Source organism: Sphaerodactylus townsendi, linkage group LG09, assembly GCF_021028975.2.
Source record: "Sphaerodactylus townsendi isolate TG3544 linkage group LG09, MPM_Stown_v2.3, whole genome shotgun sequence".
NCBI classification, from domain to species: Eukaryota; Metazoa; Chordata; class Lepidosauria; order Squamata; family Sphaerodactylidae; genus Sphaerodactylus; species Sphaerodactylus townsendi.
The window spans coordinates 46,105,540-46,360,770 of record NC_059433.1 but is presented as its reverse complement, the minus strand read 5'-3'; the positions used below and the strand labels follow the sequence as shown (position 1 = coordinate 46,360,770).

At 40.6% G+C, this 255,231-nt stretch overlaps 6 protein-coding genes across 14 annotated transcripts; 2 read left to right on the top strand and 4 right to left on the bottom strand.

The window, feature by feature from the left end:
* Nucleotides 1-11,348: 11,348 nt before the first annotated feature.
* NPC1 (NPC intracellular cholesterol transporter 1) lies at nucleotides 11,349-42,335 on the top strand. The gene is made up of 25 exons (XM_048508016.1): nucleotides 11,349-11,610; nucleotides 18,248-18,370; nucleotides 18,859-18,965; nucleotides 19,884-20,059; nucleotides 21,500-21,667; nucleotides 22,376-22,625; nucleotides 23,751-23,827; nucleotides 24,345-24,712; nucleotides 26,301-26,527; nucleotides 27,400-27,500; nucleotides 28,033-28,135; nucleotides 28,588-28,777; nucleotides 29,011-29,193; nucleotides 30,360-30,474; nucleotides 31,198-31,325; nucleotides 31,413-31,553; nucleotides 32,260-32,349; nucleotides 32,534-32,724; nucleotides 33,276-33,391; nucleotides 34,255-34,384; nucleotides 35,718-35,918; nucleotides 37,306-37,537; nucleotides 38,989-39,102; nucleotides 39,784-39,946; nucleotides 40,044-42,335. Exons 1-25 carry the CDS (start codon nucleotides 11,515-11,517, stop codon nucleotides 40,124-40,126), a joined length of 3,873 nt encoding a protein of 1,290 aa, XP_048363973.1. The 5' UTR covers nucleotides 11,349-11,514; the 3' UTR covers nucleotides 40,127-42,335.
* On the bottom strand, nucleotides 40,616-63,739 carry RMC1 (regulator of MON1-CCZ1). Its single transcript, XM_048508017.1, has 20 exons — nucleotides 63,481-63,739; nucleotides 62,212-62,288; nucleotides 61,359-61,443; nucleotides 59,603-59,659; nucleotides 58,019-58,105; nucleotides 56,769-56,909; nucleotides 56,137-56,240; nucleotides 54,615-54,704; nucleotides 54,325-54,430; nucleotides 52,537-52,648; nucleotides 51,357-51,401; nucleotides 50,797-50,850; nucleotides 50,173-50,301; nucleotides 49,597-49,703; nucleotides 48,968-49,087; nucleotides 46,610-46,687; nucleotides 43,418-43,522; nucleotides 43,133-43,201; nucleotides 42,713-42,938; nucleotides 40,616-40,752 (listed from the first exon to the last, which is right to left on the bottom strand). Exons 1-20 carry the CDS (start codon nucleotides 63,583-63,585, stop codon nucleotides 40,673-40,675), a joined length of 1,977 nt encoding a protein of 658 aa, XP_048363974.1. The 5' UTR covers nucleotides 63,586-63,739; the 3' UTR covers nucleotides 40,616-40,672.
* A 1,754-nt stretch (nucleotides 63,740-65,493) lies between these two features.
* On the bottom strand, nucleotides 65,494-79,558 carry RIOK3 (RIO kinase 3). The gene is made up of 13 exons (XM_048508188.1): nucleotides 79,368-79,558; nucleotides 78,313-78,434; nucleotides 76,941-77,086; nucleotides 76,733-76,840; nucleotides 75,650-75,759; nucleotides 74,862-75,005; nucleotides 74,125-74,252; nucleotides 73,339-73,527; nucleotides 72,798-72,957; nucleotides 71,829-71,909; nucleotides 71,655-71,744; nucleotides 69,847-69,954; nucleotides 65,494-66,851 (listed from the first exon to the last, which is right to left on the bottom strand). The coding sequence occupies exons 1-13, from the start codon at nucleotides 79,440-79,442 to the stop codon at nucleotides 66,744-66,746; spliced, it is 1,569 nt and encodes a 522-aa protein (XP_048364145.1). The 5' UTR covers nucleotides 79,443-79,558; the 3' UTR covers nucleotides 65,494-66,743.
* A 7,054-nt stretch (nucleotides 79,559-86,612) lies between these two features.
* TMEM241 (transmembrane protein 241) lies at nucleotides 86,613-141,487 on the top strand. 6 transcript variants are annotated; one of them, XR_007245394.1, is made up of 16 exons: nucleotides 86,613-86,771; nucleotides 88,826-88,872; nucleotides 90,153-90,230; nucleotides 96,353-96,434; nucleotides 103,661-103,738; nucleotides 106,041-106,066; nucleotides 106,516-106,567; nucleotides 108,971-109,019; nucleotides 109,542-109,587; nucleotides 112,648-112,683; nucleotides 113,529-113,563; nucleotides 115,897-115,966; nucleotides 116,866-117,066; nucleotides 117,526-117,583; nucleotides 117,782-117,875; nucleotides 138,842-138,865. XR_007245394.1 is itself a non-coding variant. In XM_048507221.1 (15 exons), exons 1-15 carry the CDS (start codon nucleotides 86,700-86,702, stop codon nucleotides 141,125-141,127), a joined length of 843 nt encoding a protein of 280 aa, XP_048363178.1. In that variant the 5' UTR covers nucleotides 86,613-86,699; the 3' UTR covers nucleotides 141,128-141,487. The 6 variants fall into 6 exon arrangements, 3 of the variants coding, with proteins under 3 accessions (XP_048363178.1, XP_048363177.1, XP_048363179.1); XR_007245395.1 differs by lacking the exon at nucleotides 116,866-117,066; XM_048507221.1 differs by lacking the exons at nucleotides 116,866-117,066; nucleotides 117,526-117,583 and adding an exon at nucleotides 141,115-141,487 and having other exon boundaries at nucleotides 138,842-138,906.
* A 3,168-nt stretch (nucleotides 141,488-144,655) lies between these two features.
* CABLES1 (Cdk5 and Abl enzyme substrate 1) lies at nucleotides 144,656-185,922 on the bottom strand. The gene is made up of 10 exons (XM_048507219.1): nucleotides 184,725-185,922; nucleotides 170,957-171,028; nucleotides 168,722-168,814; nucleotides 166,483-166,560; nucleotides 161,436-161,538; nucleotides 161,069-161,225; nucleotides 159,796-159,899; nucleotides 148,956-149,062; nucleotides 146,558-146,765; nucleotides 144,656-146,310 (listed from the first exon to the last, which is right to left on the bottom strand). Exons 1-10 carry the CDS (start codon nucleotides 185,408-185,410, stop codon nucleotides 146,170-146,172), a joined length of 1,749 nt encoding a protein of 582 aa, XP_048363176.1. The 5' UTR covers nucleotides 185,411-185,922; the 3' UTR covers nucleotides 144,656-146,169.
* A 20,024-nt stretch (nucleotides 185,923-205,946) lies between these two features.
* RBBP8 (RB binding protein 8, endonuclease) lies at nucleotides 205,947-251,875 on the bottom strand. 4 transcript variants are annotated; one of them, XM_048508282.1, is made up of 20 exons: nucleotides 251,660-251,875; nucleotides 247,753-247,877; nucleotides 244,819-245,026; nucleotides 240,354-240,396; nucleotides 236,441-236,536; nucleotides 234,164-234,276; nucleotides 233,100-233,175; nucleotides 231,751-231,908; nucleotides 228,288-228,389; nucleotides 226,551-226,636; nucleotides 225,643-225,710; nucleotides 223,701-224,487; nucleotides 223,253-223,379; nucleotides 222,820-222,911; nucleotides 221,091-221,205; nucleotides 218,746-218,919; nucleotides 218,436-218,505; nucleotides 217,406-217,502; nucleotides 209,879-210,020; nucleotides 205,947-206,550 (listed from the first exon to the last, which is right to left on the bottom strand). In XM_048508282.1, exons 3-20 carry the CDS (start codon nucleotides 244,928-244,930, stop codon nucleotides 206,453-206,455), a joined length of 2,556 nt encoding a protein of 851 aa, XP_048364239.1. In that variant the 5' UTR covers nucleotides 244,931-245,026; nucleotides 247,753-247,877; nucleotides 251,660-251,875; the 3' UTR covers nucleotides 205,947-206,452. The 4 variants fall into 4 exon arrangements, with proteins under 4 accessions (XP_048364239.1, XP_048364242.1, XP_048364243.1 ...); XM_048508285.1 differs by lacking the exons at nucleotides 247,753-247,877; nucleotides 251,660-251,875 and adding an exon at nucleotides 246,777-246,926; XM_048508286.1 differs by lacking the exons at nucleotides 247,753-247,877; nucleotides 251,660-251,875 and adding an exon at nucleotides 246,705-246,880.
* Between the last annotated feature and the right edge of the window lie 3,356 nt (nucleotides 251,876-255,231).

The window sequence follows — 255,231 nt, the reverse complement described above, 5'->3', positions numbered from 1 at the left end:
GGCTCATTCCGCAAATGCAGAATAATGCACTTTCAAACTGCTTTCAGTGCTCTTTGAAGCTGTGCGGAATGGCAAAATCCACTTGCAGACAGTGTGAAAGTGGTTTGAAAACGCATTATTTTGCGTGTGCGGAAGGGGCCTAGCATAGCTTTCCCAAATTACAGCCTTTTCTGTCCCTCAGAAACTTTGTTTGCTGTAGCCTCACCAATTCATCCTGATATTTCTGAAGTGATGGTGTACTGGCCTTTCCAGTCTTGCCGTGACTCCACAAGCACTAACCAAATTCTTTACACTATAGAGGCATAGCCATGATCATTTGTTGCAGCACAAATAAATGGTAGTCTTGTGGCACCTTAAAGACCAATGGAATTGGTCTAGCACAAGCATTCATGGACTGGAGCCCATTTCTGCAAACTCACTTTGTATTCATTTATGTGGAGCCAGAACAGGAAAAGAAAACAGCAAGACCTCATATAAAGTACAAACATAATTATATAAAATTGGGGTGGGGATTCAAAGCTCCTATGTAATGATTGCAAATTAAGGATTCACTTTTAGCACCTGAAACGGGTTCGAGTTCACAACAGATTATGCTAGATTTTTTTTTAATCTTTAAGGTGCCACGAGACTCCTTTCTGTCTGGAAAATACGTCAGCTTGCCCAATTTGTTGTGAACTATTCCCATACCGTTCAGACGGAAATCAGACCCTAGCACTGACAGTTTGGTTTCCCATGAGGCTTCAGCCCTCCTCTTAGCAATTAATTTAAATACTTTCCTGCTCAGCAGTAGCACAAAGATGAGCAAGAAAAACGTGCAGGTTCACCTGTAGCTTCATCAAGTTAATCTAGTCAACTGCTGAACCACAGGGCTCCAGTTGCCACACTGGGATGCTCTGACTAGAATTATTTCACACACAGACCCATAATAACATTCTGTTTCTGCACGGGCCGAAATCACTGATTTCACCAAAATGCCGGGGGGAGGAGGGGGGACCTTCACACAAGCGCCGCTGCCAAATAAATGCAGCGGTGCTCTCTGCCCCCTGAAACAGCGTTTTTGAACCTCGCTCCCCAAACGAGGTTTTTGGAAAACACCGGCTTCCATCTGTTGCTGAGTGAACAGCACCGGGTGGAAGCTGGCTTATTTCCTGTCGCTCCCAGACGCCTCCTACCTCCTGCCGCCTTCCATCACTTTGTGGAGGCCAGGGAACACACCTCATGGCCTCCGACCCCAGAGGTGTCACTGTGGCCATGGGGTGGTGGTGTCCCTGGCCTCCACAGTGACGGAAGGAGGTTGGAGGTGTCTGGGAGCGACGCAGCCCCTGGGGGGTGCATTGGCATGAACTATGCTGATGCAGTCCCACTCAGCTAACCATTCAGAAACGGTCTAAGACACAGCAAGCAAGTATGATTGGGCTTCACTTTGCACTGAAAACATAGCATAAAAATGTCATAGATTCCCATGAGTCTTAGAGGTACATAGCAATGCAAAAAATGTTGTGGGCACTGCTGACTTATCAAAGAAATAGACAAGTAAGCCTATTAAATAGAAAAAGCTTAGGAAGCATATATGGCATAGTATTTACAGACTGCATGAAATAATTTATCTTTGTTCTGAGACTGAGATGTGTAAATTAGACAGGATAATCATTTTATATCATATACTGCAATCTTTCAGAGTTTACAAGTCTCTTCTTCAAGCATTGGTTGTTCAGAGAAAAAAACAAAATAATACAGAATAGAATAAATTCCTTTGTGTATGTTTGTATATTTGTTAATCTCGGCATTTTGCAGGATTAATTCCACTGCCTCCCATCTAGCTGGATACATGGCTAACTATTCCAACGCAGAATCAACCACATTTATACATTGTGTTTCTTAATTATGGTGCGTGGCGTACATGTATCTGGGTAGTCAACGTGAAGGTTGTTGGTTGCTTATGTATTTATGTTATTTATTGTCTGTCATTCATGTTAAGACTCAAGGCAAATTGCATAGTGCAGGGGTAGGGAACCTGCGGCTCTCCAGATGTTCAGGAACTACAATTCCCATCAGCCTCTGTCAGCATGGCCAATTGGCCATGCTGGTAGGGGCTGATGGGAATTGTATAGTGTAAGTCAAATGCTATCAACAAAATGGGACATCCAGGAAACACAGCAATCAGATTTGGATTGTGGAAATCTGGAGCCAACTAGAAATCTGAAATCTGATAACAAGCATATTCATTTAAACATGACTCAGTAAATGATGCAGCAGTTACATAGTAGAGACAAACTTGCTGAACAAACACATCATTATAACACTTCCTTTTTTTTTACTGCCTCTCTAATTTCTTTGTCTATTGCTTTGGCCAGAAGGGGTGATAGTATGTCCTGATACTAAATTATTTTAAGGCTTGCTATTTTCACCCACAGTAATTCTGTGGAAGGCTTTATTCCTATTACGTTTTCTGAAGTTGGATGTATGCCAGTTGAGATCCCACATCTATGCCTGTCTAGCTAGTTCTGCACATGGAATAGAAAGGCCTGGATTTCAGTGTTCTCCTTAACAGTATACATTTGTCCTCCAGGATCTCACACCTACATTTACAGGGAGTGGGAATGAGTAGGATCAGATCAGCCAAGATAATGCACGTCTGTCACTCTTTTTCCCCGATACAGCATAAATTGAAAAGAACACTTCCCTAGGAAAAACCCCACTGAATAAAATGGGATGTTCTTCTGAATAGAGCTCCTCAGTATTGCGCTCTAACAGAACCATCAATGGGTTCTGTTAGTATTGGATTTTGGTGCTGTTAATAATGAAACTTGTAATAGACAAATAAAGGACTGGATGACTTTTTCCCTAGGCCCTGATCTCTTGGAGATTTTCTCTAAAGAAATGCTGATTTTATAACTTCACTAACTTTAGTTCATATCATATAAAACTTTTCAGACTACTATAAATAACTATCAACAGAAAAAACCCTGGTTCTTCATTGCAGTTCCTTGTGTCTATATCCCGCAGTTTGCCTCAATCTGCTGTGGGTTTATAGACAGTTTTACATTGCATTACATTGTACCACTGGAACAACACAGTCTTTACATATCTAGCAGGTCAATCCAGTTCCGGGGGTGGGGGTGAGGGGCAGGGATGGTGCTACTGCCATGCCACTGTACCACCTCCAGAAACCTTACAGACAGCACGGGGGGGCGGGGGGCGGGGGGAGTGGACACCAGTGTTGCTTTATGGCAGCCCAGACTTCTGGGTTTCGCTGCTATGGGGCAACAGGTCCAGTGACTCTGCACCTTCCACTGGAGGGGATGCCCCTTGTACTGGTAGATAGGCAAACATGTAGCCGTAGCCCTCCACCATTCCCTGTGAGTGTTCAGCCACCGCACCTGGATTGGGCTGCTAACAGATTAACAAATTGCTGATCAAGTCAGAAGTTTTGAAGATGGTTACCAAATAAAGCCAGTATTGCTTTTAAATGATGCCAATATGTAATATATTTTAGCCAATAGCAACTTACAAGTGTTATGAACACTAACTGTTCTATGCAACCATTATTAATGCTTATCAGCCAATATATATTGGACCTGGTGCAGAAACTTAAGTTTGGAACAACAGGCAAATGCCCTTCCAAATAGACATGACACAAATTAAGTTGGAATGCTCACATGACTAAATGGTGCCACATGAATCAAAGGTGCTAAAAAGAACTTTACATTATGGCTGATAATTGTGCTGTAGACAAAACAATTTTGCTGTAGCCAAAACAATTAAATTTTCAACCCTGACCAAAATGGCTGTAGTGAAATGTATGGCAGTATTAATCTAAGGTAAGTCTTCCAGTCACTTTACTTCTTGATGCTTGTTCCAGACCTTGTATTGAAATCATTATGACTATGATATTATGTTAAATTTTTCTACAGCTGGTTGGAATTATTTCTTTTATGAGAAAAATATACACTGATTTACTATACCAACGTTTGATTGATGCCTTTAATATAAGAGGAAGACCTAATGTCGCCAATGAGTAATCATGCTATATGTTTCATTACATTAATAAAGATCTTTAAAAGTTATTTGATCACCAGGGGAGGCCATTTGGTCAAAACACATTTGTTCAGGGTTAAAAATTTGATTTTTAAAATGTCTATTTGGGTTTTATATGTGTTTTGAAATATGGTTGTAATGTAAACTGTTACGGGCTCTATTTATGTTGTTTTTAACTGGCAATATATATATAGTATTTATATAATTGTTATAATTGATTTTTTGGCCCTAAATGTGAAATTTGGTACTTATTCTGTTGCTTTAGAGTTTAGAGTTCCCCCCTTTTATGTTTGTTTTAGCTGATGTTGATTTATGCCAGAGAAAATATAGCAAATGCTTCTCCAGCTGAATGGCCACTTTTAAGATAACAGTATCTATGTAATCTGCTATATGTGTGTGTACCCACACACACACACCCCTGTTGTCTTCAGGGGCCACAGCTATAGCAATCACAAAACAAATGTCCTGATACAGAAGAAGAAAAGAAATGCTCTGATGACAGATTTACTGTGGGCAACAAAATATTTATCTTATTTTAAACATGTATGTCAGTTTCCCCCCAAGTTTTTAAACAATCTTCTCGAGTGGGTTATAATGCTGCAATTTCATATATTTTAATGCTTATTGCTTGTGATGTTGTTTCATTTGGCTCTCATGGTATTTAAGAAATATATGGGAGGTCATGAAACTTTTCATGCATGACAGTTGGTGCCTGATTTTGTGAAAAGTCATCTTATTTTGCATGTCTTTGGAAACAAGGACTTAAATATTTTAAATCAGTTATTTAATTGACATGCTGTGTCATTCTAAACAGAGTTACACGCTCCTAAGGCTGTTGAGGTCAATGAGATAAGCCAAGGTAACTCTACTTCAGTGATATATTGTGATTCCATAGAGGTTATTTAGTAGAAACTGTTTTCTCTATTAATGGCGATGAGGAAATAGATTGGGCAGCATGTCATCATGTGAAGTACAGGTAAGACCCTGGCAAAAGAAACATTCTAAAATTAAATAAGGGAAACTAGAATTAGGATTCTCTGTAACCATTTTCTGAGTCCATTTCAAAATCTCGACTTGATTGCTGTTTTTCCAGAATTTACTAATAGTACAATCCTGTAGAGTGACTGTCTTTAAGTAAGTTAAGAAGAAAAAAATGGCAGTGTAGCTGCTAGCATTCTAATTCACCTACTGTGGAATTTGGCAGTTAGAGGTATATATAATGTGAGTGTAAGTGTTGGGTTTTCCAGTGTTTAGTAATTAGTTGCATGGGCAGTCCCATCCACTGGACCAGGACCCCAGCCGTGGCATCGCAGCCATGCCGCCACCACCAAGGTGGCTTCCCAGTGGCAGGGGGAGGCTTAAAATGTCAAAAGCCTCTCCACTGCTGGAAAGCCCACGTTAGGCTTAATAGATTTGTGGCATAATTCTGCATCCTTGGCCACCAGCGCAACAGTGAAAATGACTGGGAAGGAGCAGGGACACTGATGTGGCTTCCCATACCACATCCCACAGCCGGGGAGGGCCACGGTGGCCACTCACCAACAGATTTGCCCTTCTTCCAAGGCAAGTGCTCCATGCTGCTCCTGCCAGCAGATACAGTCCTCCCCCGACCCCGCTCAGGATGGGGCTGTAACTCTTAAGGCAGGTGTACAATATATTGCATTTTTTAAAATAAGGCAGTATTCCTTCTGTGAGAGCATTTAGAAATGCAGTACGTGTTATGCAAATAATTTACTTAGAGTAGCTCGCCTGTAATACTTGAAATAAATTAAGAAATTCCCAGGTGTAATTTTCTAGTTTCAGCTCTTGACTTACACAAAATTTATTTATATTGTAGCTTATACTCTACATACACAGATCAGCTACACTTACAAAGTCACATTCCATAGTTTTATTTTCTTCAAGAGACTTATTCACAAGGAAAAACTGACATAGAAACAGAATATGGAACAAATGTCCAAAGAAAGAAAAATACTTTCAAAATTCTTTGCTGGAACCCTGTTGATCCTGTCACGTTAGAATATCAGTTACACCTTGTTGAGAGCAACCTAACCAAAGACTATATATATAAATGTCAGGGACATGTGACTACGTGCATGGATGGAAACAGCTTCTGCTGTCCTTATTTGTATCAGTTTAAATTGTTTCCTCTTAATTTTGCATATTACTGTGTATTTGCAAGAAAAAACCCTATGTACCACATTAATTCATCATGCTGCTTTCTTGTACACTCATTAAAATTAATACATGAGTGAGTTTGTTTTGCTTCTTCAGATACAATTTTTGTTGAGTGATTTCATGATGATTTATCATTTGAGTATCCTATTTCAATACAGACTGGGTTTGAAAACTTTCATCACCTGTTCTGGATAAGGGTTTTGCCTCTGAATTTGGTTTGGAGGAATCAGGGACTATATTTTTATGAGTGACAAAATGAGACAGCTTTGAAGAGTTTTTAAAATGTGCATCAGCAAGCAGATGAGCTCATAGAAATGACACTGAAAAGTCTGCTTTGGTAATGTTCAACTACATTTTAAAAACAACAGGCAGAAACAGGTCTGGACAACAATGGTTACAACCGGTTGTGCAAAAACAAGAAAGGGCAGAAGATTCACCCAACTTAAGGTTTTCTTCATTGAAAGTTGCCCAACATGAAAATTTTGCCCAGCAACAGAATAAACATTCCTGGTTTCCAAGTTTTCCAAGTTGCTTGTTTTTTTTACTGACCAAAGACCATCACCCCACCCATCTCATCCTTGGTTGCAAATACAAATTCCACATTCCTAGATAGCAATGTATCATCAGTTTAAATGGAGAGACTTAGGAAACCATTGAAAGCACTATCAGGTAAACTCTTTTGACTTCTTAAGCATATCACTTCCTAGTTTTGACAATGACACAGCCTTGGGGAGGGGGGGGGAAATGAAGTGGGGTGCTGCTGGCTATCTTTGGTACCTTGGAAGACCTGAGAATGAGCCACCCAACCCCCAAGGCCCCCAATTTAAACAAAAGGACAGATCCTACACTTCACTATCCATGTGTGAGGAAATGTGAACCTTTTTGCCTGGGCCAGATGTTTGCTGAATCATTTCTAATGCCCTTGGCCTGTTTGTTGAAAGGAAACAACCAGACCAGCATTTTTATGGTTCTTTCTTCAACTTGGGAACAATTTTGTCCTGACATTCTTGATCTAATTATGGCTGGAAGATGACAACAGGGTCAAAGGTCACAAGATTAGTCAAGGGCGCCAAAACTGTGACTCAATCCCCATGTGTAAGAATATGAACAATTGTTTCTTCTTGTGATGTTTAATTATGCAGTTGAAAGGGAACAAAGGGCCTTGCAGAGCTGCTCTACACACTTAACAATACAGAAAAGCCAGTGTAAAGAAGTGTCATTGTGAACTCTTCCCTTTCAAAATGCCTTTACTTTTGTCCTTCTCTTCAGCATGTCACATGCCTTGTGTCTAGCCAGCCTAAACTATTTGATTGCTGAGAGAAACAGGATTCTAGACTAGATGGCCCATAGGGTTGATCCAGTAAAGCTCTGTTATGTCCAATTGAATTGTGTGGACAAAGCCTCTTTATAATTATACACTGGGGAAGGTGCCCTCAAAACAAAATTCACATCACATAGGTGGATTCCGCATGGGCCAAAAACAGAAGTGTGAAAACGGTGTAAAAGGGTTTAAAATTGTATGTATTTTTGGATGTTATAGCCAATGGCTCAAACAATAAATACTACCTGACTCGAAAAGGATTTAAAATGCTTCAGAATTCCTGCTGCAATAGGTTAACATGGCTATCCTCTCTAGACCCATTTCAAATTAGTTTTTTCTTCTTTCTCTCTCTTGCTACTCTCTGCTCAGTGAAAGAGTCATTGGGACATATATGAAAACCTGGCAACAAGATATAAGGAAACAGATACCAGAGGGGGGTATTATTGGGTACAAAATAAAGAGTCTATGAACAAGTTATCATAGCAGTTCACCAATTCAGAGAAAATATAATTAGATGAAAAATTACAAAGATCTAAGAACAATTCACAAGAAAAAGTAGATTTCACCCATCAAATGGGGATTGCTATCTCCCCCTCAGATGACTGTAAAAATGGAGGATGCATTACAACAAATGTAAAGTCCTCATTGATTGAAAATAAGTATAAATATATTAATTAGTAATAGAGAGATTATAATTGAAACAGATATTTAATCCAGAAAGTGTTATCCAGAAAAGGCTACATTTCTTCTCCAAGTCTTAAATGGATGGCTACATTCCAATTCAAGTCTTAAATGGATACAAACTTCCCTCTATGCCAAGTTATTTGTAATCAAATAAAGTCTTATAACAATACCCACTTTATTGGCAATCTTTGCTTTCTACCCTTATATCTCCCAAATGTTACAAAATACATGGAGGAGCTCCTGATATAGTAGTTTGTTGCTTTTTAATTGCATACTATTTGGAGCTGAGAATGTGTATAGTTGTGACATAAAACAAGGAGTAAAAATTCCATAAAAACTAACTTGAATGACAGTTTTCTTTTTAGAGATTTATGTTTTCACCAGTAGATGGCTGCAGCTAGTCTGAGAATTGTTTTGGTTGCTGTACCAACAGCTGATTGACAAACTCTTCCTCTCTGTCCTATTTAGTCATGCTTTCACATTACATCCACATTAGGGGAGTGGAACTGCTCTCAATTGCAACACCAGGTCAGACCACTTTATGTAAGTACCGTACTGAGCACCCAGAAATTTTACACTAATATAAACAAACCAGGCTGAGCTGCAGTCGTTTTAGTTCTATTGCTAGGAAAAATCATTTTATATCATGGGGCTAATTAACTCCAGTAATTTTTAAAGAGAAGGCGCAATTAACACTACAATCACATACACATACTATTGTATATCTGGGAATAAAATCAGCTGAAATCAGTCAATGCACTTTTAGAAAAGTATGCAGAAAAGCAATCTATTATGCATCTTTAATATTATTAAATCAAGTAAAGCTTTTAAAATGTTATCTCTGAAGTTATTCCAAATTTTAATGCAGTCAAAATTAATCTTTATGGAAAACATTACCAAGGTCTGCTGAGTTGGTGACTCCAAAATAAAGCTACGTAGAAAGTTTATGGGACCTGCGGATAGGAGTAATGCAAAGACCCCTCAGTAGGATCCAAAAGTGAGAATTACTGTACACAGTGATCACATGCATGAATTCTTGCTGGCAGTTCTTCCTTGCCCTGGAACATGTGAGCTTTTCTCATTTGTTCTGCTGCGAGGATAACTAAGGAGGTAAGGTTTATCTCATAGACAGAATACTGAAGCAAAAAAAACATTAGCTTGTGAGCAAAATATTAATTCAACTCATGTTACATAGTTAGGAACTAAAGAATAAAAGGAGACTCATAGAAATCTTCCATGCTTAGGTACATGTAAGGAGAATCAGGAGATATTTTCACTGTATAGAATTTGTAGTGGCTGTTTATTTAAGAGAAGTGGCATGGAGCAAAGTGAAGTGAGTCAGAACTGGCCTTGTGACTCTCCTTCATAGTGCCCTCCAGTTATTGGTTTTGATTCAACATTTTTTTTGCATAATGTTGCCAATTCCCCTTTTTATTACAGTTTCCATCCCACATGGTTTTTGTCCATGTTATGATCCCCAGCATAGTCCCTTTCATGTCCAGTAGTGCCTTTTCTGCCTGTCTCACCAGAGGAGGGGCTGGTTGGATCCAACCCATTGTTCACACCTTTGACAGAATCTAACTTATAAACAGGTCCCTTCAAGGATGAATTTTATAGCGAGTTTAAGTTTGAACAAGGAGAAAAAAAGGATTCAGTTAACTTGTTACATATTGCTTGTAAACAACCATTTAAATCTATGATTATCAACCCCAGGAAGGGGTCCAGGCTAGTACTCCTGCAATTTCAACTGATCACAAGACTACAGAGATTAGTTCCCTGACAGAAAATGGCAGCATGGGAGGGCAAACTCTCTGGCATCCATCCATCTCCCTCCCAAATCTTCAGGAACACCCCAAGCTATATTGGCAACCCTATTTATGTCTAAAATAGCATCTTTTCTGTTTCCCACACAAAGAAGTACAATATTTACTTTACCATGATCAGAGATGGTCCCACTATTTTACAATTGTGTTAGATTCAAGGTCATCTAACACATTTCCTATTTTTAATTAATTTTTAAAGAAAATATCAACTATTCAGGTAAGGAACATGTCAGGGCCAGGGCAGGGACTAATAATATGCACAGGCACTGATGAAAGAGGTGCCTTACTTTACAGGAGCCTGAGGAAAATTGTCCTGCTCAAGCAGTTCTGAGCATAACTCATGGGATTCACTACACAATTTCCCTTATTTTTCTTGCTGATTGTAATGTGGATCTCTTCAACAAATCTGTAATTGGAAGGGTGTTCTTTGCTGTGGTGTTATTCCATGCTTCTGGTATTTGAGTGGAACCTGGGATTTTTCTACCATATGCCCATGTAATGGGACTCACAAAAAGAAAAGAAAAAATCTCATGACAAGAGTACTGAATGCATCTGATGTAGATGGACACTCGGGGCCACTAACTACTCACTTTCATATGAAAAACTGTCAAAATGTCAAACAACAAGACTTATCAGAATAGAATAGAATAGAATAGAATAGAATAGAATAGAATCTTTATTGGCCAAGTGTGATTGGACACACAAGGAATTTGTCTCCGGTGCATATGCTCTCAGTGTACATAAAAGAAAAATACATTTGTCAAGAATCACGGATACAATGTACTGTTAGAGGAGCAATGAATGATGGCAGTGTAAATTATGTTTGCTCAGTCAAAAACGGAAAACGAATCGAAAATAATGCCATCAAAATCAGGCTCAAAAAAACGCTGACACATTTTAAAACGAGAAACGTATGCAGGGTTTGAAGCAAAGCCTTGTGATCAAACTATCTTGCAGGGATGGGTCTTCAAGCAAACCACGTGATTAAATAGCTTCAACAAAAACGTCTGAATTAAACCCAAAAGGCGGCTACAGCAAAGACTCCCATTTCTTTTCCACCCAGAGTCTATATTTAGTACATATACCATAGTGTGGCAGCAACTGCCGCGCTCCTTCTCGCCGATTAGGCTTTAACTCTGCAAGGCAGTAAGTGAAACCCCCTCGCTTCTGAGTAAACATGTCTCTGGAGAGCTGGCGACGCTTCGCCGCTCCCCACGCGCAGGGCTTGGCCATGGCCTGACGAGAAGGCCGAGATACGTCGGTGGCGTGAGGGGGCGGGGGCAGCCTGAGCACCACCTCCCGGGAAAAGGCGGCCTGCTCTGCTAGCGGAGGAGGAGCTCGGAGAGGAAGCAGGACGGGCTGGCCGGCAGCCTGACGTACCGGGGATCGTCTCCATACAGCCCGGTCCCAAACGAGCCTTGCAGCGCCCGGCAACTCTTGGGCCGCCTCCAGCAACTAGCAGCCAGGGAAATGGGAAGGCGGGCGGGTCTAGACCGCTGCTGCTGCGGGAGGCTTTGCGGCCTGAGCCTTGCCTTGCTCGGTTTGCTGGCGCTTCTCCCTGGACCGGTGAGTGTTGTGCTCCTGGGCGGAGTGGGGCAAGACTGGCCTGGGTTGGGGAAGGATTCCACCCGCGGACCCTTGTGCTTGCTGGGATCAGGTGCTTCCATGTGGTGGGGAGGGGAAAGGCTCGTCTGTGTCCCCCATGAATGTGGGTTGGGATAAGAAACAATATAAGTATTGATCTTAAGGGGTCTTGGTGAGTCTGACTAACATCATGACTTCCGTTGCATCTTCTTATCTCCTTTTATTTTGCGGGGAGTGGCTGCATTTCTGGCCAGTAATACAGGAGACACCTGTCTGATGCTTCAGGTGCCTATTAAGAAATGTTGCCTTGTACAATAAGATAAATGCTGGGTGAGAACTTTAACTAGGAGTGGTCCTAGTTGTCCATGCTTTATGACTTCCTTTGTCATGATTCTTCCGTAGTCACGTTCTTGACACTTCACAGTAAGATTGTTCACACTTCTGTTGGTTTCTGCTAGGGGACCTTAAATGTGGTGAACCGTTCACAATGTTAGGAGACCTCGCTGGCTATAAAAATGATTCACAAAGATGACAAAATGAGAGTCGTTGTACACTGGAAAATGCAGTAAGCTTGAACTCTGGTGAAATCAGATTGCTCTGAATATGTGGTCTTTTAGAGTTAAAAAAGTGAGGTAATAAGATATAGGCAGCTTACAGGCTCACTGCTCAAGACACTGTGATGTGTAGGTAGTCTGCTAAAAATGTCTCTATTTTGTGTTTGCAAAACTGGTTCCTGTTCCTGACATGTAGTTAGAATTTACTTTAATGTTACACTAGTCTTTGAAATAAACTAAAACATAGGTCACTAGTTTTCTGTACAGTACCGAACACTCAGACTCTAGAATGAATGCTAAAGAATAGTTAAAAACTTACTTAATTGGTAAATCCCACAGTAATATATCAGAATTTTAGCAGCTTCAGTTCACTCGCTGCTATCCACAGTCTCTACCCCATACAATTTTTAGCTATATGTAGTTACCTGTTTCCCTGAAAATAAGACTTACCCCGAAAATAAGCCCTAGCATGATTTTTCGGGATTTTGGAGAATGCTTGAAATATAAGCCCTACTCCAAAAATAAGTCCTCGTTACAGTTACAGCGCAACTGATCTGGTCACGTGGGGGGTGCAAAATCATGGAAAAAAATAAGACATCCCCTGAAAATAAAAAAACAACAACTTAGAGCTCCATATCTAGTTTGCATTCAAATGCAACTCCAAATGAACACCCAGACACATGTGAATGCTGTTGTGAATGTGATTGTGAATACAACTGCATTCCACTCTGCTCAGACACATGCGAATGGGTCTCACCCCCTTGCAAGGTGGACAAAATATATACCCCCACTGCACAGTCACTCCACACTGTGCCACAGAGAGAAAAACATCTTACTGTGACGTAGATGCGGGTGAAATGCTAGGAACAAAAACTGCCAGACCACTGTGACACATCCTGGAAAACCCACAGAAGCCAGTAATTTAGTTTTATTTGTAATCATTTAAAAGTATACTTGAATTTCACAAATATACCAAATAGTAGGTAAAATGGTACTAACTGTTATTGGGAAGAGTAAATGTATGATTTTGTTAAACTGGGAGTAGATACTTCATTTCAATATAGTACTGTGAATGAAAGCAGAACATTGCCAATGGAAATGAGATATTATCAAAGAATAGACAGCCTTTTCTATTGTATTTTTGGCAACACTATTCCCACACACCAGTTGTTTCATTTGTGTGTAAGATCCCCATAAACTCCATGCACCTTCCATTCCAATCAACACATGTGATACTGAAAGATACTATGTTAATGTATTAAATTCAGTAATTCCTCCCACATACAACACATTAATCCATGGTATTTTTCCTCTGAGAAGCCTCCATAACCCAGTAGTTAAGTAAGCAGCACTTGTGTCTGCAATTGTAAGCTGCGAGGCTTTCTTGGGAATCCCATGATGTCACCAGCATCGGCCTACAAACAAAAGTTTTTGTAAGGAAGGTAACTACAGTCAGACAGGGAAGAAAAGTGTATCATAGAAACTGCAACAGCTAGCCTACCCCATTGTTCAGTATGTGTGGGTTTGGAAGCCTGCACAAAAATCTCATAGATTATGATAGTACTTTTCTTCAAAACAGAGATGTCTTTGGTAGAGTAGCAGGACCTAATTCAAAACACAAAGTACATTTATATTGGTTTTGGATTGAGGAGGAGCCCTGTCACTGGTGGAGTGCATTCTACCCCTCATCACAGCTAAGAGAAGCGTGTTGACATAAGGAACCTCTGACAGTGGCCTGCACTTTGCACTGACTGAATGCACTGCCCTTAAATGAACAGAGTGGATGGACACAACCATATATGTTTTAAAAGAAAAAAGCTCGGGGTGGGGGATACATAAACCGGAATGTATATTACAGCAATAAGCTCATAGTAAATAATATTGTCAGTCGCTGGTAGCACAGTGGCAAAAGACAATGCAGTGAGAAATGAAAGGTAGATTTCTATTCTGCTCCTGGATGGTTCAGATATGGCCTCTATAAAGCATAGCTTTTGAATGAAATAGGGAGTAGAAGTGAGTTTTTTTCAGATCCAGAATTCATGACACAAAACCTACAAGGAAAAACAAATAATGATGGAAAAGCTGGATGGTGATCAGCGTACCTCGTGTTCACCAATACTGATGGTACTACTTATGGTTTCTTCCAGGTGTATCACAAGAGCTTATCTAGGTTATAGGGTTTGAGACCTGTGGAGTTTTTTTTCCCCTGTGCAGTGCATCCTTGCCTGCTATTGTCTGTGTGGGATACATTGCTAAAATTTATTGAATAAAGTCATAATTTCGGTGCAGGCTCCTTCTACCCTTCCTTTCCTGCCTGTATAGGTGCCTGCTTTATTTCAAGAGAATATGTGAGGGGAACCTGGCTGCAACATCTGTCACCTAATCAGAGTTGATTTGGCTGGCTAGGCTGGTGTCCCCATCTTCCTCACTGCTCCATGCTTGTCCCTCCCAAAACTGGAAGCGGAAGACAATCGCAGATAGAAGTGTACCATTCTTCAGTCAAGGGTATATGATAGCCAGAGAACAGAATCATGGTCAAGCTTAGACTGCAGGAATCTGACCTTGTCAAGCAAGCATATTTACCTTAATAAATTATACCATAATAAATTACTGAAGGTTATTCCAAAAATAAAATGTCTGAATTTTTTGTTATACCATTACACACTTCCAGTGCAACCTCAAAGCAGCGTGATTGCATTGGCCAGTAGTATAGCATTTGTCCCGTTCACATTACATAGTTGTAAACTTTTACATAGATGCTTGGAGTGAACTGTTTTACCACTGTATATACCTCATATTTAGTAACTTACAATGGTAAAATCAGCTAGTATGAATCACCCTTGTATTGTAGTTATGTACGTGACCAGGGGAATTGAGAGAATAGTGAGGGAGGCACCCGCCTAGCCAGCCAGGTCAGCCGAATCAACCCTGGCGATCAATGGGGTGACAGATGTCGCAGCCAGATCGCCCTCACATCTGAGAATAGTGATGAATGTGTGAACGAGATAAAAATTGCATTAGAATCTGCAAAGATACATCGTTCGCGTATTAATTTTATACGCTATTGCTTTGTCATTTTAGTTGTAATCTCAAATTCATGTCGTGTGCTGGCTGGAAGAGAAGACTGCGTGAGGATGAGTCAGAAAAATGCTGCTGTCAGCATGCTTCCTTCCAGCTCTTTAGAAATGTGTTGTAACTGGACTCTTGTCACATGATGCATGTAAAATCTTGTCTTGTAAAGTCTCTGCTGTGTGTGTGTGTGTGTGTGTGTGTGTGCCCCCCCCCCCCCCCCCCCAGCAGTCTTTGAGTTTTTATGCTGGGTTTCTTTCCGAATTTCTGAAAGCTGGCATTATTGCTATCCTTCATATATTTGCAATCTTTCCCCTTATTTTAATAATGGCGTTGTCAGAACAGCATGCTCAGCACTTATGCAAATAACATTCTGGATTGAATGAAAGGTACATGGACAATAACTGAAGTTGCTGGTAGAGCTTCACATTGGCAGAGTTGCTTGCATTTTGAAAAGCAGCACTTCACCAACTCTATCTCAATTCAAAACTCTGTGGTGTTTTGCCATTAATACTCCTGCTCTATCAGCAGTAGGGGGTGCTACTATTTGCACCCATATTGTTATGGGTCATGTTATACAACATAACATTATAATCACCTCTAGCATAAATGCTGTTGGCAGACTTTTGAACATCTGGCAATTACGAAATGTGATTCCCTGGGCCTTTTCCCACAATTGTAACTTGATTTCAATTGATTTCTATTCCAAATACTTTGGATTTCTATTTCAAAGACACATTTACCCCAAAACTGTTCTTATATTTTTCTGGGAAAAATTATGTTTAATCTCCGTGTTCAAATATATAGAGACTGTGCAGATCAGACATTAGTACTTTTAAAGAAATATGTTTTTTGATGCAAATTTTGTTAGATGTTTGATGAATATTTAACTACATCTAATAACTAGTTTCAGTTTGGATATTGGGCTTGCTACCTAAAAGGTAACAAAGGGAGAATGTGGCAGCCTTCTTCACTAGGAAAGCTCACCTTGTTAACTCCTTATCATTGTTTATATGGCAAGGGAAGATGCTTTTGTTCCTGAGGGCCTTTGTGGCTAGTCTGATCTTGTCAGATCACAGAAGTTAAGCAGGATCATTCCTGTTTAGTACTTAAATGGAAGACCACCAAGGAATACTAAGGCCGTTATAAATATGAAGGCAGTGGCAAACTACCTCTGTTGATCTCTTGCCTTGGAAACCCTACTGGGTTGCCCCAAGTTGGCTGCAACTTGATGGCACTTTGCATACACACAGTATGATAAAAACCTGTAATATTCTTGTTATGTGTGTATTGCTTAGTCTATGGATGTGTTTTCTTTTAATTGTTGCTTTCAGTGATTTCTTAATTTTGGTTTTGTGGGGATTTTATCTTTTCATCTTACTTTGTTCCATTGAAGAATCTTAAATTGGAATACCAGGGTATTAAGCATTTTACTGAAATACTTATATATTTGACAGGCAGATAATGTGTTGTTTAGTATTTGACAGTTATTATGAGAACCCCTTGTGATGGACAGGAAGCTGTTCCGCCCCTGAAGGGGGGGAAAAACAGCCCCTCAGGTGAACCTATAGGAGTGCTGTTACAGATGCCACTCACCTTTGAGAGGGGGGATGGATTGTTGGAGGGCACTACAGGAGAAAGTTCAGGTTGACCTCAGGGAGAGTACAATGATTGCTCAGATCTGGCTCTGAGACACCTTGAAAGGTAGCTCTGCCTGCTAGTGTAGACAGCTTGGTAGACAGCTGGAGGTAGACAGCTTGAAAGGTAGCTCTGCCTGCTAGTGTGGCAGAGTTGTGTGACTATCTGTGATGTAGAATAGACTACCCAATCATTAGGCCAGTCTCTATAAACGAACAGACCTTGCAGCATTTAGTCTGACTCTTGGGAATGGGCAGGCTGGTGTGGTTGGAATCCTGTATGTGTGAGGATCTGGTCTAGTGGCTAATTAGTTCAAGTCTGTTGTGTGTATGAAAGCATTAAAGAAAATTCTGACTACTCTCTGAAGCCGTAACTAGTTTAAATTTATGTTTCGCAGGCTGATTTTTCCTTAGTCTACTGTCTTGGAGACTTGTGCTGCTAATCTGCTGCTTGAAACCAACCTGTAATAAATAACCTTTATTGCTTATGTATTAATTTTGCCCAAGTGGTCTCTGTATTCTACTTATGCACAGCAAAACTTTTCTCACAGCAGTGAACCTATTCCTATATCCTTGCTACCTTAAGAACACCTGTTACCTGAGGGGAAAGTTTAAAACAAACCTGGTTCTCCCAAAATTATAGACTAGGTAGAAAAACCCTGTCACGCCCCACTTGCATCCATGCCCAAAGCAATGCAGCCACACATCTCATAGTACACTTCTGTACTTCTAATTAAAATATACTTTCTAAACTTATGGCTTGTTATTCATGAACATTGGTGTCAGTTCTAGCTTGAGTCTTATGATATGATAACATGATCTGTTGCTTGTAGTAGGAATATAGAATCAGTCAGTTCCAGATTTATATTTAAAGTAATAACAGTGGGGTTGAATTGCATGTTTTCTGCATTGGGTGTTATAATGAGGTTCATTTATTTAAATGAGTGTGTGTTTGTGTTTGTGTGTGTGTGTTTTCTCATAGCCATACTAATTCTGTGCAGTGAGCAGAATTAAAGCATTTGCTTCATTGATTAAAAGACAGAATGCTTCAACATCAGACTTGACTGTCAAAAAATGTTTGCAGTGTGTCAGTAGCCTGTTCCAATGGATAAAATCCAAAACACTTTAGTGAAAAGGGTCATGCCCTTAGGTGCACCTGAACTAACTTTTTTGATAGCAGCCATGGTTTTAAATATCATCTTCCGAAATGTTCCCACCAGTGGAAGAAACTGGAGTTGTATAAATTGTGAGCTTTAATATGTTTAACTTACTTGGACTTCAAAATATCCTCAAAGTTACTACTGCAAATTAATTAATGCATTGGGTGCCTAACTTGACTTTTAATGTTTTTTTTTTTAGGTATTTTCAGACTCTTGTGTCTGGTATGGTCAGTGTGGAAAAGCTCCTAATGATAAAAGGTACAATTGTGAATATGATGGCCCACCACTGCCTCTACCAAAGGATGGCTATGAACTAGTACAGGTAAATCCCCCATGGATTAGAATCCCAAATAATCCTAATAATAACTTGACGAGGACTAAGGTAGAAGACATATGCATACTTTTCCTCTTAAATTGTGTCGCAATAAATTTTGTTTTCATTAAGATAGACTACATACCAATCCTTATCTCAAGTATTAATTTGAATAATACAGAATGTTAACTGTGGTAAACTTCATTCTGATTACTGAACTACTAGTTAGTATGCACAGTTCTCAGTTTCAAGTCCTGTGACGTTTAAAGTGATGGAAAATACTGTCCCCTTAATTTCAGTTAATTGAAACTTTTAAGGAAGTGTGAAATGTTATTTTCAATGTCACACTAATTTTGAACTGTGGTTTGCTGAAACCAATGGGATATTTACCTAACTACAATGTTCAAAGCATAGAGTAGAACCAAATCTGAGATATATATTTTACATATAATTTAAAAATGTTTCTATAAATCCTTCTTGTTGTTGTTGTTGTTAAGGAACTATGCCCAAGTTTTTACTATGGGAATGTTAGCCTTTGTTGTGATGTCCAGCAGCTTCAGACTTTGAAAGCTAACTTGGAGCTTCCGTTGCAGTTTCTTTCCAGGTAAGTTAGTTATTATCTACGACCGTCCTAATGGCATCTGGTCAGGAATTGGTGGCAGGGTAGGACATTGTTTAGGACTGTGGTCTATACTACTGTATTTAGCCTGCACAGACTGGGGTCCTACCATGTAATTTTTGCATCATTTGATGCAGGGGTCCCCAGCATAGTGCATGTAGGTACCATAGTGCTTGCCAACACTTTTTCAGGTGCTGCCAAACATTTTGAGAAAGTGCGTGGGGTCAGGCAGGGCTTTTGCCCAACTGGGCTTCTCATTGATTATTGGAGTTTGATTGGCTGTGCAGATTTTTTAAAATGCTACTTTAGCAACAGCACAAGGATCTATTTGTGGCAACCATTTTGTAACCGAGCCTCCTCATGCTGTGTCAGAATTCCAGATGCTCCCTCAAAAAGATTGGGGACCCCTGATTTGATGTTTTATGTTAAGACTTATGCTTCGCTTCAGTTCTGCTTTTAGATTTCTGGTTGGTTCTACAGACTTACTCCTATTGTATTGTTTATTGAATATACCACCCTGTTGATTGTATTGACTCACTCTGTGTAATCCACTTTGAGTCCAAGTGAGAAAGATGGGCTATTAGTTCGTTAGATCTTCCCATGCTAAAGTAGCATATTGGGCAACAAGTGAACTGTAAATGACATAAATGAATACACTTCATGTTATTCATTATTTTCTCCAGAAATGTCTTAGATATTGGTCCAGGCATCATTTGATAACTGAAATGATGCAAAATAGAGTCAATACAATGACAGCTTTCTCAGTTGGAGGTTTGCAGGTTGGGGACATGTTGAGTATCCACAGATGGGGCCATGTTGAGAATTAGAGATATTGATACATACATATTTGTTGTATGTTACTCCACATACTTCAGGGATTCTGATGTTTCTATCTCTTTTCAGATGTCCATCATGTTTTTATAATTTAATAAATCTGTTCTGTGAGCTAACCTGCAGTCCCAATCAGTCTGAGTTTCTAAATGTCACACAAACAATTCCGTATTATGATCCTGTTACCCAAAAGAACAAAACCAGCATCACGGAGTTACAATATTACATCGGAGAAAGATTCGCTAATGGTAAGCTAGTCAATCAAGTATTTATTGTTTTACTTGATTAATAAAAATGAATATTCTCTTACGTGTACATGTATCAATGGCAGAGTGGTACATCTGTAGGCTAAAAGTGATTAGGAAAAGGTTAGAGGTCATTCTGGCTGAAGAGGTCAGTCTCTAGTCCCATTTATGAGGTTGATTTAGGACACCAAGTTTAGCTTGTAATGGAATATTCTTTGAAAAAGATCTACTACTCTACAGAACAAACTTTTGTGGAAATTTGAGGCAACTCAAAATGTTACTGAGAGAAACATATTTTAGGTTGGGACTAGTGGATCAGTCAGCTTACATCCTTCTTATTCATAGAGTCAAATGCTGGTGCAAAGTCCATTTGTCTAATTATGTATAAGCCAGCTGCATATATTTAAAGTTTCTTCCATTGGTGGAAGAATCCATGCACCTGAGGAAGACTTCTTGTTCTGGAAGAAAATACCATCATTCAAGCTGGATCCTGCTGTTCTCTAGTATTTTGTTTACATTTCTGGTCTATTCCCATCTAAAGGACTCTGTGAATGGTTATTGACTTTTACACCAAATAAAATGGGTGGTTAAGGGGATCTGAACCATCCCCCTATTTTTTTCTTTCTTGTTGCTAGTGAGTATTCTTGTCCCTAGTCTGATTTCAGCTCTAGAATTCTAGGGTTCTAATAGACTATGAATGTCATGTTTTTATTGTGTTTTACTTAATAAGTTGTCTTGAGCAGGCTCTCTGGAAAAGTGGCATCTTCTAAATAAATGTTAGAAGTGAGCTAACCTGGTGTGTGTGAAAGTGCCTAAAGTGATGGAGGGCTCATATTACTTGGGCAGAAATTAAACCCTTCTATCTCATGTGTGTTGCGTGTCCCTCCTACACTCAACTGTCTTCAAGATTTTGGAATCCTGCAATGTTGTCTCACCCCAATTGACAATTGATAGGATACTTTTTCCCTTGCTTGGGGCAGCCGCTATGTGCAGCTGCATTAAATATCAGTCATATTGCGTCCCTTTCCTCCTGTGCTGAAAAACTGGAGCCTTGATTGCAATCTAGTTGTAGTTCATTTGGTTTCTTGGGCTCAATGATGGACTAGCAATCTTGCCCTTGTTTCCTGTTCCTTGAATGAAATGGCTGCTTCCTATTCATCTCCCTTCATTATCCTTTCATAAAAGCCAAAGCAATGAGATGTTGTGTTTTCAGCAAAACAATACGAAGGGAGACAGACTTTCTTCATTTGTCTTGTGTTCATAACATTGATGAGAGGGATACTTGCTATTGGCAACCCGGGAAGGGAATCTGTGGAATTATGGTTCATTCTGCAGTTTCCAAAATGTCCATGCATTCTGTTTTATATTCTCAGAGCTAATTTACAACATTCCATTTGTGTCTTTCAATACTGTCAACGTGTCCTTTCTTGTCCATGCTTCCAGCAATGTATAATGCCTGTAGAGATGTGGAAGCGCCATCAAGCAATGTTAAAGCATTAGGACTTCTGTGTGGAAAAGATGTTAAAGAATGCAATGCAACCAATTGGATTCAGTATATGTTTAGCAAGGATAATGGTCAGACTCCATTCAACATCATTGCAGTTTTTTCAGGTAAGAAAGACAAATGTTTTTTCAGATAAGAAAGACAAATGTTTTGCTTTATTTAATTAATGCATACCCCTCCTTCCTCCCTATTGGGGACCAAAGTGACTTACATTGTTTTTCTCTCCATGTTATCCTCACAACAACCCTGTGAGGTAGATTAGACTGAGAGAATGTGACTGACCCAAGGCCACCCTGTGAGCTTCTAATGACGTAAATGGGAATTTTAACCTGGGTTTCAGAGATACTTGGCCCATACTCCTAACTAAACAAAAACACATAATTCAAACATTTAAAACAAAGTTAAAATATACATGCAGTACAGTAGAAACATGTATATCAAAATGGCGGGAAGGAGGGACACCAGGCTGAACAGGCTTAAAATTCAACCCTCAGTGGCCCGTGGAGGTTCAGCATTGAGATCCCTGTGTTCTTTGTATGTAGGAGGGGGTGAATTGTTAAGACAGTCATCTTATGTAGTTGTTTTGTGTGGGTGTACCTAATGGATTTTAATAAGCATCTTGCATTATCAGAACTTCAATAAACTTGGCATGAGTGGGCTGTGGCATTCTCCTAATTTCTTACTGATGTAAAGAGACAAATTGCCACACTGAAAACTGTTTAGCTATTTGTGTCAATTTCAAGTCATAGGCTGTATGTGCAAACTCAGCAGTATATTGTACATTTCTGTTTTTGTATTTAATGTATTTTGTTCAGACGTTTCCATCCATGGAATGACTCCTATGAATAATGCTACCAAAGGCTGCAATGAGTCTATGGATGACTTTACAGCACCCTGCAGCTGTCAGGATTGTTCTGCTGTTTGTGGTCCCAAACCACAACCCCCTCCACCTCCCAAACCTTGGCTTTTGTTTGGTTTGGATGCTATGTATGTCATCATGTGGATCTTCTATATGGGATTTTTACTTGTATTTTTTGCGATGGTTTTGGGGATCTGGTGTTACAGGTAAGGAGCCACCCTTTTTATATATAATATTCAAACTCTTGACACCGAAAAAAAATCATTGTTCTTCTGTTAATATAATGTTAAACAACATGCGCTCAAACTGTTTGGTGAATATTTATAAAATGTACCCTTATTGAGAATTTCAGCAATTTCATTTATAGTGTTTCCTTAGTTCATTACTCCTTCTCATTTTGATCTTCTTAGGAGCAGCAGTGGCGTAGGAGGTTAAGAGCTCGTGTATCTAATCTGGAGGAACCAGGTTTGATTCCCAGCTCTGCCGCCTGACCTGTGGAGGCTTATCTGGGGAATTCAGATTAGCCTGTACACTCCCACACACGCCAGCTGGGTGACCTTGGGCTAGTCACAGCTTCTCGGAGCTCTCTCAGCCCCACCTACCTCACAGGGTGTTTGTTGTGAGGGGGGAAGGGAAAGGAGATTGTAAGCCCCTTTGAGTCTCCTGCAGGAGAGAAAGGGGGGATATAAATCCAAACTCTTCTCTTCTTCTTCTTAAAGTATTTTTTGAAATGTATATCTTCAGTATATCATAATAATGATATGCATAATTTCCATGAACATCCATTAATATTATGATTGTACACATAATTCACTTAAGAACATCTATTTGTAGCTATTTTTGTCCCTAATTTAAAAATTCCCAAAATATCAGACCGGGAATGGGAGGCACTCTCCATAAAATTTAGCTTTAAAATTTGAGTTGGATTTCTGAATGATGACCGGTAGAAACCCTGACTGTGCTCTAGCACAGTTGCATCATCACATGTGGGTACAATGAAGCAATTGTTTGTGGCTGCAGAAGCCTTTTTGAAAACCAGTCTTGCAATAGCAGAGGATTGTCATTAAGCGAGGTAGGACTGCTTCAAAATGTTGTACCCAACATTTAGTTCCAACAAACTGCAATTTAGTTGTTCTGGTAGTATTTTAAACTAGGCTGAAGCTTTGAGTCAGGTGGTTCATATACAATATATCAAACCATAGTTTGGCATTTTGGCCTCAGGCTCATAGGCTCTCCTTTACAATTCAGTTACTCTTTAGAAGTAACCGTAGTTTTCTATTCTATACAAACTTTGATGATCTTAGGAATATGCTGTGTGCTTTCTTTTGCAGGAAGAGACATTTTGTTTCTGAATATACACCTATTGACAGCAACATTGCTTATTCTGTTAATTCACACCGGAGTGCTGGTAGGTACTAGCCAGTAATGATCATTAGATTAAATGTAGTTTGGGTTTTATCTCTCCTTACAATTGTAGTCATAACATTGTTGCTAAAATTACTGTTTTATTGTTTTGAAGTTATAGACTAGATACATTTTTCATGGCTTTTGTTCCATATTACTAGTTTCTACATCAGTTTGTGTGTTTTTTTCACTTTCAGCAGCCAAAATTGAATCTAAACATATAACATGAGTGGCTTGTAAATGTATCCTGGACTTTAGCCTTGTTATGTCTCCTCAGTTCCAGTGAACTGTGCTGGCGCGGGGGGTGGTACATATGAACAGACCAGGAAGCACATAATAATTACATTATGTCCTCTTTTGAATGGAATTGACAATAGCACCACAATATTGGCAGTCACCTTGATGTTATGCTTTTGCATTTACCTTAGATTCAACAAAAGCCCTTACCTTTGTAAGCAAAATTTTTAAAAAGTTACATCGTAGAATTAGAGCTATTTAATTTATCGTGCATATTCTTGCAGGTGATGCTTCCTGGTGTGAGAGGCTTGGTGAGAGGTTTGAGAATGCTCTGAGAGTCACATTCACGTCATGGGGAGCTTTCTGCGTCCGAAATCCCAGGCCTGTGATTGTGTTTTCCTTGGTTATTATTGCCATGTGCTCCTCAGGCCTGGCCTTTGTGAAAGTGACTACAAACCCCATAGATCTCTGGTCATCGCCAAGCAGTCAAACTCGTAAAGAGAAAAATTATTTTGACACTCACTTTGGACCTTTCTTTCGTACTGAACAACTTATTATTCAGGCTCCACACACCAAATCAGAGATCTTCCAGCCATACCTGGGAGCAGATGTTCCTTTTGGGCCTCCACTTACCAAAGATATCTTACATCAGGTAACACAGAATTTGGCCCTTTGCATGTGTAGGTGACGCATACATAAGCTGGATAGTTGAGTGCAGTTTTTCTTGTTTTTGAGATATTATTATAATTGCTGATAGACAAAGAAACCACAAAGGCTAAAGTCCTGCACTTTTAATATTTCAGATTAGGTGTATGCCAGAGAAAAAACCATAGCAAGATTTGTGTATCCTTCCAGGATTTGCTCTATTATTTGCTATCATTTTGTGGCTCCATCAGGCTTGCTGTTCTGTTGCAGTGCAAAGTTACTGTACCCACTTTGATTTAGGATTGCTCCAGGGAATCATAAAGCACTTAATGTACCCACTGTATGTTGGCTGCATGTTAACGTATAATATAGAATTCAATAGGTGGAGGCCCATAAGACTTGCTTAAGGTTGGGTTTATCCCAGTATCTTGTGTCTCCTGTGTTCTCCTCGTTGCCTTCTGTGAGTTCCACCTGTCTTGAGAGCCCATGTGGTGGTGTGGTTAAGAGCAGTTCACTCTAATCTAGAGAACTGGGTTTGATTCCTTGGTCTGCCACTTGAGCTGTGGAGGCTTATCTGGTGAACCAGATTTGTTTGTGCACTACAACATATGCCATCTGGGTGACCTTGGGCTAGTCACAGTTCTTTGGAGCTCTCTCAGCCCCACCCCCCTCACATGGTGTTTGTTGTGGGGGAAGGAGGGAATGGAGATTGTAAGTCTCTTTGAGTCTCCTTGCAGGAGAGAAAGGGGGTATAAATACAAACTCTTCTCTTCTCTTCCACTGGCCCTTTCCCTTCAGCCTTTTCACTCTCTTTTTCTGCCCCCTTGCTTCCCCTCCCCTTGCTGCTTCCTCCCCTTGCTGGGGTCACCCAGCAGTGGTATCTTCCTCATTGCTTCTGTAGTCAGTGCTGCACCTACCTGCTCTTTTGCTCAAAGTACAGCCTCCTTCACCTGCCTGACTTATCCACTGATGTATCTCGTCACCTTTCCTGCCACCTTCTCCCTTCCCTCGATCATCTTGGTTGTTGCAGTGGCTTCTCTCCTCCTTGTGCTCCCAGCAGTGCACCCTGCAGCTGCTTCTGCTGTCTTTGACTAACGTGCTTATGGGGTTGCTGAACAACCCTCAAAATAGTAACTAAGATCATGAGGCATCGTGTAAGCCCACACCCACAAATTTGGATTTTTACGCAAGCCTCGGGACTTGTCCCAAGTTTGTGCAAATGATTCCAGTAGTGGTACCTGGCCCCCGTGTGTGTGATTTTTGATCATGGTTTTGGATCTTATGAGATGTGTATAGCAAATTGTTTGCTTCTAATATAGACTGTTAAATATTGACTTATTAAGTTTTGTTTACTTGACGGCATAGCATTTATTACTGTCCTTTTGGCTTCTTTTTAATTAACTGTGAAGCCTCTGTCACGGAGAGAAAATTGCCTTCAACAATACACAGAAAATTCTTTATTAAACAATGCATTTCATTTTGTGCTTTTTGTCAAAATAGTATAGAAAAGACTGTTCAGTTAATGAGCATAGGGAAAGTTCTCTTATATTTCTCTACTAAATACCATTTTGGTTCTTGCTTTCTCATATCTCCAGGTACTAGATTTGCAGGATGCTATTGAAAATATAGCTGCTTATTATAACAATGACACTGTAATGCTGAAGGATATTTGCATGGCACCTCTTTCTCCCTACAACAACAACTGTACAATCCTGAGTGTACTCAACTATTTCCAGAACAGTCACTCCGTCCTTGATCATTTGGATTGGGATGGCTTTTATGTCTATGCAGATTACCACACTCACTTTTTGTACTGTGTCCAGTAAGTAGAGTGACTCCCTTCTTTTACTGTGCTAGATTAAAAAACTGCTTTTATGCGTTGGCTTGACAGACTGATGTTGTCAATCACTATACTCTGTTTCACTTAAAGATGTTAGTAGAGAGTACATTCCTCTGTCACAGACAAAGCATGCCAGACATTCTTTGTTGTAGAATGCTCCACCTGGGTCTTAGTGCCTACCTAGCCCTGCTCCCCACCCACCCCCAATCCGTTTAAAAGTGAAAATATATTTTGGCATGAATGTTCTTGTATAAAGTACTATGTTCAACAATGCACAAAATAATTATTTTGGTAAAGACAGTGTGTAAAAATGAACTATAACTTTCATATTCATTTGGGATTATATTCTAATGCAGAAGCATACAATTTTCTTGACCATTGCCCCTCAACTGTCCCCAACTAACATTTTTATGTGAAACATATAGCTGTCTGTACTTGACACTTGGTTTACTGGTGTTTTAGTGTACTAAATTTGAGCTCATAAGGAGAATGTCTATGCATGGAAGATTTTTGTGGACTCTTATACCTTACTATTAAATTCACTTGCTTGGAAGGAAGACTTCTGCTGGTCTCAGTGGAAGTTGTTTCTAGGTAGGGTGTACGTAGGATTGCCGTGTTGTACAGCAAAGCACAGATTTAAGGAGAAGTTGAATAAAGAGTGGTACTGAAATAGTCAATGGGCAAGGAGTTCTGAAAACCTAAGCAGAATTACTGAATAACATTTACATTCCGACTGCAAGAAGCAGTTTCTGGGTATAAAATCTGATTTTGTGCAACAATTTCATATGTAATATGCATTCCTTTTTCTGCTCTGCCACTTGGGTCATTTTCAGCATTTTTAATGAATTTCACAGGGCGCCAGCATCTCTAAATGATACAACCCTGTTTCATGACCCATGTTTGGGGACATTTGGTGGACCTGTATTTCCATGGCTGGTCTTGGGAGGATATGATGGTAAGCATCATGTGCTGAAATGATTTTGGAAATCCTAATAATTCTTTTTGGTGGGGAAGTGAATTTGAGGCTCACAAAGCCTGTTTCTGTAATCTGACCAGTACAGCACAACAGTGTCAATATTTCATCCCTAGTCCTTACAACGTGAGTTGTGAAACACTCACTTGATATCCCAGATTGGTAGGGGTATCTGCCTCATCCCATGGTGAGCAGGAGGGAGAAGCTTGTAATTACAAACTACACTGCTTGGCCAACATGAATGAGTAAGACTTGATAGCAAGTCAGATGAAAACCCTAATATGGTGACTTTTAAAAATCTGGCCACCTGGTGGAAGCCAGAAATGTTTTACCACTATATGATGCTGTTGTGGTGTTTGCACTTTGGTGGTAGTTGATGATGAGTTGCTTTCAGTGAGACAGTATACATTAAAGGCAGGAGAAGGTTTAAAATGATGCTGCCAGAGGGATTTTAACTTCCTTGAATATGCCATCCCTTCAGAATTACGAATGTCTTTCTCTTTTCTGTGTGTAGGTGATAACTACAATAATGCCACTGCCCTTGTGATTACATTTCCTGTTAGGAATTATTACAATGACACAGACAAACTGATGAAGGTTCTGGCTTGGGAAAAGGAGTAAGTCTTTCTAATAAGACTAATTTGAAATATGTTCTGTATTGGTGAATAGTTTCCATGCACAAGATCTCAAATAGTAATTGAACTCCACTGTGGTGTGTGGGTTTGAGAAATCCAAGTGGTGCAGTGATTGTCTCAGTTTTGCACATGGGAAGCCGTCTGTGTAACACAGATGCTACTAGGTTAGAAAACTGCTAATGGGTCATCTGATGGAAGTTTTCAGTGTTTCCAGTATGACACCTGTTCTCACTCATCCCCTTGTTCATGTATGTCAGGTTTAAGTTATTAGCAGAGGACCTAGTCATTTTTTTTAAGCGAATCATGTCTAAGAGTTTGTATCAGGTATCAAAAATGTTATTTCCTGTATGAAAAAGTGTGTTCTTTTGACCTGTGTGAGTAGTTGTGTGAGAATTTTGGCTTTCTAAGAAAGCTTTGATTTTTTGAAATTTCAGGTTCCTCAATTTTGTGAAAAATTACAGCAACCCGAATTTGACCATTTCCTTCTCTGCTGAACGTAGCATTGAAGACGAAATAAACCGAGAAAGCAATGGTGATGTCAGCACTGTGCTTATTAGCTATATCGTAATGTTTATGTACATCTCCATAGCTCTGGGACACATCAAGAGTGCTAGAAGATTCCTGGTATGCATCATTACATTTGTTGTGGAATTGCACCTAACAGTTAAAGACTTTTCAAAAAATGTTTCAGAATATTCAGTTTTTCTCCCAGATTTGTAAGTGTGGATTTGTCATGACAGCATGAATCAGAGTTCTCTTGTGATTCCTGTTATTAATCTTGCAAAATGTAGCCTTTTGGGGATATGGGTTCTAGTTTAAGTACAATTAATTGTATGATTTGTTTCTTCTTTTGCTAGGTAGATTCAAAAATTTCCCTCGGCATTGCAGGCATTTTCATTGTACTAAGTTCAGTTGCATGCTCTCTGGGAATCTTCAGCTACTTTGGAGTCCCGTTAACGTTGATTGTGATAGAAGTAATTCCATTTTTGGTGCTGGCTGTTGGAGTAGACAACATATTCATTGTTGTTCAGACACTTCAGGTATTTCTTTTTTTAAATATAAAATGAGTTCCAATATGAATTGGTCAGTGAACGACCTTAATGGGAGATGTCATTGTTCAGTTTAGTTCTATATTCTTTCTTTGATTTGTGCTTGCATTGTGGCAAATCAGACAGTTTAAACCGTTATGGTTCAGCTGTGTTCCTTTTAATTGGGGAACCTACCTTTGACCAATTGGGGCCTATAATGACAGCATTATAGTAGAATGATCCTATTGAAGCAATTTTTATAAGATGCCAAGTCCCCACCCCCCACCCCCCCACCGCCAGTGTAAGAGGTACACGCACTGATGGAGAAAGCAGACGCACTGGCGTTCAGGTGCTGCACAGCTCCACAGCAGCCAACCCCGGAAATGGGTTCTGCTAGGGAGCTATGCTAGCATTCAAGCAGATTCCAGGGATGGGGCAGGCCAGAGGTGTTCTGAGGGTGGAGCCAATTTTAATCGGCTTTTGCTGCCCTCCAAGCCTTCAGATTAACATCACATTAAAGTGTGGTGTGAGCCTGCTTCTCCAGTGGGGCAATTTGGGCGGGAGGAAGGTTTTTTGATTTCCCTCTTTACTACACTGCCCAAATCCCCTTTGGAGGTGGCATGGCACTGCCTTTGCTGCGCTGTCCCTGGCCACCACACCACTCCCTCCCAATCTGGATTGCACTGCCTGGGAGAGATGGAGAAAGTGAGACAATTCAGAATTTAGGCACTTATGCTTTCCAGTAATAGTGTGTGTTCTAGGAATAAAGAAGAGAGCAGTCATTGACTCCAGCAAAACTGAAAGGAAAGGTCTAGCTTTATCTCCGTCTCCTTTTAAAACATGAGGCATATAATCTAGGAAAGGATTATTTTCTCTGAAACCAAACATACTTTCTGTAATGACAGATTAGTGACTGAGCTGTGGTTGTCTCTTGGCAATTTTCTGAGAACTTATGAAAAACTGAAAAGTTCTATTACTTGCTCTATTCACTGTCCAAATCAGTGTGATTCTGCTATTCATTTTATATTCCTAGCTTACAGTTCAAGAAAAGATGTGAGACTTCCAGAAAGCTAGTTATTATAGCCTTAAACAATTTTTAAGTTCTCTTAAATTAATATTTAAGTGATATATCTGAGAAGGTATACAATAAATCCCTAATAAACAAATTGCAATTCTAGAGAGATGAACGTCTTCAAGGTGAAACTCTAGATAAGCAGATAGGACGAATTCTTGGAGAAGTGGCACCAAGCATGTTTCTATCATCATTTTCAGAGACAGTGGCTTTTTTCTTGGGTAAGAATTTCTGATCTTTTTACTCTTGCTTTTTATCTTATTGCCACTCTCCAGTTCCCCCTTCCTAACCCTTTCCATCTCCATGGCAGCTTCTACACCTTTCCCTTTTTTCTGCTTCCTTTTCTCTCTCCCATGCAGTCATGTGTCTTTCTTTATCTTTCTTTCCCATTGCCTTATGGCTGTTTCTGTGTCTCCTCTTTTTTTATCTCTTCTTCCCAGCAACCTACTGTGTTCTGGAATTTTCTGGTAATTCCTTCTTTCAGTGTTACTTCCTTTCCTCCCTTCTTCTCATATTTTATCTTTTTCAGTTTCCCTCGCCCCCTTGATTGGCAGTGACTGAGGCATACGAATCTTGTCAGTATTGTTGGAGTTTCTTAGCAACCCCAAAATGGCAACCAAAATCACACAACATAAGCTTGTGAAATTTTCATTCATTTGTCAAAGCTAAAGGTGTTGGGAGGAGGGGAATGAGAGAACAGGTTTAATCTTTAGTTCTTTGTAAAACTGTGGCATCAACTAGCTGCAATATTAAGTTACATTGGAAGGGATTTTCTTGAACGCTCCTTTTCTGTTAAGCAAGGAGTTTGTAGCACTTTTTCTATTTCTTTATTAAGGAAGTCTTTAGCTGTTTTTTTTACCTAAGACTTTTGATTAAAAATAAAATTATTTTTATCTGTTTTTCTAGATTGCAAGGATCTGATGCATTTCTGTTTCTTTTTTTAGGAACTTTATCTACTATGCCTGCTGTTCGTACTTTCTCACTCTTTGCTGCAGTGGCTATATTCATTGATTTCCTCCTTCAGGTTACCTGCTTTGTTAGTCTCTTAGGACTAGATATTAAGCGTCAAGAGGTGAGTCCACTATAATTCATTCTATGTAGGTGATTGATTGTGTCAGCAGCATATTCACTCTTGCATTTTGGGTGTTTTATTTTCCAGAAAAATCAATTGGATATTTTATGTTGTATCAAAGGGGGTGAAAAACTCAGCAGCGGGCAGCTCTCCGAGAGTGTCTTGTTTCAGTTCTTCAAAAATATATATTCTCCGTTTCTTCTTAAGGATTGGATGAGACCCATTGTGGTATGCATATCTTCATGTTTGTTTGGCTCTGTTTTATTAGTAAAAAATGTTTCTAGTTAATCTCAACCTTTAAAAAAACGATATGAATACTGCTTTAATACTTTAAAAACTATTAGGCATCTCAATTGATCTGCAGTTAATCTTATGCAGTTTCCCTTCCCTAATAGGTTTTTCCCCCCAGATTGGTTAATGTAAGTAGTCTAAGTGACTTAATTACAAATGTAAATGGACTGATAACCCCACCCGCAATACAATGCACTGAACCACACCTTCGCATAGCAAGTTCCACCCAAACACTTACTGGTTGGTTCCTCACCCTGGGACATGGACAATATGTACCCCACTAAAACATTCCCTTCTCACTAGGCACTGTGTGTAACAGACTTCTCTCTGTGATACACCTCTGAAGATGCCAGCTACAGATGCAGGCGAAATGTTAGGAACAAGATCCACCAGACCACTGCCAGACAGCCCGGAAAACCCACCAGTGTTTAATAAACTCTTTGGTGGACATGAACTTTCATATGGAAGTTATGATTGTTACTTCTACCACACTCCTGATTCGTCTTGATATGATTGGACCTTAAAATCTGACGTACTGGGAGTTTTAAGAGCTATATTGTCCTGCAATATTAAGTAGAGGCATTTGCTGCATGTAAATTCCTGTTTCTGTGCATTATACCTGATTTTTCCATTTATCTTTCAGATATCTGTATTTGTGGGTATTCTGTCATTCAGTGTGTCAGTTGTCAACAAAGTAGAGATTGGTCTGGACCAGAGGTTATCTATGCCAGATGTAAGTGGCTTTCCCAGTCTTCCATCCCGTTTTTCAAGGGAAATTATTATAATACCAATTTTACTGACAAGTATCATTGCATACTTAAAGTAATAGAATTGCATATCTGTTAGAAATATGAATACCACATGAGGGCTAACTATTGTAGAACTAACGCAGACCTTTCTTCCTTCTTTTGTGTAAGGACTCGTATGTGATTGATTACTTCAACTCCCTAAGCAAATACTTGCATTCAGGTCCTCCAGTATATTTTGTGCTAGAAGAAGGCCACGACTATACTACTGTGGATGGACAAAATATGGTGTGTGGTGGAATGGGATGCAATAATAACTCCCTAGTACAGCAAGTATTTGATGCAGCAGAGATTAGTAACTAGTAAGTATTTCATTTTACCCATAAAATGTCAATAGTAATGACTAACTACTACATGAATAGAAGCATACTTTTGATGGAAGTGTGACTTCTGAGGAAGTATTCTTGCTGCACAATTCTTTTTGCTCACTTTTAAATGGGATTTGCATAGGATTCCCAGGTTTGGAAACACCCAAAGTTTAGCATCTACTCTGTTTACTAACCTGGGCTTAAGGTGAAATCAGACTGTGTATATAGGCTCCCTTTTCCCTGCAGAATTATCTGCTTAAGATACGAACATAATGACTTTTTACATGGAAATGTCACCATAAGGTATTTCTGTGTCCCAGTACATTTTATACACATAAATTACTGTTTACAGTCCAATTAAGACTGTAAAATATGGACCCTGTGAATTTTACCCTAATTTCGAAAAGGAGTTCTAAATTCTCCAGTTTACACCTCATTTAGCTAAACTGTTGCAAATGTTCCAAAAGAGCTGGATTGTGTTGTACTCTTTTTAAATTGAACTATTCAGTATCTGGCTAAAGATGTCTCCTTTTTCCATTTTGTAGCACAAAAATTGGCTATGCTCCTTCTTCTTGGATTGATGACTACTTCGACTGGGTTAAACCACAATCTTCCTGTTGCAGAATCTATAACAGAACAGAACAGTTTTGCAATGCTTCAGGTATTATTGGCTTCTCTTATGTTCTCCAGAAACATTTTTCACATATAAGGTACATACACTCTAATCTAGGGATATGATTCCAACAACATCCCTTTATGGTGAATTCTGGTGGTCACATCCAGAGGCAGAGCACTCACGGGGACATGTGAGGTCACATGTCCTCAGGCACACGCCAGCTGGTCACATGAGGGGAGAATCCCCCACACCCTTTCCCCTGGGCCCGGCCCGCCAGGCTGCTCTTTCAGCTGGCGGAGGCTCTGTCAGCCAACCTGGCAGGGTGGTCCCTGGCGGCCCAGCCCGGTTGCTCCTTCAGCCAGTGGAGCCTGGCGTGGCGGGAGGGGGGGCAGCCAAGTAAGTGGGCATGGGGGGAGGATGGTCAGAGTAGGTGTTGCCTCGGGCACCATTCTCCCCCCGCCACGCCTTTGGTCACACCAATCTTGATGGTTCTGTGTAGATCCCCTAAAATGTGAATTAAAGATTGCCCTGATGTGCACTGAAGGTGGTGTGGAGGCTAGTGTGAGTTTCACAATTTTCTATAGACAGTATAGATCTAGAACACAGATACTGGTTTCAGTAGACTGTAGATGGGGTAAAGCATTATGACTAAAACTGTGTGACCATTGTTTCTGAAACTGCTTGTTCAGCCAATTTCAATGTGTTTTTGTTGCTGAGTAGGTGCTTCTGTGCCTTTTGTACAAAATTCTGGGACACTGGTTCTTTTAATATATATATATATAGTTATTCTTCAAGACATTATATGTATAAACTGTGATCTATGTGTCTGAAATGCAATAGCTGAAACAAGTACTTTTTAATGTGGATATGGCAGCCCTTCTTTAATCTTTTCTACAACATTTATGCAGTTGTTAATCCAACCTGTGTGCGCTGCCGGCCATTAACTCAAGAAGGAAAACAGAGACCCCAGGGTGAAGACTTCATGAAATTCCTCCCAATGTTCCTGTCTGATAACCCTAATCCAAAATGTGGGAAAGGGTATGTATTGCTATGGTGGGAAAGTTAAATATGGTTATGTTTTCTTAAAAGTAAACCATATTTTGTTTACTTTTATTTTGAACCATGTTTTGACAAATATTGCAGTAATAAAATTGTCCAATTTTTTTAGTCTTCAGGGCCTCGCTGTACTTTTGAAATGCTTAAAATGAATTTGTTCTTAATGTACAAAAGAAATTGGTTAGGTAAATTATAAGAACCTCAATATGAAAAACTTACTGTAATTGAAATTCTGAAGAACATAGAATAACCTCAGTAGAAATCTAATAATTCATCTGTGAATCTAGTTAAGTGATGTTTGGTCATTGCCTGAAAGATTGTGAAGCTGTTCTGGAAAGCCATGTTAATCTTATTCCTGTTTTAGAGAGATCTTATGGCCCTGTTGTTGCAGCTGTAAATGACTAAGCAATTTTGCTGATTTACATGAGCACTTTTATAGTTGGTTGGTAGGGGAAAAATGGCCACATTAGCAGTCCAGGGCCTCATAAGAAGGTTAACGGAGGTGTGAAGGTAATTTTGCAATCCTTCATGTTTGCACTGTTCTTTTCCTTTCTTCTTGGGAGCTCTCTGACAACATTTCACAGCACAATATCTATTAAGTGATACTTTCTTCTTCTGTTGTTTTAATGCTGTGTTCCCCCATATATTTGGATTAGCAAATAAGTACCTCTGTTCCAAAAGGAAGTCTTCAGTTGGTAGACTCAGTCCAGCATTTGATTTGGGAGCTTCTGTCAGTGTTCTAACAGGAATTGAGATATAGAGCTGGTGTACAGTGTGAAAGAGAATGAATCCTGTGTTGGGATATTTCTAGTTTAGATTCCACCTCTGCCATAATGTCACTAGGTTGTTTTGAGCAGCTACTTAGTTGCCATGCTCTCCCCTTCACATATTGGTACTGTTAGCCTACTTTGGAGTACTGTTGTTAAGACTTTGAATGTATGACGTGATATGTAACTCCTAAATATTTATTTAGCAATGATATTTTGCTATTTCTTTTTTACATCCAACTTTTCTCTCTGCTCAAGACCGAAAGGTGCTTACAGTATTCTCCATTTTATCTTCACAAAACCCTGTGAGGTCCGTTATACTGAATGTGTGTGTGAGACTGACCAAATGCCAGTAAACAACCCATTAAGCTTCCATGGTGGAGAGGAGTTTTCAACCTGGGTCTCCCAAATCCTAGTCCAGCACTCTGACCACTACACAGTCCAGCTCTTTATTGAACTCGCCCCCTTGGATTTTCCAGCTACTCGGTTTGGACTGAAAATCTAGATATCAAATCAAATTGGTGTATTAATTGTGCGTTTCTTCTCAGAGGGCATGCAGCATATAGTTCTGCAGTTGATTTAATACACAATAACTCTGAAGTTGGAGCGACTTACTTCATGACTTTCCATACGGTGCTGAAAACTTCGGCAGACTTCATTGATGCAATGAAGAAAGCACAAATGATAGCAGCCAATATTACTGAAACGATGGGAATCCAAGAGAAGAAATACCGTGTTTTCCCTTACAGGTACAAGGATACCTTTACTGACAGGATGGTCTCTCCCACCAGTACCACCATTCTTCTCCCCCTGAAACTTTAGAGGGTGGTAATCATAAGGTTAGGGTAGTACTGTAAATGTTCTCCAGGTTCTGTGGGTCTAAGTGTGAAATTCCTGCAAACGTTAAGCAGTGCAACAGTTCAGAATTCCTTGTTAAAAAGTTTTACTCAACATTTAACATTCAGGGTCTGACTATTACAAGTTAGAAGCCATTTTTTAAACTTCTTGCAGCTAAAATATTCCAAAAGCAAAGTAGAATTTGCTAAGTATGTTCTGCAGAGGTGAAGCTGGGCCAAACTGCGCCTGGTGCACACTCTGTGTTTTCCGTCCCCCCATGGGCCCCACCGCAGCACGCATGCACACACACACACACACACACACACACACACACACACACACACACACACCCCGCAGCACCCAAAGTCTCCTGGGAAGTGTAGTTTCACCAGGCCATTTTTCAGCCTGAACAGGCCTGAACTTTTCAGGCTTAACTAAGGTAAAGGAGGGGGTCGAAGGAAGGGGTGCAGGGGGTGCAGGGAAGGGGGCAATTTTCCGCCCCCAGGCTCGCAGCCAGTGTGCAGCGCATCCCCACCCCCTTGAAGCTCAGCCACTGATGTTCCGGCAACCAGTGGGAGAGTGAAGGTATGGGGGCTAGTCAGGCAGTGGCATAACAAGGGAAACTCGGAAGTGATGTTACCACCTCTCCAGAAACTTCTTGAAATTCTGTGGTTGAACTATCACCCAACCATGATTTTTAAATGTTATTTTTCTTCCACTGACCACAGCAGTGGCAAACAGGAGCTGGGGGCAGGGGATCTCCCATTCCCAACAGGGAATGGCAGTCCCAATGCAAAGCAATATTTAAAATTGTGAACCCTTTCAAATAGCAGGAGGATGTATTTTGTAGAAGCAGATCTTTTGAACAGTCTCTACCCCAGCTGCTGAAAAAATGAGGCGGGGGGGGGGGGGCGTTTGTGCAGTGAACAGTGAGGGTCTGGTAAATAAGCCCCCCTTTCATTTGCACCTTGGCTTTTCTGCCTGCCCATTTTTTTGTGTCTGTGACTGTAAAGGGTTCTGTTAGGTTGTTATTGTAAAAGTTTTAAGACTGCTTTTTTGTCCTTCTAATCTCTGAATAGAGTGGCATAACTCTGGTGAATGGTTGGGTGTAAAAACAAAAAAAGTTCTATTTTTTTTACATTGGGCATTTCCTATGCTGTGAGTTGCCTTGAGCTCAAGGCAAGGCAGGATAAAAATCCTTTAAATCAGTTCCCTTTTTGCAACAATATAGATATTTACATTCTGAAATATTGCTTTCATTAGTCTGAGATATTAACAGTGCTTTTTCATTTTATTCAGTGTGTTCTATGTTTTTTATGAACAATACCTGACTATTGTGGCGGATACCATTAGCAACCTTGGCTTTTCGCTTGGATCAATATTCCTTGTTACAATGGTCCTGCTTGGCTTTGAAGTTTGGGCTGCCATTGTGGTTTCCTTGACCATTGCTATGATATTAGTCAACATGTTTGGAGTCATGTGGCTTTGGGGAATCGGCTTGAATGCAGTTTCATTGGTCAACCTTGTTGTGGTAAGTCCTTGCATCTAATATTTACTCTCCAGTTCCTTAGGTACCTAGCAGGGTATGTAATGCCTGAAAAAATCCTTGTCTTGCTAACATAAAAATGCATTCTGATACTTTAGCTCCCTGTGGCAGGAAAGGGCAGGGGAGAAATGGAATAAATTGAATAAATAAAATACTATAGAACTAAGAGTCTACCAACTCCTAGAAAAACATCTTTCTGGAATTTTAATATTGCTGTCTGTAATAGAATAGAATGTCATGTTCTGGAGTCAGTTGTATGACAAGTTGTAAATGTGAAACGGCTGCAGATTATTTGAGCAGACTTCTCATTCTTAACACTTTTGCTTTAGCTATGGTAAAAATTGTATATGTTTATTAACCAGCTTAAATGCCAGATGACCCCCTAGAGCAGCAGTGGCGAACCTGTGGCACGGGTGCCAGAGGTGGCATTCAGAGCCCTTTCTGTGGGCACACACACTTCTAGGATAGCCTGGGCATAATCCTTTACCTGGGAGTAAGCTCGGTTTCTGGCAATGGGGCTTGCTTCTGAGTAAACCCTTCTAGGGTAATGATTCACCCATTCAAAGTGTTGCACGGTTGCTTCTCCAAGCTTACTCCCAAATAATGTGCACCTCGGAGTCAACCGTTTTTTTCTAAACTAAAACCTCAGTATTCAGGTTAAATTGCCATGTTGGCATTTGGCGATAAATAAGTGGGTTTTGGGTTGCAGTTTGTGCACTTGGTCTCGAAAAGGTTCGCCATCACTGCCCTAGAGGGAGAAATACAATTGTGAATCACAGTCCTGATAAAGCATACTAAATTATTTATCTGAAGTCTATCTCTGTAATGTAACATGTTCATAAGTAAGGATCCATAGGGCACTGTAGTGGGATTGTCGTTTTCTGTGGTTAAGAAAGCATTCTGCAGTAATATGTCAGGCTGCCCTGTTGGTGGGTCAGAGTCTGGGACTGGTTTGCCCTCCAGCTTCTTTCTGGCGTTGGTGTAAAATGAGCCTCAGAAACTTGAGAGGAGGGAGTTTCAGCTTCATTTCTCACTGCCCACTCTTCTCTCCCTGCAAGCCACAGTAGAAATTTGTGGCCCACCCTTAGACAGCTTTTAAAAGGGTGATCTGGAGACAGGCTAGCACCAGTGTATCCTCTTGCAGGGTTTCTATGCCTTCTGTTGCACCCTCTTTCCTGTTTGCCTCAAAGGGCTATGTGCTTGGCCTATGCAGGCTCTCACCTCTCTGTGCCCCTTCCAGGAGCCCATGACTGATTGTTCCTGCTATGCATCCTTCGGGAGGACACCCTGAGTGACTCTCCTTTTCAGGCTTCAGAGTCTCTCCTTGTGGCTCCTGGGCAGCTTAGTTTGCTGCTGTTGGGAGCCAGGGTACTTGTGCAGCTGGGGCTGCTGGCTCTGATCACAATAAACTGTTGCCTTTGCTGTTTTTCATTCAGAGCTGTGGAATTTCTGTGGAGTTCTGTAGCCATGTGACAAGAGCATTCACAGTCAGCACAAAACCCAGCAGAGTGGAGCGAGCTGGAGAGGCATTATCCCACATGGGTAGTTCTGTAAGTATTACATTGCAGTTTTTTCTGTCATGGAAGTAGAGATAGCTTAGGACATTGTATGTATAAAAGAACGATCCTGGACTGTCATTTCTATGGGACCACCTCTACCAAAACAACCCCTGGGGGGCATTGGGCTCCATTGGAAACAACCTGCTGGAGATCTCTGACCCTAGAAGTGTCTGGCTGTCCTTAAGAAGGGCCAGGGCCTGTTTGGCTCTGGTTCGGTCTGGTGGAACTCTCTGTCAAGTGAGACCTGGACCCCGTGCGGTCTGGATCATTCTGTAGGGTCTGTAAGACAGAGATGTTCTGCCAAGTCTAGCCTCCCCATCCCTTATCTTTTATATATATTTACTTCACTATCTGATTCTGTAGTTGGCTAAGATTTGGTTTTGCTCTCTCCTGGATTGGTCACCCTGGGAACTAGAATTTGAATATAGTAACTGTAGTGCTTATGGGAAATATAACTCCTGGGATTTTATGGTAATTTACATTTTTTAAATTGTTGGTATATTTTTTAATTGTTAGCCACCCCAAGCCCAACCTTGGTCAGGGAAGGACAGGATATAAATCTGATAAAAACAAAAATAAACATAACAATAAAACATGTACTTCTTCAGTCATTTGTCTAGTACAGAATTATATGTATTGTACAAAATGAAACACTTATTTTAACTCCGGCAGGTTTTCAGCGGTATTACGCTCACAAAATTTGGAGGAATAGTAGTGCTTGCCTTTTCAAAATCCCAAATCTTCCAGATTTTCTACTTCCGGATGTATCTGGCCATGGTACTGCTTGGAGCAACCCATGGATTAATATTTCTTCCTGTCCTGCTTAGTTACATTGGTAAGGACCCTTAGTTTTGCTACAGATGAATGAAGTGACTGTGCAGAAATATCATAATGGAGAATAATTTTTGGAACTTGTTTTTTCCCCTTCTCAGGGCCTTCAGTAAATAAAGCTAAAGTACACGCAGTTCAAGAAAGGAACAAAGGTACAGAAAGAGAGAAGCTCTTGTTTTTCTAGCCATTTTAAACAAAGTGGTCAGTGGATTCTTGGAATTTGTGGCTGGAAGGGCCTCTCGTCAAAATAAACTGCAGCAAACTTCTATGACTACTGTCTCACACCCAGAATCACCACTGAATGGATCAATACCAGCAAAACAGCAGCAGCTCTGAACAGTATGGAAGCAGGAAGGACTACCTGTCACTTTGCATGTCAGTATTACTAAAATTAAAAGCACTAACAGGATTGTGAATTACTAATGTTAGACGACTGTAGCTAAGGGGAAGGCCACGCATCAAGAAGACAAATAGATGTTCTGGTGAGTTTAAGTGATACGTATGAGAAGAGATTGCTGAACTACTGACACTTTTTACAATGCAAGTCAATGCAATTTTGGGCTCTATTTTTAGAAGAAAAATAAGCCATCACTCAAAATGTTGTAATTTTTAATATTTGCCAAAGGATCTGTATATATACTTTATTACAAAAGAGGGATTTTTGTAGGTCAGAGGTACTTAAATGAAATAAATTAATTTATACACTTTGTATTGAAACAGCTTGGGTACTTCAGGAAGTGGTAGGCTTCATTAGAGCTTGGTCTCCAAAAACCTGCTTAAAATACATGACGTGTTCTTCACAGTGTTCTCCTATCAAACAGGAACAAATACCATAAGGTCAACATTACTATGCAGCTAAAGGACAACATCATTTGTGGAATAAGCCGAACAAACCTTTCTGATATTTTTAAGCTATTAAACCTCAGGAGCTGCTTCTTCAACCACCACAGTCTTTAGCTCTGTGTTACTTTACATTTCCAAATCAGGCAGCTGGCATACATGTAGCAGAAATACTTGTAAGGAAAAAACCCTGATGCAATCGAACTGGATCTGAAGTAAGATCGGGTCAACTGGAAAGAGCTATTGTACACAAGAAATGTATCTTGGAAATCTTGCAAACTGCTGTTTGACTAATTACTTGATGGAAAGCCACACCCCCAAGCCAATGGGTAGAATGAGGACACTTCCATTTACTAAGCTATCTTTTTCTGTATGAAATAGGATAAATGTCTTTGTATAGGAAGGGATTGTTTCCGTAACTGTGCCAGTACAGCCAGCATTCTTGCCTCTCCCAGCAGATCAATAAACTAGGTTAAATTAATTCAACCTAGCAGTTTGCCTTGACATTTCTATGCACTGAAACTATTTCAATAAAATTAGGCTTTTCAATAAGTGGATGTTAAATTATCCAGAATAGTTTCTAGGAAACTGTACTAAGAGGACTTGTTGTGTGGAAATTTCCTTATTTTGAGGAGTTTTTTGAGACTTTGGGACACACTGTTGGGATTTTCCTCCAATGAAAACTGGGCAGATGGACAAGTATAAAAATATATTCAAGTACCCCACACTTCCCCCACCTGTCTACTCAGGAAAAAGAAGTTGAGCATGTTGATGATCAACAACTACACAGAACTGTGGTTCCACGATTATTATTATTTTTTTGGAAATACTCATATTCCTCCTAGCTGACTATATATTACTGAACTAGGGAAGTGCTGTTTTTACAATCCTCGTAAGAGCCTCAGAAAAATGCATTCTTAAAGTTCAGCTGACAAGACAGCAAGTGCTACAGCAGTATTGCATGAAGCAGAATTATTCTAATCCTCCCTATAAAGCAGTAGCAATTTACAACTGCTGTTCCAGTAGTAATTACTTTTACTGCAGCATTTTAATGTGTGTGACTGCACAGCAAATTACCAAGGCAAACGTTAAAATATTTTCTTTCTCCCCACTGCCCTTGCAGTTGATTATTTATAATTCCTTCAATCAGGCATTAGTACCAAACAGAAATGGTTCTAGCATTTACTTCAGGCTATCTTTCCCAACTTAAACCAGAATATGTGTCAAATCAGACCAGTAACGTAGAGGCAATTACAACATTACAACAGTAATGTCAGTCTGTTACAACATTTAAAAAATATATTAAAGGTGTACTGGTAATGCTTCGACAACTGGTAATACTGGACAACTTGGGTTTTCTCATGCTTGCATTTGTTTGAACTTTCAAAAATGTTAATTGCTAATTTAAGTATGTAGTTTAAGTCTTATTTTAGTAACTGGCTTATAGAAGGAAAATTGTATGGCAGGTTCAATGAAAATACCTCAACTGTTCAGTTAATAAACTTTATGTGGAGATAATATTTTCATAACTAAACAACTGATCAAATTTGAAACTAAGCGTTTTTAGTACAATCCTTACAGGCTTATTTAAATCTAAACCCAGTGATACAATAGATTTACAATGAAAACTGTTAATCTTGTCTCTAAACTTTCCTTGGCTTAAGTTACAAAGCCGTGTTCTTTGAAGTACAAGTTCTTTGATACAAGTTCTGCAATGTTAACTAAAAGCACACTTGTTCACTAATTGTACAGGAACTCTGGAACCCAGATTAGAAGTGATCAAACCACTTATCAAACCCACTGCCTGATAACTCTGAACCCTGACTAAATCCTTGTTAACAGATAATACAAGAGCCAGCTAGTTATTTGATTGTTTTTAAATATTTATTCTGTAGGATGTCCTTAATTCGTTTTCCTCCAAATTGGTTACCTGGATTGAAGCTGGGGTTCCCACGTAATCGTTGATTTCTCTGCTCAAAGAATCTAAATATGGTATAAAACAGCATCTCATCTTCAGTTTGCTTTGCTGCATCAAGGAACTTGCGGGCAGAAATGCTGTCATGTCCTCCGATGCCTCTGATGAATCTCAAGGCAGCTAGAACCTGATGCTTGGACAACAAAACTTCTACTATTTCATCATTTGCTGTAGAAAGTCTCTGAAAGCACAAATTACTATGTTTTGAGTGGATGCTGAAATAACAAAAAGTTAGGCGTCTTGATTCGATTGTATAAGGAGAGTTTCCTTTTATTGACTTGGCACTTTTTAAAGTTTTAGAACTATGCTGAATCCTACCTATTCCTATAACCAAGGAATAAACCTGAAACAGTATTACCAAAAACTTGTATCTACCTTCAACATATCCAGGGAGAGCTGATGTGCTGGAGGATAAATGCTCTCTAGAGACAGCAACAAGCAGGCCTGAAACAAGAAAAATGCAATTTGAGATTTAGTTGTGAGTCACTGTAGGGTGTGTGTGTGTGTGCCTGCCATGTTATCTCCTAATCTACGTCATGTTTGCTATGAGGATAAAAACAGGATAATCCCATATATGTTGCAGGAACAATAGGACAGAAGTAATGAATAAATATAAAGCATTTCAAAGCTACCAAAAATTAGATGGTACAATTAACATACCAGAGGCTTTGAATCGCTGAGCACATGGTACTGCAAGAACTGGTGAAGCATATAGAAAAGGTTGTGCTGAACAAGGGTTTTTATAACCAGCTCATACAGATAATGCTGAGGAGACAAAAGAAAGCAAGAATATTTCAATGATTAGATTAAGAAGCAGACCTCTGCTTAATTATTAGACACTGAAAAAGATTACATCTGAAGCCACAATGTTGTCATGGCTCTAAAAAAGTACCAGTAGCAGTGTTTTAGTATTAGAAGTTATTAAACTATTTTGCTTCTGGAACAAATTACAAAGGGTGCCAGTTTCTAATAACATGATTTGGCATGGCTCTTATAATAAACTAGAGGGGCCCGGCCACACGTTGCTGTGGCTTATTGTGGTGAAATGGGAAAGGAACAGTAGCAGCAAATCAATTGCAGAGGCCAGCAGTACATGCTCATGCAAACACGCAGCCTGATACTGTGAGATGTCAGTGATGTGTGTGCCCGCATTCCTGGGGTGGGGGGGGGAAGGAATGGAAAGGCACCCCTCCCACACATCTAGGCTGGCTGGTCATGATCCTTTACCTGGGAGTAAGTTTGGTTGGTGGCAATGGGTGTCGCTTCTGAGGAAACCCTCTTGAGGCCGTGACACAGCCATTCAAAATATGTCATGGTTGCTGTACTGAGCTTACTCCCTGAGTAATGCATGCCTGGTTTTCTTAACTGTAACCGAAGTATTCAGGGAATCTAGGGTGCCTGGCCCCTCCCTCCCATCCCTTGCATGTCGCCCCTCACTCTCTTCCCTCCCTTCCCTTTCCCTCCGGTAGGGTGGGTGGGTCATATCAAGATGCTGGGCCCCCTGCCTCCCCTCCCTTGCATGCCACCCCTCACTCACTCCCCTCTCTCACTTCTCTTCCCTTGCATGCCTCCCCCTCCGTCCCTTTCCTCTCCCTCCCTCTCTTCCCTTGCAAGCCACCCCTCCCTCTCCCTTCCCTCTCTCGCGTGTGTATGTGTGTGTATGTGTTTCACTTCCACTCAAGTTACTGCCTATGTGCTGTTTCCACTGCTCATATCTGGCCATCTGAGTGAACATTCTAAGCAGCACGAACATTCTAAGGGTGACAGTTACACACAGGCAGCTGAATGTCCTTCACCAGGGAGCGCCAGGAAAAAGGCAGTTTACCTGGGTCAGGTGTGAAATTTCAGGAATGTGAACATCTAAAAACACTCTCGCCTGGCTGACTATAGTGGCTGGGAATTTTCAGAGGAATTGGCCCAGCAGTTACTGAGGTATACTATCATCAACAAAAACACTTAGCTTTTTATATATATAGATATTCTAGCTGCAAGAGGGAAATGGTCTTCTGCTCATCTGGCTGTGGAAAGTGCCATCAAGTCACAGCTGACTTATGGTGACCTGTAGGGTTTTTAAGGCAAGAGATGTTCAGAGGTGGTTTCCCACTGCCTGCCTCCATGTGTGCTAAGAGAGTTCTGAGAGAACTGTGACTTTAACAGGGCTACCCAACAGGCTAAATGTGGAGGAGTGGGGAATTGAATCCAGTTTTCCAGATTAGAGTCCACAACTCTTAACAGCTACATACACTAAACATTTTTTTAAAATAAGTTTCCAAAAAATTTAATGTATTTGCCCCAAATTTGTTGGATTTACACCTATCTGGTTACAATACTTAGAGCTCAATCCAAAGGGGGGGTGGAGTGAGTTTACGGAGCTGGTGCAGGATTTCATGGTGGGGAGGGCAAACTGGGAGGTGGGCGGGTGCCATCCACTTTGGCTGCACCCAACCCAGAAATGCCTGTCTCCTGAGGAGCTGGCCTAAAACTGGCCATCAGTGCACTAGAGCAGGATAGGGGGATTTCTGGGCGGAACCAGTGTTAGTCAGCTTTCACCCAGGCACATCCACCTAGGGATCTTGGACTCTGTTCAGTCCTAGGGAAGGCTTTCTGTGTGGCCCGAGTTTTTTTAATTTTTTGCTGTCTCCCTGTACCCCCTGAAAGACCTCTGGAGGCAGCGCAGCTGCAGCGCTGTCCCTGGCCACAGAGCTCTGTGGATTGGGTTATCAATATTAAAAGTAATCTTATGCCCTACATTGTTTTTGTTTTTGGACCTGATCCAACACCCTGCTGCTATCACTGGGTGAGCACAGACTCCACTTGGCCAGGGGGAGGAGGAAAATTATAAGGACTCCATGGGCAGAGCACTACCCTTTGGAGTGCATGGGTCAGTAGCCTGGATACATTTATACATACATATAATTTTATGCCTATCTGCTTGGGCTAAAGGTAGCTAACAAAGACTGGATATATATTTTATATATATAACATAATATAATAATAAAGCAATAGCAAGTTCCAAATGCATAAACCAATATAACACTAAACACTCAAGCAAAAACCAGACTTGGGTGCTGTGTGGTTTCCGGGCTGTATGGCCGTGTTCTAGCAGCATTCTCTCCTGACGTTTCGCCTGCATCTGTGGCTGGCATCTTCAGAGGATTCCTCTGAAGATGCCAGCCACAGATGCAGGCGAAACGTCAGGAGAGAATGCTGCTAGAACACGGCCATACAGCCCGGAAACCACACAGCACCCAAGTGATTCCGGCCGTGAAAGCCTTCGACAATACAAAAACCAGACTAACTAGCCAGCCAAAACAATCTACTCTTCATCGAACAACGTATTAAACTTTATACACCTTAAATGCAGAAAGTGAAATGCCCTCCACACCCATTTTGGTAAGCTATTCCAAAGGAGTGGTCCTACTATAGAAAAACCATATGACCTCATAGCTGTCAGAGGAACAATTCTAAAAGAGGGCACCACATGGAAAACGCTATCTGAAGACATCTAGGCGAATGCACTAGGAGATGCAGTTTGATAAGTATGAAGACCCTAGGCTATGAAACAGGTTAAGAACCAGCACTTTGAATTGGGTCCAAAGCAAATATAGTTTTTCAAACAACCTATACAACACTGCTTGGCTACAATTAGTAGTTGGTAATCAATGTGCTTTGAAACCACACTGCAGAATTTAATTTAGTGGTTCTCTATATCGATGTTTACAGATGATGGAGAAACTTTATCTGAATATTTTATGGATATTTAAAAGGTAGGAATTAAAGACAGAGAGCCCATAGCATTTGAGTGTGGGAAACAGCAAATAATGTATTTGTTAGCTGATATTAAATTTTTACCTGAACAGTTATCTGGAATTGGTTGAGTGAGCGAATATATTCCATTAAGACAGCTATCATGAACTTGTGAGGTGCTTCCTATATGCAAAATGAAGAACTTGGTTTAAATTTCCAGTTTATATATCAGAAATGCTTTGTAACAGTAACATATAACTATTCAGACTGTTATGTTGAAGTCTGAAATTTTGAAGTTTGTCATTTATCAGCTCTTCTAAAGACAGGTCTACTGAGAAAAGGAAGCTTTTGTCTGCTACAGTAGTATCAGTTACAAACCCGGTCTACTATCGCAATCCTGTGCAGTCTAAATCCTTCACAGTACATAGTTACATCCTTCTAAGTACTTAAAAAGATACAACTATCTTCTATGCCCTGCAAACAATCTTAGACTTATCTAGAGATGTGAAGACCTGAGGAGAAGAAAAACAACATTTGGGCAAAAATATTTTCAATTTTTTTTCCAAATGAAGAAAACTGGAAAATTTTCAGAAGCACTGTAAAATCTTGAAGTAATATCTATTTTGAAATTTCTGTAATGCCATTCAAGACAAGGTTTTACCTACTCCCCATGCAAAGCAATCTACAGCATTAGAGACTGACACCTGGCGGATATGCAAGAACTTGTGGGGAGCACCTCATTTGCCCTCGCACATTAATTTTCTCTTTCCTGAAAGTCCCCATAGCCTCATCCTTTTCCCAGCATCTTGCTCTCCTTTCCATCCTCTAGCCAACGTACCTTTATCTGCCCACTATCTTTGGCTGTCTCTCCTTTCCTCCCACAGCAGTCTCTATCAGGGAAAACTGTAGAATAATCATGCAGTGCCAGTTATTGGGTCAGGCTCAGTTGTGAGGTGCTAGCTGAGCGTTATGTGGTACCAGCCCTGCAAGAACTAGAGTAAGGCACCACATTTCCCCCTGCATATCTTCCCACACATATTTTTCTCTTTCCTTGCCTATTAACAGTACCCAAATCCTCAACTTTCCCCGCTCCCTTCTCTCCTTGCTACCTTTTATTGGCTTCCTTTCTTCAGCTATATTTATTATTTATTTACTTCATTCTTGATAATGGGAACCCAAAGCAGCTTACATCATTCTCTTCCATTTTATCTTCACAACAACCCTGTGAGGTAAGATAGGCTGACTGTGAGGTAAGGTAGGCTGACTAGCTTATGGTCACCTAGTAAGCTTCCACACCAGAATGGGGATTTAAATTTGTGTTTCCCAGTTCTAATGTGAAATTCTAATTAAAATTTCACGCTGGCTATTGTGAGGTGGCTGCTGTTGAACAGTAGGAAGCAGCCAGGCCTGGCCCTGGTGAGTCCTCTGTCAAAGGCCAAACAGCCCTAGAAAGGGCCCTAACCCCTACCGTTTACTAACAGAAGCCAAGGCCTGAAGGCTTGCCGTATTCTCATGGTTATCTGAAAGGGCCACAAATGGCATTACTTTCTTAAAGCTACAGGCACTGCTTCTATCATATTGGAGGATTTTAACTGCACAAATTTTAAAAAATATATCTTTTTCTGCAAACCTGGGGCTTTTCACAAGTTCGTAGAAAGATCTTTGTGTATCCATGGTGCTAGTTTCTGGATCTGTATCCACAGATGGAGCCACACGGAGAATTAGGTATATTGATAATTCCTACATATACAGTTGCCAGAATATTTTCAAGGATATATTTATTGCTTAGATGTGAATGATTCTGGAAGTATTATTGTGTTTTTGATAATTATAAAAGAGTTCAGTGTTTTCAAGATTAACATTGTCTGAATAGGCTGGTAGCCCTGGTGACTGTACGATACTGTTTTTGTCCCAGCAATACCTTTCAGTGAAAAATTTGTTTTCAACTTTCATTTTTCCTATCTTTCTCAGATGTCAAAAATTAAAGAGATTTGAATTTATGTAGGGGGCTGCAGTTTTCAGCTCTCTCTCTCTCTGAAATATTAGCTATATTAGCTACTTTGTTTTTATTCTGTGAGTGTGACTTTCTTGCCTCCCTCTTATTGCTGCAGTCTGAAACATTCCCCAGAATGCTGTTCCTAGGACTGGAGGGCTGCCATGGGAGGGCCAAATTTGGCAAACTTGGCCCCTCTTGGGCATGTGACCTGATGAGATTCAAACCAGTACATTTAACAGTAAAGCAGTTAAATAAGTTTGACAGGCTATCAGCTGGATATTTCAATTCTTCATTAAATTTGTTTTTCCCTCATGGCTTCAAAATTTTTGGAAAGGATACACCTTTAAACAAGAGTAACTCTGAATGGGATTGAATTGTAAAATTACTTCTCGTTCTCTCACATGGGACTTGAATCTGAACTACTTACAAAGGCAAAGCAACATTCCAAAGTCTCTGAATTAACCAACCTTTTTTTCAGTAAACACAGACAGGACGTGCGTATATATGTCTGACTGATCAATAACTGCCTGGGTACGGACTGGTCGTTTGGGGGGCGGATTGCTTCTGCTCTGTCCCATTTCTAATGCCTATAAAAGATCCCAAGAGCTTTATTAAAGATTAAGCAACATATATTAAAAGAGCTTTATTAAAGATTAAGCAACATATATTTGAAAAAGGACACTTGCGAAATGTCATTGTACGTACTGCTAGATCTTTACTTGGTATTTATTTTCCATTTAATTATTCGAACACATTCAAATAATGCCTTTTAAGATCTGGCTTCTAGTCCTAAAGGGGAATGTAGACAGAACCTTGAGCACAGACTTTTAATTTTTAACAAAAACTAAAGCACTCCATTTAATAAATACAATTAAATTTAAAATGGAATTTTGATTATACACATTTTCATAATAAAATATCAAAAAAGTATTCAATGTCTGAGTACACCACTTTTTAATGCTACACAAATTATGGTTATGTATTTGTATGCATACAAAAAAGAGGTGCTGTTTTTATCATGTGTTGAAGAAGTCTGCAAATTTGAAACAGACTGTATAAAATACTCAGCTATGAAATAATAATGTTAATAACTTACCATATTATAACTCTGCTCTGCTTCCAGGTATTTCTTATATTCATTATTGAGTTTGTCAAACACAGTGGCAATCACACCCAGTGACCCTCTGTCTGGCTCACTCAGCACTGGAACAGAAAATTTGTTCATTAAATTCTGGATATCAGTTCTTAGAGTAGCTTCTCAACTCATAATCTGTTTCAACAAACCAGCTAGCTTCCAAGGTGATATCAAGAGTACTGCTCTTCAAAACTGATACAATACAAAAATATAGGCTAGTTAATATATACATGCTCTATAGGAAACAGGACAGTGTGCAAAATATCTACCTTTGGAAGTACATTCATAAATTACAAGAGGGGGTAGCCATGTTAGTTTGCTGCAGTTAAAATAACAGTCTTGTGGCAAATTAATGTTCAACAAGTTTATTGCAGCATAAACTTTAATGGGGCCATCCCTTCATCTAACAAACCAAGCTGGATCATGGAAGTTTATGGACAATACATTTATCAATGTTTTAAGGCATCATAAGATATTATTTTCCTAAAAGCCTTTCCCTACATAAATAGAGTCTGCAAACTGAAATTAACTGCTTACTCTGAGAACACACTGAAAGAATAACCATTTTGCAGTCTTTCCTCTGAAGAAGAAAATCCATTAGCTTTCCTTTATCTGGTAACAGATTCACTATTGGTTCAAGTTTCACCAGCAGATTCCAAAGATAACCTGCAATTAAAAAAAACAAACGTCTTTTTTCATGGGGAACTGAAATTTGCTGTAACAAAACAAACAATAATCATTTTAAGAAAGCTGATAATTAAAGTCAATATTGTCCTTGTCAAAATATTTCGATAAATATGTCAAGCTGCAATATCAGAATCAAGAAGATGAAGGCAGATTCTTTATGGTCATATTTTGCCACTATTAATTAGAGCATTGGTCATTAATGTTTAACAAGTTACCCAGTCGCTCAGATATTCCAAAAATTCACTAAACGTATCTTTTAAAAACAAGTGAAAATATTCCATATTTTACACTAGAAAACAAGCAGTAACCTACAAAACCCAAAGAAACACGTAAGTAAAGGAAAATTAGTGACATATGAGCTTCAGAAGTTGTGGTCTCTGTGATTAACAAAAGAATCTTTCTGAAAGAGTTTAATAAGAGTAATCTAATCTAAATTAACTAAATAAATAAAACTTGTGACAGCTTCACACTTACCTTCACTTGCACTGATTATAATGTCAGGCTGAAAGACAATCCAGGATGAAGAATCTAAAGGTTAAACAAAATTCACAACTAATATCCATCAGCCTTTTCCTCTTCTAGCTTAACTCCAGTTCATAGCATGGATCCAAAGATTCATGCAACTATTTCCAAATACTAGAGCAATTTAGACTTGTTTCTCAGACAACAGCCCCCGTGACACAACTTCTTTTGAAGCTGAGCAGAATTTCATAAGCAGGTGCATTTAACAGAAATTCCACCTTGTTTTCTAATTTCAAAAAGTGTGTTACATTGTTCCCTGAGAGGTCTCATCAGGTATCATCAACTCAGAATTTTTAATATTCCATTTAAAGCTGCATTATAAAGATTTCTGTGATTTAATAAAATTTAGCTCCCCAAAATGTGACTTGCCTTGTTTACCACTGTAAACTTCTAGCAGTGATTCATAATTATTAATTTGCACATCTATGAGAATTACACAGATGGAGCTTACAGAAGAAAGCCAAGATCTACAGCTGCATATCAGGACATGACTAACACTGTTTCAAGGATACAGAGTTTACAAGGAACTGGAAACTGGCTGGTTACAGCAGCAGGGCCTACGTGTGGGAAAAGATATTGCATTAGTGCTAACAGGCCACAAAATATTAATTTTAAATAAACAGCAATTACGTCAACTATAATGTAGAGTAGTTAAGACTTCTTATATAACTGAGGCTATAATATAAGAATATTACAACATGCAGTAGAATATTTAAATAGAGTAAACCTGAATGAGAGGACACAGGAAATTATAGTTGCAATGCTATAAGGCTCCAATTTCCAAAATATATCATATGTTGCCAAAGATGATGAATGACTTGCAGCAGGAGATCTTTAATTCATTTATTTATTTAAAATGTTTCTTGATTTTGCAGAACTCAGGGTTTCTTGATTTTGCAGAACTCAGGGTGGCTTACAATATCAGTGAAACAAAAAAAGCACCTAATGGACCACAGTTTAAAAACTCAATTTCATCGATGATCAAGTAAAAAATAAATTTGTCAAATGCAGTCCTAAATAAAGCTATCCTCAACTGTCTCCTGAAGGTAGCTTCACAAGTGAGTGATCTAGGTCCACCTCTCTCTTTATGGCCAATAAAAGCACAGGTTGGCTATTTGTTGCACAGGCCTCTGACATCTTTTCCTAAGAAAGGACCTCTGGCAAACAAAAACATTTTCCTAGGGAATTGCATTATTTATTGTAGGGATAAAGGACTGGTCTAGTAGGATCACAACACTTTTAAAAACTGAATGAAATCTGGCTGCACAAATCTGTTATCGAGGAGACTTGCTGAATAACACCCACAGCAATAACAGTAATGATCTACATTGTCAATCTTCCTGCAACATATTTTGTAACCAAATATTAGAAACCAACAGGAAAAATAAGACTTACAGAGAAGCTGAAATAGACTGGGAGAAGGTAAAGGATGTGGAAGACCTAGCCAGCCCATTTCACCTATGTGTGCGTGTGTGTGTGCATGCACACATGTATGAAAACCTGTCAAAGGACTTCTCAGAATTGGTGCAAATGTTATTTATAGGTCAAAGTGCCCCTTTCTATCCTGGGTATGACACAAATCATTCAACATTTGTAAAAGGTTATGGAGCATGGTAAGGACAAGATTAACTCCAATGTGTATCAACTGTGTGTACCTACTGGATTTTCAAGTGAGTTAAGTAAGAATCCCACCTGCCACAGGAATCTGATATGGTTGTATAGATCGAGCTGGAAGTACAAGCTGATGAAGGGTGACTGTGCCATCAAATTCTCCTTTTAGCTTAATATCAAATATGAGTGAGGTCTAAAATGGAAAATATACAAGTTCTCTTTGAGACAGACCTCAAAATGAATTCATACGCAATTGTTTTTATTTACGGTTGTCAACCTTTGAACACAACTTCAATGTATCTTTCTATTTTTAACTCTTGCCTGTAAAAGCCCAGATCTAGTATGAGCTATCTATATTTTTCCAGAACAAATCTTCCTTAGATCACATACTGGATTTTAGTTGGTATTTGCCCAATTGATACACTTAAACATGCATCGGTGGTCAATTAAATATTAGCTTCAGCTTTTCAGAACAATAAATATTTTATACACTGTACTGCACATGCAAATTCACCCCAAAGGCAAAAACCCTTATACTGGAATGAGGCCTCCTCTATGGATTATTCACTTAAGCAGTGACACAGAAGCCTTTTCCAGGGGGTCTCCTCCAATTTGCAGTTTAGGAATGGATTGGCTAAGAGAACTGTAAGTATCTGGGTCCTCTCCTCTAACAAGTCACAGTCAGTGATACTGGGTAAGAATCAAAGATATTGACAGGTTCTGCCCCCCCCCCCCCCCACTAGTCCTCCAGCAAAATTTAAGAAATTATCCTGTTGCCCAGGTCCGGCTAAGTTCCATTCGGTTGCTGAATTCCAGTTTTATGGTTAGGTGTTTTTCTGATTATTACTCTTGTGTTATTTTTCTTGGTTAGGGGCTCTAATAGCCTCTCAGCTAAAGGAGTATGGTGGAGAAGGAATGTTACAATTAAATATGGAAATGCAGAAAGCGTTTTTCCATGCCCTCACCAAAAATTATTTAGCTTCAACATGGCCAGAGCTACTAAAAGCTTATTATTATACAAGGCTTGGGTATGGGAGGAAATAAAAGTGGAATAGGGAATGTGTATCTTATAGTATAATCACTGATCTAGTCTCATCTAGGATTCCGAGAACAAATAGTGGATCATGTATGCCAGATTGCCCTTCTCCCATTAACTGATACGCAACTGCTTTTAATGTTCATCCAAAGGGGGGGAGGGGTTGAGGGAGCACCACCACCTTATGGTGGCACGCTTGCCCTTGCCAGGTCACTTGTTCCAGTGGAGGAGGCAGACGGACTCCAGTGGAGCAAGAAGACAGAAGACTGGGTTACAGCAGAGCTGCACTGCCCTTCTGAACCGACACCAGCAGGGGCTAGGCTGGGCCAGAATGTTCCCGGAAGCTAATCCAACATTAGTCATCTCCCTGCCAAGGTTTTGGGCCTTCAAAGTCCTGTAAACCCTATAGGGCTTTCTGGACAAGGAGGCTTTTGAACTTTTTTTGGCTCCCTGTGCCTTTGCAAAGCCATCTTGGAGATGGTGGGGAAGGGCTGCATTGGCATCACATTCCACTGTTTCTGGCTTTGGATGGGGCTGACCAGCTCCCAGATGGAAACTGGCATGCTCAGTCTTTGTTGGTCCTTTTCAGGAGGGATAGGAGGTTCTTTTTTCAAAGAAGTGAGCTAATATTTTTCTGCATACCTGGGGACTCCTCTGATGATGCATAGACTGTTTGAAGACTGCACCATATTTATACCCTACTCTCAAGCATGGGACATTCATTATCAATAAACTTCAAATAGTTCCCATAAGTCAGCTAGGAAAAAGCAAACAAAGAAATATGAAGTACTTTAATGGAAAAGATATAAAGGAAACAGAAACAAAAACAATACCTCAGTATCCTGATGATGAACTACCACTAAATTATCCACAACATTTAGTGCAAACTTGCCCGTTCTGTATAGCTTCAGTATATGCAGCTTCTTACAAGAGCCTTCCCTATAATATTAACATGAGTTAGGGGAAGAGGGGAAACATTATCGCCAACAATCTGACTCTTATTCTGCATCATACAATTAAAGATCAAAGTTACTATGAAGAAATAATGCCAGCTGTTATAGTGGTATTATGCCTAATAAAGGTTTTATGTATGTTATGGATGTACTATGAAGAAAAAACTTGCCTTGGTAAATGATAAAGGACTACCTCGGCTCCTGTACTATTAGATGTTCTTGAGTGATGTCTCAAATAGAGAACATAAAGCTGCCCATATCTAAGAAGAAAGAATAATGAAAATTACATTTTGCATACAGGCATGAGCAGATTTTTAGAGAAATAAGGGTGGAGTTTATTGTCTGTTTGTTGCATGTTGTATTGCTCTGTACATTTTCCGCCATATCACTTTCTTCTGTAGGGAATTCACACAGTTAAACTACTCACAGTACCAGAAATTAATCTGTGAAGGTCATATAGGTCATCCAGCACCACTTGCTTGGATCACATCCTCAGTAAACCCTTACAGTTCTCTGTTAACAATTGTCAAGAAAAGCCTTCCCACAGAGGAATTCAATTGCCTCCTTTAGGGATTCCACTCTTAATAATGTTCCTTCTAAAATCCTTCATCTCTCCCATTGCTCTTACATCCTATTCTCTCAAAAACAGAAATATTCCAAGTAAAAACAGAAGATAAAGCTATACACTTACCATCTAGAGAGTCTACAAAAACTGATTCCTGAATATTGACGGTCTTCTATTTTCTAAGATTGTGGTAATACAGATCGGGGTAAAATACTAAATGTTTTAAACTGATCTCCCTACTACTGGAAGACTTATCATTGCTTATTAACAGATAATTATAAAAGGACCAACAAAGACCTAGCTTGATTTCAGTGGGAGACAATTAAAGATCTGCTCCTCTCTCTTGCACCACAAATTAATGGAACATCAAAAAGAACAAATCCAAGAAATGAAAGGAGCGGAGACTCACTAAAAGTGAATGAGATACTGAAGCTCAACTCTTCTTCAGAGGTAAAAAATATGCTCCTGCCTTAGAGATATCACTCTTACACTCTTTGATAACTACAAGTAGAAATACCAAGTAATTTTTCAGTACAGAGGCATTAAGTTCTCTCTGGCTTGCCTAATGAGTTGTAGCCCAAATCTGTTGGTGGGAGCCATTTGCAGCTGTGGATTTGCGCTCTCCGGGGTCCTCCCCAGCAGTGGGACATGGCACCAGTTATTGCACTGGCAACTCGGTGCCCAGTGTTATACTGGTGGCCTAGGCTTAGGACTTACACCACCAAAAAGGTGCTATAAATGCATCAAGCCCAGTGGGGCTTCCCAGGGTGGGTTTTTTGCACTTCAGCCTCTCCATGCTGCTGAGAAGCCTCTATGGGAGTGGTAGGCTGGTAGCACTGTAGCCAGGCACCCGGCTTATTGGGTAGTGCTGCCCATTTTGCAAACAGAATGTGTGACTTTCTCAAGCTCTTCCTTTCAGCTGCACTTGAGGAAGGGCATTTCATTCAAAACACAGGAAGCTGCTTTGTTTTCTACTAATCCTTGAAGTTTTTCCTTCTTTCTGTTCATTAAAAGCAATGGAATTTCAGAGCAGTTAACTGTTAAGCAGAACACCACCAAGTCCCATCTTTCTGCAATGTAAGAAAGGGTCAACTGAAAAGGGGAAACTTGTTCACAGCAATACGTACATGGTAGCCATAGCAATATCTCTCTCTGAAAGGCTGAGTTTGGATGCCTTCGGGGCTGCGGGCAATTCAATTTCAAACTTGGACAGCTTTGACATAGCTCCACCCTACAAAAGATTTTGCATATAATCACACATAGTTTCTCTTTTAGTAAGTATCATGATTTTCTAGCAACAAGGATAAGGTTACTCTAATACTTCTCCTCCCAATCAAAACACAATAACAACTCAATGAAACCCTTTGTTTTAAACCTAATAATGCAACTTGAAATATATGCTATTAGCCTTAATGGTCCACATAAATAACTGTCTCCCTAGCTTTGAAGACACAACCCCGAGAGAATCATAGAATGAGGATTTGAAGCCTCACACCATTGGATTTACAGATTTGTGTAAAAAAAAAAAAAGGAACGACCACAAAATGATGGCCAGGAATCTTTTCAAGGAGGTGAGTGTGAAGAAATGGGGGGGGGGGGGGGGGTTTAAACATTTTGCAGACATTTTCAAAATGTTTTCAATGACGTGCAGATAGGCTATTTTAGTTATTTTAAGATTTATCTCTACCAGGATAACTTTACAAAGCCCCTCAGGCAGCTGAGGAGAATAATGCTGGGTGCTTTAATATTACTTTCTTACCCTGAAATAGAATGGCTGCAGAACATTTCCAAGAACTGTGGTTGATAGTAGAATAACGGAGCTCTCAGGGCAGTACATATACCAGTTCACATTGATATTCTGACTCTTCACAAGTTTTAATGTTCGTTTCTCTGGTAATACCTGAAGACATAATGTAAAGCTTTACATACATATATGCTGAAGTACATATGCTGAAATATAACCAGTGGTGGGATTCAGCAGGTTCGCACCACTTCGGCAGAACCGGTTGTTAAAATGCCTCTTGTAAACAACTGCTTGTTAAATTAATTAAAACCCACCAACAGAACCGGTTGTTAAATTATTTGAATCCCACCACTGAATATAACACATACTTTGTAGTTAATAATTCACATTATAAGGCCTCCAATCATAAGATTTGCTCTAGGTGGGTAGATTCTCAAATGGAGATAAATTAAACCATCAAGACCATCTTATATACAAATACCTGCTTAAAACAAGGCACAACGAATCAGATCAAAAACCCAAGGAAGAAACTGGAGTAACTACCGTAACTATTTTAAATTAAAAGAACAAAGCTTCGAAACACTTGAAGATTAATCTATTTATTGTGGCATATGCTTATGTGAGCTAGAGTTCACACATAAAATATTAGACTCAATTGGAAGATATACACATACAAAGTTACAAATATAACAAAGAGTGTGGGGTTTTTTTACAAGGAGTCCAGAAGGTCCAGTATTCCAGGATGTGTTACATTCAACAGCTGTGTTATATTCTACAGCAGATCATGAATGGAAACAAAAATCCAGTCAAAACAATAAAAAAAAATCCCATATGTGAGTCATTCCCATGATAGGAACTATGAATAAACCAGAAGGCATAACTACTAGTAAGCAATCCAATCCTGACTTCTAACTCAGCAGCTGCCCTTCCTACAATATTAGCTGGAATTATGTTCTGGAAATCACCTTGTAGATTGTAAACTGAAGACAGCAACCTTGATCTTCGAACTAGAAGGAAGGCTAAGTAAATATAAGGCAATGCTGAGAGTTCTAGGTAATGTTTAAAACTCTATGGTGCCTATTTAAAAGAATTATTGTTAAATGTGGAATGTGTACACAAATATATGATGCTTTAAATAGCAGCAACCAACAGTGCACTTTTAAAAACACTTTAGCTGTTTCATTCTGGTATCAAATTCAAAATTTCTTTAGGTAAAAATACTCAAAACAATTCAGCAAAACAATTCAGACAATTATTTTATGTACCTGATAAAATTCAATTCCTTGATCTGTTATGAAGACAATTTCTGCAGAGCTTGTCCAACAGAATCCTAAAATGTTGGCATTCTTGGTCTTTAATGACAAATAACATTCAGTTGAATTTAAAATAGACAAATATGCATAAAACTTCATGTAAGTTAGGGTATTATAGTTTACTGGTATGTCTGACAGTATTAGCAAATGGAACAGAATGAAAAAAAATTAAATTAGATCTAAATCATATTGCTTTTAAATTAAATTAGATGTATTAGATATAATGTCGTGATAAAACATCCAAAAATGTAATGTGCTTTGTTTCATATATTTTATAATTATTTTTCTTTGACGATAAATAAAATTTTGATTGAGTACTAAGCCCTGAGCTTAACATATGTACATACTGTGTACATACCATATATATTTGTGTATAAGCCGAGGCAACCAATTCTACCTCAAAAAACTGGGAAATTTTATTGACTCGCATATAAGCCGAGGGTGGGAAAGATCCATCAGGAGGCAGGGTGCTGAGCCGGCAAAGGAGCCACAGCTGGAGGAAACGAGCACCCCAGAAGCCTTTGGGAGGCTTTTTAAGGAGGGGCGAGGCGGCGCGCACGAGTCTGGGGAGAGGGAAAGTGGCTAAAAGCAGGAGAAAGCGAAGCAGAGAATTCCTCCTCCCCTCACTAACTCACACTTTCTTTCTTGCAGGCTCAAAGTTTAAGGCGTTGTTTCAGGGAAGCTGCTGGCTTCCTTTCTTGCAAGCTCTAAGTCTACAGGGAAGCTGCCGCTTGAGGCAGCCTGTCTATGGTTTCCTTAGCCACAGACAGGCTGCCTCGAGCGGCAGCTTCCCTATAGACTTAGAGCTTGCAAGAAAGAAAGCCAGCAGCTTCCCTGAAACAACGCCTTAAACTTTGAGCCTGCAAGAAAGAAAGCGTGAGTTAGTGGAGGGACAAGGCTTCGCCACTCATAAGTAAGCGCTGTGGCTCTGCGCGGGGAGGAGGGAGTGACCTGCGTATAAGCCGAGGGGGACATTTTTCAGCCTAAAAAAGGCTGAAAAAATTTGGCTTATACGAAAGTTTATACGGTAATTAGGATTCTCCATTCACTTCAATGTGGGGAGAAGCTTTCTATATACATAAAAAATCATTTACAAAAATATTCCCTCCATTTTTAAGTCCACATGCCACTTCAGGATTAAGGTACATATCTCTAGCTCCCAAAAGGGTTGTGCACTAGGAAAACAAGTTTATGCATTTTTGTTGCTACACAAAAGGAAGTTATCTCAAGAATTCTTCAGCACTTATGGCAAAGAAATAGTAAACAGGCAAATAGTTAACAGTTTATGGAAAAGAAATAGTAAACAGGAACTTAGATATGTTTACTCACATACAAGTTCCACTATTCAGTGGGACTTACATCTAGGCAGTGTTGCTTTAAAGCACTTTCTCTATCTTAGACCCCTTCCGCACATGAAGAAAATGCACTTTCAAACCACTTTCAATGCACTTTGCAGCTGGCTTTTCGAACTGCTGGATTAACAGAAGTTACAATATATTGTATGAAAGTGGTTAACTCAATATTTATTCAACATACCTTGCATTCTTGAGTATATTCTAGTTGAGGGCTGTCTGAAATGAAGTTCAGAAAATCCTGGAATGACATTAAGAATAACAGCTGTTATTAAATATTTGTAGCACAATCTTTGGCAGAGTTCAGCATGCCTAAACTAGCTGATTTAAATGGGCTTGGTTCGCTGAATTCTACATGGAAGGAGGGTATTTTGACCAAAAAAAGAGAGGCATAAAAGTAAGTCAAATAAGCTGCCTGTAGGCCACTCTTCCATTTTAGTGATCCCTGATCTTTATCGATACTGAGGTGTAATATTGATCAAGACTGGAAACTGAAGAGATAGTTATCTGTTAATAAGCAACGATAAACATGAGACAGATTCTACTACAAATTACACTAATGGAAAACATGCAGCAAAGTCCACAATGAATTAAAAAAACAGCTAACATATTCAAGAGGGACAGCCACATTTGCTGCCAAAACAAAAAGGTGTCTTGCAGTATCATAAAACGAGCAGACTTATTGAGACATGCATGTTCATCAATCACAGTTTATTTAATCAGATATATGAAAAGCATCCTAAATTAACAGCTTATGTAAATTATACATCTATACCAAAGGAAAAATCATTAGGGGCAAAAGGCCAGGAAGCTCAAGGGATACAACAATTCAGCACTTCTGTGCAGAACTCACATATACAGGAAGTGCACCATTATCATGTACAAGAGCAGCCACTGACAACACACACCTTCCTATGCTAATTTAATAGTTGTAGTAAGAGTGAAAACCTTGGTCTCAATTGAGTCCTAAATGAACAGAACCATAATTACTGATCTATTCAGTAATTCCATGCTGAAGTCTTCCTTCAAGTTACTTTAAAAAAACCCAACAATGATAATACAACTTGTTCCAGGTTTATTCTTGTACATTTCCCATCTATGACAGCCAGTGTGGTATAGTGGATAAGAGCAGTTGATTCTATTCTGAAGAAACGGGTTTGATTCCGCACTCCTCCATATGAGCAGCAGACTCTTATCTGGTGAACTGAATTCATTTCTCCATTCCTACACATGAAGCCTGCTGGTTGACCCTGGGACAGTCACAGTTCTCTCAGAACTCTCTCAGCCTCATCTACCTCACAAGGTGCCTGTTGTGCAGAGAGGAAGGGAAGACATTTGTAAGCCACTTTGAGACTCTTTACAGGAGAAAAGCAGGGTCTAAAGTCAAACTCCTCTTCTTCTAACATAGTAGCTGCACTAAGCCAACATTAAACTGTCACTGGGCATGAACCTGGCATGCTGCTGTGTATCTCTCCTTCCTTCTTAGGCAGAGCACAATGAACAAATCTTAGTTCAAGAGAAACTCCAGTTACACACGTTAAAAAATACAGCTGCCTTGGTTAAGTGGACTTTGTTTCACCCCCATAAACTGAGATTCTAAACTAGAGTTAGTCCAGGCTTAGAATCTTAGCCTGAGGGATATAGATTAACTGTGATTAACCTAGGCACCAGAATTTGTACATAATGTAACCGGAGTGCGATTTAAACCAGGATACCTTCACTAGAAGGAGGGGAAAGGAGGCAGGACTGAAGCACATAAGGCAACATGCTGGATACATGAACAATCTTGGCTGACTGTGATACCTTAACATGACAAGTGACTAAACTAATATAATGCTGAACTATATTCAAATACTAAATAAGATGAGTATCAAATTCATTAAGCCCATGCATATTTTTTCCATTATGTCTTCATATTTTTTATGAAAAACATTTCTTACCACACTTTTTTGAGTTCTTTGGACAGCCAATATCTTATTTCCCAAAGAAAACTTGATGCACTTCACCTCCCCTTTGTCTTCCATTCTGTAAACAGACAATTAATTAAAGAAGTTTATTTATATTTTGCTAACTTACTTCAGGTTAGAAAGATATATGAATGCGTGCTGTTTGCATGTGTATACTTTTGAAGAAGAGTCTATACACTCTGTGCATGGCTGCACATACATACATCTCCATGACATCTCTGCCAACAGATATTTGGCTGTCATATGTTAAGGCAGGTAATGCCTCCCCTCAGCAAAAGAGAAATCACAGCCCTGTTCATTAGCCTGCCTGGCCCACCTGCCATCCAGCTATCCATCAGTGGCCAGCAGCTCTGCACGAGGGGGAAGGAAAGATCACTTCTGTTGGCATACTTCCATCTACTTGACAGCCAACAGGCAAATGTCAATAACTGAGAACAGTACCCAGAACACATGGGAGTAAATAGCATGAAATGTACACATTAAGAAGTCTCACAATCCCGTTATTTGTAATAGCTCAGAGGGAACCAAATGGGCTACAGCACTGCAGTTCTGTATTTCAGTTTTAAATTATTGGGCTCTGATTATTCCGATATATACTCCAGATTTTAGAAAGTAAAAAAGCCCCAAACAATTAAATAAGCAACAATATCCATGTAAAGTACCATATATTTTCATAAGGATCTGTTAATTATCTATATTAAACTGTGTTCCTCTGTAAGGCAAAAACCATAAATATATGGTACTTTACATGGACACAATGCATCTGCACATATTACAACAGAATAAAGCTATTAACACTGAAAGATGCTAGTCTGAATATACATACCTGAATGAGATAGGATTGCGATCTTCCAAACCTTTAACCACCACTCCAGTAGCTCCACCAGATCGAACAGCAAAAACCTAAATGGATAAAAAGTTAAGAAAATCTGGATTCAATTGCAGTTTAGAATCTCAGAAAGTAATTGGATGCCAAATTAACAAATTCTTTTATTTTTTGCTCAAGGCACCCTCATTTTATTACTAAGTAAATCACTAATAATTTAGTTTTACTCCTAATTAAAAGCCAGTAACCCTATACAGAAGCAGATATATCAGCCTAATGTATGTTTGTGATCCTACCTCCAGCTTGAGCATCGTGAGGCGATTTGCCACCAATTCCTCCCTCCTGAATTTGATGTTAATAAATGTCACATTACTAGTAATCATAATGCACTCAACATAAGACTCTCTTATGTGTAAGGCGGATTCTGCATGAGCCAAAAACAGCAGAGTGAAAACAGTGTAAAATGGTTTAAAATGGTGTAAAACCTTTCACACCATTTTACACCATTTTTCACTGTTTTCACACCGCTGTTTTTGGCCCATGCGGAATCCGCATAAGTTACTACAGAATGCTGCAGCCCAAGTTTGGCAAGTTCTGCATTAGTTCCATGGGCTGTGTGTTTCCATATCTAGTTCAATGTACTTCAGAGGTCTTTAAAACCCTTCATATTTAGAAAATACATGCCTATGAGAACACTTCCTCACATCCGTTAAAACACATTCCCAATAACAGGGTAATTATTATTTTCCAGCAGTTGTTCCTACCATTGCCTTTTAGTTGTGCCTTTTTCCCCTGGTGCTCCAATAACTGAACTTCTCACTGACAGAGAGGGAGGTTTTTCCTAGTGCAGATTCTTCACGTGTGCAAATATTGAGCCTGACATCACTCTATAGCTACTGAAATATTTTTGGAACTGTTCTTACAGATCACAGGCAATTCAAGGCATCTTCCACCAGAACAAACAACTGTTTATTAGCTCTTGGGTTTAACAAACAGTACAGGGCCGGTGATGTCAACCTCAGTTAAGCATACTGTAGGTCAGGAGAAGCGAGACCCCAGCAAGATATTATGCTGGGGAGAGAGATGTAGAGCAAACATTGTTGCTATGGAAATATGGACGGTACAAGCACATCCCTGTTTTCATCCATGAAACAGTCTGAAGGTGCACCACGTCCATCCCCCAGCGGTTTGCTCCGATCCAGAAGCAGGGGCCAGCGAGCGAGCCCGGGATGGCCCGGGGAAAGAGGGAAGGGTGGCCTGAGGACTCACCTGCTTATTCGCCTCGTCGAAAAAGACGCAATTGACGGGGCTCGCTTTCTCAAACTGCACAGGCCGCCCGCACAGAGCCAAATAATAGTCCTGGGTCGCCGCCATGGCTGGTTGTGTGCCTGCTTGTACGCCTTCCACCCTCAGCGTCGCACAACCGCTTCCTGGTTACACTCCCTTTGCACATGACCAAGGAGCTGCTGCTGCTGCTCCGTATAAATGGAGGCGGCTGAGACGAATGGGGCCCTTGATACGTACAGTTCAAGGGATAGACGGGACTGCAAGTTCCACTTTCTTTTGTAACACAGTTGAGGCTTTCAAGATAGCCTTACTGGATTTGCAAGAGCGAAAAGGATGCGCATGTGTCAGAACGGATCTACCATAGGTCCGAAGGTCCTGTGCTACAAATATGCCTGCCATTATTATTTTTGGGGGTCGGGTCTAACTCATGCTTGATAGCTTAGTCGGTAAAGTTCAGCTGTCAAAGGCGGAGGTGGCTGGAGTGCAGGCTAAAATGGTAGTACTTTATACTACTGTAGACTAAACTGGTACAATGCTGGTTGACATCCACTGTGTTTGTTTTGCGATTTTCTTCACTCCCCAGGCTGTTTCCTTCCACTTAAGAAGGCCTGTGCACAGTCTGGTAAACTGCAGTACTTCAGTCAAAGCTCTGCTCACCCACTTCAATCTCAACAGGAATTGGTGTCAGGTAGCCGACTCAAGATGGACTCGGTCTGCCATCTTTCTGAAATTGGTAGAATAAGTACCCAGCTTGCTGGGGGTAAGGTGTAGGCATTTGGGGAATGCAATGGCTAACCATCCCATCGTCTGCCTGTTGAACAGCATGCAAAATCACCTCCTGGGTCAATAATGGTTAAATTTTATTTTATTTTATTTTTTTTAAATAAATTTTACAACTAGACATAAGAACAGTTTTTTCCCGAATGCCATCACTCTGTTAAACAAATAATTCCCTCGATAATGTTAAACTATTTATTATATACTTATTATATAATTACTGCACTACTTTTTTCATCATTCCTATTACCCATCTCCTCCCACTTATGACTGTATGACTATAGCCTGTGCTGACATTTTATTTTATTTTATGATTTTACATTTTATGTTTTCATTACTACTGATTGTTTCCTGATTGCTTACTAGACCTATATGACAATCATTAAGTGCTGTACCTTATGATTAAGTGCTGTACCTTATGATTCTTGACAAATGTATTTTTCTTTTATGTACACTGAGAGCATATGCACCGGAGACAAGTTCCTTGTGTGTCCAATCACACTTGGCCAATAAAGATTCTATTCTATTCTATTCTATTCTAATGACCCAGTGCTTGACCTAGAAAGCTAACGGCCCTATCCTATTCCTAGTATTAGCTGTACTGTTCCTGCCTTTGCAAATATAAACAAAGCATAACTAACTAAATCTAGACCAGTTCTAAGCTGGAATAGCAGAACCTGTTAAAGCTGCTGAACACTTTCAAACAAAACTTTGTCAGAAAGTTTAAATTTTAATAGCTGGTCACTTGATAGAAAGTGTATTAAGTGCTGTGTTGGCCAGTTTTTCCAATGTAATTTATTAAAAACATAGGAAGTTAGAGTCACATAGACACATTTTCCTCATAGACATTCTTTGGAAAACTACATGTCAAAGTGTGTGTGTTTTAATGAAGTAAATATCTACAGTGCCATTGTTACCTTACATGCTTTTTCTGTAGCCCTCTTCCTTTGATCCATAGTGTTACTCACTTTTACATTTACTACAGGAAGATTATTCTTTTATTAGAGGGATTGTGGTTCTGAAACATTCATATATGCAGAAAATATCATGGGTTGTGTTACTTGTATTCCCAGCCTATTGAAGCTCATTGCTGGCAGTGCTGTCTGTTGACAGACAGAAGTACCTTATGGGACTATTAGATGATACTGAACAAAGTTTTGACTTAAATCTGTTTCTGAACAAGGTTTTGACTTAAAAACCTACAAAGAAATGGAGCCATAAGATGTCATGTGTTTATTCACATCCCATTTTTGAATGCAGCACACATTTTCACAAGCTATTCTCACACTGCAACAGTATCTCATTACAGCATAATGAAGGATAGATTTACAGAGATTTGAAAAGTTGAGAACACAGTGATGACATCACACTCTGCAGTCAATTCATCATCAAAATGTTTCGGGAAATAAATGGATCTTTCTTATACTGGCCAAACCAGAATTAATTGGCTATAGTTGCACATAAACACACTCCAAGAATGAAGAGATGGACCGTTCTTGGGAGCTCTTTAATGTTTTCATACACATTTGATAGACATGTTTATTATATGGCTCCTGAATTTTTCATATAAGTATCAACAGCAAAGTCTACTTATGATCCTTAAGTGAAGTGAGTCATGAATTGCATCACATTATACTCCTAAATAAAATGGATGCTTTTTATTTCACTTATTAAATATATTCCACAAATAGAGAATGATCTGCCATCACCTCAGCCTTATGCTGTTAGCTGTAAGGGAGGTTCTTGCGAACAGTCTGAATTTTTACAACATAATTTAAACCTTTTTCTTTGATATTACTGCAAAGTTATCTTCCCTTTAAATACAGTTCAGTACAAATATTTTTGCTCTTGCCAGTTCAGAATAAATTTTCTCATTGACAACTTAAATGGTCTTTTTTTGTTAAAACGTTGGAAAATATTTTAGACATTGTAGTGATTAGTTTAAATTGTCATTCATACCAAAATGCTTTCACTTCAAGTTTTTGAAAAATAGTAAAACTATATTACTAAATCAAACAGGTCACTACAATAGAATTTATCTTTCCTTAAACATTTACACTGAAAATTTGAGAACAAAATCAAACTTTTAAAAGTTAGGTATACCACTATTTAATGGAAGGGAAGGAAAGACCATCTAGTACCTAAGTGTAGTATCTAGAGTTTCAGTTGAAATTGCTGCATCATTTTTTAAATTACTTAAAATTCACTCATTTATATTGCCCAAAGTGTACCTGAAAAATCTGCCAGATTGAAAAGACATGACATTTCTTTCTTTCAGGGCTAGCTGGATAAGTCACAGTAGCTTAAAGTGAACTTTTCTTTTAAAAAACCCAGACACCAATGCATACTCCCTGAAGTTTCATTTATGGCATTCTGAGCTGACCATAATTTATGTTGCCTTTGGCAAATGACATTTAGTCACTGCACCAACTGACAGATGTAAGAAACATCCAAGTTGATCCAAAACGTTATTTGCTGCAAAATGCTGGTGGATCTTCATCATCGTTTGAAAACGAAGACACCTTTTTCCCATGATTCTGAACATGATCTTCATTGATTTTCTCCAAACCTTCAATCTGTAAAGCAGGAAACACAAGTCTTAGGCATCATCTGTGTTGGAATTTTCTCTACCTCTAATTATGTACCTCTAATTTTCACAGACCACATACAATGTTCATAATGATCGGAGCACAGGAGATTTAAGTATGCAAGGCCAGCTTAATTGCAGGTCCTACAAGTCTTTACTTAAAACATTTCTGTGCTGCCTTTCCACCTAAATAAGGTCCTTAAGGAAGCAAGCACCAAAACATTAAAAAATGAAAGCAGCATATAGTTAATTTAATTTAATATAATATATATAATATAATATATATATAATATAGTTAATTTAATATAATATATAGACATACAAACACACATAACACCACAACCATGGTGGACTAGGGATATGGTGAAACAAAAACAAAGCTTAAGTGGAGATCAGTTAATTAAATATAGGTCAGTTAATTAAATACAGCAACAAGGACCCACAATATACCACTACTGCACATTAAGACTTCATTTCATTTCATAACCTTTATTGGCATAAGAAGCAACAGAACAATAATACTGGTAGGAAGGAGTGGTTAAGATCGTATTGAAATAACAATACACAGAAGTTTTGCTACGGCCTCCAACGTCGCATTGTTCTCATTATTAAGGAGAAATACAGTTTTTTTGATGCGTCGCTTGCCTCTAACTTCTGGGTCTACTACCAACAAGGGGGCTAGAGTACTTGGCTCTGAGTAGACACATACAAAGGGACACTGTAATAAGACCACGCCAAACAGTCTCTTCAATACAGAATTGTGAGATCACAAATACATTTCCTCTTGTGGTGCGGGAGCCGCAATCTTCTTCCTTGTCGAAGAGCAGAAGGTAGGCATTGCAACGAGCTAGTGATACAGCCCGTCGCCATTTAGGCTCTATTAACAGTTGCAGATATCCTGCCATAGTTGAATTATTCAATGGGATACCCAAAAGGGAGGGAGAACAAAATTTATTGGCCTCATTTAACAATTCCCTGTAATCCAAATCAATGAGTTTTTTTTTTATTGTGGCAAATGCCTCCCTTTCAGTAAGCATAGTTATATCATCAATTGTTATCGCCTGGTCACTCAACTTGTTTTCAATCCTATGCCACCATTTGGTGGAATGTATAACTGAAAGAGCATGGTAAGAGAGACTATTCAGGTCAGGATTGAAACAAGTATGAACCCAAAATTTGAAGGTGGTGCACCAGGCTCTCATCACCAATCGAGGTTGGCCAGTTTCTAAACAAAGAACAGCATAGGGAACCGAGTGTGGAAGGCTGAGGATTTTATAAAGGAACCGTGACTGCACACGTTCCAAGCACCAATCCAAATTGGGATGCCGTATAATAACTGCTGAATGACCTTGGCATTGAAGGCCCGGATTGCTGCTGGGACATATCCATGGCCTTTCCCGTAAAAAAACCTGGCAATGGCCATAGCGCTTAATTTACTAGCTGCAATAGCTCGACTTCTATGGGTAGCCCAAGAAGCTTGATGGTGGAAGTTAAGGCCAAGATACCTAAAACTTTTTACTTGTTCGACAAGATTATTGTTCAACTCCCATCTACCCGGCCTCCACCTGTGGGTGAAGTCCAGAATCTTGTTTTTTTCATAATTAAGGTGGAGATTGTTACGGGTGCAGCAGTCGAAGCAGCCCTTTAGAAGTCTTTTTAATCCCACTCTTGTCCTAGACAGTGATACAGCGTCATCTGCAAATAATAACAAGGGAGTTTTCCTCCTAGCTAAAGTGGGGCAATGAGAGTTCAACTTTGTAAGAGTGGGGGCCAAATCATTCAAAAAAAGCTTGAAAAGGGTCGGGGCCAAAACACAGCCCTGCTTGACACCTTTAAGGACTGGAATTTTAGAGGTTAGCATACCATCTGAATCACACTTGATTTGACATTGGATTAAACACTTGATTTGACAGAATTGGATTAAATACAATAATCTATTATTGATCCCCATTTTTTCCAATTTGGCCCAAAGAAGGGCTCTACATTAAGACTTTAAAGAGACATCTGTAATGTCAAAGACTTTCCCAGCTGGAATGAACTGGTAGTTGTGGGTTTTCTGGCTGCATGGCCATGGTCTAGTAGTTTTTGCTCCTGATGCTTATCCGCATCTTCAGAGGTATGTCACAGTGAGATGTGTTTCTCTCTGTGACACATCTGTAATGTTAAGTACCCTTTCTCTTTCACACAGACATACACTCACACTCAAAGCAAAAAAACAACAACTAGGTATACACAAACTTCTGACCACATCTAAGATGTGCTTGCCTATGCTGACCTTGGATAAAGTATCAGAGATAATATCTATGTAAACCATAACTTTTTTTTCTTTTTAAAATAACATTTATACCTTCTGTTCTTTGTGCTATTTAATTTACATATGAAACTGCAAGGAGAGATCTGTAATGAATATACCCAGTTCTATTTATCTCGGTCTGTTGAGGGCCAGTAAACTGAAATTCTGTCCAGACAAGACTGATGTGCTGCTGGTCAATAACCAAGCTCTAGGATTGAAAATTCAGCCTGCACTACCAGGGGTTGCACTGCCCCTGAAAGATGAGACTCTGGATGATGCTGATGGGCATGCTGCCAGATTTTGGCTACAGGTGGAAGGCTCAAGGTTTGTTCATGGTACACGGCACCTTTTATCAGCTCCAGCTGAAACACCAGCCGTAGCTGCGCTGTCTGGTGCTGGATACAGGGACCTGCTGAAAGGTCTGCAATGACTGTCTTATTCTGGGCACAATACCTGTAATGTCCTCAATAGTTTGCTGCTGGATGATGACCCACCTTTGTACTGTCCCACTAGTTTAGATTCTCTTCCCAACCCCTGCTGTCCATGTTCCTGCCTGCATAAGTGAGGTACTTTTATCATGACTTGCTTTTAGCCTCAGTTATGGATATAACTTCAGATTGTGTAATGTTGTTTTAGCATCCACCAATTTGCACATTTTTAAATGACAAAAGGCAAAGAAATCCCCCCTTACCTCAGCTAGAAAGTCTGCTTCATTGTCAGCTGTAAAATTTAAACCCGAGACAGCACTGAAGAGCTCTCGATCACTAAGTGCTTCAGATACACCATTTTTCTGGAAGAACTTGAATTAAAAGTAAATAAATTTTGTTTTCCATCGTTCATGGGGATACAACATGTTTCAGAATCTTGCTGCCCCTTTTTTCAGTTTAACAGTTTTATGTTCCAATGATGCTGTCCTCTATCTAGGCCAGTGATAGTGAACCTTTTCGAGACCGAGTGCCCAAACTGCAACCCAAAACCCACTTATTTATCGCAAAGTGCCAACACGGCAATTTAACCTGAACACTGAGGTTTTTGTTTAGAAAAAAGGGTTGTTTCCAAGGCGCGCATTACTTGGGAGTAAGCTTGGTGGTAGTCGGTGGCTTTGCTTTGAAGCAACCGTGCAATGCTTTGAATGGGTGAATCACAACCCTAGGAGGGTTTAGAAGCAAGTCCCATTGCCAGCAACTGAGCTTACTCTCAGGTAAAGGATTGCGCTTTAGTTCTTCCCATGAAAATCAGTGGAGTTTAACAGCACTTAACAGGGTTACCTACACATCGTGCCCAGGCCAGCCTAGATGTGTGTGTGTGGGGGGGCGATTTTCCACCCCCCCGAGATGAACTCTGTGCACACGTGCCCACAGAGAGGGCTCTGAGTGCCACCTCTGGCACCCGTGCCATAGGTTCGCCACCACTGATCTAGGCAGTTCATTGCTTAATATGACTGACAACAGAGCTCAGGCCAAAAAAAGTTTTCCCCCCAATATCTACAATTTCTTCACATTATATATACCAAAAATAAATCCTGGAAACTTCTACCATAATGGATTGGAGAGACCTCTCCATATTCATTTAGACAGCTATTCTTGTGGGTACGTTATAAGACTTTTACCCACATTTCCCTCCCCACAGCTGCCCTCTTGGACTTTTTCTCCCTGTCTGACACTCCTTATTTGCAATAAAGCTTACATGTCTTCAGGAAGGAGGCTGTCTGTGCACATGTTTGGATTAGTCAAGACCTTGGATCAAGCTGTGTTTATGAAGCGTTACAAAAATATCCAAAGTTTTCATTTAGATTACTATGACTCTATACTGTTTCCATATTTGTTGGGCAGCCCAATCCAGCCTAGGACAGCACTGCTGCTGCACCACCCCGCCAACTCCAGAGGGCTTTCAGGCAATGTGGGGAAACTACTAAAACAACCGTCGCCCCCAGCTGCCTGAAAGCCCTCCATGGTGTTACAAGGTGTTACACAGATGTCCAAGGCCCCTGCTGCTGCATTCCTGGCCCGCCTGGATGGAATTAATGTTGGTTCCACCCCCGAATACCCTGGCCCACCTCCCCCAATGCCGGTGTCCAATCAGAAGTCAGTGTTCCTCTGTGGCAGCAACCATCTCAAGGTTTCATGGCCACAGAGCTAAGGGACATCCGGTTGCCAGCAACTTTGCTTTCTCCCTCAACAGGAATGCCCCTAACTGCAAAACATGCCGGCATGGCCCTATGCCTCATCCATGAGCCTATTCACCCACCCCCACAGGATTGGGCCATAAGAGAATCACCATGATATCAAGAAAGCTAATTGCAAAATCATATTTTCACTCTTACCTCTGAAAAACAATTTTGCTACCTCCTTCCCCTTCTAACTAAAATGATTGTTCAGGTGTAGTGTTGAGCAAGTAATAACCTGTTATTTGAAAACAACCTTTCTTGAATATGCAGAGTATAACTAATGCAACAGCACAGGTTCTATTACAGAACATCACAGTCATTAGATTTCTTACCTGTGAAACATTCCTGCAATCTCTGAACAAGAACTCTAGCCCATGTGGATGGGTTGGTTCCACTGACTGACTCACATCAATTAACCAGACCTAAGGTAAATATTGGAAGTTAGCTATATTTGCGTGTGAACATATAAGTAGACAATTATGCTCCTCCCTTCAGAATGTGCTCACCTGTCCGCCATGCCACAGCATGTTGTACTCGCTCAGGTCGGCATGAACGAGACTACACTCTTTATATAACTGCTGCATCATCTAGAAAGAAGAAACAAGTATTCAAGGCATTCTTCATACAAAGAAATTAGTAAAAATGCATGATAAATACAGAACATAACAGAAAAGATATTATTAAATAATTTTGCAGAGCCAAAATGTCTTCCAAATGGAAGTATAAGAGAAACAGTAAGAGATATTCATGCTAGCTAGTGCATGTAAATCATCAGTACAACTGTGAATGATTGATAGAGATGTATAGAAACACTCTGGTAATTCCTGTTTCTATTAAAGATAGTATAATTTTTGTACCACGCTAACAAGTTACATTTCTTACAAATGCTATACTCTGTCTCACCAAAAGAAAAAACCAGAATTGTAACTTCATTCGCCACATGCTGGACCGTCTTTGTTTTAGAATGCTCCATTTGGGTCCTACAGCCTACTTAGTTCTGTTAGGTGGATGCTAGGACCCAAACAGAGCATTCTAAAACAAAGACGGTCCAGTATGTGGCAAATGAAGTTACAATTCTGGTTTTTTCTTTTGGTGAGACAGAGTATAGCACAGTAGCACGACAGGAAACATACTAAGCAGAAAATTAGTAGTTCCACCAAATATGACCCTTTATGTTAAATGGTTCCTTGAGTCCAACCTATACTGTATTTTTAATACTAGCTACAGCCCTTCATTAAGTAGTCTGATTTTGTTCACAGCTTGTACAGATCAAAAAGCAGTCTCCACATTTACATTAATTCTTTGTTACTCATATGGTTGGGATGCAGACTGTTTTTGCACGCACGAGGACTTCTGCCTTGATCCCCACCCCATATGCTGCTCTTGAGAGCGTAGAGGATGCTGCTCCGAATACAAAGCAAATGATAGAAAGGAAGTCTGCAAGAGTTTTGAGACAACAGTAGCACGGATCTTACGTGAAGAACTTGGTTGTAGGCCTTTTTCATATCTTCACTATTGAGTTTTACTTCTTTTAGTTTGGGAGCTGGGACTTGATCCTGACCAATGAAGGACATGACCAAAACATGTTTTTTAAGGGTTACTACTTGTGGACATGGAATTCCTGCTTTCCGCATTCTACAGAGAAGAGAAAAGCACCACAACTCTTTAACATGTTTACAGAAAGTTAAAAAATTAATTCAAAAACCTTCCTTAACCCAGAAGTTAATTCAAGTTTTTTAAAAAATGTATTGATAGCTATTGATTTGAATAATTGTGCTGTCATAACTGGGTGAACTAAAACTATTGTCCTGAAGTCAAGAATTCAAATGTGTCATCAAAACAGATACTAACAAGTGCCTTTCATATGGCAGCCTGAAAATGAAGTGAGGAATTCTACAAATTCAAGTTTGACACAGAAAAGACAGTGTGGTTTCACACAAAGGAAACACTCTACAGAGTTGCCAGACTTGACTTTGAAAAGGACTACAGTGTATCTGTACCAAACCATTTCTATACCTTGTTAAATTGTGCATTTCTTTTTCAGCCCACATGCGGATGATCTTTCGTGGATTCAGTTTGCTGAAACGGTCTTTGAACCGATAGTCATCCTTGATATACTTATCACGGTTCTTAAATTCATTCAGGGTAGTCTTAAACACTTTTATGGCACATTCTGAAGGTACAGGTGTGGTATCGTCACCCAAGCTTTTGGAAAAATAAAACATTTTAGATGTGAGCAGACAATGAGTTTACACCAATCAGTAAAATACAAACACAGATGAGAAGTTAATTCATATGCAGTTACTGCCTCCAAATGAATGATAGTTTCTGAATTGTAATCTTTTGGAATGATAGTTTCTGAATCGTAATATTTTGAATTCAGCAAATCTTTAGATGGAAAGAGTATACTCGACAAGGTTTTATTTGATTTCTATCTGTGCATACCATCTGTTATGCTGCCCTTGCTCCAAGGTCAGGGAGGCATATAAGGTTCTCCCTTATTTCCCCCAAAAGTAACACAGAATAAGAAAAGCAACTGGCATACAGTCACCCAGTAAGCTTCATGGCTGAATGAGATTTGAACATAGGTCTCCCCAGTCCTAGTCTCTGACCAATACACCACTCAGACTTATACATCTATAACATATTTGGAGTGGGAGCCACGGAAATTGTGGATTCTTCTGTTTTGAAAACAGTAAAATGGGAAATAGCAACCAATGTACTCCACATGCCCTGCCACTCTACATTCGCTCCCAGCTCACACACCACTTAAACATCACAACCGTATGAAAAAGATCATACCTTCCTCCATTGGCATGAAACACAACAGACTCTTTTCCAGTACTTATACAGCCAGTGATAGTCTCCAGCATCCCAGAATTGACCATCTTGTACAAAAGTAAGCGTGTTTTAGGATCTACTGCTTTCTCCTGCACAAGGGAGAAAATTATGTTATTATTATCACACATATACAATATTACTGAATATCTGGATATTTCATTTCGTCTCCTGATTTATTTCAACTGACAACATTTTTGATTAAACTCAAAAATGCAAAATTAAGGGAAGTTCAAACAGAAGCTTTAAGATAATCCCTTGCTGGATTTTCTCTACTGATTACTTCCCACATACACTTTCAGAGTGAAACTGCATGCTGTTATTTCCAACTTTCTTGCATAAATTGCTGAACAGGATCTACTGTTGCACCCAGTTTATTCAGAAAGTTTAACACATTCCCTGCACAAAGGTAATCTAAAAATAGGTGGAAGGCAGTAAACCCCTGAATACTTCACCATTTTCTGTAACATAATTCCATTCATTTTTAACAACAATGTATTGTGTTAATAAGACGTATTGTGTTAATAACAAAAACAAGTTTACTAGTTCATTAAAAATGTTCTATATGAATATGTCACAGGGCAGCTTAAGCAGTGATTTCAAAGTATCAGCGCAGTATGAATTCATGCCAAGTCTTATGGCCTTGTAAATAATGCAATTTTCCCATTTTGTTTCAGGGCAAAGCAGTAACTAAGACGTACAGCAGTAGAATGCTCCTTCTTCTCATGAAGCCTGGCACTACGACGTTCCTCAGAGTATGCATGCTGTTTTAAGGCATTGAAGACGTGATTGGACAGTTTTAGATCCATACCAATTCCATCACCAACCTGAAATTCAGGCGCAAACTGAAAAGACAGTTGAAATTCAAACAATGAGGTTCTATTTTCAACAAAATCTGAATTATTTGTCTGAACAACTTGCTGAGAGGGGAGACCCTACACTAGAACTAATATGCTTACTAGTATAATTTATTATATTTCTATCCTGTACTTCCGATAAGGACCCCAGACAGCAGACACCAATCCCAAAAGGAATGGATTATGACTTGCCTCATGACTACTACTGTGATATTTGTAAATCTGAACCCAGATTTTCCAAGTTTGTCAAAGTCCAACATGATTTCTACAAAGTCAGGTAGTTTTTCTTACTGATAATAGTAGTATTGGAAGGGGGGGGGGAATACTCAATTGTGAAACTGTAGTAAATTCTGGATGAAATCCTGAGATCAGCTATACTATGAGATAGTGAGCTATGCTGGAAGATGAAGTGGTTCACATAGTTCTCTTCCTTTCTGCTCCACTTCCTAAGAGCCAACATAGTAGTTTTAAAACAAGTGCACAGAAGAATTTTAAAGAGAAACATTTGACTGGTTATTGGGTAAGTGTGGAAAACCACAACACAGAGCATAACAGGGGTCAGTGTCACTTTAAGTAATCCTAGAGCTTAGGCAATCATGGATTGGTCTTTATTAGCTTGGTACGGAACTTACATTTTCCATCCGAGCAGTATTCTTTCTTCCACATACAACTTCATCATGTTTGGTAGTAATATCTTTTCCTTTTCCTATAAAGCCTTTTTTTGGAGTAGTAGTGGGTTTATCTAAAATAATTTGAACACATGTCCTTATTCAACAACTATAGCAGATACACTGTTTTGTTCTCTTTAGTTGTGAGATGGGGGGGGCACAGGTGGGGGGAAATCTCTAAGGCTAGTAATCAGATGACCTTAAAATAACATTTGTTTAACCAAATCCTAGAAAGCTTTCCGGAATAGTAATTAGATTGATGCTATTAATTAAGTATTCACCCGATTTTCAGGCTCATAAAAACTAAAGTGATGTCTGACAAAAGTCTATTTTTATGCCCTACTCTGTTTATATAAGCCTTAATTTAATTTTGATAATCTCCATGTTATTGTCTTTATTATTTTACTGTTGTTTTCAAACAGCCTTAAGCATGCCTTTGGCAAGGCAGCATACATATTTTCTAAATTAATAGTAAACAAAGCTCCATCCAACACAAGGGATTTTACTTGGCAAAGTAATATTACACAAATCCAAGTACACAACCACTTCGTATTTAAAAATAACTATGGAATACTTAAACTGACATGCACATCAAAAGTCACACAGACTGACGGCTGCCCTTCCTTCCTATCTCACTTCCAGTATGTGTGTGCTCTCTTCCTCAAAGGCAAAGCTCAAAACCACATCTTCTGCAAGGTCTTTGGCTTGGCTTTGTACAATTAATCTCCCACAGAAACAAATCCCAAAAACTCCACATTCATGTTTGTTGCCTTTCCTTCACCCTCCCCCCATCCCCAGGTCTACATTCAAACTTTAAGTTCTTTTGGGCAGGAACTTATCATTTATGTTCTTACACATAGCACAATGGTGGGCCTTTTTGATACAATATCATAGTAAAAAGATGAGAGCATGGTAATGACTTCACAGCCTTTTTGTGAAGTGATCATGGAGATACCACTGATCTCAGTTCCTAATTTCATAATCTTACAGGTTGAAATAACTAGTCTAGAAGTAACAGGTTTTAGAGTGTGTTACTTAAGACTCTACCTGCTCTGTATGGATCGTGCCGAGTATCCTGCCAATCAACCTCATCTTCAGAGCTGTCACTGTCTTCAAAGGGATGTATTTTCCGATAATTCTCAAAAGATATGGACACTTGAGAGACAAAAATACAAAGAGGTATATGACTACCATATATGTCCCATGTCATACATCTCTAAAAGCTGAAACAACAGGCAAAGTTATGCTAGCAAACCTTTGCTGTCACCGTTGAACTTTTTCTCTTCACGGCGAAGTTGTGCATCGTATTCCTTGTCAAATTCCATTTGAAGCATTTGCGCCAGCATCAAGTCACTGGAAGTGTCAACATTCTCCCCAGTAATAAATGGTCCTTCAACAACCCTGGACATGATGGGCAACAATAAAATGGTGTTAGCCTTTCAAAAGAAGAGCAGTTTAGCCTTGAAATTGTTATTGCAGGTGCAGGAATGTTAGATGCGGCCAGTATCTCCAGCACCAACCTAGGAGCGGATGGCAAACGGAAAAGAAACTTTGCTCTCAGAGAAACCCTTGGCAACTCTGCTGTTAATTCAGTGGGAGGATCAGACTCCAACTTGTTCTGTGCAGTTCTAAATTAAGGGAGAAAAGACTCAATTCTGCCCTTAAAGATAAGAACCTCTTCCAGCCACCTGCCTCCTTTAGGGAGTTGACAGATATAAAGAGGGCTATTGAATACCTTCAGTAACTTCTTTATCTTCCTCCCCTAGGTAAGAGAAAATGAAGAAAGCATTCTGAAGTGATACACTCACTTATTGTCATGCCCATTTGTTGTTGTTGGGGTATGTGTGTGTGTGTGTCTGGTGTAAATGCCTATGTCTGCTGGCCAGTTTGTTCCTGAGTCCAATTTGAGGTGCTTGTTCTTATCTTTAAAGTCCTTCACAACCTAGAGCGACGTTTCTTGCCATATTCAACTATCTGTTGCTGCTCCTCCATCCAAGGTTCTCTGTTCATACCCTGCTAGATCTTGTGCCTCCCTATGGAGTACAATGACAAAGTAGGAAAGCAGGGTCTTTTGTGACTGTTCAGAAAAAGGTGCACATGTTGTTTTCTTGCACCTTTGATGATTGATTTTTCCTGAGCTGTAATACTGTGTATGTTTTCTGGGATATGTGGGGTGGGGTAAGTGGGGGTTGTGTAGATGCCTAGAAATACAATACGCTGTGCAACTTATAAGAAGCAAAATGATTCCTGTACCTTCTACTATGCAGTATTATTTTCACCTAGTACAAAACATCTTCCCAGCTTCCTTCCATAGCAGGTGCCCTCTAGGTACTTTTGTTACCTTCTCTCCAAATCAAAGAAATGACAGACCATGTTACAGCTGCAATCTCTATGTCAGACACAGAAAAGCTTGGTTCAGCCCTCATACTGACTATAAATTATAGCTATATCAGTTGCCTGAAATCACACTTTCAGCCTGCTCCCATGAATATTTATACAGGAGCACCAGAGATTTACAGATGGACTTTAAAATCAGGATGCATAGAATTGCATCTACTGGAAAATAAAGGAGTAACTCATCTGCTAAGTCTGTATGCAAGCATTTGAACATAAATATAATAACTTACGATACCACTTCTGGAAAACCAGTGTTTTCTTCTTCCAACTGTAGCTCTTTAGCTAGTTGTTCACTCATTACATCAGCAAGAGAACATGATACTGTGGTGTTTTTAGGAGCTCCCCATGGACACTGCAACCACAAACAGATTTTTTAATGTTTAACTTTTCCTCAAAAAAACAAAGAGGGAGAATTTGGTTATGTTTTGCTGAAAGCACACATCACTTGCAGGATCTGGTCATGTTAAGCATGGTAAGTGCTACATATTATACCAGTAATTCTCTGTATATTTAATAAATAACAAAAATATTAAATAGTATTTGGCAGTGGTAACAATTCAGATTATAACTCAATTATGAAAAAAGTAAATGTTTTTGGTTTCTGTTAATGTTGTTAACAATTATTGCTTTTGTGTGTGTTTGATTTGCCCATCATCACCAGGGCATTCTCAGTAATATACATTTGTTTCCCCATAATTCCATGCATCTAATGAAGAAGATACTGCTTAGGTTACAGCAGAATATTTACAGCACCAACCAAAGATACAGCTCTGCTGAGGATGGCACTGTTAGCCTTTAAAGGACTCCTTGATTCTGTCCTTTTGCTGTAACAAATTAATACAGTCACTCTGCTGGACTGGCTCAGACAGAGACACATTCTTCACATCGCAGATAAAAAAGATAACAAAACAGCACAAGCAATCCTTTCACATTCGAAAAATTCACGCAATGAAGTCATATACTGACAAAACTGATTTTTCATGTTGTCATCAGGGAATACTATTCCAAAGAGTAAACAGCAAATGAAAAGGTAATGACTGAACACATTAGGTAAAAATTATCACACCTGTAAAAAAACAAACATTGTCGGGCTATGTACCTTACTAGAAATCAAAAACAAAGTTAAACACAGAGAAAGATTTCAAGCCATTCTTAACCCTGCTGTGTCAACTGTCCTACACAGTTTGTGTTTAGGTAGGGCTCTGCCACTTGATTCTGCTCCCTAACTAAACCAGACCGCTTCTGATCCTGTCTTCCCCAAACCCCAAAGCCACACTCCGCTCACCTTACTCTGGGGCCAAGCAGGGCCTTGGTCCGCCTCAACGGAGGGTACAACAGCGGCCACTCCTGCAGGATCCATGTAACAAATAAACAGGGGGAAAATGCCGGAAAAAGCGAAAGCAGCCACGGATCAAAAGGGCACAAGGAAGCCCGGCCAGAATAAAGCTTTTTCCGGCTTCTCCCCGGATCGCCCCACCCCTGACTGTCGAGGGCAGCGGTTCATTGGTTCCCGAAATGTACTTCCTGCTCATACGTCCTCATCACTTCCGGCGCCTCTGTCTGTGTTCTGACGTCCCCAAGAGAGTTGTGGCTGTTCATTGCTCTTTCACTGCTACGGATATATATGTATTTATAATTGCCTTTACCACCATTATATTTCCTTCTCTGATACTGCTCTCTCCAACTCAGGGAAATAGCCTTTATGCTTCAATGACTTTCTTATAGTTAGATCATACCGTAGTCCTGTGTTTATTTACTTCAGGGTAAATTGTAATAAAGACCAAGTATTTGACCCCTCTGCTGGATATACAAGGCCAAAAATCTTTAGTCTTGAGTTATAATTGTTTTCCCCTGGGCAGGAAGCAGGATTTGGAACTGAATATTCATGTTTATTACAGACCTGACCAGGGCATGGGGGGTGACAGGTTGAACACTGACAGGCACAAGTACCAGCCTACTTCACAGCCCAATCCTGTCGTGGGGAGACAGCAAATGCAAGAAACTCCTTAGCCACATGAAAGTCCACCATAATCCAAAATGGACTTATGCCACTCTTTTGGGCAGCATAAGTCCAAGAGCTCCGCTGGGGGTATTTCCAGCTCTAAAGCTCAGTGGAGATCCACCTCCATGAACGCCCCAAGGAACACAGGTATCTGGGGGCTGAGCTGTCATCTGGGTCAGGTGCCACTGAAGTCTGTGGTGTCTGCTCACTTCTCAGTTTGCCCTCCCCGCCAGCGTTAGTGCTGCTTACACCAGAAGGATGGGCAAACATGCTGGTGCCACTCTGCACTGGTTCCAGGAGTCTATTCAACCTCTCCCCCCAAAATTGGGCTGCCCAACTTACTATTTCCCCTACAATTATGGCACAAGTGTTTACCACAAAGCAATTCTACTTTTGAAAATAAATATCACAAACACCAGGAAAGAGCTCCACTGGAAAGCATAATAAAATGTTTCGTATTTATATTAGCAAGAGATAAAAATAATACAGATGAAGATAGCACTACAAAAATAAATAATTTATTCGTGACTGTAAAATAGAATTATTAAACCCGTAATAATCCATTAAAATACCCAAGTTTTGGCTCCTTACACACAGTTTAATGAAAGTATTGCTTCAAACATACAGCTCAGACTCGCAAGTGAGAAATTGGTTGCCTTGTGGCTATTAAATGTTCACAAGACTGAGGTACAAACTACATGTGACAGCATTCTCAAGGTCACCTCAAGGATGTCACCATCACCTTAAAGTCATTTGAAAAGTCATAAGGACCCAGTGTAGTAGTGCACTGCCGACCCAGCAGTGCCGTAGTAGAACGTTGGGACGCCAACGGACCTGCGGCCTTGCCGGTCGCATCGCACCCCCACTCCTCATCCCCCCATGAGTCACGGGTCGTGAACTGTCTGGCTCAATCACCGGGCGCAGGGACAATGGTCTTGCCCCCAGGTGAGGATTAGGCTCAGACGCGTATGCTCCTCTCCGCACGTAGCCAGATGAGATCATGCATCACATGATGATCTCCCGACCTCCCGCTCTCCCGGAACTCCCCCCAGTCCTCCCTCCTACACGCCCCCAATAGAGTAACAATAAAAGGTGCCAGGAACCGGCAGACGGGAGATTCGCTAGGAACACGGACCTCCGGTCTCCCGCTGCTGGCGATCTCCACCAGATGTTATCTCCGCGTCTCGTCTCGTTCTTACGCTGACCGCGTGGGTCGACTACAACCCAGTTCTGCAGTGTGTCAGGCTGAGACACTCTTGTCCCTCATCCTGCCCTGGCCCCTATCAAGAGCTGAAATGGCTGCATCCCCTGCAGCTGTTTCAGCACTTCAGAAGGTGAAGGAAAGGAGCAGGTAGGAAAAAAGCACTGTGCTGTAGGTCTCACAGCATGTTTAAATGACTTTAAAATGCTGACAAAGTCCCTGTGGTCACTACAAGATGCTGTTGTGCCCAGTTTGGCCCAGAGCTGGCAAGAGTCAAGCAGAAGCATTATATGCTTGCTTCTTTTTTCCTCCCCTCCCTCAATTATGGTGATAGTGTGGACACTGCTGAAAAACAAATGTTGATCCACTTCCCTCATTGTACACACCAGTTCATAATATAAACATAATCCACATGAAGTGGCCCTCTTGCCACAAGTAATTTAGGTATCTCAACTGGGGATCATGTTCCTATTCATAATTCCTGTCTCCAGTTGACTTGCAGGGAGAAAAATCATGAGATGGGTTTTGGGAGATCCATTAATGTGCTGAATTCTCCAGTACATTCATTGACTATAGTAATGTGGGTGTTTGCATAGTGCTCTGCATAGTTGGTTATTGGCAACAGTGTGAGATCACTTCTGGCAAAAACCAGAAGGTGACAACATGCCTCTCTAGGAATCAACAGAAACTGTGTGGTTAAACCTCTCTAGGAATCACTGAAAACTATGGTTTTTAACATAAAGTGATTCCTAGAGATGTGTGATATCATGCTATTGGCCTGATGGACTTTTCTTTTCTTTACAAAAAGAGGGCTGGTGGAATTTCCACCCCTGCTGGAGACTGGTAATCCTGACCTTGCCAAGGCTAGAAAACAGGGATAGTATCACCCCTTTGCTGATAAATCTACACTGGCTGCCCTTTACTTAACTCAAAGTGATGGTTCTTAGCTTTAAGTTCCTTAATGGCTGTAGACCTGGATGCTTAAAGGACTGCTTCCTATATTGCTCAGCCTGCCAATGATGTTCATCCTCGCATGCTCTGCTTCCTATGCCTTCACCTGCAGATGAGATGGGTGGTGACCAGAGACTTGGCTTTTTCAGTGATGGCACCTCAGTGGAATATCCTTCCTCTTGAAGTTTCCCTGGGATCATTTAACTGCCAAGAATGATAAAACATTCCTTTTTATCTAGGCTTTCAACGACCTGTTGCTATTTCAAACTATTTTACAGTCTTCTCCGGCCTGTTTTTACGAAACACTTTAAAATGTGTTAAATGTTTCATGGTGTTCTTACACTTTCATTTCTTTTTTGTTGTTGTTGGTTTAAAAATATGTCTTAGCAATTTGTTAATTTCTAACTAATTTTACCTGTCAGGGATTTTATCATGTTGTAAGCCAACTAGCTTTCTTGAAGAAATGGCATAAAAACTTTCTAAATAAATAAAAACATGTGCTCATAAGTTCGTACTGTTGTGGTCTACATATTTTAATGAGACAATGTTGGAGCCAGCTATGGGAATGCTGGCTTTCAACAGCCTCAATACCATCTAAGAGTAAACAATGAAATCCTCTATTAACTACCTCATCAACATGTGTTTCCCACCATGCGGAAGTGTTCTTTGTTAGCAGCTACACATCTACCACAATTAAAGGAACTGTCTTAAAACTGGAGTAAACCATCAGATAAACTGTTTAATTGTTGTCTAGTTTGTTTTGTATTTTTGAAATTACTACTGCTGTGAAAAGATATAGCAGCCAGACAGCTACAAAATGAAGTGAACATGCTGAGTGCTTGCTATTTGTGTACTATTTATCCTGTTAATTGATTTAACTCAGAGCTAAATGTTTGTGCATAATGGAGTTTTTAGAAGTATTGATTGCCTTCAAGTTAAACCTAGCTATGTGGGTCAAAAAAATCCTTTGTATGGATTTGTGTGAACAGTACACAGGCTTGCCAACATTCTGGCAACTGTCACAGTATCATGCAAAATAGCACACAGTTGCTTTTTTGGCAGCTATTCGCAGCTGATTCACAGTGACACCTGCTTGGGTTTTCAAGGCAAGGGACTTTCAGAGGTTGTTTGCCATTGCCTGCTCCACCTCAGGATCCTGTATTCCTTGAAGGTCTCCCATCCTTAAACTGGCTACTGCCAGTGTTCTGATTCGGAAATGCTGCCCTCTGAGCCCATAGACCAGTGATGGTGGACCTTTTTGAGACCGAGTGCCCAAATTGCAACCCAAACCCCACTTATTTATCGCAATGTGCCAACCCAGCAATTTAACCTGAATGCTGAGATTTTAGTTTAGAAAAAAACGGTTGGCTCCCCCTTCCTCCGCCCCACCCGCTCAAGGGGCCAGCCTGCTTTAACCTCCAGCAAGTCCTGCGTGCACCGCTCTGTGCCTCTCTAGTATCTCTGCCTCCTCTGCAAACCCCCCCACCCTTGGGCAGCAGCCACCCAGAGCACAGGCACCAGGCCCACCAGCCGAGTCCTCCCTGCTCACTGTGGTGTGCGCATGTCATGCTCAGTGGCCCAGGACAGCCTAGATGTGGGGGGAGGGTTGTGATTTTCTGCCTCCCACATGATGAACTCTGTGTGTGCATGCCCACAGAGAGGGCTTCGAGTGCCACCTCTGGCAACTGTGCCATAGGTTCGCCATCACTGCCATAGACTTACATTGAACTTTTGATTCAGTTTTGGGGTGATTCAAGGGGCAGGAGGATTTTCAAATTTCCCTCCTTTCAGTGCCACCTGAAGCCTCTTTGGGGGTGGGGTGGTGCCACCTTTGCTGTGTTGTTCCTGGCTGCCACAGCACCCCCACCCCCAAATCTGGATTGTGCTGTAAGGCCCTGAGAAGCAGAGACGTTCCTCCCATTGGGTAAAGTGGGCAGTTGCCCAGGGCGCCCCATTGTAGGGGGCACAAAAACTGCAGGTTCGTTTGTGGGATTTTTGTATTTTCAGTGTTTTTCTGTTTTTGGCCTGCAGAGGGCGCAGTTTTTAAGCTAGCAGCACCAAACTTTCAGGGATGTTTCGGGAGACTCTCCTGATGCTATCACCGAGGTTTGGTGATGTTTGGTTCAGGGAGTCAAAAGTTATGGACTCCCAAAGGGGGTGCCCCATCCCCCATTGTTTCCAATGGGAGCTAATAGGAGATGGGGCTACACCTTTGAGGGTCGATAACTTTGGATCCCCTGAACCAAACTTCACCAAACCTGGGTGGTATCATTAGGAGAGTTTCCTAAAGATATCCTGAAAGTTTGGTGCTGCTAGCTTAACAATTGAACCCCTGACAGCAGACAGCAGGCACCCCCAAATTGGACCCCCAGAACCAAACTTCACCAAACCTGGGAGGTATCATCAGGAGAGTCTCTTACTGATACCATCCAGGTTTTGTGAAGTTTGGTCCAGGGGGTCCAAAGCTATGGGCTCCCAAAGTGGGTGCCTTCATCTCCCATTGTTTCCAATGGAAGCTAATAGAAGATGGGGCTACACCTTTGAGGGTCCATAACTTTGGACCCCCTGAACCAAACTTCACCAAAACTGGGTGGTATCATTAGGAGAGTCTTCTAAAGATATCCTGAAAGTTTGGTGCTGCTAGCTTAACAATTGCACCCCTGACAGCAGGCACCCCCCAAATTTCCTCAGATTTTCCTTTTAAATCCCCCCCTTTGGCATGGATTTAAAGGGAGAATCTGAGGTTCCCAGTTTAAACATTGAAAGTGATGCTGTTTCAGGGTGGGGGAGAATCAACCCCAAAATACCATCACTTTCAATGTTGTTTAAACTGGGAACCCCAGATTCTCCCTTTAAGGTGGATTTAAAAGGAGAATCTGGGCTCTCTAGTTTAAACCCCATTGATGCTGTTTGGGGGTGAATTCCAGCATCACTTGTTTAAACTAGTGAGACCAGATTCTCCTTTTAAAACCACCTTAAAGGGAGAATCTGGAGTTCCCAGTTTAAATAACATTGAAAGTGATGCTGTTTCCCCCAACTGGGGGGACTGAATACCACACCATAACATATTTTCATAGCAGTAATAAACCATTTTGAAAGCATTTTGAAAATGTTTTCAAAAAAATTATTTCTGCTGTGTGGCATGGCCTATTGCTGTGTTCAGATTTGTGAGTTGGGGCATGTTCTATAATGTGATGGTGACTTTGAAATGACCTGGTATAAAAAATCATTGCTTGGTCACAGTGTGGTGGCCAGCTGCCCATGGGGGGGGGGCGCCAAACTCCAGTTTGCCTAGATACGCCACTGGGCATAGCTACAAGGGGACCGGGGACGCGCGCATTGCACCGGGCACGCGCCTGGGGGGCATCAAACTCAGGGTTTGCCCAGGGCTCCAGTTTGCCTAGTTACACCACTGCTGAGCAGTCTGGGGCCCTCATATTTATGGAACCATCTCTCCACATATACCCCTAAGAGAGCATTCTGCTCTATTGACAACAACTTGCTGGTGGTCCCTAGCCCAAAAAGTGTTCAGCTACGTTCGACCAGGACCAGAGTGTTTTCAGCTCTGGTCTCAGCCTGGTGGAACGCTGTCGAATGAGAGAAGATCTCTGCAGGAGCTTTTACAGTTCTGCAGGGCTCAATCCACCAGGCCTATGATTGAGGAAAGCAATGGTGTTTCCAACAGACCTGGCCTCCCTGTCCTTTTTCCTACACCCTTACTTCCTTCCCTTTATTTTTGCTATTCTCTCAATTAGTTTTTGCTATTCTCTCAATTCTCTCAATTTTAGCACCATCGGGATGATACCAAGCACTGATGTTTCAATCTATATATTCACTATAAGCCACCTTGACCCTGCCATGGGGAATGGAAGCCAATCAATCAATCAATCAATCAATCAATCAATCAATCAATCAATCAATCAATCAATCAATCAATCAATCAAATAAACAAAGATGTGACACAATATTTGTTGGTTCACCTACGTAGTTGTGTTAGATTGTTAGTTCATTTACAGTGCATCATGAAAAATACCAAAGAGACGGAAACTTTGCTAATAGACCAAAACACGTGGAACTTGCGTATCTCCATACACTCAAAACGATTGCTAAATTGTCATATTTGAATATGTATCAAGTAGGGATGAGCGACCAAATTCCTTATCTGTAACGTTTCTGTTTCCTGGGAAAGAAGCGCACAAAGGCAAAAAACAACAACACCCGCGCGCTCTTTCTAAATCGGATCTTGCAAGACCAAAGGGGACAGGCTCTGCTGGCTTTCCCCTTCTTTCGGGCAAGAACGCTGCCCCTTTAAGAAGGCAGTTCCTCAAACACTTTCCTTGTGCTTATTGGAGCACACATAAAAGCAACGTGTCCGTATCATGGCAGCCGCGGTAAAGTGATCGGTTCTTGGGCAAGCGGCAGGAGGAAAGTGCCTTAACATTGCTGCTCTCATGCTTTAACAGATGCCTTTAAAGAGACCTTCAGTCGGTCTCACCTTCTGTTTACTCTACTTGACTTCATGTTTCACCAACAAGGTGAGGATGAGGGAACTATCAGCTATTCCAGTTAATTGAATTGGCCAATGTTTGCATCTAGTTTTATATGCACTTGTGATTCGCTGGGCTTTAAGTAGTCCAAGACTTAGAAACTACTTCCGCTAATGTTTCTTGGCCAGGCAGTTTAGGCTGCTGTTTATTGACTTTCTGTTCCTTTTTGAGATCTCAGTAAATCCTTTCTCAGAGAAAAGTAAAACGGAACCATGCCTCCATTCAACCTATTCTCAAGCCCGGCTTGCCTTTGATTCAGTCGCATGTCTGCTTAGAATGGCAGAAGCAAATAAGTCTGCACTGCTAATCACTTACAGAGCTCTTCGAGAGACAGTCTGGACTGAGCCTTTTGTTTCATGTGGCCAAGACATGGGTTGTTGTTGAACTAGGATACTGAACATGGTAAAAACACTTACTAGGGCTGTGGGAATAATTGCAAAACTCAAAGTGATGACTTAGAATAACCAGAAGGTCATTTTGAGAGGAGAAGAGCTATACAGTATTTCAATGAGTAAAGGGTACTGTTAAATTATTATCATTAAACACTGGAAAATTTCACAGGCTGGAAAGTGAGACAAAGTTAATTTCATTATAAATGTTTTCTTAGACCAAGAGTATTTGGGGATGCTGTTTGGTTTTGAAGCTGTAGCATTGTCTGATCTTGTATAAGCTGCCAGAAGAATATACATTCAATAAAACATTACACTCTCAAGAGATAAAACAAGTTAAAACCTGTAATTTGCTTCAAATTGCAACAGTTTGAAGTAGTCTTTTTTGTTAAATTGGACTGGACATCGAGTCTTAAGATATAAAGTTCGATCAAAAGAACACTTCCACATCGTCAATTTAAACTGCTTTGGCTCTGGTCCTTGATTCTTCCTGATGTGATCCTAATGACTGTTTAACACAAGATTAAAATTATTTTGTTTCCACTTCTGTAACAAGTGGCATATTAATCCATTCCAGCCTTTGTGTCATTCAAAGAACAGAGCAGTGAAATCTTACACTACCCTTTAGAAAATCAGATTATAGGAATGCAGAAACAGATGGAACCAAATCAGTAGAATCCAACAATTTGATAACAAACTATTTCTTAGCATCTGTTTTGAATATCACAAGCAATCAGTTCATAACTACTGCACAAGGTCAAGGCCATTCCTGCAGCTCTGTCACAAAGCAAGCAAAGCTGTACATCTTTTGAGGCTGGCTAGCTGGCTCGCACTTTTAGGAAGCAATCCCAAACCTGTCTATTTGGAAGCAAGTTTCATTTTATTCAAATAAAGTCAGGGTCCTTTATTCCATGGGACTTACTTTCAGCATTCTTAGAACAGAAGCCTTAATGAGCCCTCCTAAATTAGTGACACCCTTCTAAATCCACTGAAATCAATGGACTTAAGAAGGGTGTTACTCTTCTTAGGACAGCATTTTTGTGGTTCTCAGTTTTGCAGAATAGCTGTTTGGTTAACTCCTTACCACCAAAGTGGTGGAGGATAAAGTCACAACTACTTATTTCTTTATGAACCTCCCCCTTCTTTGAGATTCATCTTCAGAGGCCTCTAGCTTAGCTGGGTGACAAGAGACATGGCCTGTTCTGTGGTGGTGGTTTATGGCAACTTTTGTGCTTTTAACATTTTAAGTTTATATTTTTAAGACATTATATGGAATTAAGCTTAAAAAGTTTTGTAATTTGAGGACAGCAGAAACTGTTGTACCAGGTGATGTATTTTTCATGCAGTAAAAAAGCTTATCTGATGCATGTTTGGATTTTCTCCACATTCCTATGTTTTGTAGTCACATGCCATTCCAACATTACAGTCATTTGTTTCATAGCAGTTTGGGGGCCCATCTCCACAAGTTTTAAAAATATATTGCAGAAATCATAATATTAAAAACTCCCCCTTCCCTCGAGTGTGTACTGAGACTAGCATGTCTTCATGCCTAGAATGCTTACACTGAACAGTCATGCTTATGATTTCTGTAAACATTTCTTATTTTGCTTGCACTGTTACTGCATAATGACTAATTTAGCATTTGTTTTCCAGTATGTCTTGTCTGTCTTGAAATTCACCTACCCTACCCTTTTTCAAGGGTAAGTACAAACACATTTTCTCCAATATGATTCTAAACCCTATGTAACAATATAAAGCAGTGACAAATATAAAATCTTTATCTTAAACATCTTTATGTTAGCTAATGTGTCTGTTTTTCCTTCTCGAGAAATCTCACAGACAATGGTATTGGTTAGATTAGATAGGAGATATCATAAAGAAGATTGTAAATTGAGGGTTGAGAACCTTTCTGCCTTCACATGATGAATATTTTTTAAAAGACCATCTCTTAGAAGTCCCAATGTGTGTTTCTTTTGTCGTCCCACACCCCCACAGTGTTTTTTTTTTGGTCTGTTTATTATTTAGTACATTCTGTGGATGCTTCTCTTGCCTCCCACCCAAGTCTTAGCCATTCCGGTATTATTGCTCTCCCAGGCTAGCCCAATTTTGTCAGTCTTGGAAGCTAAGCAGGGTCAACCTTCATTAGTATTTCTATGGGAAACCACCAAGGAATACCAGGGTAGTGATGTGGAAGCAGGCAATGGCAACCATCTGTTGTCAGTCTCTTGCCTTGAAAATCCTACAGGGTCTCAATAAGATGATTGCGACTTGAAAGGGAAAAAAAGGATGTGGAATGAAACCAAGATGGGGAGAGCAATGAATTCATGGCCCCAAGACCCTTAACTGGTTTGTCTGTTACATTTTTGCTCTATCCTTTCAAGGAACTCAGAATAATTCATATGTCATTTACATGTCACCAACTCACAGCAGCTTTCAAGCAACAAAGAACATTGGATGTATGCTTTCGCCCAAACCATAATTTATTTTTGAATTACATATACAAGAAATGCAGATAGGGGCTCCTCTGGCCTTACATGGGGAGCAGTGGTGGCCCAAGAATCTGAACCCGACTCAAAGCCCACTTTACTGGCTGAGAGGAAGAACATCTGCTTGGCATGCAGAAGGCCCCAGGTTCAATCCCCAGTATCTCTAGTTTAAAGGATCCGGTAGCAGATGGTGTGAAAACCCTTTATTCAAGACCCTAGAAAGCTGCTGCCAGTCAGAGTAGACAATACTGGCCTTGATAGACCAGTGGTCTGAATCAGTATGAGGCAGCTCCATGTGTTCATGGAAAGAACTGTTTGATACATTCCATCTATTTACTCCTCTGAGGCAAATAATGCCTTTGTGGAACCTATTCATGTTGAGAGACCCGTAGTAGTGATGCTTGAACTATCAACTTGATCCCAGGGCTGTGGTCCTAATCTTAACTGGGTTCTACATGGGCAAATTATTTTAAAAATCTTGTTTGCAATTGCAGATGGCAGACACTAGTTGGTGGACTTCTGTTGCACATTTCCTGGAAGTGGGGCTGGGTTGAGATGAGCAGCAGTTCAAGGTACAGTAGAATTGCAACACAAAATAGTTTGAGTTGTTGAATTATGCTGATTACTATCTGCTGGGATATGAATTAATTTATCACTGATACCCGACTCTGCTGTCCATCACTGTTTCTGCCATATCTGTGAAGTTTACGTTTTGGAAGAGAAATGAAATACTACTAGTTTTCTGAATACCTGTCGTAATTGGAGTAAACAGTTTATAATAATAATTAGATCTGTATATTTTATAGGAAATAAATGAAGGCAAATTTCCATTGGTTTTTTAAAATTACATATGTTATTTATAGTCCACCTTACTGAGGCTCAGATTGGATTATATAATGTAAGTCAAATTCAGTCAACAAGATGGGACAAACATTGCAATAAGATGTGGATACAGAAATCTGAAAACAGCTGACACAAAGCATAAGAATTTAAACATATTAAGTAGTGCAGAAAATATGTAGTCACAGGATATTTATAAAGTTGGTAACAATACTGTAGTATAGGTCACAGTTTCTATTCCTTTCCTAATGTAACCTTCTGAACTATTACATTACAATATTGTCCTATTACTTCTAAAAAAAATCCCTCTTTAATTATTCCATTAAGCATAGTTTGCAGAAAGCCAGGAGAGTGGGATCTTTCCTAACCTCATCAGGCAGGTCATTTCATAAGGTGGGGGATACAAGTATGCATGAATATGGGTGGTTATGCATTTTGCCAGTTTTCAAGGTGACATCTGCAAAAGGCTGTTCTGAGATGATCAAAGTTGTTGTGGCAGAGCATAGGGAGAGAATAGGTCTTGCAGAAATGAAGGACTGCAGCCATGAAGGGCTTTGTATGTGATAGTTGATACCTTGAAGTGAACTTGGTAACTTATAGGAAACCAATGGTATGATTGCAGAATGGGAGTGCTTCTATCCAGAGGCGTAGCTAGGGAAAATGGAGCCCAGGACAAAAATCTGAATTTTGCGCCTCCCCCCATATGGGCGGCCACCCTCCCCCACCACGACCAAACAACATTTTTTGTACCAGGTCATCTCAAAGTCACCATCACATTATAGAACATGCCCCAACACACAAATCTGAACACACCCAGGGCTCCCTAGTTTAAACAACATTGAAAGTGATGCTGTCTCAGGATAGATTCTCCACTCACCCACCCCAAACAGCATCATTTTCAATGTTGGTTGTTGTGGGTTTTCTGAGCTGTGTGGCCGTGGTCTGGTCGATCTTGTTCCTAATGTTTCACCTGCATCTGTGGCTGGTATCTTCAGAGGTGTATCACAGAGAGAAATCTGTTATACACTGTGTCCAGACTTCTCTTATAACAGACTTCTCTCTGTGATACACCTCTGAAGATGCCAGCCACAGATTCTGGCGAAACGTTAGGAACAAGATCTACCAGACCACGGCCACACAGCCTGTAAAACCCACAACAACCAGTTGAATCTGGTCTTGAAAGCCTTCAACAATACTTTCAATGTTTTTTTAATCCAGGGAGCCCAGATTCTCCCTTTAAATCCACTCCAAAGGAGGTAGATTTAAAGAGAGAACCTGGGGAAAATTTGAGGGTGCATGTCAGGGGAGCAATGCTTAAGCTAACAGTACCAAAATTTTAGGCTATCTTCAGGAGACTCTCCTGATGAAACCGCCCAGGTTTATGAAGTTTGGTTCAGGAGGTCCAAAGCTATGGACCCTCAAAAGGATATCCCCATCTACCATTACCTCCCATTGGAAACAGTGGAGGATGGGGACACCCCTTTTGGGGGTCCATAACTTTGGACCCCCTGAACCAAACTTCACCAAACTTGGCTGGTATCATCAGGCATGCCACCTGACAATAACCTGAAATTTTGGTGCCACTAGCCTAAAAACTGCGCCCCCTGCTGTCCGACAAATTAAAAACACTAAAAATACCAAAAGAATTAGAAATGAGCCCAAATTTTTTTGCGCCTCCACTGGTGGGCGCCCGGTACATTTGTCCCCAGATGTCCCCATTATGGATGTCCCCATTTGTCCCCTCTGCTCCTATCCTTAGCAACAGAATGCTCCCTGATCTTTGAAATATGCAAAATTATTTTCTAAAAATGTGTAAAGGAAAAATCCCCCCTCCAATTGATTTTTGTCCACAGCAGTGCTAAATCCAAGAACTATGATATGTAACAAACACTGCCCAAAATGTTGTTGTGTGGTGACACAAAAACAGCTTGCTAATACCATTTTTGATAAATGCAGTTTAAAATGGTGTTGTACTATGGCTGTGGTAGTTACTGTTTTCTTTTGAAACTTCACTCCACTAGATGTCAGTCTAAGCAAGACTAATGTTAACATGGAGACAGTTCCTGCTGATTTCACCTGAGTAAATGATTGGAAGCCAAAGCATCATTTCAGTGCTGAGTGAATGCGGAGGAGCATATAGGAGGACAGGCTCCAAGGCCATCCAGGCTTTAAAGATCAAACACTTTGAAATGGACTTGGAAACAAATAGGCAGCCAAATGCAGTGAAGCCAGAACAGGAACAATATGCTCTCTGTTTCCCACCCCATCAGTAAATGGGCTGGATGTTTTGGCAGTTGCTTCGGAAATATCTTCAAAGGGAGCTGTGCGTAGAGCATGTGGAATTAATTGAAAATGGAGGTTATGAAATCATAGCTGATTGCAGCTGGATCCATCAGCCAGAAGCAGGATTACAGCTTGTTCACCACAGTCCTGGTAGACGGAACTTTATGCCCTATCTAAGAATCAAGCAGTGACTGTCAGTGCAGTCCTAATCTCATTCATTTCAGTAGACTTTGGAGGACATAATTGTGTTTAGATTGCACTGGGGTTGTTCACATGTATACTGAGGTTGACCTTATCTTTGCGGAGGCGTATTTGTTTAGGCTGTTTTTCTGCTGCCTCTTCAGAGTCTTCTTTGAGGTGTCCATAAAATTAAAACAGCATCACATTATTTAAAGACAAGTCATTGAATAGCATAAAACTATCCATAAAACAGAGACAGAACATATTGCGTTGATGCTTATGCCTAGTTGCAGCTCTGTTTCTGATTCCTGCTTGGTTTCAGATTTCCGCATCAAATCAGGGGGCATTCATTGAAAATGCTGGGGGGAAGAATTAGGACTAATAAAAGGAAACACTTCTTCACACAATGTGTGATTGGTCTTTGGAATATGCTGCCACAGGAGGTGGTGATGGCCACTAACCTGGATAGCTTTAAAAAGGGCTTGGACAGATTTATGGAGGAGAAGTCAATCTATGGCTACCAATCTTGATCCTCCTTGATCTCAGATTGCAAATGCCTTAGCAGACCAGGTGCTCAGGAGCAGCAGCAGCAGCAGAAGGCCATTGCTTTCACCTCCTGCATGTGAGCTCCCAAAGGCACCTGGTGGGCCACTGCGAGTAGCCGAATGCTGGACTAGATGGACTCTGGTCTGATCCAGCAGGCTAGTTCTTATGTTCTTATGTTCTTATGTATTGCATTGTTTATTGCATGTCTCATCGTGTTGATTGTATTAACTTACATTGTGTAATCCATTATGAGTCTCAGTGAGGAAAACGGACAGTAAGTAACGCAAATAAACCAGTGTGCTATAAACACAAATTAAAAGCCTGTGCAAAAGGAGATGACTGTTAATCCAGTTGAAGTGTATAGGCATACCTTGCAGATACAGATTGACACACTTATCCTTGCTCTCTGGTAATGTAACATTCTTCCTCCTTGTTTGCCAGAGATTATATCAGACAGGTAGGACTGGTTCAAGGTAATTTTGTTGCACCAAAGAATGGATGCCTGTAGCCCCTTTCTGTGCCACTGCCAGTTGGCTCCAGGAAACCATGCTCAGTCCTTCCTGCACAGCTATTGACTGAGAAGACACTGAACCCCTGCCGTGCATCAGGATTTCCTCACTGTCCCACCTCCCCACAAGCAATCATTTGGCTGATTTGATCCTAGAACTCACCCTGCACAGGAACTTTGGGACAGTCATTACAGAAAACTCTTTGCCTGGCTATTGTATGGGTTGGTATGCAAGACTGTTGTCTGCTGTCAAAGCTTTTCCTAATGTGTCAGACATTCTTTTCTAGGACTAGTAAAAAAAATCCCTCTTGGCAGGATAGAATTCTGTATTTGCATCATGGGAACACTTCTACTGCCCTTTTCTATTGCATTTTGTATAACCGCAATGGAGAGGCGAGCATTTCTGAGATTCTTTAAGCTTCACATTGTGGTTAGTGATCTCTGTTTTCCATACTGAAATCTTGTTCTCAAGCTTTAGGACTTTATTTTTACAAAGTTGCTACAACTGAAGTGGTATTGCTTGTCTTAAGCAAACAACTTATTTGAGGTTACACAAGCGGTAATCACAGTCATTGCCAATTTGATGCAGACAAGTTTCCATTAAAACCAATGGCCTTAAAAGTATTATAATAGTCTACAAAAATAACCATCCACTTGGGCTAATTACAGTATAAAGAAGTCTAAGAAATTCCTGTATATTTTTGTAATTTTCTGAATTGTTCATCAGGTGCATAGCAAAGCACCTGATGAGAAATCAAATGTGTATTGTCATCAGATGTGGATCTTTTTCATCCTATGGGAATAGCTGATACTCTCTTATGATAGTAATATAATACAAAATGACACTAAATAGCCCAAATGTTCTTTTGAAAACCACAATATTACATCTTATGTGCAGGCTAAATTAACATGAATTTCTTGCGAATACTATTTCTCTTGAGCAGAGGGGGTAGAAAATGGAAGAAAAGGTAACATCTTGGCTACTTGCATGCTCCATTCTGCTGTCAAGTCATATCTGATCTATGTCACCTCCTGGCAGGATTTTCAAGGCAAGACATTGGGGATGGTTTGCCATTGCCTGCTTCCATGACATGGTCCTGGTATTGCTTGGAGGTCTCCCATCCAAATGCTTGGCAGGGCCAACCCTGCTTAGCTTCTGAGATCTTACAAAATCAGGGCAGTCTGGGTTATTTAGGTCATACGGGCCTCTACTAGCTTAATTTCACTCCTGTTTTTAAAACATCTTTCTAGGCCTGCCATTGCAGCAACCTTCCTGAGGAGGTCAAGCAGCTAGGACATTGAATAGTCAAAACTCACAGTTCTTGAAAATTTATGTACTCAAACCACCATAAATTTGTTGATAGCAAATACGAGGGGTTTTCAAACTATGGCCCTCCAGATGTTCATAGACTACAATTCCCATGAGCCCTACCACTTGGCCATGCTGGCAGGAGCTGGTGGGAATTGTAGTCCATGAACATCTGGAGGGCCATAGTTTGAAGACCCCTGGCAAATACATTTGTAACTAGGGTTACCAACCTCCAGGTGGTAGTGGGAGATCTGCTAATTCAGCTGATCTCCAGATGACAGAGATTAGTTCACCTGGCTGCTTTGGAAAGTGCATCTATGGCATTATACCCCACTGAAGTTTTTCCTCTCCCCTGATCCCACCATCCTCTGGTTCCATCCCCACAAACTCCAGGTACTGCCTAGTCTGGAGCAGGAGACCTTATTTGTAACACAATAGTGATGAGAGTAAGGACCAACTCAAATATGACATTGGCATTTCAGTTCTTATAAATTCAGTTTATTAAAAACAGGCCTGCTAGCCTCTGGTTAAGATCAGAATTGTGATGCAGAGAGAGAAAGCTTGTAACCTTCTCCCCACTTGCCATTTCTCCATGCTGAAACAGCTCTGCATACCCGCTATTTGTCTTGCTTAGGCAAACATGCAAGCAGTCTGTGGGGCACATAGCCGTTCACAGTGTTGCTGTTTCAAGTCCGGCAGATGGCATCGGGGGGGGGGGGGAGAATATTAATTCCCTTTCCTCCATACTGCAATCTCAGTATGAATCAGGACCTATCCACCTGCTATTTTTTTAAGATAAGTGTTTAAGAGCTATAATTGCAGAACTCTCAACGTGATACTTGCTTTAGCTCTGAGATGCACATCTTGCAAAGCTCCCAATGTTCTCTGTACTTACAGCTGACCAAAATTATTGTGTAGAAAGAAGTGAGGGAGAAATGTGATGTGGAGCGGCCATGACTGCTTTTGATATTCATGCATAACCACAGCCTGGTAGAGTTATGACTGCATCCTCCACTGATCTTTTACAGGACTGAAGTCATTGCATGGCTTCCAGCTTCTGCACTTTTTGTGGGAATTATTTACTCAGGTTCCAGGGCATTATCAAAATTGGTAAGATATATGCAAATCAAATCTAACATTTTTTGGGCCTGCACATCTAATGTTTTGCTGCAAATAATATATAAGGATAAAGACCTAACCTTCATAGATGCTGATTTTGTGTGTGATTTTAAGTATCTTCAAGGTAAAGGTGGTTCCATTAAAAGGAAATGTGGACTTTCCACTATGGGTACTTAGATGTGTTGGGTTAACACTGCCTTGGAACTGAATGTTTTGACCCTTATAAGTCTCCTGCATTTTGCATCACACTGTACAGTTTGTTATAAATAATGACTCTCATAAATGTTTAGATAAGTTAAACGACGGAAGAAAGGTGATAGGCAGGACAGAAAAGTATTATCATCTAATGTTCTGTCATAAGAGCTCCTGTGTCCCTATTGAGAAAGGACTGTGGGGGGCAGCCTAAAAATTGCGAGGGTTTGTGTTTTCTGTGTTTGCAGGACTAGGGCTAGTAACACACAAACCCAGCACCTCCTTTCTTTCTCTCTACTGAGCTATCGCTGACTCTGCTGACAGAAATGCTGCCAAACATTCATCTAAGCTTATGTGTGATCTGTGAGGAGGTCTCAGCACAGGCACAGGCTTGCTAGGCTTCCCATTGCTGATGGGACTCCTGATGTAGCTCAGTGGCCTCATAGCAGGTTTCATCATGGCTTCCTGCCCATGGAACCTTGGCTGTGGCCACGCCCCTCTCCTGGTCACTGAGAACTTTTCAGTTTGAAAAAAAGAATGTAATGTTATATTTATATCCAATTCAACAATATGTTCTTTGAATTCTTAGGTTTCATTATAAAAAAGGAAAATGAGTCCTTTTACATTGTAGAGATTTGCACCTTGTATCTCTGCACCAGAAGGAGCTAGGAACTTACTTTTTTAAAAAATGAATTCATATAAATTGTTACACTTATTGTTTTAAAGGCATATCAATGTAATGGTGCAAAATTACTATTTTTTTTTACAATTGAAACAACCCCAGAGGACGGGGAAGGCTGCTGCCAGAGGAAAGGGGGGGGGGGGCACTGTGTAGAAACTGGCCATGTGGAAACCCTGTTGCCCTGTGTAGTACTAGCAACTAGAGCAGCAATGGTGAAACCATGCAAGCCTGTTCCCATGCTGAAACCATCTACTGCTCTGCTTGTATGTGAGATAAATCTGGTAAATAATGGTGAAATATGGTGAATCAATGGCTAAACAGTTGAATTGTGAACTGAAGCTTGTCTAAACTCTTAATTTATTGTAGCAGTTGTTTCAACTAGATTTTCCTGTTTCATACAGGGAAATCCAGTTGTGAACAATTGTTATAGCGCAGTGATGGCGAAGCTTTTCGAGACCGAGTGCCCAAATTGCAACCCCAAACCCACTTATTTATCGCAAAGTGCCATCATGGCAATTTAACCTGAATACTGAGGTTTTAGTTTAGAAAAAACGGTTGGCTCTGAGCAGGGGTGTACCTAGGCAAACTGGTGCCCAGGGACAAAACCTGAGTTTGGGGCCCCCACCCCCCGGCCCGGCATATTGGTGGCCACCCTCCCCCACCATGACCAAACAATGATTTTTTGTACCAGCTCACAAAACACCTCCCACTCCCAGCAAAACATACATGGCTCTCTCCCCACCAACTCTTTTCCTAATTTCCTAATCACAACAACCCTATGAGGTAGGTTGTTAGCCTGAGAAACAACTCCAAGCCAGTGCAAGTGGGTATTAAGCATGTAAATCTCTCACAAATCACCCCCAGCTAAACATTTACCAAACAAATGTCACCATCATCTCTCACAAAACACCTCCAGTGGAATCCGCCCCCAAACAGCATCACTTTCAGTGGTGTTTAAACTAGGGAGCTCAGATTCTTCTTTTAAATCTACCTTTAGATTTAAGAGAATCTGGGGTCCCCGGTTAAAACAAAATTGAAAGTGATGCTGTTTGGGAGCGGATTCTCCCCCACCCTGAAACAGCATCACTTTTGAGGGTTGGAGATTCAGATGAAACAAATAGCAGATTCGGCTGGAATCTGGGCAAATTTGGGCACATTCGGACAAAAATTGTCTGATTATGTCCTGCCCAAATATGAACAAATGCAAATGCAAGGTATTTGGACTTTTTTGGGGGGGTATTTTTGGTGTTTTTCGGCCTGCAGGGAGCGCATTTTTAAGGCTAGCGGCACCATGATTTCAGGGCATCATCCAGAGACTGCCCTGATGATACCACCCGAGTTTGGCGATGTTTGGTTCAGGGGAAGAAAAGTTATGGACGCCCAAATGGAATGCCCCCATCCCCATTGTTTTCAATGGGAGCTGACCTGAGATGGGGGCTACCCATTTGAGGGACCATAACTTTGGTCCCCCTGAACCTAACTTCACCAAACTTGGGTGGCATCATAAGAATAGTGACCAGATGATACCCTGAAATTTTGGTGTCACTAGCTTTAAAAATACACCCCTTCCAGGCACCCCAAGAAATTTGCCCAAGATTCTTTGTTTTGCAGTGACTTTGCTCCATTGTAGCCAATGGGGAATTTCTGAGTGTGTAGGCAGACTGCACATTTTTGAAGATAGAGGCACCAGACTTTCAAGGTGGCTCCAGGAGGGCCTCCTGATAATAGCATCCAGGCTTAGAGACCTTTGCTTCTGAGGGTCCAATTTTATGGGCCCCCAAAGGGCTTATTTTGTTTCCCTGCTCCTGCACATGAAGCTCAAGTGGCTGAGTTCTCCTCTCAGAACTTCTCAGCTCGCGCCCCCACCCACTCCCAAAAGCAAAGCTCAACAAGCCTGGATGCTATTACCAGGAGGGCTTCCTGGAGCCACCTTGAAAGTCTGGTGCCTCTATCTTCAAAAATGTGTGGTCACTGCTTACACACTCAGAAATTCCCCAGAATCTGCCAGGCTTTTCAGCAAGTTCTGTGGTGGGAAAAAATATTTTTCCCACCATAGACTTCAATGGGGCTTTCTGTTATGCCCAGCTCTGTGGTAGAGGTTTCAACAGGAGGCACTGTGGTAGTGGTCTTTCTCTGGACTCACATGAGCAGCCCTGCAGGAAATAAGTGCCCCTGCACTTATTTCCTGCAGGGCTGCTTGTGTGAGTCTCCTGAAAGGAACCAGCCAACTTTGCTAAAGTTTGCCTGTGATGGCCGAATGCTGTGGGCATCAGGTTCACCTTCAACTCAGTGCCCACAGCATTTTCCTCTTCCACACACATTTTAGCAAATTTGGCTGGTTCCTTTCAGGAGACTCACATCAGCAGCTACAGGAAATGCCCCCACCCAGAGCAAGATCCCTACCACAGTGCCTCCTGTTGAAACCTCTACCACAGAGCCATCTGGGCATAACAGAAAGTCCCATTGAAGTCTATGGTGGGAAAAGTAATTTTTCCCACCACAGAACTTGCTGAAGAGCCTGGCAGATTCTGGGGAATGTCTGAGTGTGTAAGCGCTGGCTGCACATTTTTGAAGATAGAGGCACCAGACTTTCAAGGTGGCTCCAAGAGGCCTTGAGTAATAGCATCCAAGCTTGGTGAGCTTTGCTTCTGGAGTGGGCGGAGGGAGGGAGTTGAGAAAGTTCTGAGAGAACTCAGCCCACAGGCTTTCATGTGCAGGAGCAGGGAAACAAAATAAGCCTTTTAGGGGCCATAAAATTGAACCCCCAGAAGCAAAGGTCTCCAAACTTGGATGCTATTACCAGGAGGCCCTCCTGGAGCCACCTTGAAAGTCTGGTGCCTCTATCTTCAAAAATGTGCAGCCTGCCTACACACTCAGAAATTCCCCATTGGCTACAATGGAGCAAAGTCACTGCAAAACAAAGAATCTTGGGCAAATTTCTTGGGGTGCCTGGAAGGGGTGTATTTTTAAAGTTAGTGGCACCAGATTTTCAGGGTATCATCTGTTAACTATTCTTATGATGCCACCCAAGTTTGGTGAAGTTAGGTTCAGGGGGACCAAAGTTATGGTCCCTCAAATGGGTAGCCCCCATCTCAGGTTAGCTCCCATTGAAAACAATGGGGATGGGGGCACCCCCTTTGGGGGTCCATAACTTTTCTTCCCCTGAACCAAACATCACCAAACTTGGGTGGTATCATCAGGACAGTCTCTGGATGGTACCCTGAAATTTTGGTGCCGCTAGCCTTAAAAATGCGCCCCCTGCAGGCAGGAACGTGAAAAAACACTTAAAAACTTTAAAAACACACAAACGACCCTGAAATGTTGGCGCCCCCCACGTGACCAAATGGGGGCGCCCGGGGACAGAGGGTACCCCCTGTCCCTAGGCAGGAATGCCACTGGCTGTGAGGCATGCGTTACTCGGGAGTAAGCTTGGTGGTAGTCAGTGGCTTTGCTTTGAAGCCCCTGTGCAACTCTTCCAACATGTGAATCATGACCCTAGGAGGGTTTAGTCAGAAGCAAGCCCCATTGCCAGCAACCGAGCTTACTCCCAGGTAAAGGATTGCGCTTTTGTTCTTCGCATGAAAATCAGTGGGGTTTAACAGCGCTTAACAGGGTTACCTACACATTCTCCCCAAAACTAGGTCTTAGGTTTAATGCTAATAATCAAGCCCAGCAGCCCAGGCCAACCTAGATGTGTGTGTGTGTGGGGGGGGCAATTCTGTTTGTGCATGCCCACAGAGAGGGCTCTGAGTGCCACCTCTGGCATTCATGCCATAGGTTCGCCACCACTGTTATAGCGTATTGAGAGTGTGTTATACAATGCGCATGAAAGCAGCCTAAATTTGGGATCCAAGACAAAGACATTATTCTGTAAATAATTAGGCAAGAATGTAAACACAAGGGCCAAAGAATTATGTAGATTGAATGATCTGAGTTCAAATTCCTTTCAGCTTACTTGGTTGTCTCTTTCAGGCCACTTGCCTCAAACTCTATGCCTCAAGGGTATTAATGACCTAAGGGTAGCATTGAATGTCAATGCCACAAGATCCGAGGAATATTGTATGTGTTTGATAGTCATGGATGCAAACATCCAATTCCCATTTCTCCTTATATGACTCTAAAGTTGGAATTGAAAGAATTTCTAGCTCTGGCTTAGATGCATTAGAAAAATGTTGGAATGGGGGTGATGGGAACTTGCTTTTGCTGGCTGGCCGAAGATATTGAGCTTCCTTTAGTAAAGACCAAAGCCACTGAAAAATATCATCACAGACAATGAACATCTGCTGAAGGTTAGCTGAGCTGGGCAATCTGGAGCCGTTGTTGGCAGCAGAACACATATCTCTTGGCTCGAAGAAGAGTCAATAGCATAAGGGAAGGGAAGGGGTGTGTGCATATGTGTGTGTGAACTTGGCTGCAGAAAAAGAAGAATGTAAATTCTGGTGTCAGCTTTCTTGGGACAGCATTATTTGTAGTGTTTCCTATTATTGTGCTGTACTTCAAGAGGCCCATGTTAGACGAGCTTTAAAAAAAACTTTCTCACTCAGCAGCCGAAGTGGCAAACTGCCCAGTTGTGGAGCTAGGAATTCTTCTTTGTTTTTTGGAAAACTGGTCAACAGCTTCTGACTGCGTGCCTTGTTTCATTGCTCGCTCAACATGATTTCCTTCAAGTTCTCAAATGTTTCAGAAGAGCTTTACATAGCTACTGTGCTTTTAGATCTAATTAATTCCTACTAAAATGTTCCTTTTTATATTAGTATTTTATACAAAACAAATGAGAATGGCAGAACTATACATTATATTGGTTTCTGTAATCCTTTTTAAAGAGTTTTTTTCTTTTCCAAATGCATCTGCTGGGGATGGTTTTTGGTGGGGAGAGTTAATAATCTCAGAGTTGAATCTGGAATTCTCCTAGAATTACAGCTGATCTTCAGACTCAGGTTTCCCTAAAGCAGTGGTTCTCAACCTGGGGGTCGCCTAAGACTCTCTGCATCAGTGTTTTCCATCTGTAAAATGGATAAATCCTTCCACTGGCAGAAATTTTTCTTTCATTGGCAAAAGGTGTGCTTGAAGAAAGTGCCATCACTAGCAGAGCAGTCCCGTGGGATCCAACCCTATGCTCATTGTGTTTAATGGGTGGAATCATAAACTTTCATGATCTGAGGATCGTATACATTCCAGAGCTCAAGTAGTTTGAAGGCATCAAACAGGAGTACAAGATCTTCTGTGTGAGCATTATGGATGATTCTGGTGATATACAGCATGGCATTTCATTGCAAGCCCTTCAATGCCTTTCCAGCATCTGGATCCAGCAGATAGTAAATGAGAGTAAATACAGTACATGACATACTATGTCATTTATTGGTGCATTCCTTCCAAAATCAGTTAATTAAATATGTTTATAAACCAAGGTATTTTTTGTAAAAAAAGAAATACGCTCCCCAACATTATGTAATTTTTGTCCTGTTTTTCTTTTCTTATGACATATGGGCATCCCAGCCTTTAAAATCTGCTTAGCTCTACTAATAGCTTGTACTATCTTATGGTGGACTAAAGCAGTAAGTCTGTGTATGCTTATTTGAAAATAAACCCTATTAAATCAGACAGTGAGTGATTATGAGTAGCGATGGGCTAACACTAGGACAGCTTTACTGAAACCCCACTAAAAATAGTAATATTCATAAAAGGCATGAGGGAGTCACCCAGAATTCTGCCAATTAATGCATCCTCTCTGTGGACACTTTATCCATATAGTGTATTTTTTTGCTACTGCTGCTGTTGTAGGGTCAGCATCCCCTGTTCTGTTGGTACACCACCTTGAAGCAAGATGGTAGCAATGACCAAGTGCAGTTAGTCAACCAAGTGCAGTTGTTTCTGCATCCAGTGCTAACACTCTTCTTGAATCATTCAGCAAGATGTACAAACCCAGCTTTTAATAAATTATTGTTGTGCTTGGAGTGAGAACCATCCCATGGTTGTTGGGGCAGAGAGAATACTATACTGGCAGGAATTGGATTAAAAAAGAGATTCAAATGATAAATAACAGGAGAAGAAATAGCTTCATAAGTTTTCAGTTCTAGTGATATGCATTTCAGTGTTAGGCTATATCAATTGTGTTGCTGCTTCTAGGGATGGCTCTAAGCGCATGTGTTTCTGTGACAAATTCTGTACTTTTCACCACAAATTTCATGTCTCCAACCCTGTGACAGCTATTCATAAGATAGATGGAGCCATAACCTCTTTAGTGTGTTTGGGAATTTCTGCTTTCTAGTATTGGTATAGAGAGATGAATACTGTAGAAAATAAACAGTGCTAATCTTGTTGGTCACATTTTCTTCCCTGACAGCCAATCCCTATTTTTCTTACTTTGCATAATGCTTCAGAAATTATTACCTGCGGAATCGAGATGCTTGTGAAGAAAGAGGTACAGTAATGCTAATTTCCTGGAATGTAAGCAACAGCCTCTAAAAGGAGTTTGTAAACAGCCTACTATGCTTTCATAGATGGATTTTGCACAGCACAAATATAATGTCTTTAGGATGTTATAAAAAGCATTTTGGGAAAGAACTTCGCACAGCTCTTCTCTAAAATCAGTTCAGCCCATTATATTCCTCTCAACCCAAGTTTTTCAAAAATTGCAAAACTAGTTATCTTTTCTCCCCTAACCCAGGTTGAAGATAATTCTTGCCTGCTAAGTGAATACAAGCAGTCAGGAAACACTGTATTTATTCCACCCAAACGTCTTCCTTTCATTTCTGCACCTGCCATTTTGTGTGTTGTAGCAGATTCTCCTCAAAGATTCCCCATGGAGGTTTCTTCTGCTTGCAGCTCATCCATTTGCACTTTCACTGTGAAAAGTAGATGAATAAAGTTTGTGTTGCCCGGCAATCCTGTACATATGCCATTTTTCTTTTTGGTTTGAGGGGGATATCTGCGAAGATACTGTAACACAATTAGAGAAGCTGCAATATGAGCATATTTGTGTCGCTGTATCTTCACAAACATCCCTCTCAAAACAAAAAAAGGAAAAACAACATGTGTGCAGGATTGCTAGACAAAACAAACTTTATCCATTTTATTCTTTACATGGAAATCGCATGTGGATGGGATGCAAGCTGAGGAAACATCTGCAGGGAAACTTCGCAAACAATCTTATGCAGCACACAAGATGGCAGGCAGCACTGTGAAACTGCCAAGAGCTCCGTGCAGCAGGCGGGGAAAAAGGGACAACTTTTGCTGGCAGTGCTTGTGTTCTCCCTGCCGTGGGAGCACAAAATGCCAAAACAGATTTTTTTTAATGTCCTAAAGATATTATATGTATGTTGTGCGGAATTCACCATAGTTACTGAATAATCTATTTTCTGGATTATTTTCAGGCTTGCTCATTTTGAAAAGGCATGCCTATCAGGCTTTTAATTCAGCGATTAATCTTTTAACATTTTATAGTCTGTTTTTAGCTGAAAACTGTTTATGAGACTTTTAAAGAACTGCTCATTGTACTATGACATGTTAATGCTCTGGCTGGATTTTAATACTGGGTTTCAAATAACTTTTACTCCGCTGTGTTTTTACTATGTTTTATTTTGTAAGTTGCTTTGATCAGGTTCTCTGAAGATGCAGTCTAGACAATTTTAAATAAATAAATAGATGTGTGTGTATTCTTTCTCCTTTGGCATTCCTGCCTTGCATACCAGGAGAGTACACAACACATGATCCTTGTAATAGTATGTTTATCATTTTGTGTGAATAGAGCAATATGTATCTTTTCAGCTTTAGTGTGCATGAACATCTACCCTTTGTTTGAATTCCAAAGCTGATTCACCTAAATGACAAATACATGCATCAGGAAGACTGTGTGTAGATCATTCCCAGCACACAAAGAAGGTTACCAAGATTTTGGTTCTCTGTGCTGAGAATGGCTTATCTTAGCTTTCTTGAAAGGACTTGCCATCTATACAGGAACACTTAATTGAGGGTCAAACTAGAGGTTGGGGGGTTTTTTTACTGTCAAGTCGCATCTGACTTATGGCAATCTCTGGTGGAGTTTTCATAGCAAGAGACGTTCAGAGGTAGTTTGCCATTGTCTGCTTCCACATCACGATCCAGGTATTGTTTGGAGATCTCCCATCCAAATAATAGCCAGGGGCCAACCCTGCTTAACTTCTGAGATATGACAAGATCAGGCTAGCCTAGAGCCTACTTGACAATAACTGGAATGTGGCAATTGCAGATGCCATGACTCATATTGGGACTGTGGTACTCGAGAAAGTTTAACCCTCCTTTCATGTTGTTTTCCTGACCTAAATGGCCACATGAAGCAGCTGTTTGTCTCATTGGGATGAATGTATGGATTGCCTAATGCTGCTTGTAGGATTTCCACAACAGGCCCTGTAACAGTTCTGGGGGGCTGTTTGTTAGGAAAATGCTGTGGGGAGGTTACCGTATTCTCTATACTACAGTTTTGAAATGTTAGTCCCCTCCCTACAATAACTGCTATTACAAATGAATACCACTTCAGCGATCTATTCATAGGTTTTGTCTAGTTTGATCCTGAAAAGTGGTCTGGATGTTCCCTGAGAGGAAAGCTGTAGATTTTTAAGATTACATTTAAATATCTTGAATTTAAAACATTTAAAACGATCTAGTACAGTTGTATGCATAATAATGTACGTTCTTTTCAGTTTGTTCCACCATTTTTATTAGAATTTGTTTTGGGTTTTTTGCAGCAAATCTCTTTGCTAAAAATCTGTAGGTAAGTTTCTCAACATTTCTCAAATGTGTATGCTTAAGGAATTCTGCTTGAAGTCTGGCTTCCTGTCACAAGTATATGTGCTAGGCAATGTTTGCCGGTCCCAATTTTCCTTTACACTGTGGTAATAAAAGGTTCTAGTATGTTCTCCAGCTCTGGAATAAACCATCGCAGTTGACATTGGGAGGGAATGGAGCTGTTGGAGCGGAAAGGAGAACAACACAAGCAGATGGGGATGTTGTAAGAAAGGGTGTGTGTGTCAGTAATGCATGTCTTATGTAGCGCTTTGCCTAGGGAGCATTTCAGCAATGTGGCTGCCTCTTATGTCTTTGACCTTGACTGTTCTCTGTCAACATGTGAAATGGAAATATATCGCTCCTCTGAAAATACATGGCTCTGAGCTGCAGTCACATGGCTCTGAGCTGCAGTCACATGGTCTTTTTCCCACACAGAGTGCTGATTCTTCTGCTAGCAGCAGTGTGCCTTCCTTTCTGTGACCCACAGGTAGGTAGGTTATTTCTGAACAAACTCTGACCTTGCTATGGAAGGCCCTTGCATAGGTCACATCTTGAAAATAACTGTAACCTGTAACCTGGTGAAGTTCACTAAATGGTGCGGAACAAGTCTTTTCCTTGATCATTATGGTCCGTGATATTTTCTGCTCAGTAGTTGCCTATTGAGAAGGAAAAATCAAGAGATGTAATGAATAGAAGAAAAAATCCAGGTAAGTACCTCATGCTGTGTTTATTAAAATAATGTCAGTGCCTTTGGGAATAAAAGCTTCATCTCAGAGGCAACTGTAAGACACACTGAAGAAATTGCAACGTAAAAAGAGACTCCCTGAAAATACTTGGCAAAATATTATTTACTTTTCTTTTATTATTTTATTATATTTCTATACTATCCCTCCCCATACAGGCTCAGGTCAGTTTCCAGCATTTCAGCCAAACCCATATAGCAGTTAAAATACATTTCCAGTCATAAATTCCAACTATAAATTCAACTCCAACAATTAAAACCCATAACAATTTAAAACTTACCTAACCATTTCATTCCAAGGTGGCACTTAACTCCTTGGAACCCATCTGAGGGAGGAGAAGGAAAATGAAAGGGGAAAAAGAAGGGGAAGGAGGAAAGGGAAAGGGGGAAGGCGAGGTAGGGGAAGGGAGGTAGAAGCCTGGATGAACAATCATAGCTGCTTCAACCATATGCCTGGTGGAATAACTCTGTCTTACAGGCCCTCTGAAACTGTAGATAAGAGTGTTTTGACCTGACATTTTAAATTTCTTGTTTCTGAATCATTGTCTGTATGAAATAAACAGGAGCCTTGTGTTCTTTTAAACACTAACAACAATTTTATTCCCGCATAAGCCTTCATGGATGGCAGCCCATTTCTTCAGATGCTTTGATAGAGTGATCTATAGTAGTTCATGAAAGGGTATGCTAGAAATATTTTTGTTCGTCTTCAAGGTGCCACAGAACTCAAGCTAAAATGGCTAGCCCTCTGAAGTGATATCTGTGTGAACACTATTATAGTTGAAACGACCAGAAAAATATTTTTACATTTTCTCTTCTACTTTACTGTGCCCAGTCCTGTCTGTGTTTATTCATTTAAACCCTACCATGTAAAATAGACTTACTGCCAGTTGATGTTGATCTGCTCCAGTGTAAATGCAAGGAGAAGACTGAAAATGACAATGGAACTGTGCAATGATGTGGTGCCACCCTGCACCAAATGACCACATTACCCAAAACAGGCCTTTTAATATGCCAACTCAACACCACCATTTAGCCAACTCATTTAGCCAACACCACCATTTAGTCACCACCATTATGCCAACTCAACACCACCATTTGTAAAATGGTTATTGGATTTTACATAAGTAGAAACATATACATCTGTCTTATGTCCTTGTTGTTCTTGTTGATGTGTGAAAGAATGATAATGACACTTTAGGCAACGTATCCTTGTACAAACCATTTCTTGTAATTCCCGTAGCAGCCCTGTAAAGCTGGCTGATATTGTTATCCTCCCATTGCAAATGGGGGAATGAGGAGGCCAAGGGATACCCAAGTCCAGCTAGTAAATCTGTGGTTAAATGTGAATCAGGGGCCTCCTGGTTCACTTCTCATTTTCTTAAACTGCAGCCGAATAGCACATTTACAGCTGGTGTTGTTTAGAGGTTAGTGTGTTGGGTGAGGTCTCATGGTGGGAATCCTCCTCAGTCATGACAAACACTGAGTGATCTTCAGGCAGTCACTTTCTCTCAGCATGTTCTACCTCACAGGGTTATTGTGAGGATAAAATGAGAGTAAAGGAGAAAGACATTCTCCTTTTTCTTGGAGGAAAGACATGGTAAAAATTTTCTTAGGAGTAAGTATTATTGAAGCCCTGACCGGGGTGGCCCAAACTAGCCTGATCTCATTAGAACTCAGAAACTTAGTAGGATTAGCATTGGTTAGTATTATTATTATTTATTTCAGTCAAAGACCAACATTGGTTAGTAGTTAGTACTTGGATAGAAGACCACTAAGGAAGTCCAGAGTTGCTATGTAGAGGCAGGCAATGGCAAACCACCACTGTTTGTCTCTTGCCTTGAAAGCCCCAAGGGGCTGCTATAAGTTGACTGCTCCTTGATGACCCTTTCCATCACCATCGAGTCTTCTTGAATCCAGTGGGATCTATTTCTACATAAACATGGACTAGAAACCAGTACTGAATCTCCAATTCAAGAAAAAAGACACAGTATCAAATTACTAATACATTAAATGGAAACTTCTATAAATGTATGGACTTTGTCATGGTTTTTCTTGTTCTTAGAATTGTCTTCACTGCTACAACTATGTCTTAAACCTATTTGTGAAGGAAGAACTTACCTTTGTGTATATTGGTGTTTTACTTTGTAGTTTGATACAGATGGCTATTTCTGGGCAATCATCCATTTGCTGTGTGTTGGTAAGTTTCTAATAAGCCACACATGAGAAAATGAAGCTTCTAGGAATATGTGTCTACTGTGCCTTTCTCGATGGTAGGATTTGGGTTATGACTGCCAATGCTTTGTCCCACAGTACAATGGCCAACAAATTATATAAGCAAAGTCTGTTTGCATTGCTTTTACTTAGAACAGAAGCTTTATTGTGTGCAGTTATATGAATGGATCCAACTGTGAATTGACTGACTATGAAAATGAAAATGAAAACAAATATAGACAGATCAAAGCTCTAAAATGATTGATAGAGGTCAGAGCAGTGAAGACTGAAAACCAGAAAAGGAGATCTTGATCTATAAATACAAAATGCCATTTGATACTCTGATTAAAAAAGTATCTGCACATACTGCAGAATGTTTTTAAACTTTTAAAAGAGAAAGTAAAACAATTCCAATTGATACCCATTGAATAAATTCCTAGTTTTACCATAATATGACTTATTGATCAGAATGATGAATGATTCACATTCCATTTCAATTGATTCACAGGGGCTTTCAAAGTGTATCACAAATTGCGAAGACCAAGTTCTCTAAGGTGACCTCTTTTTTCTTTGTCTCATATTTTAGGGTATCTATATATATAGGAAAAGGACTGCTGTTACAGAAAAAGAGTATATTGGAAAAGAAATACCCAATCATGTAATTAAAGAAAGCTACAAAGTAAATTAATGCAAAGGCACTGAGCTATAGTTTTGTTATCAGTCATAATTAAATTTAATTTTTTCCACGTATAAATTTGTTGTTATATAGCTCCTGTATCTAACTTAGATTTTCTCCTTTAGTAGCTCCATCCTGCCTTTTTAGCTGAAAGAAATAGAAATGTTGTCAAAGAGAAGCCAGAGCAAATTTATTTATGGATTATTAACACTAACAGAGTAACTTGTCATGACCAAGGAATTGGCGTAATGTTTCAGATAGTGACCCAAACCAAAAAATGAGTTTCAGAATGTTGTTCCCTGGGAGTACAGTAGTTTGGAGAATATGATTATCCCAACAGTCTGATTTCTGTCCCCATCATAGTAATGGCAGCTTAAGATTTGGTGGCATCTTCCTTATTTACAGAACCAGGCAGCAATGAAACTGTCCTAGCTTGGTCAGATAAGTTATTAATGATAGAGTCCTTTATATCCAGACAGATTTCCCATATTAAATCAGCAAGGCCAATGGAGACTGTTTGCTTTGTGTTAGATGTGCACTGTCCCTGGTGTGAGTGCAGACAGAGGTCAATGTGAACAAGATTATAAAGTACAAGTAGAACACCTGCAACGACTCATAGGGGAATTTGCTTCCCCATCTGGTTACTGTTTTGTCCCGTTTTTCTCTCTTCCTTCCAGTCTGGTTCAATTTCTCCCCTCACTCACTGGTCCTCCTCCGATCTTCCTGCTCATCCTGCCTCCTCCTCCCTCCCTAGTCACCTCCTTCTGTTTTGTATTGGGGCAAATTATGATCAAACAGTTACAAAGCTATTTCAGATCTTTACAGCCATTTTAGGTCGATGTTGCTGACTGTGACTGCCTAGGCAATCCAGAATGGTCTTAGCATGTTAAACTATTTTATGTTTTATCCCCGTGACAGAAAAAAAAGCTGTCCTGTCCCTGAGGGGGAAAACAGCTGAACATATGGAAGTGCTATTGTAACATCTAGTCACTTTTCAGAGGGGAGACAGAAGGTTGGAGGGAGAGAGTTCAAATCTGCCTCAGGGAGACTGCAGGGAGTATTTGGGATCTGCCTCAGCAAAAGAGCAGCGTGAAGGAAAGCTCTGCCTGATAGCAGGGATGTAGGTAAGGGGGAGGTTCTCGGGTTCAAACCCCTCCTATTACATGTCTGGCTTGCTTGAAATAATGCATAGAATGGAACAGCTGGAAAGCCCTCAGTCACCGAACCCACTCCATAAAAAATCTATACCTACATCACTGCCTGATAGTATAGCACTGGTTTAGCTCAGTCTCTAGGAGAGATAGAGTACTCAGTTGCAAGGCCTGTCTCATAACGAGAGGACCTTATACCATTTAGCCTGACTCTTGAGAAAGGAATCCTGAGTCTGGGAGATGATCCAACCTAGTCAGTAAAAGCCTGTTTGTGCTTGTAAGCATTAAAGAAAATTCAAACCACACTCTGAAGCCATAACTAGCTTAAATTTATGTGCCTCAACCAGGTTTCTCCTCTGTCTGAGTGGAGACTTGTGCTGATGATCTGTTTCTTGAAAACAACCTGTAAATAAACAAACACATTTTCTTCGGTGTTTGTGGTGTATCTGTCAGATGGACATGTGGTGCCACATGTCCCCGGGCGCCACCAGTTTAATCACGTGGGAGGCGAAAAATCGCCCTCCACACCCACGGCATTCTGTCGACCTCCCGGCTGGGCCTGTTATCGGCCCTGCGTCGTGGTGGTCTGTGCTGCCCCTGTGGCTCTCTGGCCGCTCTTTGCCGGCCTCCTCTTTCCCCCACATGCCGGTCCCTGCAGCCAGCTTGCCTGCTCGAGGTGAGGCAGCAGTGGGTGCGGGGGGGCCAGGTGGCAAGTTAGGAGGGGGTGCAATTTCGGGTCTTGCCCCAGGCACCATTTCCTGTTGGTATGCCTCTGGTACTAACCCTGCCTCAGTGATCTCTGTATTCTGTTAATGTACCACAAAACTTTAATCACAGCAGCACACCCATTCCTATACACTTGCTACCTGAAGAACACCTGTTCAACCTTCCCCTCAATCGTAGATTAAAACAAACTGGTTCCCCTGAATGGTAGGAGGCTATGTGGACAGAAAAGGCCTCCTAAGATTGCAGAAAAATCTGTTTAGTATTAATGTGGTCCTGATCTATGGATTAAGTTATTTGCAGATGGGAGCAACATGTGACTGTGAAATATATAGATAGTTCATTGCATTGTCGAAGGTTTTAATGACCTGAATCACTAGGATGTTGTGGGGTTTCCAGGTTGTATGGCTGTGTTCCAGATAGATGGTTCTTTATCTCTTCATCCAGCACTCCTTGCAGTTTGACAGGGCTAACAGCAACAGCAAATGGATCTCCACTCATGAAATAGCTCTCTTCTACAGCTTCCTTCTTGCATTCTTTGAAACATGTTCCCTGGCAGTTGGGAGACCTTCCAAAATAATGTGTGATAATTTGCAGTAGAAATAGGGGTCCCATTTTTGTTGATTTCTCAATTACATGACCAGAAGTACTTTTCTGCTCATGGAACTTACCATTTATCTCCATATACTTTAGTCAGCCCTTGTTTGGGATAGCAATTGCTATTAATTCTATGAAAAATTAATTGAACAAGAAAAATGAGAGTATAAGTAAATCCTGGTGGTAGGGCAGGGGAAAAATGATAAAATAATTTCTTTGATCATTTTAAGAAGTACTCAACTTTACATTGTCAACTACATTGCAATAACCTGTAAGTAATTATAGAGGTAGGAAGGGGTCGCTATGAGTCAGCTGTTCCTTGATGACACTTTTGTTAGATTTTCCTTATTTAAATGAGCCATACTAAGCATGTCTACTCAATCCTACTCAGATCTGTTTTATAGGGCTTACTCTCAGGAAAGCATTCTTGGGTTTGCACCCTATATAACTAACTTGTTTCTCTTTAGTGACTCTGATCAACAATACATAAACTATGCATCCAGGTAATGTTTATAACTTTTCTCTGGGTATTTTAATTAAACAGCACCATTGTAGCCAGACCAGTATATGGTATAAGAAAAGTTGAGGTATATTATAATATGTAACAATGTTACTTGAATATGTAGGTATATAGTTGAGCTCCAGGAAGCCATGATTATACCATAATCACTTTCTGCTCACTATAAGCATATGAGGGGAGACATTCCTTGCTATCCCTCTAGCCATATGCCTGTTGCCTCTCTGATAATTCAAGCAGGGCAGGTATGCAGTTGCTGCCCAGTAGGGGAACAAATAATTTTCATATTGTCTGATGTGGCCCCGATCAAATCAGTACATTTCTAAGTAAATTTCTGCCCTAGTTGTTGTAAAAGTAGAGTTTGCAGTTTGTATGCACAGAGTTTACTGAGTTTAAGAAACTTGTTTTCAAGTTGTTAGGCATGTCCCTTTCCATTACTAGACAGAATAAAATCTGCATATTTTCCACATCTATATCATTTCTACAGAATGCTGATCATTTTTCCTTGGGGAAAATTTAATTTTTCTTTTTAAAATGCAAAATATGAACAGTCCTGTTCATAATTCTACGTAGCCAAAGAGAAAGGATTGTATTGGGCCACATCTCATATCTGGCTAATCATAGTCATGTTAACCATTCACAGTAATGAAAGACAATTTTGTATTAATAAAATAATAAGAATTAAAGCATTAAAGCCATTTTTGTATTCATTAATGGTTTGTTACAGAAAAGCAGTGTATGATGTCATTTCATGCTCCAAAGCTTTGAAAGTTGCTGTCTAGAGAAATTTAAGTCTAATCGTAAAGTATAATGTAGTTTCTTTGTTCCCAGTGTGGTGGTGTTGGCTTTTGCATCCCACCCAACAGGTAAAAATTAATACTTTTCTAATTTTAGAAGATATTTTGCCTTATTTCTGCATGCATGTTGTTTAGGAACAGATTTTGCTGTATATATCTCCTCGAACCTGTTGTTTCATTGTTAATTCCAGTGTGCATATGGATTTTTCCTACTTATTTCAGTGGAGCTAGCTACCCTATATACAGTCACATTTTGTTTAGATTGTTTCCCCGTTGCAATAAGGAAGCTATTCCATCTGCATTGCAATTAATGGGGAAGCTGTTCCATCTCCTTCACAGAGTTGTTATGAGAATAGACTGGACCTCCTTCACACCACAGCTATGGCACAGAGTGAAGCATCTTTCTTTTGGTGGTGGTATTACCAGTGGTGGGATCCAAAAATTTTAATAACAGGTTCCAATGGTGGTGGGATTCAAACAGTGGCGCTGCCGCACACACGCACCTCCAGTCCTTATTGGGCAGGGAGGTTGCTTTAGTAACCCCTTCTCGGCACTCAGAAAAAAATTAGTAACCACTTCTAGAGAAGTGGTGAGAACTGGTTGGATCCCACCTCTGGGTGTTACCCAAAATGCTGGGGTTTGCCCCTTTTAGAGTTGGGAATTAGTAAAGGGCAGACCTTGCTTAATGAGAGGTTGGGCAAACTCAGAATCTTGGTTGCCAGAGTTTATAAAGAGTTGCTTCTGCAAGGAATCCTCAGGAGAATGCAGTAAAAAATTAACAGTTTTCTTAAGAGGAACATAATAAAAATACAAGCACACAATCAAGTCAGCAGAACACACACACACACTCTAGAATATATAGAGTTGAACGGATAGGTTTGGAAAAGCAGAGGGATTTGTGAGGAAGGGTTATATTACCTAATCCTGGATAAACAGAGTTTAGTGACCTGCGCTAAGTTCTGGTCGAAGAAGAAACAATGTGATGGGGCAATATGAACAGACAGAGATATGTCCAGGGATATTGAACACTGAGTATTTGGAAAGGGAGCTATAGAGCGAAATGGGCCCTCAGGGTTATGCAGAGTGACCCTTAATCTCCCAGGATAAAGGGAAGCCTTGCCTTTTGTGCAGAAAGACAAGAGAGAGCTGATCAACTTGAGTGGTGATGCTCAAGTTAATGGTGTAGTACTTTAAATTAATGTTGGGCACTTGAAGTTAATGGGCTTAGTCAGGGAGTGCCCAAACGTAGCAGGAGTTGACTGAATCACAGCTTCAAGACAATGGGAATGCAAATAAGGTGGTCTTTGGAGATAAGTTAGAGAAAGAAATTAAAATTAGTGTTGTGCTGGCAGAAACAGAGCAATCACATTAGCATGCTCTATGTTTCAGCAAGGCAGATAGACCAGGGCTGGAGGTAGAAATGGCTTTTCCCAGTAAGAAGGTATTGTTTTAACTAGGAAAGAAGAGACAGACTATTTTACAAGGCAGATATGGGTGAAGGCAAGTCCAGACATGTTTTCTGTTTTTGTGGATACATTAACCCATGCAGAGAACAGGTGCCCCATCTTGGCACTGCACTGCTTGGGGCACCCCAAGGATTGGCAAGATGGGTAGAGACACTGTTGTCTTAGAAAAAGAGTCGTCCCCCCCCCAACTATGGGTCAGTCTGGTAACAGCGGAGGTGGCCGAAGAGATATTAACTGTGGTGGCTAAAATAATATCTGGGGGACCTGGGCCACATTTGGTTCACCTTGAAACAGAAGGCTGATCTCCAGGACATCTTAAAACATTCTGAGCAAAGGTATCTTATAGGGAAGGCAAAACAGCTATGTTCCTGATTACACGTGATTGTTATTTAAGAGCACCTATCTTACAAGACATTAAACGTTAAATTCTATTAAAATAAATAATTCTATTATTTCTATTCTATTTCTATTAAAATAAATAATTATAGCGTTGTCTCAAGAATGTCATTTAAACTTTTTATTCTTCCTGAAATCTCTTTTTCCCTTAATAAAACTTGAAATGGCTGACCTGCTCTAGGGCTTTATTTTGTAACACAACTGAGATTGATGGTGGGAAACAGCCAATACCTTTAAGCATTTCCTGTTGCATAGTATGGAATTAGAAGAATTAACTTACTCTGTGTAAACGAATTAGTTCCTTACAGCTATAAATACAGCACATACATCTTGTTCATTAAAACATACTTCTCTTTTCTATTGTGATTATAAGATTGGACGGCCCAGAAAGGGGAAGGAAAGGGTCACTGTAAAAGTAATAGAAAGTTAAAGAGTCCAGATACTACTTAAAACATCAACTAGTTAATTGGATTTTCCAAATAGATTGTTAACTGGGGGTATTTTTACTATTTTTTTCCCATTGAATTACCTTATTCTCAGGTGATCTCTTCAGTGCCTTGGATTTTCCATTTCTGCACTTCTATAGCTTTCATAGCAGTTGTTGTGCCAGGTAAGCTTTCCTTATCTGTAATTATGTATTTCGGAATTTAAAAACCTGTCATGGAATGAATTATAGATCAATGGTTGAGTGTTTTGCATGCCAGAAATCCTAGATTCTGCTTGTGGCATCTCCAGTTACAGCAGTTAAAGTATTGAGAAAGACCCTTCTTTGCTCAAGACGGTGCTCATTTAGGTGGCACAATAACGTGACTCCATATAGAACAAATTTAAAGCCCATTAAAAAGTTACTGGCACCTAAAATCTGAAGCTGCATTTATCCCCATTTGGGGAGTGGGAAGTATTTGTATGAATGAAGTTAATAAAGACTAACCAAACTGGATTAGTCCAAGTCCAAGTAAATTATGTCATTTTCCCTAGTCAATTATGTTGTTTATATTAAATATGAATCATTATGCATGATATTACTGGTTATATTAAATATGAATTATTGGGCATGATATTGTATTGTTGGTAAGAGTGGCTTTATTTCCTTGTACACGTTAATATTTGGAGAACTTTGCACTATGGGTAAAAGAAGAAAGCAGGTCTAACAACTATTTGATTGGTTTGAACAGCAATAGATTGGTGCCCATTATGTTGTCATTTGTGGGGGGAAAGTCAGTTTAGAATTTTAAAGAATTATAGTACCATCCAAACTAGAGTTAGGATGCAGTGGTTAAGAGCAGTGACGCTTATCTGGTGAACTGGATTTCCCCCCCTGCTCCTACACATGATGCCTACTGGGTGACCTTGAGCTAGTCGCAGTTCTTCAGAACTCTCTCAGCCTCACCTACCTCACAAGATGAATGTTTATGGGAGAGGAAAGGAAGGAGTTTGTAAGCCACTTTGAGACTCCTCCTAAGACAGAAAGGCAGGGTATAAAGCCAAACTCTTCTCTTCTTCTTTTAGGCCATTTGACTTCAATTGACTTAGAAGAGTATAACTCTGCCTAGGATTGCACTGGAAGCCATTGAACTGCCAAATCAGCCAAATTTTTGTGGACCAAACTGTATTTGAGATCAGCTAGGCTATCTCTGAAAGAGGAAAAGATCTAAAATCAGCTTGGTGACCTCACTGTACTCAGATCCATATCTGATTCATTATATGAATGTAGGTCTCTCTGTGGGTGTGGGTTAATTACTGTTTTCTCCTTGATCTGGCCATTACATCAGCAGACATTAAGCTTTAATGGGGTTGTACCAAAGCTGTCTTTCTTGTAATGAGTGTAGTTCTAACTTAGTTTCCATTTTTAACCTTTGGTCTTTACTTTGAAACCCACTCAAGCTAAGACAGGTCGTAACTGCTAGACAGTTGTCCTAAAGAGTATTCAAACAACAAATGCCAGGGTCAGCCTTTCTTCATTGAAACATGCAGTCCATTCCCAAATGGGTCTCAGTGAAGTTAGAAATGGGTTTTTTTCCAGAACATTGATGATTACCTGTTTTATTGTCTTTATATTTATGAAGAATTGTTCATAAAGCAAATTCAACCTTTCCAGCAATATTTACCAAACTTTAGTTTCAAAAAGCATCATACATTTGTAGTCTGTTCTTTGTTTTATCTTCTCAGGATGTAAATTCTCTCAGCACTGAGGATGTAAAAATAGTCACCTGTCTAAGACCCTCCAGTAAGTTTATGTCTGTGAGGGCTTGGAATTTGGGCTTCCTTCATCCAAACCCCATGTGCCACAGCAGCATGCAGACTTTTGTTCTATAAAATAAATAGTAGTGTTCATTTATTGCTGATCACTTAAAGCACATAATTTTTTCTGGGGTACATGAGTTGAAAATGTGAACTGAATGGGATTCTCTACCATTGTACACAGTGGTCTTCTGGGATTCCTTCTGACTTTACACAGAATAAAGCTTAAAAGCAGCACATCATCCGGACAATATGCAGCTTGGAACTGTTTAGCAAAGGTAAGATAATGATAGCAATTTTTCGGTGAGGTTAGGAGCGAATGTCTGTTTAACATTTTTATCTGAGTTTGTTATCAAGTTTATCTAATCTGAACAGTTTTCCACAACCACACGGTGTGGGTATAAATAGAAGGTGAAAGCAGTTAAAGGATGGTGTACATGGCAGATAGTGGTGATTCTTATTTGCATGTGGGAGGTCCAGTGGCGTAGTGCCAATGGAGCGGGGGTGTGTGTGTGTGTCACAACGCCCCGGGCACACTTCCCCCTCGCTCCGCCCCTGGGGAGGTCAGAAACAGGCTGTAGTAGTCACTCCAGGTTATTACTCTTTAATGTGGGCTATCTTGCAAATGTATCTGCAGACACTACAGAGGGAAGGAGATAGAGATATATCCCTTAAAAAACAGACCTTGTAAAATGATAAAACTCAAGCAAAACCACTGACACCAGACATCGTGGTTACACTTCCATTTCTGGTTAATGCCACTGTTAAAAGGATAGGCTCCAGATCCTGTTGTGAATGAAATGAGTGACAGTGGGCAGTGGTTCAAATATGACTAGGAATCCAGTAATATTGTATGATAGTCATTAGAGTTCATTTAAATTCTTTTGTTCCTTTGTTTTCCCCCTCTTTCTTAATACATTATTCTTATTCCCAGAACAGTCACGCTCTGTGAGTTTTGCTGCTTGCCCTCTAATGATCTAAGGCTTACCATGATGTGTTTCTTTTTTCTTCTGCTGTTTCCAAAACTTTCCCTGCTTGCTGCACAGAAAGCAGGAAACATTTTATTTTTCCCACTGACTGTTCAAATGTTCTCACTTTCGTTTTCGCTGCTTGCGCCCGCCATGTTGTGCTGGTGCAGAGATTCTCTGTTCAGCTAGTCATTTGCTGGAGGTTTCCTGTGGAGGTTTCCTCTGCTAGAAGCTCATCTGCTTGCTGTTTCCATTTAGAAGTATATGAATAAAGTTAGTTTTTCCCAGCAATCCTTCACATGTATCATTTTTTCTTTTTTGCTTGGTTTTGAGGGAGGTGTCTTAGTAGCTACGATGACATGATATGAGAATCAAAGCCACTCAGAGGGCAGGGGTATCTACTATTAAGAAGTAATGGGTAGACCTGGCCTCTGCATTTTGGTTTTCACTGCTTTATTTCTTTGTACTGTGTGGAAGAAAAAAACCAAAACAGTTCTTTTTAAAACATCTGCAGGATGTTTTAATTCCTTTGTGCAGAATGGACCATAGTCTTGCTGTGTTGAACACCCATTATCCTTTGTGAGTTTTTCTCTTTAAGCAGATTCAACAGTATTGCTTAAAAAGGAAAAAAAAGGCTTGTATTTATTATATGTACCTTGTTGACTGGTGGAGAGACAAATCGAGTGTCCTCCTGGTAAACTGTCCACCTGATTGAGCAGTAGTTTCCCTATCTGAGCTGGAGGAGATAGTTTTTGACCTGGTAGACCAAGTTCTATTTAAAGGGCTTCTTGTGGCTGAGTTCAGGATTTCCATTATTAATACAGGTGTATCCTAGATTGCCTTGGATCCAACACAGGAAAAAGCACATGTTTGAATCAAAAATTTTCAATAAGCAGATTTATGGTGATTGTGTGAGAGAGATGGATGTACAACCTATGGTGTGGCCTGATCTTTATCTGCTGATAATGTTGCCTACGACAGTGGCTCCCCCCACCTTGCAGGGTTAGTATATTGACTGCAATGATTTGGCTCTTGATACAGATGGTTTCAGTGCAGTAATATTCAGAACTACTAGCAGCAGCTCCGCTGCAGTCTTCAAGAACCAGTTTTGCTGCTTGATGTTCTGTCTCTTTGAAGCAGAAGAGATTGAGATATGTGGAAGATCAAAGGTAGAAGTCCCCAGCCATCCTTGATAAAGTCCAGTCTGGTTCAATTAGTTAGAATAATTTGGTATGTGACAATTTCTTGGTTTGATGAAAGTGGTGGAAGTGATAGAAATTAGCTGTGACACTTTTGTCTATTTTTCGCTAATAAAATATCTTAGATCCATTCTAGCAGATATATCAGCTTGCTAATGGTTCATGTAGTGGAGACATCTGCAGCTCTGTCTGGTGTTCTTTGAATTTTTTAAAATCAAAGTTCCCTTCACTAGTGTTTACAGGTTTGGGGAGGTTGTGAAGGTCACTAGCTATATTTTGGACCTCTGCCACTTTAAGGATGTGGTAAGGGTTCTGTTAATGAATAGTAAAAATTTTCCGACTGATCCCTATGATTATTTATTTATTTAATGTATTTCTGTGCTGCTTCTTCAGGAAACATGCTGAGCTGGCTTACAAAATAAAACAAAATAAAACCTAATTAAAATATAACACTCCATAAAACTGGGAGCAGCAGTGGCGTAGTGGTTAAGAGCACTGGAGGAACCAGGTTTGATTCCCTGCTGTGCCGCCTGAGCTGTGGAGGCTTATCTGGGGAATTCAGATTAGCTTGTGCACTCCAACACATGCCAGCTGGGTGACCTTGGGCTAGTCATAGTTCTTCTGACCTCTCTCAGCCCACTTACCTCACAGGGTATTTGTTGTGAGGGGGGAAGGGAAAGGAGTTTGTAAGCCATTTTGAGTCTCCTTACAGGAGAAGGGGGGATATAAATCCGACTCTTCTTCTTCTGTTCATTAAAATCCCCGATTAAAAACGTTAACATTCATTTTAAGCTGCATAATGTGTTAATGGTTGTCATACTAAAAACAGACTATAAATGACATTAGGATCAGACCCTTAATTAAAAGCCTAGGTAAAAAGTCAGAAGGTGGGAGGGGTGCTGTAAAAAAAGTCTGAAAGGGATGCAAAGGTACAGTGCATATTGTAACTGACAGATAAAAAGACAGAGAGATCTCTCTTCCTGCTTGTATCTGACAAAGATGGCTTTGGCTCTCAGAAACCTCTACCTTGAAACTCTTGTTGATCTTCAAGATGCTACTGGGCTTGAATCTAAGTGTTCTACTGCAGACAAACACATCTGCCCTCTGAAATTACCCTTTATGACCAATTGACATTAATGCACAGCCAGGTACTTTTAAATAAGTACACCACAAACACCCTAGTAAGCATTTCCATCTCTGCCATGTTTATGGAACAGTAGGAACACATTTCAGGGGGTATCACATCTAAGCTAAAGTATCGCTTTGCATAATACTTTTGCAACCCCCTCTTCCCCTTGTTATTCTTACAGTTTTGTTTAGCCATTTCTGTTTGGGGAGTTGAAGCTGGAAAATGATTCATAAACATAACGGGTAGATGAAGGGAAAGAATAAAAAGTACTGGTCTGGAAATAATTTTGATTGCTGATTTACAGTTACAGATTCCAGATGTTTGGGGGATAGAACGCTGAAGAATAAGTTGATTTAGAAAACTTCAAAGCTACATGTCTTGTATCAGAAGAAAAATAAAATACAGTGCTGTTGTGATTAAGTAGTACCAAAAGTGTTTCTTCTTCCAAAGACCATGTTTTCTGTTTTTCTTGCTACTCTGAAAATGAACCTATCCTTCTGTCTTGTATCTCTTAATCATTCTTTTGGACAGAGATTTTGCAAGGGCTGGACATCTCAGTCAATATAACTGATGCCTGCAAATCCTATAAGGATTATCTAATGGCTGCAAGCCACATGAGACCTACAAATCACATTAGACTAGCAACTTCAGTGCAGGTGGCTTCCCTAACCAATATGGTGATTGTGGTTCTAAATACCAGATGTTCTCAGAGGGTTACTTTCCCCCATTTTCAGCTTAGCACTGTGATCACTGGGAAAGAGGACATCTTGTCACAGACTTAGGCTGCAGTCACATATTTGTGTGAATAAGTAGTAGAACATATTCCTGTAAAAACATATATACAATTCCACTAACAGCCCTATCCAAGAGCTGGGGGTCTGGCCACAGCACCGCAACCATGTCCAACTGTGTTCCCGAAGAGGCTTCCCAGCAATGTCCATTAATAATAAAACAACGACACTCCGAGATTTCCTCGGGGTGCAGTCAGTGGACCTGGCCTGCATCACTGAGACCTGGGTGCGAGAAGGCGAAACGGTCGCCTTGAACGAAGTCGCTTGTGTCCACCAGCCTCGAACACAGGGCCGGGGGGGAGGTGTGGCGGGAGTCTATCGCCTTCAGGGCAGTCCCTGCCCCTCAAATTTCCGGGTTCGAGTGTGCCGGACTGGAGTGGCTGTCAAGGGAGAGGTTGGCCGTTCTCCTGGTGTACCGGTCGCCTAGCGCACCCGGTGACGGCCTGCCGCAGCTGCTGGAGGCGGTGGCCGAGTGGACGTTGCGATTCCCCCGACTTATTGTCTTGGGGGATTTCAACGTCCATGTGGACACTGCCTCATGCTCAGCGGCAGCGGACCTGGTGTCATCCATTGCGACGCTGTTACTCTCCCTATTACACACTGACGCCACTCATGAGGCCGGGTCACACTTTAGACCTGGTTTTTGGGGCAGGAGTGAATATGGTCGTATCCTCTGTTAGCAGAGTGCCGTGGTCCGACCATTTTGCCCTGAGGGTCTTGCAGCGTAATCCCGTCTAGGCGACGGACTTATTTATGTCCGCCCGCGGAGACTTATGGAACCAGATAGGTTCCTGAATGCTCTGCGGGACCCTGAGCCCCCTGGCTCCCTCGATGAGCAGGTGACAGACTGGAATTCCAGGCTCTCTGATGCCATCGAGGAGATTGCTCCCAGCCCTCTGCGTCCCGCCGGCAGGCCCCTTGGTATACCGAGGAGCTGCGCCAAATGAAGCGGAAACTCGGGCGGCTAGAGCGAGTGTGGAGGAAGCTCCGGGACGAAGGGGCGCGAACAACTTATAGGACGTTTATGAAGGCCTATGAGTTGGCGACACGGAGGGCGAAGAATGCCCATTTCTCCTCCTCCCTCGCATCTGCTAGCTCCGCCAGCACAACTTTTTAGGATCGTTCGATCCCTCACCTCTTGGTGGAGGGGTCTACAAATTCTCAATTGGCAATTGGCTGTGAGGCATTTCAGAGCTTTTTTGTAGATAAAGTCGCATCCCTCGGCGCGGACCTTCCGGCCACGCTTGATACAGTAACAGAACTCGAGGCTCCCTCGCCGGCTTCAGGTCCTAGTCTGGACCGGTTTTCCCTACTCTGTGAGTCCGATGTTGACAGGGCCCTAGCTGCTGTTAGACCTACTACCTGTCCTCTGGATCCGTGCCCCTCCTGGCTGATTAAAGCTTGCCGGGAGGAGTTACGACACCTGTTGAATATAGTCAACTGCTCCCTTGAGCAAGGAGTATTTCCAGGTGGGTTGAAGGAGGCAGTGGTCCGCCCACTCTTAAAAAGACCATCCTTAGATCCTGGAGATCTGGCCAATTACCGTCCCGTTTCGAACTTGCCTCGGGAAGGTAATTGAGAGAGTGGTGTTGGAGCAGCTTCAGGGCTTTCTGGAGGACACATCGGCACTCGATCCCTTCCAGTCCGGCCGTGCTGGGCATGGGACGGAGACCGTTCTCATCGCCATCACAGATATGCTCCGCATGCAGCTAGACCGAAGGCGGATCGGCGCTGCTGGTATTGCTCGATCTTACAGCAGCGTTTGATGTGGTCGATCACGACCTTTTGATCCACCGCCTGGCTGCCTCTGGAGTGTGAGGCACAGTCCTTCAATGGATTACCTCGTTTCTCCAGGGTCGGGGCCAGCAGGTATGGTGCGGGGATGAGGCCTCCCACAGAGCCCCACTTAATTGTGGGGTTCCTCAGGGGGCCTTGCTTTCCCCGCTCTTATTTAACATCTACATGCAGCCCCTCGCTCAGCTGGTGCGGAGTTTTGGGCTGGTCTGTCACCAATATGCGGATGACACCCAGCTCATTCTGTTGATGGAGGGCGACCTCCGCCCTGCAGCTATACAGCACGGTCTGGAGTCTGTTGCTGGTTGGTTGAGACAGAGTAGGTTAAAGCTTAACCCAACGAAGACGGAGGTCCTTTGGCTGGGCCGAGACCGAGGGAATTTCAGCCGCCGAATCTGGAGGGGGTCATGTTAGCCCCAACATCTCTGGCTCGCAGCCTGGGGTCCGCCTGGACTCTTTCATTATCTATGGAGAACCAGGTGGCCCATGTTACCCAGGTTGCATTCTTCCACCTTCGCCAGGCACGGCGGCTGGCTCCCTATCTCTCCCAGTCCGACCTGGCCACTGTGATCCATGCGATGGTCACCCTCGAGGGCTTGATTATTGTAACTCGCTCTACGCGGGCCTTCCCTTGCGACTGATCCGGAAGCTGAAGCTGGTCCAGAATGCAGCGGCACGGCTTCTAACAGGTGGTGGTTATTCAGATCATATCACCCCTGTGCTGTGCCGTCTGCACTGGCTTCCGGTGGAGTTCCGGATCGTTTTCAAGGTGCTGGTTTTAACCTTTAAGGCCTTACGTGGCATGAGGCCCACATACCTGCGGAGGACCGCATCAATGTCCCACATAGGTATTTCGCGTTCACGCAGATCTACTGGTGACCCCTGGTCCTGCAATGATACGGCTGGCCTCAACCCAGGCCAGAGCCTTTACGGCTCTGGCCCCCGCCTGGTGGAATGCCTTACCTCCTGCGACCTGCGGGACCTTAATGAGTTCCAGGGCCTGCAAGACGGAGCTTTTCCACCGGGCTTTCGGGGAGGCCGGCCGTGGATCTACTGCCCCCTATCGACACTGGAATTGAAATCAAAACTGAGACTGCCGTTCCATTCTATTAAAGCTGGGCCTGTCTTACTTATAAATTCCATCCCAGGCCCTACTTACTCCCTCCCCTTTTTCTTCTTTTAATGGCCTTCGGCGGGGCGCCTGTCTTAATTAATTTATGAACTGTGTTGCTTAACCTATAGTTCTGTAGTAAACTGCTGCTTAGTTCTTAGGTTTTAATGATTTTAGTATTTTATGTTGTTGATTGCTGTCTATGTAACAGCCATGTTGGAAGCCGCCTTGAGCCCTTCGGGGATAGGCGGCCTATAAGTTTAATAAAATAAAATAAATAAAATAAATAAAGGCTCAAAAAGTGAAAAAGCCTGCCTACCATTGAGAAGCTTCAATCAGGCCGTTTCTGCACGGCCAAATAACAGCGTCCTAGGGATGGAAAAAACGTCGTCCCTAGGATGCTGTTTGCACAGGAGGTGCTGCTGCATTGCAGCAGCGCCGTCCTGGCCACGCCAGAGCGGCGCAAAGGCGCTACTTTAAACCTCACTAAACAAGCGAGGTTTTTGCAAAGCGGCGCATTCGGGCTGGCGCTGTGCAAACAGCACCGGCCTGAGGATGCCGCTTTCGGCCCCTCCGGTGTGTGTCTGTGCAGCCGCCCGGAGCTGAATGAGATGGCAAGGTAAGTCCCTTGCACACACCCTGGGTGGCTCCGTGCGGAGCCGCAACGGGGCTGCCCATGCGGGACCGTGCAAGCAGTCCCAATGCCCCACCAGCTTCATTTAAGCTGGTGGGATGCCGCTAACTCCGGCTGTGCGGAAACAACCTTAGGCTCAATAAAAGTCTGAATTCCCGGCCACCAGCATAATGCCGGCTGTGCGGAAACAACCTAAGGCTCAATAGAAGTCTGAATTCCTGGCCACCGGCATAACGCTGCGAAGGGACCCCAGCCAGGCCCCCATCCTGCCCTGCTATGCCGTGCTATGCTAACCCAGCACTGGGGGGCAGAATCATCTCTCCACCAGAGTAAGTGCTCCAGGGAGGGCAAATCCACTGGCATGGCTGCGCGCCATTTCCACTGGCAAATTCATCCCCCCCAGATGGGGCTCTTAGTTTTTTTCTTTTTCTTTCTGATTAATATTTAAATACCATACTGTTTTAAAATGGTTTATCCTGCAGAATGAGTTCAAATAATACAATAATGCATATTTGAATCTGATAAAAATAATTTCTAGCAAAAATGAGCTTTTTAAGGTGTTATCCACAGTGGTTTAGATGTTATCCATTGTGGTTAGAGGACAAATTGATAGACTCAACAAAGTGCATTTATTATGTCACTTGGGGGTGTGTGTGTCTTACTCTGAAAAGTAGTTTGTGACACCACTTTCATTTTAAAAAATGAAAGACGATAATTTTGTTGACGTAAGATGTATTACCAACCCATGATTGTTCAGATGTGCTTCCAGGGTTGTATAAGGATGCTTACATATTGCCTTGAATATCTGCAATTGAAATGATTTTTCCCTTCTGTTTTCATGGCAAAACCAGATGATGCCATTGGTGACCTGTTATATTTCAGTATTTGCAGTAATTCAGTGTTTTTTAAAGCCTTGATGCATGGTGATTTTTAAAAATCTAGAATACAATTAGGTGCTTAGTCAAAATGCTATTGAGGTAATTAATTTTTTTGAAAAAAGCATAGTTGTTTTGCCAAAACACATAATCCCCTTTTCCAACAGTTTATTAATGAGTGCCATAGCCAGCTGCAAAGAAAATAAGAAGTAAATAATTGGACCAAATAATTGGAATGAAAAGAAAATTGCTAAAAGAAGGGGAAACTATGCTGAACAGGACTGACATGCAGTAAAACCCTGGTTCATAAAGACAGACATTGCTGGATTTTAATTGGGGATAGTTATTTTTAAATGCTTATATCCCACTTTTCCCTCTTAAAGAAAAGAATTCTAAGAGAGGGTTATCATCATTTCAAGATAGTCCGCTGTGCAAGCACTGTGTCATTACTGATCCATGAATGACATCACATCGTGATTTTTATGAGGCAGACTATGTCAACGGGGTGGTTAGCCCACAGTCATCTACACTTTACCCATAGAAAACTTAATAGTTCTGTGCACGGGACACTTCTACAGCATCTTAAAAACATAAAAATACAGTGAAAAACAACCTTGTTCAAGCTGAATTGTTAAAACCAAATGGTTATGACCTGCTGTCCACCATATTATGGACAAGTATGGAAGCATATGGGGAAAGATCTCTGGTGATACCTTGGTTGGTCTATATGAAAGAAAATTGTAACACACTTGCCCTTGCCTCTGTAGTCTGTGCCCCGTCACCACCCAGGTCCAGCCCCAAGGACTGGTTGTTGGCTTCAGAAAGGATTGGGCAAGAATTTTTTTTACTCTTCTCCTTCCCAAGCTGCCAGGTTACCCAGTGTGTCAGGCATCTAGACTGCCAATTTCTTCCTTGGCCTCAGACCTTCTCTCCAATTTGAAGGGGTTGCTCCACCCTCCCCTCCTGGCAGCCTCAATTTGGCTCTCTCCTGTCTACCTGCCCTCAGTTTCCCGCTGAGCTTACTGTGCCCAGCTACCTTCTTCACAGAGGAAGGGGTTTCCTGCCTCCCCTCCAGCAGGCTGTGCTTGTCTTGAGCTGGCAGCACCACAGCTCTGAGGAGGCTGGGTCCTGTCTAGGTTGCCTCTTGCTCATCAACTGGTCACCCAGACCCTAGAGGGTTTGCCAGAAAAAATGGCGGTAGGTGCTATGATGTTCATGGGAACCATGTTGGGGAGCTCTGATTTAGAACTTAACCAGCACAAATAGGCCCAGAATCTAAATGGCAGCTGCTATAGATTATGTAAAATGGGAGTAATACATTCCTACTAGCTCATCCCTACTATCAGCCACATTTTGGAGCAGTTGCAGCTTCTGGACTGTTTTCAAAAGCAGCCAACTCCATTCATAGTACATTGTATTTTTTCATTTTTTTATTTTTTCAACAAAAGATTACAGGAAAAGAAGAGAAAGTTAGCAATAATAACAACAACAATAATAAAAAGAAAATATAAAAGCAAAAGATAAAAAAGGACTAACCAGGAGAAAAACAAAAAGAAGGGGAGGCTGTTTCTAAGAGCTCAATGGGTTCACTCGCATGGCTGATTCTGGATTTTCTCAGAACTAACGGGTCTAAAATCCAGACCCTTCCAGTTCATTTGTCAAATTCAACATCCCCAATATCTGGGGAGCTGAGAGCTAAGAAAAACTTGCTTTAGAGCCAGCCCCTATCAGCAATGTGTAGTCTGGGAGCACTCAGAGGCTCAACCAGGTTGAAACACTGTTTCACTGGACGTCCACAGTGCATTACAGTAATCTGGAATCCAGTAGGACCATGGCCAGATCCCTTATGCTTAGGAAAAGGCACAATGAGGCACTTGCTGTTTACCTACCTCAGGTTCCCTACACCAGCCAATTCCCCTCCTACATCTCTCTTGAAGAATTCTTGCAAACACAGGAGCTTTGATGCATTAATAGAGGTCTATACCTTATGAAGTTTGCTGTATCTTTTGAGGGAGTGAACCAGCTGACCTGTCCAGTCTGTGTGTATACAATGGAAGGAACCTATTTAGAAGAGAGCATTTTTTGTATTTGCACCTGGGGCATAGACTCATTTCTGGATTGTAATTGTACTTTTTCAGCATCAGGTTAATCAAATGCTCATAAAACGTATTGCTAGGAATGTGATTTCATGAATGTTTCTTGAAAAGCTTTGTAACATTTTATCTTCTCATGAAAAATGAAATGTTGCAGTTCTTTTTATTTCATTCTACTATAATAAAAAAAATAACCCATCCTTTTCCATTACTTCACCTGAGAAGCAGCAGAAACACTCCCGAAGTGGCAGAATCAAGATTTTGGCTGTGTTGTTCTTGCGGCTTGTGAATCAGGAGCAGGAAAATAGTTTGTTTGCCTTTGAATTATGTTCTCCCAAAGGGGTACTGAATTGGGAAATGAGACTGGAAATGGAAAATTATCATAGATAAATATCCCCATATATAGGACTTATCTGTTTTAATTTTTTAAGATCACTATAGAGGCTATTTTTAGAGCTGAAATTTTACTACTTTTGATGATGAATTTAAAACTATATTTAGGGATGTTTAGTTTTTATGTGCTGTTTCTATTGGCGCTGCTCTCCCTAGAGATGTCAACTTAGCTAAAGCATGATAACCATTTCCCATTTCACAACAACTGAAATAACTTGAGCAACATGTCAGCTTTCTGTTGGAATGTACGTGGTCATATTTCACATAGACTCCGCTACATTCTGTTCTGAATAATAGCCATGCTTGGGGAAAAAGACTCAGAAGTGCTGCTGAAAGAGTTAAAAAAACTTGGTCCAGCTGTGGAGTTTGTGATTTTGCAGTGTGCAGAATACAGTATTTTATATTAAGAAATGTCAGAGAAGCTTTGAGTGAAGATACCAAAGTAAAAAATACACATATGGTGGCATGTGAAGGGTACATTTGTCTATTAATTTGTAAGTGTTCTTTTCCCTTTCTGTTGGTCACTTTTAAAACGACATGGTAATCAATTCAGGTATGCATCTTTGATATTACACACTGTATATTGGGCTGTATTTAAGCACAAACAGTTGCATAAGAAGCAACCATGAGTTGGCAAATCTGCCTGAGGTTTTACATTTTTTTGACTAGGTACAATGTGCATGAACTTCCGTTTTGATATATGGTTATTTATGAAAGCAGCTGCACAGAGGTTTTGGTAGACCAATGTTAGCTCCCAGAAGTCTTGTGTTAAATAGGAGAAACACCACTGTGAAATGTTACCAGAAATGCTTGGAATCAATTTGAGAATCTTCTTGTATTCCAAGGTCACCGTGACAAGAGACTTATTGTCTGTTCTTGAAATGAGCACAGTTTTGGGCCAAACCTTCAGAAGAGACTTAGAATGGTGGAGACAGTGGGGAAGATTATAGGCAGTGGCGTAGTGCCAAGAGGACGGGGGCAGGGGCGGGGGGTGCACGACGCACTGAGCGCATGCCAGTGCAGAAGTGTGATGGGGCATTCTGGGGTGGGCGGGGGCGTGGCAGAGGTACAGGGCACACACATGCCCCGGGTGCAGTTCCCCCTTGCTCCTGCCCTGATTGTAGGTAAGCTTTAATTTTTATTGAACTTTTAAGAGTAACATGAAAAGCAAAAAAATATATATAGGCAAATTTGAGAAGAAATATAAAATGCTGAGTTTGGGAAATTACTGAGCTAACACATAATTCATACTGGAAGGTGTCCCAGGTGTGCTAGATGTTCCTCTGCCAGACTTATATGAAGTCAGAATCCACCCTCAGTGTTTCTGTGCGTGCACAGTGCGTGTCCCCAGAGAGAAGGGAGTGAGAGTCATAGGAGGGCTAGGACTGTGAGTTCTCTCTGTATAGTGCTTCCAGTGAAAGGGATATAATGTGGGAAGGAGAAAGAAGCTTAAAGAAGCAGAACTGAAGTTTTCATGTGTTGCTTCATCCTGTAATCGAGCTCAGCTGGAGAAGTTCCAAAGTGGCAGCAGATGAGGGATGGGAGGAATAAGACGAGGAGTGTCTCTATCCAGTGATTTCAGAGTTGGAGGAGAAATTCTTGAAGGATTTTTTCTGTGTGAGTGTTGTCGAGTCACAACTGACATGACAATCCTGTAGAGTTTTCAAGGCAAGCAACATTCAAAAGTGGTTTGCCATTGCTGGCCCCTGATGTTACTTTGAGATGTGATGAGGCTAGCTTGGGGCCATTCAGGTTAAGGACTTGAAGATTAGATGGACTTCTACTTTTCTTTGGGCATTTACTATTGGGGCCAAATCCCATTGGAGGTATTTTTGGATCATTTGTAAAAATAGCAAGAGGAGGGGCATAGAATATCCAAATTTGGTCATAAGGGAGAAGTGGCAGGAAGATGGGATGATTTTTGTGGGATGGGTAAATTGCCTGGATGGGAGACCTGATTAATATCTGTTAACAAAGACCATTAGGTAGCTGATGACGCTGCCTCTGATTATGATTGGATTTCCAAAAGAAGTCTGCATTGTAAGGCAGATTCCTGGATGATTCTAGGAGGCAGGTGACTGTTCTGTAAATCTTGATCATTGGCTGCTTCCAATTTTAAGTCACTATATTAACTGTCTGTGGCCTAGTATTAACTTCTCAGCTTTAGTATTGAACATGGATTCCTTCATGCAGTCTCAGGCAGCATAAATTCTGAGATGTCATGGAGAGAGCTCATAAACATGGCTCCAGCTCAGGATGGTTTGGGGTTACAGATAGGGTTGCCAACATCCAGATAGTGACTGGAGATCTCCCACTTGAAAATTATCTCCAATCAACAGAGAAAGTGGCAGCTTTGGAAGGTGGAGTATATAGCATTATATCTCGTTGAAATCCCTCCCCCTACGCAAACCCTGTCCTCCTCACACTTGACTCCCAAAATTTCTAGGTATTTCTCAACTGGAGCTTGCAACCCTAGTTATAGACATTTCCTTCCTTAATACAAAAACATTGTGCGGCTTCACTACAGCATTGGAAGTCCCAATATCTAGTTCAGGAGTGTCCAACTCTGGTGCTTCAGATGTTCATAGACAACAATTCCCATCAGCCCCTGCCAGCAGGGGCTGCTAGGAATTGTAGTCCATGAACATCTGAAGTGCCAGAGTTGGACACCTCTGATATATGTATTGTCGAAGGCTTTCACGGCTGGATTCAAGTGGTTGTGGTGGGTTTTCTGGGCTGTGTGGCCAAGGTCTGGTGGATCTTGTTCCTAATGTTTTGCCTGCATCTGTGGCTGGCATCTTCAGAGGTGTATCACAGAGGGAAGTCTGTTACACACTGTGTCCAGTAACCTCTGATCTAGTTTGACTGTCTAGAAGAGTCATTATGTTTCTGTAAAGATTACAACTTTACAACAAACAAAGAATTGCTTTGTACTGCCCCTGTTCAAGTTAAATTCCAAGTTTGAAATTTGTCTGTATAAGATGGAAAAGGAAACTTTTCACCCTTGCATGGTTTTGTCCGACTTGATTTTCCTTCCAAGGCTAATAACAGCACAGGAGGGAAAGGAGGCCTTTAGGCAGGCAAAACTATCCAAGGCTGAAACTCCTCTTTCCTGTGCAGCAGCAGTCTGAAGCGGGGCCCAACACAGCTGGAACGTTAAAAGATTCTGGGCTCTCATTGGTCTTTCAGCTCCTCCAGCTCCTCATATCTTTGGATCAAGTTGTTAATGAGGGATGTTTTTCCTCAGTTGTGTTTTGATGAATATAGAAGTTGATGCATCCATCATATGACCTCCTGACTCGATGTCAAAAGTTAATTGCTGTGAAAATGCACTGGGCTTCCTTTATTTACCCAGGGGTAGCCTCTTATCAGCCCTTCTAAGACTGTTGCCCATGACCGGTTCAGATATCAGCTGTCCTTTGGGTTTTCAAATGTCTTATTGTTTTTGTTTTTATAACATCTACTGGAATTCACATGAATATGCTCCAATACTTTGGGGGATGACATAAAACATAATCTAACAAAAAGGCATGGAAAACTAGGGTTTTTTTGGTTATAGTTTGCTTGATGAGCTGGTAAAAACCATGCAGTGTACTTTTGAACAAAGCTGTGTTCAGACTTTATGACAAACCCTACACAGCTGATTGCTTTGCTTGCAAACTCCTAGACTCCATCTCCCTTCTTCCTGACATTGAGGTTTCCCTGTTTTGCAAATGTTGAATCAGGCTCTGACTTCTTGATGATGTCTGGTGCCTGAGCAAACCTGTTTGTTTCCTTTCTACCAGCCAGTATCCCAAACTGGGAAGAAACATCTAATCATGTTTCTGCATACAAATGGAGAAAGGGGAGGCCATATTTAGGTATGATATTTGAAACAGACGTAGATAACTCTGTAAGACAAGAAGTCCATATTGCCATATCCCCTATCCTATGAAGGCTCTTGTGTGCGTTTGAGTTGGTCTTCAACACATCAATTTCCCTAGTTTCTCCCCTCCACTGTTGCAACTTGGAATAAAAAGGAAATGATCTCAAAACCTTATAAAGTACCTTTAATTCAGAATGTTCTTTACTGACCAACATTTCAGCCCCCCAGAGCTTAATATATTCTAGCAGTGTTTAAAAGAAATTCTTTGAAACTAGTTTTTTTTCTTCTAACCAATTCGAAAATTCCTTCAGGATGAACTCTTTGGACACCTAATGGATATTTACACTGCCAAGCATCTCTGGCCTTGGGATTTTTGAAGCATAAGAAGCAGCCTTGTGTGTGTGTTTTGTCTAGCCTCTTCTCCTCTCTCTCGATACATCCATAGAAATGTGCATTGCAAACTTGTGGAATATTACCTCTGCATTCTGTATGCCACCTAGCTCACAGTAAGTGTTGGAGCCTTCAGGGAAAGATGTTTAGGACTGTAGTGGAAAGCTCTTAGTAACTTGAAACACTCCATAAATGGTTGATAATTAATTGCAAATCATAAGACAATCTGGTTTTTATGATTTCCAAAAGTCTACCGGTTGCTACGAGAAAATATCTCTTCTTCATCCCTCTTGGAGCCTGCCCTGCGTACATTTTCATAAACCAAGAAGGGCTGAATAGGCCTGCCTCAATCTCCGTGAGTGCTGAAATTTAATTGGCCATGAAGGCTGATAACGAAATTCAGATAAGCAAAGTTAGAAAGACAAAAATCCCCAAATAAAGTATTTTAAATTGCTGGAAGAGACTATGAAGCTAGTAACATATAAGAGGGAAATAGAATTAATTTAAATAAATAGTGAAACCAAGGTCAGGGTGACTTAGGTCTCTTTCTGTAAAGTTGTAGTCATCTGGCATGTAGTGCATTTGATGGAGTGAGCTCTGATTTATGAAAACTTAATGAAAATTGAAACACATTGTTTTAGTCTTTAAGGTGCCACTGGACTTCTGTTTTATTTTGCTGCAACAGACTAACATGGCTAGTTCTCAGGAATTGTTTTTTGTAAGGTGGAATCTGTAAAGGCTATTCTATAATTTTTTTCCTCAAACGTTTGACTGACTTGTATTGCTGCTGTCTTTATTGCTGTATTCTTGTTCTGTCTGAATGCGCCATGGCCCAATTCAGAGGGGGGAGGGATGAATCACTGCTGAGATGCAGCATGGGGCTTAAGTGGCTTGTTTGCTTCATTTGCCGGTGAAATGATAGAGAGGTAGCATCTGGCACCTCCCAGCATGGATTGCTGTATCTGGCACCCCATAGCTCTGTGATGGCAAAAACCAGAAGTGGGCACCACCACAGAGCTACTCTGAGCAAATGCTAGCACAAGGGGGTGTGCCAGGTTATTCCTGGGGTGGAGCCAACTGTAGTCATCTTCCACCCAGGCTTTTAAGTCAAGGACATTGTGACCAGGGTCTTGGACCTACATCACTCAAAGTGTGACATAACTCCATTTACCTTTAAGGAAGGGTTTCAGGTGGCTGGATTTTTTTCTTTCAAAAGAGAATACATCCAGTTCCTTTTAGCAGATAAGGATGTGAAAATTACCGGTTCTATTGCTACTTTTTTTAGTTGTTGCATTTAACAAAAGAACAAAAGAAACATACTGACTAGAAATTATTAACCGGCAGGTTGTTATACTATAAATACTTATTTTAGTAAATCAGTTTTAATACTGATGTGGACATCTTTTATGGTTTTCCCATTATAATTTTCTTATAGTCTAGTTGGCTGTGGACCACATTGTGTTTTATTTTTAATGCCATTAAAGGTCTTTTTTCCTCAGCATTAGCTAGGTTTTCATACTGTATGCACACTAATGTAAACCAGGTTAGATGGGTCAATAATCTAGTTCAGTATAAGAAGAATCCCTATGTCCATCTTAGACAAACATTTTAATGTAGAAAAATGCTGTCACAAGCATTTGAAGAAGCTTTTATATTTGTAATCAGCAATATGTTATTTTATTAATGCATTTCTGTGGTACCATTCAACATAAAGAGGCTTTTCTTTCTTTATTTAACAGTCCACTGACCCAGTTGTTTTGAACAAAATCTCTTACAAATGCCACACTTTATTTCTATCCCTGCATAGAAGCCTCTGCTGCCAGAAATTTAGCTACAGCCAAAGCAATATCAGGATCAGTATAAGCAAGCAGGAAAAGGAATAGAAACAAGGGAAACCTTGGAAACTATCATGACTTGTATCTACAGATCGCTCAAAAGGGTAGTCAGCACACAATCAAAGAAATTAGGGCATAAAGTTTCTATTGTCCCATATGCAATGCATATAATCTCTCTGAGTAAAGTACTCTCCATGTCCACTCAATGTAGGACAGGGAAAAGCATTTAGCCCAGCCACAGAAAATCTTTCTGATTGTTTGGCACAGTCAGAACATAAAGAGGCGAAGCTCAATGACATCTGAATAAAATAATTTAAAAAATCTACATAACATTAAAAACAATAAAAAATGGTAGCAATTGGTACTTAATGAAAACAAGGTAGGGATCCAGGGGACAGAGCAAGAAAACATATCTCTTTTGAGGTGTTTGAGAAGCATTTTCACCTGGCTTCTAAATTTCAGTAGTGTAGGCACCCAGGCAAATATATATTCAGAAAAAGCATAAGGAGCCATAAATGAAAAGATCTGTCTCTGGTTGCCACCTCTCTTTCTTCAGAAGACAGATAAAGCAGACCGCCTATGCAAGTTTAGATGAGAGCTGGTGGCTCTTTAGATTCCTTCCTTAGTTCTGTTTCCCTTCACATCAACCAACTGAATTGGTCTAGTCTGTCCTTTAATTGTTGGGGAAATTATCTGCAAACAGACCAGCAAAGTGGGAGGTGGGTAGGCGATCTCCACCAGTGTATGCAGAGGTTGATCAAAGGGGATCAAAGATAATAAAATACACTCTCAAGCACACAGAATTTAAGAAGTCTAGGAAATAGAGGGGGTGACCATAGCGGGAATAGAAGAGGGTGGTAGGAGGGCAACATTTACTATTCCAGAAGTGGAGAGGTCCAAGGAGAGCAGGAGCAAGAGTCAGTGCTTCTTGCATAAAAAAAACAACATTGGACTTATGGAGGGAATTCAAGTGGGGACTTGTTGCATTTGACCCTTTGGCAATGATAATAGGGCAGTCTTCCTGGGAAAAAGCAAACTTCTGTTCCCAGGCTTGGACACTCCTGTTGGAAAGGATTTGATGAGATTAAAACTGGGGAGACTTGATGCATTTTGGGTAGTCCTGATGAACTTAAAACAGGGACATTTCAAACCTTGATGAACTTGGGCTGCTAAAACAAAGAAACTCTGAAGGTTTAACGACCCTTAATAGTTGGACAGGAGGTCTGAGATTAAGTTATTGTTTAGGAAAAAGGCTACAAGGCAATACAGCAAGTTGGCTGATGAGATTGGCCGTGGATAATTGCAAGTTCTTTGTGGAACCAAAGCCAGATGTGCAATTCCAAAGCTGGGCTGTGGTTAACCAGATTTGAGTGACAATGCCCTTAGGAGGGGCATTGCTTGAAACTTTGCATTCTTAATTCGGCAGGGGAAAGAGTGATGTCAAATGTCTGGCAATCTTTCTTGATATCAAACCCTTTAATTAAGATTGGCATCCATTTTACCCTTGCTCTGTTCTATGCAGCTGGGTTGTACATGATTATAGGCTTTTCAACTGATTGAGAGAGCAATGATAAGATGCCCACCAGAGTCCTATTCAGATTTCCTCAATAGGACTTTCTCCAGAAATGTGTTCTCAGGATAGCCCTATGATTTGTACCCTTAGAGAGTCTGTGGTCTAAGAATTCCTGGCTCCAGCATCACTGTGCACTCTGATTTTTTGTGTGTGTCAATGTGAGATTGAGATCCTACTTTGCCTTCAAAGGTTCCACAGGATAAAAATACACTTATTGTATTAATCCAGATAAAGCCTTGTTTGTACTAAAAACAATGCACCCATTCATATTTAAATTTAGAAAGATGGAAAGATTACAGTCCAAGTTAGAGCACTGTGTTTGCAGTTTTGTCCTTAAGCAAATTGCACAGTTCAATGCTCTGATATTTCCCCTTCATTTGTACCTTTTAGATTTGTAACCACAAATTGGCATATACCATTTTTCTTCTCACTTTGCTTGCCCTGAATTTGCCTCTGATTTTGGCTATATATATATATTTGTTTGGGATTACATACTTTTTATATAAATGTGGTTTATGTGACTAGTTGAGTGTGGCAGTTATTCTATTAATTTGCCTTATAGTTGGATTCCCTGAGTGTTTGATATTTGTTTCTAGAAGGAAGATGTGAAACTCCATAGTTTCCTGGTTACTTTGGATGACTGAAAGATTTTTGTAAAAATCATCAGAATCTCTGTTTAAAAAAATTAGCAATTCATTGTAAACAAAACATCACTATTTTTTATGTGCCAGACTCTTGGAATCAGAGACATTTGTGGAAGAGGACAGTGCAGTGCCTTTGATGGACACTCTTCTTACATTCTAATATGTAATTCAGGACCACACTCCGTGTTATGGTGGCTCAACTCTTGCAGTACAGATTGTTCTGAATGCCTTTAAAACTGGGGAGTGAGGAGGCCTTTTATGGCTTGTTGGAGGAGGGTGCAGAGCCTTCCTCCTGCCTGCCATTTTTCCACACTCACACACAGCCTTCTCAGGCATTTCTACTGACAGAAGTAATATTTAGTTTTGAAGTCTTCATGGGAGAAAAATTGCTAGAGAAAAACTATTTCATGGGGTGGGGAGTTCAGGTGGGGAGGGAGTATTTGACACGCCTGGTTGCCCCTGCTGTGCTTTAAAAAGCCCCCCTTATTTTACAGTAAAATGCCCCCACCTTCATTGTAAACCATTAGTGTTGTAGAAAAGATCCTGGGTCAGGGGTCAAAGGGAAGCCGGAACAGGAGGATTTCCCCAAGTGACAAGTGAGAAAAGCCTTTAGGTTAAGGCAGTCTGTTTAATAAAGTTTGTTCAGCTTTGAGTCATTGGAAAATGTTGGAATCTCTCAATGTAGGGTGTTTAATTTCTTAGCTAACAAAAACTGTAACAAATAAAAGCAATTCATCATCATTGGAAAGAATGACTATTTTTCTGTCTTGCTCTTCCTTTAAATAATGCTAAGCCAATTTCACCATTTCTGTCCTTAGTGTCCTTTGGTTAATTTACTAAGTAATATCTTTCTGCATACCTGGCAAATACGTTACGTATATAGAACTTCCTGCCTTGCCTGTGGGTGGCCCCAGTGTGAGGCATTTGTTCACTATTAGCCATAGCATTGAAAGCTGGGAATAGAAAATATTTGGTATTTTATGTTTGTTCATTTATTTATTTATTAGATTAATACCCTGCCCCTCCCTGACCAAGGGCAGGCTTAGGGGCAGGCTTAGCTAACGATACAAAAATACTAACAGTTAACATACATGAATTCATTAAAAAACCCTTCAGTCAAATTTCCCTGTTGGGGCTGCAGTTATTACATTAAAATTCTAATTCACAGTAATGGCAGCAGCTGAACGGCTTCAAAAATAAGCACATTTCCATTAGTATCATGGGACTGACAGGTAGGAAAAAATGTACTAGATAATTTCAGTTCATTGAATAGGGTTCTTGGGATTAGCTTCACTGATTGTTACGTATGGAGTTCAACTTATTACTTTTCTGAACACCTGTGTGGCACCATTGCCATAATTAAAACAAAACAACAGAAGGCTAAAACAACAAAAGCCATAGCAGTTCTATCCTGAAGGCAAAATATCTACCAGTTTTGGAAAGAAAGTAAAAGGAAAGTTGGCAAAGGGTTCAAACAGCAGCCTTCACGAATGGCAAGCTTTTGTTTCATCTCTGCTCCACCTATTAGTTGACAGGAGAATGCGTTTTATTCTGAAATTTATATTTATTTATTTATTTATTTATATTTTAGATTTATATAGGCCGCCTCTTCCCCGGAGGGCTCGAGGCGGCTCAACAACATGGCTGTCACTAACAGCAACTTGACAGCATAACTTAAACATTAAAACTCCGGCAGCAGTTACATATAATTTAAAAACGATCCAAGCTATTCAACAGTATAAAACAATATAAAACAGTTCAGACAGGCGCCTGAAAGCATTAATTAATCTTCCTGTTACATTGGGTAGACCTAATTTCAGGTGTTAATCTCCCTGAATTATAGCTTCCCCACACATACACATACACATAAACAGATGTTTAGCTTCTTTAGGATGAATGTAATATGAAGTTGATGTAACGAGCTGTCATTGTTTTTGCTACCTTTTCTAGGTTATCACAGCTGGTCTGTCTCCAATCATTTTTGACATTGCAATGAATGTTTCAACTGCCTGTTGGTATGTATCACAAGGATTTTGTTCTAATTTCCACACTATAGTCCTTTGGATATTTAGAAAAGTCTAACTACCAGTAATGGTTTTTGGGGGAAAAAAGTGAGTAACTTATTATGGTTAGCATGAAACAAGTTGTGTGTGTGTTTGTTTAACTGAGAATTAGGTATGTGTAGTTGTATATGCCATAGCTGAAATTAGTTGTTTCATGTCAACTCCAATATATCAAGTGACCTAAAACACTCCTGAAAGTAATTTATCACTCCTGATAATTTATCTCCCAGAATTTTGTTTCAGGTTTCAGGGAGGCAGGAACAGAAAAGGAGGGAACAAGGAAGAGAGATTAACCATGCCAGGCTGACAGTTATTCTGTGGCAAGTGGTCCATTTGAACTTTTAATGCATTATTTTCTGTGGAAAGAGCTGGCTTTCAAACTGAAGACACCAAGTCTGCTCCTCTTAAAAAGAATAGCCTTTTAAAATTTTAAGAGACTATGCATTGCCAAGTAGTGTGGGGTAGGGAGGTATTGAAAGTGGACCTGGGTCAGGAAGCTAGATCTACCATCTATAGGAAATACTGGAGCCATTATTTCTTATGCTAGTAGAGAGGCAAGGTCTCTCCAGCACACAAGAACAGTTCTTTAGCCAGTGAGTTGTTTAGCTGAGCCAGTTCAGCAGAGCAGAACAAAGACAGCCATGCAACAGAAGTGCAAACATGGGACAACTTGTGGACTCAGCACAGCAAACTAAGTACCAAAAACAGCTGTGTTGCAAACTCTTCCAGATAGCAGCTGGGAAATGAGGAAAATTGATGCAGGTAGATGTACAATAGGAGCTGAAATGTGACTAAAGTTAACTGAAGCGAAAGAGTGTGTCGGTGTGACTCTTGCCTCAGAAAAGAAATGTGAAGTTTAAAAAAAAAACAAATAGTCCAAGTTAATTGTTAATTTTAAACTTTTACTGGAAACCCTTGGCTCTGCAGCTTTGTGCAATGGAAAGGCTAGTCTCACTGAGTTTGATAGGAATTACTCTCAAGTTAGTGTTCATATTATGTTTCTAATGGAATTCCCTTTCCCCCCTGCTTTCCTCCAAAAATTGTGGCTGTATTTGTGCATAACACAATAATTATAAAACAGGATATTGTTAATATTGTTACACAAGAATCAGTCCTTTTCAGGAACAACAAGACTTGCATGACTTAGAAAACAGCTCGATGAAGTTAAGAATGTAAGTGAGTGTAATGCTATTAAAATCCAGACAGCTTGGTCAGCTTTACATGTTTTCCATGTGAAAATGGCTTTCCCCCAATCGTTTGTTTTATTCATAACATTCTGAAAGGAGCTTTGCTGTTTCATAAACTAAGCCTTGTAGTTAAATGCAAGGTCAGAACAGTTAATTGTTGTAAAGGGAACAGAGGCGAGCCAGCATCTCCCTGAGTCTTCTCTAATGCAAAGTTAGAAAAACCCAGAAGAGATTACCTGCCCAGGCTCTGGATGAATGAAGTATGAGTTGACGTCCTTTCAGAATCGCAGCCAGTGCTACTGAACTTGGCTATCTGAATTGCTAACAGGAAGAAGAAGAAGAGTTTGGATTTATATCCCCCCTTTCTCTCCTGTAGGAGACTTGAAGGGGCTTACAATCTCCTTTCCCTTCCCCCCTCACAACAAACACCCTGTGAGGTGGGTGGGGCTGAGAGAGCTCCATAGAGCTGTGACTAGCCCAAGGTCACCCAGCTGGCATGTGTTGGAATGCACAAGCTAATCTGAATTCCCCAGATAAGCATCCACAGCTCAAGCGGCAGAGTGGGGAATCAATCCCGGTCCCTCCAGATTAGAATGCACCTGCTCTTAACCACTACGCCACTGCTGCTGTTATTTCCAAACAGGAAATAAGTGATTCACCCTGTCCAAAAACATTTACTCAGAGTTGGAAAAAAGATTGGAAAATATAGAGAAAGATGGCAGGTAGCTTCCAGTTTGACACAAGACTACATGTCAATTAACCACCTTGGAATCATTGTCAATGAAGGGCCTAGTCTGATCTATTCACACAGATTTGCACATCAGTCCGGTCCTGAGAATTATGTTATTTAACTCTAAAAATGTTTGGTCTGGGGTCCAAAGTAACTTGGGATCTCTACAAAATAAAACTTCTTTTCTCTTAACAGTCTTTTGCTTGGTGGATTTGCTGAAGTCTTGCTTCTTTACATTGAAAGGGGCGGCTCATGAACAGGGACCAAAGGAGGAAGAACACACTCTCCCTCTGGAAATAAAATCAGCAATGGCCATGAAACCCAAATAAAAGTAAAGGGAAGTAGTCACAACAATGAAGATATGTACTTCAAACAGCAAATGCTCTAACTCCTCAGGCTTGGTTAGAGGAGCACCAATTCTATCATGGTGGTGAATCTATTTACCCCAGCTCCAATGAATGTGGTCACCTTGCTTCCTTTAAGAATCCCACGTCAGAATGTGATGCCTGTGCTTTCATCACATGATCATGTTGGCAAGAGCAGAAATGTGTGGTTTGGGCAAACATTGTAAGAGTGGTATGGAATGGTGAACATTAAAGTATATATAAACATAAAATTTGGGGCCAGCATAATTTTAATCCTTATGAATTATCCAGACTTCCCTGTGCCTTTCCTCTTCAAATGGAGCACATCTTGACACGTACCTCCTAATTTTTCTACAAAACTTGTTTCAGCATCAGTTATGTACCTTTCATCTACTATTGTGGGCCACTGGCCAGTTGTTTTTGCTTGTTTGTTTCAGGTGCTGCATGTTTGAGTATCCATTTAAACTGTCATGCCGCCTCTGACTTTTATGAAGAAACAATATTATGTGTGGTTGCAGATCACATGAAACATCACCCTGCCAAGTATTGGCATGTCTCATCTTCTGTCCTTTCTACTGGATTTTGTTATTTCATATATTGTAGGGATAGTAGGAGATAGACCAGTGGCAAAACTCTTCTCAGGTAATAGCTGAATCAGGTTTTCAAGCAAAGCTGGTGAGGTCCCCTAAAGCGTGGTAAGGTGATCACTTGTGTGAATAGCTAATTTGGCAGTTGTGTTACCCTCTCAGAGCATCTGGATTCCAGAATTCTTTCTGAAATAAGGATGTTAATCATGAGGTTACAAGTCGTGATCTCATTACTTACTTGTGAGCTAGCAGGCCATAAAAGGACACACACACACAGAAAGATCACTCTGGCTTGACAATATCACTTTAAAAACCATCTCAGACGTTTATCTGTGGCAAGTGAACAAAGAGTTGGGCCTCAATAGACGGCTCAGTGTAGGTTTTCTTTTTGGTAAGGAGAAGCTTAGTAGTTAAGATGGTTAACTTTTGTGCCTGGGCATACATGATTAGGTGCAGTTCCAGTTGCATTCCAGGGTCTTAACAGTAATCACATTGGGAACTGGTACATAGGAGCCTCTGTGTGAAAGGACAAGAACAATTACTACTTCTGAAAATATGTTGCAAAAACTGCATTGCTCATTACAGGCTTGGTATAATTACTTAAGGGGTTGCGTACCTTGTGTTGTTCCAGAGGATTATGTTCCTTGTGGGACACCTTTATCTTCTTGTTTTATAATGATATTCAGGTCAGATTGGCAATATGCACTGTGAAGGTCAGTGTGATGTGATTGGTAGACTCTAATCTGCAGAACCACGTTCGGTATCTCAGTCATCTTCCTGAAGCCTGCTAGGTGACCTTGAGCCAATCACAATTCTCTCAGAATTCACTTAGCCCATGTGGAGGCAGGCAATGGCAAACTACCTCCGAATGTATTCGGCCTTGAAAACCCTACCGCATCACCATAAGTCTGTAGTGACTTGATAGCACTTTCCACCACCACACTGTGAAAATGGGTGCTTTGGTTCAGTCAATCAAGCAGTAAAAAAGGAAACACAGATTTCATTTACAGTGGTACATCGGTTATTGTTGATTTCGGTTTTTGTTGGTTTCAGTTTTCGTCGACTTTTTCTGGGCAAAATTTGTGTTTTCATCGATTTTTTGTCCTCAAACCCAGAAAAAATTCGCCCAGAAAAAGTCCAGAAAAACCGAAACCAACGAAAAGTCCAGGAAAACCGAAACCGGCTGGGGTTTGAGGAAGCCCAGCTGTGAGGCAGAGGGAGCTCCTTATTTGGGTAGTGACATCAGGGGGAGTCACTGCCCAAATAAGGAGCTTTCTCTGCCTCCCTGCTGGGGTTTCAGGAAGCCAATTAATCCATTCGAGGCACTTTTTGGAGTGCCTCGGATTAATTGGATTTACATTGATTCCTATGGGAAATGGTGCCTCGGTTTTTATTGATTTCGGTTTTCATCGATTCCTTTCGGACAAAAACCGAGGTACCACTGTACTCGTTTGTAAGATGGAAGTACACATTCAGTTCTTTTTACATAAACTGCCAGATATCAGAATCTGATCTGATTAGTTTGGCCTTCATCCTTTTCCTCACTAGAAGAACAGAAACTTCTATTTGATGTGCAGTGAGGGACATATGATAAGCTCATTTAAAACAACAGGGAAGAAGAAAGTCCTTTGGAGTGATTTAAAAGATTAGAATATCAAAGTGGCAATCAGTGTAAAGCCCACAAGTAAATCTTATTTACACTGTCTGTCTGATTTTCTTCTTATGTTCAGTGATTATAATAAATACCAGCATTTATAAAATCTTGAATAGCAAGAGCTATTGAAGAACATTCATTAATAAATCCTAAATACCATTCAACATTGCAGTAACTTTTTAAGCTTTTGAACAAATGCTGTAGTATTGAAGCTTTACAGTGGTACACTGGTTACCCTACTCAGCTTGCTATAATTAGCAGGAAATTGTACTTTATATAAAAGAAAAATGAGTGAAGGGCCCCCTGAACTTATAAAGGATACTGAGACGACCTTTCTCCCCTATGTTACTGAAGTGACAGATGTTATTTTGGGAAGGAAAACAGAATGGTACCTTTTGGTCTAAAAGTCTTTATTCTTTTCTCTGAATTTTGTAATTAAAAAAAACTTTCCCTGAACAATCATTAAGGTAATGTGCAGCCTGATACTGTTCCTATTTACTTTGCAGAATGGATCTTACTACCTAGTATAAATGAACAAGATTTTATCTTAAGTCAAACCCATCCATAAACTGGAATATATAAAGCCAATTCAGACTGGTTTTCAGACTGAAGAAGACTACAAAGTATTTTCTACACTCTACAGGAAAACTGCGCCCCAGCTACACCCCGCCACACACTGGCGCACATCCAGTGCATTGCGCGCTCCCTACCCCCTTGGCACTACACCACTGACTGGAACTGATAAGTTTATAAAGTATGATTATTTTATTCTTGTTTAATCGATACTAAATGGACAAATACCGGCATCCCCTTGACTGTGGTTCTCCCTTTGATGACAGACTCCTGATTGCCACATTACATAAAGCAGTTCACAGATTCTGATTGGGAAGTGTACACAAGTAACCAATTGGCGGTTCTTTTCTACAAAAAAAAAGGTCTGCTACTAGAAAAATTAGTGTCTGGGCCGGGTAAAAAGACAACCCACAGCAATAAAAAGGCTATTCATCCCAAATTCCATAGGTATCCAAGGATAAATTTGACTTCGTGTTTTGTTTTAATACTGTTACATTATTCCTAAGTGATAGCAGGTCATTGTTTCACTGGTACAGAAAAAATAAATAAAGAATGCAGTGAGGTTTCTTGACAGACACTCTGATCAATCAATTTGTATTACACAGTAACAGGAAAGTACATGACTTTATTGAAATCAATGTTCCAGGCACGGACTGTGTCAAATGAATCAGCACTGGAACAAGTGGAACCATATACATTAGTGATATATAAAAATAGTCATTTAATTCTTTGATGCACGTTCTCTAGCATATTAGCAAGCACATCCAGCGGTCATTATCTTCTCATAGTCTCTTTTATATATATATATATATATATTTATATATACAGTATTTTGAAAATAGGATACACAGAAGATTCTGTTTGAGTTTGAGCTTTCCCAGTTCACTCTGATTTACTGTTAAGGTACTATAAGACTCTAGAGCTGTGAAATATCTGAGAAGTATAAAAACACAGCAATTTCCATGTCCTCCTCCCATTTGATTTTATACTGTCAACTATGTTTTTTTTTAAAAAAAAACCCTAAACAACAACAACATTGCCCATGTTGAGGGTGTCTGTCTGCTATCAAGGCCCTCGGCTGCCGATTCCCCTGCTCGGCTGTACAAGATAGATTTTATAAAACACTGTTTAACATGCAGCACAGTCAATGTGCTCAAAATGCACTCTAACATAGAGCACAAAATACAAACGCTACAGAGTGCAAGTCTAACCATCTCCACAGAGGTCAGAAATACGCTTGTGGATTAAGAACAAGACACTTACAAAACAACATCTCTCTTCCATAGTGAACACTTGAATGGGACCACGCACAAGAGTGAAGACCTAAGGATGGGTGTCAGTTTCCCATTTGCAGGTGTAATAATATTTGCAGTGTAATCACTAGCAAAATAAAAACAGACGGAGAAAAACCAAACCAACAAGCAACCACTGGGATTCCAAATTCCTCTCCCATGTTATTCAAACGGACCTATGTGCCTCTTTTCAGTAGTTATGCTTAAGCAAAGAGAGTAAAGTTGTCCTCAGATCTTTAGTAAACAATATTAAATCAATGATCCAAAACAGCCACGTGGTTCCAAGCTGGTTCATCCTCTCGCCTGAAACCAAGCAATCTAGCTACCCACAAGGAAAAAGTGCACTTTCAATAACAAATATAAAAATAGATTGGCACGCTGCTGATACAGTGAAGATGTCTACTACAACCAATCATTGCTTTAGGAATCCTCCAGTAAGCTGGAAAACCCTTGCTGGAAAGCTGGCGAGGTTCATAAACAGAAGATGGGAGAAAGTGTGATTGGTGCAAGGGCTGCTGACAATTCTCACTGGAATGACTGGGCAACTCAAGTAAGTTCTCTTTTGGTCCCGTGGTCTGAATCTGTTCCATCTGCTGCCACTCACATGCAACTCATTCATGACTTGTTCTGAATAGTTAACAGTTTCTAGCCTGAGAGTTTTAAGGAATTCAGTGCTTTATTCCAAATATCTGGTTGTTGCACTGAAAACAAGAGAAAAAAAGGGTATTGGGACACCTTTGTCCCGTTTTTGCATTTCCAGTAGTAACTGCAGCACTTTTGAACTCGGAGAACATTTTTAAACCCTTCCCAAAAAAGGGTATCCTATGCTAGGAATTCTGGGTTAAACGTCTATAATGTGGCATCACTTCATGTTCAGGTAGATGGAGAGCAAATTCCAAGGCCACTAATACGGGGAATTCAAAGGCAATCAGTTCTCGTCTGTGCAACCGGAACTTCTCTTCCAGCTTCTGAAACAGAGCAAAACAGAAACTTCTTAGGTTACCACTCTTAGTGCATCAAGTTACCAGACTCATGTGCCAGGACTTGGAAATATTTTTCCAAACAATGAGTTCCATGTTAAAACAAGGCTGCTGCAAACATGGCAGATTAACAATTCCTTTCATCTCAAACATTGCCCCACCTTTCCTCTTTCAACTTTACTTGAAAGCTCTTTTCACTTCCGTGGCCAAACTTGGGTGACCTAGACGTACTTACATCTATTAAATGTTTGACTTCGTGCTTCTTGAGGTCGCTGCCAATTTTGGCAGCTAGCAGGACACAGGCCCCAGCACAGAGCTTTCTGTTCTGCTTGTTGAGCTTCCCCTTGAGCGCCAGCTTCTCAAAATACACAAACGCCATGGCCACTGTGGGCTCCTCAAGACCACACTCTTCTTGAGCTAGTTTGCGCATCTCACGCTTCAGGCTAGAAAGGGGGGGAAATAGTGAGTCGTCAAAGAAATCCACAGATTGTGCCTCTAACCATTGCAGCTGTTTTTTTGCCAACTTTCCAGTTTGTGCTAGTGTGACAGACAGCAGATCCTGGCTTGGGCTTCCTAGGACTGAAGCTGTGGGAAAGCTTCTGTCCCACTTTTAAGAACGCTTGCACAGTTATGTTCAAAGTGTAAGTGTACAGTATCTTCTGGACTTATCAATACTGGCAACAGTAACTAATGAGTAGGGATCAGATTTGCAGCCCAATCCACAGCCCAAGGCACCAGGGACGGTGCTGCTACCTTGCCTCCCCACACCATCAGAGGGCTTTCAGGCAGTGTGAGGAAGCAGCTAAAATGACCATTACCCCCACGCTCGCCTGCCTGAAGGGCTTTCATAGGGCTAAATGGACTTATGCCTAAATCCAAGGCCCAAGATGCCGCATTCCTGGCAGCAAAGCCTCGGTGGAAGCTGACTAACATCAGATCCACCCCGGATAACGCATATGGCATGCCTCAGCTGTACAGATGGAGCTGGCTGCACCACAGGAATGCTGTGCCAGGTACAGCCAGTGCAAGGTACGGCCATGGCATCCCCCTCCACCAGGGTAAGTGCCCCAGGGAGGATAATTCCATTGGTACACACCCATGCTGCCTCCACAAGTCAATCCCCCCCACCCCCAGACTGAGCTGTTAATTTCCCAATTCAGTTGCTATTTCAGTTGGATTTTGCAGGCTCACAAGTTTCAGGACTGCAGCTCTTTAAATGACTGGTATCAGTACAAGTCACTTCATCTTCTGTTAAAGATTAGCAGTCCCATCAGAAGGGGGTGGGAAGGCAAATCCACCTGTGGGAGTGATGCATGGCTGCCCTGGTGGATTTGCCCTCCTCAGGGCACTTGCCCTGGCAGAGAGGTGATTCTTCTGGCATGCCCTTCCCAGTGCTGGGACTTGGAAAGGGTTGCAGCGCTGGATGTAGTGCCAGCATCCCAACCCCTCTGCCACCGCTGGTAGTCAGCTTCCTCCCGGCTATTTGCTTCCTTATGCTGGCAGCTGGGACTTTAGACTTAACGGTACCCAAAGAGGTGCTATAAGTCTATTAAGTCCAATGGGGGCTTCTCAGTGGTGGGGAGACTTTTTTGCTTTCGAGCCCCTCTGAGAGTGGTGGGATAGCACAGCTGCAGTGCCCTGAGGTGGGGCTGTAAGCTCCATCAGAAAGAAACATGCAGTGCGATCTATGAAGGGCATAGATTTCTCATGACATGTCTGTGTACCGAGAAGCCACTATATCCTCTGGTTTGTCTACTCAGAGCATAACAATAATTTGTGCTGGCATGATTACCCATTACAAGTTGCACATTTTATATTTCTTGGGAAATGTAAGATATACAGCAAAAAATGAGAGTCGGCCAAATATGTTTGTAATAATTCTTAATCACAACACCTGGACAGTGGCGTACCAGGCCTAAATGGTGCCTGGGGGCATGACTGCCTACCCACACCCTCCCCCAGTGCCCCAGCTTACAGGAGTCAGCAGGGAGGCCGGGAAAGGGTGGGGCTTGGACAGGCAGCTCAGATGGGCACTGTGGTGGCAGGCCAGCTCCTATGCTGCTGAGCCCCACCTCCCTCAGAGCCTTGGGAGGGCAGGAGTCGCCCTGCAGGGAGGCTGGGCGCCACCGTGGGCAGCCCAGGCAGGTGCCACAGCCACCCGCCACCAAGCCTTGCCCCCCTACAGGCCAGCTTCTGCTGCCCTCCAGGGCCTGGGGAGGGCAGGAGCCAGCCTGCAAAGAGGACAAGAGGGGACCCAGGCTCGGTGATGTGCGGTTGCGGCACACACCAGGCACCCCCCCCATGACAACACACCATGCTCCCAGGGGACATGGGATATTCATGACCCCATTAGCGGTATGCCACTGCAGCTGCAAAATAACTTTACATGTATTAAAATAGTTCCAACAATATACCTTTTTCAGTGCCTTCAGAGAATGATTTCAGAACACTGTGGATCTGGACTATACCTGTACCCTACATGCCTCCTATCTTACTTATTCAGCTTTCTAGTCAAAGCAAGCAGCTGGTTTGTCTTATGCCTTTAAAAAATCACTGTTTCAAAATGTCTATTGTTAATACTTTATGTCCATGTACCACATTTACTAAAGGGTTATTTTGTATGGTATTAGTACCTTCTTATTTTACTGAGAGTCAACTTAATGTAAGGGAACTTTTCCTTGAAGGTTTCATTCATATCCTTCTTAAGGTCCGATGGCTTTACATAGTCAATGACTGTTGTCTGCAATAAATCAGGAAAAACTTCAAGAGTGATGTAAAATCAAATACACTTGGCAGGAAAACATTTGCATATTCTTAAATACAAAAATAATCCTGAATTACAGCTTGGCAAGAAATGTAATGTTTTTAACTTTTCTGTAAGCTGCCCTGAGCTTGGCTTTGTCTGGGAAGGGCGGGGTATAAATATAATATAATAAAATAAAAACCACCAAAGATACAGTCAGCTCATTTTTCTCTCAAAAGACTCCCTAGGGGGTATCGTGTTATTCTGTTGTAGCAAAAAAAAAAAGAAAAGAAAAGAAAAAGAAAGAAGAGTTTTGTCACATCTTAAAAAGTAACAGTAAGCATTATGAACTAGAACTCACTTCATAAACTATATGACCTGTTAGTAGATTTCATCCCTGTATCTCACACCCACAGAACCAAAAGGTCATTCAAACCAAGGGGCAGCAAAAAGTTAGTGACACACAGTCCCAAGAACACGTCATTTTGTTCTTAAACACAACAGCAGTCACAAATGATAGCACTACAGATCAGAGCCCACCAAGCTGTTTCTCTGATACTGGCACCTGTCTCTGGTACAAGACTTCTGCCAATGTAAGAGGTTCTCTAGCAAGAGGTTCTCCATCAGGTAGAACACTCCCTGTGCTAGAGCAGCAGCCCCCAATCTTTTGGAGCCTCTGTGCACTTAATCTGCATGGCCATTCAGAAGCCTTGCTGGAAAAAAGCCCCACCCACTTTCTCAAGACTTTTGGTGGGTGCCACAGTTCCCATAGGCACTACATTGAAACCCCTTGTGCTACAGGAATGCCAGTGGAACAGACTGGTAGAATCCATCCACCAATTTCTAGGGATAATCAAATATATATACATTATTCTAATTCAAATCTCCCTCTGAAATGTTTTTGTTGAAGTATGGCTGCTTTCTAGCAAAGTGTCCTCAGCACTCAGAAATGTTCTCAACTGGATTTTCAAAATTGTCATTTTGGATATCTATTTGGTTTCTTAAGTAGAAACTGACTTGGTTGTTCTGTGTAGAGAGCAGAGAGACATATGTTGGAAGATGAGTGGGCAAAGAAGTCCTGATAATGCTGATGTTATTAAGCACTTAATACTGTTGCTTGAGTACAAATGGTACAGAATTGGCATGATGGAGAAAGTCATTTTAGATGCATTTCAGATACCCAACATATCTATGATTTAAAAACAAACTTGGTGGCTGCCATAAGAATAAGATAGATTAATCATATCCCTGGAAATACCCAGCATGCTCTTGTAGATTGTCCTCAACCTCAATACACATCTTAGCCCCAGGAACTACGAAGTAAACAAATGATTTCTACATCTCAACAAATGCTTATTCATTTCCTTCCTGTTGTGTTTTTATTAGTTTTTAATGTAGTAGGACTTTAGCCTCGAAAATCAACTTCCTCGTCCTAAGTCTACAAGTGACACTAAGCCTGATCTTAAATAGGCCAAGAATCCCCCAAAAAAGAATTCTGCTTCTGAAAAGTTATTTTTAAAGAGATGTGGATTTTAAATAGTAAGTATTATAAGTAGTGAAGGATGACCCAAAAAACTATAATTCGTGCAGAGCCAAAAAACCTTGAATTATATTCATCTGTTGGGTTTCTATTGCAGTCAATGGATGCTTGTGAATTTTAGATTAGGAGATTATCTGTAATTATCACTTAAGGTTTAAACAGCAGATCACTGTGCAAAAATGGGGCTTGTAGATCAAGTATGATATATTGGAGCAATGTGCACTATATCCAATGCAGAAAATATAACTACATCCAAAATCCATGTTTGACTGGGGTATTTAGACTCTTCACAAATTTGGCTTCTAGATGTAGAGTATCTTTGCTGAGGTAAATTGAGGTAAATTAGTATAGCGCAGCTTGCTACTTATTCTTCTAGCAATATTTTTGTAAACTGTTTTTAAAATAGCAATGGGGGAAGACGAAGAAAGAAATATTCTGATGCAGGAAATGTGCATGTGTGGTCCATGGGAAAATACAGAGAAATATACAGAGTAAAAAAGTCCAATTTCTTATGCTTCAGAAGCTCAATAAGCCTTTCCAATTGTTTTTCATGGATTTTTTCCAATCACGACAGAACATCAAAGCCAAAAATCTCAGCACTATAATTAGAGTGCACATTTTTTCATCAACAGATGCCATGGACCATGTTCTATGGTGGGACCCTGACAGTGTAGAAGACTTAGAAATCTGCACAAAGATGTTCAAACTTTCATGCTGTTGACTAGCTTCTATCTTTCATCTTCAGACACTGCCTCTCTTGTCCATCTCTCCCTGTTGCTGCCACCAAAGCTGATAAGCTGTTATAGTCTTCTATGAAATTATTTAAACTGGTTGTCTTTTAACAATACAGATTGGAATTTTGGACAGCAGAATTAATGACTGACATGGCAACCCTTATAACTGACAGAACAAGTGTTTGGCCATGGTTTGCCGACTCTTTTATTGAACCTCCACATTGGCTTACAGTCTGGCTCAGGAACAATTCAAAGAGAGAAAAGATTGTTTGTTTGGAAGTGTCCTTATGTCAAAAAGCTTCCTTCCCTACATACTAATCTAGCACATGAGGGATCAGGTTGGGCTTTTAAAATGCTAGGTCACCTTAGTAAATTCTGGTCTGTAATTGGAAGTAGATACGTGAGTCCATCTGCATGCCACCCCTCACTCTCTCCCCTTCCCTTGCATGCCACTCCTCCCCCTCCCTCTGCTAGGGTGGGTGGCCCATGTCCAGATGCCGGGCTTCCTCCCCTCCCCTGCATGCCACCCCTCACTCCCTCCCTTCCCTTGCATGCCACCCCTCCCTCTCCCTCTGCTAGGGTGGGTGGCCCATGTCCAGATGCTGGGACCCCTCCCCTCCCTTGCATGCCACCCCCTTTGGCTTCAGACCCCCTTTGGCTTCATAATGATCCATACCCTAGTATATATTGTACACACTTGTGACATATTGCAATGTCAGCCCTTGTAGTTTCAGGAAAGGTAGTATCACATGTTCATGTGTTCTGGTAATTTGATATGTTTTCTAGCCATATAAAACAATTTCAGCACATTACAGTTCTCCAAATGTTCACATTACAATTACAGTTCACATTACAATTTCTACCTATATAGTAGGTGTAAAAAGACTTAAGGAAACAGTTGATTGTTAATAAGCTTCTTATTCAATGATAAAATTTCTGACAAGAAAATGAATTCTCTCCTGCATCACCATCACTCAACCTAGAACAATGTTCATAATTAGAAGACAGCAAAAAGTAGCCCCAGTGACTGATACACTATTTGAAGTCTCTGAAGCAAGTCAAATGTATTAAAGTGACAGACTGTTTACTCTGAGGACATGAAATATGTTGTTAGTGGTCAGACTTGGAGAAAAACCTGGCACGAGTCCACTGGAACTGGTAGCTGTTTATCCTGGCAGACATTCAGCCAGACACAGCAAGCACAGCAATGACCTGCCTTACCCTTCCGTGCAAACAGATAACTAAACACCAGGCTGCTCCCTGTGGTGTGTGCTAAGCCAGTATGAGGTCTTGCCATGGCTCCCCATTGAGACCAGTTACTGAGGAGACTCTCTAGACTATCAAAGTAATTCCAAACAACTCTTACAAGTTTGCTGTGGAAAAGTTACCCAAAAATAAGAAAGTGAGGGTGGGGGGTGGGAAATCAAGCTTCAAAAATTTATTCCAGGGGCTATTTTTATCATCTGTAAAGTTGAAAAGATAAAATGTACAATTCAAACTATGAAACTTTTTAAAAAGTAGTGGCCACATGTACGAACAGATGGGCTTCTCTCCCCTTGTCCAATATGGCCGCAAGAGTCATGTGGCAGACTGTCCCACTTCAATAAGAAATGCTATTGGTTTTTGTGCTTTTGGTGCCACCACTGGGGCCAGGACACAGCCATTAGACACTGCATCCATCCACAGTACAAAACAGAAGGTTCAAGTGCACAAGAGCTGCCCCTTAGTTAGTGTGCCTACACAGAAAGCTGCCTTACATTGAACAGACCACTGGTCTGCCAAGTTGAGTATTGTTTACTTTGACTGGCAGCATCTCTTCCCCGTCACCTGCTTCCTGGTCCTGTCTACTGAAGATGCTTCTGTACGCAAAGCAGAGGCTCTTCCACTAAGCCACATCCTCTCCCCTGGTACACGTGATTTTTCCAGAACCTGCACACCTTCTAGAGCTGGGACACGTGATTGACCATCATTGTCGCTTACTTATTTCAAAAATATATTTCTAACCCTTCCTGCTACTAGCTCTTCAAGACTAGAAGAGAGCATATATATGCGCAAGCAATTACAATAGCACTAGGTTATTACCATTTGATACTGTCGCTCCTGTTAACTCACAGCATATGGTGTGGAATAGCTGCTGTTTGCCCTTCTTAAGTGTTCAACAATGACAGCAGCTACTCACCAGAGGCAAGCAGCAAACTATATGTAAGGAAATCTATTTTCAGGTAACACGGTGAATCTATGCTGGCTCTTCTAGCTTGCATTTTCTTGAACAGCTGCCTACCCACTGGGGACCTGTGCTCCACAGTTGTAATGAATAGTTTATGTGCCTAGGCTTGTGACAGAATTTTAAACATAGTCTTGGGGATTCCTTCTATTGCCACCAAAAAAAAGGCCACTGCAAAAGGCAACCTGAATAATTTATGCGTTGCTGTACTGCGGGAATAAAGAAACATTTGGTGCCTCCACATGGAAGCAGAGAATTTCCATCAGTAATAAAGCTATCACCAGCCTGTAACTGTTGTCAATATATCAAATTTGTATGATTGCGTTCTGTTATGGTATTGAGAGCCTGCATACCAATGAACAGGTTGCTGTTAATTATTCTGAAATGGCTTGTCTCCATTAATCATTGCCATTTTGTAAGTATGACAGAAGTGGCAGAAAATATTTTTTTTAGATTTGCGCGGCTTCTCTCTGCAACAGAAGGTTTTGTTGTGACTCACTGCAGATCATCTGCCTTAATCTGAGAAAAATGTTTATTGGCAGCCAGAACCTGTTGCACTTCTGCCTTGTACTACAGGAGTTAAAGGCACAGACTTTCTGCCAGGAACACAAAAGGATAATACTGACAGCCAGATTGCAGCAGTTTAACATATTTACAGTTCACCCAACCACTCACTTAAAAAAACCTGATAGTGCTTCATCAAATCAATTGTGAATTTAAAGAAATAATTTACATTGAGCCTGGAGATGAAAACTAGCTTGCTTGATATAACAGCCCAGACTATTAACCTTTAATGAGAGATTGGCTTCAACAAAAATGTTAGGATAGTTGTAATTTTCAAATATTTAAAAGAATATGGGGAACAGTTGTTCTTTACGACCATAGCTAGTGCAGTGCTTACTCCAATGGAAGACTAGTTCTTTTCCTCCAGGTATGTCACAAGAGTAGGTCTTCTACATTTGCATATGTATTACAGTTGTGTTCAAGGAGCCCTGTAGCGCAGAATGGTAAGCTGCAATACTGCAGTCAAAGCTCTGAGTTCAATCCCAGCAGAAGTCAGGTTCAAGCAGCCAGCTCAAGATTGACTCAGCCTTTCATCCTTTCGAGATTGTTAAAATGAGTACCCAGTTTGCTGGGGGTACAGTGCAGGTAATTGGGGAAGGCAATGGAAACCCATCCTGTAAAAAACACCATCATCCTGGTAAACATTGTGATATGATGTTGCCTTCTGGCTCAGTAATGACCTGGTGCTTGCACAGGTGAATATCCTTACCTTTATCTTACAGTTATGTTCAATAAACCTTTTTTTTGGGGGGGGGGGGGGGGTCATTAACTTTTTTTTTAGGCAGATTGCCTAACATTCAAGGTTGCCTGCCTTTCAAGTAAACATAATACTGAAATTAAGCTGCAGGAAAGGAGCTCTGACAAAGCATTAAACATCCTGCTTCACTGGGGCCGTTTCCGCACGGCCCATTAATGGCGCCCTGGGGACGGGATAAACGCCGTCCCCAGGGAGCCATTCGCACAGGCGCAGCAGCGCCGACCTGACTCCGCTACCTCTCCCCCAGGGTGGCGTCAAGCCGCCCTGAAAAACAACCCTTTAAAGGGTTGTTTTTCCTTCCACAGCGTGTTCCTGGCGGCGCGGTGCGAACAGCACCGCCGGGAACACGCTGTTTCCCTTCCCCGTTCCACTCACCGTGTCCCCGTCATCGGCCTGCTGGCCGTCGCAGCCCCGCCCATGCTGTCCTCCGACCCCTGGAGGTTGGAGGGCAGCGTGGGCAGGGTTGCGACGGCCAGCAGGCCGACGACGGGGACACGGTGAGTGGAACGGGGAAGGGGGAAGAGGCGGCTCCGTGCGGAGCCGCCTGCCGTCTGCCGGCCTCTCTGGAGGCCGTCCGCATGCTTGCATGCGAACGGCCTCCGCCTCCACGCCGGTGGAATTCTTGCCGGCGTGGAGGCGCCCTTACGGCCGTGCAGAAACGGCCTGGGTTAAGTCTTGTGATTCCCAAAAGTTTGCATTAGGTCTTCACTAATTCAGAAAGAGGAGAGAGACACTCATTTCGTGGCTCCTGCCTTTGGGGAAGACAAAGTGAAAAGTGAGTGAGAGAGAGAAAGAGCACAGTAGATCTTAAGGAATGAGGCCTTAAAGTGCCATAGAGGGAACAAGGAAAAATATGCCGTTAGGAAAGGAACCATTTAATATTATTTTGTTGGTTGTAAAACAGAAATTGAGCAGGAGCTGGCCTGCCTTGTTAAGTTGTTGATCGCATGAAAATTTGGGTGGAAGAGTGGAATTGACCGAAGAGGCAGTTTGGTTTGAATCCACTGATGCGCACAAGGAGTCATCATCCTAACCTATTCTGGCATTTAAATCTCCAAATAGGACGGGATTGGCTGAGGGATATTTATATTCCAGATTCTCTATAAAATTAGAAAATAAATCCCACTGTTTAGATAATTCAGTATAGTTGGGACATGGGGGCAAATATGAGTTTACAATTAAAATCAGGTGTTGATCTGTTTTATAGAGAAATGCTTGGACTAGTGGAGGACACATGTCGACTGATATAATTGTGAATGAGGAGTTTACAGAATAAAGACAGCATAAGCCAGCTTTATATCGTCCCCTGGTATATTCCTTCTTTGCTGGCAAGACTGAAGAGGCAAAACCTATTTTATGTATTTATATGGCAATAAAAGGTGTTATTGTAAAAAAAAATGTCAGAAACAGCAAATAAGTTAGGAAAACATAAGCGAGCACTTGCTGCTTATTGAACTTGAAGTCAAGAGCAGCTCTGGATGAATGTTCTCATTCTTTAAAGCTTATTTGTTGTTCAAAGGTGGAGAATTAGTTTTAAGACCTGCAAATATTTGAACAGACTAATCTGCCCAGTCAGGTACGTTTCGAAGATCCAACATTGCAACAATTCTGTGCTCCGTTCTGTAATTCTAAACTATACAATGCACAATTCCTCAACACAGTTGTGCCAACATGAATGGATTAATTAAACTTATCACTTTTTAAAGAACATTTCAGTCTCTGAAGAAAAGCTCTTTGATACTGGTATTCATTTGACTGCACTGATACCCAGGAGTATGCAGGCTTTCAAAAGCTATTGCCTAGTGCAGTCCGGTCACATGCTCTCTCCTTTGTTCAGCATCAAGGCCAGATTGTAAAATGTTGCACTGTACTTTCTGTGTTACAAACCGATAGGCTAAGCAGACTTGCACAGAGATAACAACATCAGGATACTGGTCAGAATCACATAGAGAAGAATACTGAAACAGACAGAATTGTCCATCAGAATCAAAGTACACAACCGAGATAGTGGAGAAGGGGGTGGGGGGTGCGCTTGTTCTGCCTGTTCCTTAGAAATGCCTGCCAGAGTAGCGGGGTTATTCAAAGACTGCAGGCTGCAAAGTTCAGGAAAATATGCAATGTGTTTTTTTCTAATATAAAACTGGAAAATATACCTATTGTTCTTTTATGCAGTTCTCTCTTATCCTCTTATATCACATTAACAAATGACAAATTTCAGACTAAAAGGCATTCTTAGTATTTCTCATGTAGTATATGCCATCAGCTGGATTCTATCACCAGGGAGAAAGTGCCACCTCTAACACCCTGAAAGGTTATTCAGGAGAAATGTAGGAATGTTTGGCCCAAAAACCTCAAGGAACACAAGGAAGGAAAATATCACCCATGCTCCCTTTTTCACCAACTGACTAGTTAGTAGCACCCAACCCTGGACCAACTTCCCTCCAAACAACTCACAGGCAGGAACTGAAAGTTCTTAATGCTTTTCAGGATGATCCCTCGAATATACATATTTAAGTTAACCAATTACTTACAAAATAACAAACTACACCCATTTTACAAGTACCCTTTCCCTCTTATATCAAATTCTGCAGTCCCCATTTGGTCAATCTTGTCCCTAGTTGGCCATTAAAGTCCTAATCAAAAAGCTAGAACTAAAACAACGGTTTGCTGTTGCTGCTGTGTTTTGAACACAATTGAAAAAATGGATTTAAACAGCCGTTTGTCCTGATTACGCTGTACATTTTATTCCTCCTTTGTGTATCTCCCCGTTTACCCCCCAATCCCCACCCCCACCCCAGCACCCTTTTCACTCACTCGCTTTCTGTCCATACCTATAAGGGAAAATAATTTATGTAAGACTGTAGCTGCCAAGCTCTAATGACAAAAGCCTGACAACTAATGAACGTTTAATTACAAGCCGGAGCTCAACACACAGAGAGCAAACTGTTCCATGCTGACACAAGGGCCACTCTCTGCTCTGCCCACTTGCAAAATATAGTAATTAAAGCTGTATTCTGTTCTGTCCAATCTGCTACTGTATTCAAAGTCTTTAAGGGTCAGACTAGGAATTACAGGCAGCAGCAGCCACTTTTGTTTATTCACATGTCTGCCCTCTTGACGTACGAAGTGCTTGTGTGGGTAGATGGCGGCTAATTTGTACACCAAAAAGTCACACGGATAATGGCAGCACAACCTTATCTCCTGAATTCCACAGCAGAATTTATCCCATTCCAGTAAAGACAACATTATATTATTATTGTATTTACAATATTTATCAGTTTGGGAAACAACAGCAGAAGCAGCCATATGATTTGGCTTCTTGGAAGCAAGCACCCCACGGAGATGCTATTTGAAACAGCCCTCCATATGAGTTATTCAAGACACAGTGGAACTTCTATGTGCGAAGTGTGACAGGCATGAGCACATTCCTGGTCGCAAAAGCTGCTGATGTAATCGTCTTCTAAGAGTCTTTGTATCACGCATGGCACTTGTCATGCAGAAAGAGAAGTGAGCTTGAGTGAGCCAGAGGAGACAACATCTGAAATCCTCTCTAAGATATAGCGATAATCAGACGGCTTTTCCCCACTTCAAAAGTGAAAGTGGAGGGGACCCCTGCTCCATGTTTGGTGCGCGGTTTCAAAAAGGTGTACTTCCGACCAGAATCGGGGTGACTGCGTTGTCACTGCTGGTGTAGTGGGGAGTGCTGCAGGACCCCGGGGTATTTGCCGTGAGGAGCACGCGTCTAATGGTGGGTGGGGAATCAACCTGAGTCTCCAGGCATATCAATCTGTCTCAATGTAATTATATTTACAATAGAAAATCAGTGCTAGAAAGACAGTATGTGTAGCAGTTAAGAGTGTTGGACTAGGAGCTGGAAGAATCAGGTTCAAATCCATACTCTCCCATGGAAGCTTACTAGGTGACTTTGGGCACTGATATACTCTGCATGGCCTACATCACAGGGTTATTGTGAGGAGAAAATTAAGGAATGGAGAATGACATAAACTGCTTTGAGTCCACATTGGGGAAGAGGTGGGGTATAAATTATATAACGCAATAATGGGCAAGATTGCTATTTGTTACTTTCACCCTAAGCACTTTTGCTTCAAATAAAATCCTATTAATTTCCATAAATTTTACTTGCAGAAACACAGGATCACTGTTATAAGATCATTAGCATCACAAAAGTTAAAGGCATCCTTTTCAACCCATTCTGGAAAACACTAAGAACTCTTGGTTATTACTACACCCACTATTCAGAGCCAAGTACCTGGAGTCTGAATATGAAAGCTCATTAAAACTTCCATAAAACTAAAGCACCATTAAACTTTAAAAAACCCTTAAAGTTGAATATTTTACTTTAAATAGTTTACATCTATAACATTTGTTTCCTATATCTATGGTTATTATAACTTCAGATTTGCTATTTTAAGGCCAGAGATCTTGGAAATCAAACTAAGTTTAAAATAAAATATTCAACCTTTAAAATGTCTTTTAAAATGTTTTGGTTTCCTTTAGGAAAACAAGGGGAAAACAGCCATGCATGAATAACACTTAGAATGTACATTCCATTGTTACAACAGTTCCATTGTACATTCCATTGTTACAACAGTTCCATTGTACATTCCATTGTTACAACAGTTAATATACATTGTAATCCTTTTAAAACAACTCTATAAGGTAGACAACTATTATTATCCCTATACTGAAGATGGAAGGTTAAGGCTAAAAGAGACATTCATGCTCCCTCAGGCCACACTTTCAAAAGGTAGCCCGGTAATTTTAATTACAGGATTCAGATTTGCCGTTTTCAACACAAACATACACAACAAACCAAATACGACGTCAAAGTTATACACAGCCTATGAGCAAAATTCAATTTTTAAAATACAACAATCAAATGGTCCTTACCATATATGAAGGGAATATTAATACCCGCTTGTGCTTTCCACATGGCCATTGAGGATCATCTAAAAGATTAGGGTCATATTCAATGTAATCTCCAAGATCACTGCCTACAACAACCAAAGCAACCAATTAAACATATATGGTGCTATATGGGACCCAGTGTACAGTTTAATTAACTCAGATGTTTATTTTGCATTCTTTTGCATATATATGGAAACATATATTTGAGACAGAAAGGGGGTCTGGATGTGAACAGTGGTGCCGTTTTCAGTGGCAATGAGTGAAGTGGCTTCAAGTATTAACACCACCATCGTCAACAAATATTTAATTTAACAAACTAGCTAGAAGATGCTGATGGGAGAGGACAGCAAGTTACTGACCTGACATAAATTTATGGGTTTTAAAGCAGCTCTAACGAAGAAGAAACATGACAGTTGGTGTAAATTTTTTAAAACAAGTGGCTTCACTGGAGACAAAACAAACTGGGCAAGGTCTATTCAGCAAGGTACAAGTGAGACTGGCCTTGGACACCCAACAGAATTCAAAGGTCATGCAAAAAGCTCACCATTGCTCACTATGGTTTGGTACATGAGCAGCTGCTACAACACAAACTAATATTACCAGGGAAAGCAAGATAGCTATCCATTGGTATAGTTGTCTAGGGACAGGGGGTACCCTCTGTCCCCAGGTGTCACCGATCTGGTCACATGGGGGACACAAAATCCAGCCTCCACGTGACTAGGAAGACGGCAAGGCAGCAGGAAGTCGTGCTGCCTTGTCGTCTTCTGGCGCCCTCAGCCCCACTCATGTCATCATAGACATAGGCAAGGCCAAGGAAGCCAGGAGGACAGAAGCAACTGGAAGGTGATGGGGCCTTTGCTTTTATAAACTCAGGGGGTGTGCCCCCACCCTGTTGGGGTCATGGCCCCACCCCAAGCTTATAAAAGCAAAGGCCCCAGCACGGAGCCTTCCAGTTGCTTCTGTCCTCCCCAGAGGGGAGGGCAGAAGGGACTGCAGGCAGCCGGGAGGGGGCGGGGCTAGGGCCAGGGGTGGACATCACCCCAGATGTAGCCGGAGGGGCACCTGAAGAACAGATATCCCCAGGCACCATTTCCCCCCGGCACGCCTCTGTAGCTATCTACCTATATTTCACAGGCTAGGGAATAGATTAATATAGATTTGTGGAATGTGCATAAATGTGCACAAAGATATCTTTACTATGTTACTCCCATAAAAGGACTGTTACTCCTCCTAAGTGTACATTTAAAGGCGTTACCTGCATCAATACTTCCTTGAGTGCTGTTTGCCCTTCCCAATGAAAGGCTACGATGGCTTGCATTGCGAAATTGTGAGAAAGATGAAGTGGAATCTATTGTGTTTCTCCTTGCTCCCAAGGCATTGGTTGGAAACAGAAACTGGGTATAAGAAACAGTCTAGGAAAAAAAACCCAGCAATTTTATTCAGAAGTGAGACATGTAAACAGATTTTATGAGTTATGTTCCAAATTTACATTCATTGTTTAAAAGCCATTATTTCCTAAAAGATCTGGAGAATATTACATTTTTCCTTGGGCTGCAAGCTTAATACAAGCCTGCTAAATTTGGCTGAAGAAGTTTTTATTTTTGGTATGCTGAGTGTCTTACCTTCCCATTTGCTCCTAATTCCACACCTTCCAGGCCGACTATATCTTTCAAACAAACCCCTGCAGTAGAATGGCATTGTCTTCCACTTTCTGTTTTCATCTCTCTGAAAAGCAGGAGCCAAGGGTTAACATATTTTGGATTAGACCATGAAACAACCCTGACTCTTCTGCCTCCTCCCTTGAACAAGAAAAAAAAATTCATTAGACAGAGAGGGTGTCTTCTGAAAAATACTATTGTTTCAGTCCCAATAAGCATTACAATGACATCATTTTAAATGTATAATGTACCGGTAGTATATTTGTATCTTCACACACAAAAAACCCATACTCTTTCTCATGCATGCACATACACAAAAGGAAGGTGAAGAATGCAACAAGTTCGCCACCCAGAACAGGCTAATTTATTAGAAGGCTAATTTAGGTTCTAATTTTCATGACCTTCCAACATATACCAGTTTTTTAAAGTATAATCTAGTGTTCAATGGATTGGAAATGTGACATTTTATATACTGATACAAAGCCAAAAACCAAAGTCATTTGGTTGTAAAAGATTTGATACAATAATTAAATACATTTGAAATATCCTCACTGAACACTTTTCTATGATATTATTCTTACAAAATATTACTAATATTGTTTCACTCTCCAAATGAAAAACTCTTTCTTGACAAACCAAAATTCTATTTGCGAGTTAACATTATATACCCATGTCCTTAAGTCAAATTCAGAGGTTTTTTTAAAAAAATAAGTGCAGTGTGTTCATGGATTTCCCCTACTTCACTAAGGCTTTTCCATGTGTTTCAAAAGTGGTGGATCAATCATGCTGATGGTACCTGGCCCACAAGCTGTCCAGCTATTCACAACCAGGGCTTTTTTGGCTCTGGTCCCACTTGGAACGCTCAGTTGAGCAAGTCCTGGTCCCTGTGGAACTTAGTACAATTTCACAGGGTGTGTAAGATGGAGCAGTTCCACCAGGCCAATGACTGGGAATGGCAATAGCAACCAACTAGTTGGTCTCCTTTTCTTTCTCCTTTCACTATTTTTATTTCTTCTTTTTCTTCCTCTTTTCCCTCACCTTCCCTTCTCTTTCCTTGTAAGATATGAATAGTTTTGGTTTTATTGTCTGTAATTTAGATCTTCAATGCTGTTTAATTGTGGTGCTGGGATGTGGTTATTGATTGTTTTTGTAAGCTGCCCTGCGGCCATATGGGGAAGGGCATTGTGGAAGCCACGGGTCTGCTTACTGCTGGCTGAGCTGTGGACTGGACACTCACAAGTAGGAACTATGGGTGTTGATCTCAGACTGAACTTTGTCTATGGACTGTGTGTGTATGACAGGCTGAAAGATTATCTGAGAAGGGGAAATGGGTAAGGGAGGAGAAGGAAGGGGGTAGGATGCAATCTCCCTACAAGTTTCTTGTCGGTATTACACTTGTGGGTATTACACTTGTATTACACTATTTGCCATGCAGATACCTGCTTCCATTTCTTTTCCACTGAGAATTGACTGAATTGACTGAATAGAATCTGATCTTAATAAAAATAATTTCCCTCACCAACAAAAAGAAAAAAAATATCATAGATTGTTTTCCACAGCTTCCTAAACTTTCCAGTATCTACACTGGATTTGTTTGCTGCTTTTATCTTCTGATTTTTTTCTGATTTTTCAGACTTTACATCCCTAGAAAACTCTATAGTGTTTTGTTTTTTACAAAATCATGTAAAATGTTGATGGATTTTAAATGAACTGTAGAACAATAACTAGGTCAAGGCTAAATGTGAAAGTACAATAAAACACCTGAACTGGAAAGAATAGGTTTTGCCACAGATGTATTTTCCTCAGAGAATGCTTCCAGAAAATAACACGATGATTCTGTGGAACAGGTACAAAACGGATATGCTTTTAACACAACAGCTGGTTCATACATCATCTGAAATTTATATTTTACTTAATTTTTGTTTTATTAGATGTCAGGGAAGTACTGCTGCAGGATGTTTATTTTAATTCTGTTCAAAACATATACTGCTGTTATAAGCATGCCTTTTTAAATTCTCAGGATTTTTTATTTAATGGATGCTTATTCCCCCTTGAGGGACCATCTCTTTGAAACAATGATACAATTAGCTTATCTTCATTAATTATCAGATTTTGAAAGGAATTCAACATTGCTCAGAGGGAAGAACGTAATTATTTTCTGAAGTCAGTAAGTTTCAACTCATGAATATGTTTTTTTCCAGTGATAAAAAGGAGAACTGTGATGTATAAATAACCACTACTTAACAAGAAAAATAAGATTTCTTAACAGTAATGTGTAATTTCTTATGCAAATATCCATAACAGCACGTCTTAGCTACATTCATGTAATTTAGCCAAACAGAAGAATTAGGACAACTAAACTGTAGACATTTCACCAAATATATCCACCTGTAACAAGCGCTGCTGTTCTTGTTGAAAGTAAATCTTCAATACAAGTAATGGTCAAGGGAACAACGGTTTTCTTCCCAGTATAATAAACCAAACAAGGCACTAAATCAGAGGCATTTCTGTGATGCTTACTGGTATCTGTATTTTCTATAATTAATCCAAATATAAAGTTTTATAAGACACCTGACCTTAGCATTGTGTTTTAGGGCAGCAACACAGAAAAAGGTAAGTGGGGAGCAGCGCCGTGGTGGCGGAGGCGGCACCCAGGCGCCATTTTGCCCCAGGCACCATTTTCTCCCCCTACGCCCCTGCCCTGACCACATAGACAAATTTTAGTCATCCTCCAGATTGGGTCTGGAGATCTCCTGGAATTATAAACGACAGAGATCAGACTCCCTGGATAAAATGACTGGCTTGGAGAATGGACTCCATGGTATCACAATCCCACAGGTTTCTCTTCCTTCCTCAAACCCTGCCCTCCCAAAGCTGTGCTGCCAGACCTCCAGGAATTTCCCAACCCAGAGTTGGCAATCCTAGTTCAGAGTATTTCTAAATTGAATACAGAACAAAACTTACTTTTTAAAAAATTCCTAGCATGAGGTACAATAAAAACACTGATTCTGTATTTCACCAAAATTAGAACAGGAAGATACAAGGAAGGCAAGCGCAGACTTATTCTACTGAAGAGCGGTGACATGTCAGACACGTCTCTTGCACAGCTGGTGGGAAGTCAAAGTAAAAGCTCAGACAGCAATACTGTGGGTTGATCTCAAAGGTGATTTAGAGGGGGCAAGTCTCAGTGAAAGCTTCGTGGGGCTACCCTTTGACAGGAACTTGTGACTCAGTTGTGATCCAAATTTACAAGTTGCTGCAATGGAAGAAACTAGCATTGCAGCCCTGTCCTTTATAGTGAATTTTCCATTACAACAATAGAATACAGTTTAGAAAATTCAACATGCTTTAAGTGCAAAGTTTCAAATTTTTGAAATCATCTTACTTGTTTGTGGTATGCATGTTAGGAATTCACAACCTGATCAAATTACAAAAATATCTTACGTTTTGAGGGAGCTCCTTTTAATATGCTGGCCATGAAGTAATACAACATGTCGACTGTGTTCCCTAAAATGACTGTGTTCTTATGTTTTTTCTTGGAACAGAAGTTTCCTATTTATAGTTCTGTTAAAATTTACAGTCAAAAATCTTTTAATTTACTGGTTGAGATATACAGATCTGTACTGCCATTTAGAGAACAAACCAAAACCAAAAACTTCTTATTCAAGCATGTATTTTCATAATTGTTTCCATAAAATGCACATTCATTCAATTACTTAAATGCAGATCTATAATAAAAACGCATGCGTGAGTCCTGCTGGGCATTCACTCTGTAAGTGGCAACAGCTGAATTCTTCAACAAGTGAATTATTTAAGAGACAATTAAATATTAACCAGATTTAGAAACAAAATAGAATGCAAAACCTTCTCGCAGTGATAGAAGCCTGATAACACAATGCTATCTATAAATTCAATGCTTTGACATCATATGAAAGAACTAATGAAGATTAATAAAAAGTATCCCCTATTTCATGTTCAAACTAAGATGTCTTTCATGCAAAAAAACCTTTTAATAATGCAAGCCTAAGCAGAGATATACCCTTTCAAACTCAAGACTTAAAACAGTTTAATACTGCTGAGTATTGCATTGTCACTGCCTGCCCTGCAAGGCAGTAGTTGCATAACTAACGCAGTAATGGAGCTTTAGCTGCAAACAGCACACATCTGTCAGACCCAAAAGGTTGGATCATACTGATTTTTGTCCTTAATCTCATCCAACTCCTCCCTTCTCTACAGTTCTATCCCACTTGTCTTTTGTCCATGCGGTCCTACAGGATCCCACATAGCACTAGTGGTCAAAAACAGGGTCCTCCACCCTCTTTTACAGGCAGAAAGGCTGACAGAAGCCAACCCAAAGTCCATGAAACATTTCTGTAATTATTATAATTTGAGCATGGTTTCTTTTCTAGACATGCCATCACTCAACTCATGCTGACAAGACCTAATGCATATGAACTTCAACTCATCTTTTCTTACCAAAATTGGAATGTTAACTAATGCATTTGTCATCAAACACTAATAATGACTGAGAATGTAGTTCCATAACCTTTAGGGAATTTAGGACAATGCTGAGTTCTACTTTTGATTATTTTTAACCTCATACAAAGTTTGACTTCTACTGATATCCAAAACTGATATCCAAAACTTAAATGTTTTGCTGGTTTTGTTAAAAAGGGTCTCCCAGTAATAATACTTGTGCAAACAATTTGCTATACAACATGTTCATTTTTGGCCTAGAATATTTATTATGGGAAGTAGCAGAACCCAAAAGAAGAATTACGCTTCTAACTGCCATTTAGCTTTACAGGGAAGGCAGACTGCGGATCCCAAATACAGGAAGATTAACTTCATTACATTCTTTGGGATCTGCTCATACAAATGCAAATAATTTATCACAGATTAATACTTTTATTTGTTGTTCTGTAAAAATGACAGCTGTGACATTGAGATGTGCATCTGTCACACATTGGACATTCATAAAACTCAACAGCATGAAAAAATATATACTTACCCAACATGGCTACAGTCCCGATACGGCAGCACCGAGAATATGCTACAAAAGGATCTTCTGCCGCTAATGAGGACGATTCTGGAAAACAAAACATAACAAATAACAGGATAGAACATCTAATAATGCACTGATTTCCACAATTTGATTTCCCTTCTTTTGTTATAGACATAAATTTTTTTCTGTTTTTCGATGTCAAAATTCACAGTGTGTCATAGGTCACACTGCACACTGTGCTTTCCAACATCAGATGGTAAGCCTAAGCCTGTATGCACGTATACAACACAACAGCTACCACCACCTGGTTTCAAACTCCGTGATCAAAGAGTGCCACATCAATTGCACATTAAACAGGAAGGTTTCTGGGTACACCAGTGTGCAGATACAGCAATGAGCCCTGAATATGGGCCAATGTGCATACCCAATTACCTTGCTAAACTAGATTCTCTAGATGTGAATGAGCAACAGGAAAAAGTGGCAGCATAATGTGGAAACTGCTCCAAATTTGACTAAAGGCTCTTAACAAAAGCAGAAGAAATTCATATTTAGCGTATCCACATAAAGGCCATCAGTGTAAACTACCAATTGTTCAAAACAAGTATTTTATAATGTGCACAATTTTATCAAGCAAAATGATTATTTAGCTTGAGAAAACATAATCTTTTTAGGAAAACGGCAGGCTGCTGAGGGGTAAATAATTAAACCTTTAGTCATTTTTACCAGTGTACTGACTTAATGGTTACTTAAAATGATTTGTCATTGTATTTTTGTCTCTTTCATTATTTTTAAGTATCTCTGACAAGGCAGCTCAAGAGAAATGACTAATGGATCAGGCACCTGAGGTCACTGTTTTTTTGGTTTTTAGTAGAGCCCTCTGCCATGGATAGTTGAGAAATAAATGGGTCCTCAAGGCCAGAGTTCATAAATGCCACAATAACTGATGCCTGCTGAGCAGATGACGGCACTGCTACTTATGCACTAATGAGATCTAGCGTCAAACAGATGGCTTCATACTGTTGTGTTTTCACACAAGATTACACTAACTACTACAGTTTAGAGCAATAATTAAGTTTCCAAAAGCATCTGACATGAGTCTTTTCAAAGAATGCAATTTAACAGCCCAATATATAATGAAGTTGGTACAAGACACGCTAGGCTTTCAACTGAAAATACAAATACTGCTGCGGGCTATGCAGAATGTTTTCTATGTTAGGGGTTAATTGACTATAAATGTTCCTTTAGCCCAAGAGTCTCTGAGGAAGAAGAAGAAGAGTTTGGATTTATACTTTCTCTTCTGTAAGGAGACTCAAAAGGACTTACAAACTCCTTTCCTTTACTCTCCCCACAACAGACACCTTGTGAGGTAGGTGGGACCAAGAGAGTTCCAAAGAACTGGGACTAGTCCAATGTCACCCAGTGGGAACGTAGGAGAGCTGAAAAACAACTGGTTTACTAGATAAGACTCTGCGACTCAAGTGGAGGAGTGGGGAATCAAACCCAGTTCTCCAGATTAGAGTCCATCTGCTCTTAACCACTAACCAAGATGGGAAGGAATGGGCAGGTTCATACGTGAATTCTTTTTTAATACCCTGGTTTCAAACTGTTTAGAATTTGAATTATGTCCACAAGAAATCAAGCTCCCTGAATTGTGGTGACTTGTGCCAGTCAGCAATCCTGCTGCATAGTTCCGTACCAGTTGAAGCTTCCAAAGGCGGTGCCCACAAACAATATACTGCAACAAACCAACAGGACATGGATGACTGGCCAAATCCTGTCTAGCCAGGAAAGGAACAGTTGGCACTATGAACAGAATTTGTACCAAGCTTGTACTTTGACAGGATCCCAAAGCTTTACTGCAGCATATAGCCCAGTGCGCAGCTTTCAGCATATGGAAAGCCAGGTATAGCCGTTAGAGCAGGGGCAGGCACAGAAAGATGCACTGTTGTACTCGCCTTACGCTTACACATCCCAGGCTTCAACCCTAAGTGAAAGGTAAGAGATTCTCTGGGTAGAGCATCATTATCCTTGTACATCCAAGGATTTTCTTGATGTATTGCCAGATGTGGAAGGGGTTCACTGGCATTCATAGGCATGTATTCCTCTGTACATATTATAAAGGTGCTGATTCTTTCTCAGGCTCTGCATACTGAAATAAAACCAGTCTGGGCACAGTTGAAAGATTTCCCCTGGCATAACCAGAATGTTGCCATTCTGTCCCTACCTCTGAACAAATTAATGTTACCTGCCATTCCTCGTATCATTCTGCTGCATGTTCTTGATGAAATGAACCTTCTTAAAGTTCTTTGGTCTGGGTGAGCCAGACAGAGTCCGGCATCTGAAAAATAGAGCAAGAGAAACATTTAGAACTTCTACAGCTTCTGAAAAATCTCATCAAAAGCAAGAAAGACAAACTATCACTCTGTACCCTCTCTGACTCAGGGAGTCAGCAGCAATAATAAAAATAATAAAGAAGCAAGGAGACATAAGAAACATGAAACAAGAAACAACACATACCAGAAAGGAAAAAAGAACATACTGTTACACATCTTACAAAGCAATGGTATTATGAAAAGGATGCATCTATTTCCCTATCAAAAATGTTTTCTATGTCTGTTCAGAACAAGTCAAAAGTTTCTTCCTAATAAAATGTAAGATCTTGTCTAAAACAATTTCTGCTCCTTCTTTTTTCATTTCCCTATGTTATATTCATATGTGTGTGCGCGCGCATGTGCGCGCAGGAGATTGAGGGGGTAGAATGAGTTTCACCACTTCAGACTGCAGGTGGAGACTTTTCAGAGCTGAGTGTTAAATTAAGATGAGTGCGTATGATAATATGCCAAAATATGCCCCACTGAATTACCCACTGAGTTCGCATGCCAGAATGGGAATTTGAATCTGGGTCTGCAGTATCTGGATTAAGCTAAGGAACGGCCACCTTTACAGTCATTAGGGCATGTTTTTATACAAGTCTGTTCAAATTGCAGATCAAAAGCCATGTTATCACAAAGCCATGAAAGCGTAGATTCCTGAAAGTTCAACAAAGAGACTTGTACCAGCCTGGGAGTGAAAGAGCTCAGGAGAAAAAATGGCAGCAGGGGCAGTAGTAAAATAGTAATATTCTTGAGCATTAACACAGGTAATTGTTGATGTAGACACAATAGGGAAAAAGAGTGGCTTGTAACAGTTTTACCTGGCTGCCACTCACAATGAGAAATCGCCTTTAAGTGACCAGGTGGTGATTCAGAACAAACGGCTTGTACACATTCCCCAGATAGTATTTTTCCACCCAAAGGCTCTGGTTTATTTTGCAAATAGTTCTGCTATTTGTACTCTTTGTATGCTGAGTGGAACGTACCCATGGTTAGAGTATGTGCTTTGCACACAAAAGGTCTTAGGTTCAGACCCCTACTATGAGCTGATAATAGAGGATTTGGAAGATCTCTGCATAACACCCTGGACAGCAGCTGCCAGTCACAGTAGTTAACACTGACCAATAGACCTCTAGTCTCTTAAAGTATAAGGCAGATTCGGGTGATCACGAAGTAAAGAAAACAACTGTTTGTGTTTCTTTAAACTCTGTCTACATCTTATTATAGCTACTTGCCAGATGAAGACTAATTATTTTGTAAAGGTTCATAGTTAGCCAGGGACGTAGCAAGGGGGAAAAGCGGCCGGTGCACCGGTGCATCCTCCCCCCCACCCTGGAACGCCCCGCCACACCCCCACAGGGGCGCGTGCCTGGTGCATCACACACACACACACACACACACACACACACACACACACACAGAGAGAGAGAGAGAGAGAGAGAGAGAGAGAGAGAGCGCTTTGCCTCTGTAGTTAGCCTTCCAAAGCAGTACAATCTGTACTAGGAACTTATAAAGGGAGGTCATCAGAGGAAAAAGTTTTAAATGAACTACCGTATTTATCATTTGCTGCAAAGAATGCAGCTTCCTTAAGACAAAACTGCTCTGTCTACCCATGAAATCACACCACACGTATGTCTTCTAGTGTGGAACAGACACACAAATTGCACCTTTGCTTTCCCCTTTAAGTTCCACAGAATTCCTAAGCACCACTTTCCATATGCAGCTTTGCTGGCCTCTTTGCATGCTCGCTCTCAAGCTCTGGCCCCTACAACTTCCATGTACACCATGCGACAACCTCTCTCTACAGCCCTGTACAATATTCATCCATGTCTTGCCCCTCTGAGTTGGCTTTTAGTGTCCATGGGAATCTAGTTCAAGCATCCCATGCTTCATCTGGTGAGATTAATTCACTCTAAGATTGTCATATAAAAGAAAAATCATATGTATTTTGTACCAGATTTGGTTCACAGAAATACTGTCATTGCAGATTTGATTCAGTGGATGCAAACTTATCATTCAGTTCTTACTGAACAGATACACCAAAAAGAATAACATGCAGTATGTGTATTCCAGAAAAAAAAAAACATTTAGTCACTATGCAACATTACCGCCTTAAGGGAGCATTTTCCTCAATGTCTTCCAAAGTCTCCAATGAAGATCTCTGGGAAATCAATCGTCGTCTGTAGGAGGAAAATATTAAATACTGAAACCTCATGTAAAAAACAAAAAAAACTGAGCTAGAATCTGACAAAGAGACCTTTGACTCTTGAAAGCTCATACCCCGAAATTTTTGTTGGTTTCTAAGGTTCCATGGGACTCAAGTGTAGTTGCTCTACTGTAGACCAACATGGCTGCCCTCTGATCCCATCCTAAAGGAGAGCAGTTTTTTAAAAAATTACTTGAATCGAAGCGAGTTGCTGATGTGAGTTACATTTCCATAAGTCAATAAAATGAAGCTTGTCTGCTTTGATGTGGATAGCACAAACCAAAGCAATCATACAACAAAACTTGTATCTGCAAACCCTCAAATGTCTCATGCCACAGACTAGCTATTTCAGACGAAAGGGGAGAAAGGAAGGAAGAACTAAGGAGGACCAACCAACAACAGCTCAACTACATAATCCCATTTTGATGCATGTGTTCAAAGGTAAATAATGCCTGCTCTTCAGCTCACAGCTGGGTAACTGTACTTGCCTAAGCATCTGCTACCACACAGCAGTTCTTGACTCCATTTCTTATAATATTAGAGTAGCATTACCTATTGTTATATTCAAATAGGATCACAGAATGCAGCATGAATGAAAGACAAAATAAGAATTTAGAATGTACTTTCAAATCTTCTATTCACTCCACTTTTCAGAGGTTTTAAGCAGCCACTGAAGGGTTTTCAGAAGGCTTTTATTTACAACCAAAATCTAGTCCATTAGTCTTTGGACGAAATCTTCATGATACATATGAGTTTTTTTATCATGTTGGTCAGCTCACCCTTCTTTCTACTGCGCTTCACATCTTCTTTCCTATGTTATGGTTCCAATTAGCTTTTTAAGAAAGCCCCAGAAAAAGAAAGAGGAGAGGCGATTAAAGAGAGAGAGGATGGGTGACTGGAGGTACAATGAAACTTAACCAAAAAAGGATTTGTAGTGCTGAGGATGAGGGGATACAAAAGAGAAAACGCACAATTAACGCTGCATTTTATGTTCTCAGTCCTGAATATCTTTAAACATTCATTTGTATTGATTTTTTGACATAGAAAGTCAACATTAACGAAACATGCCTACAGCAAGAGAAGGTTTAAGTAAAGATATACATCAAATCCTTATGAAGGAGCTAATCAGTACTTTAAGAAATAATTTAGAAATTGATTCTTGGATAACTGCTTGTGACAGCATTGGAGGAGCAAGAAATCTTGCCTTGCCCTTCTCCAACATGCTGTGAAAATCTTCCACAGAGAGTTGTGGACTACAGCACGGCAGACCACGCTAAAGGGACTGCAAAGGTCAGGCTCCTGACTGACATTGAAATTAAGGAAGGGTGACAGAAAGTTTGACGGGTCCAGTCTTTACTCCAATAGTTTACCTGAACAAGATTTTAATCTAGATAATAAGAAAATGCTACATTGCTCCTGAAGAGTTCTAATGCAAAGAGTATGTGCTGAGTAAGAATCTTTGCTATATTTGTGCAAGAAAAATGAACAAATAAAGTTGACCTTTTTAATAATGTAAAATTAAAACTTAATTTTTTAAAAAATAGTCATATTTCATTTTTATGTATAGCTATTATTTGTGTGCTAATGTCTATTGTTCCGGTTTACTGAATAGTTTCTATTTTAAAAAAAGGTTTCAATTGTATTATTTTTGAAATATGGGAGGAAAATCACAGCTAAAGAGAAAACATTCTTGTTTCTGGAAGAAGCACATTTCAAAGCTACTTTTAATGTGCTTCACTGGAGCACTTGAGGAGTGACAGTCCAAGAGTTTGCCCAGTTTTTAAAAAAACCTATTAGAAATACGCTCCTCAGAAAATATGAGCATAACTGGAATATGTAAGGGGCAAGCTAAATAATTCCTTAGTAATGCTAAAGAATCAGGAAGTTGCTGAAACTAATTTAATTATGTCCAACAAAGACCAAATAACCTGGTCAAATATGCAAAGTTTTTTAGTCATGGTCCCAGGAAGATAGCAAGAATAAACTCTGCTGGTTCAGGTGCTGTTTTGATCTTTTGCTCTTAAGTGATTGTACTAAATTTTATTCCTACTGATTGTTTATTTTGAAGAGAGAGAAGGCTTATATACAAAACCATACAACCTCTGTTCACCTCCGACAGCTTCCAATAAGTCTCATGACATTATCTCTTCGGAACAAGAACTGCATTAAGTAATTTAATCTCATGAGTTGAAAAAACAGCAAACACGTGTTTCAGCTGAGATATGCCAGTATCAGCACCATAAAAAACACAAATAATGTTAGGTCAGCAGGCAGTTTTGCTTGCATAATTGTCTAAACGTCAAATGCTAACATATTTTCCCAATTTGCATAACATAAAAGAATTTTGAGGCACACCCTGTCCTAGCAATTAAATGTCTTTATATTTTACACAAAAGACAAGTGAGAATGCCCACTACAATGGTGGAAACATATACAGATATGGGATACCATGAGTAAATATTTGTAAAATTATCATATTGGCAATGCTGTCGAGAAAGCATTTCTACTTCCATGGCACTTTCATTGTGTTATGTGACTACAGAGATCCTGTGCTTGACTGCCGTTCATTTGTGCATGCAATGTCAATTCTTGGCCATTTTTCTCAGTGTATGACACATTTGACAATCAATGTTCTTTGCCCAAGGCCCCACCTCCAAGGACATTTGTTCTCCAATTTTTCTTTCCTTGACTGCTCAAAACAGCAATCAGAAATAATTCCTTGCTATTCTAGTTGATTTATTGGTATGGCAATTACTATGGCCAGCTTCTTCTCATTTCACTCATTTCCTTTGCTGATATTTAAAAAAATTATGCTACTTTTATACAATTGCCTCAAACGTAATGTTAAGATTGTATAAGTTTAATGGGAAATTTTGGTGTGAGGAAATAGAGAGTGGCACAAAACGAATGTTCCATAGATTGGATTAGCATAAGGGAGAAGCAAAATCAAAATGGAACTTTTGAATTAGAATAGTGGGGTTGCGAAATTTGGCAGCATCCCTAGTTATAAATCTGAATAAAATGTTAGCAATTCAGAGTACAAGGTACAGCTAGCCAAGTACCACAGCATAACTTTGCATCATATTATCTAGATGAGGTTAGCAAGCTCTATTTAAATTAGCAGCATAGAAAGAACCACAACTGCTTGTTAGTGTCAGGGATGTATGTAATCATACCACCTAGTATGAGAAAATGATAATAATGAGTAAAGTGGAAACTGATGTCAAAGGCTCTGAAGTCATACGTAGACAGATTTATTTTTTTTCTTAGGCATTTATTGGTCACAAATTGAGGAAGCACTTCACAGGGAAAATGCCAGTGTTACTGACTGCCCTTTCTTTTGCCTACCCCTACCATATAGTGAAGCAATTCAAGAGCAGAAAGGAAACAGACCTAAGGAGCAAATTATTAGAGATCAGTTTTGCATATAAAATGGTACTGAAGACATTATTTCTTCTCATTCTTAGACAAATAATTATTAAATGTTAAGATAGTACAGACAGCTTCCTGCTGAGAGGTTTCCACAAGCAAGATGTCAATTACCAAATATAAATTATAATAGTGTGCGGTAAGCACCATCACTGTCAACAAGTGCTGTGTTCTCATTCATAGCTAATTCAGAATTTTGGAGTACTCTGTTATTCACTCACTCTACTGTCAACGTAATTACTATTCATATTTCAAATTACCATGTTTGTCAGGTAAGGAGCTACAACGTATCTCTCCAACTTGAAATGTCATGAGCCAGTCCCTGGGAGACGAGGACTCAGATACAGACCCAGAAAACTCTCTAGACCAGGAGCTGGCTCCTTGAGAGGAGCTGCAAGTTAATAGAGCCAAGCCCTTCCAAGGCCTTGGGCTGATATCTCTATCTTTGGTCACAGAGAATTATTATTATTATTTCAACTTGAATGTATTATTGTAATATATGGGGTTCTTCAGGATGATTAATGTTATCTGACTACTGAAAAAGACCACTGAACCAAAATGCATCTGGTTAGGGACAATAATACATACATTTGTGAGGCTATTATTTGGGCCAAGATACTTTTTTAGGAATATTGTAACAAATCTCTCTATTTTCCTATATTTGTTTACATTTATGTTTTAACGTATTCATATTGCGCCCATATGTTTATGTCTTAATCTTTTTGTTTCTTTTCACTCAACAAATGGCATTACACGGATTATGTTTCTGGAATAAGCGTGAGAAGATCAAAGATCATCATTCTACCATAGGTTCATTGTGAACATTTGGGCCAGAAACAATCTGTTGGCCTAACCTATCTCACAGGAATCCTATTAGGATAAAATTTAGCCACACCCTCTTAGAGTAAATAAGGCCAGAACATCTTGGAGATAAAGAAGAACAAAATATAAGACAGGCATGTTACTAAAGTAGAAAGTTAATCATTTGGATCCATGGGGCTGGAAAACTAAAGCAGGTCACCTAGTACCAGTTCCTATGATGCAAGGCTCTTTACCTATTAAATTCTCACCACAGAACAAACTAACTCATCAGTCATCCATCCTTGACCTGCTATGTTAGATATTTTAATGGACATCCCATATAGCAGGCCAAATTTTATGGCTGTACTGGAATGGAAGTATTCCAAATATGCAACAAGTAACCAGGATAACAATCTGTTCTGTGTGTGAAAAAAGCAGGATTTCAAAATAAGGAACCTATCATGAAGATGCTAATCTTTTACATCATGAAGATGCTAATCTGAAAGAGCGTCTGCTCCCATATTAACCTTTCCAATGTCTGAGATAATCATCCAAGACTTTGCTCTAGGCACCCCCACCCACCCACCCAAGTGAGCCACCTGGTAAGCAGGTTAGGCTATTTTCTGTTGAGAGTGCCTCTCTTGTGGAATATCCAACACATATACACACACACACAGCAGCAACTCTTTTGGCTTTAATGGTCTGATTAAGACACTCCTATTATGCAGGATCTTTGATCAAGGATTCTGCTACTCCTGTTTGCTCGACAGCTGTATGTTGGTTTTTATTGTTTGACATTGCTCAATTGTATTTTAGAACTCTTTTTTGAAGGCATTAAAAATAATGTGGGCGTATATATTTTAAACAAACAGGTCAAAAGTATTTCAGATAATTTCTCCAAATCTCAAAGGGATACTAGAGATAACAATTTATTCTCTAAAATAGCCTTATGAATTATATTAAATCCTTGAAATGAATCATTTTGATTAATCTTGGTATTGATCATTAACTTTGCAATATTCATGATACAACAGTTTTTAGAGACAGGAAAGTGAAGCATACGTGGATGGATGCTTTCATTTTACACACATTAGCATCCGAAAGAGCAAATAAAAGTAGGCGGCGAACAAAAATATAGTCTGAAAACCAGACTATAAAAAACCCTGTAAAGCTGTAATTGTAAGGGGGGAAAAGACAATTTGTCAGATGAGATGCGAGTTAGATAATCAGACAGGTGCTCTGGCATAAAATCTCTTCTAAGTGACTGAGGATCCAACTGAGAAGCACTTTCAAAAATTCAAGGAATTGGTCCCAGCATTGCACGCAAACAAATGAACATGAAAATAGTATATATGTAATATCCATCCAGGAGTCTGCAACTCCAAAGTTCAAGAGTTTATTTAAAATATTTATATACTTTCTTGGGACAGAGGCAAGTAACAATAATAAAAGTAACACTTCATAAAAACAAACAACAATATAGCCAATAGCAGGTGTACATGAAATCTTATGTTCATCAAACACTTCATAAAAACAAATAACAATATAGCCAATAGCAGGTGTGCATGAAATCTTATGTTCATCGAGCATGTTCATTGAGCACACAAATACAGAAGGCTTTATTCACCTTCATTGGTTCAGAACCATGTGACAGTTGTAACATCTGCAGCCCCTCCGCGAGCCGGGCAGCTGGCCATGGCGCTTCAGCTACTGCTTCCAAAGAGGCTTCCTGGTGTTGTGGGGAGGTCGAAAAGCCTCCCGCCACTGAGAAGTCCTAAAGGGCTGGCTTAATTGCGGACTGCCGCTTGCTGGCGCATTGCTGACAAAGCCTAGGAGCCTGCCCCATTTTATTTCCCCCAACGTGGGTTTTTTGAAAATTGCTGAACTAGCAATCCTTTTGAAAAATCTCGGATTGGAGCCGTTCCCAAGTGAACGGCCACACAGGAGGTGCTTTATTTCCCTCCCTTCCACTGGGCCATCCACAGCAGGGCAAATCCATCTGCCACTGCCCTACCATTGCAGGGAGGACCCTTTTCCTTTTAAAATATATTTTTGCAGGTTTCATCTGCATAGCAACAGTCGATCATATCGTGGGACAATCAGCAGGGCTGTGGGAGTTCATTTCTGCACGCCTGCGTAGCTACACATGTTTTGCCGGAATTTTTTTTTAAGTGTCTCTGTGTGAAGGCATGACAGAAACCCGGATTGTTCCAGTGGGTTCCCATCGATACCAGCATGGAACGCATGAAACAGGAAAATGGGTTCCTTTATCATGACTGCAATCCATTATACATTTGCTGTGCAAAATTGGCCTATGTTACAGGCCAGTTTGTTCCAGTTCTTTAGGCAAGGACTCACATCTGAAGGATTTACTACAGACATTGTTGAGATTGATTTATTGCACAGGTATAGTAAAAAAAACCAGTCTGATAAACCCAGACTGTTATCCAGAGATAACAACCCCAAAATAGATTAACTGCAGAACACCACTGGTTGTCACCTGCAGTTCAATCCAATGTATCAATGATCCCATCCAGGTAAGGCTATTTCTCCTTCCCAAGTTGGGGAGGGGAGCAGAGCTCCCTTGCAGACAGTTGCCTAATCTGAAATAGCTTCTTAGCATCAACAGCAGGCTACCATTCTCAGAGCTTAGATCCTACAACAAGCCAAGATACTAGCTTTGTTTCCACATATACTCTCATTACAAGGTTAATAATATTGCTAGATCTTCTTAGGTTTATTTACTTGCTCATGCTCCAGTTTGATATAAACATCAACAATGCTATTTCGCTCTCCTCGTAGGAAACAGGTCAGTCACTACATAAAGAATAAATTGACATAAATCTGTCATTAAAAATCACAATATTCACAAACCAGTATGTGACTATTTTATTCTCTCAGGACATTCTTTTTTCCTGACCTGGGTCACTCTTTTTTCTGACCTGGTTAGCTTCTGAGATCTGATGAGATCAGGCTAGCCTGAACTATCCAGCTCAGAGTGCAAACTACTTAGGTCCTTAAAAATACAGCAAATCAAAATGACATGGCCCTTGGAGACCAGGAGGAGGAAGAGACCAAATGAAGAGAAGACTGACAGCTAAAGAAGATAACTGGAAAAACTGGTCTGTCCCTTTGAGTTCACAATGGGGATAACAGTAGAATATAAATAAAGGCATCTTATGTAAACTGAAGACAACAGCCCAAGAAAGGAAGAGAAATTCTACAACGAAGTTCTACAAGGTTGCACAGGAGTATTAGAAATGCTGCAGATCATTATTGCATGAAAATGTCCTGTATACAGAACGGTTCATGTCAACAACAAACTACTGTTTCTATACCAAAGCAAAAGGGAGATTTACACCAGTTCAATTTACCTAGTATCAATAATGCCATTTTGACCATATAGATAACTGATGAGACAATATGATCGCTTGATAGAGAAAGATAGTTGGCCACAAAATTTTAATCCATCCAAAATTAATGCTTAAAATGGCAAAGGGAGAACTTTAAAAGCAGCCATCTGGGGCTATAATTCTTCTGGAAAACACACAAGAAATCCTACCTATTTCACAGGCACAGTCCCTAGCAGAAGTCAGTGGCTATTGCTAGAATAAATATTTCATACCTTCCTGCAACCTCCAACAAAACCATGGTGAGGAAAATGAAATAATATGTGACAATAACAAATGTATTTGACAGCATTTCAATAGTAAACACACGTAAAAAGGAGGTTCAAATGCAGTTGATCATTTCACCAATCTAAACACAATATACAAATTAAAGTAGTAGGACCCAAAAGAAAATGGATTACTACATTCAAAATTCCAAATCCCGGGCCTTATTGAGGAATTTCCCTACCATTGTTAGGCTGAATGCTGAATGAAAGCAAGCAGCCCCAAGCACAGTAGAGTCTGCACCCTGTCTTCATGCTATCAAAGTTTCATGGAAACTTGGGAGAAAGACTCATGCAGTCCTGATTTCAACTTTTGGAGGGATGCCCATTCACTATGAATTTTTATGTGTACCTCAATACTCTTCATGGTGGACAGAAAATAGTTTTCATTTATTTCATTGCTGTTTTATGAGTTTTAAGCTATTTTATGGATTACTATTAATGTTTGTTACCACTGTTTTAAAGATTTTAGTGACTTGTTTTACCATGTTTTATGCTGTACACCGCCCAGAGCCCCTAGAGGATGGGGCGGTATAAAAGTTTAATAAATAAATAAAAATAAATAAATAAATTTAGGTGGCTCAGTCTAGTGACCAGAATGGCTCGCCTACTTTACTATTATGATGGAACAAATTGACAGCTCATGAGGAACTGTATACGAAATGGAATAATTTTTTTCACTATACCCAAATCAATGCAAAATCTATAAACTCACTTGAGTCTCATCTGCCCCACATCCTATTTCTTTTAAATGATTCTGAACATTTCACTTCTCATAACACCCGCTCATTCCTCATCATGTTCCCCCGCCCTGCTTGTGATTAATTGAAAAAGTAAAAAAATACCTTGGGAGTCTGATGTATTTAGAAGTCCACACCCTGCCTGGCTTTGCTGTTTTCATGGTTGGCATGAGCCACAAAGTTCACCCATACAGGGATGACTGTAAAATAACAGCTATGTAATTCAAGGATTGACTTAATATTAAATGGCAGCTACAACTATAGTGCAGGGCTGTTTCTAAAGGAAGTATGCTTTTGTCGTGTAGCATGTGTGGACCTAAGCTCCTTCCAGATTGGGTGACAAGGAACCCACCTCTGCAAACAGATGACATAATATAATGAATAAAATAATACTTGGTATTAAACAATCTGCAATATTTGACCAGTCAATTTTGACTGGCAGCTCAACTGGCAGCCACAGATGCAGGCAAAACATCAGGAGAAAATGCTACTGGAACACGGCCATACAGCCACAACTTGTCTATCAATTCTCACTGAACATTCTGGTCAAGATACAAAGTTCATTAAAGTTAATGATACAATTCTTGAGGACTACAAACAGCATTTAGAGTACGATGTTTGTAAGATTTTGATTTAAAAATTTCCTAGGAAAAGCAAAAATGGTATCACACAGGGAAAGAATACAGAGGCTACATTTGGATAGCCCGTGATATACATAGTCCAGACTAGTCATGTTCATCAAGACTGATCCAGTTGAAATTCATCATGATTAAACTCTTGAACAAATTATTCAGAGTTAATACAGTATTCTCTGGGACTTAGCTTATGTCAACAGATTCATTGTTGTCCTTGCACAGGTAACAACGTATTACATTACATGTATGATATATAAATACAAAGCTTTGTATAAGCCCTCTGGTTTGAAAAAAAAAACCCCTGAAATGTTTCAGATTAAGATGCCCATTCTGCCTTAAAAACTCACTAAGTGATCTGAGCTAGGTACACATTCTCAGCTGAATTTTCCTCACAGGTGAGGCAGGACCAACCATGAATAATACTTGGACACCTCCAGGATTGGGCTGACCAACCTTTGACAGAAGGTGGCACCAAGTCAATCTGAGGCAAGGAAAGGCAGACAGCATATACCTTGCCAGAAATCCGTGTGACAGGCAAGATGGGGCATATGGTGGCACCTAGCTTAGCCCTCTCAGCATGAGGCAAACACTGTCACCCAGGCAAGCCCTGTGCAAAGCGAAGGAGACAGTCATAGTTTTACAGGGCAAAGGTTACCAGGAGTAGGGAATGGTGGAAGACTGAAGATGTGAAGATCAAGGTATGTTGGATGGTGAGTGCAAAGGAGAGAAGGAAGCAGGATGGAGGAAAGACTGTGAAAACTTTCAAGGGAAACTTGAAATAGTGGAAGAGAGTGAAATAAGATTTGCTCTACAATTCCTTGCATGTTCCTGCTTGTGTTTACTCAATTTCTTTCCTACTGTTTCTCCACATAGATCACAATAGGTTACATGGCCCTTCTCTCCATTTTATTCTTACAACAGTCCTGTGAGATAGGTTTGGCCAAGGGCATGACTAGTCCAAAGTCACTTAGTGAGCATCATGGTATAGTATGGATTTGAACAAGCTCTCCTTGGCTGCAATGCCACACTTTTAATCAAAACACCATATAGACGCCACACACTAGATTCTATATTAAGTAGTCAATGGCTCATTCCGCACATGCAGAATAATGCACTTTCAAACTGCTTTCAGTGCTCTTTAAAGCTGTGCGGAATAGCAAAATCCACTTGCAAACAGTTGTGAAAGTGGTTTGAAAACGCATTATTTTGTGTGTGCGGAAGGGGCCAATGTTTTTATTCGAGCTACAATGACCTCCATTTCAGCTTTAGTTCTTACCTCAAACTGGCTTCATTGTCACGTACATTTCAACCATCCATTTCAAAGATTAATAGTTTTTGCTAAGGCCTCATCAAGTTGAAAGTGTTTAGTTCTTACCTCAAACTGGCTTCATTGTCACTCACATTTCACCCATCCATTTCAAAGATTAATAGTTTTTGCTAAGGCCTCATCAAGTTGAAAGTGTTTAGGGGAAAAAGGTTTGCTCAAACTAACAGCGACAGAACAGCTATCTCTGCAGGATTGTTACTTATCTGTTATTTTTACATTAATCTCTGCTTACAAGAAAGCATCTTTTGATATTTTAAACAGGTAACAGAATGAGTACACAAGCATCCTGTCACAGCTAATCATTAAATAGAAATCAGTGCTGGCGTTTAGCAGAAGATGGTTGATGGGCTGGTGATTCCATTCATAAAAACAGCTAGGACAGATCCTATTCAAAAATATCTAGGGATTAATTAAACACACATCATTTTTTAATTACAATCTGCCAATTCTGCCACCTGGCTATTGCAGAGATGCCCACCTGCTTCTAATTATGTTTGTTTTAACCCTCTAGGACAGTTTTCCAACAAACTGCATGCAAAAAATTATTTTCCCAGCCTATCAAAAGTTGAAAAGGAAATGAAAAAGAATGAGATTCCCAGAGCCATGGAGTGTTGTTGTTGTGACTTGTTTTAAACTGAAGCAATATTAACTCAATCATGTGAAAATATCATTAAGGCTCTAGTTCTTCCAATAGCTGCAATTATTCATTTTTAATAAGCTTCAGACTAGTATCAGTATACTAAAATATAAATAAAAAAACTTCCAAACAATTCATCATCCCCTCATACCCCCCAAAAAACTAAAATCCCAAACACAATCTTCAAACAGGAACATCTTACAACATCTGAAAAAAGGTGTTCAGGCTCATGCTCTGGCTAGGCACCTGGTGGACAGTGCTCTTCAATATGCAATAGACAAACTGAAGGTATGAAATGGGTATTTCCTAAGATATTGTTATCACAAACATTTATTCTGGGAAAACAGTACAAAGCTAAATATTCCAGATCAAACACAAAGATTTGACCACTGAACTTGTCCTAGTTATAGTCTGTGCATTCCTTTTTCCAAATACCATTTGTATGTGAGAATGCAACAATTTATATGAGAACTGGAGACAAACTGTGGTGGTGTAGATGCTCCAATTCTTGTCATATTAAGAAGTACCAGACTACTAGAGGGAGTGCCTTCTGCCATATAGACTGGCCGAGTAATGACTCACAGGGGAGGGGGGGAGAGTCTTGCCAGTGGTCCATTTGCGTTCTGAAGTGGGGGGGCTGTGCAGAGGGTTTTCTCTGTGATAGTCCCCTTTTTATGGAACGCCCTCCCATTAGAGGTCTGATAGGCATTGATACAACCCGCCTTTTGGCCCTGGTTAAGACCAATTTCACTTAGGCATTTGTGATAGATGCCATCTACACCACCACCACCACCCCCCGTAGCCCCCCTCACCCCTGGGCTTTTTTGGAACATGCCTTCCACTTGCACCTGGGGTGGGGTTAGGGAAGGGTGGGTTTTTTAAGTTTTAAGGAATTTTTACCTGTATATGATGCTGTTTTTATTGTAATGTGGGAAACATTTTTAGATTATTGTAACTTACCCTGAGATATATTTGAAGGACAGGATAAAAAGTGACTAAATAACTGAACATGAGTTAATTTTACAAAAATAGGACCAATAATTTGCAAGTTAAAAAGGGAAAGGGTTCACCTAGACAGAGTTTCAGAACATACCAAACAAAGAAAGTATTTCCACAGGATGTAATGTGATTTTCCAAAAATATTAAAACATTAATTCCATAACAGGCTATTTGCCTATAAACCAAAGAACATTATAATATATATATACATATGCACATATTTTGCCACCTTGAATGTTGCCCTCAAATTCCAAATACTGAGGACATTTCTATTTCCCGAAATGTGAAGAAATTTCAACTTGTAGAAATCACTAGCAAGACTGAGCAAAGCAAACTTCCAAGTAAGTCAGGGAAGCGGTGCCAGCCAAGAGGCACACGATTACATCCAATTTTAGTATCATAACTAACATTTATTTTTTGCCAATAGTGTAGTAAGTGAGGTACAGAATAAAGAGACAACAGTCAGCCTAGTTAGGGCTCATAATTTAAATGATTAATTTCAGCAAGTGATATGCTCCATGTTTCACATACACAGCTACAATTTGGAAAAGACATTCTCACTCCTGTATGAAATTATTAACAACCTGACCCTGTGAAAAGGGAGATGTGCCTAAAACTACTGAAATCAATTGATTGCTAATTCTGAAAATAATCGATCTGCATATTGGATTAGATTCTTCACTCATCTATGTGGACACATTGATGGGGTGGAGTAAGATCATCCTTTTTATTGCCAGGAATAGTAGTACAGGAGCGTTTAAGGGTGTTAATGGGTGACTCCCAAGGGTTACTCGAGGCTTGTGGTCTTTACCCAGAGGGTAGCTAGTGCTAATTGCAATTCATCTGTGCCAGGCCTGCTACCTGTTAAGCAATACAGAAGAAAGTCCCCATGAACACAGGGTTAGTGCCTTTCCCACAATGGTCTAAGTTAAACCACCTGACCAGCAAACAAGTGGGATTAGGAATCTCTTCCTAGCGCTGAGAGTACTGCTGGAAACATTTAGTGGAGGATCTGAACATGTCTTGCTTTACAATTTAAGAACTTCTTTCCAGGAGGGAAGGTTAGTCTGTGCCAATGCTGCCGTCCCGCAAGTTTCCCATGCCACTTTTAGCGCAGGAGCAAATGAAACATTAACACATCTCAAAGCATCTGCTCCCCACACCACAGGGATCCAAAGCGTAAATACCCGCATAGCTCTCAGTTAAATCCCGTCGGAAATCCCAAATTTGGGTTTTATGGCCGAGTGGGAAGGAGCCCCGCCAACCATGAAGCTTTCCGCGTTGCCTTTAGACAAATCCATTTCCCCCCAGACTACCCGACCTAACGGGGAAGTTAGGAGGCCAAAATGAAGGAGTGACCCCCCAACACCACCCTGAGCTCCCTCCCTGACAAGCAAATAAAAGCTCTCCCCTCCGCACACTCACTCACCGAGACCTTTGGAGCTCGAGGGGGGGCACCTGGCCTTGCTCCAGGCAGCAGTAGTTCTGCGGGGCAGCTCGGGCGAAGGAGCCGGGCAGGATTCCCTGAGTGAAGGAGTTGAGGCGACCCCTGGCGCCCCCCACAGCGGGGGTCCCGCAGGAGCCCAAGAAGGCGGCGGCTGCGGCGGGCACCTGCACGCTGGCAAAGGCATCCTCGTCTTCGTCCTCCGCCTTCCCTTGCAGCGGCTGCTGCTGCTGCTGGTCGCCAGCCACTCCCAGGGGGCTCATGAGCCGGGCGCTCCCACCGCAGGCGCCAGGGGGGGCCCCGTGCTGCAGCGGGACGGGCGGCAGGAAAGCGCCCAGGCTGCCCTGGCGAGTCCCGGCGCTACTGCTGCTGTGGCAGGCTGCAGCAGGAGCCGAGGGAGCCCGGGCTGCTGCTGCCGCCGCTGCGTCGCCGCCGGGATCTTCGTCGTCGTCCTGCAGCACGGGACGCCCGTCCAGCGAGATGTTAGTGAGGAAGGAGAGGGCTGCCTGCCTGCGCCGGGGGTCCATGCGTGGCGGCGGCTTCCTCGGGCAGGGCTCCAGCTGCTGGTGGAAGGCGCTGCTGCCGCCGCCGCTGTGGGCGCTACCGGGGCTGCCGCCGCCAATGTTGGTGGTGGCGGCGGCGGCAGCAGAAGCCGCCGCCGCCGCCGCCATTGTCTCCCGCGCGCCCTTAGAGCAGGCAAGGACAGTAATCCCGGGCAGGAGCTCGGTGGGTTAGCAGCCGGCTGTTAAGTGAGGAAGCAGCTGCAGTACGGGCGGCTCGAAGGGCTCTTTGGGCTTGCATGGCATGGCATGCTTCCCCCCGTCCTCTTGGCAGCCAGCATGGATAGCACGCCCGACTTCGTCCTCCTCCCCTCCTCCTTCCTTATTCCCTTCCTTCCTCTTGCTCCTGTCTTTCTTTCCTACTGCCTCTCTCCTTGGTCAAAGTTATTAGCCTTTATCAGTGGCCCCGCAACTGCAACAACACAGCAATCACGTGTGGAAAACAGAGAGCTGGGAGGAAAACAAAAGCTCCAGCCAGGAGGAGGAGGCTGAGTATCTAAATCAACTCCTTCAACCTCTTTCCCCCTTTCTTTTTTTCCCCTTGTGTTTTCTGTGGGAGGGGAAGTGGAGAAGGTGGAGCCTAGCTGTATAGTGCAATTGCACACAGCACATGGCCCTGAGGAGGTTACGTAAGACAAGGCAGGCTCCTAGAAGTTAATGGGATGTAAAACTCTTGGCTTCCTGCCAGACCTCTGATCCTTCATACCAAAGGGGTGCTTAAGTCGCTTGGCTATTCTGCATTTTCCTTACCGAGCTGGCTGGACTCAGTGTTCATCTCCTGAAGTCTCCACCGCAGAAGATCTTTCTTCCAGTTAATCGCCACCCTGTCTATAGAGCTTCATGGATGTCTTCTGATCAGATTCGTACAGCTCCATGGAAACACTCAGGAAGACTGGCTCAGTTGCTTCTTGTTCCTGAAAGGTTGCTCCAACTGTCAGTAAGGGCTGGCAATCAGAATATAATTTAAGGTTTCTTGTTGGTTGGAAGTCTGTAGGAAGCGCTGGGGGATACCTTGGAATAACAACTAGTGTGAAACCACCCCAAGGTTCTTTCATTAACTCTTAGCTGTGGTGCATTCCCTATTTATGATTTTGGGATTTGTATAGATTGGAGGTGAACTTTTGAGGACTGTTTGAACAATTTCTGTTTTGCACTGAAGAACCCTTTTCCCACTTTAGGTCCAAGAGGAACTGAGGTGGTGGGTTCATATGGCTTTTAATATAGGGCTGTGGTCCACATAAATATGGGTCACTTTGGGCAAGATGCTACGGCATGGCTACTCCAAAGCAAATCCCATTCAATAAAGAATCTACTTCTTTTTGCAACTTTCCTTTTGTTTCTTTGATTTCAGTCTAATTAATTACATCCTATTGTTTCACAGTTGGCAGGTTCTCAGACACTCATGAATCATTATAAAATCAATTATAGGTTCTTCCGTGGGTAGCTGGGAGAGGGAGGGTTAAGCATTGGTTTTCACTTTGTTGACAGCTAAACTCACTGTTTGTATTTTAATGTTATTATTCTAATTGTCATAACATACAATAATCATACAAATAAAGCAAATGATTTAATGAAAATAATTTAATGATAATTTGCAATTGAACTACAAATACAGAGCAAATAAAGGAATAATCAATTAAACAGGAAAGACAAGAAAAGACCAAAAGAGGCAAGTAGATCTGCGAATCCCCAATAGAGCTTTGACTATCCATACAGGACAACCTGGAACTTGAATTGCACATTAAGTTTTTAAAAACTGCTAATCAGGCCTTTTAAAAAGATGGGTAAACCACACAGCAAACAAACTCCATAATCAGACAAATTGCCCAAGATGTTGCCAAAGTGGCTTGTCCTTAAAAAACAGAGTAAACAAACAGTAGTAATTCTAATCTACAGTAAGCAGCTAGTGTGGAACCACCTTGAGATTCTTGGATTAACGTCAGCCTGATTGTGTTCCTTCTCTGGGATTTCCTTCTCCTTTGGGATGCATATAGGGGCACAGGAAAGTAGATAAAGATCTTCCTACTGTCAGATGAATTAGATATAATTCTGACAAATGATAATACTTTTAGGACATTTTTTCAGTTATATATATAACTGTCAGGGTGTGGTTAGTGTGTGATTTGTCCTTGGGAGGTGGCCGCCGGCTGCTTCTGGCTTTCTGCCTAGGATGGGGATTTTTGCTTGTAGGTTGTCTCTACTTGCCTGTGTGATACTATGCTTTGTTTATTCTGTATTGCTTTGAGTATTTGCTTTGTTTATTCTGTTTTGGCGGGAGCGTGAAATGCCACTGTGTAAAATCTACTATCAGAGGTCTGAGGTTCTCAGACCTCACATTGCCTGTATCTGACTATGACTGCCAGCACAATAAAGAACTGAGAACGGTTACTTTGGCCTGGACTTTGCTAGTTCGTTACAATGATATTGTGAGTGTAAAATGCCATCAAGATGTAGCCAATTCATGGCAACCCAATCGTGTTTTCAAGGCAAGAGACTAACAGTGGTTTGCTGTTGCCTTCCTCTGCATAGCGTCCCTAAGGTCTCCCATCCAAGTAGTACCCTGTTTCGCCGAAAATAAACCCTAGCATGATTTTTCAGGATTTTTTGAAGATGCTTGAAATATAAGCCCTCCTCAAAAAATAAGCCCTAGTTACAGATTCCCCGGTGCAGCTAATCTGGTCACGTGGGGGGTGCAAAATCATTGAAAAAAATAAGACATCCCCTGAAAATAAGCCCTAATGCATCTTTTGGAGCAAAAATTAATATAAGATCCTGTCTTATTTTCAGGGAAACATGGTAACCAGGTGCTTATTAGCTGAGATCTGACAAGATCAGGCTAGCCTAGGCCATCCAGGTCAGGGTATGTATGATATTGGAACACTCAAATCTTAGCCAGTTTTTTCAAAATTTCTCTCTCCGTGTTTCTTAGGGGAAATGCCATCAGAATCCATCCAAAATCTCCACCCGATCTAGTTACATTTATTCCCTTTGGGATAGGGCAGGATATAAATCCAACAAAATGTTTCCATGTTATGTGTTCAGTAACAGAACTACATAACGATCGTTTCTTGTGGTATGGGAAACTTTTCAGCAAGTCTCTAACCTAAATGATCCAATATGGTATAGACACAGGTAATACTCAGTATCTATAAATTGTGGGTGTTAAAGTACACAGTGTGTGTGTTTTACAAGATGGGAATTCACCTAGCAACATTAAGCAATGAAATCCCCAGTCATCTCCTTATGAGAGATTTTGTGCTTCTTACCACATCAGAACAAGATCTCGTTTTTCTTATCTCATATGCAAACTAACTATATTCCAAATTCTTACAGTATGAGTGGATCTGTTGAGAGCCTCAGGCATGCTGTCAAGTGTGTGACAACTCTGTGTATACTTTATACAGAGGTGTATCTGGGCCAGATGCGTATCTGGGCCTGTGCGCACTCTGTGTTTTCCACCCCCCCTGCCCCCCCCCCCGTGGCATCCTGCCCCCCCCCCCTTACCTTTGTGCAGGCTGGAGAAGTGGCCGGTTCCCTTCAGGCTGAAAATGGCCTTGTGGGAACTATACTTCCCATGAGACCCTGGGGCTCGCAAGGTCTCCTGGGAAGTGTAGGTCCCACCAGGCTGTTTTCAGCCTGAAGGGAATAGGCCACCTCCCCAGCCTGCGCTATTTGACAAAGGTAAGTGTGTATGTGGGGATGCTGTGAGGGGTGTATGGGAGGGGGTGCTGCGGGGGGCAGGGGTGATTTTGCGCCTTCCCAGGCGCACGCCCAGTGCAACACACACACCCTGACCCCTGGTAACTCTGCCTTTGACTTTATGCATTTCTACTTTCTTCTCAGCAGCCTGCTCAAACTGTGTAGCAGACAGCTTATAACTGTATGTTTAAGTTGATTAATTACATTCTTCTAAGACAACCTTAGGAACCTTATATTTATTGCTTAAGACAGTTCTGAAGTCTTCCAAGACCATGCTAGTCAATTCTTCACATGCAGATTTCAAGATTAGCTTAGTAAGTTAACCTATTTGTATTCCAGATAGGTTCTGTCTAAGTCCTGCGGTGAAAGGGCAGGATATAAATTAATTAAATAAATAGTAATAAATATCTGAAGTAAAAAATTGAAAAGCAAAACTAATACCTGGATAAACAAGACACTAACAAAAAGAAACTTCTGGAATCATAACCACTGGTAATACATTGCTTCAAGTTGTTTGTATTATTTATCACTCCGCAAAAGAAATTGTATGCAGGAATTTGTATATTCCTCTTTTCTACATACAACCATCACCACAACACCCATGCCTGTCAGTATAACATTCCTGATGCTATCACAACACTTCATGGCCTTACCTTTTCCAAACTGAGCCTGGACAAAATGAAAATGTGATACCTTGTGAATATGAATATGAACCTTTTGCAACTGTTGTATCATATCTCTAGTCTTTCCTAGCCAAACTGTAATATTTTTGTGATTTAATATGCCAATAGTAGTTATAACCTGGCCATTAAAGCACCAGTCAACAGCCTATTTAATCTGCTGCAGCTTTAATATTCTCTTGGTTTTAGGAACCAGGTGCTGCCACAGTTGGACTTTGAGGGAAAAGTCCAGAGTCTGAGCTCACAGGCTCAGCAGACATATCCAAAAGCAGAGTGAAGCTTCATATTATAGGTCTATGTTATCATCTAAAAAAGGATCCCATACGACTATTCTCCAGAGTGCGAAATTATTTTATTGCTGGTGGGGTCAAGAGAATCTATCTGTGGCAGCTAACAAGTTAATATTATTTGTTTAGTACTTGAATTGCTAAGAAGCTTAAAAAATGCTTCCTTAATTAAAATTTAAAGTCAAAATCCAAGGAAATTAAGCTCATTGAGTTTTCTTTTAAATTTTTAATATGCTTTCTCCTTAAATCTTACAGTTGGATTTGTAAAGAACAGCTGAATATTTCATACAGCATATCCTGTCTTGACTTGATAGTCCAGGCTAGCCTGATCTCATCAGTTCTTAAAAGCTAAGCAGGGCGACCCTGGCAAGTATTTGGATGGGAGCTCTTCAAGGAATACCAGGGTTAAGACACTGAGCCATGCAATGGCAAACCACCTGTGAACATCTCTTGCCTTGAAAACTCCATCAAGGTGTTGCCATAAGCCAGATGCAACTTGTTACCACAAAAATATATAATCGTACAAGAGAAAAAAATCTTACATGCCAGCATGGTAAAGTCATTAAGAGTGGTGGACTCTAATCTAGAGAACCGGGTTTGATTCCTCATTTTTCGACATGGGGACTCTTACTCTAGTAAAGTAGGTTTGTTTCCCTATTTCTCCACTTGAAGCCTGTTGGGTGACCTTGGACTGGTCACAGTTCTCTCAGAACACAAGATGCCTGTTGGGGGGAAGGGAAAGGAAGGCAATTTTAAGCCACTTTGAGATCCTTAAAGCTAGAGAAAACAGGTTATAAAAATCAGCTTTTCAGATTTGGGCAGCCCTGAAAGTCGTTCACCCCATGGACAATTACTAATTAAAAAACTGGTCTGAAGCAATATCAGTCAGTGTTCCTAGATTAGTGGGTGGTTTTCTTTCAAAACTGCCAGGCAAATGCCTTTAAAGATTAAATTCTAGTTGTAAAACATTCCTTAAATTCTTCTGGATCAGCTGTGTCCTGGAGAGGCAGCAAAGAAGTATGTGAAATTTTTAAAAATGTATGTTGGGAATAATTCTGCTTTCATTGACAAGCTGTTCAATCTGTTGTTAATTTGAATTGTTTGATCACTGATCATGCCATCTGACCATAGTAAATAATTCTGTTATCTATGACTCTATCTATCTATGATAACTACACCCATCACTGTTCCAAAGAATGAGGAACCTAACTTGTAATGTGGTTGTTTTGTTGCGTGTGAACATAAAGTGCCGATTTACGGAAACCATCATAGGGCTTTTAAGGCAAGAGACTGAGGTGGTTTACCATTGCTTTTCTCTACACAGTGAGCCAGGACTTCCTTGGCAATCTCCCATTCACATACTAACCAGGGCTTACCCAGCTTGGCTTCTGAGATCTCACAAGATCTGACTAACCTGGACAGTCAGAGCCCTTGTTTTGCCAGGTCAATGGAACATCGGTGAGGGAGTACTCTGTTGGAACAATTTATGTGGAAAAAACCCAGGAGGTTATCAAATTGAGCATGATCTACAGATATTCCTTTTTAATGGAATCTATTCATTTTCCATTTATAAACCAGTAATTTTGACTGGTGACCCCTCAAGCCTGGGTGCCCCAGACTTACCCAACCACCCCACACTCACCCCACAGAATAGGGGAGATTTCCATGATGGGGTCCCTGACAGCAGCCGGCCCCTCTGTCACAGGGCACCCCCATGGGGAGGAGCTATAAAAAATACTTGTATTAGGCATACATTAAAAAAACAAAACTTTGTCTCAGAGCATTCAGTTTGTACTGGAATGATCCATGTTTAAAATTTATGTGTCTTTGAGCAAGAATGAAAGATGTCTATCACATTTGTAAGGATATCTTTGGTACCTGAATTTAGTCATAAACATCTCATATCTTGCTCCAATGTAGTTTATGGTGGTTTGATGATACAACTGAAATTTACTCTAAATATTGAAGAGCATTTCTTCTGTGTGGACAGTGGACCAATCCTGGGTATATGCTCTCAGCAGAATTCTATACTTGCTTGGTGGGGACTGAAATGTTCACTCTGGGGAGCTACTAACACCTCAAGTCCAAAAACTGGGCAGAGTAGAAGTAGTTTAAAATTGTATGGTTGTGGCTTGGATTCTGATCATTGTGGCTCTGTACTGTAAACGTGGAGGAGAAAAATCTGCAAGAAAGGGCTTCCGCTCTCAGCCTTGCCTGATGGCTGCAGTTGGTTGCTCACTAAGCTATTTGTTCTTGCCTCACTCCTTGTGAGTTCTTTCTCACCACCCCTCTCCCCAGCATGCATGGATGTTGGAGCAGCTTGTTGTTTTGTTTTTCTGCCCAGCTGGCTCCAAATGAGCCAAGAGCTTTCTGATTGTAGAGCCCATCCTTCTCATCAATCTTGTTTGCATGGAGAAGTAAAAGGGCTGCACTGGCCACAGGAGATGAAAAATAAGATCACTGATCTTATTCTCTTTGAAAAATCACTGGGAAAACTAAGAGGTTCCCCTGAAGAAGCCTTTGGGCAAAATGCATAGGAAATTTTAACTGAGTAATTAAAAATATTTTTTACCTATTTTGCATCACTGGCCTTATTTTTTATCTCCTATTTGCAAGCCATGACTAAGTACTCTTTAGCCTCCATATCAGTTTTAACTTATTGTAGCTCCGATCTTTTAATTCTATGCAGCTTTCCCCCATGCCGAGAGTCCATGTGCTGCTGCAGAGTCTCCATTTTCTGTGAATCTTGCTGAGACTTGATTTCAGATTGCAGGCTTGCTGCTGAAACTTCCCTTCAAAATGGTCAGTTTTGCAATTTTTGCAATTTTTGCAAATTTTGCAATTTTTGCTTCTTCTGGAACTTGGTGTCAAGACTGTATTTCATTTGGTTTGCTGCTGGAAGATTTGGTTTGCTGCTGGAACTGTAAGCATTCTAGGGATGTCTTGTTTTCCATTCTGACTCGGTTGCACCAGTCCACAGCTTCTCTGCAAAGAAACACAGTCTCACTTCTGACATCAGTGTTATATATGCCCCATTTTCCGAAGAGGTGAGAAAGTCTAGGGCAGTAGTTCCCAAACTTATTTGGCCTACCGCCCCCTTTCCAGAAAAAATATTACTTAGCGCCCCCTGGAAATTAATTTTTTTTAATTTTTTAATAGCAATTAAACAGAAAGATATATGTATTAATGTTTCTACCTGTGGCCATCACCGCCCCCCTGGATCGATGCAGCACCCACCAGGGGGCGGTGGCACCCACCCAGGAGCAGCAGTGGCGTTGGAGGTTAAGAGCTCGTGTATCTAATCTGGAGGAACCGGGTTTGATTCCCAGCTCTGCCGCCTGAGCTGTGGAGGCTTATCTGGGGAATTCAGATTAGCCTGTACACTCCCACACACGCCAGCTGGGTGACCTTGGGCTAGTCACAGCTTCTCGGAGCTCTCTCAGCCCCACCCACCTCACAGGGTGTTTGTTGTGAGGGGGGAAGGGCAAGGAGATTGTAAGCCCCTTTGAGTCTCCTGCAGGAGAGAAAGAGGGGATATAAATCCAAACTCTTCTTCTTCTTCTTCGGGAATCACTGGTCTAGGGTCTAGCACTTGGGTTGGTTTCCTTTGGAGAAGAGAGTGCAGGAAGCTTATGGTGTCTTTGTAGTACTTGCTTTATTTTTAAATGTACACCTAGAGTCCAGATGTAGCCAACGAGCCATTCCGTCAAACAGCAAGGGGCATCACCACATAGCAGATTCCTGGAGAGAAAGATCTTCGTGCACCACAGTGCTCCATCCAACTCAACAATTTAACTTCTTTCTCTCTCTGCATCTCAAAATGCTGTGCTTTCTTTACATGCAGACCTGTCTGTTCCCTCCACCTCCTTCCGTCTAGATGGGCTTTTAGCTAGAGCCATTTTTCAATAATTAAGGGTCGTGAAGAGATATCCACAGCCACTGAAATATATTACATTCTTTTTGGCATGTCGAATAGTCTTAGACAGAGAGATAGGAGTGCTAGGTTGAAGTTATTTCCACCCTAGTGGCATAATATTACAGTTGCAAAAGTAGTCCAAGTTAAAACTCTCTCCTGAAGGTCAACAGAAATCCCAAGATAACTGCATCCTCCATTTCTTCTGTCCCTTAGTCACAACAGAGGCTAAAATTCTGATAAACTCTCCAGCCAATATTGGCACACCATCAAGAGTAAATAAGCCTCAGCAAAGGAACAAAAACAGCATGTATCAAGACACGTGAGATGAAACCATACCTTTTTGCCCCCACATCTACTGAACTAAGAAAACAAAAGTGGGATCTTTGATGGTGGGACAGTTGGCACAAACAACAAATGCCCGGTACCCAGGGAAAGAATACAGGGCAGATCAATAACACCTGTCTTCTCAGAACTCTTTACAGATACAGAAAAACTCATGACAAATTTGCAAGTTCAAATTTAAGGAGAAAGCCTCTCACATAGGCACAGAGAACTTAGGAAGGAGGGGTGACCATGAAAACTGCATCTCCATCTATACTCTGTAAATCCCTGTGAAATACAAATGTTCAGGGGTGTGCTTAGAAACGAGGGATATTAAACAAACATCTGGTCTTCATTCACCAGGTGAAAATGATGGCTCCCTCACGGGGTTTGGAGGAAACCATAAAGTTTGTAGGAACAGGACTCCATTGCCAACAAATCCACCAATGCAGGTCAGCTCCAACCAAGATGCATGGTATGAACCTCTGCATAGAGAGCTAAGAACTGATGAAAATAGTGAGCAGCACTCAACTCTACCTATTGCTCCTGCTGGCCAAACTCTCATGATTCATATTTCCTTGCAATGCACAATGATTGTAACAAATAGAAACTGAAATTCCCTGCATTAAATGTGTATTGTATTGATGACAGTATCTCCTGCAACAGGTGATTCCCAAAATGTAGACGTCAGGAGAATTTGTCAATGGGAAGTGAAGTGAGGCTTGCTCATACTTCCTGAATAGAAGAGCATCCCTCACCTGATGATACTTAGTCATTAAGAACATCAGAAGAACCCTGCTGGATTAGACCAGTGGTTCATCTAGTTCAGCATCTTGTCTCACGCAGAGGTCAACCAGTTCCTCTGGAGGTCCAACAATAGGACATAGAGGCCAAGGTTTCCCCTGATGTTGTCTCCTGGCGCTAGTATTCAGAAGTTTCATGCTTCTGAATGTGGAGGTTCTCTTTAGTTACCACAGTTATTATCCACTGATAGATTTGAATTTTCTATGAGTTTTCCTAATCCTTCCTTAACGCTGTGGCCACTGTGTCCTTTGGCAGTTAAAGTATTTCCCTTCGTTCATCCTGAAACTACTGCCCATCTATTTCACTGGATTCTCCTGAGTCCTAGTATATTGGGAGAGAAGGAAAAGTTCTCTCCATTCATTCTCTCTACCTCATGCCTAATTTTGTAAACCCCTATGAACCCCACCAGTTGTCTCTTCAAAAGTGAAAGGGCCCTGTTATGGAAGGATGAGAGGAAGGTATCCTTCCTATTATGGAAGAAAGGGAGGGAGGCGCCTTTCCTTGCTAGGAAAATCTCTTAGACCCAACTAGAATTATGGTACACATTTTGAAGGTGTTCCCCTACTGAAAAATTGAATGCAGCAGAATTGGACCTCCCCCTGGAGATCATAAAGGTCTTCATCTAACTCCTTCTCTGACAACATTTACTATTCCCTAGATAAAGACATTCCCTTCACTGCAATAGAAAAGCACCAGGAAGACAAATGACAACCCACACAGAGGGGGAAGGAGGGATGGTTGCCTGCCTGGTCTTCATCCCTACCTGCAGATTTCGATACTGCTGAAGAGTGGTGGCATCAGCCAACTCACTCCACCCTTTACTGAAAAAAAGAATTTATTCCAGGTATTTCTTTGTCAATAAGAAAGGTGTTGGAAAGCGTCCTATCCTGACACTGCATGAGTGTTACAGTCAAATTAACAAGATAGCAATAATATGTCATTATTTCTGCTAGATTTCTCAGCTCACAGCCAGCACAGTGATGAAATGCAGTCTTCTGGCAATGGAGCGAAGTGCTCAGAAATGTCATGTCAGACAAAACCAGTAAGAATGTTATTTCTTGAATGCTCAGTCTTCCAAATAAGATGTCATCCACAGTGTGCTGACAGTCTCTGGTGATTCACTAGTTACGCCTGAAATTGTCACAGTGGCCAGCATTGCTTGATATTCTCAGTTTTGCACCCCCCCTCCCTTTTCCCTTTTGTTCATTGTGGTTCTTCTGAATTCTCGATAAACCTTGAAAAAGTCTTTCAGGTCAGCCCATGCTTCCAGTCAGCCCACTGGATATCTTTCTTTCCATAGTTGCCATAGTTATACCCCTTAATGCAATCCCCAGTATCAATACTCTAGTTCGTATTACTTGGACATTGATCTAAATAATTTAGCAGTCTGGTTCAGGACAAAGTGTAAAGTAATTCTTTAGTTAGTTTTTATTACTGACTTCTTGGCCTCTTACAGGACAAGGATACTGGAAAGTTCTTGAACACATGGTATCAGCAACACCATCCTTAATCTGATTACAGCGAGGGCCCATTTAAAGGTGATGCAAAGAGCTACCCTGTGCACCTTTGCATAGGACAGCATCTCATTTAAAATGGACTGCAGCCACACACGCTCAATTAGCATGTCTGCACAACCCCCTGCTAGCTTCGCTTTTTACTACGGTGAATGAGGTATGTAGAATTCCTAATGCTTGGACCAATGCCATTCTCGTCCCTATTTACAAAAAAGGCGACCCCACTATTCCTTCTAACTATAGGCCCATTAGTCTATTATCCATTGCAGGAAAACTATATGCTAAATATCTCTCAAACAAACTAACCCTATGGGCTAATGGAAATAAGATTATTGGCCCGGAACAAATTGGGTTTACTAAAGGGAAATCTACATTAGACCATGTCATTCTTCTAAATATGATGATATCCAAGTATGTCTCAAGGGGCAAATCCAACTTGTATGTTGCCTTTTTAGACCTAAAAGGGGCATTTGACTCGGTGAGCAGGGAACTTCTATGGGAAAAACTTACAAAAATGGGCATAGATGGCAGGCTGCTTGCCCTTGTTAAAGCCTTGTATACTAACACTACCTTCCAAGTGAGATGTGATCCATCAGGAAAATTAACTCCAAAAATTCAATCTTCCAAAGGCGTTAAACAAGGCTGCGTGTTGGCCCCTCTTCTATTTAATTTGTTTATTAATGATTTGTCCCTCGACCTGAGATCGGTCAACGCACCTTGCCCCAGCTTTGGTAACGTGACTCTACCATTGCTCTTATTTGCAGACGATGCACTATTACTCTCGAGAACGAAGTCGGGCCTAAATAGACTGCTGTCTAAATGCAACAACTATTGTACACGGAATTCATTACTTATTAACCCTGCCAAATCTAAAGTGATTGTGTTTGCTAACACCTATAAACCTAGCAGATGGATACTCGATGGTGCATCTGTCGAACAAGTTAAGTTCTGTAAATACTTGGGAGTTGTTTTTCACCACAAAGCCCATTGGTCCAAACATAGAGACCTAGCTATGAAAGCTTGTAGAGCTACTGTGGCGGGAGTTGAGAATTTCTTTTTTACAAAAGGTAACAGGTTTATTCCCGCCGCAGTGAAAGTTTTCAATATGAAAGTTATTCCTCAATTGTTGTATGGGATCCCCTTGTGGATCAATGCTTGGAATCATAACGTTGAGAGGATTCAGTCAGCTTTTCTATATAAAATATTTGGAGTGCCACATTGTATTCCATATACCGCACTCTGTCTGGAAGCGGGACAACATCTCCTGGCTACAAAAGCCTGGCTGGTTACCTTGAAGTTTTGGGTCCGCCTGTGCTTTAACTCAGATACTGACAGTCTTATATATCTTATCCTCCCTCAGCTTCATGAATCTAAGTGGTGGCGGGCAGTGGAAACTAAAATACTTTCCCTGGGATTTTCCTGGGAAGCCTTGCAAATGCTGCCTGCTCCTGAAATATTCTCTCAATTAAAAAGGCGACTACTAGATCAAGAGTTTCAAGTTCTGCAGGACAAGGCGAGAAGCAATTGCTCCCCCCTCTTTTTTAATATCAAATTTAAAATCAATCATATGGCAGATTATTTGAGTTTACTTCAGGAGCCCAAGCATAGATGGATAATCACTAGGGCTCGATGTAACTCCTTCCCTTGCTCTATGCTACAAGGAAGGTTCCGAAAAATCGACCTGCAAGAGCGGAAATGTCCTCATTGTACCACAGCGATTCAAACCATGGAACATATATTGCTCGACTGCCCCAAATACGAGGGATCTAGGACAAGACTTTTTGCTCTTTGTCCTGTAATCTTTAATGAATACTCCACTGTGGGGAAGATTACGTTCCTATTAAACAATTCTGCCTCCGAGATTTTAACTTTTGTAGCTAGGTTCCTTATGGAAACTTTGAAATGATTACCTGCGATGGTCCTCATGTATGGGATACTTGTTTGGACAATGTTGGCTGTTATATGGATTCTATGCCTAATAAAGGTTTATATATATATGTCTGCACAACCTGGACTCTGGAATGTTGATTAAGCACGTGTAGCTGCTTTGTGCAGGCAGCAACAGTTTGTATTGGGGAAACATTTGGTTTAACGTTTCATGGGAAAATGCCTTCACCTCATCAATATCCTTTTTCAACTGGACTTTGATATAGTTACAAGATACAGTATTTGGAATCTAAACTTGTATTAGTTGCAATAAGCATAAGGCCTGATCAGACTCCCCCTGAAGTCAATAAGGAAACTGAACGTTGGGTAGATTGTTCACTTCCTTTCCTTTAAAATCTCTCAGTGTTCTGAATATTTTATGAGAGTTCTACTGTGCTCAAAACCACATTCCTATGAAAGTCAGTTTAAAAAACACTATAGCTTCAACTTTCAAAGAGTTAGAGTAATCCAAATGTGTTGCGTATCATGTAAACACATCCTAATAGCGTAGACAGTCTGCCAGCCTGATCCTCCAGGTACTTACGTCATTAAAAAAAATGTATAAAAATCTGTATCTTGCCTTTCTGCCTTTGTAAGGGCCACCAAAGTGACTAACACAATGTAACATACATGATCAAATCACATTTCAACTGCCCCGACATATAATTAAAACAATTAAAAACAGGGTTAAAATACATACAAAACATAAAAACAGTAGAATATGATGTATTTCTGTATGATACTGGTAAATATAAGTGCAGTCCCAAGTGTCATAAGGCTTTATATATGAAGCTTGAAACAAATCTGGTGAAATTACTTGACCAGACTGGGATGATAGAAATGTAATCACCGCTTTGCCAATGAGTATGACTAATCCTAGTCAGTACCTGTATAATTTACAACTCCATCCACAATGCTGTCTCATGCAGCTATCAAACAAATAGGACTGAACAAATTGGTTGGTAAATGTGAATATAAGTAGTCAAGCAATCAGGTTACCAATTTTACTAAGGGAACAGTTCAGTGCACGTACAGTTAACCCCTGTTCTCATTAAAGCAGCTTGGTAACATGAATTGACCTTTTGCTTTGCTAGTTAATACCGGTAGTGGAGAATCCCAAGGATTTCTCAGTCACTATACAAGTATGCTGTACATACTGTTAGGAAGAAAATGGTACTAGGGACAAACTGTTGATGGATTTAGTACAAGGGTTACCATTTGCTAGCCCTTAAAGTTCATCTTGGGAGGGAAGGTAGCATGGTATATCTCATCAGCTCTTGGAAGCTAAGTAGGATCAGTACTTTGATAGGCAGACCACCATGGAAGAGTGCAGGAAAAAAAAAGTAAACCACCTCTGGTTCTCACTTGCCTTGAAAGCCCCTTGCTGGGGTTGACTTCAGTTGGTTGCAACTTCACAGCACTTACGTACATAAAGTACACTTTATACAGTTCATGTGAGAAGGTGACAGTGATTTAGAAAATTGGAAAACATGATCACTGCATTCCTCCAGTGTTTTTTGACTATTAACTTTTAGTTCAATTGCATTTCTATAAGTACATCTTCTAGTCTTCTTGTGTTAATTTCAGTTGTGATTTGTTTTCCTTACTGCTCATTTAAATACTTGCTATCCTGTTCTTTCATAATGTCCACTATAATGTTTTAAATGATGTGAAACACATGTTCAAGAATTTATAAGTAACAAGCAACCCTGTGCACTTGTAAAATACCATCTCTTCTTGAGGACTGAACAATGTATAGTCAGTTACATTAGTTTCTACCATAATTTTCAACTACTATTGCTTTAGACACTGCAATTCTATGTTACCTTGAACAAGCAGAATAATTTCCTAGTGATATGTTAGTGCCCTGGCCTCAATAGTCCCAATCTAGCCTAATCTTCTCAGATCGTAGAAGCTATGCAGTGTCATTCCTGATTAGTATTTGGATAGAAAAACTCCAAGGAATATACATATTAGTACTTCTAACCTTTGTAAAAATTGTACATCATCTAGTGAAAACCATTATTTGGGGTGTTTGCATTGGAAGGATGAACTCTTTCCCTGCAAAGGATTTGCAGGTAACGAACCCCTTTGATTCTTGAATATCTTTCCTAATTTTTTTTGCTAATTTCCCTCACCTACACTATTTTATCATGCCACTGTTATGCTGCTACATTGTTGGCATATCATCCCACTATCTTTTCTGGCTTTTCAAGAAGACTGCAAAACAGAGCAGGGTCAGTTGGGCAGCGGGAGAATATTTGCAGGGGCTGGTGGTGGCATGAAGGTGAATTTAGACTGGCTTTAATATTTTCATATCTAGTTTCTAATGCTTGTCTTATACAATTGTTTTTTTCCCATTGTCATATGTCTTGAGATGCTCGGGAGAAAGGTAAAGATATAAATATTTTAAATAACTAGTGAAAGATTTCCTGTTGCTGGAAAACAATGGGAAGGGAGAAGGTAAAAATATAGAATCAAGATTGAAGATGTGTTTGGAAAATGCATAGGACACTGGAATATCCCAGGCCACCTATGTCCCCTACCTAAACTAATCCTTTCCCTTGATGTTTTTTCAAAGTACCCTGCCTATAACCAAGAATCAAAACTTCTAAGAATCAAATCTGCCCATGGCTAGAACCTCTGGGGAACTGATCCCAAATAACCTACCAGTGACAGGATCATATATTTATGCTCTGCTTTAGACAGCACTGTTGGAGCCCTCATGGTCAAGCAGGATTTTATCACAGCTCCAAGACTATCAAACCAATTAATATGTTACAAGCTCACAAGAGTTAGGAATTGTGAGAAGAATATGAGCTGGGAAAGGCATGGATGACATCACAAACCTGAATGAGGCCAACCACTTCTTCCTCTTACCAATACGATTATCATTTGAATATGAGATTCTAGGAAGGATATAGTTTCTACCTGACATCACTTCTACGTGGACTGACCAGGAAATTCCTTAGAGTAGTTCAGAACCATTTAGGCAGCAGATAAAAATAGGAGGAATAATAGGTAAAGCCTACCTACATGAAAGAAAGGAATCCACGTAAGGAATAGATTAATCTTATTATATAATTGAGTAGCTTGTTCCCAATGAACCAGAAAAAGCAAAGGACTCTGGATGCAATTTGTCATGTACAGAGGGGCTAATGGGACTACAACTCCCAGCCTAACAATCAGACTTAGAGGCTTTTCCTTGTTACTCCCTGGCACTGGTATTCAGAGGGTTCCTCTGGCAGTTCCTACATGAATCGGTTTAATTCCCTTTTAAAGTCATCTATGCATTTGGTATAGAACCCCACATTCCTCTGGAAGTGAATTCCACATTACAATCACTCGATGAACAAGCAGTATTTCCTTTTGCCTGACCTGAATCTACTACCCATCAACTTGTGTTCTCCTTAAGTCATCTCTTTCCTGACAAGTTCCAGACTCTTCAGCCTTTTATCATAGGAAAGATACTTCAACCGCTTAATCATCTTGGATGCCCTCGCCCGTACTGTTTCCAGCTCTGCCAACTCCTTTTTGAGATATGGTGACCAGAACTGCACTTAGAATTCCAAATGAGGCTATATAGGCATTATAATATTGACAGGGTTTATTTTTGATCCCTTTCCTAATAATCCTGAGTGCAGGGTTTGCCTTTTCCAGCACACTGGGTTGACATTTTCATTGAGCTAAGCACTCTAACCCCAAGGTATACTTTTCTCTCAGTCTCAGCAAGTTCAGACGTCACAAGTGTGTACTTAGTTGGGATTTTTTGTTCCAATGTGCATCAACTCTTACCTACACAAAGCATAATTTACAACTTACAACTCTTACCTACACAAAGCATAATTTCCCACAAAATGAGTTTTCCCCTTTTCCAAATGAAAGCTAGTTATGTCATGTTGGCCATATTCGTTATCATGGTTAATATAACAAATGAGGGTTGCTTACAACTTGCCCCCAGATAGTGTCATAGGTAGGGCTGTTATCAGCTTTGCAGCTTTCTTTGGAGGTCAAAAAACACTGCTGGATAAGTTTTATTAGCCCTGCAAAAGGGGACTCACATGAAAGAATAATCTTGTATCATTAGAGCCACTGTGGTGTAGTGGTTACAGGGCAGGTGGACCAGGTTTGATTCCCTACTCCTCTACCTGAGCAGCAACAGATTCCTGCTCCTACCTTCCTGCTGGGTGACCTTGGGCAAGTTCTTCAGAACTCTTTCAGCCCCACAAGGTGTCTGTTGCAGGGAGAGAAGGGAAAGGAGTTTTTAAGCCCTTTTGAGTTTCCTTACAGGAGAGAAAGGGGGAGTATAAATCCAAACTCTTCTTCCTGGTTCCCATTTTCCCTCTTCTTCCTCCAGCTGTTTTTCACTCTACTCTCTCCTTTCAGTCTAACAGCCCAACAGCCCTACCAGTTCTCCTTTTCCATTCACATCAACATGCTTATTCTCCTCCCATATCTCCCCACTCTTACTTATTTTTCTAGTTTTGGGCAAAGGTTAATTTCCCAATTTTAAAAAGTTTTCAGGGTGTTTTAAAATAAACTTGGGTCTGGGTGTTTGTAGAAAGACCTGCCCTAGTCAAGAGTGGCACACTGTGTAGTTGTTTTGATGCTATGGCACTAATTTAGATTTACATACCAGAATGAATTCACTTTTTCCACATCCATCATTTAAAAATTATAATTCTAACTGTCCAAAAGTTCACAATGGTGAAGTAGCATCAGTCATTGAGTATTTTCAGAAGAATAGCTTCCTGTGTTATATTTCTAAATGTAGAGTCAGTTTAAAGAGAGACCTGTATTATTACAGATGGCTGTTATTAACCAGACTTCTGCTACAGAAAACATTCCCAACAGGCTTCCCATCCAAAGGGTGTGTGTGTGAATCCACTTGTAGGAGCAACGCACAGCCACACCAGTAGATATGCCCTCTCTGGGGCACTTGCTCTGGTGGAGGGACAATTTTGCTGGCATGCAACCACCGCAGCCCTCCCCAGTGCTGGACACTACACCATAGTGTCCCAGGGCCTTGCCACCACCAGCAAAGCAGCGAAGGGCTAGGGGCGTGGCAAGGAGAGGAGACGATTAGTCGGCTCCCTCCTGACCTTTGCTGGTGCTATGCCAGCAGCCTGGGCCTCAGACTTACGCCGCCAAAATGGTAGCAAAATGGTAGCAAAATGGTAGCAAAATGGTCCATTCAGTCTAATGGGGGCTTCTTGGTAGCGGGGAGACTTTTTAACTGTTTAAGCCTCCCCATGCCGCTGGGAAGCCTTCATGGGAGCAGCAGGGCAGCACCACATTGGTGCTGTGGCCTGCTGCTGCCTAGTTTGGATGGGGCTGTCTTTCCATTCTGCATTATATGCTAGCAGTGCACCCGAGTCTCATGCCCCAGTGTTCATCTGGAATGTGCATAGGATTACAGCCTGAAAAGGCATTCAGTATCATACACCAATTCCAGGTTTACAATCAACCCTTTATGCTATTACTTACTGCCAAGAAGCACAATGGGTTCAGGAGCGTGTCACTAGGTGAACAGGACCATCTTGCTGCACTAAAATGCAAGTGCTTAGGACAGGATAAGATCAAAACAATGGCAAACTATCAAATGACTTCCTTCTTTGCCTGTCCAAATGTAAGTGTCTTTACTTATACTGTATAGAGTGAACAGCTTAATTTGAAAATCACCACATTGTTATAGTTCTTGAAACAAGCCCACAAAAAAGCTTCATCTTGGAATTGCTTCTTCCTATTGGTCTTATTATATAGCCTCTGGATGCTCTATTAGCCCTGAAAGGATTCTAGGTTTGGGAACGTGCATGAATATATCATTCAGCCCAAGTCAACCAATTTAAATGCAGATGAAATGGCAGGAAGGATAGTCAAAGAAGGAAGACAATCTATCCCTTACAAAATTGAACAACTCATGAGGTAATATTTCTTAGGAAATACCGGTAGCTGTCTCCTGGGGACTGTGATTTACGTGAAGCCCAACTATACACATAAAGAACAGTAGGCTCAGAAACATCCACTACCACAGAGTTTTTGAGTAGGGAAAGTTCTTCTGGTTTCTGGGCTAAATAAACATTCTGTTCTAGCCAACCATCCTGACAGTAACCCACAGGAGGGATACAATTTGTAATGCAACCAAAGAGCAAGATATCCAGACATATGCAATACAAAATATACACAAACATGCACTTTGAGGTACAGTTTGTGCCTTTAATATACAATAATTTGGAGGGCAATTATGAGCACAAATTGGGATTTTATAGCATATATCACCTGGGGAAATGGGTTGGAAAATATTATGCCAATGATTGGGAAGGATAGTTTTAGGCATGGTGATGGTGATAAAAAATTATGTTAGTAGTAGTTAGTATGATTGTTTACGTGAGCCCCTCAGTAAGGAATAAAGACTGCATTTAATACTTGAACAGCATAGAATTTCTTAAGATGTCTTCTACCATTTCAGTTTAAGTTCCTTTTAGCATTTTCCCTTTAAGGTAATTTATTCACATATTTAAGTATATTTGTCTCAGACCTGCTTTACCAGATATAATTTTTATTATTACCCATCAAAGGAGTTTAAAGTACAAAAAAATCTAATCTAAATCTAATTCAAATATAACTATTAATAAAGTAGTCAAACAAAGAGAAAAAAAACTAGCAGCAGAGGGCAGCCCAATCCAGAGGGGGGAGCGAATTCTTCTCTGGAGCTGGCGCGGGCCTACACTGGTGGATTTGCCTTCCCTGAAGCACTTACTCTGGGGAAGGGGAAAATCCATGGGCGCCCAGCTGCTGCAGGACCTCCAGACACTTGGATCAGAGGTGGGATCCAACCAGTTCTCACCACATCTCTAGAAGTGGTTCTAATTTTTTCTGAGTGCCGAGAAGGGGTTACTAAAGCAACCTCCCTGCCCAATAGGGACTGGAGGTGCGTGTGTGCGGCGGCGCCACTGTTTGAATCCCACCACCATCGGAACCTGTTATTGAAATTTTTGGATCCCACCACTGACTTGGATGTGGCGCCTAGTTTAAGTTGGCATTCCTGGGTCATATTAGTGTGGTGGGGACATTCCTGGGGGCGGGGGGGGGGAGTCAACGTTAGTTGGCTCCCACTGCCCGCTTAGTCTCCTTGTGCTGCAGAGCTAGCCTCGGAAATATGTCACGATTTTTGTGGTGTATCTGCAATTTTGTGGCGTATCTGCAATTTTCCCAATAGGGTATTTTTCCATGTTTGTTTGTTTCACTTTTTGGGCTTCCCACACCGCGGGAAAGCCATTTGGAGAGGGCAGGGCACCACCAGGGCAACACTGACCCCACCTGCCCACTCTGAACTGGGTTGTGTTAATTAATTAGCTAAGAGAGAAAAATAATAATGTGCAGGATTACGATAATCTCTACCTGAATTCTTAGGAATCACACTACCAAGATAATGCAGACATATTATGAATGCTCAGAAATGTTAGGCAAAATATTTTTTGAAAGAACCATTGTGAAGAGTTATTAAGAAAATCAATATTTATTATCCGCCTCCACAATTTATTACAAAACAGAATTGGTTAAACATTTTTAAGTTACCCAGTGCAAAATGGAAGCACCCTATTAAGATTCTGATTGTGGTTCACAGGAATCTCCTGGAGCACAACTGAATCTCTGCAATTTTGGTTGACCCAAAACATCAACTTGGACCAATTGAGTACAACCAGCATGGAAACTGAACCGCAGGCACCCATAAAACAGCTACTGGCTCTCCTAAGTGAAAGGTGCAAAATCATGATGAAGCACAATGAAATATACACATAAAACAATACATCTATATACATTAAATAGTTGCATTTGTCGCTCCAAATAATCAAATGATAGTTCAAAGGGAAGTGATTTCCCAAAATAATTGGTCTTTTGAAAAGAGAGAAATACTCAATGAACAATACTTTTATCCAGTTTTTCTAATGGTTATAAATACCAACTGATACAGAAGATTTGTATTGACATTTTTCAGTTTTCAATTATGTTTTTTGCTCTTTGCTTTTTGGAGAAAAAGTCACATTATAAGGTTGCCTTCTTTTAGGACGTGGGCAGGGAGCAAGGTCTTCTTTTATGTAACCTTTAAAAAAATTAAACAAGAGGGAAATTTTCATCACTTGGCTTATATATAATAAAGTTTTAGGATTTTGTGTTTTTTTTAATACAGAATTTTTTTTAGCACTTCAACAATAGCCTGAAACTTACACACCATGAGGAGCCTTATGCAATAAGCAGAGTGTTAACTATGTTGCTTTATTACACTCCCCCAATGGAAATTGAATGCTTATTTTTATTGATTTATTTAACTAGATTTAATATACTCCTCCCTCCCCTTTCATGTTCGGGGCAGCTTATAACATTTCAAATAACAGTAACAAATTACATTTACAATTATTTCCAGGATGGCGATAAAACAGTATCCAAATCCATTGAGGGTTGACAGCAGAAGGAAGGGAAGAGAGGCTGATAACAATAAGACTAATAGACTAAGGCTCATTCCGCACATGCAGAATAATGCACTTTCAAACTGCTTTCACTGCTCTTTGAAGCTGTGCGGAATAGCAAAATCCACTTGCAAACAGTTGTGAAAGTGGTTTGAAAACGCATTATTTTGCGTGTGCGGAAGGGGCCTAAGTTCTAATAGACAGAAGACAATGTTAACAATGAGTTAAAGATCGATTCACGCTATGTAAGCAAGCCATATAATGTATTGTTGAAGGCTTTCACGACCAGATTCAACTGGTTGTGGTGGATTTTCCAGGCTGTGTGGCCCTAGTCTGGTAGATCTTGTTCCTAACGTTTCGCCTGTATCTATGGCTGGCATCTTCAGAGGTATAGATGCCAGCCACAGATACAGGCGAAATGTTAGGAACAAGATCTACCAGACCACAGCCACACAGCCCAGAAAACCAACCACAACCAAGCCATGGCTCCTTTACACAGTGGAAGTCAATTACAATGCATTCATAACTGGTGTCATGCCCTTCAAAAACCACTGACTCCAATAGACTTAGAATGGCTAATGCTGATGATGATTACACTGTGTGAGCTATTTCTGGTTTAGACTGACCAACTATGGTTGTATTTTTCATTCATACCAGGATTGAAAAACTGCTTCAATCCAAAATCAAGGAAAGAAAGTCAGATGTAGGCGGCTGCTTGGAATGGAACAGAAATCTCTGACACTAAACTGGAGGTTATTAATTGACTTGACACACATACAAATGGGTGGCAGAGGACTTGTTTATGTAGTGCTAACATATAATTTGGTACTATGATTGAGCCAACATGTAATTTCGGTTAAATTTATGATGATTTTTGCAACGTATAAACCTAAATAGTTTATTTTAAAAACTCTGAAAGTGAAATAAATTTCTAATTCAGTATTCCTTTTTTTAAAAAAAAAAATCAAGGGTGAATAAGAAGCATGCCCATAGGCAACTATTGTACCATGTTGTATATGGTGAAGAGAGCAGGAGGATTAGCAGATTAAGCTTCTTAGCTGGTGTGGGATGGTTTACATTAATCAAAATAAAGAAATTCTTAAGAAAAGGAGTTCTAACCCTGGTTTAATTCTTGCTTTAGCCATGAGCACAAAAGTTATTAAGGCTCATCTCTGCATCTGACAAGACAGTCGTTCTGTCCCACCAAATAGGGCTGTTCAAAGTATTTCAGAGAAAATGTTTATGAAGAAAATGTTTATGAAGCACTTCTAGAATTAGGAAAAGTGATAACTATTAAGTTCCACTTCATTTTTATAAAATAATATAGATGGATCCTGGTAGAACAGCTGATGTGACCTCATATTAGGATGAAACCCACTTGTGAATTGGAAAAGGTGATTGGACTAATTAGGATCACAATGAATCCAGTTTGTGCCAAACACATATAAGATACAGACTTCAATGGACTGAGAAGGGTGTAAATCTGTTCAAGATTGCATAGGTCCTATGAGGCAATAATGGCACTGAAAGAGTTTAAGAGAATAAACCACGTTTACTGGCAGTAAAATCTTAATTTACTGTAACAGTTCAGGAATGCACTTTGTGAAGCTTCTCTAGCAACTAATTATGCTATACATTATCTAAGACATGCTAATTATGTAGCACATGAAGATATGATGCTGATACCCATCAGCTGTGTTTTATTATAAGAAATACATAGACTGATGGTTTATTTATAGTAGGCTTTTACTTGTTGGGGATGTATTAGGTAATTTTTTATTATGTCGGGGAAACTGAGATTTGGACTAGATGATCCAAGTGTATATTAAACACCCCAATGCTTCTTTTCTCCCCTTCCCCACATCTAATGCAACTACTAACAGGGTAGCATATCCTTAATAGTCTTATTCCTCTACCCATAAAGCTCAAACTGGCTGACTTGGCTGCTGGTCTATCTGCAAACTATGCATGGGGAATGTCCTGTCTGCCTGACCACATGGCCTGATGGGGGATAGATCCCCTTGCATAGAACAGTGGAGTCAATAAGCAATTGAGACCATCTCTGCAGTGTGGGTGTGGTAGCATTAGTTAGGCTGGGCCTGGGTGAAGAGGCAGGAAATAATCTCTTCCTGCCTTGACAAGCCTTACTGCTTCCTCTTCTGTTTCTCCTAATAAGTAGTCAATTTTAATTTAAGAGTAGAATAACAGAATATTAAAAAATCATTAAACGGCAACTCTGTCTTACCATCTCCTGTTGCTCCTTACTTAATTAGGCATTGACTGTCAGGAGATCCTTATGAAACCTTTAAACTAAAAGTATTTTACCAGGAAGCTGATGATCCCATGGTATTATTCATAACAGAATGCGATTGCTGCAGTTTTCTCTTGCCTTCCTACATGTGAAAGTAATGTAGAGCTGATCTGCTGGAAGCTCATTTTGTGCTTGGACTGCCTACAAATAAATTTTATTTATATTTTTATTTGTATCCCGCCCTTCCCAAGAAGGGAATATCTGTTTATACATCTGTTTATATATAAACCATTTGTTTATATAGCTTCAAGTATACACATTGTGCAGGTTCATAATGAGTTAAAGAAAGCACATAGGTTCGATATTTATATAAGCCAAACTCTTTCAACATGTATACTTCTTCTTGAATGCTCATATGCTTTTTTACCCTTATATGCCAGCTAACACATAAATCTCACATTGATCCTATTTCCTGATACTTAAAATTAGGGAAGTTTTAGTTGCATCTTTGAAGCACATGACACTTTCATTTCCTATAACCGGTTTTCCTCCACTCAGTAACAGGTAGTTTAGTATATAAGTATTTCAGATTCCTACATTAGTCATAGTCAAACAACTTCACAAACAGCAGACAAAACAGAGCACTGAATCTATTTCCTCTTTCAGCTTATACTTTTAAATATATCTATATCTATAAATAAACCTGCCCCTACCTCTTTCAACACACGTTTGGGTAGAAGGAAATCCAATCTCCCAGAAATTCTCTGGTGTGTCAGGAGGAACGTAGCGAGATCGATGCCTCGAACAGGCGGCCAACCTCTTCTCTTTCTCTCCTTCAGGAAAATCTGCATAATACTAAGGGACATTGCAGCACCCCCATATTAAAAGATGTATGCAAAGTAAATTCAATTAAATACAATAAAAACGGCTTCCATCAAGAACATATAACAACCACAAGTGCTAAACTGCACTTGCAAGCTTATAGGTCTTTGCTCTACGGCTGCTTTGTATATTACATTTATTTTCAGATGCAGAATGATCCTGTGCATAGATCCAGTGTCTGCATTCAAACACATTTTGAAAGTGTTAAGAAGAGAATGGCTTTGAATACTTTAAATTCGTATTGTACTAGTGCATATGTATTGTTTGTGATCTCTTAACCAAGATTAGAACTTGCAGCACATCAAAGAACTTGGAGCACACCTTCTTTCCCTCTTCTCACATTTTAAAAACAACAATAATCAAGGTTAGCAATAACATAAATACAGACCAACTGCTGCCCTATAGTCAGCCAAAGGGGGTGGATTTTCACATTCAGCATTGGAGCAAATGTAAAGTATCCCCCCACATTCCAACTCTCCAAGCTACAATTAGGAGAATATTATGTCTGTACCAATCAAAGAAACTGATTATTTCCTTGATTTTCTGCTATTGCACCAGGTATCGTCCTTCTTTTATGGCTAATTCTTTAAACATTATCAAGTTGATCTGAACCCCTGTTAAGTACACTGAGAAAGCAGAATATACAGCAGAATTCATTTTTTAGTTATTACCTTTTGAGCATGGTTGACCAAGGTCAATTCTAGTTAGGCACAGTGCTATAACACTGGATCATGTAGGCACTGAGTTATAGCTAGCCCACTATGATTGCTGTAGGTACATTTGATGGGAGATATTTTACATTCATTTGTAGTTTTGAGAGCTCTCACTGACTGAATACCTGAGAGATATGACAATGACGTATATGTATTTAATGTGAAATATGAACTATTACATTATTTTATGGATTTACTACCTACTGAAGCCTCCCATGAATAATTTATCACCTTCAGGTTATAACTCTTCAGGGAGACTTAAGGTAGGCAAATGTAACATCTCAATCCACATAAAGACAGTTTTCCATGTGCAAAATGGCAAATAAAATACTAGTTCATGCTATGATATTACATCAGTATAGCAATAAAAATAAAACATACCCACATCAGACTCCTAGAATTGCTATCCTTTTAAAGAGGATACACACAGAAGGAAGCATTTTCCTGTCCTTCACCTCTTGAATTCCAAAACCTAACATATGCACTGACCCTTAGAACCAATGTTTCCTCCTATGATTCATTAAGCACTTCCCCAAATATACAAAGTGCTTTACTTTATAGTTTATAGAAATGTTTCTACATGAAATCTTCTGCTTTAGTACAAAGTACTAGGACTAGATTACTATGCAATAACATTTGCATCAAAAATCTTCCCACTGACCTGAATAATAGCATGCCCCCACCCCCACCCCGCTCCTGCCCTGCTTACTATAAAGGCTCCAGAGTACATTAAGGAAAGATTTTTAATCTTCTTTGCCGACGTCTACTTGATAATATGCTGTGCTTCTAGCCACAGTCTCTGCCAGAAGAGTATGATGCAGACATTATGCAGTATATTTATGTGTCCAGAAATCTTTTTCTCAAGGGTAAATCCATGTTTTAGTTTAACTGGAAACTTGACAGCACTACAAGATGCATATCCTGATTTATCTAAAAAAGCAGCTAACAAATAATGCCAGAAGAAGATGAAAAAACCAGTCTGGAACAGAATCACTTTGCAAAAGCATAGTCGAAACGCATGGAATGTTTAACACTAAAGTATATGTGCATGTTTGTCATGTGTTGACTGCAGTATCAAGGCATGTGCACATTTTATTTATCCATTTATATCCTTTTTACAGTACAATCCATTTGGCAGACAATAAAATACAATTCATATTTTAAAAAAAATACAAGCTAGACACATTAAATAATTGAATCCAGCAGACAGGATGACACCTCATCCTGGTTAGAAAACAGGGTCCGTCTTTGACCTTACCAGGCAGCCTGCCATAGGGCCAGTGGACTGCTTAGGCAGACAGTACAACCCCTGACACTGCATCCAGCTGCTTGAGTGAGCCAGCTGCTGCTGCTTTTTTAGGTTTCTGAGGCCACACCTGGTCAAACATCAGGATCAAACATGGCAACCAGGAACAGGTGAAACCAGATACAGCTGAAGCTAGAGGTCTATTACAGACTAAAAATTGATGAAACCCATTGAAGATGTAACGATATCCCCTAAAAAGGGGCCTATGAATGTAGACCAACCAAAACACCCAATCCTGGCTTAGGCTGGTCTTTATACCCACAGAAGAAAGTTGGTTGGTAAGTAGAAGCTTCATTCTCTCCACTGCTCATGAAAGGCAGTTTGAAGGAGGTGCAAAGAACCTCCTCCTTTGTAATATCAGCTGTCCTCTCTAATGAAAATATCTAATGTGCTCATCCCTAAGAACAGGATTTGGGTTTTGGGGAAAATCCTAGTTTTTCTTTTTAAATTAAAAAAAACCCAGAAATTGAGGGAAAAATTGAACTGTATGCAATATTTAACATCCCATCAAAACAAAACTAATGTTACTGCTGTAACAATATGAAGTGGATCATTTATAACCTAAAAGTAAATGTGCAAGCACCAAGTCGTTACCGATCCATGAGGTAATGTCACATCACAACATTTACTAAGCAGATTATGTTTACGGGGTGGTTTGCCATTGCCTTCCCCAGTCATCCACACCCATGTTTGATATATTTTTGGAATTTAGTTTTGAGGCAGTTCTATTGTAGCAAAATTTCAAATGTACCCAATACTTGAGAGAGAATTGCAAGCTCATATACCCTATGCTGTCTTAGCAAATCTACCCGCATTTTCTGTGAGACACGTATAGTAAAAATTAAGTGAGGTCAGTTGTGGTACGGTAGAAGTGCGTACTTCTGCAGTAGAAAATAGTCCTGAAGGACTATGAGCAGGAGCGCAAGCAAGCAGTGAGGTGGGGGGGGGGGCTGGCTTGGTGATTACGATGGGGGGAGGGTTCCCTTTCTCCTGCCACTTCTCTTGCTCTCCCCACCACCACTTCCCTCGATCTTCTGCTACCTTCTCTCGCTCTCCCACTGCTGCTTCTCTTGCTCTCCCAGGCACCATTTTTCCGGACCTCGGGTGCACATACCACTGGCCCTACCAGGCCTGACTTGGTGTTTTAGATGGGAGGAGGGTTGGAGATAAGGAAGTGGTGACAGATGAATTCACAATTCCCCTCAGATCTTTCTATGAGACAGAGTTTATCTATTAGAGAGACTAAGTTTTAAATGAATCTTTCCGTTCTTTTTCTGAGACTTTGATGCCATTTCTATCCAATGCCTTTTGATCTTTTTTCTCCCTCTTACAAGGTAGGCCAATAACCTACTGTGGGTATATGTGTTTCAGTGATGTGAGGGAGAAATGAAAAGATAAACCAAAAGTCATGTCAAAAGGACCACAGAAGGTATGCAACTGCTGAAAAGCAATGAGAGCCTTACATACCCCTCTCATGAAGATATCTTTTCAGAACCAGAACTACATCTTAGGTTTAAGAACTGTGTATGTCAATGCCATGCCCACCTTGCCTTTTTCAGCATTTCACCCATTCTAAAAGAGAAATTATTTCATAAGAGTTCTTCCAGTACTCCCCAAAATTTCCAATTTTTGTATTGGAAAAACTAGCGGGGCCCGGCCACGCGTTGCCGTGGCAACTGGTCCTTCTCATCACAGTCCGCAACCCACACAGATGTCCATGCAGGTCCAATGATCCGCAGCATAACCTTTTGGGATGGTCAAATGGAATCCCTCTTTCCCTTTTCAATTCACATTGTTATATGGCGGTGTCTTGTTTTTTAGTATAAGGTAACCCTTTCCATTCCACAACGGAACTGTCCAGAGTGCGAATCCCGCTGTCCATGAGGCTGGTTGACACGCACAGTCCTGGCTTGGGTAAGGCAGAACTGGGGCAAGGAGGCTATCCCAGTCAGGCAGCAGAGGCAGAGATTGGTGAGGCGCTCAGATCGAGGCCAGCTCCCTGGGATCTCTTAAAAGGGCCACGTGCAAAAGAAGCGGAGCCGGTAGTGTTGGTTCGCCCCCACCCCATGGATTTTCTTAGAAGAAAAAGGCAAACTCCAGCTCGCTTTTAGTAAAAGAGAGCTGTGGTGAATATGGGTGAGGAAGTGGGTAAGTGGTGGTTGGATGTGAGGGAGGGCAGAGTGAAGTATGTGAGGATGAGCTGGATGTGTATGAGAGTATGTGTGTTGTGTGGTAGTAGTGGGTGAGGCACACAGAGTGAAAGTTACCTGCGTGTGAGGGGGGGGGGACCCCACCTGACGTCTCACACGGCAAAGTGTGTATGTGTTTCACTTCCAATGGTATTACCTAACAGTATTACCTATTTACTGTTTTCAGTGCTCATCTCTGCCCATCTGCGCGAACATTCTAAGGGCATACCAACCCCTCAGGCCACAGACATGCTGCACGAACATTCTAAGGGTGACAGTTAAACACAGCCAGCTTCATGGCCTGGTGCACCAGGAAAAAGACATTTTACCTGGCTCAGGTATGGACTTTCGGCGATTTGAAGGTCCAATTACCTGCCCGCAACAGGGAGGAATGCCATGTGAAAATTTGGGGGCGATCCGCCCAGCCGTTTCCGCATTAGGGCATGACAAAGTCACTATTCGCTTTATATATATAGCTTTATAATATATATATATATTAAAGAAAAGGTTTTATCTTTCAAATTTTTGGGGTTTTTTTTCTGGGCCTTCACATTTTTGCTTGCAGTTAAATGTGGTGCTGAACCTACATAGAGAACAGAACCTTTCTGTTCCTGGTACAGAATGATCAAAGACAAGCAAACAGCAACACACTAACCCCAAGGATACAAGTTGAAGCAAACACTGACGTACATGGCTATCATGTTATGAATGGCTCTCATTAATAGAACACAGAATAACACTATGGTACAGAGAATAATAATATAGGCATTCATCAAACTTGAGATCGTACAACCTTTTTTATTGGGTCACCAGTGAATTTGATGGGTACTGAGTTTCGGCAGACAAATGAAGGTAATCTTCTGGAAAATGTATAATTAAGTTACAGAATTTCTGACCACAACTGAATTATGGCCACTGCTGGATTAAATGATTTCAGAAGACCTATAGTCTACACATCTGTCTACCAAAGGCTATTAAACTTCAGTAGTAAAATGGAACCTCCATAGAGGCAGTCTGGTTCTCAGTACTAGATACTGAACTCAAACAATAGAAGGGTGTTTGTTTCATGCCCTGTTTGCAAGTTTCCCAGAAACATCTGGGTGGCCACTGTTGGAAACAGGATGCTAGGCTACATAGACCTTGGGCTCATACAGCAAGATAGTTTTTAATGATGCAATTGAGCTTATTGCTTCTATCAACTTCCCCAGATGCTTCCTTGTGCTTTGCAAACTGCATTCAGAGCCACAAGTGTTAATCAAAATATTTTCATTTTAACTTAATTTTCCCATCTAGCTTGACACTGATTTGGAAGTATTCTATGTCTAATCCAACTGTTTTAATAAAAATGCCTTTACTGACATTCTATATATTCTTGTGAAATATTCTTCTTGGATAGTTTATATAAGATGTTCTTTTCATAAATGCTTAAAATTCGGTTCTTATTGAAACTTTTCTTTATTACAAAAAAAGGTCTCAATGCTTTTGACTTCACAGCCGCCAAAATGGAACAAGAACCAAGTTCCTGGAGAGGAAAAGCCCTGTACTGTACAGACAGGAAATTAAAATTGTTCACACACAAGACACATAGCTTCTTTTATGCCCTGTTTTTACTCAAGGCTTCTAAATTTTAAATATTTTGGAACAGATAATTTAGTTCCACTGTGAGCTATGTATTAAACCAGGGACGTCCAACTCTAGCATTTCAAATATTCATGGACTACAGTTCCCATCAGCCCCTGCTAGCATGGTCATTTGGCAGGGGTTGATGGGAATTGTAGTCCATGAACATCTGAAGCACCAGAGATGGACCCCTCTGCGTTAAACAAAAGACTAGCTGAGACTTTATTAAGCTTTTCTTCTTAAAGAAATTTCAGGAATACATTCATTTGCTCACTTTAAATGAAGAAACTAGAAAAAGACAAATATGACTAAGATAGAAAGTTAAACAGTAAGCAACGATGCTTCTGTGAAAAACAGCGTGGTCTACAGAAACTGCTGTCATAGGATTATTGGATGCATTTTATATCAAGTTATCCAAAGAAGGGCAGTAAATCAGAGACAAGAAAAAGCATGCTACTAAGAAAGTATTTGCTAATACATTATCCATATAAAGTTAATATCCATATGAAGTATTATAATTGCCATGAAATGAACTGTCAGTTTAAAGATGCAAGTATAGTAACATCTCTGAGTAGGAAAGATCTAAAAAGATCATGCAGCTTGTGTCAGCGTGCACACACTGGGATTCTGAAGCTCTCCTCTGATCACAGCCCCCCTGCCCCCGCCACCCAAACAGCAACTCCAGTGTTGATAGACCTTTTCTGAGTAGCTGCGTTTAAAATTACAGTCAGAAAACTCTCTGAAAATATGTCATTTATTATAATAAATGACATACTTTCCCCCTTTTTCTATAATGCATGTATCATCATTTTGTGTAATGGCAATTTAAATTTAACAAACTTTTTTTTAAAAAGAAAACTCTCTGCAAATAAAGAACAGCTTAAAGAAAGTCACACAAATCTTGGGATCCTGCTTTTGAGACATAAAACAATAAAATATGACTTTCCCTGTGCATTCATTATTATTATCTATCACATATGTTTCTTGAGAGAGAGAGATATAATGGAACTCAAAGCAACTTGAACAGATTCTCAAGAGGCCTTCCATACAGGCACTGATTAGACCATACATGTATAAATTCAGCAGGCATTATGTTCCCTTCAGCAATACCATAGATGTTCCAGCCATAATTTGGGATTATATGTTTCATTTGGTTACAACCCTCTTCATATTTTCCCCCATGGAAGACCTATAGATAATTCTCCATATACAAGACATATTATAAGTGGAAGTAAGCAAATATTCAGAAATCTGGCTGAATACGCCATATTTCTTCGTTAATTATATAAGAGAATCATTTTGGTCTCTTTAGATGACAAGGTTAACTAATCTAGGGCCCCTTCCACACATGCAAAATAATGAGTTTTCAAACCACTTTCACAACTGTTTGCAAGTGGATTTTGCTATTCTGCACAGCTTCAAAGAGCACTGAAAGCAGTTTGAAAGTGATGAGCCCTTGAGATTTAGCTAAATTATTCTACTGAAAAAAGGTATTCAGGCTCATAGAAGCAATGGAAATAATTTACTTACCATTTCACATTCCTTACAAGTATGGCCAGGTAATTTTCTTCTCTCATCTCTCTTACGAACAACCTCAACATGAGGAAAATCTAATGCAGAGTTATTCCTGAAAAGCAAAGAGACATTGAAAGAGTGAAGGTTAATGCTGCAAATATTATCTTTCAGACTCTGAAACTATACTTGCTTAATGTTGTTACATTAAGAGAAGTTTCTACCAGAAGTTTCAGCAATTTGATTTAACTATTGCTTTATTATACACACAAGGGGAAAAAGATGGATCTAGTCATCATCATGCAGTAGCTCTAGTATTAATCTCCTGTTGTGCGTTTTCTGGACACTATGGCATGGCCTGCTGTTTTAGCTCCTAATATTTTATCCACATCTGTGGCTGGTGAAACATGAAGAGCTAAAACCACCAGACCATGTTTGTTTAGCCCGGAAAACTCATGACAGCCAGTGAATTCTGGCCATGAGAGATGTGGTGGGGTTCAAATAATTCACCAGCTGGTTGTTTACAAGCACCATTCTAACAAACAGTTCTACCAAAGTGGTGCGAACCTGCTGAATCCCACTACTGCAGAACCTGTGGGACTAACAAGGCAGAAGAATATAAGGCCATTGCTAATTATCATTTACACCTCATAGACTTTAAGGTGACTTGATCACAACAAGAGTCCAAATGCAATATAAATGCTGATACTACATCATTTCCAGTCATTTGATAAGTTACTAAACAGTTATAATGAATAAAACTTGAGCAAGTAACTAGCATCCCAAATGTCAATTGCATGATGGTAACAAGAGAAACATTCACTTTTTAACTGTTTCAGTTGTTATATTGGAAACAGGTTTCATCTACACAATCACATTTTCTTGCTGTTAAATTGACAAGACTTCCAGTCATATATATATTTTATACTATTAACTTTCTTCGTAAATCTTTTCCAGCAACAGATTTCCAGTTTTGCAATGTAACAATTTGTAGGGGACAAAAAGTGAACTTTTATTGTACAGAAACTACATAAAAATATGTATTTACCTTTCATCACTTTTAAAATAGGGTTCAACAAAAGCCTTCTGTTTGGTTTTATCTTTTTTGTCTTCATGCCCTACAAATACATAAAATATGCCTTAAACTGAAATACTGCTTACAATAACATATTGTCATAAATTTCTTTGAAGATACTTGATTATAGTTATCTATCAATCTATCCACACAAGATGTAGTAACTTTTCCTTGAATTTACATCATTACAATGTAAAAATAAAAGTTAATCATCTTTGTGAATTCAAAATAAAGTTGCACCCTCATCCCATTTATACAGGGTAGGTTATGAAAAAATAAGTACTCTGTTGGTTTTCTTTTACTGCGGATATTGTCTTATTTTCTTTCCCTTGCTCCTGAGACACGTCTTTATTGTTACATTCTGGAAAATTATCATCTTCTAAATAGGAGTTGTATTCTTCATGTGATGTCTGATCAAATATATCTGTTAAGTCACCATTCTTTCTTCTTTCAGTTTCTACAAATAAACATACAGGAATTACTAGCATAATTCTTGACAACTCAAGCTAATAAAGCAGCATGGTTAGATCAAATATTTGTTTTATTCATTTGCAAAAAATCTTGTGCCTATCAATTTGCTGTTAGCATCCAGTATCATCTTGAATAGCAAGTATCCATTAATAGGAAGATAATTTTCCATGGAGTTCCAATACACAGATTGTTCATATAGCTAATTCAGGATAGTGATAAAGTCTACAGCTCAACATGTATCAAGAGAAGGGCTTTTACTATTATGTTTCTTGAACCTTAATAAGGACATAAAACATTATCTATAGTTTCAAGTAGAGAGGAAGAATGTAAATGACTGGGGAAGGTGATGGCATACCACCCCAAAAACACAGCTTGACTGTAGCTTGTGTCACAGAAAGATAGATCTTCAATGTTGAATTAATCTGCAGCCATTTCCTGGACCTTCTTTGTATTTAAAGGAGGTGGTAACCATCCTTAGGGGAAAAATGACAAAATTGGAAGGTTCGAGTTTTGAAAATCCAGTGGGTGGAAAAGAATAGAATGGATGGAGCTGTTGTGAAAGCCCAAGGGATTCCAGAGATACAGACATTTTTACCTGTGGCAGCCATTTTGGACAAACTGAGGAGTGTGTCTGAATTTCAAAAAATTGATTTGTGGGGGAGAATCCTCAGGACCCACTGAGCAGAATGTAGTTAAAACTGCTGTGATAGCCCAAGAGATTTGAGAGATACAGGGGGTTTTATCCACAGCAGCCATTTTTATATTGGCACTTTTAAAATATTGGCACTGTTTTCACTTCCTTCGAACAACACAGAATTGCGTTTTCTTTTGGTGGGGCGGAGTATAGTAAACGTTGTGATGCGACATCAACCCATGGATCAATAATGACCTGGTGCTTACACCTTTACTTTTTTTTAAGAAAAAAGAATAAGTTTGGAAATAGCACTGCAACATGCAGATTTAGTCATATGTTCGGGGGCGGGGGAGTATGGAGAAATTAACCTTCTTTGGGCCACATATAAGTGCTAAAGATTCAAATTTAAAACTTCATTAAGTTTTTTGTCCATCACCCTGCTTGGCAGTAAAGCATAAAAGCACAAAATCAAAACATAAAATATCAAATACTGTTCTATAATTCATAAAATTAAAGGCTACAGTAGAGTCACTTAAATCACTGAAATAAAATGTCAGGTGGAAAAAGTTTTCAGTCACCATTCCTATATGCCAATTGAGTAGGCTTATTGGATCAGGGAGACATTCCAGAATGTTGGTGGCATCACTGAAAAGCCTCATACCGAGCAGAAGATGTTTGGTTGCTGACAATGATGGTAACTACACAATTAATATCCTAGTTCCTGGGAAGGTGAATATGGGAGAAAACACTCCCTAAATTATCACAGACCCCACAGTTTAGGATGAGAAGCTTCAGTTCTGCTTTGAAATTGGCTTGTTAGCTAGAAAGAATTTCTGACTGGGTTACTTGAGTCCAGCAACCAGCTCCAGATAGACTGTAAAGATGTCTTGTTCTGGAACAGCTGAAGTACTTTCCAGGGCAACTTCTCATGGATTATAGTTGTCCAGGCAAGAAGATACTAGGGAATGCAAGATAATTGGCTCAGATCCGTTCTATCTAGAAATGCATGCTGTTGGTAAATGAGTGAAACACAAAACTCAATTACGACAATCATCTAGATAATAATGCTGGGCCTAAAAGAATCAGTAAGTGTGAGCCTGCTCCTTATGTGAGGACTAGGGATGGTGATTCAGAAAAAGTAAATCACCAAAACCTGGGTTTTTTTTTTCAACCTCCCCTCCCCCAATCCAGCCTTATTTGGCACTTGGAGCAGCCCCCTCCGTTGCGGTTTCACAAGTTCTGGGGACTTGGGAAACACTTGTGGAGCAGAGAAGCACATGAACTGAATGTGGGACTCCCGTGGACTTGGAAAATGGGGGTGAGGTGGGGATTCTGATGATTGGAAACCCAAAGGGCTGCTCACACATTCAGCCCTATAAATTATTTGATAAACTACCAGGAGAGTCACATATGTTTGAGTACACACACAAATTACTGGTTATCAACAAAACTAAATTTCACATACTGTTGTTTCTATTGTTCAGCCAATTAAAATCAATTCAATAAATTAAAAAAAACCTTACGTGGACAGATCGTTGCTTTCTTTTCCTGATTTTTCAATCTAAGTAGAATACTTTCACTGACATATGTATATTCCATATCTACAGTCTCTGCTTCAATTCTTGATTGGGTACTTTCCTTTTAGGCAACACAGTTACAAAGGAATTACATTAATGACACTTGAAAAAAAGAACAGCCAATGCATAGCTACTTAACTTCTACCATATTGCAAACTATTCTTTGAAATTTTACCAAGGAACAAGATAATGTTGAGTATGTTTCAAGCAGATAACCTGATAGAAAATTTGCCAACACAAAAACGTTCATTAAAGGAAGGCAAGAAAGCACTTCGCAGTTAAAAAAATAAAACAATATTTTTCTGGAGAGTAAACCTAATTTAACAGAAATAGCCCAATCTAGACCGGGGGGGGGGGGAGTTCTGTGGTGGCCAGGGTCTCTGGTCAAAGGAATTTTGGGATGCACAGGAAGGAGGAAAATCCAAAAACTCTCCTCCTGCCTGAATAACCTCATAGGTCAAACAGGTTTATGCCACGATTTTCTGTGGTGTAAGTCTGCAGTTGGGGAGGGGAGCATTCCTGGGCCGAAAACTAAAGTAGCTACACCCCAGGAACACCCCTGGCCACCCCCCAGTCGTGTCAACATTCTCAGTTACGCTGGCGCAGATTTTGCAGAGACAGCCTCTCCCAGGTTGGGTACTGCGTAACTGTGTGGTGTTCACCCATGGCCCTCCCTACTGGTGTCACTTACACCAGTGGGACGGGCAAATGGATCAGCCTGGGCCTGCAATGCTTCCAAAATGTGCATTGTCCCAGCTTCTCTGAATTGGGCTGCCTGTTTCTTTCAGTGCAATGATGTATAATATTCCCTTTGCGGCAGCAGGGGGAGAAGGTGTATGCAGGAGAGTAGAAGTATTGATTCTCTGACACATTTAGCTTTCCATAGGTGGACAGATTTTGATGTGGTGTTTTCAAACAATTCCCCACAAAAGTTCAGTATTTATATGGATACTCAAAAACTCTCACTAATCAGCAACCACATCTTTGAACTGGTCTATAGATTTGCATATCCAGTTTAAGTTATATATTTTATATATTTATTTATTTATTATATTTATACACCGCCCTCCCCAAAGGCTCAGGGCGGTGTCCATCAATAATAAAACAGTTTAAAACATCATCATAATATATAAATATAAATAATATATATTGTTTTCTATGTTTTAGGTATACAGCCTAGAAGCAGCAATCTATTTATTTTATTACATTTAATACACCACCCTCCCTCAGCTATTGCCAGGCTCAGGGCTGCTTCCATACACTATCATTAAAACATTTCACATATACAATTTGAATAAAATAGCACTAAAACATTAACTAATTAAATATAATCAAACACAATAAAACAAGGTGGCAGCTCATCAAATGTCCAAAATCCCTGATATACCCTAAAGAATCCCTCATCTCACTATCCCATCATAACTCTAATAATTAGCTGTTGGGATGGGGAAGAGGGGGGTGCACAGAAAGTTGGAACGCCAGCAAGATGGATTGGACGTATGGGCTGCCTCAACCAAAAGCCCAGTGGAACATCTCCATCTTAAGTCCTGTGAAACTGACTAAGAGAGAGAACCCTGGTCTCAGCTGATAGCAAATACCACCAGTTTTGCTTTATCTTGAATAAGCCCTCACCGCTTTTGCTCTCTGAGCAAAACAACACTTGAGCACCGCTTACTTTTGTGTCTATTAGAGTTACATCCATTTTATACTGGGAAAGGTCTGCTCCTGGATCTATACTCCACTGCATGCTTTCCAAGGAAGGCTTATCTTCAAAAGAAAAAGAAGTGTTGGTAAAAGTCATGAATTTTTACGTCTTAGCGAGCATAGCATTCTAAACACATAGATACACTAATGGCTACTATATATGGTGGATGTCACATATGGGCAAATTTAAAAATTGAATTTGAAAGAAGCAAGAAGGTCAGTCCTGTTTAGGTCTTGGGAGACCACCAAGGAAATTCTGGGAGGCAGGTAAACCACTTCTTGCCTCGGAAACCCAATGGGGTCGCCATAAGTCAACTGTGACTTGATGGCACTTTCCATCACCACAAACACATTACAGGATAAAGACAGGTAGAACAATGCAGTGCAGTGATTTTAACAGATACCTTGTTGATTGTGTTGTTGTGCAGTTCTTGTCACTCTGCAAGGATTTGGCTGCAGCACCGATGCTGGTTCCCCCATTCCAAGCCCTGTCCTTATTTTCTTACCAGTTGGTTCACAGACATGAGCAACCTAAAAACACAACTGTGGTTTAAACAAGTTCAGGATTGTCCAGCTTTATTTCTAACCTGCTCAAAATTCACTTTAGACGTTTCTGTGGATTGCTGGGCCTCCTAGCCTATATTCACAAATAAGTAGCAGGAAAGTTCCTTAAGCATATTATGTATGGTCTTCACATAAGAAAGAAATGCTAGCCCTCCCCCACAACTGTAGGAGAAAAAAATACTGTGACCAATTCTGTCAAGTCTTCAGACAGGTCTGACTCAAGGGCATCCTTTGGTTATACATTACAAAAGATAAGGATTTTTTTTTGTTAGTATTTGAGGTTTTTACCTCTGGAGGTGCTTTGCTCAGAGATTTCAGGATTGCTTCCTGCACAGAGGAATCCTCTTCCAAATCCTTGTTTGCTATGTAGTTACCATTGATGCTTTTAAAGGATAAAGTATCTTTCCCTTGTGGTTGAACAACATCATGAAGAGTTGCCTGTCTCAGCCTGGATTTGGACAGCTCAGAAGACGTGTGGTTTTTTTCTTGAGACTGAAAACATGCAAAATTGTCAGACAGATCTAGGGGCCGGTCAGCTGCATTATCTTTCGTGGCAGCAGAAGGAATGTCGATTTGGGTTGGGAGGGCATTTTCTTTTCCACAGCCAATTACATGCCCACTTTTCTCTTCAGATTTCTTCCTTTTAGTGCTTCTGCTTACCAGTGGTTTCTGTAGTGTGGGAAGGAAATCATTCTTGATATTTCCATCTTTATCTGAATGTGTGTTAGTGACACATGTGATGGGCTCATCTGAACTTGGTTTCAGAACCACTTGCCGACTGGTTGGAACCTGGCTGATAACAGAGGCTACTTCAATTCCAAGGTTAAGAGGAGCAACAAAAGCGATCTCCTCAGATTTTGACCTCACTTTCTCAGATCTAGAATAACAGGAATTGTTGATGGAGTTGACTTTCAGATTTGACTTCTGTCCAGTTGCTAACACTGAAGGGGAAAGACTTGAATTCAGGCCCAGGCTTTTCTTCATGTTAGTTGATGAGGAAGCCCCCAAGAGAGGAGAGAGTGATTTAGAATCCCAGTCTGTAGGCGGAGGAGTGTTCTTTGATGGATCTGAAAACCTGAACACAAATAGAAATTTAAAGAAAAAGAGCACATTCAAATTCTAAATATTAAAGGATTGCTCTGCTGAGAGAAGCTACATTAAGCAAAAACTACTAACTGAGATTTAAGTTTTAAGTACTGAGCAATTATCAGCTGACAGCTACTACAATGGAAAGTGGTTTAGACATATTTCATAGCAATGTGATGTAGTGAGGGGGGCCACCAGGGATAAGACTTAACATCAGTACTGATGATCAAGGATCTCTGTTAGGCCCAGATGCAGAAAATCTACTACAATTGAATTTCTGAGGCCTCAGTAGAAGATACAAGCATGTTTTATACTTTTTGTTGTATTTACACAGAGTTCTTAATAGTACGTAAAATATAAGCCGTGATGGAGATTGCTTATGAATAACAAATTAAGTTTAGTAACAAATAACAATAATAACAAATTAAGTTTAGTAACAATTAAACACATTATGTGTATATATATAGGCGTTTCACATTTATTCTTACAGTAAGATGTGGGAAACTCCACCCCCTGGCCATTTTCCCTTGGCTTCCCTATGCGTGACTAGTAACAATAAGTTCAGACCTGGTCCTTAAGATGGTATCGAGTAAATTACTAATGAATGTTACTATTCAGAGGATGCACCCATCAACAACAACCAAGAAAAATGTTGGAAATGGGGAGAGATTCAGAAATGAAATCAAGTCACCATGACCAGACCCCAACATGCTTCTAATCCTATATCAAAATTCCATCTCTGACTGTGGGGACTCAACATAAGATATCAGTGTGCCAGCTTCTCCCTTTCTCCCCTCATTTTTCCCAATATTTTAAAAAAATTAGTCATTAGCAGATTGCGGGTAGGGGAAAGAGACAACAGCAGGCAAGGCTGAAGTCCAAAGCTGGTTTTTGAAACCGATAAAACCATTTAAAATATTACAGGCGATCTACTTTTTTTGTTGTACAATATCTAAAGTCTGAACTGCACCAAATCTGACCGGCAGAAACCTTTGAGCTGAAAATTAGCAACTGCTACAGCCTACAATTTATTTCAATCAAAACTGAAACAAATGTATGATGTATGTTCAGTTATCTTTATATATTCATTTATAAAGGCTTCTTTATATAAGTCTTTGTTTATTAAAAAAAATCCAAGACTCACCCCATAGTTTCACCATTGCGTCTTGGTAATCCATGAGCCATCTGCTTTATGGAATCTCCCTGTTTATTCTGAAGAATATATGGCACAAAAATATCAAATCAGAAAGGAATAATTTTATTCCAATTTGGCACTTAATTTTTTTATGCACTCAAATATATACACACAATCTGGTTCAATAAACCACCCTGCATGCCCCTGGTCACTACATTTCTCAGGGTTCCTGGCGCTTTGAATTGTAGTTAAACACACAGTGTGCTGTGAGGAGAAAAGAAAACCAAGACAGAAAAACACTCTTTAGGGTACAAGAGATAGGTGGTTGGAAGCACTTGGTAAGTTGAATTTAGAACGTGTAGGGGGGGGGAAAGAATTTTATTGAGAGTTTTCCAGTGGTGGTCATAATTTTCTAGGCCTTTCCTATTTGATGCCTGAGGAAACCAAAACGCTTGCTACTAATTATTATCTAAACTTATGACCATAGGTTCAATTTTAATAAAATCACCCTAATGAATTCAAAGTTATACTCTGTGACTAAATTTGTGAGAATGGTACACTAGTTTTACATCGACTCCTAGGAATTTGGTATCCAAAAAGCCAGACAAGTCCCCCATTCTTATTCTTTTCCCCTAAGACATGATTTTTATGCAAGTATGGTTTTTTTAATCAGAATTTATTTCTGATAATGAATAACCTCAAATGAATATTTCATTTTCAGCATATACACTCTCATTTCATTTGTAAGAAAAGAACTCATAAGCAGTTATTATACTGTGCATCATACAGTCAAGATTATTTTTCATGGCCATTTACTTTTATGCTATAATATAGGATGAAACAGAAATGAGAAGCTACTTTCCCTAAGAGGGTTTATATCCCTGGACCAGAATGGATTTTATGAACTCTGCACTTACGGGATTATCAAGTCCAAGTGTTTCTGCAACAACTGCAGCCAAGTCAAATGGCGATGTTCTGGCCGGGTCTCCTGTTCCTTTTTCATCTGCACAGATGGAAAAAGAAGTCAGTAAGTCAAACCATGCATGGCAATACTTACACTAATTATGTTGGTATACCCCAAAGGTTGAATTAAATCTGAAAGTATAAATTGACAATGGGGAAATTTCGGAAGAAGGATTTTGGAGGAATTAATTTTAAATTCTTGCATATAATAATGAAAGAATGGGTTAATGTATCCATACCATTTCCACTCAACCTCTTATAAAGCCAATATATAGAACATATCTGATCCTTCAGATTTTGTACACCATAATTTGTACAGAAAACAGCGCAGGAATATATCATAGAACTAATTTTGGAATGTTCACTTTAACTTTTTTAAAAAGTCCTCAACTCAAACGTTTAGGCCAAGTAACACTTTAGACCAGGGGTCCCCAAACTACGGCCTGGGGGCCAAATGTGGCCCCCTGAAGGCATTTATCCGGCCCGCCAGGCATGGCAGCGATGGCTCCATTCATGTGCAGAGGGGGCTCGAGGGAGAGGAGGAACTGGCCCCAACGGCTGTTGATTGCAATTACATGATGGCACCCCCAAATCTCCATGAATTTTCTGATCCAGAGTTGGAAACTTTACATGTGGCAACGCCTGCTCCACCCTTCCCTCTCAGCTACTCCATGTGTTGCTCTCAGGCTTTCTGTTCCGCCTCACTCCCATTGGCATCAGCAAGGCTGGCGAATCGCTCGCTGGCTTCTAGGGAGGAAAGAACCCAGGAAGATACCTGATCCTGGGTTAGATGGAATGCTTCATTGGGAAAGTTCTGCTTTTTTTTTTTTTTTTACAGGGGAAGGTATTCCACAGCCTCCCCAACAATATTTGGAGCCCACCCTGTACTTGACATACTTTGGTCACTGTTCTAAAAATAGACCATGACAGAAAGGCTGAAAGGTGAAATGAAACATTTTACAATCATTTGTGCATAGGAATTTGTTCATAGTTTTTTTTAGTCCGGCCCTCCAACAGTCTGAGGGACAGTGAACTGGCCCCCTGTTTAAAAAGTTTGGGGACCCCTGCTTTAGACAAACACACAGTATTTAAATAGAAAGTTTATGATGAAAAATTAATAAAAGTGCCTAGCTGTCCCCATACCTTGGGAGATGACAAGCTTCCTGTAACAATTCCTGAAACATCCTAGCAAATAACCAAATTATGAAGGGAGTTTGATATCAAATGGGCAGGAGTTACACAATTTAAAGAGAACAGGGAATCCTGAAAACCCTATTGGCAAGGTATTTCTGTTCACCTGAGATTCTACAGTTCAATTATTTCCAATGTACACTGTATTAAATATACTGAATACGTTTGTTATTCTGCCTGTACAAATCAATCAACTACAAAGCACTTGTTTTATTTTTTATGATTTAGTATTGAACAAAAAACAAAAGCTAAACAGTTGTGTAAGGGTATACAAACTTCACATATTTTAAAGGCGAAAAACTCCATTAAAATTATAGAGTTTCCTTCTGTACCTTCGTATTTACTCTAGAAACAATTCCACAGTGGATTATCACTTTTTCTTCTAGATACAAACCCAAACAGGAAGATCACTCCACAGAATGACTGCTGGGCATAATTCACTTTGCTCCTTTTCACTATCAGTCAATTAAAGCTATCATGCTAAAATAGATTTTGTTTACTTGATACTGGTGAACACTGTAGATCGCAGGTATCTGCCACCAATATTGCTTCACTGGGATGAACGTCATTCTGAGTTGATAATAATGCAACCTTCCCAAGGTCTAAAAAGAAAAAATAGACACTCATTTATAATGCTGGCTACATCCTTGATCAGCTGTTCTGTAATAGCTGTGTTCTGAACCTAAGGAATTTACTGACTTTATGCACATGAATTCCTGTTTACTTCTGTGGAAGTTGATCCATATGATAAATGGTCTAGTGCAGTATCCAAGTATGAGCTAGAAAACCACTGGTTCAAACCTTATCTTAGCTACCAACTTACTATAACCCTTAGACAAGTCATGATTCTCTCTATAGTAATACAATATTTTATGTGTCTCACTAGTCTGTTGCTGGGATTGCTGATAATAGGAAGGCTTTCCAACACTGTCTTATGTTACTGGAACTCTTTTTGCCTTAGAGTGAAGGTCTGACTCCGGCTGGCTTTAAGTTGCTAAGGTAAAGCAGTGAAGAGGTGCACAATTAGCCTCTCAACTGCATATCCTGGCAGGTAAAAGCAAGCAAGCTTTAACTGGGCATTTTGCCCCGTTCTTTATACCGTGTTATCTGCTTCAAACAGAGTACATAGGGAGGGTTGGCAATAAGAACAAAAACAAAATACTGTAAGTTGGAAGCACCCCAATATTTATTTAATTAAATGTAGCACAAGCCTAGCAGTAGGAGACAGCTCTCAAGTTTTAGGACAGGGGTATTTTTAAGCCCAAGGTATTTTCTGTAAGATGTGCTGACACAAAAATAACCACTGAAGAACATAAAAAGAGCCCTGCTGGGTGAGACCAGTGGTCCAGCTAATCCAGCATCCTGTTTCACACACCAACCAACCAGCTGCTCTGGAAGACCAAAAAACAGGGCACAAAGGCAAAGCCCTGATGTTGGGTCTGTCCTAGCAGTGGCGTAGTGCTAAGGAGACGGGGGGTGGGGGGTGGGGGCGCACCGGGTGCATGTTCCTGCAGGGGCATGGCGAGGGAGTGGCAGGGTGCACATGTGCCCTGGGCGCAGTTCCCCCTCGCTCCATCCCTGTGTCCTAGAAATGGCTTTCAGAAGTTTACTGCCTCTGATTATGGAGACTCCCTTTACTTGCCATGACTACCAGCAGTTGATGGATCTATCCCTTCCAAGAATCTATGCTGGCAGTAATCACTACCCACACTGGCAGTGAATTCCACAATTTAACTACTCGTAAATAAATGAAATATTTCTATTTGTCTGTCCTGCAGCTAACTAATATCAGTTTCATTAAGACTTGTGGGTTCTAGTATGGAGAAGGAGAAAAAGCTCCCTCTATCCATTTTTTCCATCCTACGTAGAACTTTATGAACCTGTAGTATGTTCCACCTTAACCTTCCTTTATCTAAACTGAAGAGCCCCAAACTCTTCACTCTTCCTTCACCAAAAAGATGTTTCAACCCAGGCTTCATAATGAAATCCCTATGAACTTCTATTAGAGCTAGTTCGTGACACTTCAAATTTTCTCATATACGCATATAGCTCCAGGTTTCACATATGAATAACTACTGTATAGACTCAAAGTGTCCAAAATAGTTTTACAGAACTTATGTAAATGTTTCATATTCTATATCATTAACACTTTGGGAGAGAATGATGAAAATACTATTCTTCTGGCAATGAAAATTTATTTAGAGGTACAATAATTCTGTGCTTTAATACATTAATTCTCCACTTGGAACAAATAGCAAAACACTCCATCTATATTAATAAACTAGCACTAAAGCCCATTTTAAATTAAAATAAAATGGGCTCAAGAAGGGGGGAGGGGAGAGACCCCCCTCCTCTCCCTTCCAGGAGGGCAGCCCATATTGTTTAGGGTGGGGGAGGCTCCTTGGTTGGGGGAATGTTGTGAGTCCTGAACACCTATTGGCTGGGGGTTCGTTGTCAGAACCACCATCCCTTAGGCAATTATGTATAAGGATTGCCTCTAATACCACTGTTGGGCAAATGCAACAAAGTGGAACAAAATTTTAAACTATGGGATACAATCCAGGTCCAAGGACAGAACTGTACCTCTGAAAAGGGATGAGCATATAATGGAATGTTCTTCCTTCTTCCTTACCAGTCCTTGGACAGAGATGGGTGTACCACACTGTTATTTCTATGCAGCTTCTACATCCGGATGCTTAGCTTTTCTTTCCCCTACTTCTGCCACCCCCCAGGTAGGCTCCTTGACTTCCAAATGAATAACTCGTGCTGGACTGAGGGGTGGCAGGCAGGGAGGGACAGCTGGATTTACACATGGGAATGTGCACTGTCAATAATGGCTGGTATACAGCAATACACAGGCTTTTCTGCCTAAGGTTGTCTGAAGGATAGGCCACTAAGTTCCATAAAGGAAGGGACCATGGAATGGATATTGGTATGGATCCACCTTCCTCCAATGGAAGAGCAACTTCAGCGGGAGGAAAGTGTCAAATTCTGCTCAGTAGAGTAGCGAGACAGAAAGCAGGATCTACCACATGGTCTCCAATTCTGAAATTTTATTCATTTATTTTATTTATACCCGACTCTCCCTGCAGCAGCCCAATTTTACAGAACTGTTAAAAAAGCTCACTTATTACTAGCTCAGTTCTTTTTGGTAGCTCAGTTCTTCTTTGCAAATATTTATGTTATTTTTGATGCACCTTTCTTCATTAGCTTAATAAAGTTTATTTAAAATATATTGTTCTTCTAAATCCATTTGTATTTCTATGCTTTTTTCTAAAGTAATATTCAATATCTTGTTTTAAGATTACGAGAATTAAAAAACAGTCATAGCAGCACTGTCCAAGGACAAAAAGATTAATGTATAGTTAATGTATAGTTAATGTATAGTCCATGTTGCTTTTGGTTAATTTTAATTGTGCATTAAATGTCCACAAATGTGAATTAGGCAGAACTGAAATCCTTCCATTGTCCACTAGGTGGCAGTATAAGAATATTCACATAAATAAACACCACTACAAAATTTTTAACTCTATTTCCTACAAGAAAGGAGGATTCTCAAAGCCTGGGTTTCCATAGCATAAAAAGGATGTAGATTGTAGACCAAACAGAGATACAACTTAGTCAATGTTTTTTATATATTCACCTTAAAATATGGACATTTAGGTAGCCAGCTCAAGGTTGACTGAGCCTTCCATCCTTGTAAGGTCAGTACAATGAGAACCCAGTATGCTGGGGGTAAAGTACAGATGACTGGAAAAGGCAATGGCAAACCACCCCATACACAGTCTGCCCAGTAAACGTTGTGATGTAATGAAACTCCATGGATTAATAATGACCTGGTTCTTTTGGTGGGGACTACCTTCCCCTTTTTACCAAGAATTGCTTATAGCCTCACTGTTAAATGTTACTTGAAATATTCTCATTCCATGGTACTTCAGGAAAAATTATGTTTGAACAGCTCACCCTTAGTTCGTCCTTTTTGTTCTGACACTGTACACTTCTGTTCTGTGTATCGTACATGCCTATTCTCTCTTTTTCGGCGCATTCGGTTAACCAGTGAAAGTGAAAGCGTTTGAACTGGTGAGTCTGGTATAAATCCCTTCATATCTTCATCTTGCTGTCTAAAAGAAAAAGAAAAATGTAAATTGCAGTTCTTTCTCATTCAAGTATATTTCATCCACAGGGTTCAGCAGCCCGGTATTAAAAAAATTGGTCCATTCCTCTACATACAGGGTAAGGTAAGAAGGGGAAAGAGAATCCCTAGATTTGAGTAAATGGCTGAGAAGAAGGGATAAGAAAGCAATTGGATAAGAATAAAGAAAATTTTGAAAAGAGGAACAGTGCTAGAATCATGACATGTTGAATGAAAGAAGAGAAAGATAGGAAAAATGGCAGTGGAGCTGGAAATAGAAGGGGAGTAGGGTCTGGAGGGACTAAGAAAAGCCTGAGGAACCTGACAGAAGTGGTTTGATAAAATGAAGATCAACACAGTAGCGGGTTGACAACCACAAGATTGCCTCAGACATGGAAATGGGGATGCACATGAGAAATAAGCAATTATGGAGTCAATCAGTCTTTATTTGATAGCCATAGGCCTTCCAAATATAAAATTAATATCAACAGATTAAAAACAAACTGTTTTAAAACTTAATTACACACTGATGACAAGACAAAAATAGCCTCAAAAGTGATGAGGTTTATACGGTATTTACAATTTATAACTTAGCCTTTATGCTACAACCTTTCTGTGTTCTAAGTTTGGCTGAGAGAAACATAAATGTAACATCCTCAAAGACATCAGCCATTATGAACCCCCCCTTAATTCTCCTCAGTACCAGATCATTTTTCTAATATATTTTTTTTGAATTATGGAGTCAATGAAGCTACAAATGAGGGGAAACAATGGGCACATTCCAATATTGTTCAGCTATCAAGAGCTTCTCATCTCTTCCTCTACCCCTGATCAACAGATGCGAAAGAACATCGAAAAGGATGCAATCTTCAATATTGAAAGACTCACTGCATACACCTGCTGCAGCATGCATGGCTCTTCCAGCTGCTTCAAATCTCCCCAGTGCAACATGAGAAATCCCTTCCGCTACTTGGGAGAGAGGATGTATAGTCTCAGGTTGAACACAACAGATGCTTTCATCTGTCCTTTGCAACATGACAGGGGATGCCGAAGAAGAATTGATACTAGTCCCCGGTGAGTGGATTTAGGGAATGCCCTCAGTGCCATCACCAAATACCCTCAGCTCAGAACTACATAAATCACTTTCTGTACATGTATATTGAATATGAAAAATACTTACTCTGTCCTTTGCTGCATCTGCTGAAGCTGTTCAGAAATTTTTTTATTTTCATCTTGTAAATTGTTTCTTTCATTCACTGAAATAGGTAACACAATGTAAATGTGAAGTTGCTTCCAGTTGTTTTGTTTTTAAATGAAATGATGATCAAACTTGCATGAACCTGTATTCCCATAGCTTTTGTTTCCAATCTAAACAAAGCATTCAGTCAGCCAATAGGGCTGTTTTATGAAGCAATTTGTACCTTAATTATACCAAACTGATAAAATTTAGTAACAACTTACTAATTTAGTTTTGCACCACATGAAAATATTTTTCCATAGAGAATATAAAAATAGCTTGAGAAAATGTTTGAGAAAATGTTTCCTTGTCCCACTGATTATCCCATATGTGGAGGGGAGCTCTCACTCCTTCCTGATCAGAGAAACTGGAGTGAAATATGGGTTGCCATCTTTATTGGTGGATTTGTTGAGCTGCAAGTGGATTGAATCCCACCTGAACCAAGCTCGTTGTATTGGAGTTTTTAGAAAACTGAAACTATATCCTGGAAAATGAGAAGGTCAAGATCTTGTAGGACTTTTAAATCCAAACAGACAAAGTATTGTCACATAATAAACCAGACATTACAGTGATTGAGGACAAGAAAGTGACCATCGTCAACATAGCGCTAGCTGGTGACAGCAGGGTCACTGAACAAGAACATAAGATCACTAAATACCACCATTTGAAAATCGAGATTTAGCGACAATGGCACAAACCAGCTGAGATTGTCTCGGTGGCACCCTAGGCATGATTCCAAAAACACTAGTGCAGCATTTGAAATATCTTCAAATGGACAAAATCAACATCTTTCAGATTCAGAAGGCAGCCCTGCTGGGATCTTCATGAATACTACGCTGATACATTACAAAGTCCTACACCCCTGGGTGAGGCTCGAATTGTAATGAAAGGCCAACAGCCAGCTAAAGAACTGACAGCTGTGATATTAAACAAAATTTAACAATAACAACAACGATAACAACAACACAAGGATTTCATGACCCATGGATGAGGAAGAGAAAACTCACTCAGTTCAGTGATCAGTTTAAGATTTTGCTGTCGGATATTTTCAAATTCCTGCTGTTTCTTCTTCATATGCTCTTCAGTTACTGCACAACGATCACATAACCCAGCTCTTAAACTAGGGAAAGTGAAAAATGTATTTGCCATCCACTGTTAGGTCAGTTTAATAAATAATAAAATACTCATAACTTCTACCCAAAATTAATAACAAAGTTTACTGATTTGTATTTTTAATTCTTCCAGTTATTTAATATCTGTAAGTCCAATTGCTCTGCTTGTTAAACATTTCAGCAATTACAATTTCTGACTAAAACCACATTTGTGGGAGGACAGTGTTTCTTTTTACATGTATACTTTCCTTTGTTTTCCCAGTAAAAACTGCCAACATCTATTTGGAAAGAAACTGTTGTCCAAGTCAATGTAAATGAGAAGACCCAAAAAGTCATATACAATTTTGCAATTTACAACAGAATCCTGGAGGGGCAGGGGACCATGCACTTAGGGAGCTGATTGGTTGTTGTGCCGGAGCACAGTGCGCTTGGGTTCCCCACCAGAGTGCTGCCAGTGCAAGTACCTGCACAGGGGAGGGGCCAGCAACCGTGGCAGTTTGAAGGCATGTGATTGCCCCCTTGGTCCAAGGAATCCCCTACAAGTGGTCTGGTGGTGAAGGGTCTGCCTGATAGGGAGGCTATGCTGTGCACAGTGATCTTGCCCAGCATGGTGGGTGGCCATGGCATCAAGGTCCTATCTAGTGGGTGGGTGGCCTTCTGGCCATGGTGCATCCCTGGCCTGGTGGGAGGTCGTCCCCTTTTCACTCACTCAATCTTGTCTTTCACATCACAAATGACTTGCTCAGTAGGGAGGCTGGTGCCACTCTATCAGGTGCTTAGACTAGTGAGTGAGCTGAGTCAAACACTTGCCTGGGGTTTACTGACCCAGGGGAGAAAGATATTAGTGCTGCTGCGGGACCACTAACAATACTGTTTGACACACCCCCGCTCCCCTGTTGGAGCACACGTAGGCCCCATCCCAACAATCCATACTACAGTGGCAAGCCAAAAAGAGATGAAGAAATAGGCTGGTCACCACATCTGTGGCAGCTGCAGGGGCAGACGGGGACAGAGATAAAGCAGCTGTGGGTCATGGTCTTGGACCCACAAATGGTAAGGGCTGGTCCTGATGACTGATTTGTTGCTCTCTGCTCCCATCACTCAGACTCCTTCACCCTGGCCTTCTCTGATGGTGTTGTGGAACAGCTTCACTTGCTCATTCTTTTGGATGGAACCACGGAGGCCAAAGTCAGTCATCTTCCAGATCTTGTGCATCACAAGAGTCATACTCTGGGATTGGCCTTGGCATCCCAATGGGGAATGGCTGGCACCTGTTGCCAGCTCTGTGTTCCCTTTGCTTTCCCCACATCACAATGTAAAAGCAGCTATGTTGGACCAGGCAAGTGGTCCATCTAGTCCAGCACGCAGGAGTCAGTCTGATGTCCCGGAAGGGCCACAAACAGGGGAGAGAAGTACCTAGTACTGAGGGTTATGGCCACTGAACATGTCAAAAAGTGAGGGTCACACCAGCTTAGGATGGGTCGATCAGATTTTTAGGAGGTTTTAATGGGGCACATAGATGGGTGTGAATTCAAATTTGCCTACAGAGTTTCCTCTGTGAGGGCAAAAGCACAAGGAAACTTGAATGTTAAGAACATAAGAAAGAGCCTGCTGGATCAGACAAGAGTCCATCTAGTCCAGCACTCAGCTACTCGCAGTGGCCCACCAGATGCCTTTGGGAGGTCACATGCAGGATGTGAAATCAATGGCCTTCTGCTGCTGCTGCTGCTCCCGAACACATGGTCTGTTAAGGCATTTGCAACCTCAGATCAAGGAGGATCAAGATTGGTAGCCATACATCGACTTCTCCATAAATCTGTCGAAGCCCCTTTTAAAGCTAAAATGTTCCGTGCTGGGACTAGACCACAACTGTCTACTTCCATGCTTGACAAGCCATAATAGATATGTACACACTATCCTAGAACTGTTTTGCCAGGAAGCAACAGAATTAGGAATTGGAATGTCTGGTGTGTCCAGGAAGGCATTATGGGCTGCCAATTCTGTGTAACTCCAGTCTGGATGATTTTTGATGTTTGGATGATTTTATCTTGTTTTATTTGTGAGCTGGCTTGAACAAGCTGGTCTCTGAAGAAGTGGTACATAAGTCATTTAAAGAATAACAGACAGATGGTGGTTACACCTTACAAACAAAAAAGGGTTATTCCCACTTACCGATCTTCCAAAACTGTAATAGTGTCATACAGAGATTTCTGTTGCTCTCTAAGCTGTTGGTTTTTGGTGTAAAACTCTTCAAGCCTCTCTGCATCTCTGGATAGAAGAAGAAATTATTTACCAATGGAAATGGTATATGTGACAGCCATATTTTCATTACACTGAAATTATGCTAACAAAATAGCTGTATTATTTTAAACTCTAATGTCACAGGATCTAAATCACTATTTCTATTAATAAATAGTTGGCATTTAACCTTTCCGCATGTGTGAAAAGCAAGACTCTAGAAAAGGGATTTAAGGGGGGATTTATTAAGAATAGTGTCAGCTTAACGAATTTGAATGTGAAGGTTTTTCCAGGCAAACAGGAATGTTGGCAAAAGTAAGACACAGAAAATAAAGATCCCAACAGGAGAAGTGTTTGTGTATGGCACGTAGAAGAAAATAAAAATAATATCGTCAGGGCTAGCCTAGATGCGACAGAAGATCTGTGTATTTAACAAACAGAACTACTTGAATCACATAAATAGAATGGAGACTGGGGGAGTCTAATTCTAACAGCAAGAATGGCACGGGTGGGGAATGAAAGTTTTCCTGTGTTCCCTGCTTACCCTGCTGCGACCCATCTCCTCGCTTATTTTTTTACGCAGCTAAGGGGAAAAGCATCACTGTATGCTAAACAAAAACATGCTTGGGTCGAAAAAGGTAATTTATGGGTGGGAATAGAGTTCAGTACTCCTTCCTTTATTCCGTGGCCTCAGGCAAGCTATTATTTCTTCCCTTCACCAATTATATAATAATGTAATAATGATACTGGTTACCTTACAGGAGTATTGCACTGGTAGTGCTTTGTACAATTAACGTGTTACGTAATACCAAGCAGAGTTGCCGCCTTTAATTTCTGACAAACAGAATTTAAAAGTATTGTTGAAGGCTTTCATGGCCGGATTCAACCTCTAACAGAAATCTGCTATCTTCTCTAAGATACTAGTAAACCTTTTAAATTCTGGTTGTTGTGGGTTTTCCGGGCTGTGTGGCCGTGTTCTAGTAGATCTTGTTCCTAATGTTTCGCTTGCATCTGCGGCTGGCATCTTCAGAGGTGTATCATAGAGAGAAGTCTGTTACTAGACACAGTGTGTAACAGACTTCTCTCTGTGATACACTTCTGAAGATCCCAGGCACAGATGCAGGCGAAACATTAGGAACCAGTTCTACCAGACCACAGCCACACAGCCCAGAAAACCCACAACAACCAGAATTTAAAAGGTTTACTAGTATCTTAGAGAAGATAGCAGATTTCTGTTAGAGGTACAGGAGCAAGGCCAGAAATAAGGTGGGGGGGGGGGGAGGTCACTCTAGTGTAAGCCAGGAACACTCAACTAAATCAGCTTGTATAATGGTGCAGCAGACAATTAGTAAATCTCCTCACTGCTATCTACTCAGAACCAAGTGACTTGGGGGGAGGGGGCTGTGTCCAGCTCCTGGCACATCACAATGATGGACTGTGTTTCACCTGTGCCATTAGTCATGAATAATTTGAGACCATCAATCACACATGAGAAACTTCCATATTAAAAAAAAAAAACAGCATTCAAAACTGTCTACCAAAACTATGAGGCAGTGAAATGATATTAAACTAATACCTTTTGCTTATGCCCAAGTTACTACTGATTTTCTTGGGAACTGTTCTAAAAGCATTGGCATCTATTTGGCAGGGTTCTTCCACACATCTGCCCTCCTTGAGCATTTTTACCGTTATGGAGACAGTTTTCTTCTGCATGAAGCTTAAATAATGAGGATTTCCAAGGGAGAGTGTTATCACTATTGGTGTTAATATTAGTAGAATCACAAAACTCTCTATTTTTCAAAAAGCCCCTAAAATATTGATATATCTCAGTAGTGTTATAATGATAGTCTAGGTAGGTTCTCTGAATAACCATTTTTTTTCAAAGTAAGATTCTAGCCCAGCGGTTCTCAACTTGTGGGTTGCGACCCCTTTGGAGATCAAACGACCCTTTCACAGGGGATGCCTAAGACTCTCTGCATCAGTGTTCTCCATCTGTAAAATGGATAAATGTTAGGGTTGGGGGTCACCACAACATGAGGAACTGTATTAAAGGGTCGTCGCATTAGGAAGGTTGAGAACCCCTGCTCTAGCCTCACAGAAATATGGCTTTTTTCCTTATATCTCCACAAGAGAAAGAGTTAGATACTTGTTTTTTATTACTATTAAAAGAAAAAGCTGGGAATTCAGGAAACTTGCTTAAATTATCTTTGCAATAGTATAGTGATGCACCAGTATTTCGGGGCTTTTTAAAACATTGCAATTAGTCACCCTCACGACAAGGACGACAAGTGATGATGACATCCAGTAACAGAAAAGTGGAGGTGGGTGGGACAAAGAAAACTGACAGAAACATTACACAGGGTAGAAGTAGTATCGAAAGAGCCAGAGAAAACCCAGGTGGGAAACAAAAAAGCTGCAGTGAAAACTAAAGGCACAGAAATCCATATGAAAATCAGGAGATAAACCAAAGCAGTTTGGGCCAGGACAAAAAACAAACACACAAACACACAGAAAAGAGTTTAGTCTGCAACTTTATTTCCAGCTCTCCAGGAGTAAATCCCACTTAATTCAATGGAATTTATGCCTGAGTTATTACGCAGGAATATCAGAGTGCATATTGTTGCAATCTTAAACACTAGGAAGAGGTAGTAAACAAAGTTATGAATATTCTGAAAGTGCGTTCACATTCTAAGAACAGAGAGATGAGAAAGGGTTTATTAGTGTCTTGATGTAGCTTTGCAAAACTGGCTGACTATGAAAATAGTCTTCTTAATGAATGGTCCCTGACCCTGCATTTACAAGACCATTAGCTTCAGCAGTGAACTAGGGTGCAGTATAAGGAGCTCATTGTCTGGCTGGTTATCAGCTCTGAAATATTAAACCTCAGGTATTCAAGAGGAGTTAGGGAGAACAAGAACTCCTATAGAGGACTGCTGTATCTACAATACAGGACTTGTAGGATGATTCCAGCAAATAATAATTAAGCCATTTAGCTTGGTATGTATTAAGTCACAACAGAATGTCATCAATAATACCTATCTTCCACTGACTCTGAGCTAACTATGCATGGTAGCTTTGTAAGCATTGACTTGTAACATATGCTTGCTTGTTTCTAATAAATCATAACAGGTGCAAGACAAAAAAAGTTACAATGTTCTGCCCCCAGAAATTAACATTTTTAGCAAACATTAGCAGGCCAATCCTATGCATGTTTACTTAGAGGCAAACTCCACCGAGTTTAATGGCACTCATTCCCTAGTAGGTATATTTAACAGTGCAGTTTTAAAGTAACTGCAAATTAGAGCAAGAAACTACTTCAGCTCATAAGAGCCTTATGTTATTAAAAGGTTCCTTCTCAGAAAAGGATTTTAATCTTCTATCTGGAAAAGAGTTATGTAATCTGGTGCACTCTTACGTGGGTTGTTCAGGCTGGTCTGACCTGGTCAGATCTCAGAAGCTAAGAAAGGTCAGGCCTGGTTCATTCTTGGATGGTAGACCACCAAGGAAGTCCATGGAAAGCAGTGGCAAGCCACCTTTGAACACCTCTTGCCTTGAAAACCCTACGGATTACCAGAGGTCGATTGACATTTAACTGCATTTTGCATCACCACCAGCCTGGAAGTCCTTACTCTTCTCTGACAGGTGGGAATGCTCAGTAGTTTCTCAGTGAGGAGGAAAATATAGTCAGCACCTGCTTAGGACTACTATTATGTATTTATCATATACAGTATGATTATCTCATGATACTCTAACCCACACAGATCAAACACACATATACATTTAGGTATTTATAAATATAATCACTTTCTTTCTAATTAAATATTATTGTATACGAGCTGATACTTACAAACACCTTTCCTTTTTCAGTTTGGAAATTTTTAACTGTAATCCTATATGAAAAAAAAAACAGTAAACAAAAAGTCTTAAAATGATCTTTCATTAGCAAATTTAAGTTCATGAAGTATTTCTTTAGATGGATGGAAGATTTAGACGTCACATAAATCCTTGCCCTCACACATCTCTAGTGCTGAATTATACTTTGTTTAAGAGCAGGTGCTCACTTTTAATTCTTTCCATTCTCAAATAAGTAACAGAAAAAAACTGAAAAAATTCATAAAATTACAATAATAAATTAGACAGGTTAAATTATACGATTACAACAAACCACCTCCCTGATGGTGTATTTTGAATAAAAAGAGTTTTGCAGCCATGATGCTACCTCCAGAAAAAGCTCTTTTTTTAACTCTGAGGTGGCGGGGAGGGCAAGGCTTGGAGGCGACTGGCCACGGTGCCTGCCTGGGCCGCCCACTGCTGCCGAGTCCTGCCCATGGTCTCCGTGCCGAGGGGGGGGGTGCAGGGGCGCCTGGAGAAGGGGTTGTTCCTGGTTACCATTTCCCCCCAATACGCCTCTGATGGAGAGAAACACGTCACCATGACATGCTCTGAAGATGCAAGTGATAGTTGCAGGTGAAACATTAGGAGCAAAAACTACCAGACCATGGTCACTCAGCCCAGAAAACCCACAACACACAATTGATTCTGGTTGTGAAAGCCTTCGACAATACAGAGCCAAAGTTGTCCATTCATAACCTAGTAAGGTATTCAGCCAGGATGAGCATGGCAGGTTCAGACCTGACTGACAGAAACGAGTCCACGAGTGTTACCCATGACCCTTGGCTTATCTTTCTTTAAGCAAATGCACATTAATTAATACATTTTATTAAGCAATAGTCTACCATAGATGAAAGTTAAGGGCCTTTGAAAAATCAAAATAAACAGAAAGCACAAGAAAACAACTTCAAAAAAAAAAAGCTTTGGGACAGTAGACGGCCCCCCTCCCCCGCCCAAGGACTCCATAGAAAGGCATTATGCTCAGTCATGCAGATCAGCAAACGGAACAAAATTTCTTTTATAACATTTGCTACTCAAAAAGTCAATTAGATATCTGCAATTAAGACCCCTATAAAGTGCACTTTAATCCTACTCCACACCCATGAGAAGGAATGAGGCCACACAACAAAGAAGCTCCTGTAAAAAGAAATCATCAGTTTGGCAAAGTATTTGGTCGCGTAAGCCTAGCAAACTGAGCACGAATGAAGAGGCAGTACTTGCAAGGCAGTGCTATCACAGCTCCTGAATTCAGGAAGAACAAATTAGAATGCCTCAATTTTTTTCTCTTAAAGCAACTCTCATGAATCATGAAAATGGTGTCATCGAGTTTGTTATGTATAATTCCAGAATGCAAGTTCGCAAAGGAAGAGATGTTACAAAAATTCCTTTTCAAAGGAATGAAATCTTTTATCTTTGTTCTACGGTTCTCGCTGAGTACAACTGAATTATTCATAAATCATCAAATGGTGACATACAAGTCCTGGGCCTAAATTAGTCTTAACAGAATGAGAGTAACAATAATAGTTGTCTGGAGGACAAAGCTGTTAAAAAACACGGGACAAGGGCAAGAATGATCATTCACGCACTGTTCAAGTTCATTGTACAAACAGTTTTCAACACGGTTAAACAACATAAAGGAAAGATTTTTAACAACTTTTCTTTGTTCACTGTAAGACTGTCTCCATGAAGGATAAAACTACATGTTACTTCAGCAGCCAGATGTTTCCCCACATGTACTCTTGCTGAGTGTTTGAAAAGAGACAACAGAAGGTTGGGGAAAAGAAACTGCTGAAATGAATACACAGTGCAACCAAAAATGATTTTGAACACTTTATGTGCTTTATTACTGCCTTATATAAGATATATTTTGCTGACACCTAAAATTAAAAATTAATGAGTCAGTTTTAATTCTTATTTATGGACTTCAGAAGCAAGCAAAGTTGAGGCAAGTCAGCTTTTGATGTGTCTTAAATATCATATGAGTTTCTAGTAAAGTATCCCCACCTGTAGGAAAAATTAGCTATCCTTAAGGCATGTCTTTGATGTAATCATACATCTAATTTTATCAAGTTCTGTGTGGGTCATAAGAACAAAAATTGAGGCATGAAAAAAATCTGCCTGTGGCAACGCTATATTGACACACCTATGCCCAATCCAAGCTATGTTTACTTAGAAGAAAGTCCCGTGGACTCCAATGGATTTGCTTCAAAAATCACATATCTGTAACAGTAATACGTCTTGAAAGGTCCCTAAAAGCTTTTTTTTTCAAATTTCCAGAGAATTTCAGAGTCTTCTACAGAACAATACAAAGACACATTGCAAAGCTTTTTCTTTTTAATTTAGATTAATTATTTAATTCCACAAGAGAAAGACTTTTTACGGCCCCATCTGGGGGGTGGGGGGTGAAAGAGCTTGGGGAGCAATGTGGTCTTGACTACCGCATTTGCCCCCTCTGCTACAGTGGGGCGCAAATGTGTCTGCATCCGGCCACCCCTCAGCATCACAGCCAGATATGGTTGCTGCTGTAGAGCTGAGGAGGAGAAGCCGGCCCGGGAAAACCCAGGAAGGAAAATGACTGCCTGGGTTTTCATGCTGTGGGTGCAGCAGCTGGCACCTGGGACTTATACTACCCAAAAGGGTGGCATAAGTTCAATTAGTCTCATAGAGGGCTTTTAAGTGGCTGGGGAGGTTTTTTGTTTTTTTCTGCCTCCCCACACCATTTGGAATGGAAGTCCTCTGGAGGTGGCGCGGCAGAGGCACCATCCATGGCCGCCTTGGGCTTTGGATGGGGCTACCCAACTCCAAAACCCTACCGTGCAGGTGCCTGAGCAAGTACTCTGCTGATGCATCTCCCTCAATAAAAATTCAGCTGAGGAATGAATCAAGCCAAGGAGAATAAAAATATATATTCTAAAGCAGACTAGATTAAACATTTATATTTCACACCCTGCCTTCCCAGCAATGAACTGGTGATTCCCCTGGTTTGCTTCAGATGTTTCTACATCTAATTAGAAGGGTATAAAGAGGTATTTTCATAAAGTATTATGTTTATTATTCTTAGGAAGTTTAGCAAGATGATGACAGTGGATGAGGGAAGATCTGAAAATTGTACGTTCCTGCTTTTTCTATAGGATGAGTTATTTTGGGCTGCTTTAATTGTTGCTTGTCCCTGCTGAGGTAACTGAAGCTCCCAATATCTAGCTGTGCCTGTTCTTCTGGGCTCCTCTTATAACTCCCAAAGAAGTCTACCTATGAAAACAAAGCCCAAAGAGATTGGTTACTGATTCCTTTCCTGCTTCTTGCATCCTATTATTGCATCTGAGTACAGCTAGTATTCCTTAGATGTGGGGAAGACAATAGAAGTTCAAGAACAAAAGACTCCGAGCTGTCACTTCAGTAGTGCCAACAACAGCAAGAAAGGGGCATAAGTAAGACTAATTTACACTTCTTGGGCACTTCTTCTTAACCTCTGAACCTCAGGAATCCTGATATTGTTTAACTGGCAAAGAACAGCATGGTGCAATGTTTAAGAATATCAGACTGGAAACTGGGAGATTCAAATTTAGATTCCCACTTTGCCATGGAAGCTTGCTGGGTGATCTTGGACCAATCCACACTCTCAGCTTAACCAACCTCATGGGGTTATTGGGAGAATAAAATGGAAGGGAGCATAGCGTATAAATGAAGTAAACAAATAAATACAAGCTACTACTAAACATATTACATTCTGCTTCCAATACTGCTTGATAAGCACATGGAAAAAATTCCAAGGGAAACAATTACAGGTTTAACCCTTCTTTGTTTATCTGAAGAGCTCTAATTGACAAGTTGCTGAATGCTTTTGCTGAACCCATGCCTGAAGAACATAAAATTTTATTTTAAGTGATTCATAACTGAAACAGTTATGTCTATTCAAATAAGATTAGTCACTTGGAGCAACCATTCATGCCTGTCCATCACCTGATCACCATCTTGCTTTGTTCTCACAGACTGGATCAATACACAAGGCGCCCCGCCCCCCCCATCAGCTGAAACAGAGCCAACTTTTATATGTTTGTTTGGTAAACACATGCTAGCCTGTTACACTGTATTAGTATTCTGGGCTTCTATCTAACAAGGTAAGAAAGGACTCTTAAAATGTTGATTCGGTGTATGGCTGTGGTTAAAAAAGACAAATTATGTGCTAATTATTAGAAAGAGGCTGAAAACAGCTGACCAGTAGCATAATGCAGAGATCTATAATGCAGCCGCATTTGTGCACAGTCCACGTCACTGCACCTCAAAGAATTCTGCAGCACTAGAAAAGTGGCAGGCACTCTTGCCTAAACTTCCATTACAAGATTAGAGGATCAAATTAAGTATAGCTTTTAAAGATGCTGATTCAAGGATGATCCATGCTTCTGTCACAATCCTAGCATTACCTTTCACTTCCTTATCATGGCATTCTTTCAGTTTGGACCACAGTTCTTTGAAGCATTCTGCAGCGGGTTCTGCAGAGTTGGGACTTCCACAGCTACCCCCAGAAGTGTTCATGGTGTCCTGTATTTGTCGGTGCTACTTGCTGCTTGACTCCTTTTTTAGTTCATATCACATAATGATATAAGGCTGTTTTCCTAGACGACTGGTTTCCTGCAGTGACAGGTGCAAAGGTTTACAGTTTATTGAAGTGTGACATACAGCAGCTGGTGAAATACATAATCTTGCTATTGTCAAGATTTACAGCTCAAACATACACATTATACAAAGTTCTGCATACTCTCTTTATACTGTTTTTGTTTATCTGACAAAAAGTACCTCTTGGAGGATATAATAAAGAACAGAGGTGCTTATGCTTTTTCCAACTAGCTGTTCTTTTCATAACAAATGAGCATGTGCAAAGTAGCCCCGATCACACTTGCATTTTTCTCTGGCACCAGTATGCTTTTTCAAGACAGCTGAAATATTGTTTCTAGTATATGACATACAATTCTCTTTTATAGCTTCTTTATACAGTTTATTCTTCAGTGGCCAAGGCAAAGATCAGTGTTCTTCTTTATAAACATACAGCTGGAAGGGATCCAAGGGATGTCCAGTCTAACCCTCTGTACAACACAGGAAATATACAACTACTTCCCCAGAAACCTCTGCTATATGCCCACAAGAAGACAAAAAACCCTCCAGGATTCCTAGGAAAATTCCTTTGTGACCCCAAAGTGGCGATCCACAATAGCCAGGGCATATAAGAAATGACCATGAGAGCCAAGCACTGGCTTATCTTTCCTGGCCCTCTGTCTCATGATCTGCCTAAATTCATAGTGTGTCATCGGCACTTTCTGCACAAACCTTTTAAAATGTTGTGAGGCAGGACAGAAAATGTTTCCTCCATGGAGTTCCACATTGTTTTTACCCCCAAATGCGTTACTTGCAGCCTCAACACATTTAAAAATTGTCCTTTTAATGTGATTCTTTGGTTGAAATGTTTTGAAAACGTCTTCAGTTGCGATTTTTTAAAGACATTTCCAACCCCTGGACTTCCTCATTAGCACAATTTTCTGAGATCACTCCATCTCCCCTTGCCTGTTTATTTGTACTATTTCTGTTTGTTTGTTTTTATTTGTTGAGGGAGAAATCTTCAGCGCTTCAAGTATACAAGGTGCAGAGAATCACAGTACTAGGCTGGAAGCATTGATGCGTCAATTCTACATCTAGCTCAAAAATGGGGCGGGGGGATCAGTAATTCCTGGAATTACAACCAATCAGACCACAGTTCTCCTGGAGAAAAGGTCAACTTCAGAAAGCAAACTCTATGATTCACCATAGATTTTAGGGGAAATTCCTTCCCAAATCCCCTTCTCCCTGCACATTTCCTTTCTTCCTTTTCATGGAAGGACTGAAATCTCTCTCACACACACATAAATCCACACACACACACACCCACACCACGAGGCTAAAGAAGACGAGACACATATTCCATGATTGCAGTGTTTGTAACTGGCTCTGTTTAACTGCATCTAACCGTTTCTGAGGACGCAAAAATTCACCCGGGCCTTTCCAGGCACACAAAACGCCCTGCACGGAAAAGGTGTTGAATGTTGTCTGCAATGTTGTCGTCTAAGGCATGGGAGTCGCCCGGAAAAGGGAGAGTACTTGGATGAGACATGATGATGCGAACTCACTTCCCCAAGCAAAGAACCCTCCCACAAATAGTCTGCAATGGGCGGCTTTTTTAAAACAGCTAAGGAAGCAGGAGGATCCTCATCCTGCATCTCTGGCACAACGGGGAGCACATCCCCTTTCGCGGAAGGACTGAAATCTCACACACACTCACACGAGACTAAAGAGGCGCACATCCCATCTTGCTGCCGAAGAGCGAAGGCGCAAAAGGCGGGCGCGATACTACCTGGTGGAGGATTCGCTTTTGTCGGCTCCCGGCGGCAAAGAGAAAGGGAGAGGAGTGTGTTTTATATTCTCCCGCCCGATCAGCACGCCTTCCCAAGCTGCCCGCAACCGGAAAAACAACGCTTGGTGACAGAGCTTGGAACTGAGCAGCCCCTGGTGGCCGGAGGGCGTGGCGATTGCGCCTCTGACAGAGGGAGTGTTTTTTTAAACAGGAAAAAAAATGAGTCTGAGCCCCCTTTCCTTCTCTTTCAGCTTCCTTTCTTGCTGACAGAACTTAACGGGAGTCCGGATTTAGAGTCAGTAACTGTTTTTAGTCCGGTGAAGCTGCAGTAGTTAGAGTGTGCAACAGAGCATTTCTTAAAACGGTGCAAAAGTGTCTGTTAGCAGGTTTTTAGTCCAGATCAGAATATAAAGCTGGCTACAAGACTAACATTTGGTGGGGAGAATAGATCTTGCCTGGACTGCTTTCTGCATTGCTTATTGGCATTTTTGACATGAAGGAACACATCCTTTGAAAAGAAGAGTAAGGGAGTTTAGGGTGGATAGGAAGCAAACAAATAACATAAGCCAAGAAAAAAAGTTTGGGGGAGGGAGTGGAAAGTAATGTAAGGCATAGAATTTACATTTTGAAAGGAGAAAGGGACCTCAATGAAGGGGTGGGTTGGGGGTGACCTGGAAGTGATATCACAAGCAAGGTCACCTTGGGGTGTATGACTTAGAATTAACATCATTATACACATCATAGCTTTTGACCTGGAAGAGATATCACGGGACATGGCATTGCAAAATGACATCTTGGCACTGGCCAAAATTTTCAAGTGTTTCCTGAGTTGGACCTGGCAAACCTACATAAAGTTCTGTATCTCCCCAATTTGTAGACTGTTCTCAACAAGAATCACTGTACTAAGGAATCACTTATTATCTTATGTGAAAACATGACATGTTAGTTTGGTTACAACAAACTGATATTATCTTACCTATTTGGAGATAGTCAAAACTGCTGAAAAGATAGTTCTGAATGCATTCAACAATGACAGTTAACCTTTCTGCAGCATATGTCACTTTTCCAGAAACAGTAAACATCCACACCTAGACAATAAACCTGTGGGAAAGGATATTGCATTATTCCACTTGAAGTCTAGAATTATGAACTCATGGCTCAATTTCAAGGCAGTATATAATGAATGACAGTGATGAATAATAAATAGGAGTTTCTATTGTCTATGTATTTAATAATATTTAATAATATTCTTACACCTTTTTCTTGTAATCCTTACAACAGTGATGGCGGCACTCATGGCACGAGTGCCAGAGGTGACACTCAGAGCCCTCCCAAGCAAAGCCATTACGCGCACAGAGTTCACATGTGGGGTGGGTAGGAAACCACTTCCCCCACACACACACATCTAGGCTGGCCTGAGCCGCTGGGCACAACGCCCTGCGGCGAGCAGGGAGAACTCAGCTGGCAGGCTTGGTGCCTGTGCTCTAGGTGGCTGCTGCCTGAGGGAGGGGGTGCAGAGGAGACAGAGATGCTAGAGAGGCGCAGAGCGGTGTGTGTGGGACTTGCTGGAGGCTAGAGCAGGCTGGCCCCTGCTTGAGCAGGGGGGGTGGAGGCACTGGAGCAGTGCAGGGCAGAGCGGCAGGTGCACGCGGGACTAAAACCTCAGTATTCAGGTTAAATTGCTGTGTTGGCACTTTGCGATAAATAAGTGGGTTTTGGGTTGCAATTTGGGCACTCGGTCTTGAAAAGGTTCACCATCACTGCCTTACAATGATTTAAAAAACTGAAGCCATTGTGGACTTTGAATATATTCATTTCAGTTCTAATTCCTGCATCAAACTATTGAATTGCACTGTGTAAGAAATTAAATAGTCACTTTAACTTGATTTACAGAACACTAGATAAATCACTTAAATTTCTAAAATAGCCTTGAATGGTGTAAAATACTGTAAGTGTGGGTTCTGGCAGTCCCAACCAGCAGTCTGAGTGTGTCAGGATGTGGCACCACCTCACTGCCTCCAGAGGCTTTTGGCTGGCGTGGGGAGGCGGGGCTGAAAGCCCTCCATGAGGTTGAATGGACTTATGCCACCCTTTTGGTGACATAAGTCTATGGCACCAGCTGTTGTTTCTGTGGTGCAAAACAAAAGTCCTAGATAAGCCCCTGGTTGGTGTCTGTCTGCCTCCCAATTTGCCCACCCATTGGCACATTTGCCAAATGTGTTGACCGGTGGAAGCCCGTGCAAGCTCCACTGAACCATTTCCTACCCCCTTTGATTGAGGCTGTCAGTTTACTAGTTATATTCAGTATATTCATCACACAAATGCTCACTTGAAGTAAGATTGAGAAATTGGGGAATGTATTTTTGAGTCTGAAAGGGCAGTATAAAATGTAAGTAATTAAATAAAATAGCAAGATAGCATAAGTGAAAAGGCTTTGCATAGTTTACAAGGGCTGCAACAAACCAGACCCTTCAATGAATGATTCAGTAAAACGGAACAAACACTTTCATATGGACACACACACACACACACACACACACACACACACACACACACACACACACACACACACACACACACACCCCCCTTCTGTTAGTTATGAGCTGCACTGATGGCCATTATAAAGTACTGTTTTCAGAAGAGATTCACTTACCTAAGCAGAATGAGCTTGGACATGCACTGAACTGAGCAGTGGCTTTTTGCCACAGGATAAATATGATCAGTTTAAATCTTGCATTCCTCAGTTCCTCTTCCTGATAATGGCAATCGTTAATGAAACCTCATTCTTATTAACAATGTATCTGTGCCTATTACTGTCTCAATCGCTAATGGGTCAAGGAGCTCAATCCTAAAGGATGGTTAGTGAACAATTCTTACTCAGAATTTCAAGCATATACTGCTTTGTTTGTTTTTTGTGGGCTAGCTTGTCAGACACTTATACTGTGATCCTGCATGTAGTATGTTCTTAGGGAGTTGAACAGTGTGTGCAAGATTAGAGCACCAGCCAGTGGTAACCATAGCTCTGCTCCACAATATTACAAGGAAATGTTCTTTGTAACTACTGGAGGAGTTATGCAATTTCCAATTGCATTGGGCTGTGCTCAGAAATACTCCTTAAGTCAACCTCTAAAATCAAAAACGTTAACAATACAATCCCAAGTGGAGTGAAATCCATGTAAGCCCCTTGACTTCAATGCACTTAGAAGGGTGTAACTCTGCTTAGTCTCTGGCTTGAAGTACCTGTCTCTGGTAAATTACTGTACTATTATTTTAAAAACTTAAGAGTGAACTATGTAATAAAGTAGATTAATGCAAATTCACTGCCTTCTAATATCCCAAATTTGCCTCCTAAATAAACAGGTTCACTGTCTATTTCAAAGAAGCTGTACCTTTCAGGCCATTTATTGATGAATGTTAGTTACTTAAACAATGCATCAAAATTCATTACTTTCAGTGCAATCCTATGCAGAGGTAGGGGCTTAGACTGGACTTTTTGTAACTACTGTTGTTAGATTGCAGTTTGTCATCATTTTATATGTAGGGAGATTGGATTGCAGATAATGGACAAGGCTATAGTGCAAGTTAAGAGCTCTCAGAGTCACATATAAAAGATATAGTGCTTTGAGCACTGTGAATCATGGCATGCTAAATGACTTGCATCTAGACAGCACCAATGCAAGAAGAGGGACAATTTAGCCCAGAATTATTGCCTCTTGCTGCTTGTCTCTCGTAAGCAGTAGAAAACATGCATGTCCAGAACTGAACATCACAACTGTTGGGCACATGCATGTGCAATTCTCCATGCCTATACATAAATAATGTTTTGTGACAAAGAAATTTCCTGAACCATTTTCTAAAAGTCTGCAGCTTTTCCTTTTCCAATTTTTTCCCCAGACATTTTCTCCATCTTCGATTTGGACACTAACAGGATATGTTCAGATTATGTAAGGATTTCACAAATATACTCTGCTCTTATATCGTTTCAAGACACAGCATACTGCCAATATTTTACTTAGTCATGATTAGAAAAAACCTCCTACATATGTGCCTAAAATTCCGCTAGAATTAGCTTCATGAGGAAGAGAAACCACTATACTATGAATATTTTAATCAAGTTAAATAAAGGGTAAGAAGAGCCACATTTGCTTTAAACAAAAGTTATTTTGTCCCAACAGGCATGACAAAACCTGTCTTCATTCCTTTCTATTCAGCTCAGCCAGTACACTACTTAGCTTCAGTAGTTAATCAGTTACCAGATTCCACAGCCTTTGTTGTTGAATTCTTAGTTGACACTGTACTTGCAAATGTACTGAGATCCATAAATCCAAGGAGTAATTTTTAACACGTTATTAAAGATAGGGTTAATTTTGCTGTATTCTTTCAAATGTTGCATTAGTGTAACTGTTTGTTACTCAATGCCAATAATGGATTGATATATTAATCTCATATATTAATAATAGAGATACTGTACCAACATTTGTGAATGAAATGTACTGTTTTAAATAATTAGCTTAGGTTATAATGCAAAAATATCATTTTCCTTGTGCACAGCTTTTTCTTTGGTCAGAATGCCAGAGATTTTAGCAACTATTCCCCACGTACAAGTTCAGTTAGTAAAATTAAGGGCCTCTCCAAAATTTACAGAGCAAGTCATTAATAAAACTCAGACTAAAAATCAGGCACTCCAGGCTGTATTTCCAGCCATGTGCTTAATGAACAGTTAGTCAAAGAAACTGCCAAATGATGTCACCAGTAGTACAGAATACAGAAGTGATAATACATCAATAAATACAGAAGGGGATAGATGCATGCTTGATAATGCACAAGTTCCAGGATAAGATCTTAAAATAAATAATATAGTAAGGGAAACTTTAGAATCTTACCTTTTTGTCTTAAGTGTGAAAGGTTAGCCTGCCCTTTATCAGCAGTGGTGGTTAGTTATTGTTGATTTCCCTCTCCCCAACTCTATCAACAAGCACATATAAGATGAGGGAGCCACCAGAGAATGCTCAGAGGAGCTCTGCTGCGCCTAAGATATATACAATGTGCAATGGATAACCTAATATGTCTTTCATTTAACTGGCTGGGCAGGTTCCTGCATTCTCTGGAACATGGAATCATACCAGAATTTGTTGGCATAACAGGCCTGTCAAACCGGTTCCTCTGTAGATCAGGAACCTGCTCAACCAGCCTGCATCAAAGGGCAGCTCAACATGCTGTGGCTCAGCTCAGCTCTGAAGCTTCACAAGTGGTGAGTTATTCACCAGCATTCAGCATCAAATGTTGTAGCCTCCGGCAAAATAGTTTACCAAGGGGCTGTATCCATATCAAACAAGTAATATCCTATTATTCCAAAGGCTTTATTATTACGTATAAAAATGGAGCAGTTGATAAGATTAACGTTTCATTAATAAACAAGTTGATTTAGAAGCACTCCCCTCAAAACAACCAGAAAAAGTCCTGATGAAATGACATTTTCAATGCAATCCCAGCGTTGGTGTAAATGCCATTTGTGCCAGTGTAGGGGGCATTTACGCCAGCTCGGGAAGTCATGTGGCTACCTGATGACCATGTGCAGCACTCCTGTGGTGCTAGCACTCCTCTGGTGCAAGAGCCCGCACCAATGCCAAATGGGGTTTTCCAGGGGATGGGGCCAGCTTTAGTCAGCTTCCTGAGACCATTTGATCCAGGAATTCCCGCAACTGCTGGCACAGACATGCTGGCAAAATTGAGTTGCAAAGGCCACTTTCACCAGGGAAGGAGCAGCGTCACTGTTTACAGTGCAGCAAACCTCTCTGGAAGTGGTGCAGCTGGACCATGGCAGTGCCATGACTATGCCGTCCAGGTGTGGCACAATTATCCCTCCCTCAGCATTGCACTATTAAACCTTATTAAAATGTTACAGAAAATATCTGAGTCTCTGACCCAAACTGTTTTTCCACAGCTGTGGGTAATAAATGCTTTGGGAAGAAGCAGTGCTAAAGAAGTTTTTCTGTTGCACAAAGAATATGCAGGTTGGAACTTTGCTCAGTATTCATTATCTGGTCAGATACAGTGGTGTTTTGCCGCAGAGAAAACTAAGGCTCATTCTGCACATGCGGAATAATGCACTTTCAAACTGCTTTCAGTGCTCTTTGAAGCTGTGCGGAATGGCAAAATCCACTTGCAAACAGTTGTGAAAGTGGTTTGAAAACGCATTATTTTGTATGTGCAGAAGGGACCTAAGAGAGAAAGAGAGAGAGATACATTGGTGCATGTATATGAAGTAGCAAAAACTCTGGTAAATCATTCTCTCTACCTTGTAGTTTGCTTGTGAACAGCTACACTTTATAACATTACCAATAACCTGTGCAGAAATTCCCTTTGATTGCAAGTAGGAGTACAGTTCGGATCCAAGTGGTATTTAGCTCCTCCGGCTTTCTCTTGGGTGGGGCTTTAGTCAGCTTCCTGAGCCCTTCCAACTCTTTCATTTCCAGCGCAGATTTATGCTGGCAAAATCAGTGGCACAGCCCATTGAGCTGTAGAGGTCACTTTCACAGGGAAAGCAGCAGCACTGCTTTGGGCTTGCTGGCCATGGCACAGCAATCCTTTTTAGAGGTAGGTAATACAGCTGTAGGAGCCGCGTGGCGTAGTGGTTAAGTCTTTGCACTGCCACTCACACGGTCAGGAGTTTGAGCCCCCTGTGGGTCTGATATCCTGACAGCTGGCTCATGGTCAACTCAGCCATCCATCCATTTCTTGGTTGGTAAATGAGTACCTAGCTCATAGCTAGGGGGTAAAGAATAGCCGGGGAAAGCAATGACAAACTACCCCACAAAAGAGGCTTGCCTATGAAATCACTGCTCGCAGTGGTATCCCAGGGTCGGACACGACTGAAGGGGAAACTTTACCTTTAATACAGCTGTATGTGGCTGCACTTTCCCTGGTGCAATTACCAACCCCCCAAGGTTGCACTACTTGGCAACAACATTTCACAGCCAATTCCAAATTCTTATAGTTTTAACTACGTGTGTGGGTGTTGCATTTTACCAGAAACATTAAATTTACCTGTTTAGTTTTATATATAGAACATAAGAACATAAGAACTAGCCTGCTGGAACAGACCAGAGTCCATCTAGTCCAGCATTCTGCTACTCGCAGTGGCCCATCAGGTGCCTTTGGGAGCTCACATGCAGGATGTGAAAGCAATGGCCTTCTGCTGCTGCTGCTGCTCCTGAGCACCTGGTCTGCTAAGGCATTTACAATCTGAGATCAAGGAGGATCAAGATTGGTAGCCATAGATTGACTTCTCCTCCATAAATCTGTCCAAGCCCTTTTTAAAGCTATCCAGGTTAGTGGCCATCACCACCTCCTGTGGCAGCATATTCCAAACACCAATCAAACACGCTAAGCTATGGAAGGAAGTGTTTCCTTTTATTAGTCCTAATTCTTCTCCCCAGCATTTTCTACAAATGAATGCCCCCTGGGTTCTAGTATTGCAAAAAAGAGAGAAAAATTTCTCTCTGTCAACATTTTCTTAACTCCCATGCATAATTTTTTTATAGACTTCAACTCATATCCCCCCCTCTAGATGCTCCCTCCTCTCCAAACTAAAGAGTCCCAAACGCTGCAGTCCCTCTCCCTCATAAGGAAGCTGTGCTCCAATCCTTCAATCATCCTCGTTCTTCTTCTTCAGCACTTTTTTCTATCTTCTTCATATCCTTTCTTGAGATGTGGAGACCAGAACTGAAACAATCATTAGTACTCCATGCGCGTCGCATTCACTGCTTTTTATATAGGGGCATGACAATCCTTGTAGTTTTATTATCAACTCCTTTCCTAATTATCCCCAGCATAGAGTTTGCCTTTTTCACAGCTGCCATGCATTGAGTTGACATTCCCATGGAACTATCAACTAAGACGCCAAAATCCCTTTCCTGGTCTGTGACTGATAGCACTGACCCCTGTAGCGTGTATGTGAAGTTTGGATTTTTTGCCCCTATGTGCATCACTTTACATTTAGCTACATTGAACTGCATTTGCCTGAATATAGTCTGAAAACTTACAAATGTGGTATCATACACATTTCCAATTCTTGTTTATGGCATTTCACAATCTTTTTTTTATTTTTCAGATAACAAATCCATCTACAAATAACATTTATTTTATTAATTATAATTGTATATATTGTAGGTTTAATGGCACAATTTAAAAAATGGACATCTTTTAATCTAACCAAATTCCATTGATTAAAGATTGAGAACTTTGGTCCTAACGCACAAGATGAGACTGTCTGAAAAAGTGAAAAGGTGGTAAATGGAACATTATTAATATAGAAAATCTGATAACTGTTGATAAATCACTAGTTTTGGAGTAAGAGAAACACATGCTTTTCTAACCCCATTAATCCAGCCCTAGAATTTCTAAAAATTAAAGAAGAATGTGCAAATATTTAAAATGAATTTAAATGCAGGTG

Excerpts from the sequence above, each read along its gene's own strand:
- RBBP8 (XM_048508282.1), bottom strand. The coding sequence starts at position 244,930 with ATGAACACTTCTGGGGGTAGCTGTGGAAGTCCCAACTCTGCAGAACCC. Across the intron at positions 233,176-234,163 it reads TAAACTGATCACTGAACTGA|TGAATGAAAGAAACAATTTA; the intron begins GTGAGTTTTCTC and ends TACCTATTTCAG. Across the intron at positions 221,206-222,819 it reads TAACTCTAATAGACACAAAA|GAAAGTACCCAATCAAGAAT; the intron begins GTAAGCGGTGCT and ends GTTGCCTAAAAG.
- NPC1 (XM_048508016.1), top strand. The coding sequence starts at position 11,515 with ATGGGAAGGCGGGCGGGTCTAGACCGCTGCTGCTGCGGGAGGCTTTGC. Across the intron at positions 18,371-18,858 it reads ATGGCTATGAACTAGTACAG|GAACTATGCCCAAGTTTTTA; the intron begins GTAAATCCCCCA and ends GTTGTTGTTAAG. Across the intron at positions 21,668-22,375 it reads CATCATTGCAGTTTTTTCAG|ACGTTTCCATCCATGGAATG; the intron begins GTAAGAAAGACA and ends TATTTTGTTCAG.
- CABLES1 (XM_048507219.1), bottom strand. The coding sequence starts at position 185,410 with ATGGCGGCGGCGGCGGCGGCTTCTGCTGCCGCCGCCGCCACCACCAAC. Across the intron at positions 168,815-170,956 it reads GAAAATGCTCCCTTAAGGCG|ATGCCGGACTCTGTCTGGCT; the intron begins GTAATGTTGCAT and ends TCTATTTTTCAG. Across the intron at positions 146,311-146,557 it reads AAGTCAAACATTTAATAGAT|AAGCTGGAAGAGAAGTTCCG; the intron begins GTAAGTACGTCT and ends GCTCTGTTTCAG.
- RIOK3 (XM_048508188.1), bottom strand. The coding sequence starts at position 79,442 with ATGGATCCTGCAGGAGTGGCCGCTGTTGTACCCTCCGTTGAGGCGGAC. Across the intron at positions 76,841-76,940 it reads GTTCAACGGTGACAGCAAAG|TGTCCATATCTTTTGAGAAT; the intron begins GTTTGCTAGCAT and ends TTGTCTCTCAAG. Across the intron at positions 71,745-71,828 it reads TGCTGTGGCATGGCGGACAG|GTCTGGTTAATTGATGTGAG; the intron begins GTGAGCACATTC and ends TATTTACCTTAG.
- TMEM241 (XM_048507220.1), top strand. The coding sequence starts at position 86,700 with ATGCCTTTAAAGAGACCTTCAGTCGGTCTCACCTTCTGTTTACTCTAC. Across the intron at positions 106,067-106,515 it reads TCTTTGCTAAAAATCTGTAG|AGTGCTGATTCTTCTGCTAG; the intron begins GTAAGTTTCTCA and ends TTTCCCACACAG. Across the intron at positions 117,876-138,841 it reads CTTGGAACTGTTTAGCAAAG|GTTATCACAGCTGGTCTGTC; the intron begins GTAAGATAATGA and ends TACCTTTTCTAG.
- RMC1 (XM_048508017.1), bottom strand. The coding sequence starts at position 63,585 with ATGGCGGCGACCCAGGACTATTATTTGGCTCTGTGCGGGCGGCCTGTG. Across the intron at positions 54,431-54,614 it reads GTCCTTTATCATTTACCAAG|GGAAGGCTCTTGTAAGAAGC; the intron begins GCAAGTTTTTTC and ends TTAATATTATAG. Across the intron at positions 43,202-43,417 it reads TCAGCGATTCAAAGCCTCTG|GCCTGCTTGTTGCTGTCTCT; the intron begins GTATGTTAATTG and ends TTCTTGTTTCAG.